This window comes from Podarcis raffonei, chromosome 11 (genome assembly GCF_027172205.1).
Source record: "Podarcis raffonei isolate rPodRaf1 chromosome 11, rPodRaf1.pri, whole genome shotgun sequence".
Lineage (NCBI taxonomy): Eukaryota > Metazoa > Chordata > Lepidosauria > Squamata > Lacertidae > Podarcis > Podarcis raffonei.
In genome coordinates this window covers 27778884-28067241 of record NC_070612.1, presented here as the reverse complement: position 1 = coordinate 28067241, position 288358 = coordinate 27778884, and the positions used below count along the sequence as shown (strand labels likewise).

At 41.8% G+C, this 288358-nt stretch overlaps 6 protein-coding genes and 1 long non-coding RNA gene across 18 annotated transcripts in view; 5 read left to right on the top strand and 2 right to left on the bottom strand.

Moving 5' to 3' along the window:
- DMGDH (dimethylglycine dehydrogenase) overlaps positions 1-24699 on the bottom strand; it is a 42487-nt gene extending 17788 nt beyond the window's left edge. Inside the window, exons 1-13 of one of the 3 annotated variants that reach the window (XM_053408074.1) lie at positions 24432-24699; positions 22033-22201; positions 18820-18918; positions 16025-16189; positions 14330-14534; positions 9561-9809; positions 7591-7789; positions 6284-6453; positions 4677-4830; positions 3037-3202; positions 1956-2086; positions 877-1094; positions 517-674 (exon numbers count right to left, since the gene is read on the bottom strand). In XM_053408074.1, coding sequence (XP_053264049.1) covers positions 517-674; positions 877-1094; positions 1956-2086; positions 3037-3202; positions 4677-4830; positions 6284-6453; positions 7591-7789; positions 9561-9809; positions 14330-14534; positions 16025-16189; positions 18820-18918; positions 22033-22201; positions 24432-24538 — 2190 coding nt within the window. In that variant the 5' untranslated portion in view covers positions 24539-24699. The remainder of the gene's footprint in view (positions 1-516; positions 675-876; positions 1095-1955; positions 2087-3036; positions 3203-4676; positions 4831-6283; positions 6454-7590; positions 7790-9560; positions 9810-14329; positions 14535-16024; positions 16190-18819; positions 18919-22032; positions 22202-24431) is intronic. The other 2 variants (XM_053408073.1, XM_053408072.1) reach the window with 2 other exon arrangements.
- A 1052-nt stretch (positions 24700-25751) lies between these two features.
- On the top strand, positions 25752-39948 carry LOC128423192 (betaine--homocysteine S-methyltransferase 1). Its single transcript, XM_053408076.1, has 8 exons — positions 25752-25874; positions 29502-29634; positions 32366-32484; positions 33559-33750; positions 34821-34968; positions 36187-36369; positions 37776-38004; positions 39621-39948. Exons 1-8 carry the CDS (start codon positions 25839-25841, stop codon positions 39811-39813), a joined length of 1233 nt encoding a protein of 410 aa, XP_053264051.1. The 5' UTR covers positions 25752-25838; the 3' UTR covers positions 39814-39948.
- A 22687-nt stretch (positions 39949-62635) lies between these two features.
- Positions 62636-103405, top strand: JMY (junction mediating and regulatory protein, p53 cofactor). 6 transcript variants are annotated; one of them, XR_008332668.1, is made up of 12 exons: positions 62636-64176; positions 75195-75368; positions 79255-79405; positions 81328-81497; positions 86806-86971; positions 88417-88604; positions 91859-91939; positions 95830-95925; positions 96553-97084; positions 98263-98573; positions 101725-101780; positions 101885-103405. XR_008332668.1 is itself a non-coding variant. In XM_053407841.1 (11 exons), the coding sequence occupies exons 1-10, from the start codon at positions 63193-63195 to the stop codon at positions 98568-98570; spliced, it is 2850 nt and encodes a 949-aa protein (XP_053263816.1). In that variant the 5' UTR covers positions 62636-63192; the 3' UTR covers positions 98571-98573; positions 101885-103405. The 6 variants fall into 6 exon arrangements, 2 of the variants coding, with proteins under 2 accessions (XP_053263816.1, XP_053263815.1); XR_008332669.1 differs by having other exon boundaries at positions 101862-103405; XR_008332666.1 differs by having other exon boundaries at positions 98263-98591.
- A 7986-nt stretch (positions 103406-111391) lies between these two features.
- Positions 111392-186709, bottom strand: HOMER1 (homer scaffold protein 1). 2 transcript variants are annotated; one of them, XM_053407844.1, is made up of 9 exons: positions 185017-186709; positions 161255-161411; positions 156997-157128; positions 151160-151252; positions 143639-143781; positions 131075-131231; positions 121290-121400; positions 119318-119398; positions 111392-114502 (listed from the first exon to the last, which is right to left on the bottom strand). In XM_053407844.1, the coding sequence occupies exons 1-9, from the start codon at positions 185019-185021 to the stop codon at positions 114314-114316; spliced, it is 1068 nt and encodes a 355-aa protein (XP_053263819.1). In that variant the 5' UTR covers positions 185022-186709; the 3' UTR covers positions 111392-114313. The 2 variants fall into 2 exon arrangements, with proteins under 2 accessions (XP_053263819.1, XP_053263820.1); XM_053407845.1 differs by lacking the exon at positions 185017-186709 and adding an exon at positions 184918-184989.
- On the top strand, positions 185715-188431 carry LOC128423099 (uncharacterized). The gene is made up of 2 exons (XR_008332670.1): positions 185715-185787; positions 187833-188431. It is a non-coding gene; the product is annotated as an uncharacterized LOC128423099 (long non-coding RNA).
- A 13649-nt stretch (positions 188432-202080) lies between these two features.
- On the top strand, positions 202081-237091 carry TENT2 (terminal nucleotidyltransferase 2). 2 transcript variants are annotated; one of them, XM_053407843.1, is made up of 16 exons: positions 202081-202215; positions 203729-203820; positions 205411-205575; positions 205879-205995; positions 207056-207305; positions 208142-208256; positions 208360-208451; positions 210721-210787; positions 211871-211940; positions 216042-216118; positions 217564-217692; positions 220677-220720; positions 228682-228818; positions 231556-231647; positions 233099-233178; positions 235240-237091. In XM_053407843.1, the coding sequence occupies exons 3-16, from the start codon at positions 205448-205450 to the stop codon at positions 235312-235314; spliced, it is 1473 nt and encodes a 490-aa protein (XP_053263818.1). In that variant the 5' UTR covers positions 202081-202215; positions 203729-203820; positions 205411-205447; the 3' UTR covers positions 235315-237091. The 2 variants fall into 2 exon arrangements, with proteins under 2 accessions (XP_053263818.1, XP_053263817.1); XM_053407842.1 differs by lacking the exon at positions 203729-203820 and having other exon boundaries at positions 202082-202215.
- Positions 237092-238083: 992 nt separating this feature from the next.
- CMYA5 (cardiomyopathy associated 5) lies at positions 238084-286205 on the top strand. Of its 3 annotated transcripts, XM_053407836.1 has the most exons (13): positions 238084-238659; positions 245665-253408; positions 257027-257122; positions 258187-258420; positions 260684-260706; positions 263405-263523; positions 267879-268028; positions 269439-269585; positions 270697-270844; positions 280533-280666; positions 280871-280970; positions 281839-282012; positions 285938-286205. In XM_053407836.1, exons 1-13 carry the CDS (start codon positions 238574-238576, stop codon positions 286188-286190), a joined length of 9408 nt encoding a protein of 3135 aa, XP_053263811.1. In that variant the 5' UTR covers positions 238084-238573; the 3' UTR covers positions 286191-286205. The 3 variants fall into 3 exon arrangements, 2 of the variants coding, with proteins under 2 accessions (XP_053263811.1, XP_053263810.1); XR_008332665.1 differs by lacking the exons at positions 260684-260706; positions 269439-269585; positions 270697-270844; ... (2 more) ...; positions 281839-282012; positions 285938-286205 and having other exon boundaries at positions 267879-267986; XM_053407835.1 differs by lacking the exons at positions 267879-268028; positions 269439-269585; positions 270697-270844; ... (2 more) ...; positions 281839-282012; positions 285938-286205 and having other exon boundaries at positions 260684-260736; positions 263405-263491.
- Positions 286206-288358: the final 2153 nt, after the last annotated feature.

Genomic DNA, 288358 nt, shown 5'->3' with positions numbered 1-288358 from the left:
GCTTCAGAATAAAGGCTTGTATCCCAGATACAGCTACCTAAATTTAGGTCTCTGACTCCACAGTGCATGCTGTTTGCTCTGAAGACAAACCCTTAGCTTTTTTCTGAGTAACCTGCTAAAATGGGTGTAAAGATCTGGGCACAATTTCAAAGCCCCTTAGGAGCTGAAAACACTTTAGACTGAAACGGCACAGAGTTTAATTATCAGAGCATGCTCTAAGTAAGAATTTCACCCAAACATACTACTGTGATCTCTTAATTGAACAGACTTTTTAATACAGAGGAAAAAGAAATGTCAATGAATTAAAAAAGAGGCTTTGGTGCCACAAATGTAATTGAGAATACTAACAGTTTGCCCTCATGAAAAATAGAAGGTGTAAATCATAATAGTAGCTGTTTCTTATTTTACTCTTATCAGGCCTTGAAGAAGCAGAATAGTTAAATATGATTACCTGTGACCAATACACAAATAACACCAAAGAAAGAACAAAAAAGAAAGAAAGAATTATATTCAAACCTCTGCTCCCCATGCCCGAAAAGCCTTTTCTAGCCTTAACGTATTCATCACATATGTTCCAAAGTTGTCAATTCCTTCTTCACGGCCTGCTTCCATGATAGCAGAGTATAAAGGTGCAGAATCTTCTCGCCTGTGGTACAACTCCCAACCCAGTTCACCTATTACAAACCAAAGGTTGACATCTTAATCAAGTCTAGAATTAAATTATGGTCATGCTTATTTAAAGGCATAACATGAAAATAAACATTAAACGACCCATCTCTGCAAGTAATAGTGGTATTATTTGCAAGCACTGCTGCTTTGTATAGAAACCAAATGTTTTGCTTATAAGAACAAAAATCCCTCCCCCTCCTGCCTTACCTGTATAGGATATTCTAATTGCAGTAACAGGAATATCCACAATGTTTAAATGTCTAGATTGTAGAAAACTAAATGCTGCATCACTGAGATCCTCTGTTGTCAACTTCTGGAGGACTTTTCGTGCATATGGACCAGCTACACCCAGTACTCCAATTTCTTCTGTGACATTTCTGATCTCAACGTTAAACTGTCCTCTAGATGCCTCCTCTTCAATCCATCTGAAAATAAAAGGCAACAATTTATTAATCCAAACATTAAAATGCATAAAATAGCTAGGTTGACAACTATGACTATCAGGTAAACCCAAGTCATGAAGAACGTCTCTTGTACCTCTGAGACAAGCTCATCCCACTCCTTACTGTCCCATATTCAGATTCCAGATATATATATTTTTTAATGCATGAGATACCCAACTGAATAATAATATCATCCACCAATGCAACCAATTCCCACAGCTTTTCTGAGGCTATCACAACATTTATCACTACAAATATTTATAAACTTCTTTTTGAGCTCCATTTAGTTTTTTATCAAGGAGCCGCCAACAGAAATTAATGACCATTAGTCATTTCTACCCAAATAAATACCCGCCTTGCTGGTATATGTCCTCTACACTATTTGCAGTGTGCAATCATAGTCTGTTGAAGCCTTTGTTTTCCCAGGATAAATAGGCTAAGCACTCTCAGCGAGAGGTGAACAATACTTTTGATCTATACCAGCAACTTCTGGAAAGAAGATTCGTAATCTCAGTATTTTTACGATGTACTCTGAGCTATTTACAATGTTATCTCTGATTCAGAAGATCCCAGTATGCATAAAGGCCAGAGCTCAATGGTGAAGCATCTGTCCCAGGCTCAATCTCTGGCATGTCAAGGTAGGGATGGAAAAGACTCCCTGCCTGAAACAATGCTACTCACTGTAGACATTAATGAGCTAGATGGACCAATAGTCTGGCTCAGTCCAAGGCAACTTAATCTGTTCCTATGTGCTCTGGCTCTTGCGACTTTCCTGCAGCTCCTTCCCCATTTCCATCATCACAAATGGCTTTTTAAACTTCAGTAGTTACAATGTACACTGACCTCAAGTCATGAAGCTCTGACCCAGAACCAGTAATTAACAAAAATTCCCCTGGCTTTAGATGAGAGACTGTGAGCTCCGCATAGACTCTGCCTCTTGGGGTTAACATATGACTTATATTTGTGAAACCTATCTGAATAGTAAAAAAAGAAAGAAAAGAAATTATAATACAGTACAGCAGACATTATACAGTATAAGGAAATTGAGCTCTTCCTAGAATACACAGGCTGCAATCCAACACAGACATAGGCATGCGTAAGCACCACTGATTTCTGTGGGATTCCTGAAGGCCTCAGTTCTGGTTTGTTGCACACAAGGATGGGTGAATGTCAGTTTTTGTTTCTCTCAGTTTCTCGTTTTTCTGTTTTTCAGTTAGTCACATTACCACATCAGTTTGCAATTTGAAAATTCAGCAGAATTTCAGTTCAAATTTCTCCTAATATACACATTTTTGTAAGCAATTTTCCCTAATATAATGCATTATATATATTATTTTCACTAACACAGTCCATGTATTTGTATGCTCACTTACTCCAGTATATATGTTTTGGTATACATGACTTGGCTGGAGAACTGTACTGCAAAGTATGGAGAACTATGTAGGGATAGCTGAGTTTCAGTTTATGCATTGCTTTGGAAAGTATATATTAAATAGGGTGGGGAGAAAAATTGGCTAATAGAATTCCTCATTCATCCCTACATCTCTCCACCTGCTTTGGAACCGATTCACATCCACAAATTTGGGGTAATGTTTAAATGAGGCTTAGGTGCACAGCATCTAATTTGTTTAGCTACAATTCCTGCAATCTTTGCGCAACTAAATTTCGAGGCATGCAGATTCCACAAGGTGGACATATGTGAAATGTATAGACTCCAGTCCAACATTATATCTATAGCATGGGTATGAGGTTGATCCAGGTCAGGCCAAGTGCACACAGGAAGGTGGAGGTAAATGTAATCTTACTTTCTTACCACTCTTAGGCTCAGTACAATTGGTACTTCATATGAGTAGGACTATAAACTTATTTTCAGCATATATTAAAACTAATCCAAGACCTATATTGCTGTTATATTTCCATTTACCTTTGGGATCACATTTGCAATCAGACGGTCCAAAAATTTAGCAGAATCACTGCCTTTGATGCTAATCTTGCCAAATGGAGTGAGATCAATCACACCCACTTTTTCCATCACCTGTTTATATTCACGGCCCACAGGTTCAAACCAGTTTGTACGTCGAAAACTTGGCCTAGTAATATAATAAGTGCATTTTTTGAGTAGGGAAGGGGAACGAAACTGAAAAATCATAGGCATACCTTATTTTGGCAAGTTTATCAATAGTTTCCCTAACTGTAACTTTGGGTTAATGCTTAATTTAATTACAAATGCTGTTCAACTCCATTGAGTAGATGTTTTACATTAAAATTTATTAATTATTGCATTCTATAGACAAAAACTAGGAACTCCACAGATGCAGGTGCTATTACTGTATAGAAGTGCAGAATATAAATGCAATACAGTACAAGAGTAAGCATGACATAGAAACTTTGGTCATCATTAAATGGATAGACCCAACATACCTCCCCAGTAAAACTATAGGAGACTTTCTGCTGTTGCCGTTTCTTATACAAAAGGGTTAAGCATATGTGGAAGGAAGAACTATTTTAGATTGGTAACTTTTTCAACTGGAGTTACCCCCCCCAAAAAAAGCCACACACCCCAATAGCTCCAGTGAATTAATCTTTAATGGTGTTCTTTGTTGTCTTGCATTTCATTATCAGCTGGAGGTTATCACAAGTTCTTATAGTATGTTTTGAAGATTAAGGGTGAAATCTAACAAGCGCCATTGAGTAGGATCACGGCAGCAAACCACACCCATTACATATACATGGATGCTTATATATCTGCAATATGCCTATACTCATACAAATTTAACAATGGAAGCGTAATGGGGACTATGCTTTCTGTAAGCCACCAACTGCACATCTAAACCAACATATGAACCATCTGCAGGGCCAGCCCATGAATGAGGTGGAATGAGGCAGCTGCCTCGGGCAGCACCTGAAAAGAGACGGCATTGAGGAGGAAAGGAACCTCCTGCCCAGCTGCTGTTTTACATGGCGGGGTCACCAAAGCTGCTGTGCAAAGCAGCAGCAGTAGCAGCAGTGGAACAGTGGCTTCTGCTCTTCTTCATACTCTTCCAGGTGCTGTCCCTCTCTAGGTGGCCTCAGTGAATATGCCTACTGCTCTCATAGCCTATGTATGAGAGTGCAGAATCACAGAAGTGTACAGTTGACAGGGAACCTGGGGGTCATCTAGTCCAACTCCCATCCAATTTGAAACCATACTGGACCCTGCTTAGCTTTGCAAATGCACTAGCAGTTTTATTGCTGCACCACCAGGAGGGGTTTTCATGTCACCCCTAACCATTGGCCATGCACTTGGTGTTGTAAAAACATGAAAATATTCCTCTTTCTTTACTATAACTGCTACCAATTAAACTGCTTCAAAGTTTTTTTACAATAATGTAGTGCATAAATTTTATTAAATGAATGAATGAATGAATGATACCACTTCCTCTTAATGTGCATTTGACCAACTGAATAGTGATACTATGTTTCAGACTACGGTTCGCAATCCTTTATTTTAACAACCCTGAACATAATATTGCTAATGCTATTAATTTGGCACAAAAGAACAATCAATAAATATTTTTCATTTACTTGTATCCAATCTCATCCCCAGGTTTGTAGAACCAATGAGGCTGCTCCCATCCTGCATGGAATCCCATGGAGCATTCCGACTTAAGGACTTCATAAAGCCCACTGACTCTCGCTGTGGGTCTCCCGGCAAATCTTTCTTCTTTAGGGTAGCCAACTGCAAAACAAAAGCAAAAACACAATCAACATGGTAAAAGATATGACAATGGATCACTTATTGCACATGTACACAGAGTATTTTTCATGTAGCTACAGATAACGCTTTTGTAGAACTTTGCAGGCTGCAAAATATCATAATGATGGAAATAAAATAAGCAAGGTAAGCAGTACAGTGTAAACTGGATGTCAGAGAATGGTCTGAATCAGAGGAGTGAGGAATGCATTCTCAGGCAGAGATGGGGGGATTCAACCCCCCACCCCCATTTCCGGTGGTTTCAGGAGCAGAGACAGACACAGACACCGAGTAGTTTCAACAGGAGTTGCCTAGTTATGAAATGATGGTAAGAGAAACAGAAGGGAGGGAACAGCTAGCAGAGAAGTTATTAGAGAGTGTGGGGGACCCTCCCCCCCAAAAAAAAACTAGGAGGTCCATCCATATTAGAGAACAAAGAATGCAGAGAGGAGGAGGAGGAACTTCCTGTTGGCTCCCAGGATGTTGCTGGGGACAAAAAGGGGAGGATTGAGAGTAGCCAACTGCTCTCCTTGTGGAGAGATGTTGTCATGGTCTGGTTTACGGGCGGTCAAAGTCCTGGTGGAGGACGTTGGGACTGGGGCCAAGACAGCAGGGTGGGAGCAGGAACAGGAGTCTGGAAGCCAAGGGTCAGAGAGCCGGGAAACCAGGAGTCAAGGGTCCGAGCATCAGGAAGCAAGGAGTCAAGAAGCCAAATGCAGCAAGGCAGGAAACGTGTTGCTGTGGCAAAGAGCCAAAGGGAAATGCTAACCTTATATCCCTTCCCAGCTCTTGCCACCAGGTGCTGTGAGTTACCAATTGGCCTCACCTGTGTGGCCACGTCTTGCCTCTTCAGAACAAACTTAGGAAAGCCCCAGTCCTGCGAAGCCCTACCGGTCACAGGACCTGGCTCCTGCACGCACTCCTGACAGATGTGGATTTTTGCTTGCAACCGGATGACTGAATAAAAATGACTATAAAATACAAACTGCTCATTAATTCTTGTCTGTGAAGTTACCGAAGGGAGGGGAGGACTCTCCACGCCTGACAATGTCCCAGCAAGCTACAGTGGTACCTTGGTTTAAGAACAGCTTAGTTTATGAACAACTTGGATTAAGAATGCTGCAAACCCGGAAGTAGGTATTTTGGTTTGTGAACTTTGCCTTGGAAGCAGAATATGTTCTGCTTCCTGTTGAGTGTGTTCCATTTGTCCATTGAGTCCCCCACTGCTATGGGAAAACATGCCTTGGTTTAAGAACGCTTTGGTTTAAGAATGAACTTCCAGAATGGATTAAGTTCATAAACCAAGGTACCACTGTACAAGGCAAAATCCTGCTCTCTATTAGTCTGGGGTTGGGGTGAAGGTGAAGAAAACCAGCACAAGAATTCTCTACTCAAGTGCTAATTTATTTATTTTTCTATGGGGAAAATTACATCTTACCAATATTGTTAAATCCATAAGATTCTCTTGCTTTTACTGCCGTGAATTCTGGAGTGGTCCACTTCCCATACCTATTTGGATCTAATTCTATTAGATCAAAAGGAGGCTCCCCATTGAGTATCCAGTCACTGAGATACTTTCCTATGCCACCAGCATGGATGATGCCGTATCTGGGGAAAGAAGAAGAGACAGACATTTCCCCCATGAGCTTATTTCACATAACATTTCAGTACAACCTTTGAGGACTATAAACTCACTTCTTATTATCTTCTCTATGACCTTTTGGGGGGGGAGGGGTGCTTTCTCATTACTGGAAAGTTAGACTTGTTAAAAATCTGGAGCACTTATGCAGCCTGTAATTTAAGATGGGACAGTGTGCTCATTTGTTAATTATATCATTTGTTTGCTTTGTGTTATTTTATGATTTCAAGCTAAATTATACCTGAGATTTTTTGTAACCTGCCCTGGGCCAATTCAGTGACAGGGCTGACTACGTATAAGTACAAAAAATAAATATGTAAGGTGCATGAAAGCTGGGCAAAGCCCAGTTAGGCTTTGAACTAAAGATTAAGTGATTATAGCAACAGAACAAACATCTGAGTTCCAGCTATATTTGGCTGGAATTAAATTTGTCTTGTTGCTCTGTTTTCCCTGTAACAGCATGATAACCTTGGCTTTTACGGCATGATGAAATAATATGTTAAGCAAGATCAGACTGCCTAGGAAGAATAACTAATACCACCAACATTTACCACAAATTTAAATGCCACAAATTTAAGCCCACTGGAAGTTGGGCAACGTAAATTTCTTAGACAAATTTTCTTTGTACCAGGATGCATTTCACATTCCTTTCTGCAATTCAAAAGCTGTGATACATTCACCCTCTAGTCTTTGGCCATAGACTTGTTAGAAGCTTTTTGAAAGTCCAAGAATGTCAACCAGATTCACCCCTATCTTCATGTTTGCTAACACTCTCAAAGAATTATAAAATGAGACAAGACGTACATTCGCAGAAGCTATGCTGATTCTTCTTCACTCAAACTTGTACTTATGCTTGAAAACAGACTTTAAGCTAACAGGACAAACTTATTGGAGATCACCCTCACCCACAAATTCCTTTTAACAAAATGGTGTTACAGAGGCCAGTCTTTGGGACAAGGTACATATTTTGCTATAAGATCAGCAATATTAAATTTGAGTTCTTTAAGAACTCATGTAGATACCATCCGGGACCCAGCAAAGACAGACATATAAGTATAACTTTAACATTTACAAGGTTTCTCCTAACAATAGATCAATTTACTCACCCAAAACCAATAGCCACCCAATAATTTCGAACACCCTGATGTGGCCCCACCATAGGCAAGATATCTGGAGAATATGTTATAGGGCCTGCAACTACATTGATAATGTCTGCTTGCTTTAGGATTGGGACCATTGCCATAGCAGCCTCAACATGATCCATTATTCGGTCCAAATCAGACTCAAAAAGCTCCTTCCCAAATCCTAGAAAAAAAGGTTTTGAGTCATGCATTTGTTATTTTCCAATTCCAAAAGCTCTTTAGTTACACACTGTGCTGATATCAAAACAAAGCGCTTATTTTTTCAGGATACACACAAATGTTGCAGGATAGGAGTTGTATGATGAGAATCCCTGTCTGCCCCCTTGAAGAGCACAAAGTGAAAGACAGGCTTATATAGGAAATCTGAGAACAAGTTAATGATGCCAGAAAGGCTCTTTGTCTTTATGAATATGCATGTGTAACATACATATATATAATAGTCACTCACAGATTCCAGTCACCAAATGTCTTTGCCAACATAAATTCAATTAATTCTAACAAGTGGTGAGCTTGATAATTTGCATCATTGAAAACTAAACTTTGTAGCTGTATTTTGCAAAAATAACAATACACCTAGCTTGCATCTGAAAACTAATTTCTACCTCCCATCGCATAAAACAATGCAAGAAATATTTGGCATTTATTTAACACAGTTTTTAAAATCTATTTTACTGATGCAAAGACATGCCTACGTGGAGTTCATCAGACATCCATTCCCCCCCCCCCCAGTTCACCAAATGCTACTTTCTTCATCTGGGGGACACACAGATATTTTCATGATCTCCATGCTATTTGCAACAAAAGACCCAGATGCAGACATGCAATTTGAAGCCATGGCCTTCCACACTTCACCAGTGCCACTAAAGTTTCATTCACAACGTTTGTATAAAGTTTTGTCCCTGTATCAGTGACTGTATCTGGCTGCAACCATCAGCGCAATGACAAAAATAGTACCACTGTGATCTACACAAAGGACAGCACTAATTAGCAGAACTGGGCTACTATCCCATGATTGTGATCCATGAGGATCCCCACCACCAAGGAGGCATGATGGCCCAAGCAATGGGAGGTTGGAAGTTTTGAGCAGCAAAAGTAGCTTGGAAAGACTCAAAGGTGTGGCCCATGGACAGTGCTCCCATAGCTGAATCCAAATATCCCAGTTGTTTCATCCAGGACCTAGAGCAACTGACTAAGTTTTATAGCAGAGCTAGGTAGTTATTTGGGACGCGGGTGGCACTGTGGGTTAAACCACAGAGCCTAGCACTTGCCGATCAGAAGGTCGGCGGTTCGAATCCCCGCAACGGGGTGAGCTCCCATTGATCGGTCCCTGCTCCTGCCAACCTAGCAGTTTGAAAGCACGTCAAAGTGCAAGTAGATAAATAGGTACCACTCCAGCGGGAAGGTAAACGGCGTTTCCGTGCGATGCTCTGGTTCGCCAGAAGCGGCTTAGTCATGCTGGCCACATGACCTGGAAGCTATACACCGGCTCCTTCGGCCAGTAAAGCGAGATAAGTGCCGCAACCCCAGAGTTGGCCACAACTGGACCTAATGGTCAGGGGTCCCCTTTACCTTTACCTTTAGGTAGTTATTGACTAGAGGCTTCACCCACTAAGTGATACCTCTTGACTTGTTAAAGGTGCCTCCTGCTGCAGCCATTGGGGAATATGGTTTCCAGTTGTGGGGAAACTCTCCTCAGGGCTCTCTTGATCCCCAAGGAGTCTATGGACAAGCCACCAGAATGGCAGAGGCGGCTCCTGGGGGGTGTACCATGGGGGGGGGGGTCTGCTGCCCATGAACACACATGCATCAAACCAGGGAGAGGATCCATCTCCTCTCTGAGCCTGCATTTGCCAGGGAACTCTGCCTCTACTCTAGGATTATGACAATAATATAACTGCAGCTAAAGCCTGAGATAATTTTTCAAGCAAAATTACCTGGCGGGACTCCATTTTTTACCCAGGATTCCTGTAGTTTCATTTTTTCTGGACTTTCATATGGGCCAAATAAAATCCCATCCCTTTCTTGTCTTAGATAATATGAACCTTCTAGGTCACGAATCACAGGAAATTCCTTTTTAAGGGCTTTCACTTCAGGAATAGTTGCAGTAACTATGTACTGGTGATGAACTGGTATGAGTGGATGGGGCAATCCAATCATTTTCCCTATTTCACGAGCCCAGAAACCTAGAAAACACAAAGGACAGAAATGCAAATATTCGAACAGAATACTTGGAAACTAAAGGAACAGTCTTATTGATAAGTGTATTCTCAATCCCCTCCTTCATCAGAAGGTGAGGCTTTGAACCACTGCTGATCTCAGCTGTTATACCTAGGAGTCCCTACTCAGCATAGGGAAAGGTTGAAGATAGTTTCTCTCTGTCTGTGTCCTGCAAACCAGTTAACCATTCCTAGCATCTTCTTTGACCTCTGAAATTTTTGCTACTATGGTTCCTCTTCATTACCTCTCTCTCTCTTGTGTAATTCCTTCTCTTCTCTCCCCTCCTTGATTTTCTCTGCTGCTTATAGTACAGAAATGGCTCTCCTGCTCATCCCAGATATCTCACATTTCTAAACCCTGCCCTCCTGCAGTCCATCTGAGCTTAATGCTAGGAAGTTTGTGTGGGAGGGGAACCGAATTTCATTGCTGTCTCTCCCTGCAACCAAGCTGCAACTTCCTCATATGGGAACGATGTCAAGTTTTTGTGTATGTAACTATTCATGAACCTTGGAAGAGGAGTTTTAATAATATAAGCAGAATATTACTTAAACAAGGAGATGATTCAATAGTGTGGAACTGTTTGGGTTGTTGTCTTTGACAAAGAAACAGCTCATTGGAGGACTCCTCCTTATGCCAAAGATCATCATGTTTTCCAAACAGGAAAAACAAACAGAATGCCTACATTTGGTGGGAATGTTGCTTCAGGATGTCAGAGGTTGCCTGTAGAGAGAAAATTTATTTCTGTGTTGGAGGAGGCAAACAAGGCATCATCTATGGGCACCACAGCTTTGGTAGTTTTCACTTTCCCTACTTTATTCCACTAACCTTTTTTTCTAGTTAAACTACCCCTGTTTCAGCTAACCACTAATAGCACACAGAGTTTCTACAGACAGTATTGGACAGTGCTGAGAATAAGATAACACGACAGGCCACCTCTTAGGGGGCTGTCTCTAAAAAAATTTAAGTCCAGCTTTTTGCATTCAACTCCACCCATTTCTATTAATGCTCCTATTTCTCAAGCATAACCATGAATACAGTTGTTTGCGGCTGAGGTTTGCCTCAGATTTCTGCTGTGATTAAAATAGCAGAATAAATGTCTGCTGCTGATAACAGCCAATTTCGTCTTGGCCACGAATCATAGACACATAGAATTGTAGAGTTGTAAGGGACCATGAGGGCCATGTAGTCCAACCCCTGCAATGCAGGAATCTTTTGCCCAATGTGGGGCTTGAACCCAGAACCCTAAGATTAAGAGTTTCATGAAGTATATGCTAAGCAAAAACCCAAAGTGAAACATGGAGGAGGAATGGAGGGGAAGCTGGTAATGAGGCAAAAGCCTGTTGGTTAAAACCCTCTGTCCCACTTTATAACTTAACATTAAATAAGGACCCTGCGTAGGTCAAAGAAGAAATAAGTTATCAGGTAGTTAATGAGCCACAATCCCTAGAACACTCACAAAACACTGAGGTTGTTCCTATCTGTGCACCAATACCACAGGCGAGAGTTGGCAATAAGAAGTGGCTGTGGGATCTAGGCAGGATTTGTGCAAGAGATTTGGTGTGTGTAATTTCTTATTTAACTGAAAATAAGCCCAAATACCAAAACAGCAGACATTATATGGACTAATTTCCAAATAGTGATTTGGAGGCTGGGAGTATAAGAAAGGCTTGTACCCTTATTCTCTGATATGGGGTGCTGGTCTTTCCTAATGTTCTCTACTAATAGTTTGCCATGATGTACAAATTGCCCCCAAACCATAATTATAAACCATATTCCAAAGTGGGTTTGCAAACTGTTTGGAGATGAGCACGAACCATGGGTTACTGAAACATCATTTCAAATAACAGCATAAAAGCTAGGAAATGGAGGAGGGTATGTAAATAAGGCAGTGAAGGGGTGAGCAAATGAGGCAACAAGACAGAACACAATAGAATAATTCAGTTCAGATGAAATATCCAGACCACGCTTTGGAAAATGTGAAATGTACTGTCTGAATTGAGCAACTGGATAAGAAAGGGGTTGAAAGTTAAGCGGCTGTCTAATGAACCCAGCTATGTTTTGAGTTGGCAATATAAACTTAGCAATATAACAGGAATGAAAGCTCACAGTAAATTATTAATTTCTTTTGGAGAGGAGGGTATGGAAGGAAGGAAGAAGATTGGCTGCTAGAGTATTAGGAACATCATAACTGTTTACCCACCCTGACCCAGGACATTAATCAATGCCAGCTCTAAATGTTCCCTTTGGTTGAACACTGTAACTTGACAAATATGCCTTTGGTTTAATAAGTTAAAAAGAAATCAAAGAGATGTCACAACTTCACATCTCAAGAGTAAAACATTGCTAATTACTGAGTATGTAAGAAGATATATGAAATAGCAGTGAAGAAACTGTGCCATGCATGTCAAAGGTCCAAGTCACATGCAGTGCCTGCAAGAATGGGTTCCTGTGCCATTCATTTTACTGTTGTAGGTTATTCCTCAGCACTGAATAAATGGGGTGGTACTGATGATATGGAACTGTGAAAAGTGGTAGGGTAAATGGTTTGCTTCGAAAAGATTTGAGGTCTAATTTCTGGCATCCCCAGGGAGGGCAGGGAAATAAACCCTGTTTGAAACCCTGGACAGTCTCTGCCTATGACCATCTGCTGTAATGCTGCAGCCTATTACTCAGCACTGATGATACTGAGCTAGCAGGATCACTGATGTGATTCAGTATAAGGCAGCTTCCCATGTTCCAGTGTACTCATCTGAGCCCTGCAGACCTTTTTGCTCGTAGTATTTATGCTATAATTATAAACATAAATACATTACAGCCAAATGGTTAATACATAAATAGGAATTTAAACTTTTGTTTTCAAAAGCACCAAATATAAGCAATTTCCAATTACTGGCAAAAACTACCATCAGGAATGACCAGAACAGTAGACTGGGGCCGCTGGCATCTTTGCTGTTTACCAGGTAGGGGTGAGGCAGAGCAGCAGCAAAGTTGGAGCTCTGTGGGGTTGGATTGGCTGGGATACCTGTGCAGCCCTGACCTTGCAGATGTCCTGACTCACCCCTGATTCATCCAGGTAAGTAGCAGTAATGTGGAGGGGAAAGGGAAGAGGAAGTTTCCACAAATATGTGGAAGTGTGAATGAATGAAAGAGAAGACCTAAAAAAAACACCTCTGGCATTCTGTGCATAAGGTTATTGTTCTGTTATTATAAATACCAAATAAAATACTCCTTTGCTCACACAAAAATAAGTCATTTTCTAAATGACAGCAACTGCATTACATTTAGGAGCCGAATGTACAGCTGTTGGTTTGGGGTGCTAGAATTTGTGGGTGCCTGGATTTAGTAAGTGCTGGGCTCAGCTTTCCATGTCCAGGTCAGCCTGATAATGGCCAACTCTTTAAGCAAACAAATGGGGCAGGGAGATGAGTGATTAATAAAGCAGAGATTCTGTGCCAGCTGGAAAAAGGAGAACCTCTCCCTGAGCTCAGAATTAGGTAGAAGGACAAAGGCCAGTAGTAGAATTTCAGGATTGCAGTTTGCCCCGGTGTGCTCTGGGGGAAATGGTTTTTCAGTCAGTAAGCTGAATCAATCTAGGCAGCTGCCCAGTGCAAAGTTAAGAGTTACGCAACAGGGAGAGAAGGGTAAGTTGCAGGGCAACAGACAAGATATCTGATGCCCGTTTGAACCCATGACTGTGCCTATGAGAGAAGCAATACCCTCTTGGAGTGTAATGCTGTGTCTACCCCTCCATCCTAGGCTCAAGTTGTATATATGTGTAAATAAATTATATATCATGAAGACACCACGGTCTCCGCTATGTCTCTTTTCCAAAGGAAACAAACCCTGAGTAAGTGCCTGCACCCCTAGAATCTTGCACTGCTGTGGAGATTGGGGTGGTGTGTAACAGTATCTTAACTCAATAAAAAGGCAAAAGCTATTTCCAGGAAACATGGACACATAGCCCATTTTAATCTTCTAGGTGTTTCTAATGTGTAAATATAATATAACGCCAACCAAGTGTTTCCACAATTCATGGAGACATTTTGGACTGGAATTGCCTAACAGTGTGGCCTATTTCCTCAGTTTTCAAAGTCAAAGGCCAATCTACAGGCAGGAGCCCTGTTCTCATATCCTGGTCCTAAACTAATATACCACATGGAAGGAAGATTCACAGACTTACATAATGGCATTTTTTAAAAACCAGAATGCTAATAGCATGGAATGTACATTATCCTATCATTAAGCAATGAAGCATGCTATTCTAGGAACTATTAAAATTATTTTTGGGGGGGGGGCATCACTACTTCATGCCAAATTATCTTCCAGGAGGTCATCAAATAGCTAATGCAAAGCATGTATCACTTGCGTTCTGCATGGCATTCATTAGAGCATTTGTGCTCAATATGTGTTTAGTGTGAGCTACTTCATCTGGCCTAGTTAGGGTATTAAATTTTCCAAAGACATGCAAATATATTTCATTTCTTACCAGCTGTATTCACAACTCTGTTTGCATGAATTATTCCTTGTGGAGTTTCAACTTCCCATGTTCCATCTGCTCTAGATTTTAGGTCAGTTACTTGGACTGGATAATTTATCTGAGCACCATATTTCCTGGCCCCTGCAGCCAAAGCCATGGTGAGTGAGTAAGGGTCAATATGACCATCTCCAGGGTTGTACAAACCAGCTAAAACCTAAGTGGGTCAAACAAAATGAAACTGTGTTAGTATTGTTATGTTTTCTTAACCAACATGTTAGAAATGGAGGATATCTACATATTAGGACTTCTTTGAACAAGGAACTGGACACTTGTGAGTAATTTCTAGGAAATAGAAATTCAGAATCTGGATGTAAGAAAAACCAAAAAAGCTAAAAACCAAAAAGAACAAATATAGCATGGAAATTCAACTTATCTCAATGTTAATCAAAAATACTAATCAATGGCTGTATCCACACATAACAGTAGATCAAAAATCTTGTCTTTTTTACATGAACTGATCATACTTGCTTCACTCCTACACATTGTAAAAATCATGATCCTTTACTTAGTATTACTTCCAAATCAGGGATTATGATTTGTTTCATTCAAATAAACCACAATTGGCAAGCCAATAACAAATCTTGTATTTGCTTGGAGAGAAACAAACCCCGATACCTAGTCCAGATAAAACGCAATGCCAGAGTTCACTGTTTGTTTCTCAACAGTGTGAATGCAAAGAGTGAAACAGGTTCCGCTCATGTATGGTAAGCCACAGTGTAGGTGGCTTTCCATGACATGGAAATGCAGCCAATGGGTGTTTTGCCACTCAGTTCAGGAGAACAGAATTACAACCAATTTACCGTAGGTGTGTGGAACCTTTGGCCTTCCAGATGTCACTCAACTACAATTCCCATAGGCCCCTACCAGTGCTTTTTTCTGGGGGGGGACACAGGGTACACATACCCCTAAACATTTTGTGAATCTAAGCTTGGCCTCATCAAGAGGCAGTATTTAAATGAGTAGGAAAATGAGAGTACCCCTAAACATTTTTTTAAGAAAAAAAGCACTGGCCCCTACAATACATTGTTACTGTCACGACGATCAACATAACTACTCAAAGTGTCCTTTGTTTCCTCATCTGAATATCTGGTGGCTGTTTCTGATCAAAACCTTAGGAATTACCAAGGATTTGTAAAACCAAGAGACCAATATATTTACACATATTAATAAAGGATTCTTCTACCATGTACAAGTTGCTCTGCTTCATTTTTGAAACACTAATAAAGTTGGTTTTGAATAGATCACAAATATCCACTGAACATTACAATACTGTCAGCTGCTGAGCCTTCTGCAGTAAATCCCAATAGTTCAGTCTTGCTTCTGTACCCAGCACAGCCTGCAGAATGCCAGCAACATTTCTGCACCTGTAGCTCCTGTCAGAATGACCTCTCACCCAGACTGAAGCTCATTCTGTAAATGACACACTAAGTTGGATATTGGATACATAAAAATGGCACCCTCTTTAAAATCTGCTGCCTGAGGCAACTTCTTTCAAATGGTTTCATGTTAGGGAGATTTAATAGAGTTGTGTACTATAAAATAATCTTCAAATTTTGAAGAGGGATATTGAATCACAGAGTCATATTTTTTGCATGTAAAATAAATTTCACATCATTTGGAAATAAAATAATTGAATTTGTTTACCTTTTCCATGTTTAATAAAGGGAATAATTCTTGCACCCTCTCTGGCTTGATAAGATACTGCTCTGCTGGGTGCCAACCAGCCCGAGACATCTGGTATTTAAACTCATCCACCCTCGTTGGAGTTGAAGCAATTCTAAGACTTCCTGGCTGATGAAACCCAACAGCCTAACAGGAACAGAGAAAAGACTATCAGGTTCCCAATATAGAATACTTACAAGCAGTCCAATAAAGTCCTAAATGATAATCATGGCACAGTGTATCTTCAGAAGAGGCTACAGAATAAATATTGAGTTGCTATAATTAACTTTATAGTTATTTGAAATGTACCAACAGATTAATCACTTTAATTTTTCGTTTTCTTTTCAATTGTGTTTAATTCTGGGCACCACAATTTAAGAAGGATATGCCTGACAACAAACCCTAACTATTGTATTCTTTTGCCCCATCTTTTTGTGCCTGCTAAACAGCTGTGTCATGCTTGTGATATTTTATTCTCTTGTTCATTATGCTGTTTTAAATGTGCATTTTATATTTGACTTCACTTAGCAATGGTTTTTTTTTAATGTTTAAGTTTTTTGTTAACTTTGTGTTAAATATGTATTCTGTAGTTGACCTCCTTTGTAATCTTTTGAAATCTTTAAGATAATATTTTAGTTTTTCGCTAATTATGTTGCTTTGACTGTATACTGTATATTTGACTTTCTTCAGATTGTTTTATTGATGTTTTAATATGCTGTAAACTGCTTTGAGATTTTTCTTGAAAATATAAAGCAGTATAGAAATGAAATAAATAACAAAATAATAAACAATAATAAACTGGAACATGTGAAGAGGAGGGTGACCAGGATGATCAAAGGTCTGGAAACATAGCCTTATGAGTAACAGTTGAGGGATTGAGGTATGTTTAGTTTGGATTAGAGGAGAATGAGAGGAGATATGACAGTCATCTTCAAGTATCTATAGTGCTGTCACATAGAAGATAGAGCAAGCTTGTTTCCTCCTGCTCCGGAAGGTAGGACCCAAACCAGTGGCTTCAAGTTACAAAAAGGAGATTCTGAACATCAGAAAGAACTTTCTTACAGTAAGAACTGTTTGACAGTGGTGGACAAACAGAAGTTTTTAATAAGAGGCTGGATGGCTATCTGACATGTATGATTTAGTTGTGATTTCTGCATTGTAGGAGTTTGGACAAGATGACCCTCAGGGCGCCTTCCAACACTTCTTGTTGTTGTTGTTGTTTAGTTGTGACTGACTCTTTGTGACCCCATGGACCAGAGCACGCCAGGCACTCCTGTCTTCCACTGCCTCCCGCAGTTTGGTCAAACTCATGCTGGTAGCTTCGAGAACACTATCCAACCATCTCATCCTCTGTCATCCCCTTCTCCTTGTGCCCTCCATCTTTCCCAACATCAGGGTCTTTTCCAGGGAGTCTTCTCTTCTCATGAGGTGGCCAAAGTATTGGAGTCTCAGCTTCAGGATCTGTCCTTCCAGTGAGCACTCAGGACTGATTTCCTTAAGAATGGATAGGTTTGATCTTCTTGCAGTCCATGGGACTCTCAAGAGTCTCCTCCAGCACCATAATTCAAAAGCATCGATTCTTCGACAATCAGCCTTCTTTATGGTCCAGCTCTCACTTCCATACATCACTACTGGGAAAACTATAGCTTTAACTATATGGACCTTTGTTGGCAAGGTGATGTGTCTGCTTTTTAAGATGCTCTCTAGGTTTGTCATTGCTTTTCTCCCAAGAAGCAGGCGTCTTTTAATTTTGTGGCTGCTGTCACCATCTGCAGTGATCATGGAGCCCAAGAAAGTAAATTCTCTCACTGCCTCCATTTCTTCCAGGTAATGGGACCAGTGGCCATGATCTTCGTTTTTTTGATGTTGAGCCTCAAACCATATTTTGCGCTCTCCTCTTTCACCCCCATTAAAAGGTTCTTTAATTCCTCCTCACTTTCTTCCAACACTACAATTCTATTATTCTAATACAAGTCATACTTTAATGCTCAAACATATTTTTTAAATGCTCATTAGTATTTTCCAAAGTAGCAAACAATAAAACCAATCATTAAAACAAAACAAGGGAAATTATTTGCTGCTCCACCTTCATGAAGTTGAATAAGAGGGCACTGACAAATTGCCATTATCATAGTATTGTGAGTTTGTGTGGTGGGGAGACGTTAGCCTGTATCCCTGAGTCACTTCTAATTCCTGGGTCTAGCAAAGATTAAATTGTTGGAATAGCCAGGCCAGCTTCTTGAACAAGGGTGCAAGGGAGCCTGGGTACACCTCTGCATGTATGCTCCCAATGACATACCATTTGGACTCTTGCCTATCTTGGATGATTAAGGCTAGCAAGGTGGGGGATATGACTGGGTGAGTTCAGGATGTGGTGAATGGGTCTCTGTATGAGGAGGAGGTGGAAAGAAGGAAGGAATAGTGCAGCCACCCCTGTAAAAACCCACCCTGGACTCAACAATATTTAACAACTACCACCTGGTCACAAATACCCCTTTGGGGGGAGGTATTTGAGAGGGTTGTGGTTGATGCAGCTGCAATAATTCCTGGACAATTATCTAGACCTCAGCCCCTTGGCTTTTGAGCTGTAGTGTGCCACAGGGCACTATGTTGTCTTCAGTGCTATTTAAAATCTACATGAAGCCACTGGGAGCAATCATTAGGGAGTTTCTAAAGTTGCTAAACAACCCCAAGCATGCAAAATGTTCTTGCTCTGTGCAGAATACTGTATTTCACAAGATTTTGGATCTGTAATAAGTATATTTAAAGATACACACCTGTCCAGTCTCATCTTCTAATTGTTCATAAAGCTTGATGCTGTAGTGATGGATCTGCTTCAGATTTATTCCAGGGTGGAAATACGTTGTCAAACCTGCCTTTTAAAAAAGAACAAAAAAAGGGGGGATACAAATGGGGTGTCTTCAACAAAACATTGCAGTGTGGAATGCTTCTGTTCATGGTTCCAGCCGCTCCACCCCACTCCATCCCCACTTACCTGTTTTCCTCCCCTTTCCCCACTAAGCATGTTGGGTCCCCCACTGAGCTTTTTTGAGCTCCCCACTCCGTTGAGACAATTTTGTTCCACCACTGCCACATTTGGGGTTTTATGGAGGCGAGGGAGGAGAAAGACACATTTGTGCCCAATCCCTGCTACATTAAATTATTTAATTTCTCCATTAACATCTATGAGCAACTCTCTCTTCCACCCCTGGGAAAAATGAAAAAGATCTTCTCCGTGAGAACCAAGAAGTGATCTATTTGAAAACTGAGACAGTTCCTTCTACGTATCTATGCTTCTCTGTTCCCCAGTTCTAGCCATTTTACTCTATTCTCCTTCCACCCAGTTTCCCCCCTCTTAGTCCCTCAATGTTCCATGCCACTGAATTATTATGGAGCTGGGGTTTTGGGGGGTGGGGCAGAGGTAAGGATTTTCCCTCTTTAGGTTTTTCTTTCCATCAGATTTGTTTTACTTGTTCATACCTTAGAGCTATACTTCTCTCTTGTGCATCAGCTGCATAAGCATGAGCATAGGAAGACTAAAAACAGTATTCTTATATAGGCTGCACTTTGCATACTTCACTGAAAGATGAAATAATCCCTGTATGTTGTATTCTGCAAATCTAAGCTACATAATTCTGGGAGTTCAATTTATTCTCTGTCTAAAAACCTGATCCTATCCTTTGGCCAAAGCTATGGATGGAAACGAACGGCATAGAAATATGTTCATTCTAGCACAACATAGTTCATAACCAACACAGTCATCTCTACCTTACAGGAATGCAAGGTCAGGGCCTTACTACAATTTTGCTCTAGTGCTGTCTGTATCATACTAGTTAGTGCTGCCTGTACTTCTACGATCAATATCCTCAGTGATATCAATACTGCAGGAGTGTTTCAAAACATCTGCAATAGGCTTTGCCAACCTAGACCAATTCTCTCACCACTTCGATGCGTAAGTTTGGGATGGAGAATTAGCAATAAAAGAGAGCTAATGGAGAGCTCCACTGGGCCCAGCATCTTCTGAGCATGCTCAGAAAATTCATGGAAAGACTTGAGTTTTCTCAAAGTTTGCAACAGATTTAGTTATGAAACAAGCCAGAGGAAGATCATCTAATCATAATCACTTAAGTGGTTAACACTGAGTGAATTCACTGAGTTCAATGCAACTTACCCCCAGCTAAGTGTGTATCTGATTTCAGCCTAAAACTTCAATGGCAAGCACATCAACACAGCTTGAGAATCAAATGCTGAGAACAGCATCAAATGTTCAAGGAACTTATAGACCAAAATACACACTGAAGTTTGGTCTTGGGAGGACACACTGTGCAGAACTATGCACACAAAATTTGAGAGAGAGTCACTATATTTCATAAAGTCTATCAAGTGCTACATTGATAATTTACAATAGGTATATGAATATGCAAGGTGACTAGAAATGTATACCACTTCAGCAGATACGGTACATGTTAGTAATGTCTAATTTGGCTTTACTACAGCCACCACCACTGACACACGATATGATATCTAGGATTACCCTGAGGCTGCAAGCTCTTGAAAACAACTTCTTCTTGGTAACTAGCTAGGTCACAGCACAGTTTGCGTAATATGGATCCAGCTACTAATCTGTAATTCCCGCATGGAGCAGAATGCCTTGCATAACTACAGAAATATAAATAGATTGTTTTTCTGTGAATGCTATGGTTAGTATATGCAGGGAACCTTGCCAAATGGTATTCCTCTCTCCATTAAATCAGTGTAAGAGTTTTTCACCTTTCAATGCAATCCTGACAATCTTAACGAGGCAGAGGCAGAATTAAGATACAACATTAACTCAGGTCAAACATTGGAGTCCTGTCACTTTCAGAGATGTGGAATTGCTGGTCTATGCATAGTGATGTAAGAAGGCGTTGCTTTGCATTCCTGTATTTGTAAGCAGGCAGCACTGCTTCCACTCCATTGTAGTCATCATCTGCCAAAAAGTATGCTATTCGTCTTGCTGTCAACTGTAGTGAAATTACCTAACGTGTAATTAATTATATAAATTATGTTGTCATTACATTATTCCACCCCATTCATTTCAATGCAAAGGAAACACAATGAAAATGTGAGGGGAAGGTAATCAATTACGTATTGCTTGCAGGCTGAAAGCAACAACAACAACTCTGAATGCTAAACACATTTGCTGGATTGATTTCTGTTCCAGACATCGGAAAATAAGCAAACACTGCCAATTGCCACTCCTGTTTCTGTTTTCTTAGGAATTCTCAAACATCCCTACCCATGGATCAGATACACCCCCTGGGGCCCCTTCATCCACCCTGCAGATCTCTCGTCCCTCTGCCCTCCATAATTAGTCTTTTTAAAAGCCCTCTATGGGAGACAATAATTGCCTTTTTCATGCATAATTGTGGCATGGGGCGCCTTTTTGCAGGGAAGTTGCAGCCGATGAAGAAAGGTCTAAAACTCTCCTCCTTGTGTGCTGTGCCTCCCCTGCAAAAAAAACAAACCAGTGTTGCAAAAAGGCTTCTATTGGCTTCAGTTGTATTGGTAGGGAGCAATCTTCCTGAAAAATGCAGATGGTAAAAGAAGGATTTTGCTGCTTCAGAAGACACAGAGGTGTACCTAGGCTCCCTTTCACCCTTGACAAGGAGCTGTAACTAAACACGTTAGTTTAAAAAACAAAACAAAAAAAACCCTGCTTCCGCTTGCTTAGGTTACATGCTATAATGGTAGCATTTGCAAGGCCCAATTTCAATTGCCAAACATGCAATGGATGAGCTACTCTGTCACCCTCCCATAGTAAGCATCAGTAATTAATGAGTTTCAGCTCTATGCAAATTTCCACTGTGTTTCTGAGAGACAATTTAATGAGTTGCGAAAGGCTATATTTAGAATGACAATAATTATATAATTTATTAAATTGTTATTATCTAAGCAACTAGAAATTGGACGGCTTGTTTCATATTTAATATGTTAGAACTTTCCCTTACTGCATGCCATGTAGATCCAGCAGTGAGTTCAGACTTTTCCAACAGAAGTACGTCTTTCATGCCAGCCTTGGCCAGGTGGTAGGCAAGACTCACACCAACACAACCACCTCCAATAATTACTGTTTCTGCTGCATCTTTCCATCTTGCTTCTGTAGAAGGTTTTTCTTCCCTAGGAAAAACACAGAAACAGGAATCTTGCTTCTTTGCCTTTTTTTTACATACTGTATTTCTTACGTATTTTACATAAATAGTTCAAGAAGTATAATGTCATCCCTAAGATGGCAGAGTGAAAGAAGCCTCAGTTTAAAAAACAAATTATATAAAAAATAAATAAATAAATTATCAAATTCCCCTCGTTCCTAGAGAATGAAAATCAAATTCCCTTCTTTCCTAGAGAATGAAAACAGCTAGCCAATTATGAGACTTATTTGCTGCACTTTGTGCAAAATCATAGCACAGCTGGTAGAGCATGAGACTCTCAGGGTTGTGGGTCTGAGCCCCATGATGGGCAAAAGATTCCTGCATAGCAGTGGGTTGGACTAGATGAGCCTCATGGTCCCTTCCAACTCTACAATTCAATGATTCTATTCATAACACTGTTCCTTTCAGAATGACACCCATTACCAATCCACTGAGAGCGCTTCAAAATATTCACGTCCCATTTTATCCAGGTTGCGAAACGAGGATTCACTCAGAATGCTTTCAGCTAATCACACTGCTGCTGCCGTTGCTGCAAATCTGAGAGGAGCTTAGTTAATATAGCATTCCAGACACTGGGTAGGAAGCAACAGAAAGAGCAGGCAGGTTGTGCCACTTTTGTTTAAAGCAGAGGCAATGAGCCACAACAAGATTTTTGGTTTCCGTGCTGGAGGGAAAGACTCGCTTTCTTGCAGTGCCATGCAGAACCCCCCTGCCGGCCTTCAACATCTCCATTTGTCCTTCTCCGAGTCCCCAGCCTTGCTTTCTTCCCCTGCCACACAGTCACTTGTGTATGTATCAAGTCTGTGTTTGCTTCCGTATAACCTACTTATTGAGCTTTCATCCTGCTTTGTTTGCAGGGCCAGCCCACCCATGAGGACAGGTGAGATGACTGTCTCAGGTGGCAGGATCCACAGGGGCAGCAGATTCCGATGTGGATCTTTATTCCTCTTTTGTTCCTGATGTAGGTCTTCACTCACCCCATTTTTCCTGGTGGGGTGGAGGGCACCATTTGGTGGTTCACCTCAGGTTCCAAAGTGTATTGGGCTGGCCCTGTCTGTTTGTACATGTTTATGGAGCTATTTATTGAGCATTCATTCTTATTCTTTTGGCAGGGAGGTTACACAATGGCGACAGTCTAGAAGTGTCCAGTGTGTGTTTCTGGATTAAGTGAGCTTGCCTCTTGTGACCTCTGGCTCTGCTTATCCCTAGCTCCAGTTGCTGTTAGCTGCCCTGCCCACTGCCCTATCAGCTCAAGTGAGCAGCAGCCACCACTGTTCACCACTCACAACCATTCACAGGTTCATTCACCCTAAAGGCAGCTTCCATATTGAGCTGAGGTACACCAATTTAATGTTCAAAAGTCTTCAATTGTGTTTACCTTTCAGTGTGTATTAATGATACACCATGTGGGAATGGACACAGAATGGACCTCTCTCAATTTTGGTTGATCTCTAAACATAAAGGTTATAGTTGTGGGATGTGGAGAGGGAGGGACATCTCAGTGTCACCAACATGCAAGGATTTTGGAGAAAGTATTTACCTTTTTAGCTAAGGCATTTCACACCTGCATAGGAGTTACACAGTATGGGCTACAACAGGATGCATACAAATGCACCCCAAAAACACATCCACAGACACTGTTAGAGGAGAAAAAGGCAATTTTGTAGAGTTCTAAGTATGCCAAGAATGGATCAAAGGCAAGCAGGAATATATGCAGCCTTTTAGAAACGACTAAGGACATTAAGACCTGGGTTCCAATCCTTATTCAACCACAAAGCTTCCCAGATGACAAAAGGGTGAGTTCCTCTCCGCTGTTGTGAAGATGAAAGAACAATGTATGCTACCCTGAACTCTGCGAAGGAACAATACAATTAAAATGTAACTAAATATTAATTTGACTTCTCACAGGATCTACATTAAATTTGTTCAGGTGTAATTAAGTGCATCCTCACCCTGCTATGTTTTAATAATTTTACGCATGTAAAACGCAACCCAAAGTCTCTCTGCCTCAGACCAATTTCACGAAACAGGAAAAACATCCCTTTTTAAGTCTCGGGTCTGGGACAAATTACACCACCACCAACACCACAGAGCAGCTGGGCTGCCTATGCACACAGAACCAGCCTTTATTTGAGGCCAGACTCGAGAATAACGCGGCTAGAGCAGAAGTGGAGGTAAGTGCCTGAAGCTGGACTCACCACCTTTCAGTGGTCGGGCTGCAGGCAAAAGGCCGAGCAGGGGGCGAGAAGGCGGGCTCCCTGCCCCACAGCTTTGGCGGGAGCGACCGCAGGGCTCCCCGGAGCATGGCTTCTTCTCTATCTGTCTGTCTCAGGAGATGGTGGCTCGGGCAGCCGAGGCTCTTTCCTTCCCAATGTGCACCCCGCTCCCTTTGCTCCCCACAAGACAGACAGGCTGAGCCGTCGTTTTCCAGTTGGCAGAGCTCACTCTGCGGCCAATCCCCACCGCGGAGGGAACCAGGACCGCCCCTCGAAGGCGAAAGAGCGGCTTATGGGGGTGTTGTTGTTATCTTTAAACCTTTCTCCCTTTGAGGGGTGGGGGAAAGGGAGCAATTGCTGGAAGGGTTCCCCCCGCCGAAATGGCTTCTTGGGAGCTAGGGGTGCGGGTGTCAGGGCGAGGGGACAAGAACGGGCTCAGGGGAAGTTAAGAAAACGACGTTGGCGCAACGCGGTGGAGGCGCACCCAAACCTAAGACCGACTCTTTCGTATTTTAAAAAGTACTTTTCCTCCTGCGCCCCCTCCCACCCATTGTAAGCGGCCCATGTTTCTATACCCGGTAAAGATACATATTTGGGTGGGTGGGTGCGTGGGGTTTAGGAAAAATGACTTGCTTCCTGCACTGAGGGATCTCAAAACCTTGGGAAGTATACACGAAATCCTGAAAATGGCCGTTGGAAGCCAGCTTCTAACAGCACACTGAAAAATATGATGCATTTGTGGCACCCATGAACTAGGCGCTTGAGGGAGGCGAGGGGAATTACGTGGGAATTTGAAGCATTGCTTCCTCCCGCCCCGTAGGTAGCTGCCATATAGTGAGCCGCACCATCGGTCTATCTTGCTCAGTATTGTCCACACTGACTGACAGCGGCTGCCCAGGGTTTCAGTCACGAGTTTTCCCCAACTTGGGACCTGCTGCATGCGAGGCGAAATGCTGCGCCGTTAGCGCTTAACACCCTAATAATTATTTCTAGGTAACTGTGAGTTGCCAAATGCTCGAAGTGGCGCTTTAAATGTATGGAGCGTTTAAGTAGCCGTGATTCTACACTGCTGCTTCTTCGAGAGTGAGAGAGACGTTACCCGGTGCTTGAGTTCTCGAGGCACCGTTACTTTTCGCCCTTCGCAGAAAGGAACAAGTCCAAGCAGGGTCTTGCCCGGGCGAACGCAGCTATATTGAGACGCCTCTTTCTCCAATCGACGTCCAGCTCAGGATCCACCCACCTCTGGCCGCCCCTTCCCAAGGATATAAAACGCCCGAGCGGTTTGCAGCGCTATCTGTGCCTCTTTGCTGGGGCGTGCTGCGTTTGTTTGTCTCGGCGGCAGAGGAGGGAAAGTGCAGTTCCCGACAAGGATCGACAGGGCGGCGGATCATGGCACCTATTGGAGGGACCCCGAAAAACAAGAAGGTAAAGCCGCCGGCTGCTTGGGGCTCATGCTTGCTTGCTTTTTGTGGTGAAGAGAAGGCCCGAGGTGTAATAGAGCCGCCAACCTTAGACACCTTTCTCTGTCTTCGGGCAAGAGAAGTGGTCTGTTATCTCCTGCAAGGCGTCATCGAGAAAAAGAACAACGGTGCTTTAATAGAAAAGTTGTGAGCGAGAGAGGGGTCGTTTGGGGCTTTGCTAATAGCCAGACCCTGGGGGCTTCAAGAGGGTCAAAGGTGAAAGTCCGCTCCACGAGTTGAGGTATAGAAATAGACACCTCGGTCTACACCCGTGGTTCCCAACGTGGAGCAATTTGATTTTTAAGAGGGGCAATTCGAGAATGAGTTATTAACCACTGTTAATAACTCATTCTCGAATTGCCCCTCTTAAAAATGGCCTTTTAGGCTTCCTCCACTTGAATAGGAGTTCACTTTTCGAATAATAAGAATTATATGGGGGCGGGCATCAGGATTTTAGAGATACTTAGGTGGGGCATGGCCAAAAAAAGGTTGGGAACCACTGGTCTACACTCTTAACTATCTCAGCTGCCCTAGAGGCTGTTGAGTGTAAGCCAGGAGGCGTATTGAAGCCAGGGGCACCTGGTTCTGACAAATTTTTTATATCCCAGGACTTTTCATTCATTTTGTGTATAAATCTGATTATTCACATTGCTATGGGAATGTTCAGTATGATAGCAAAGTGTGTTTTCTGCATTTGGAACAACTGAATGTGATACTGATTTAGATAGATAACACTTTTTACATGCTTTGGCCAGGATTCTGCATAAAAATGTAATCAGTCAGAATTGTTGGTCACTTCCTATGCCATGAATATGCAAATTTGCAGTCCCGCAGATATGAATCTTCATTGTCATTAGAAAGCTTCACTAGAAGACTCATTGTTAATTGCTTTCATAAACGTTACTCCGTGTGATTTCAAAGGAATTCATCTAAATATTTGTGTTACTGTTGCTTGATCGTGTATATGACTAAAACCTAATAGGAGAGGTAAAAGTACCCTTAAATATTAGACCTATGGATAATATGCCTGTTGGAGAATGGAGTATGTATGTGTGCATAGCTATGGAGTTATATGTTTGAAGGAAAGTCACATGCAGGGGGAAACCTGAAGAAATAGATTATCCATCTTCATAAAAGCTGTATTGATAAAATCTAATAATCTAGCATATGATACTAGATAGTGTTCAGAAAGACAGAGATTAAAAAGTAGCACCAGTCAACCAATAAACAGCTCCTTGGCCATGATTTTGGCAGTGTTAATGGAGAAAGAAAGGTAAATCTGGGCAATGTTATGGATAGAAGAACAAAAATATTTGACTACAGTGGAAAATGTGGGCACCTTTTGCATACAAAGAATGGAAAATGAAGAGAAGTGTAAACAATGCTTGGGCAGGAGATTATATTGTGATACTGTTTAGATTTAGAAAGACTGTGCTGGGAATCATGCTGCCCCAAAAGCCTCACAGAGAGAGAAGGAGAAAAAGAAGCATAGAACTAAGCTGTTTCCTAACGGAAGGGTGAACTTTTTGGTGATAGGGAAATGCATCGCCTATCAGATTTGTTTTAAAAATGTTAGCATCCAGATTATATGTTCCTAGAACATATGGGCAAGTGTAGTGTGTAACATGTGCACTGTTAGACTCAATTCACACTGTCTTCACTTCAGAAGCAGAGTTTTATGAAGCAGGTCTGGTAAATCGTGAAGCAGTTAATAAAAGGGGGGCACAGACATTTAGGGAGAGGTCAGTCTGAGATTCAACAGCAACTGTCACTGCAGCTATGAAAAGAAACACAGGACAGCTGTCACTAGTGCCTTAGTTAACTATGACTGAGGGATCACAAAAAGAGCCGTTCAGATGGCAGCCCAGGCAATTGTCAGCAAACTTTTTCCTAATAAATAGCATTACATACTCAAGGGGAAATAATACTTTGAACAGGATCTGCCATCAAGCACATAAGGGAGTAATAACCCAAAATGACACCTTGTCTTAGGGAAGGGCATAGCTTAGTATAGAAGCTTCTACTCCCAGCATATCCAAGTGGGACTAAGAAAGACTCCTCCTTGAAATCCTGCAAACCACTGCCAGTCAGTGTAGAAAATTCTGAGGTAGATGGATGAGACTTGATATAAAAACCAATATAGGGCACAAATAGGTTCAAGTCTACCTGGTCGCCTAAGAGGTGTTAGTATGATATACTATAAATGCCGTCAGTGGTAAGAATCACCTCCAGACTAGGTATTTTACAGAATGCAAGTATTGTTTTTCCTTTTAGGCCCATAATAACTACCAGATATGTTTCTATATGTTCAAAGGAGTAAAATTATTTTGTACAAATAATTTCTTATAAAAATATATATACGAATTTGCTGTAATGAAGAGGATTTCCAAGAAGTGGTGATAATGAAGTGCCATGAAGGGTGAAGATTGTGTTCCTTTGACCTATCAGGGTCTCAATAGTCCTCTTAAATCAGGAATGGGTAATTTCCATCCTGGAAGCTGAATGTGACCCTCTACATATTTCCTGTAGTTTTTGTCGTGCAGATTCAAAGTAGCTAGTCCATTGCAAGTTAAAAAATTGTGCTCTGTGAATCCAGCACACAACTGGTGAATTTAGTGGCTGTTGTAACAGTCTTGCATTTAAAGAATAAATGCAATGACGCAAAATGATTTTGTGTGAGTTTCAGAGGGTTGAGTAATAAACTTGGCATAGGCCTCCTGGCAAGCATTCTCTTATCGGTGGGAATGATATAAAACTAGCACACAAAGAGAGATTTAAGACAGATGTGTTGGCATGGTTGATGGTAGCTGCTTTCTACATGGCAATCCACCAGTGGAATCTTACAAAGTTTCTTCAGAAAATATCAGCTCTCATCTGTGGCTCCTAGAAGCTGTCAGTATGCGACAGCTTCAGGTACAGCTTCAACTGGCAAGCTGAACCAGATGAGGGTAGCTGATGAGTCTCCAACCCTTGGCAAGTTAGGGACTTCCCTTACATGCGAAGACAGACTGTGGCGGATTGAGTGGACAAGATCAATAGTGAGTCCAACGGTCAAGAAGGCAGCTTCTGCATACGCTGTAGAGGGAAATTAGGGGCATATGGGGCTCATCAACTTGGGAAAGTAGCCCATCTACTTTCAGAGAATGAAAACTCTGATCCTAAACCTCTGCTGCCTTGTGTGATATCTTGTGGAGAAGATAAGGCTAAGGAGTAAACCCTACACAAATCCATTATGGAGTCTTAAGATGAGTGGATGGTGCCTTGTACGCCTCCTTCTGGCAACTCCTGCTGCCCTGCTGGAATCAAACGTATTGCTCTGCTTTCCTTTGGACCACACCAACAAGTGGGGTCTTGTCTAGACATCCCAGAACCTCCATACACACTGCCCAGGCTTGCACCCCAGGAAGATCACTTAAGTGCAGTGGCTTAACTTTATATGTTGTATGAAATGTTAATGCCTTTTATGATTTTTTTCTCCTCCCCATGATATAATGTATTTATGTATATGTTTTCAGATATAAGTTGCTTGGAGACATTTTAGCTGAACGTTCTAAAATATTATATGAACACTATGTAGTTCTTCTTCTTCTAGGGTATTCTTGAACGTCTAGATGCTGGAGAAATTGTGATTGGTGATGGAGGATTTGTCATTGCTCTCGAAAAGAGGGGATATGTAAAAGCTGGGCCTTGGACTCCAGAAGCTGCTCTAGAACACCCAGAAGCAGGTTAGTTTAATCTGCAATGTATACATTATGAATTGTGTAAAATTCCCAGTTGTAAAATACACATTGACTCCTATGCTTGATAAAGTTAGTCATGATAAAAGCTGTGACCCTAAACAAACTTACTAGGTAGTAAACATCATTAAATACAATGAGTAAGGCTGTAGAGGATTGTGCTTTATGCTCCTTGAAATCAGTGGAATAAGTCGGGTGCAATTAGTTCATATCCCATTTCATTCAATGGACTTAATCATAGTCCACTTTTGCTAAATAGGAGCTGTTGGGCACAACACACAGGCCAATGAAAATTGATTCTATTCAACAAATTTTAATGGGCTCTTTAATGGGCACATTTTCTGATTTATACCTGATTTTGTATTTTATGACACTTTGAACTGGTTATTACAGAAATATTGCTTTAACATTATATCAGTAAAATTTAATCTTTTTAAAAATATTTTTGCAGTTTCGGGACTGCCTTAAAATAAGGATTTACAGTATACTGTTTGTTATCCTGTGTCTGAAGGCATCTATAGGTCTTTGAAGATAGGGTCCTGGATTTACAAAGACAAGGGGATGCAAGCAAATACTGTGATAATCACAAAAAAGCCATATTAATGTAATCAGTGGTCTTTTGGTTATCCTCTGCTTCTATAGTAGCAGACAATGTGGTGGGACGGCACTGCTCACCTGACCTGCAGTCATTGCATTGTTGATATTTACCAGGAGGGAGATGGTGGCTATGGTGCAAATGCACTAATGGGAGTATTGGATTGGCTCTGCCTCTGCGTTTGCACCATGCAGGCTTTGCCAGCACTTCACCCCTCTGCCTCCTGGTAAGCAGCAGTGATGCAACTAACAGGAGGTCAGGTGAACAGTAGTAACCCACCACATTGTTTGTATCTGATGGTGTCGAATACTAGGTGTTCTGGTACCATTTTCAGTAGTAGCTTTATGTTCAAAATCATTTGGCAAAACCTGTACCTCTTCAAACACAAAACTGTCCCTGCCACAGTATGGGGAGAGTGAAATTAAGCCTGATGCTGCTACTTCTGTCCACCACTACAATTTTCCATGTATCACTCCAGCTCCTTTAAAGTAAGGCAAGATTTGAAAAATGCAACAAACAACTATTTCACAACTGGGGTGTATTGCGAAAGTCCCATACCAGTCAGGCAAACAGTGTTCTAAGTGTGAAATACAGTAGATGTGACCTTAAATCATTCTTAAATTACACTTGTATGAGTCAAAATGGGAGGGGGGAGAGGGGTGACAGAGAGTGTCAGATGTGAACTTGAAACTGGATAGGAAACCAAACGGTCTTGAAGTGAAGAAACAGAGCCTGTTTTTCTTGCCTTTGGTTAGAGTGCGGATGGTGCCAGCTATTGCACAGTAACTGCTGTGGGGATTGAGACAGCTATTCTGGCATCATAATTATAAACACACTTGCTTGGAATGAAGTCCTTTTTATTGTGGCAGAAAATGCTTCCTAAATGAGGTAACGAGTAGAAGTAATTAGTGGCCTACCTGTGCACATTAAGTATCCTGCACTGCAGGGATACCAGCATGGTTACCCTGCAGGTGTTGTTGGATACAACTTCTATCACCCTTGACCTTTGGTCATGCTGACTACGGCCAATTGAGGTTGGGATCCAGTAACATCGGGAGGACACTGCATTGGCTGTCTGTGTTCTACTGTCTCTATAAATTCATTGTAGTTGTGGGTGGCACATTTCCCATTTAAAATCTACTTCTGATACACTGCCTGTTAAAAATGCTATTGCATATTGCACCAGTAGACTAAGGAAAAATAGCTTAATTGGCTATAGACAATATCCAGTAGTGAACAGACTTCTAGCCATTCAACAGGACTTCCCCTTCCTCTCCTCCTCATGCAGCTCCTTGCATGCCTACTAAAACTGCTGTGTAGGGTTTTGGACCCTCTGCAGGTGATCTTTGGCCCCTCAGTGATCTCCCCCCAAAAGGGGGGAAAACCTGTGGCTTCCTAAAAAAAGTTCAACAACTTTGCCTTTCCCAAAAAAGCTCAATAACTTTGAGTAGATCGCAGTCATTTGGGAGTTGGATGTCCCTGAGAGTCTAGAGCAATTTGGGGGAGGAGTGCAGGAGGCTGCAGAGGGAAAGAGAAGAAGGGGAAGAAGAAGGGGGAAATCTGCTTGGATAACCCTGGATATTGCTCTAAGGAAAGGAAAGAATGTGCCTTTCTTTTGCAACTTCAGATCTACCTGGAAGTCTTTCATCAGCTATTATCATATGAATCCTATTTATTTATACTTCTACTCAAGTCAGCATTGTTCTTATTTTTACAGGCAGGAAAAAGAGGATGAGAGAGAGAGAGTGATTTTGCTTTCCCAAGATACCTCTACAATAGAGATGAACCTTAAACCTTCCTGGTTCAAATCCAATTTTGTCCAACTGTCAGACCTACAAGTGAAATGGTTTAACAGTCTCAGATGCCTTTTGCATTAATGATGTACCAATTGCAAGTTGGGAAATTAATGTGCAGATTTTTTAATTGATTAAATACGCATACCCTTTATTAATAAATCAATGGGAGTGTTTCTTTTTAACAGTATAACAACTCAGTTAAAAATGAAGCGAATCACTATGTGTAGGTCATAAAATGGAACATGATAAGGCAATACCATGTAAAAGGAGCTGCTGCCACAATATTAACATCATATTTGACTCTCTGTTTTGTTTAAACATTTTGCAGTTCGTCAGCTGCATCGAGAATTCCTCAGGGCTGGATCAAATGTTTTACAGACATTCACCTTTTATGCCAGTGATGACAAATTAGAAAACAGGGGGAACTATGTAGCTGATAAACATTCTGTGAGTAGTTTCAACAGCTTTTTATTTTTATTGACAAGCGGAGTTACATGATCTCAATGCAGAAACGTGGGTCATCTTTGCAAGACATAACTCATTAATTCAAAGATGTAGATTTAAAAATTCAAATAGAAATAAAATATATGAAGATTTAGTATACTTTCAAGTTGTTTAATACTGTGGAAAACAGGAGCTGACAAGGGCTAAATTTATCAATTAATTGTGACAAAGAAAAGTTTGTATACCCATATACAGAAGTAACTCCTTATAGTGTGAAATAGTATTATGTGCAAGACATGAATAGCCAAGAAGAATGTTTCTGTTTGATTTTTCAGTAAAACCTAGTTACTATTTTTTAATCTAGAAACTAAAGTTGGAGGCCAGTTTGTCCTTTGCTCCTCCTTAGAGATATCGTAACACTGTGGTTACCTTTCAGACTTGAAAACATCCCCCCCCCCCAATATTTTCCTCAGATGCTTTTAAATCTCTCACTTGAGAACATGTCAGCAATGTCAGGACAGAACCAGAGAAGAGATACAGACACTTTTGTCAACACTGAGAAGCCCTCTCCTCTTCAATATTTTAAGGATCATTTGCCTATTTTTAGGTAGTTGGTTAGGATCACACATGTCCTCACTCTAAATTAACTTTGCTTGCCAGGAGTGACAGAATAAATGACATTTGCTGCATGATTCCTGACTGTCTGGGTGGGACTACTGATGAAGGCCTAGTTAGTTGTTGTTGGTTGGTTAGTTGCTTTTGCCAAAACAGAAGCAGGCTGGCTCAATGGCAGCAAAGAGAGGCGAACTATATGTTGTGATTAGAAGGAGTTATTTTCAGGAAATATTTTTGGGACCTCTGAAGATACTATTTTGGACCCAAAAACGAAGCAGGCAAACATTTACACTGTCCTCTAATAAAAAAAACACCCCCTTATGAAACTGTACTGTGATGATTGGTAAAATGTGAGACTTCTTAGCTGGACAACAAATGTAATGTGTATTCCTTTTTCCTACAATAAAAGTGTAGGTATGTGTATGGTGTAAGTCCGTACTAATGCTATTTCTGTATTATCAGGGCAAGAAAGTAAACGAAGCAGCCTGTGATATTGCAAAAGAAGTGGCTCAAGAAGGGGATGCTTTGGTGGCTGGAGGCGTCAGCCAAACCCCTTCATACTTAAGTAGCAAGAGTGAAGCTGAAGTTAAATCAATCTTTCGAAAGCAGCTAGAGGTTTTTACTAAAAAGAATGTGGACTTCTTAATTGCAGAGGTAAATGCAACCATTAAGGAAACAGTAAGTGGTGATAATGGGGGAAACGGCTTTTGTGATAGGTTCATATCCAGAGTTTGTGTGAATTGAAAAACTGCTTGCACAATGGGGCTCTGCAGATTTGCAACCCACCTACCCCCAAAGAGTGACCAAGGCATGCCAAAACCGGGCCTAAACCCCTATTGAAATGGATCTAGAAAATCTGTTTCATCCAAGAGTGCCAGAGTTGGGGGTGGGGCACCCCCTCAGAAATTTGTACCCAGGGCCATGTGCCCCTCAGCCCCCCCCCAATGCTGGAAGGTGTGGGATAACAATGTCTTGGGCCTAGCCTCTGCACAATCAAATCAGAATGAATGCTCAATAAACTGATATCATATAGCCTCCACATAAATTTTACATGAACAAATCAGGATAGATGCTTAGTGAGTAGGTTGGTAGAACCCTTAAACAGATACCCTGAGGTACAAATGAGTTTAGTATATGAAGAAAGATACTCAGCAAATGCAATTTTTTGAGGGAAAGTTTTGAATATTTAGAAAATAACAGGAATCCTCATTTCCCTCTCCACTGGGCTGGGAAGGGGAAGCACTGGCTTCAGCAAAGGTGTCTCCCAACTGAAGGTGAGTGGCCCACTGGTGGTATTCTTCTTGCCATTGGAGGGCAGCAGAAAGCCTTGAAATATGGAGCATTCCAAAGGTGGGGAGGGAGCAGAGCTAGGCATTAGGCCCCTTGTGGAGTCGATCAATGTGCCAGTCTGGAGCTCCGGCAGTGATCAGGGCTAATCGTAGTCCACCTCTGTTTCATCACAGCCACCATGCATAGATATGGGGCAGATGCAACAATGGCTCTGACCCTCCACAAAGCCCTTTTGTCAGGGGGTGGGGTTTTTGCATTGTATCCCAATTTTAAAAAAAGTACGTTTTCTTTTAGTCTTTTGTTTGTTTCTGTCACATTTTCACACCAAAGGTAGCATTATGCTCTGAACTCTCTCTCTCTCTCTCTCTCTCTCTCTCTCTCTCTCTCTCTCTCTCTCTCTCTCTCTCTTACTTACTCCTTTCATCTCTTTTTAGTATTTTGAACATGTGGAAGAAGCTGTGTGGGCAGTTGAAACCTTAAAAGAAGCTGGGGTTCCAGTTGCAGCAACTCTTTGTATTGGTCCAGAAGGAGATATGCATGGCATATTACCTGGAGAATGTGCTGTCAAACTTGTAAACGCTGGTAAGATTATATATTTGACGTATCCATCGTGATACAAGTTAAAATATTAGCGATATGGAATGAGATGAAAGAAGCTCAGCAAAAGTAGGTGCATGTTTGAGTAGGAAAATATTGGACAAGGTGAAAGGGAAGGCCTGTTGGCTCATAGTGGACCCAGCTTGGGGGGGCATTACCTCATTCTCCCTAATGGACCAATTACTCAAATAGTTCTACTTTTTATTTTAAAATTTCGAATCTGCTTTATTAAGGCTCAAAGTAAAAATGGCATTTTAACAAGTGCTTTGCAAATGACCCTGTCGCCCACTTTAGCTGTTGCAGCACAGAAAAACAGGCAAGTGGGGAACAGCTATCAATCTCTTGATTCTGCCTGAAAAGGTGCACGAGATGCAAATCCCGGCGCAAATACTTGAAGCTTGTACCCCACACCCATACTTGGTTGCTTTACAATACCAACAATTCCACACTTAAATTAGGTGGCTAAAACGAATAAGCTTTGGATGGGAGGAACCAGGAATGGGTTTTTGTGTGAAAGGACTGTGAGCAAAAAAAACAAAAACACACACAAACAAATTTCTGGACTGGGAGGTATCACTAAGAGGTACAGACTGCCCTTTAATTCTAAGTATACATTTACCTCCCTTTCTAAGGTAGTATTTTGCATGTGATTCCAACCTGATAATTGCCACCTGCCCCAGATTTTAACTTGTCAGAATTAATTTTAAGATGTATTTTAATTAATTGATGTCTGCTTTTATGCATATTGTGTTGTTTTTATGATGTTAGCCGCTCTGAGCCTGGCCTCAGCCGGGGAGGACGGGATACAAACAAACAAACAAACAAACAAACAAACAAACCTAGTTAGTTAGTTAGTTAGTTAGTTAGTTAGTTAGTTAGTTAGTGATGCCAGCTTGTGGTCTTTGGGTTTGTGGGTGGGAACTTAGCAAATCCCTCAAGCTTGAAGTCTGCCCACCCCAGGTCTAGAGTACATTCAGCCCAGTCCTGCAAGGTGTGGATCTCATACTTTAATCTGACGCTCCCAGCATTTCAAAGACAATAAGTACTTTGCTATTTATGTCTGTTTCCATACATGCATATTTAAAGTGCAGATAAAAAAACACACACCATAACATCACAAGGGGCCCTTTATACACAGATCACATTAGTTTAAAAACATTGAATTGAAAGATATTGTGAAACACTTCACATCTTGTTCTTTAGGTGCTTCTATTGTTGGAGTGAACTGCCATTTTGATCCAGCTACTTCCCTCAAAACTCTGAAACTCATGAAGGAGGGCTTGGCAGCTGCTAAACTAAAAGCGCACCTCATGTCACAGCCACTTGCGTTTCATACTCCGGACTGTGGGAAGCAGGGGTTCATTGATCTACCTGAATTTCCTTTTGGTAAGACTTTTGTTGTTGTTGTTGTTGCTGTTCTTAGCGTGAAGCTGCGAGAAAAATAGCACTTATACATCAAATAGCAGTATACAGTATACATCAAATATCCAGTCCATGTACTGGAAATAGGCCCCATTGCCTTCAAAAGCATACAGTTGGTCTGGAACTGAAGCCATGTTGCATTGTATAAAATGTATTATCAATTTTTTTAAAATGCACCATCATTTATTCATATTTCAAGAGTGATTTATAGTCAATTAGATTAATTATAGGGATGCGGGTGGTGCTGTGGGTTCGGCGGTTCGAATCCCCACGACGGGGTGAGCTCCCATTTGTTCGGTCCCTGCTCCTGCGAACCTAGCAGTTCAAAAGCATGACAAAGTGCAAGTAGATAAGTAGGTACCGCTCTGGCGGGAAGGTAAATGGCATTTCCGTGCGCTGCTCTGGTTTGCCAGAAGCGGCTTAGTCATGCTGGCCACATGACCCGGAAGCTGTACGCTGGCTCCCTCGGCCAATAAAGCGAGATGAGCGCCGCAACCCCAGAGTCCGTCACAACTGGACCTAATGGTCAGGGGTCCCTTTACCTTTACTTAGATTAATTATAAAATACAATGCTAAAACACTAGGGTCAGAGTCTAAATATTTAAACCTAAAGATTGCTGGCAGGTAAACGTCTATAGCAAGAATAGGAACCATTTTTCAGGCCACAGACCACGTTACTCAGCAAAAAGCTATTAGGGGTGGGGTCACATTTCATACATGGGCAGAGCCCAAAAGTAGATAGGGCCAGTTACCATGCAGATCAGCTGAGGGGTGTGTGTGTTATTTTCATCCTGTTATAGGGCTGGGCTTGATGTCCGTGCTGAGACTGGGATGAAATTTGGGCCATCTGCTTCCCAGAAGATCTGCAAATATCATCTAAGGAGCAGGAGAAAGCTACTGATTTTCATCCCCATCTCCGTATGCTTAAAGCTTCCCACCCTGCATGCTGAACTGGGGATTAAAAATAAATAAATAGAATCTCCCTGTTCCTCAGATGATCTATTCCATTTGGTTGGGAAAACATGTAGGTAATTCTTGGAACTGGAAAAGAGTGCTGAAAAATTTGTTTAGATCACTTTGTGGAATAGGGAGCCCTACCTAAGAAAAGTCAGTTTGGAAACCGAAAACTTGCTCCCCAAGAGTGGCTATTGTGGCTCTGCCTTATGGTCCCTGGAAAGAGACTCCTTGCTGCTGTTTGCAAACTAAATAGTTGTGAATAAATACACAATTGTCTGTCCTGGTTAGCGCTGTCTAAAGAAAACAAACCTATTTTGTAAAACATTTGGATGACAATGGTAGTGTTTTGCAGAGATTTTTATCACCGAATGTTCAGATAATAATGAAGTTAAAGTAATTACATATCATTACAGCTTTGGAGCCAAGAATTCTATCCAGATGGGATGTTCACAAATATGCAAGAGAGGCCTATAATTTGGGGGTTCGATATATTGGAGGGTGCTGTGGGTTTGAACCATATCACATCAGAGCAATTGCCGAGGAGCTGGCCCCTGAAAGAGGATTTTTACCACAAGCCTCTGAAAAACATGGCAGCTGGGGAAGTGAATTGAGCATGCATACCAAACCATGGGTCAGAGCAAGGTAAAGTATATTTTTAACTCTGATACTAAAATAACCCACTATATATATTTCTTTTTCAGAAATGCATTGCTTCATATAGCAAATTTCTTGGTAGTAGTAGTAGAACTCTATGTCATGGTATAAAACCATGCACACAAGCAGTTTTGAACAGTAATTTTATAGACCTAAACACCAAGATAGAAGTAATGGATGCAGGATATTACTAAACATCTGCATTTAGATCAATACAGTGACTGAGTTAAATATCCTCCAGTTTACTAGAGTACTTGTTATTCAGCCATTGTACAGTAAAGTTTCATTCAGATTTCCTGATGATATAAATGTTGTTCCTTTCATGTTAGGCTGGAAGCATTTGCTATGTATAGTAAAGCTAGAGAGACTGAATTCAATCAGAATACTAGCTTCTTAGTTATAGTTTCCCCTCATGCTCCAAACATGTTGGGACATTTAGATATCAATTTCATAATAAACTTGTTCTGTTCATACTACTTCTTAGGCGCCCAATGCAGTGCCCATCAAGGCCTTCTGTCCCTACCAATTTTTAATTTTTTAAAAAACAAACCTGTGAGGGTTTTATTTCAGGCCAAGGGTTTCTCTTTTGGGGGGGGTGTCTGTGTTTTCTTTGTTTTGAGCTGTATGTAGATATGTTGCTGGGCCCCTGGGGAGATTTTGTTTCAGGGAGTGGAGGCAGTTCTGAGCATCACCACTTTCATTCTGTGAAATGGGTATTTTGTGGGGCTCATAACAGTTTCTTAGATTTCCAAATATTCTCCCTCCCTGACACAAAATGTTGGGGATTCTTTTGTTATTGTGTGGTATTGCCTTCCTTTTTGTTACAGCTAAGCCAGAGGGCCACTATAAAGTTCAGCATATATCTGTATCATGATTGTGAAGGTTGTCTGAGGTCCTGAAACCTCATTTAAATGTCTTACATTGCAATCATTATATAGGTTGCCTTTGAAGTTCAACAATGTGCTGCCTTTGAACATTCAACAATGTTTAAAGCTATAGTCGAGATTTCTGGAAACCTACTATTCATATTCCTGGGGCTACAAAGTTCATTTTAGCCCCCTCCCCCTCTTCACTATATTATATATGTCAATGTTATTTTTGACCTGGCCTTAGGAGGAAAAGAAACTAGGAAATATGCATATAACCCTTTCAAAAGCACCTGTATTCCAGAAGTGATATGTTAGGGTTTTATGCCTCAATATCCTTGGAGAGGTGGAGTGGGGAGAATTAGCAACAATACAGCACTACCAATGTGCCCCCTTAAGTGTTTGAGGCCCTCGGTGCTAGATCTCAGTGTCCTGGCTGAATGATTACACTATTAATCCCTCTGGCAAGTCAGGGTTGCCACATATCCTCTTTTTCCAGGACAGGTCCTCTTTTTCATGGCTATGTAAAATCAGAGGCATCATAGTGAGCCATAGTTAAAAGTAGAACACCTTAAATTTAGTTATTAAAACAATCCTTTGCACTGTTAGGTTTACAACCAAAATTATTCTATGACAATCTGTTGATTTACATGCTAAAACATTTTGTAAAATATCTCGTACTGTATCCCTCTTTGATTAAAAATATATTGAATAGGATTTGTCCCTTTTTTAACCTAGGGCTAGGAAGGAATACTGGGAGAATCTCTTGCCTGCTTCAGGAAGACCATATTGCCCCTCACTGTCAAAGCCAGATGCCTGGGGGGTCACCAAAGGGGATGCTGAGTTGATACAGCAGAAAGAAGCAACATCTGAACAACAGCAGAAAGAACTCTTCAAAAGACAGAAATTCAAATCCAGCACTGTAGCATAGATTATTAGCAATTTTGTCTATGCAAAATCAAGCATGTCACTGTATAATTGACAACTCAGTGGAAAGATCAGACAGAATTTATTAATTGCAAGTTGGAAGTATAATAAATCTCAAAACACTTTTAAAAAATTAAAATGCACCCATGCTATGTGCTGCACTTCTATTGAATACTCCAACTTATTTGCAGTACACACAATTCAGAGCACGTTCATCGACCTTGACAGATTAGAGAACTGGGCCAAAACAAACAAGATGAATTTTAACAGGGAGAAATGTAAAGTATTGCACTTGGGCAAAAAAAATGAGAGGCACAAATACAAGATGGGTGACACCTGGCTTGAGAGCACTACATGTGAAAAGGATCTAGGAGTCTTGGTTGACCACAAACTTGACATGAGCCAACAGTGTGACGCGGCAGCTAAAAAAGCCAATGCAATTCTGGGCTGCATCAATAGGAGTATAGCATCTAGATCAAGGGAAGTAATAGTGCCACTGTATTCTGCTCTGGTCAGACCTCACCTGGAGTACTGTGTCCAGTTCTGGGCACCACAGTTCAAGAAGGACACTGACAAACTGGAACGTGTCCAGAGGAGGGCAACCAAAATGGTCAAAGGCCTGGAAACGATGCCTTATGAGGAACGGCTAAGGGAGCTGGGCATGTTTAGCCTGGAGAAGAGGAGGCTAAGGGGTGATATGATAGCCATGTTCAAATATATAAAAGGATGTCACATAGAGGAGGGAGAAAGGTTGTTTTCTGCTGCTCCAGAGAAGCGGACACGGAGCAATGGATCCAAACTACAAGAAAGAAGATTCCACCTTAACATTAGGAAGAACTTCCTGACAGTAAGAGCTGTTCGACAGTGGAATTTGCTGCCAAGGAGTGTGGTGGAGTCTCCTTCTTTGGAGGTCTTTAAGCAGAGGCTTGACAACCATATGTCAGGAGTGCTCTGATGGTGTTTCCTGCTTGGCAGGGGGTTGGACTCTATAGCCCTTGTGGTCTCTTCCAACTCTATGATTCTATGATTCATCCTCTAATCCTATTGAAATAATTGGGATTTAATGCTTACATGTAAAATGGTCCAATCCTAAGCAACTTTTCTCATAATTAAGTCACACTGCATTTAACAGAATTTCCTTCCTAGTGAATGTGCTTAGGATTTCACCAAAGAACTTGAACTTGGGTTAATTGGAACTTTATATGGATTGTGCCCATTATCTTAGATGGAGAAGCTTTATCTTCTATTTCCCCCCTTATAATCATAGCTTTTTCGAGGTTACCAGCATGAGTTTGACCAAACTGCGGGAGGTAGTGGAGGACAGAGGTGCCTGGCATGCTCTGGTCCATGGGGTCACGAAGAGTCGGACACGACTAAACGACTAAACAACAACAACATAATCATAGCACTCTTTATGAAAGCTAAAATAGATGAATACTTATTTTGGAAAGATATATTTTTCTCAGGATAAGAATAGCTTAAATCATTGCAATTATATAATTTTTAAAAATAAAATATTTCTGATAAACAGCAGACTATTTTCAAAATATTTGTTGGTTTTATTCTCCCAGGCCTGAGATGCCATTGCGATCTCTAAATGCATATTGCAGGAGATCAAATTAAGCTAAAAATTATTCTGCATTAAAAAAAGAAAAGTTTCTTAAAAAGGGTTATTTACAGTCCCAATTAGAAACAGAAAAATGTAAAGAATATACAAGAATATAAAACTCTTTTCTGCATGTGAAATCCAAACATGTAACTTCTGGAAATGTGTGAAATCCACTTGGCTTTTCCATTACAAATTAGCAAGAAGTCTTATATAGATCATGAATGAAGTTTCCTCTTGAGCTGCTTAGCTTCCCAGACTGTGGGTGGTATCCAAAAGTGATGGTACTGAAATAATCCACCAGTGGAATGGGGAGGAGGCCATTTCAATGACCCCTAAATTCCATGCCCTCTCTAAATCTGCCTCAAGGGTTGGGGGGGTCCCCTCAGGGCAGATTTTTGCCCCCCCAGTATGTTTTTTGAGAGGTGCTATGCAGGAAGGGGAAATGGACAAAAAAAAAATCCCTCCCTGTTTTGCTGACCAATTTCTTCTGTCAATAGATAGTTGCCACTGGATACCACTCTATAACTATGCAGATATTTCTTCACCATGTAGCATCTGTGGAAGCTGATCACATTTACTTTCACCACTCAGCATGATTGATCCATTCCAATATGCTTCACTGGTGCACCTGATCAAGAAGTTGAAATAATATTTCTTACATCTAATCTCGTATGAGGGCTTTGGTACCCGCTTTGGGAGATCTCCATTGCTCACTGAAACTAAGGTCACAGGTTAAAACCTTAATGACTGAAAATCTTCTGGCATGTGGCTCAGGGCCGGCCTGAGACATTTTGGCACCTGAGGCAAACCACAAAATAGCACCACCCTCCTTGCCAGCGAAGAAGGGCTGAGTGAAGATATACATCAGGAACAAGGGGGGAAATAAAGATCTACATTGGAATCTGCTGCCCTCTGTGGTTCCTGCCACTTAAGGTGCTTGCCTCACCTTGCCTGATATAGCTAAATAAATGACTAATATCTGCTATATACTGAGGGAATTGGCCTATATGTGACAACATTCAGTTCTTGTATATCTAAGAGCAATGTTCTGTATTAATACCAATAAAGATTTACAAATTACCCTAATGTCTTGCTGTTGTATTGTACCTAATACAATGTTTTAACATGCTTCGTTTGGCACAGAATATTCTTCCTGAATATGTTTGCCTTGCCACCTTTCTTCTCCACGACACATTATAGAACTCTTTTGTAATTGTGCATACACACAAAAAAAAGGCAGCATCAATCTTGTAACAATAAAGCAGGAATGGGAAGTTCTGGCCCTCCAGATGTAGCTGTAACAATATATATACAGTTAAACTTCAGTTGTCAAATGTAATCTGTTCCGGAAGCCTATTCGGCTTCCGAAATGTTCAACAACCAAGGCTTCTGATTGGTTGCAGGAGCTTCCTGCACTCTGGAGAGCCAGTGTGGTGTAGTGGTTAAGAGCGGTAGTCTCGAAGTCCGGTGAACCGGGTTTGCGTCTCCGCTCCTCCACATGCAGCTGCTGGGTGACCTTGGGCTAGTCACACTTCTCTGAAGTCTCTCAGCCCCACTCACCTCACAAAGTGTTTGTTGTGGGGGAGGAAGGGAAAGGAGAATGTTAGCCGCTTTGAGACTCCTTCGGGTAGTGATAAAGCTGAATATCAAATCCAAACTCTTCAAAGCAGAAGCTGTGTCGATGTTCAGTTTCCGAAAAATGTTCAAAAACTGGAGTTTTCGGCGTTCAGGAGCTGAAACATTCCAAAACGGAGGCGTTTGGGAGCCGAGGTTTGACTGTATATATATCATTCCTTTTCTTTGTCACTGGTGTCCAAAAGGAATAGTCTAATACTTTAGCCGTCAACTACTTGAATCTAGGACTTTACTTCACTTTGTGTGTCTTGTGTCCAAGAAGATGCTTTGCCAGGGTGTTCTGGAGCAACCATAGTTTGTTTAAAAATAATAGCAACAGACAAGTTTTCAAGCCTTGAATGTTTTCAGTTAACCATCCGCTGAGAATTGAACATTTGCTGCACATCCTGGAAGCCAAATAGGGCATTTCTGCAGCAGTTACTTTGAAGAGTTTGTGTTGCCTTTACACACATTTAAGGTATTTGGATTCATTCTTTATTTTCTCCACAAGGAGGAGCTGGCTGAGGGAAATCATATAACACCATCTCACAATTCTCTGGGGCAGCCTTTAGGTTGGGCATAAGGGTGTTCTGTTCTGGTAATATACATGGTAATAAACAGTCCTTAGGAATATATGCTCCTTAAATCAGGGGTGGGGAAACCTGTGGCCCTCCAGATGTTGAACTCCAGCTCCCCTTATTCTTGGCCATTGGCTATGCTGGATGGGGCTGATGGGAGTTGGAGTCCAACAATATATGGTGGCCCGCAGGTTCTTTGCTTTACATTGACTGTATTTTAATCCACTGTTTAGAGAGCCTTCAAGTGGGAAAACATTTACAAGTGAATGTTAATAGTAACAATGGAATGCTGTTCCTGCTTCTTCCTCACTAATGTCTCTGAGCAAGAGTAAATAACATGAATTGCTTATTAAACTGGAATAGATGGCTGCCTCAGAAGAATGCTCCATTAAGCAGTCATGATAATCCACATCCACTCAACTTGAGAAACTTTTCCATTACATATAAAATGTCCATTCAGCCGGCAATAAAGTGAATTAAACCAAACAAAATGTGAAACAGATTTTTTTATTAAAACACACATGAAATTTTTCCTTAAGCTATGCATGGCCATAAACAATAGTGTGACTGTTTCTATATATAGTATTTTTTTTAAAAAAAAACACAAAATCACTGCACATCTGTTTGCAGTTTGTGGTAACAATGCAACTCTTCCCTACCATTGAGTGAGATAGCATCATGGAAATGCATTAACGTTCTCACTGCACTGGGGTGTACTGAATGTGCATGACGGTCAGTTTTTAATTAAAGATAATTGAATTCCAGGATCTTCACATTAGAGCAGCTTTTTGGTTGCCATTCTGGGATCACTTCCAGACAACCTGTTCGTTGAACATTCGTCCAGATTTGTTTGCAGAAGGTTTGCAGGGAGATGAGACGGTGTCAGCTACTTTTTGAGTATTAATTCTGATTTGGTTGCAGGGTGGTTAGTTGACGCTGAGTCAAGCAAATTTTATCCCATACTTTCCAGTGCATTTCCCCCACTGCTTTTCTTATTGCAAAAAGTCGGGGGGGGGGGAGTGGAGGAGGAAGCAGGATTGCTGCACAATAGATCAGAATAAACTTTTATTGTGTAGATTGCAAGCCCAAAACAGTGGCTGTCTAGAAGTGCCCTTAGTTGTCATCCATAAAGTGAAGAATGAGAAGAAATCGGTAATTCAACAGGGATATCCAACAGTTACTATCTGATGATGAACTAATGGAATAGTATTTGTAGTTCTGCAGCCTCTGTTTCCATCCTTCCTTCCTTGCCCCAAACCGAAGACCATAAGAAACATGAGCTAAAGCACTGGTGAAACCCAAGGTGATGCATTAGCACAAAATGGATGTGTTTGTGTTGAATCTTGACATCAACAGTTTCGGCTTCTTTCTTGTTATGTTGTCCCAGAAAGTGGTGCAGACAGCTATGTGGTATTGTGAGGCATTTTGCCTTGAAAAACCATCGTAAGGGTCTTGCTCTGGCAGCAAAGCAGAATCTCACACTCTTTATTTGTAAAGGTAAAGGTACCCCTGCCCGTACGGGCCAGTCGTGTCCGACTCTAGGGTTGTGTGCTCATCTCACTCTAGAGGCCGGGAGCCAGCGCTGTCCGCAGACACTTCCGGGTCACGTGGCCAGCGTGACGAAGCTGCTCTGGTGAGCCGGCACCAGCGCAGCACACGGAAACGCCGTTTACCTTCCCGCTGTAAAGCGGTACCTATTTATCTACTTGCACTTAGGGGTGCTTTCGAACTGCTAGGTGGGCAGGAGCTGGGACCGAAAGACAGGAGCTCACCCCGCCGCGGGGATTCGAACCGCCGACCATGCGATCGGCAAGCCCTAGGTGCTGAGGTTTTACCCACAGCGCCACCCGCGTCCCTCTTTATTTCTAGTTCAGCACTAATACAAAAACATAATCTAGGAAAGCAGGTAATAGGTAATGTCCCTAGAAAACATCTTTATAATTATTTTTTCCATCTCAGCATTCCCTACCCCTCCCCACCCTACACATCACTAGGTGGATTTTTTAAAAGTACTGTAAAAATGTAAAAGCACTGCCTCCTTGTGGTAAGCGAGATAGTTACAAGAGCAGTGAAAGATAAGGCAATCCTCCCAAGGGATTTATTCCCAGTTAATTAAGTTGTGAACAGTTGCTGTGCTTATTTTGCATACATTTAAGCTTAAATTCAACTGCCATAGGTGCTAGTTTATACATTTAATTGCCATTTGGCCCTACTGGTTACAATTTTTCTACTTATATCCATGAGGATATATACTTGCAAACTGAGAATAAGGCTTCAAGTATCTGATTGCATTCACAATACAGTGGTACCTCAGGTTAAGTACTTAATTCGTTCCAGAGGTCCATACTTAATCTGAAACTGTTCTTAACCTGAAGCACCACTGTAGCTATTGGGGCCTCCTGCTGCTGTCGCCCCACCGGAGCATGATTTCTGTTCTCATCCTGAAGCAAAGTTCTTAACCTGAAGCACTATTTCTGGGTTAGCGGAGTCTGTAACCTGAAGCGTATGTAACCTGAAGTGTATGTAACCTGAGGTACCACTGTACTTGTTATATCTTTAATGTGTTCCAATATTGCATCACAACGACTTCCAATCGGGACTTCAATGCCTCATACAAGGCTTGCAAAAGGTCCTGCACAGTCTCTAGCCAACAGGCTTGAAGCCAGCTTCTACTTTCTGAAAGGATCTGCTGCATTACCAAGAGCCCCACAGGCAATTGGGCAACTCAATTGTGCAGTTGATCAAGTCACATATCTACACCTAACAACAAATATACTGTCAGGTGGGAGGCTGCTCTAGGAGCAACGGACTGATGATACCTACGCCACATTGTCATGGTGAATACACTCCAGGGACAGATTCTCCATGCAAGTACCAAGTGCTCAAGGTCTACTCCCATGTGGCTTTTCAGGTAGTACAGAGCAGACACTCAGCAATAGTGATGTCCAAAGGGGGTATAGCAATGGAACATCACTATTGTGAAACACGGGAGACTGTTTCCTTCTTGGACATAGCGTGTGTGTGTGGGGGGGGAGGATCATAGCCAGGGCCCAAGAAGATGTGGGTTGTTGGGATTGTGCTGCTCTTCACAGCAATATACATACTGTTCCGTTGCGGCCCATGACATTTGTGCGTACACAATCGACATATAAAGTTCACCGTTGCCACATAAATGTTGGTGGGTTGGGGTATTTTCCTGCTGTCCACACTTTGCTTCTTGAATTCCAGGACAGTTTGGAAAGGTCCTAACCATGGTTTATTTAAATTATTACATAGAAATGTGCCCATCTAGAGCAATTCTGTCTACACTGACTAGCAGATGGATTTCAGATAGGGTCATCTCCCTACCTAGAGATGCTGGAACTGGGACCTTTTGCATGCACAGCAGATGCTTATTCACTGAGCTATGGCCATTCCCCAGAGGACAGTGCCAATGTGGACAACAGCAACCAAAGTGTAATTTATTTTCTCCCAGTGGTCTCTTTGGCCCCAAGTTTTAACATTCTGCTTTGAATCAAATTCCTGGTGCGTTATTCTGATTAAAAAAACAACAACAGATGAACAAATGTCACCCTCATAATAAAAGCACAATAAAAGTCATACAGTAACCAAAACTGCCCAGACTGTACATGTGGACCTTATCCTCCAATAAATAACTGTACATTATGCAAGTTACTTTGTTATCTGGAAGAGTTGGTGTGTGAACACGGCAAGACAGAGTACAGTTATGCCGAGGCAAATTCACACCATTTAACAGGTAGGTTGCTAGACCTGTTGAGAAGTTCAATGGGTGCAGCATTTACCTGGGTCCAGTTTCTTCTGAAAGGATGTCACTAGAGGCTTATTGACATTTTATAACATTTCCGTGTTGTTGTTGTTTTAATGTATTCCTTTAGCATAGGTGAAGGCACAGTTTAAAACACTCCAGCAGACAAACAAAGGCCGCTGCTTCCACATCAGACTTCCAAATAGAATCAGCTAGCAGTGGCCCAAAACAGAGCCCAATCTCTGCTATAACTTCGTTGGATATGCTAAATCATGGTACTAAACTAGTCAGCCAAAGTCATTACCCTCACAGATACAGGATCTCAGGTTTGGAGGGGTACCCAGAGTCTCATCCAGGCTGACCCCCCCCCCCAATTAATCAGCATAAGCATCATTAATTTGTACCCCATCCATCTGGCTGGGTTGCCTCAGACACTCTGGGCAGCTTCCAGCATATATAAAAACACAGTAAAACATTAAACCTTGAAAAGCTTCCCTATACAAGGCTGCCTTCAGGTACTTCCTAAATGTTATACAATTACTCATCTCCTTAACATCTGATGGGAGGGCATTCCACAGCCGAGAAGGCCCTCTGCCTGGTTCCCTGTGGCTTCATTTATTGCAGTGTGGGAACTGCCAGAATGCTGGATCTCAGTGTCCGGGCTGAACGACTAGACTTTTAATCCCTCTGGCAAATCCATCTTAGGGTTGCCATATGTCCTCTTTTTCCAGGACAGGTCCTTTTTTTCATGGGTATGTAAAATCAGAGTCATAGTGATCCATAGTTAAATGTAGAAGTCAGCAAATGTGTCCGCTTTTTTGATCTTCAAAATATGAAGAACAATCTTCTTTTGCTTTCAGTGTCTATCAGGTCCCTCTTTCTTGAGTAGACCTGCTCTCTTTCTTCCCATTCCCACTTTCACCTCAACCTTTGGCCATGTCCCAAAGTCTTGCATTCTCCTTCTTCTGACAACTTTCCTCTCTATTTCTAAAGCAAGTGGCTCTGGTCAGCATCTGGTTCCCTTCTGGATGCCCTCCACCTCCAGCTAAAATTTCCCCTTCTATCTTTAGTCAACATCTTTTTTCCCTTGACCATTTCTCTACATCCTACAGTTTCTGTGTGTTTTGATGCATGCTTTTGCAACTGGCAGCTTGAAGCATTAGGCATGAATCATTTAAGGTATTAAAGCCATTGTTAGTGTTAAATTGCTTGAATGATACTCAGTGATGTTTTCTGACTTCATAGAATGCCAATTTAGGGACATATTCAGGTCTCAGTGTCAAAAGACACCAAAAGGAGTGTCAAGGTTTGGGGGCAAACTGCACACTTTGTAAGCAAGTGTATATTGCTTTGTGCATAGTGTGATTATTAGGATAATGTATTTGTTAGAAGCATATTTACTCAGAAATTAGTCACACTTTTTCCAGTGGGATTTATCCCCTAGTAAGCTACAGTGGTACCTCAGGTTACATACTCTTCAGGTTACATACGCTTCAGGTTACAGACTCCGCTAACCCAGAAATAGTACCTCAGGTTAAGAACTTTGCTTCAGGATAAGAACAGAAATCGTGCTCGGGTCCAGCGGCAGCAGGAGGCCCTACTAGCTAAAGTGGTGCTTCAGGTTAAGAGCAGTTTCAGGTTAAGAACAGACCTCTGGAACGAATTAAGTACTTAACCTGAGGTACCACTGTAATTTAGGATAACAATCTACCTTTACACATTGAAGCGATGCCTTTAAAAGAGCATTTATCTTATGGAAGTCAGACTTTGTTCTCTTGGTTTTGTGTACTATTTTACCCTATTTAAGAAGCACAAAGGAAAATCCTGCTCTATAAAAAGATATTCTCTAATGTTTAGGTGTACTTGAATTTCAACAAATCAAGGAATCCAGTAAATAGGAATGGAGAATTGTTTATTGAGAAATAAACCAATAGCTTCAGAAATGAATAGAAAGAGGTGTGTTGCTGTTCATAAGGATGTGTTTCTAATAGTTTTGATGGATTAATAACCTCAGAGTCTAAGAGATCCACCTTATTCATCATCTTGAAAATTAGGTATGCTTATGTCTTGTTTAATTAGCATACCAGACTAATGTGCTTTCATTTACAGTATGAATATATGTGTCAGGGAACTGCCATCGGAGCCAAGAGTGGAGGTAAGGCTCCCCAACGATGCAGGAGAAGGGACCAGCAGGGAGAGAGAGAACACTTCCTTTGGGGAAGGAAATCGGCGTGACACCAGGAAGAAAGGGGAGCAGGGAAGGACTTCGGAGAGATGGCTCCAAGACTCTTCCACAGAGACCAGCGGGGAGAGCCCAGGACCTCCGCTGGCCACGCCCACTCTGCGCAGGGAGGCTAGGCGGAGACTTGGCGTCAAAGAGCTTTTATGTTGGAAGAAGTTCAGGAAATGCCCACTGACGGATTCTGCCAGTGACTGACACAGCCACGGAGAAAGGGCTGTCCAGCCAGGGAAAGGTTTAGCCAGACAACGTTGCCTAGAGCAGCAGCCCCTTACGCACGAGCAACCCCCAATTTCCTTTACAATATGCATGGTAACATTTACAATTTTAGAATAAGCCTAACTACCATATATGCAGCATAGCTTTTTTAACGTTTTTGTACCCTCTCATTATGTCTTTAAACAGAATACAAACATAGTATTGAATAGGTGTTTTTGAGAGGCAATATGCTCTGTGTCACCTGCAAACATGTATGAGTTATATAGTCATACATACCATGGCAAATATTTTTCAGATTTTCTAAACCCCATAGCAGTCACGTGAAGTTTGGCAGCACACTAATAACAAAACATGATCTCAATCAATCAAAAAAATGCCAGGGGGAGGGTGGGGAGAGTAAGTCTTTATCTGGAGCCAGAAATATGTCATTTAAGGTGTCAAGCAGACCTTACTGGGGTGAACATTCCACAGATGGGGAGCCACAACTGAAAAGGCCCTCTCCTTTGTCACCACCCTCTGTGGCTTCCTAAGAGGAGGGACCCAGAGAAGTTCTAATGATGGGTAAAATAATAACAATACAGTAATAATAGTAAGTCTGAAGAACTGGGCACTGGGTACCAATTACATTTAACAGAAGAAACCCTGTCTATTGACATGCAATAAAACGGAGGGCATAAGACCTTAGAAAATAGGGAAAGATACAAAAATTAGTGGGTTAAGGAAAGGAGAGGCTAGTATTAGAGGTCAAAGGCACAGGAGAATAAGAGATAAAGTTTAAAAGCTGTTTGAACAGCAAGGAGGGAGAGGCTCAGATGCTGGGAGGCTGCAATTTCTAGAGAAAAGGGCTGAGGCATGAAGGAGAATAAATGACTCAAGGTTTAGCTATGAGGAAAGTTAGGGAAGAACAAAGACAGCAAGAAGACAAATAAGAGACATGAGCAAACAGGTAAAAAGAAGGCAAAGGGTGTTAAGAGGTTTTAAAACAACTAAACTCTAATAGCTTAAACTTTATATAATAAAGAAACAGAAGTTAATGGCGGTTGGAGGATGGATGGTGGCAAACAGATTGAGGTTGAATCCTGACAAGACAGAAGTACTGTTTTGGGGGCACAGAGGGTGGGTGGGTATGGAGGACTCCCTGGTCCTGAATGGGGTAACTGTGCCCCTGAAGGACCAGGTGCGCAGCAAAGGAGTCATTTTGGACTCACAGGTGTCCATGGAGGCGCAGGTCAATTCTGTGTCCAGGGCAGCTGTCTACCAGCTCCAACAGGTACACAGGCTGAGGGCCTACCTGCCCTGCCAGATGGGCAGGTATAAGTTGTTGTTGTTGTTAAGCTACTGTTTTTGCTGCTGCTATTATTCTTTAAATGTACCACTTGGAGATTCAAGCCCTCCACCTGGACTTCAGGTCAGACCTGGAGGTGTGGCAACCCTATTTAAAAGGTATTTGCCTTTGGCACCGGCTTTCAGCAGCAGCTTTGAGAAACAACAGCCTTATGGAGTCCAGTAGGGCCTTGCCCTCTTAGGAGCTTGGCATTATGTACAATGTTGACACTATACACAGTTATTAGCTGTTAGTGCTTTGGTTTTATTTTGTCATGGTGTTTTCAGCTTCTTTCCTTGTTCTGATAGACCCAGAATAACTGAGATTCATCCACCACCGTTGTCAGATTTTTATATGTATCAGAAATGGCAGAAAGTGACGTGTGACCAGCATATGTGCAAAGGGGTAAAACCTATAAAATCTGTGACTTGCATCCAAACAATTTTTTTACTGATGAAAAATGCAAATTACTTCAGTACGAAACTATTTTTGTTCTTTGGTAGCTTTTGGAAGGAACAACAGGACAATTCTGTTAGGCGAAATAATAACAATGATCAATCAAAATCAGCTTGCAAGCCAATATATTAGGACAGCAAGAGTGAAATTCATAACCACAGGAAACTAATCAAAATCACCAAAATAGCTGGACTATAAATTGCTTTTGCCCTGAATAAGCCACCACTTCACTATTCCATTATCTCTCATTGAGTACAATTAAATGTAGGGATCAATTGTGATTTTAATTGTAAGTCTTGGCTCTTTGGTATGATTGTAATGTATAAATATGAACGGAAAAGTCTGGATCACGGGTACCAAAGCAGTAGAAGGGATTCTGGGATGTTTCAGGATGTGTAGGGAAGCTAATGTAAGAGAGAAAAGGCATTTTCTGATACAAACTGGGTCTATACACAATTAGGCATATTGTTGCATGTTAGAAGAAAACAACAAGGCTTATATTAAGGGATTTATAATGTGCTCATTATAATTGATAGGAATTAGGCATATGCCTTGGTGTCTTCCTTACTGTTCCTGGATGTTAGGAAAGTTTAGATAATCTCTGACTTTATTATTCTGTGTTGTTTTATTTTTAAGTTATGTATTTAAAATCATTTATAAACTGCTTGATATTTTAGAAACCTGTTAGCAGTATTCTATAGATCTATATTTTGAAAACAAAAATGCAATGTAAGACCAATAAATCAGCAGTGTAAAAGCATATAATAGCAAATAAAACAAATGTTCAGGGATTCAAGCATAAGGGATTCAAATTATATAGATTTAATTATTACCCCTGTATGTAGCATTAGTACATTGAAGTATCACTGTAGAATGTAGAATTTGGGGGAAATGGTAGGATCCTTGAAGCAAAAACCTGTAACAATTGTAACAACTTGCAAGAGCAGGATTGTAAAAGGGTTATCTAAGCAAAGTGGCATCAGAATAATGTTAACGGTACTATAGACCCACTCCATTAGTATTGCAACATCACTGCCTCATATAATTTTGCAGAAAACTCTTTTGCAGAACTAGTTCATAGTTCCAGAACGTTTCTCCTTTTTTCCTTTAATTGGCAGACTTAACCAGAGCATAACAAAGGCTCTTTGTGTTCCTGCACAGGGGAGCCAAAAAGTTCCTGAAGCAAAGTTTGTTTACAAGAGGACCAAATACAGTACTTACATAAAAGGAGCGATCAGTCTGTGTAATGGAAGATACATTCCTTCAGACTGTAAGGAAGACAGAGCTATTGCATACTAATTGGAGGAAATGTAGGCCATTATAACTGCCTTGTCATTTCTGGGCTCGTGTCAATCTAATACCACAATCCTATATTCAGGACTTGTGTTCAAAACCTGGAAAGATGAATCTGCTGCGCAGATGGTAACCAGACATGCTGGAATCGTTTCCAGATTGAAGCGCTTCCAGATGATTCTATACACCTGGCACCTGTAGCCCACGTGCTTATCGTTGCTGGTCCACAGGGCCAGATATATGTGCAAACTAAGCAGGCTGCAGTTTAGGGTCTCAGATTAAGTAGGCTAAGTAGGTTGCAATTTAGGGTCTCTAAATACAAAAACTAAACTAAACTAAATTTCAAGTTTTATGTAATTGGTTAAGAAAACAAATAGACTTATTTATTGCAAGATACACTTTTTGTTAGCTTTTAGTTGCATCCTCAGCTATGTACCAGTTTATATGCAAATATGAAAGTTAATTATTTCTATTTTCATTGTCCTTTCTGTTAAAATAACAGTTTGTTGTTGTTAAGGCTATGGCATCTCTTAAACTTGACATAACTTAGAACTTGCTTTGATCCAGCCCTGCATGGTCTAAATTGACCAGCTGGATCCATGTGGGTGATGCTGAAATGGCTTCACCTTGACTATATCTATAACAACCTTGGCTTTGAAATTCCATGCTATATTGCATACCCTCCTAGCATTATTTTCTACCCCAATTTGCTGTCGCTACCATTACTGAGAAAGTTTATTTGGAAGCATAGAGACTAGAATCCCAAGCCAGTTGAGAATGATGGCCAGTGCCACAATTCCGAATTGTAGACTGCACCTTTTGTAGGTGCCCTCTTCAGGTAGCAAGACAGAGAGAACATTGCCCAGCGCAGTGTCTTGTGTCCCCACTAGAACCTAATAGTCGCTTCTTCCTTTCATACATCCTGATCCACTCATTCTGTTTCTGATCTTTCAAATCTCATATTCCATTTTACTCACTTACCTTTGTCTTTTCTTTGCCCAGATTAATTCAAAGAATGGGAGGCTCTTACACTTCAATATGATAAAATCAACTTTATTGTCACTTTCATATTCTCAGTTATTGTATTTAAACATAATATTGGTCCTGTATATGCTTTGCAGAATTTTGTGCATATGCTAAATTAAGCTTCTATTGTAGTGTTTGAAATAACTATCATGTTGCTTGAAGAGATTGGACCCACCACATAATATACATTTATGTTTCCTCTTAACTAGTCCTTTCAAAAGCACACACAAAAAATGTCCCATTCAATTTTAGTGTCAGTATTGATTTGGGGGGAGATTTGCACATCTCAGGTAGACTGAAGTTACTTTAATCAAGTCGTTTCGCTATGTTTATCCCTTCTACCCAATTCTGAGAACCAGGTGTTTAGACAAGAGCCTGCCTTCAGATCACTGATGTGAAGAATAATACCTATCATTATCTGGAATCAATAATACTTAATAGTGACCTGCCTTGATTCTTAACATTTATGCTGTTCAATACAAGGAGAGCTGAAGTCAGCCAATTTTGTTCCCTTGTTTACTTTTGCCCCAATTCTTTTTAATGTTTCAAAGCCATGATCACCAGATTGGTTAAGGGGCCTGGAATTTCTAGCAACTGTAACTGTGTGGTGACCCACACAACCATCAACTGTATATTTTGTTACCTGACACTTTACTTTATTTGGTTGCCTCTCACTGGATTTTATGTACACAGTGTTAGCTTCTATTCTATAACCATTTTTAGAGCACGCTAGCTGTGTGTGTTTATTATCATGCCAGATGGATGAGTCATCCCAAACTGAACTCAGTACCTGTCAGCCTTCCTCCAGATGTTAGTTTAAAAGCCTCTCTGCAACCTAATTCATTTTAAGTACCAGCAGTAGAGTCACATTTTAGTTATAGCTAAAAATATTTATCTGTGCCTAACAAATGTAATCCCTCTTTCCTAATTCCATCTTGTCATACATGCACTGACAGTTTGAGACCATAAAGTTTTGCTTGTAAATAGAATAGGAAGCATATCAGGAAATGGTACTTTGGAAACCTTAGAACTTTACCTTCCACCTAAGTTTGGGATCTGGGGTATCTCATTTTTATTTCACAATATCTCAGAATCTGATTAGCTTGCCTTCAGGAATGGATGTTGCAGCAGCAAATTTGGGCTCAAATAAGTGGGGCTCAGAAGACCCCCACCTGTACCGCCTTGTACTCAGTTTGTGGTTTCAGGCAAGCAATTCATTTTGTCCAGCATGCTGAGCAGCACAGTTAGGTAATTTTAGACCCCAGTTTTACACGTGCTCACCTTGTGATGAACATACACATGAAGAGTACACATCAACATCTATCTCCTGTTCCCACAGTCATTCAATGATTTACAACTGCTTCTACATTCAAGATATGTTGGCTAACACTGATAAAAAATAATCAAAGAGTCTTGTGATAGCTTAAATGCTAACAAATTTCCTATGAAATAAGTTTTTGTGGACTCAAGCACACTTCATCTGATGCCTTTGTTCTGTGTTTTACATTGCAGGTTGAACCACAATAGGATGCTCTGTGGTAAATGTGGCTTCCTCAGCCTAGCCCTAGTCCCCTTTAGCCAGTGGATTTGAGGATTAGGGTTCCTCCAATATGTATTCTTATGAGTTTGTGGGTGCCAGATCAGTTTGGGGAAGGTAAGGTGGAAGTAGGCTGAATGCAAGACCTTCTGATTCCTGGATCCAGCATGGATTCAGTGGGTGAAATAGCCAATGCGGTCTGGTTGATGGGCGATTCAGAGAAATGAGGAAAGGGGGCTCAGTGCCAGAAGGGAAATGATTGGAGCCCTTCTTTCAGTTTCCTTAGATAGTGAGAAAAACAAAAGTCTGGTTTGAAAGCAGATCTTGCTGTGATGTGAGCTAGAGGGGAAAGCTGTGGTCTGGAAAGACAGAGAGAAAGCCATGGCTGATTTCTGCTTGAATCCAAAGCTATGGATATAGGAGAAACAAGACTTTTGGAGTGTTAATGCTGTGAACCTCTCCATTGTAGGCTCAGGCTGTATATTTGTGTAAATAAAACATATCTAATAAAGACACCACAATCTCCTCTGCTCCTCATTTCCAAAAGGAAACACAGAACCAGGGTAAAGAGCATGCAAACCCTGAAATCTTGCACAACTCTGAGGTTGAGGTTGTGTGCAACAGTATGTTTCTAATTTGGATTAAAGAACATTTTCATTATGGGGACACATGGTCATTAATATTGCATAAACTCAGTGATCTTTGATCCAGTAAATACAAAATGTTCTTTCATTACACAAAGGAATATTAAAATTTCCCCACACACTGTGTGTAAAGTTAATCTGTTTTTTTTAAAAAAATTCTGATCAATGTACAGTACTGACATTGCTGACACATCCATTAAAACCAAGACAGCTTAGGATTTTCCATCTATCCATCCATCTTTACTGTATAGCTGTATGGACAAGCTAAAAAAGCTCCTGAGACTGAGCTTTTTTACTTTCCTTAGCCAAAGCAAGTGAGGATCTGCACATAGCTGATACCTTTTAAGTGTACCTGGTTGAAATTGTTTGATAGTTTTATAGAAGAAAGGAAGTAAGCTGGTTATATTAATTTATTTGAGAGATGTAGCTATTAATTTGTTGCAGCAAATACAGTGTTTGGATTAATTAGTAAACTGTTATTAAAGAAATTCTGGAATAATTATAATTCAGAGAGATGGTAAATTGAAGCAATGCACTTCATAATTACAATTTGGGAAACAATAAAGGAAGCATCACTCAGTTGATTTTAAATTTCACCAGATATGCAATGTTTGATGAGAAAATGTGTAAAATTAACGAGAGAAGTTTCAATTTTTCGTTTTCATTTTTATTTATGAGGATACAAAAGTTTTATTACAAATAAGAAATGAAAAACAATAATATCTACTAAAAGTGCCTGTATGTGCCCAAGTTACATTCCCCAAGAATGCTTCAAACAAATACTTCTGTTGACAAAGAGTTCCCTAAAGCCAAGCAATACTAAGTCACCAAACAGGAATGTATGACAACTGAGATATCATTTATATACTGCCTCATATGAAAAAGAATGCAAAAATTCTGACACACCTCTAGCAGCAAAGCGCTGGCAAAATAACTTGTCAAACCAGATAGAGATTGGGGGGAGAAAGGATAGCTTGGCTTTACTTCAGAGAAGCGCTTTAAGCTGATAACTATTTTAGGATCTAAAAATGCCAAAATGGAACAACATTTAAATATCTACTTTCCTGACACATATGTCATAGCATATCTAATCTGTAATTCCTCAGTTATACCAAGGTAGGATGAATCCTTGGTCCTTTTGTTTCACTAAACAAGGGCACAATGTTTTTATGAATATACAATACGCAAGCTTAAATAGGCCATCATTTATTCATAGTATATCATTAGCATATGCTGACCTGGAAACTAGGTTGAGAGGTGAGGTAAAAATTTATATTAAATAATATTGTTTGTTTTCTATGAATCAGTGTCTGCGTTAACAAGAAGGAAGTTTTGCCTTAACAATAACATACCAGCCTGCTGTTAATTAGACACCATATTTCAACATAGTTGTTACTTCTCATAGAATCATAGGGTTGGGAGAGATCCTGGAGGTCATGCAGCTCAACCTGCTACTCAGTGCAGGATCCAAAATGCAGGATGTAACTACAGCAGCCTTGACAGATGGTTGTCTAATCTAGCTTCTGTTTAAATACCGCTGGCAGAGTAAGTCCACCACCCTTTGAAGATGTCTGATCCATTGTTGAACTCCCCTTACCAAAGAAAGTTTCCCCTAATATTTAGCTGAAATACACTTCTGTGTAGTTTGGACCCTTGGTTCTAGTCCTAGTTGTAAACAACAGAGAACAAATCTCTTCCATCTTCTTTAGCAAACCCATCGCCTCCCAAGTTGCAAGGGTTAGTGTTTTCCATTGTGACAGTGCTGGGAAGCAAAGTGACATGAAGATATCCATGTCAAAATCTGTCACCTCAATTATAAGAACTATTGTTGAAGAATGGGAGACTGGGAGATTCATCTAAAAAGCAGTGCTGAAAGGGTAAAATGTTATTGCTTCTTTCTGGAAAGTTAATGGGGAAATGGCCTGGACGTTTTAGTTTATAGAATACAGTGGTACCTCGGGTTACAGATACTTCAGGTTACAGACTCCGCTAACCCAGAAATAGTACCTTGGGTTAAGAACTTTGCTTCAGGATGAGAACTGAAACTGTGTGGCGGCGGCGGGAAGCCCCATTAGCTAAAGCGGTACCTCAGGTTAAGAACAGTTTCAGGTTAAGAACGGACCTCCAGAACAAATTAAGTTCTTAACCTGAGGTACCACTGTACTAGAGTAGTAAAGTTCAACCTTTTCAAACTCAGGACCCACCTAGTGTTTTGGGACCCATTTATTGCAATTTTTTTACCATATGTTTGTATGGTGATAGTACTGCTGTTATGACCCACCTTGGATAAAGGTTAGGGATAAGACCCAAACCCATGACCAGATAGTGGGTCCCAACCAGTGCTAGAGTAATGTTTGCATAGTTAACCTTGGTCAATCCTTTCTTTTATGAATGAGTTACATTTCCATTTTAAAATAAATGTACCCAGCAGCTATTACATAATACATATTGTGTGGTTTGTGGCATTTCCCTCAGTTCCTGATTTACTGTTTGGAGGACCAGCTTCCAGTTGTGGTTACTTGCTAAATTACTTAATTCTGTTTTGTTTTTGGAATAAGTATTCTGTTCTAGTGAAATTATAGCATTAGTCCATAATCTAGAGTGTCCTGGTGCAGTCTTTCCTATTTATTTTATAGGGCAAATATATGTGCACATAACTGGACATGATTGTTGGAATGGGATACTTCTATTCTTGTAGGAAAGGGAAGTAGAGATTCATTGGCTAGTGAGGTTCTCCATCATTTCATTAAAATATAACCTTGGTAAAAAGGTAATGGACCCCTGGACAGTTGAGTCCAGTCAAAGGTGACTATGGGGTGCGATGCTTATCTTGCTTCAGGCCGAGGGAAGCTTTTGTCCACAGACAATTTTCCGGGTCATGCTGGTATGCTTTTGAACTGCTAGGTTGGCAGAAGCTGGGACAAAGCAACGGGAGCTCACCCTTGCACGGATTCGAACCTCTGACCTTCTGATTGGCAAGCCCAAGAGGCTCAGTGGTTTAGGCCACAGCTCCACCCACGTCCCAAAATATAACCTGCTATTATATGATTCACAGTTGACAGGAGTCTCCCTATTAAGCAAACTCACTATGTTTCTCTTTACCAATGTAATTCTCAGGACTAATTCTCATTTTCCCTTTTATATTTGCATAAGTGAATCTGGGGAAAACCCTCAAAACAGCCTTTGGGTGTTTTGAAAAATTATATTTCCAAAAACACTTGGAAAGCACACCATGGCAGGGGCCATCAGTATCTGCTATGGTGCCCATGAAATGTCAATATCCCCTCAAAATCCTTTTTTTTTTTTTGGTCTTCCTGCTTCCTGTTTGCACTGGCTCGGCTTCTTCCACATTGAACATCCCCCCTCTGAAATATGCTTGTTGATGGAGTGGCATGCCAACATCATTTTGTGTTCTTGTCTCTTTTTCTGCTCTTTTAAATAGGGCAGCCATTACTCCTGTTCTCACAGCAGTCATTTTGTGTTATCCCACTGTAGCCATTTCCCCCCCAATGACATATCCCCACAGAAGCCATTTTGTAACTGGCACTCATGGCACTTTTTCAAAATTCCAGGAGTGTCCCTAGGTCCAGAAAGGTTGGCAACTCCTGCACTAGGGCATAACCCATTGCTGTGTAAACACAGGATTACAATTGACAGCTGCTTTAACTGGAGATGGTCTTATAATCTTGTGATGTTTCAAGGACCAGCAAGCTTTTATCTTGTCAGGCAGATGAGTCTTCATATGGTGAACACTGCTTAGGGCTTTTAAACTGCTGGGCGTGTTTTAATATCTGTTGAGCTGGTTTTTATATTGCTTGGTTTTATATGGTTGTTTTATTAGGGAAGTGGTAGTTTCATTGTTGTAAGATGCTCTGAATAATGCAAATACACGAGAAAGGAGAGATATAAATCAAGAAAGAAAGAAAGAAAGAAAGAAAGAAAGAAAGAAAGAAAGAAAGACTGTATGTGCTTTAGTTGCATAAGCTGCAGGGCGGTATCTGGGAGAGGTTTGTTAATACTTGCAACTAATAACACTATGCATTAGAGCCTGGACTGCTAAGTAGCCAAGGCATCTGCTTGGAACTCAGTATGCAGTCTGTTTTGGAGCACAGTGTTATACACAGGCTGATGACACACAGCTCTGTTTTTCTCTAACATCTGAACCAGGAGGTGTTGAGCAAGTCCTGAACCACTGCCTGAACTCAGTAATGGGCTGGATAAAAGCCAATAAACTCAAGCTGAAGTTTAGCAAAATAGAGGCCCTGTGGGTGAGTGACTGCCAGGTCTGGGAAAATGGTCTGTTGCCTGTTTTGGATGGGGTTTCACTCCCTCTGAAAGAACAGGTGCATAGCTTAGGGGAACTCCTTGGGGGGGGTACTACTCAGGTGTCTTCAATGTCTTCTGTCAGCTTTGGCTGGTGTGCCAGCTACAATTGCTCCTGGACAGGGATTGCTTGGATACTGTGGTGCATGCATTAGAAACTAGATTAATTAATAGACTTGATTATTGTAATACACTTTATTTGGGGTTGCCCTTGAATTTGGTCTGGAAGCTGCAGCTTGTAGGAGCATAGCAGGGGCAGGGGCCCTGGGTGCAAAATTCTTGGGGTGCAAAATTTTAAAAAAAGGAAAGAAAGTAGTCCTAATAAATCATTATAATAATTAGTAATTATATCTTTTAGGAGACATCTGAAGGCAGCACTGTATAGGGAAGCTTTTAAGGTTTAATGTTTTACTATGTTTTTATATATGCTCAAAGCCACCCAGAGTGGCTGGGGCAACTCAGTCAGATGGGTGGGGTATAAATACCGTAATTTATCATCATCATCATCATTAATTAATTAATTAAATACAAATTAGTGTGCCTTCCCCCTTGCACAGAAAATCTCCCAATGTTTGCATGGGCAGACTGAAGAGTGAATTTGGGCAACAGCTGGTTGCTAGGGTGCCCTCTACATGGGCTTTAGAAATATACCTGCTCTCTGCCACGCTCGGTGCTCACTGGGCACTACGCCTGCCACTCATGTAAGTTGCCAAGCTATTGCCCGTTTGTTCTGTCTACTGGCAGGTGGTGGAGAGCATACTTGCCTTGCCTGGGCACTGGCAACCCATGCTACACCACTTGCAGCTTGTGCAGAAAACTGCTGGGTGATTGTTCTCCAGGGCAACCTACTAGCAACATGCAACACGGGTGTTGAAAATATTTTATCGGCTGCCAATTTGCTAATGGGCTAGATTCAAGGCATTCAAGATTTCTATTTCAATCCAAGCCTGCAGATATGGGAGAAACAAGACCCTTTTGGGGTGTTCATGCTGTGAACTCCTCCACTGTAGGCTCACGTTGTATACCTGTGTTAATAAACCATACACAGTGGTACCACTGGTTATGAACTTAATTCATTCTGGAGGTCCGTTCTTAACCTGAAACCGTTCTTAACCTGAGGTACCACTTTAGCTAATGAGGCGTCCTGCTGCCGCCGCACCGCTGACACGCGATTTCTGTTCTCATCCTGGGGCAAAGTTCTTAACCCGAGGTACCACTTCTGGGTTAGCAGAGTCTGTAACCCGAGGTGTTTGTAACCTGAGGTACCACTGTATAATAAAGACATCACAGTCTCTGCTGTACCTCATTCCAAAAAGCAGCACAAAGCTGGGTAAGCATCTGGAGCCCTGGAATCTTGCGCCGCTTGGAGATTGGTGTGGCTGCTACAATATATTCCTGGATCAGAGACAGGCATTTTGTGCTGGAAGTACCAAACAGCTTCTACAGACTAAACCAGCTCAAAATTAAGTCCTGATTTCCAGGGGAATCAGAGATGTCCTTTCTGACCACCTGACCAGTAGCACATGAATGCCCATTTGTGTTGTTGCACACATCTCCTTCCCAAAGCGTTTGGATATTAAGACTCATTTGAAATGAATAGAGTTAATTTAGGAATATAGACATTTACAATGAATAAAATACCACCCCCCTCCGAATAACACACCCACCGTCAACATTCATACTAGCAAAAGCTGGCGTGTCCTCGTGAGGCGCAAAGCGGTTGTGAGATGCAGCTGTCAGGAGAGCCTCCAGCAGCTGGGCTACCATATTTATTCGCACACACCAGGTCCACAATCGCCATTGCTTTTCCATAGGCACAAGGGCCGTGGCGAGGGGTATTGTTATGTTGGGAGGACGGTGAGGTTATTGTGCTTTTCGGGTACGGTGCAAGTCCCTCAGCGAGGGAGGAGCAGGAGGCTAAGCCTGACGTGCGCTGCCTGCGTGGCTTGAATAATAGGAACATTGTTTGAGGGAGAGGGATAATGAAGGCGCTCCTGGCAGGCGGGAGAGGGAGAAACTGGAGAAAGGAGGCAATCTGGTCGGGCCGGAGACAACAGGAAGGGGGAGGGAAGGACTGTGCAAACGGCTCCGGCAGCCCCCCCCCCGCTCCGTCGCCTCCCCATACCCAGGGCTGGCGTCGGAGAGGAGGAGTCGCCGTCTGCGCCGGGGCGCAGTGTGTGTGTGTGTGTGTGTGTTGTGAGGGGGGGGGAGAAGAGAGTCCTGGAGGCGGGGCAAGAGCTGAGCAGCCGGAACGCAGCTGCCGCCTCCTCCTCGTCGTTGTCGTCGCCGCCGCAGCGGCTTGTAAACAGATCCGGGGCCTCCACGTGACCGCTTCAAGTACCTGTGTGAGGGGACTGTATTGACTTGCCTCTCGTATTGTCTCCGGCAGGCAAGCAGCAGCAGCAGCAAGAGGAGCCGCCGCCGCCGCCGCCGCCGCCGCCGGGCTCATGACAACAAAGCCGAGCGGGAGAGCGCGAGGGGAGCGCGCGCCGCGGCGGCAGCAGCAGCAGCTGCAGTCGCTGACGACTCTCTGGCGCCTTCTTAGCCTATCCCCCTCGTCGTCCCTTCCCCTCGCATCCCACCCGGCCCCGCCAGTAGCGCATCCTTCCCTTCACGTTCCCTCCCTCCCTGCCCGCCGCCGCCGCTAAAATGGCTGAGGCTGTTGGGCAGTGACTTGAGCGCCCTCCCGGTTTGGTGGTCGTGAGGAAGCAAGGGAGCCGAGCTGTGGCGGGCAGCGGCTGCCCCCTCGGCCACCATGAGTACCTTCGCCTTGGAGGAGACCCTGGAGGCGGACTGGGTGGCCGTGAGGCCTCACGCCTTCCACGAACGGGAGAAGCACAAGTTCGTCTTCATCGTGGCCTGGAATGAGATCGAGGGCAAGTTCGCCATCACCTGCCACAACCGGACGGCGCAGAGGCAGCGCAGCGGCTCCAGGGAGATCCGCCGCGGGGGGAGCCCCGGCCTCGAGCACCAGCGAGCCGCCGCCGCCGCCTCTTCCTCCAAGGTGCCCGGGAGCCCCACCGTCCGCAGGAGCAGCCCGGCCTGGAGCAGCGCCGAGCCTGGCCAAGCCAGGAGCTCGCCGGTTTCTCCCGCCCGGGCCGAGCCGTTGCCTAGGAGCCCCGGCAGCCGAGTAGCGGAGGCACCGCCGCCGCAGAGGAGCCCGGCCCGGGCGCGGAGCAGCCCTGCCCGGAGGCCTCAGCCTGCTGCGAAGGCGCCGCTCAGCCCCGCGGCCTGCGCGGCCGAGGACATCGAGGTGCTGGAGCTGGGGAAAGACGAGCCTGCGGGAGGCGCCGCTTTCCTGCTGCCGTCCCCGCTCGCCGGGCCTGCGGTCGCCCCGCAGCCGCCTTCGGCGGCCGTCTCGGAGACCGAGGCGCCGTCGGGCGAGGAGTGCAGCTGGGCCGGCCTCTTCTCTTTCCAGGACCTGCGGGCCGTGCACCAGCAGCTGTGCTCGGTGAGCTCCGAGCTGGAGCCCTGCTTGCCGGTCCTTCCCGAGGAGCCGTCGGGCATGTGGACGGTCCTCTTCGGAGCTCCGGAGATGTCGGAGGAGGAGATGGACGCTTTGTGCTGCCGGCTGCAGGTCTACCTGGGCCACTGCCTGGACACCTGCGGGTGGAAGATCCTCTCCCAGGTGCTGTTCACCGAAACGGACGACCCGGAGGAGTATTACGAGAGCCTGAGCGAGCTGCGGCAAAAGGGTTACGAGGAAGTGCTGCAGCGTGCCCGCAAGCGCATCCAGGAGGTGAGGAAGGTCCCCAGTGCTGATAAAATAGAAACCCCTTCAGCCCCATCCTGAGCATGCTTACCTGTAAGCAAGTTCCCCTGAGTCCCATGCAACTTACTTTCAGTATAAGCTTTCGTTGGATTTCTGCCTCCAACTCTGCTGCTGACCTGACTATATTATCATGTAAAGTCTTTATGGGGGAAAATAAGACTTTGGAGAAGGGCAGAAAGATGCTAAAGGCTGAATCCAATGCTATATATATATATATATATATATATATATATATATATATATAGCCAGCCACATGTGCTTACAAGTAAACTTCCAGAGGATCTGGCTTTCTGTATCTAAGGCCCTTTTTTGTATCTTTCCAAAACTGATGTATTCTTATACAGTACTTACGGGTATCTTGACCTTTTAAGGAGGAGTCATATGTTTTTATTTTAACTGGCTGGGTCAGTGGGGTGGGTGGGTACTGGACTTGTTTACTCTGGTACTTGGATATGTTTGCCAGTTATTCTGCTAGCTAGACACTATTCCTAATACAAGGAAATGGATTGTAATAAAATCAGTCAGAACTAAATTGTCCTGTCAGATTTACATCTAAGATCAGCATCAGTGTGAGTCAATATCTTCTATTCACCTTGTGCTTTCTTGATTTATAGTTGGTGGTCGATACATCAAACAATACTTAGTATTTTTTTTAATTGGGCAAAAATTACATGCATCATTTTGCAACAGATACTGATTTTTTTATATAATTCCATTTAGGATGAAATCATATTATTAGTGAACTTAATGAGGAAGATAATTAGTGAATGATGTTTCCAACATTGTCAGTTTTGAAGCAGAGGGCCAACATTTTGCCCACAGTATTTCGACTCTGAGTTTGATCTTTGTTATCCTGTTGTGTGAATACATCATGAGTCTGTCTAGTTGTGCTTTTCATGAAGATATATATTTACAGTATTTGGAATAAGAGGTTGGGTAAGGACCAAAAATAGTCTCACTCATTTCCCAAGTAACTAATTACTCTTGTTTGCCCAACATGCTTGTCAAGTGAAACTTTGCAGCATGATGTGAAGGCCATGCTTGGCTTGAATTAAGTGTGATTCTAGAGCCATTGGCTTGGCTTGGCTGCTTCAGAGTTCTCCTGATGATTATATGCCTTTTATTGTATGGTGGCATTTGTAGGAAATGCTGGTTGTGGTTATTTTTAGAAAAGGTGTGATTTGATTCATTTTTTTTTAATAATCTGCATGGATTGAAGGCTTCTAACTTTAGTGAAAATCTGTTGTGTTTGTGATTTTGTGTTAATTGGTGTTCATTTTACATTTAGTTGACCTGGGAATGCTGTTGCCAGGGTAATGAATAGTTACTATTTTAGGTTAAAATTCAATGCCTTCTGTGTTTCCTCTTTCTTTTTTGGTTTTTAGGGCCATGTACAACTGTTCAGCTTCTCAAAACAGAGTTGCCACAGGTATATTCTTTTGGTATGAATATATGCAAAACTTCACTTCTGACTTTTTTTAAAAAAAAAAGGATGGTGGAAGACACCTGGTTGCCTAAGTGCCTAAAAACTTTGACACTGAAAGCTAGGAAAGAGTAATTGTTACCACCCGTAGTAACAAGCAAGCAACTTCAGTAAAATTTCAGTTCCTCTACTGTAGTTCTGTGGGACAAATACATTCTGGAGAAAGAGAAAATGTGAGGCAGATACATGAATAGGTGAGATGCTAAGAACGAAAGGCAAATGTGTGGAACCTTCCAAAATAATGTGAAGTAACCTGTAGTGTAAAAAAAGGTAAAGGACCCCTGGACGGTTAAGTCCAGTCAAATGTGACTATGGAGTTGCGGCGCTCATCTCGCTTTCAGGCCGAGAGAACTGATGTTTGTCCACAGGCAGCTTTCCAGGTCATGTGGTCAGCATGACTAAACCACTTCTGGCGCAACAGAACACCGTGACGGGAACCAGAGTGCACGGAAACGCTGTTTACCTTCCCGCTGCATCAGTACCTGTTTATCTACTTGCACAGGCATGCTTTCAAACTGCTAGGTTGGCAGGAGCTGGGACAGAGCAGTGCGGGGATTCGAACCGCCAACCTTCTGATCGGCAAGCCCAAGAGGCTCAGTGGTTTAGACCACAGTGCCACCCACCACAACCTGTAGTGTAGACATGATCCAACTGGGTAGGATATTGTGTTTAATTGCAAGGCAGCTCTCTTGTCTCTTGGTGACTCAATTAATTTAACCCAGTGAATATTAATCCATATCTGGTGTCAGTATCTCTGTTAGCGTATGTATGCGGTGTAAATTGACCCACCTTTAATTAAAATGTGCTTCATATTTAAGAAAGAAGATCATTTAGGTAGCTCTCTGTCCTTTGGCTCTCAGGTTTCTACTGTCTGTTACACGCTTGATAGTGGCTTTCTTTGAAACAAGAAGCTCATATCTCATTTGGCTAAGTTATTCCATGATAATGGAACAATAGATGACAGCCATTTAATATTAATGTGTAATTCTGATGCAGTGCTTTTCCATACTTCAGGATGAGACTCTGTTCTCTTCCTGAAATACGAACCTAACCAAGCTCATATATATTTTCTTCCACGTTACTTTTGCCACCTGCACTTTGAAAGTAGCTTTCAAGAGATTAGAGATGCAGATAGAGATACTGGATTCTGGCATTTGTGTGATTAAAAAGCTAGTAGAACTTTCAGGAAAATGTGGTCTTGGTTTCAAAGGAAAACTATAAAAGTTGACATTGTTCATAAAATGATATATTGTGAACTGCCTTGTGATCTTTTGATGAAGGGCATTGTACAAATTTAATTAATAATGGAAGATAATATTTTATTAGCATAAAACAAATGAAGAACATTACAGAAAACAAAGATATTCAAAAATGTGTGATGTTATTAGACTTATGCTAAAACTCTTTCTAACTGGCAGATTCTACTGTATGTATGACTCAACTTGTTTGAACAAAATTCTTATTGTTTTAGAGTGCTAACACTGCCAGTCCTTTGTTCAGTTGGTTAATATATCATTTAGTTTAACTATGCAACATTTAAAACTTGTTCTGATCAGTACTGTACTAGATTTATTTGCTAAATTCTAAATCTTTCTAAATTATGCAATGCTTTTGAATGAGGCAGTGCATTAGAATCCAGGTTGGAAAGATCAAAATTGTAAACAAATAAAATATGAGGACTTCACCGTAAATGTTCTTCAAGGCATGAAAATAAAAGAATGGCTATGATTTGTACTAAAAGGAAGTATATTAATTTAAAAAAAGGCCAGTCACACAGAGGGAGCGGAATTCTGGTCTACCTTCCCGCACAGGAGATTTATGTTTAAAAAGAAAACATAATTTGCTTAAATTCTTCACTAAGAAGTCAAACCACTGGAAAATCACAGTGCCCTCTGTGGCTGCAGAGACTGGTAACTCATACCTGCTGCCTCCCACATGGTTTTCGCTGTGTTCACAAGCACCGAAGTGACCTCTTTGGGGCACAAGCCTGGGCAGTGTGTATGGAGAGGTCTTTGGCTGCCCAGATGACAAGTCCTCCCTCTTGGCCTTGCTGATGTGGTCCAAAGGAAAGCACAGCAATACATTTGCCACCAGCTTTACTCCTGGAGTTGCTGGAAGGAGGCATACAAGGTGCCATCCAACTGTATTCTACTCCAGATTTGTGTAGGGTTTATTCCTTAGTCTTTTTTTTTCTCCCAAAGATGTCGCACAAGGAATCAGTTACAGATTTTTCGTTGGGGTTTACTCCCAAAGCCTTTCTCATGAATGCACAAGGCAGCAGAGGTTTAGGATCAGAGTTTTCCTTCCCAGGTTGTCGAGCCCCATCTTCCCCTACTATACATGCCCAAGGGATCAAGATGGACAGCTCAGTAGCCAAGTGATTTCCTCTACCTGTGATTTTTACAGTGCAAGCCTATACATGTCTACTCAGCAGTCCCATTGCTCTCAATAGGTATAAATTTGTATACAATTGTAGATCAAGGTGCTTTTAAAAAAAACCTAGTAAATGTAACTCCAGGCTTTTCATCCTTATCTATCCTTCTGCAGCTTTAATCACAATGTAATAAGTAAGTGAAGAGCAGTCATTTTATTTTATATAACAACTGTAATGCTTTATCTTTATTAAAATACTTTATTAGAGGATCAATAATTTGAATGGGCATTAATGACTGCATTTGTACTTTAGAAGAGATAAAACTTCTGCTCAATTAAGCCCAGAGTAATCTAGAATCCGAATTGGTAAAGACTGTGGCGTGTGTTGTGTGTGGGCGGTAGGCCTTAAAATGCTTTGCTTGCTTCTTCATCTGAAATGTTTTAAACTGAGCTTAGGTTGTAATAGTCTACTGCTCCAATGTATCTGTCACTTCTGAAAAAACTACTCTTTTAACTTACACAGAAGTGAGAATTCCACATGGAATTCCACATAGAGAAAAATAATAGGGGATGGTTATGCTTATTGTACTTTGCATGTGAGCTTCCCAGACACATTAGAATAGCTTCTGTTGGAAGATGTGTTAGGCTATGGGTGCCTAGATCTGATACAGCAAGCCTGTTCTCACAAAACATCTGTGTTGGGTTTAGAACGGTATACTTCTAAGAAGACGAAGAGATTTATTAATAGCTGATGTAATAATAATAATAATTAATAATAATTTATTATTTATACTCCGCCCATCTGCTGGCTTCCTATAGTTCTAGCACTTTGTGTCCTTTTAATCTAAATAATTATCTTCCTATAAAGTGTTGCTGCTTGAACCCTTTCCTGGGATAAACATAGATTCTCTTTTAATAGTATTCCATAATTTTTCATTCCAATGATCATTGAGTTTTTCCAAGATGTTGTCTGCCGCTGCTGACACATGAGCCTAGATTTAGGCTCTGGCTTGTTACAACTGCTCCCATGACATGGAGAATCATCTTTCATGTGTGTGCGTGTCAGTGGTTATGGGCCTAGTGGCAGGTCCGTGCAGAGGAGCAGGGCAGCTGGATACACTTGCCTTGGGCCTCAGATGGCTAAGCTTGTCAGGGAACACCGCCAGGGACTGGCTGCTTTTTTGTTTGAGTTTATAGCTTTATTCTAACTAGACTCCTGTCCTGGGCCTCAGAGAAGTGCTGCCTAGTGGTGGTAGTGAGGGTAGCGACTTTGGCCAGAAAATAGTATTGTAAGCTAGGGACTAATGTTGCTCACCCAGTTTTACTCTAAAATTTCTTTATTACAGTATGTATGGCCTTCCATTTCTAACAGCTACATGTCTTCTTGTAGATAAGTGACTTTATTTCTTTAAAGAAATAATGAACTGTCATTCAAACAAAACAAAATGTCCCAATATTATGTACAATTTCAGCCTTGGGCATCCTGACCCTATTAGCTACATTTTTTACTTTTATTGTTGACAATGTTGGCCATGTTTTTAAAAATACTAAGGTTTCTGACTGCAGCTTTTTCTTAATTGAGCATCCATAACACTAACTATGAAAGTAAACTCCTCACAGAGGAGTGGCATTTTTAAAAATACAGTAAAAGAGTAATTCTTTGAGCTAGTAATCTTTTTTGGGATTTTCTTTTGCAAGCAGGGCTGTTGAAATCCATTTGTAAGTTTGGAATTGTAAACAGTAAGTTTTTGGATATGTGTTTTTGTGGAAAAATGTTTAAGAATGCCACCTAATATTTGTTACAAGATAAAAATTTGTGCAGAGTCAATGCCTTTTTATCCAGGATGAAATGTACTCTAAAAAGTCGCACGTGTATCAGTCACCCTTGCAAGTTTTCTGTGCCTTGGACAGTGGCTCAACAGACAGCAGCATATTAGGTTTCGTGTCACTCATGGCTCCAGCACCAGCTCTGTTCTTAGGATCATAGAACCGTACCGTTGGAAGGTATCACGAGGGTCATCTAATCCAACCCATGCAATGCAGGAATCTTTTGCAATGTGGAGCTTGAATCCATGACCCTGAGGTTAAGCATGCTACTAGGCTCTACCACCTGAGCTATCTCAGGAACGCCATTGGTAGGAACAACTTTGCCTGTTGCATGACGGTCGCTCATTGAGCTTGCTGAGATATAGGAGGAATAACTGGAGGAGGAATAACTGGAACATCCTGGTCACTGTTGTTGGTCATGGTGTAGATCTCGTTTGGGACCTGCATAGAACAGGGTGTAAAATTCATCCTGTAGCTGTGGGGGAGATTGTGAACAACAAAGGGAGAGACAGGGAGAATGAGCAATAGACCTCAGCCGGCGCTCATCGTTCCTGAATCTAGATACCAGTACTCAGTGGCTGTACGTGGGTGGGAGCAGAGGGAGTGGTGCCACCTGTATGTTTAGACAGCACTTATGCCTCAGGCTCTCCTCTCTCATGTGGGAAGGAGAGGAATGCAGTGACTGTGTGTGTGTGTGTGTGTGTGTGTGTGTGTGTGTGTTTAGTTTATCTACATATCTCTGTATCTACCGTGTATCCATCCCTTGGGGGTTGCAGTGGAATCCAGAACATGCATGCAGTTGTTCCTTTAAAGCCAAACTGCTGATGAGTATTTGGCCAGCAGTGGTGACGGTTGGGGACAGAGTGCCTGGCCTTTGCCAACTGGGAGCTTAACTGTATGGGAATAAGTGCCTCTCCTCTGCTTGAAAGACCCTGCTTCCTGCTGTTGATAATAGGGAACAGCATTAGAGCAGTACATTTCAGACAAGATTTGATATTCATATACAGTGTTACCTCAGGTTACAGACGTTTCAGGTTACAGACTCCGCTAACCCAGAAACAGTACCTCATGTTAAGAACTTTGATTCAGGATGAGAACAGAAATCGTGCGGCGGCAGTAGGAGGCCCCATTAGCTAAAGTGGTGCTTCAGGTTAAGAACAGTTTCAGGTTAAGAACGGACCTCCAGAATGAATTAAGTTCTTAACCCAAGGTACCACTGTATGACAAAAGGGGTTGGTAGAAGACAAGGGAGAGGATCCTGAAGTTATACTTCTGCTTAGCCTAGCAGTCCTAGTTGTGGAGTGGGGTGTTGGCTGTTTGTGTCGAGAGAGTCCTGAGGCAGGAGTACTTCTCAAGGTTCTAGGTAGAGAAGTGTTAATAATGTCCCAGAATATTCTGAGGACAGTTTTGTGCAAAGTTCTCCTTTGTAGCTCTAAATATTGTAACACAGGGATAGAGAGTTGTACTCCATGTCATATGTCTTATTTGAATTATGGTCTTCCTGTTGGAGGTTTGGTGTGCTGTGATTTGGTGCTAACATTATATCCCATGTTTGGTGGTCCTCAATATAGTGGGGATTTTTAATACCCCCCTCATTGGAAATCAAAGGGAGGAAAATTTCTTGCATCATATCCAGCTGTGCTGTCAGAAGTGGGATAGCTCTGATCTGGAGGGTTACAGGGTATGGTTTAAGTGTGTACATCCCTTGCTTTATTTTGTGATGCAAGTTTGTGACCTCACAGTTTTAGTTACCATATACAGTAGTACCTTGGTTTACGAACTTAATCTTTTCCGGAAGTCTCTTCTTAAACCAAAGCGTTCTTAAACCAAAGTTTGCTTGCCCATAGCAGCAGGGGACTCAATTTACAAATGGAACACGCTCAACAGCAAGCAGAACATGTTTTGCTTCCAAGGCAAAGTTCACAAACCAAAACACCTACTTCCAGGTTTGCAGTGTTCTTAATCTAAGTTGTTCATAAACTAAGCTGTTCTTCAACCAATGTACCACTGTATGCCTACTTTTTGCTACTGGTGAAAAATAATTGATATTTACAAATAGTAATATAATAGAGTATTTGAGAGCATAGTATAATCTACATTCTGTCTACCTAGGCAAGGTAGTCAAATCAAGTAGTGAATATTTTAACAGTGGGTAATAAGTAGGGTTGGAACGTATATCCACATTAAAATAGTGTGGCCTCAGATATGTCTCTGTTCCTCTGCCTTGATTTTTGTGAGGGTAGAAAGCCACTCTTAAGTTCCATGGAGGGATGGATGATGGATGGGATAAAAAGTAATGAATAATGTCTCAGGAGTGTTGCTGCCATGTGGGTCAGACAGATGTCATATTAAACAAAATGTGTGCTGGTCTGACAAATTTGCCTTGCATATTTTAGAGAAGTTCTTTATGCCTCATCTTTCGTTTTAAAACTTGGTACTGCAGCATATAATAGCCTAAGGCCATAACTTGCTGGTGTAACAATTTACTTTATTCAGTGGGTACAACTGTGGAGGGTTTGTGTACACAGCACACTTTTGCCTAATTCCCACTCCCTTGTCCTAATTCCCCTCTACCTTTACACCACATTGCAAGCTGTTTATAAACTCTACTTAATTTCACAAGTAGTATGTCATAAGATGCTGAGTACTTCTGCTTCGGGGAGGAGCCAAAAGACAAAAGCCCTGCTGTGTGAGCAGAGCTAGCCAGGCAGTTCTGTCAGTCGAAGCTTTAGTTTTATTGAGATTTCTTTGAAGAATATAAAAAAAATATTGTGCAAATAATAAATGCAAGTATCTTCTTGCATCTTTTATCTTGGAATATATATTCTAATTCCATCAGATGCTTATCTTGGCATCATTTAGCTTAATGACTGTCCAGAAAAGATTTCCACTGTAAGCATTTATGAAAGTTCTTTAAGTTCTGTATATTGATTACATATTGTAAAACCATTAAAAAGCAGCCAGGGGCATGGACATTGTTTCCCCCTTATACCTACACTTTCCACTTTACTTTTAAATAAGTAACATCAAGGCATAGCCTTATAGAGTTTTTATACTTCAATTGGTAGATAAAACAGCATGAGAAGTTGTATTCCAGTTTTGTCTTGATATGAACTATGCATTTCTTAGTATGGGCAGTTAAACTCTCTGATCAGCTGTTTCCTGTTCAGGGTTTTAGAATATGGTTTGCGCTATTCATTGTTGTTTGAGTCACTTGATTAAAAGATAAGAACAAGCATATGGAGGAACAAAGATAAAGAGCTCTTGTCCTTTGACTGAGCAGGATTTTGGGCATACTTTGCATTCAAGGACCTAACACTTCAGGTTTTGGTACCAGGAGATGGGGGTAAGCGGTACAGTATATACTTGCTTACATAGTGTTGGAGAATATCTGCTGTAGTACATCTCCTGATTGAGAGGCCTGGATGCAGAGTCTACTGAGCTGGGTAGACCTGGCCTCTGAAAAACTGGGGCTGCATACATTTAAAGCCTTCTGCCCCCACAAAAAGAAATCCTGGTAGCTGTAATATACCACTAACAGTTCACAGAACTACAGTTCCTGGGATTCTTGGGAAGTTGGGAAATGTGCTTTCAATGTGCTTTCAATTTTCTTCCTGATTCTAATCTAAAAGTATGATCCACCTCTTCATGAGCACAGCTGCAGGTGCACAAAAAGGTCAGCATGGGATTCAGTGGAACCCAGTACCCTGCTTCTTCCCCTCACCCACATTGCAATCTGCCAAGCCATTACTGGGAATGGGAGGCTTCTGTCCGCCTCCCACAGCTCCTTGCCTGGTACAAATTACTCATGTTCAGTGTACTTCGTGTGGCAAATCTGTCCGCACCCACAAGGTGATGGGAATGCGAACAGCGCACTCTGTTAAGATTTGTGGCAGTCCCTCTGTGCATGGGCAGCTGTACCTTCTTGGGAGTAGATGGTGCTATGTATTTTTATATTTTACTACTTATTTAACAGTGAGATATTTCAACGTCTTAAATATTTACAGACAAACTATACATCATCAAGTTCTGGACAGTTTAGAAAAACAAATTGGCTTTCTTAGTTTCTACTTGTTAAATTTTCTCTATCAAACTAGGTTTCCTACTTTAGGAAGATTTCATCATAAAATTGTAGAGAACATAGAAATGATGCAGAACAGATATTATATACAGTACTTCTACATAAAATTAGTTTGCAGAGGTTTCTGAAGCAGGGTGGATTATTATTATTATTATAACAGAAAGAACAAAAAACTTAGTGCAATGTAGAAATGGTATAAAAGGTAAAGGGACCCCTGACCGTTAGGTCCAGTCGCGAACGACTCTGGGGTTGCGCCGCTCATTTCGCTTTATTGGCCAAGGGAGCCAGCATACAGCTTCTGGGTCATGTGGCCAGCATGACTAAGCCGCTTCTGGAGAACCAGAGCAGCGCATGGAAACGCTGTTTACCTTCCCGCCGGAGCGGTACCTATTTATCTACTTGCACTTTGACGTGCTTTCAAACTGCTAGGTTGGCAGGAGCAGGGACTGAGCAACCCGTGTCCCTAATAGTATGTCTTTTGCTAAATGACCAAAAAATAAATAAAATCTTAAAGATAGAATTGTAAGTAATATACGGGCATAACAGTCCAAAGGAAGCCAGTGTAATTTACACTGGGGTAAATTATGCTGGTGTAACTTACCCCTATTTCAAAAGCCATTTAGAGTGAAGCTACTGCTGGCTGAGCCAGCCCAAGCCTGGCAGAGGGGAACAAAGACTTTAAAGTAGAATTTGACTTACTCTACCCTTTTTGCCATTGTAACTTCCACCGGGTTGCTAGGTCACATGACTGAGTGGAAAGTGTTTGGAATAGGAGTAAGTCTCCCCTTGTGCCACCAGACGCCTTTTAGGAGGCTTATGCCAGCTTATTTTTTGACTTGGACAGGATGAGGGACTTCAGGAGCTGTAGCCCAGACTGAGCCCAGCCAGAGATTTGCTTGTTTCAGACTCCTCTCATTCTGTCAGACCGTGATTTCGAATGCCTCCCTAACGCTGTGTACTTCCTACATGCTTGACATAAAATTGGAGATCAAATATTTTAGGTTTCAGTCTGGCTTACTTTTAAGTTGGATTGCCCTGTTAACCCTTTTTTAGTTTTATAACTTTATGCAAAAGAGAGAGAGTAGGATTAAGTGAAACTGGTGCTATTCACCGAGATATCAGAATACAAAACTTGAAAATGTTAGTAATTATATCTGGTTTTATTTTGATAGCAGGAGAATGTGCTTATGCTTTGATGTATTATTATTTCTCTTTACTTAGCTCCTAGAGAAACACAAGAATACAGAAAGCATGGTAGAGCTGCTTGAACTATATCAAATGGAAGATGAAGCATATAGCATTCTTGCTGAAGCAACTACAGAACTTTATCAGTACTTACTGCAGCCATTTCGAGATATGAGGGAGCTTGCAATGCTCAGAAGACAGCAGATAAAGGTACACATTAACACAAATCTTATAATTTAAATTTATTTATTTTGAAAAATAACAAAGAATATAAATCTTAAAATATCTTGAAGGTCCCAGGCCACAGAGAAGTTAGGCTGGCCTCAACTAGAGCCAGGGCTTTTTCGGCTGTGGCTCCGACCTGGTGGAACACTCTGTCACAAGAGACTAGGGCCCTGCGGGACTTGACATCTTTCCGCAGGGCCTGCAAGACAGAGCTGTTCCGCCAGGCCTTTGGCCAGGGCACAGCCTGACTCCCTCCCTCGGCAATCTTCGCGGAGCTCTGGCCCAATGGTGGCCAGTGGCTTGAATTTAATTAATTTTATAATGAATGATTTTAGAGTGTTGTTTGTGTTGTACTTTTGTATTGTTTTATTGTTGTTAGCCGCCCTGAGCCCAGCTTCGGCTGGGGAGGGCGGGATATAAATAAAATTTATTATTATTATTATTATTATTATTATTATTATTATTATTATTATTAAAAGGTGTTACATGTGTTTATACATAATCTGTTTTTGTCTTTTATAAATTTTGGTCATTTTCAAATCACCTTGTGATGGTTCTGTTTGAAATTCTTGAAAGTTTGAGTTCTGTATTTACTTGTATGTTCTGCCTGTCTTATCTATCTGATCTATAATTAGGGCATGGATTTGGAGAGTTTGGAATTTTTGTTTGGAATTCCATATTTTTATTGCTTTTATTGATTGATCTAAATTCTGTGCTGCTTTCCTGTTAAAATATCCAGAGTGACTTAGAATAAAAATGGGCCCAGTTAAAACAATAAAAACAGTACAGGTAGCAGCAGCCATATGCAGCAGAATAGAGATCTAGTAAAAGTCAGGTGAACATCTGAAAATGGCAGAACCACAGGCCAGTGACTAGAAGTCTTGAAGAATAAAAAGCCACTGACCTGCTGTGTAAAAAAATAGTTGTGTTTGGGTGCCAAATCAGAATGGGTCCAGATAGTTAATGGTGCCTATAAAAGCTAAAATTGATCCTCTACCACAGAGCTTTCCAAACTTTTCATGTCGGTGACACACTTTTTAGACATGCATCATTTCATGACACATTAATTCAGTTTTACTAGCAAACCAGAGGTTAAACTAACCCCTTTCCAGTCCCGGGAGGAGTGCGGGAAGTGTTCGCGTGACACACCTACATACTGCAGCCGACACATTAATGTGTTCCAACACAGTTTGGAAAGCTCTGCTCTACCACCTGTAGAATCCCCAAATATCCCCCAAAGGGAAAACTTGTGACTGGCTAATAGTTGTTGATATTTATAGTTGTTACAATGTTGTTGTTGTTTAGTTGTTTAGTCGTGTCCGACTCTTCATGACGCCAGGACCAGAGCACGCCATTGTTGTTACAATAATCTCCATCATTAATGTTAATAGAGTTGATCTGATGACTGCCTCCTACAAGGTGGCTGGGACCACTCTTCTTATAATGAGCATTAACCACCTGAGGTGTTACTGAAGTGCTTTGTCCTACTTTGTTGGTTACTGAGTGTACCCGAACCCCTTGACACAAGAAGCTTCATGCTGTAGGTGACTGTTTAGAGCAAAGACTTACGCAAGGCAGGGCAAGGGACTGAACAGTGAAGTACCCCCCTTTCTCATTTGAGGTATGTTTACCCTCATTGCCTCAGATAAGAGAACTCTTGATATATGCAAATGTTTCACTCTGTACCTGTCTGCATTTGCATACAGCCACTACAGGCAAACGCCTCTAAGGACATAAGAACAGGATCAGGCCATTGGCCCATCTCATACAGCATCCTGTTCTCACAGTGGTCAACTAGATGCCTATGGAAAGCCCACAAGCAGGGTCTGAGTGTTGATTCCACTTCAGCAGAGCCTGTTCTTTGTCCTTCAATATGCTTGGTTATTTTATCTTTCAAAAAGTTTGCCTGCGACAGATGAAACACACCTCTAGCTCTACCTTTTCAACTATGGGTTTTGAGTCTTTAGCACAGGGATAGCCAATATAGTGCTATCCAAATGTTGGACTCAACTCCCATCATTCCTAATTGCTGGTCACACTGACTGTGGCTAATGGGGGTAATAGTCCAACAACATCTGGAGGGAGGAAGGGAAAGGAGAATGTTAGCTGCTTTGAGACTCCTTCGGGTAGTGATAAAGCGGGATATCAAATCCAAACTCCTCCTCCTCTTCTTCTTTAGTAGCTAATCACCTACATCAGAGGTTTTCAACCTTTTTGAGTCTACGGCTCCCTTGACCAGCTACATTCTTTCTGTGGCACCCCTGTGGACTCAGGAACCCAGTTATGTCACCCCTTGCTTGCAGAACTGGCAGCCTCTCACCCTTTTTTGAACACCCTCCCATTTGGAGTGTTCCCTCAGCCTCCTCTCCTCTCCCCTCCCCTCTCCTTGGGCGTCCTCTGAGCCACTGCAGCTGCCACCCCGGTCTTTGAGCCTCCCCCCCACCCCAAAGAGAGGTGCCTCCTCACATTGCCCCACAGGGGCCTGGGTAGCACCCCCTGGCCAGCCCCAGAGGCATCATTTCCCTAGGGAGCTTGTAGCCAGGGCTGCTGCAATAAACAGTCGTGCAAGCCCTTGGGAGGCAGAGATGCAGGAGGGCATCAGAAGAGGGAGAGAAGGAAAGAGGGTCAGAGGCTGGTGCTGCCCAAGGCACCCCTGACTATCATTCAGGGCACTGGCCTACATGTTTCAAAGTACTGGTATTTTCCCACAGAAGCCTCTTTCTTTGAACAAAGGCTGGAATCATGTAGGAGACACCAGAGTCCATTTTAGAAGTTTTATTTAAATTTTAATAGTCATGCAAGCACATTTCATATAGAAAATCCTGAAACAATACTAATATCTTTAAAAGACAGTTCCGTGGATGTACTTTGTGAACCAACCAATCAAATTTTCCATAGCGCAAATTCACCTACCAGTGTAATAAAACCTTTGTTAAAGCAAAGATAAGTTGATGTTTCATTTTGCTCTTGTCCTTTGTACAAGGAATAGTTAAAAATTTAGGCACTCTAACATTTTTATAGTGTTCTAAGGATAGGAAACACAGGGTATAATTGTGTTTAATGAGTAAGATTGCTTTCCTGATAACGCCTTTTTATAAATCTCTTCAAACCAAATCAGTTAGATCATTTAAGGGGTAGAGATTGGGAGATATGCCAAAATATGCTCTTAATATATGAATGGCATGTTATCCATAGTAACATGCTAATCATTTTCATTTGTGAGGAAAAACAGCCCAAGTTAAGCATGCTCTCCCCACAGAAAAGTGATATATTACAATTGCAGACCCCTGCAAAAGCTTTTCATTAGAAGTAGGGTGAGATTTTTGTGCAACTGCTCATGTGATACTTGATTTGCAGAGTGCCTCTCAGTACAAATTATGTCTTGGAAATTTCTCCTTCCAGACAGTAGCATTCTGTGGGAGCTTTGATTGCTTGTGAATTCTCAGCAAGAAGCTGTATTGTTCACCTTTCCAAACCTTTATCTCAAGGATGGCTCTCATCCTATTACCTGAGTCCTTCCATTGGTAGACAACAGATGTCTGAGTAAATGAGTGTTCTGTGACTGAGCTTGTCACTTCAAAAAGTCCCTTTCTCATACTTGGATCCAATGCAAATTTATGAAGATTTACCCATGCTGTAATGCTTACTCAGATTAGTAGCTAAGAGCAAATAATTTAGGAAACATTTGCTCGTGAGATTTATCTCCCTAAGTTATTTCTAAGCAGTTCCGGAAAGCACATGATCATTCATCTGTCCTTCCCAGTTAAATTATTTCATCTATATCATAATTGTTAAACAGTTTAACTTTTTGAAGATTTCCATGTAGCCTTTAAGCTTTGATGGTGGATATAAGGGACTGATCTATTTTCAGATATCCATAGAGAATGATTACCTGGGACCTAGAAGAATTGAGAGTCTACAGAAAGAAGATGCAGACTGGCAGCGGAAGGCCCACATGGCTGTGCTTTCTATTCAAGACCTCACTGTTAAATATTTTGAAATAACAGCAAAAGCACAGAAAGGTAATGGAGTTTTACTACTTCATGTTTTCCAATAAAGGCCTTTTAAGAACTAGGAAATCTTATTTACATGATCCAGGTTCTTATAGCTGCACCTTCTTCCTTTGTCTCAAATCACTGTCATTGCTTTTTTATGAATTGCTAGTAGAGATGTACAAATAAGACTTCATCTGGTTTGTGTCACTTTTCACGTGTATCATCTGTAGATTAAATCTGCCCTTCCATGTAGATTATAAAAAGCGGTACAGGTTTAGCACATTCTCTTCATTAAGTACTTACAATATGAAGTCTAACATTACATCATCATAAACATTATGATGATGATGATGATGATGATGATGATGATTATATTAAACACACATACTAGCTGTCTGGGATGGCCAGAAAAAATGCATTAAAATGGGTCCAGTGTTGCCCATGCTAGCAATGGAACATGATGATTTTGTTTAAGGAAGAAGGAGAGAGAATGAGAGAGATGGTATTGTACCCAGGGAGGCAGTCATATTTTTCCTTGCATTGTAACAGAGAATCTCCCAGGAACATTGTATGGAAAAAGATGGCGGGCTGCCTCCATGGAGACAGTCATGCTGCTTTTGTACAAAGTCCATTGTACAATATGGACAGTGTGGATTGATGCAATGGTTCTTGGCTCTTGAAGCTTAATCATTTTGGAAAAGTGAGAATCTTACACAGTTTCCTTCCTTCCTCAAAGTCTTCAAAAACATTTACACGATGGTTCATAGCAGTAGGGAAAGGGGCTGGCATAGGCTTTAATAGAGTCATTTCCTTCCTCCTCACCTCTTCTTTCTCCCCCTTCCCTCCTAGGATAGTATTTCAATGCATTATAGTGTACTGGCCACTTCTCAGAATGGAAGGCCCTGATATTCATTTACGCATCCTGTCCGATTCTTTCTTGTGTTCATAGCCTCCCAATTACTCAACTCTTTCTCAGTCTTGAGGTATTGAGATTTCACACTAAATTTGGAGAGATCCCTTAGATTTTTAAAAAACATGCTTAGTTTGTGATTCGATTTGTAAACTGAGTACTTGTATTTTCGGACTGAAAATTATATTGATGTTGAAAGATCTTTACATTACTGCTGCTATAGGCTGCTAACAAAGTGAAGGGATTTTGTAAACTTCTAACATATACGTTAGTCTGTTCCTGTGAATTAATGTTCCTGTGAATTAATTTATTAATTAATTGTTCTTGTGAATTAATTAACTTGTAGAATGATGCAGTATAAGAAGCAATGTAATAGTTCATTCACAAGTAAACCCCTTGTGAAATGCATCCCTGTTCTCAGGATCTGTCAATAAACAGCAAAACAGGTTATCTGAAAATACTTATTCAAAATTTGCTGGATACGTAAAACATTGTGACGTTTCAGTCCTCCATTTTGATTCAAAATGGCATCCAAATGGTGACAAAGTTTGCTGCCCTCAGGAACCCTCGTGCTGTGTTTGGCAATGTTATGTTGAGATGCGTCTGAAACTATACCAAAAAAGTTCAACCAAATTCATGTTTTGGTTCACCATCTTGATTCAGAATGGCATCTGGCGTCCAAACATTGACAAAGAGTGCCACCCTCACCTCAGAAACTCTTGTGCCAAGGTGTCCGAATGTATAGAGAACAAATGGACAGACATACAAACCATTTTCCAAAATATATAGTAGCTTTTGGATATACCATACCTTTTCTTTAGGGGGCAGTAAATTAATTTATGTCCATACCTGCCCAACCTTAGTCCCCGTAAAAGTTCTCTGTCTGATTCTGTGTAGGATTATGCCCTTGGCTAAGCAGTAAAGATTTTGTTTTATTTCTTTACACAAACATATGCTTAAGTCCAAGCTTTGTAATGAAATATGAAACATTTCCATATATGACAAATCTGCTGTTTTTTAAAAATATCATTTTTTACAGCTGTATATGATCGAATGCGAGCAGACCAGAAAAAGTTTGGTAAGGCAGCTTGGGCAGCAGCAGTGGAACGAATGGAAAAGCTTCAGTATGCGGTGTCTAAGGAGACTTTGCAGCTTATGAGAGCAAAAGAAATCTGTTTGGAACAGAAGAAACATGCGTTAAAAGAAGAGGTAATATTTTAGAGTAATTAGATTTTTAAAATACAAAAATAAATTGGCTTGTTACCTCAAACTGCTTTGAAAACAATATAAAATCCGCTACTACATTGACTTATTGGAGAGACTGGATTTTTTTTTTTTACATAAATGTATTTATCTTTCAAGAATGCAGGAGCTAATTGTGATTTACTTTCTATGAAAATTTGAATGGCAAGATAGTATGAATATTTTCCCCCACTTGGAAGTTATCCTTGTATAGAAAAAAATCACTTCAAAATATGGAGTGCCCCATTTTTTATTAGATTATTGTGACACTCACCACATTTTCTTTCTTCCTTTTCTTCCCACTGTCTCCATGTTGTCAAAATGCAGTTTATAAGCTCTTGAGTCAGGAGCAATCTTTTTAATTATAAAACTCTGTGAAGTGGCCATACACATTGATGGCATCATTTAAAACTGTAGTCTCCATTTGCAGCCAATATAGAAAAATATTGAGCATTTTCTGTTTTTCCCCAGAGCTCCATTTTAGAAGGAATAACATGAACTGATTTGTAACTGACTCACTGCAAAATCTGACTTACGTCTCTCTCACTTAATTGATTCTGATTCTCTTGAACATTTTGAGGGACATTTATCAAGGAAAGTGCTTATTCATGTTGAAATTTATTACCAGACATGGTAATAAATACTACCTTCAGTAATTCATTGGAAGTTTGAAGCACACAAGTTGTTTCAACATGCTTGTTGTTAATTAGTGCATTAGTTATTTTAAATAAATGTGCATGCTATTATATACATAGATTCTCTGGGTGACAAGCTAGAGGCCTTCAGTATAACCATGGATTAAGGCTGCTGTTAATAGACAGGTCAGATGATAGAAATGTAAAAACTGCTGTTTCAGCTCTATCCCCAGTTCTTTTCCCTGCCTCTGCTTTCCTTCTTACTTTTCCAATACTTGTTGCCTTTCCACCAATGGTTTTAACTGAGGACAGATTGATGAGGCAGCAAATGTAGGTACGCCAGGCACTCTTCTTTAACATACACCCATCCTTATTGTGTAATAGTATTTGCTGAAAATAAATTCTAGGGACTTTCAATTCAAAGCCCAACCCTTCAATGTTGCTTCACTGCCCAGAGTCTTCACAAAGATAATGATGGTAAAGGTGTTGCATCAAGTCTGCAAGGTATTCACATTTATTCCTATCTAGACAACCTGCTGGTCAGGTCCCCTTTGTTGCTTCAAGCGAGGGAGGTACTTGTTACAACACAGTTTGGGGATGGAATTGGATAGTAAACCTCGAACAACAGCATTTCTATGTGTGTGTGTCAAAGTGATCAGGCCTGAAAAACAGATAGCCCAGCATATTGCTTTGCACAGGGAATGCAGAGATAGCAGCTTGTAGTCTTCCTTTGCAAGGGAATACAAGGACAAACAACCAGACCAAAAATGAAGGCCCAAAGCTTTATTATTTAAAAATACTTACCCAGTGAGGTGTTCTCTCCCTTGTGAAGATTGACTCTGGAGGAAAAGGGAAATAGAAGTTGGATTGAAGATACTACCCTACCCAGCACACTAACCCTAAACTCACACACAGAGGATGGAGTACACCCACACCCCAAAGACCTGAGCTAGAGATCCTGTAAGAAAAAAAATAGGGAAAACATGAGGCCTGCAGATACTTGCTGCCTCTTTGGATTTCTGCAGTTTTAAATCTTCTCTGAATTATAACCCTTTCTTCAAATTGTAATTCATTTCCCAATTGGCTTCTTCTAATTGGCCTTCTCGGTTCTACTTGATCTTCTCCACCATTGGTGTCTCAGCCCCATATTTCCCCTGAGTTGATATTGAGAGAGAACTGTTTTTATAGTCATGTGTTGTGGCATACAAAAGTTCTTTCCCATAGAATCCATAATTTCGATTGGCTTGTGAAAACATCATTCATCTCTGCCAAGATCCAGGTTTGAATTGTTTCAATATTGTTCTCTACGCTTGCATAGGAACATCCTCCATTTGTTCATAGCAAAGTCCAAATTACCAGCTCGCTCATCTGCTAGACTACATCTGTTTCTTTGCTTCTTAGCCCTCTTTAAGGGAAATCATTCTCATAAAAACACATATGTAACTCCTGGTTTCCATGAAGTCACTAAGGCTTGTATTATTTCTTATCAAAGTTGTTACATTCTGTTCTGCAAAGTTCACAAACAAATTTTCAGTCCAACTGGGTTGAAAATGCAACTTTAACTTTCAAAATGATATAATAGAATACAGAGATAAGATGCATGTTCTTAAAAGCATTATAAGTAATGCTTGAACATAAATTTATCTAAGAAACATGTACTTACAAGGTTGCCAAATACACAAGTTGCGCTCTAGTGCTTATGCTTACTAGGGTTGCCATCTGACTAATACAATGTTTAAAGATACAAGATGCATTTTAATTGCGACAATCTAGCCAACAAAATGTGCTTGGTCTCCTGATTTCCAGCATCAAAGTTGTGCCATGGGCCAAGTTCCACTCGTCACATCCACTGGCTGCCCTGATTGTTTTAGATTCAATATTGCCCCTAGGGGCTCTGGAAAAGACCATCTAGTTTCCCCTCCAGTCATTTGGCAGCCTCTTTTGCCTTCACCCATGTTAGCCTATGGACAATACATCAGATCAACTGAGGAAGGTGCAGGGGAGAATGAACTAGGCCTCATTCAATGCACAGGGAGTCCAGTCTCCCGTCCCACAAGACGGAGTACATTCTGGGAACTCAGAACAAACAGGAGGATTTTTTGAGGTCCTGCCCAATAGTTTTGGGTGGGTAGGATGTTTTGTTTTGTTTTTGCATTTTTCATTTGGATTCAGTATTTTCGCCAACTGAGCCTTCCTTCCTGCCTAAAGTGAACTCCTCGTTTCACTGTTTGCAGGAAAAATTGCTCTCTTCCTTTTAGCTAAACTCTCTCATTAGAGTGGCCAGGGCATTAACCAGATGTTTGAAGGGCTCTCACAATATATCTCTAAATAACTTAGCTAATTCAGAAATCTGACTTTCTGTTCATCTTTCATTCCATAACTTTGGGTAAAAAGATGTCCTTCTCTACATGGTCTAGAATCTAGATGGTTCAGTGCCTGAATCACTACAGCATATGAGGCTAAGTATCTCCCTTCACCCCTTAATGTTACTGCTCTTTTTACTAGGGCTGCAGCTACCTCTGTTGCCTGTTCAAATAATGCCTCTTCATTGGAAATGTGCAAGGTCTATATGGGCTACTCCAACCACTTTTACCAAGCATAAAATTGACAATGCTTTAGCTGAGGCAATGTTTGGGAGAAAGGTACTTTAAAAGGTTATTCCTGCTTCCTAGTTTTTATGGGTAGATGAGTGTTTCCCGTCCTCAAGGGCTGAGCTTTGGCACATCCCATGGTGGCACTGGAGAACTCCTAGACATTATCCAGAGAATGGATCATTGGATATTTCCTATGAAGGCTCCTTCTAAAATAACTTTGGGAAGACTCCAGGCCCACCTTGGATCTGCCTCTGTTGGCAGCCTTTACATGCCTCTTTAAATCTGGTCCTGGATATTTTCTCTGGTTCTTGGACCTCTGGTTTGTGTCATGTAGTATAGAGGGAACTTATGGATCTCTGATATCTCTTCCTTCTCTGTGTTACACTTTGCAATCTTGCCATAGTGTCCTATATGCTGTCATTTTTTTTAATGTTTTCCAGTGTGCTTTTCTTTTGCTAGATAATTCTGCTTTAACTATTTGTGCTTAAAATTTGGGTCCCTTCTTTGAAAATGGCATACTGAATTAATGTTGACCATTGTTGTAGTTCTATCACACATAAAAGTGGTTAATAACATAATTAGGGATTTTTTTTGTCCCTTACTTGCATCATTTAGCAGTCCCTGCTGGATTTTGGGTCCTAATTTGACAATGTGGATGAAGACTTTTGATGCAAGGGAAGAAAACAAGACTGAGTTTCTATTTTACTTGATACCAAATACATTTAATTTTTTTTTAAAACCCATGAGCACAGTTAGTTTCTTCCTTTAAGAACTTGTATATAAATACATAGAATATGGGTAGTTATAGCGTGAAAGGGAACAGTGAAGAGTTTTCTTAGAGGCATACCAGATCCTGTTTTGCAGTTCAGCTGCCAGGCCTTGTCTTTGTGATGACAGCTAGAAACGCCAAATCATCAAGTAGTCTTTGTAGTTCTCTAAATGTGTAAAACAGCGTAGGTACCTAGAATAGAATATTAGGACATTGCGTTAAGGGCTAAACTGCATGTTCACAGGCAAACATTTTCCACTTACTGTAAAAATAGGGCTTTTTTTGGTAACCCAAAAAAATTCTTCAATAGATTTCTCCAAAGCTTACCTTTTCAGAGAGGTTCACAGCAGGTTTGGCTCCTCTTCTTCTTCTTCTTTAAAAACATAGCTGCTGCCTTGTTTGCTATCATGTAGCTAGTCAGGTTTGGTTGTGCGACAATATTAGCAAGGGGAAATGAAAATAATTGTGTGGCAGTGTCACTGTTTTACTTGGGAGATTTTCTTTTTGCCATAATTGGTACCAGAGCAGCAGCATTTGGGGGCTGTGAAGAGCTCGTTCTGTGATGTCATTGCTGCCTGAAATTCAAGTGCCAAGGGAACATCATGTGCATCGGGGCACCTGAATGTGTGCCAGGGAGGCTTCCCTCTATACAAATACTGTTGTTCCCATTTCTGCAGTCTGTATTTCATGGGACAGAAGAAAAAAAGTGCCCTGTTTTTCTTCAGCCCTTGTTTTATTCCAATAAGCTTTTCGGTGTGAAAATTAATTTCTGTGTGGCTGTCTTTAGAAAACAATAGTTACACTTAGCATTTTTACAGCTCACACCAAGGGTTCAGTGTGATTATGTACATTTCGGTCATTCCAAAAGGCTTGCAATATAGGTCAATATTATTATCCTCATATTGGAGATATAAGTCCCTATGAATAAAATGGGGAGAGTTAGATGATGCATACGAAGCTGAGGTTTATGTAGTATTAGTGTACTTTTTCATTTAAAATGCCTTTAAATAGTTTTGTTTTATTTTATTGATGGATTGATTTGAATTTATATTCCGCCCTATAACCAGAGGTCTCAGGGCGGTTCACAGAATAAAATAAAATCATAAAACCACAAAGACATAATTAAAATAAAAACAACAAACCAATAACACCCCCCCACACACATAAAGCTCAATAACTTCACAATACTTCTTGATAGGAGGCTTTGTAAACGTTTTGTGACAGAGTTAAGATTTAATAGGTCATCTCGTTGTAACTATTATATATTTCCTGTTCAGATGCAGAGTTTACAAGGTGGCACAGAAGCCATAGCCCATTTGGATCAACTTGAATCTGATTATTATGACCTGCAACTTCAGTTGTATGAAGTACAGTTTGAAATTTTGAAGTGTGAAGAACTGCTGCTGACAGCACAACTTGAAAGCATCAAAAGACTTATTTCAGGTGACATACATTCATTTTACATGTATATTATTTATAACAATATGCCATAGGCAGCTGTAGTACAAGTTGGTTATTGAGATTATCCTGTGGCTGCAAATTTCCCACTCCAGTTCTTATGCATATTTACTCAGAAGTGAATCTAAACGTATTCAATAGGGCTCACTTTCAGGTAAGCGTGGACAGAACTGTGGCCTTAACTGTTTGGCTTTTGATTTCTTTCTCCTTCTGAGGTATCAAAGATTGTCCTAGTTGGAGTCAAAATGTTGGATAAATTGAATTTATTATTGAGGGTGATGAGAGATGTAACTTCTGTGTTGAATGGAGTTTGCCACACTTGGAGTCGGTTTGAGCACCACAATCCTTGCCGCTGCTTGTCCACCAGGTTTCTCTTACGCACAGCAACCCAGGTCATGTGAGCGGGGGGGGGGGGTTGCAGTGATTTTTAGGAAGTCATTAGTTTGCACCAGGCGTCCTATTGGGAAGACCCAGTTTTCCGAGTGCATGTTCTGGAAGTTGGGCAATAGGGGCAGTACAGGATTCCTTTTGGTGTACCGACCTCCCCGCTGCACCAAGGATTCCCTGTCTGAGCTGCTTCAGGTCGTGGCGGATGTTCTCCTGGAGACACCTAGTTTGGTCGTCCTAGGGGATTTTAACATCCATGCCGACACGACCTTACAAGGGGTCGCTTGGGACTTCGTGGAAAGCATGGCCTCCATGGGGCTGTCCCTGAATAAGTCTGGCCCAACCCATAGCCGCGGACATGCCTTGGACCTGGTGTTTACCTCTATGGATGTTGGTGATCTGACACTAAGTAAAAGTGAAACGAAAGAAGTGCCATGGTCAGATCACTTCCTGGTGCAACTGGACTTCTCTGCGACCCATCCCCTCTGCAGGGAGGTGGGACCAATTCGGATGGTCTGCCCCCGCCACTTAATGGATCCAAATGGTTTCCAGAAAGTGGTAGGGGATGCTTTATCCCATGTTGATGGCCTTTCAGCTGATTCCCTGGTGGCCCGCTGGAATGTGGAGTTAACCAGGGCTATTGACTGTTTGGCTCCGAAGCGCCCTCTCCGATTGCATGGAGCCCGGACAGCCCCGTGGTTTTCCACGGATCTGAGGGCAATGAAACAATCGTTGAGACGGCTAGAGCGCCGGTGGCGGATAACTTGGTCTCAGTCACCTGTAATGTAATTTCCATTAGTTGCTCCTGTTTCCTGCTCTGGTCACACTATAGTTGGGATTTTGTGTGGTATTAGATCAGTGTTGGTGTGTGACTATAACCCTCAAGCCCTTCTGGCTCTGTGACCCATTCCAATATCATTAAACAACTTATTTCTACATAATTCTGTTTATCACAACTGAAGGTTGATCTAGATTTTATTGCATTGTGTAGTTTGTGTGTGTGCATGTTTAAAATTATTAAAATTGTTAGTATTTTCTAACAGAGAAAAGAGATGAAGTAGTGTATTATGATACCTATGAAAGTATGGAAGCCATGCTCGAAAAAGAAGATATGGCAGCATCTATACACTTGCAAAGAGAAGAGCTACAGAAATTGCAACAGAAAGTCCGCCAGCTAGAAGCAAGGCGTGGGCGCATTTCAGCCAAGAAAGCCTACCTCAGAAATAAAAAGGTAAAACACTAATTCATTCACTACTCAGCAAAGAGTTCCTTGCCTATTTGGCACAGGAACATAGGAGGCTGCCTTATATCAGATCAGACCATTGGTCGTGTGCGCTTTCTTCTTAGTTGATCAGTTCATATGGGGTGAGGTAGAGGGTTAATGCAGGTAAAAAGGTAATAGGTAAAGGACCCCTGGATGGTTAAGTCCAGTCAAAGGCAACTATGGGGTGCGGCGCTCATCTCAATTCAGGCCGAGGGAGCCAGCGTTTGTTCACAGACAGCTTTCTGGGTCATTTGGCCAGCATGACTAAACTGCTTCTGATGCAGCTGAACACCATGATGGAAGCCAGAGTGCACAGAAACGTTGTTTGCCTTCCCACTGCAGCTGTACCTATTTATCTGCTTGCAATGATGTGCTTTCGAACTGCTAGGTTGGCAGAAGCTTGGAGACAGGGCAATGGGAGCTCACCACCATCAAATGGATTCGAACAGCCAACCTTCTAATCAGCAAATCCAAGAAGCTCAGTGGTTTAGACCACAGCACCACTCGCGTCCCTGCATTCTTGTCAGGGACGTTTAAACCTCTTAGCTCACCCCAGCACTGTAATGACAGTAATTTTTGTTTTGTTTTGGTAATAATGAAAAGTACATTGCACAAAGGGAAGAGTCTTGTCACTTCAGCCTACTGTGTGTTACATATTTTGGTGTTTTCCTTTGCTTTGTTGCATGTATAAAGTTAGCATAGAGTATCAAGAACAAATTAGGCTAAACTCCTTGTCCCTAATGTGGAGGAACCTATTTCTTTTTACATCCAGCAAAGTGTTGTGTTAAACACATAGGAAAAAAAGGTAATAAAGATTTGGGGCAGCAGAAGTTAAATGGATAAAACATGAAATTTAGAATAGGAGGCGGATGGGAAAGAAAATACCCGGGAGTAGTAGAAGGGAAGGGAGGCCACTAGCAGCAGGATGTGGGTGTAAAAAATGGTATTTCCAAACACAGTATTACTCGGAAGCATATTGATTCACAACATGCTACTTTCAAACATTAGAGCTCAAATTGTAGTGGGGAAAGCCCTTACCATGGTAAAGCCATTTCCTGCAGTATCTCTAGGGTGGCCATTGCCTGCAGTTTAAAATAAATGTTTTATTTTAAAATATGTTGAGATGTGCACAAAATAATGCTAGTTGTACTTGCTTTCTTGCCGTAAGCTGCATTATAGAAGTGATATTATTGTTCCCTGAATTGACTGAGTTTTAGCTAATATATTGCTGTTTTGATCAGCTGTAAGCAAAGTCATGGACATAATTTAACAGCCTTTTCTTCCAAAGAAACTAATCATTAGATTTTAAAGTTAAGGGAGTAAATTCTAGATTGCCTTTTTAATTTTTCACCCACATTCCTCTGTAAGCTGTGTGCTGTGGAGAGAGGAGGGATATTTTGTTCAGCTTTTTTTTTTTTAGGGGGTGCACCATCAAAGTGGTGATTTGGTGTTACTATACACAGTGGGCATGTATCCTGTTCCTACATGCAGGGATCTCAGGTTCATGTTCATAGTGTGGAGACTAGAAATTCCTTCATAGGTGGTGTCTGTTTTGCTATGGTTAGAGATTTTGTGTGTGTGTGTGTGTGTGTGTGTGTGTGTGTGTGTGTGTATCTATTTGGATAATGTAATTCTTTTCATAGTACCTATATAACAGCTACTTATGTGTAATGTTACCTTCCTGACAATGTCTTGATAGCAGGTTGATATGGGATCACTGTGGAAACAGTTTCCTATTATCCCAGTGCTACCACCTGCTGGCTAAGCACTGGTAGTCTTGGTTTCAAGCAACTGTTGGTGTTAGGAAAGCTAGTTTTGAAATAAATTGGTAATAGGAGATAAATGCTGAAATTGTACACACTGTTTGGCAGAATATTTTAGTACTGATTGAGGTTTTCCTGTAGTAAACTAAATCAGCACAGCAGCCAGTGGATATATGTGTTCTGAAATAAATGCTGTATTTGTCTTTGAATTCACAATAATAGATGTTGCAAACTTCTTAAACTATTAAGCAAACAGGCACATACACACACACTGGATTGTTTCTATAAACTCACTGACACCTTTAAGGCTGTCAAGCTGAGGCTACAGATTCCACAAACACAGACCCACTTTACAAAAAGATACAGAAAACTGCACAAGTTTCCAAAGCCACACAATTGCCCATTTGCTCCTAGTTGTGACTTTGCTGTGTTGAAATCTCCTTTGCAACAAACTCACTGAAATGCATAAACTTGGATAAGGTTTCACACTCTTTTCCAGGGCATGATTAATTGTTATTATGTATTCCCTTTACACGGGACGCGGGTGGCGCTGTGGGTAAAAGCCTCAGCGCCTAGGGCTTGCCGATCGAAAGGTCGGCGGTTCGAATCCCCGTGGCGGGGTGCGCTCCCGTTGCTCGATCTCAGCGCCTGCCAACCTAGCAGTTTGAAAGCACCCCCGGGTGCAAGTAGATAAATAGGGACCGCTTACTAGCGGGAAGGTAAACGGCGTTTCCGTGTGCGGCTCTGGCTCGCCAGAGCAGCGATGTCACGCTGGCCACGTGACCCGGAAGTGTCCCCAGACAGCGCTGGCCCCCAGCCTCTTGAGTGAGATGGGCGCACAACCCAAGAGTCTGTCAAGACTGGCCCGTACGGGCAGGGGTACCTTTACCTTTTATTCCCTTTACAAAATCCTTCACGAAGCATATCTAGTTCCTTTCCTATCCTGACTGTGGCTTTCTTTTAGTCTAGATGTTGACTTTTGTGTCCATCTACGCCTTACCAGTGACTGCTTTTCCGGGTTTTTAAAAAACAAACATACAGAAAATACTTAAAGCGTATTTTTAAAACAAACCTCACATTTGTTGCTGTGTTTAGACTGAAATTATTTTGTGCTACTCATTTTATACCTTCTTAGCTTGATTACTGTTGATCATTTCAATTGAACCAGACAGAGGGCCTTCTTGGTAGTGGCGCCCGCCCTGTGGAATGCCCTCCGTTCAGATGTGAAGGAAATAAGTAGCTATCTTATCTTTAAAAGACATCTGAAGGCAGCCCTGTTTAGGGAAGTTTTTAATATTTAATGCTGTATTGTTTTTAACACTCGATTGGAAGCTGCCCAGAGTGGCTGGGGAAACCAGATGGGTAGGGTATAAATAATAAATTATTATTATTATTATTATTATTATTATTATTATTATTTATTATTAATATCTTATACAGTATCTTGTGTATTGACAGGAGATCTGCATTGCAAAACATCATGAAAAATTCTTGCAGCACTTTCAGAGTGAAGAAGAGTCACAGCATACTGCACAGTTTGTGAGTTTTATCTTGGTTAATATTAAAATAAGCCTCCAGCTCAGTTTCCCCCCAACTTAAGCAAATTTAAATCCCCCCGCCTTGCTTTTGAATGTTACTGTATACTGAGCAATATACAATAGGACAGTAATAGGACATTAACACTGCAATCCTATGCACATCTCCTCAGAAGTAGGTCACTTTGAATTCAGTGACACTTGGTCCAAGGTAAGTGGATAAAGAACTGTATCTTAAATGACCAAGAGCTGACAAGAATATTTTATTGATTTCATTTTTCATGTTACTAACCACAATTCTGTTTTTTAAAAATTGCTATATTTTTTATAAAGCTGTGCAATAACATTGTACTCTGGAAGCTCACATATAAAATCATTGTAATTAGATACAATTAAAATACAGAACCAGAAAAATAACAGATTGTAGGGCGGGAGAGTGCTAGAGTTCTGTCTGGTCCTGTTACATGGGATCAATTCCAATCTGTTACCTCCGAGGATGTGGACAGGCTGCTTGGACAAGTGAAACCGACCACCTGTCTCCTTGATCCATGCCCATCCTGGCTGATAAAAGCAAGCCGGGAAGGGCTGGGCGATGGGCTCTGCGGGGTGGTGAATGCTTCCCTCTGTGAGGGAGCCTTCCCAGACCCGCTGAAAGAGGCGGTCATTAAACCGCTTCTTAAAAAAACATCTTTAGACCCGGCCAATTTGGCCAACTATCGCCCAGTCTCAAATCTGCCATTCTTGGGCAAGGTGATTGAGCGGGTGGTTGCTGAACAACTCCAAGCACGCCTGGAGGAAACGGACCATTTGGATCCCTTCCAATCGGGATTCAGGCCTCACCATGGGACTGAAACTGCCTTGGTCGCGCTGGTTGATGATCTCCGGCGGGCTAGGGACAAAGGTGAGAGCTGTTTCCTAGTTCTGCTGGATCTCTCAGCGGCCTTTGACACCATCGACCATAACATCCTTCTGGACCGTCTAGAGGGGCTGGGAGCTGGGGGCACTGTCATACAGTGGTTCCGCTCCTTCCTCCTGGGCCGTGTCCAGAAAGTGGTGGTGGGGGATGAGTGTTCAGACCCCTGGGCTCTCACTTGTGGGGTGCCTCAGGGTTCTGTCCTCTCCCCCATGCTTTTTAATATCTATATGAAGCCGCTGGGAGAGATCATCAGGGGGTTTGGACTGGGTGTTCATCAGTATGCAGATGACACCCAGCTCTACCTCTCCTTTAAATCAGAACCAGTGAAGGCAGTGAAGGTCCTGTGTGAGTGCCTGGAGGCGGTTGGAGGATGGATGGCGGCTAACAGATTGAGGTTGAATCCTGACAAGACAGAAGTACTGTTTTTGGGGGACAGGGAGCGGGTTGGTGTGGGGGATTCCCTGGTCTTGAATGGGGTAACTGTGCCCCTGAAGGACCAGGTGCGCAGCCTGGGAGTCATTTTGGACTCACAGCTGTCCATGGAGGCGCAGGTTAACTCTGTGTCCAGGGCAGCTGTCTACCAGCTCCACCTGGTACGCAGGCTAAGACCCTACCTGCCCGCAAACTGTCTCGCCAGAGTGGTGCATGCTCTAGTTATCTCACGCTTGGACTACTGCAACGCGCTCTACGTGGGGCTACCTTTGAAGGTGACCCGGAAACTGCAATTAATCCAGAATGCGGCAGCTATACTGGTGACTGGGAGTGGCCGCCGGGACCACATAACACCGGTTCTGAGAGATCTGCATTGGCTCCCAGTACGTTTCCGAGCACGATTCAAAGTGTTGGTGTTGACCTTTAAAGCCCTAAACGGCCTCGGTCCTGTATACCTGAAGGAGCGTCTCCACCCCCATCGTTCAGCCCGGACACTGAGATCCAGCGCCGAGGGCCTTCTGGCGGTTCCCTCATTGCGAGAAGTGAGGTTACAGGGAACCAGACAGAGGGCCTTCTCGGTAGTGGCGCCCGCCCTGTGGAACGCCCTCCCATCAGATGTCAAAGAGATAAATAATTACTTGACATTTAGAAGACATCTTAAGGCAGCCCTGTTCAGGGAAGTTTTTAATATGTAACGCTGTATTGTTTTTAACACTGATTGGGAGCCGCCCAGAGTGGCTGGGGAAACTCAGCCAGATGGGCGGGGTATAAATAATAAATTATTATTATTATTATTATTAATTTATCACCATCGTCATCTTATGCTCTACATTAGTTTATCTGCACTAACTACTATCTACAGATTCCTAGGCAGCATCACTAACATAGATTAGAATCCCAATTTCTTCTAAAAGTATGAAGGAGTCTAAATATGCAGGTTATGCCTCTTTCTAAGTCATGATGCAGCTGAGGGACGTTCACCTATAATTTTGGTATCTGGTGGTATCCTAGTTTGCATCTATGACCGGTCTGGTCCTGCTCTTGTTACAAAGCAATGAATGCTGTATTTGATAATTACTGCCATTTTAAAAATAAAAATGGCTGCAACCCTACAGCTAGCTAGAAGCTAACTGACGGGTGTTATGAAGTATACAGTTTGCCTGTAAACTTGTAGTTCTCACATGCAACCTTGACAAGCCATTTCTGATCTTTTGACATTGAGACCGGAACATGTCCCATACCTGGCAGTTTATGGAGTCAAAGAATACCACAGGGTATCATTCAAACAATTTATTACAATAAAAGGGAATCAGCATGTTCATTAAAAAGGGGTTGATTGGAATCAATTAAAACAGACTGGGGCCTAGGGCCAATTGCTTTAGAGGTGATGGGGAAATTGTCAAGAAGAAGGAGGTTGGTACAGTGGTACCTCGCAAGACGAAGGCCTCGGAAGACAAAAAACTCGCAAGACGAAAGAGTTTTTTGTTTTTTGAGCTGCTTCGCAAGACGATTTTCCCTATGGGCTTGCTTCGCAAGACGAAAATGTCTTGCGAGTTTGTTTCCTTTTTTCTTAAAGCCGCTTGAAGAGGTGCAGTTGCGACGGACCGTGCTTCGCAAGACGAAAAACCGCGCAAGACGAAAAGACTCGCGGAACGAATTAATTTCGTCTTGCGAGGCACCACTGTATATTGTTTTGGGAAGGCTTTGGGAAGGGGTTAGGGCAAGAATTGGAAGAAAGCAATTGGATGACTTTAGGACATGGTTTGAAAAAAGTTCCATTTTTGTAAAGGAGCAGAACTACTAAGGAAGAATAAAAGGGCTTGGCAAAGAGCAGATCACCTCAAGAAAGCAGAAATGCGGGTGGGGAGAAGGAGAAAGAAAGACAGAGAAAGACAAAGCAGTAGGATGTCTGGGGACATGAAAAAGGGGAGGGGAGGGATGGAAGGATGGAGGGGGAGGGGAAGAAGGAGAGGGGAAGAAGGTAGATGACTGGAGTCCTGTGGAGGGGGTGGGGAAGAACATGGTCAGCTGAGGTACTTGCCAGGAGAGGGGAGAGAGATTTAGTACCTGTCCTTATTTTGCAAAGCTGGACTTCGATGGGTGGTTGGTGTGGAGATCTCTTCTGCACTGGAGTGAGAAGAGGCAGAGGGCAGAAGAGAAAAGAAAAAAGAAAAGAAAAAAAAAGAGAAAAGAGAAAGCTGTCCACAAGAAGTGGTGTTGTGTAGAAGTAGTGAAGTTTCTTCAGCGGGTTCCAAAGATTTATGGTTCCTAAGGCAAAAAGCAACTCTTTTTACACTTAATATTGAGCTCCTGGTGATTAAAATGAAAACAAAGATTAACAATCCCATTTTCCTGTCTCATCAAAGACAAGCTGTGTATGATGTCTGGATTAAGAGGTTTTGGTTTAAAACCTCTAACGAAAGGAAGAAAAAAGTTAACTTTAACTGGGACTAAGCAGTAGTGGGTGAAAGTTATTCCATCCAAATTTGTCCTCCCAGCCTGGTCTTTCTAACCCCTGACTTTCATCTTTTTGTTTTCATTCTTAGAAGAGGGAGCAGTTGCAAGCTGAAGAAGAAAGAAAAAGCTCATGGGTTACTCAGGAACGACAGATAACACTGGACAGACTTCGAACATTTAAACAGGTAAATGGAAGAAGGGAGACATTCTACTGATGCTTCGTAAGTTACACACACATAGACATACACATACACATAGACATACACATACACATACATATACATATACATATACATATACATATACATATACATATACATATACATGATTGCCCACCAATAATAACGCCTTTGACACAAGTACTTGTTCCAGAGAGCATGCATTAGCTATGGCTTCGTGTTGTTTGTATATGTGATGGCAACCATAAATCATTGCTATATAATGTGTGAAACAAGCCTTCTTAATTATTAAACTATATTCATATTCACAAGAAAATAGAAAAGAACATTGGAATTATTCTTAGGGAAAAATTGTGCTATACTTCTCTTCATATTAATTAATTTCCATGTTTATGTTTCTCAATTTACAAGTTAACCTGACAATTTTGAAAGGGTTGAATCATAATTATATGGAGCAGTTGAGGTTAGCAGTAATAAGTCTCTTGGCCTGCAATCCTAACCCCACTCACCTGGGAGTAAGTTCCATTGAATTCAGTAGGACTTAATTCTGAGTTTATAGGGTTAAAATTGTGCTGTTAGTCACCATGCTTTTGATGCTTGCCTAATTTTTAACTCATTTCCCCCCCTCCTAAGCGCTATCCTGGACAGGTAATACTCAAATCAACCAGACTTCGACTGGCCCATGCAAGAAGAAAAAGTACAGCCAGTTCAACTTCATGTGCTGATCATCGTCTGTCGCTACCTGTAACTACACAGACTGATGTGGTGGGGCAAGAAAAAAGAATACAACCTTTACAAATCCAGGAGTCTAGAAATTTAGGACCACTTGAAGATACTTCACCTCCCTGTGGCGTTATCTCTGAATTTTCTCAAATTCCTTCTCCTCCTGCTCTTCTCAGTAATGAACTTCAGCCCAATATAGTTAATGAGGCCCCAATGCCGCCTCCTCTTCCACCGCCGCCGCCACCACCTCTGCCCACCAAGGAAGAGTCTACTCAGTGCTCTGAGAAGAGCAGTAGCCCTGTGAAACAACCCAGCATTGAGAAGCCAGCACTGCTGACCACTATAGCACCATCAGCTCATTTCTTTGATAGCAGCCAGTTGGTCAGTGCCAAGAAGAAACTAAAGAAAATGGGCGATATGGAAGGCTTGCAGAGGAGAAGAGGTAACTTCATTTCTCTTGAATATGATTCGGGGAAAAGAAAAAACAGCTTTCCTTACCTTGAGTAATAAAATTAAAGGGTCTCTACCCCCCAAGAGAGCATGGCTTTGTGATTTTTGAACATGATCTCCCCAAATCATGTTTGAAACGTGTGTGTGTCTTTTAATAGCATTTTGTGATGTTTCCCAGGGGAGGGGGTGTTGGTGGCTTTGAGCAAAAAAAAAAAAAAGTTTTTACACCTGAAGTAGATCTCTGGATTCCAGCTGGTGGAATTAATGAAAACTCTTGATAACTCTGTTGATGTTTTTATCCAAATTTTGATTTCTGTTTTGTCAACATTGAACAATGGGAAAGGTGGCGTTGGTATATTTTAATTAATAAATGGTGACATTTTCAATGTCTTGAGTACAGGGTGTTAGTCCACAGCTCAAAGTACTTATTTTGTACTAGTACCAAAAGTTTTTTTGGTGTTTTTTTTAAACAGAACTTTTAAGAACAAGGTTCCACACCTCTGCCGGTAGGAAGTGGTGTATCTTAACAGATCTGTGGTTTTTAAATGAAAAGAATAAACATGATACAGTGGATCTTAAAAATTAAGGGCACAGTCCAACCTATTCCCTAGGTGGACATGCATGTGTGGGCAGGTAGACCAGGAGGTGTCCAGGTTTGGTCGTTGCCCCTGTACACAAGGACATTTGGGTATGTAGAGGGATTGGGTTGGCTCTCTAAGGAATAGCAGCCTCCCTCAATGCCAGCTGCATTGTCCTAACATAGAAAGTTGAGCCAGATATTTACCAGACATTTTGTGAGAACCAAAGACAACAGTGGAGGCTCATCTCTTGATGCAGTAGCTTCATTTCACCTTTTGAACTACATAATCTTCCAATTGTTTTGATCTTCTTTCTTATGGGCTTGATTATTGTGATCTGAAAATAATGTAATTTTTTTTCAGAATTGTAGAAACAGTGCATTAGAAATATATAGCAGGGTTTTTTTTACCTTCCATGTAGGAGATGTGCTTTGTGGGTTGGGGAACCCAATGGAATGGAGGTGGAGCCGCAAGGAGGAGGAGAGGAAAAGGAGATTTCAGACATCCTTGGCTTTTGTGAATGTCTTGTTGAAATTTCATAGCATAGAATATGAAAGGTTGCAGTGCTTACTGATCTCTTGATTTTCTGCAGTGAGTTCCCCAATGGATGAGGTGTTGGCTTCCTTGAAACGTGGTAGCTTCCACCTGAGGAAAGTTGAGCAGAGAAATCTCCCGCCTTTCCCTGATGAAGATGACAGCAATAACATCTTGGCACAGATAAGAAAAGGTGTGAAACTGAAGAAAGTGCAAAAGGACCTTATGAGAGAATCATTCACAATTCTACCTGATGATGACCCTTTGACACGCAGCATCCATGAAGCACTACGGCGAATTAAGGAAGCATCACCAGAGTCTGAAGATGAAGAGGAGAACCTGCCTTGCACAGACTGGGAAAATTAAGGAGTAATGTTTCATCTTTTGGTATATATCTGGTTTCCTCAAATAGTAGTAGCACCTATAATAGTAGATGCTTGTTAGGAATGTGCCTAAGTTCTCCTACATTTACACAAGAGAAGTGCATGTGTGGCTTAAGATCCGCAGCCACAGTATAAACTCAAAATAGGCAGATTAATGTATCTGGGTTTATTTCTGCTTTTAGACTAAAACAAAATGGTTTTATCAAAAATATTTATTAGCAATAAATCATTTTCAAGTTCAGGCAATTTTTTTGTATATTAATATTTCAGTGCAGAGCACTGCTGTGCATAAATAGATTACCGTATTTTTCGCTCGATAACACGCACCTGACCATAACACGCACATAGTTTTTAGAGGAGGAAAACAAGAAAAAAAATTCTGAATGAAACAGTGGATGTATCATTTTTGTGCTTCATGCTGTGGCCACAGACATGTGATTTGATGGTGAGTTTGGGGTGACCCAATGCAAAGATCCTGAGGATCCATGTGGATCCATGCTTTGTAGCCATGTTTTTGTACCATTGCAGCCCCAGGCAACAGTGGGTGTGTGATTTTATTGGTGCAGGCTGTAGCCATGGACATGCTATGTGATCTGATGGTGAATTTGGGGTGACCCAATGCAAAGATCCTGAGGATCCATGCTTTGTAACCACGTTTTTGCACCATTGCAGCCCAAGGCAACAGTGGGTGCGTGATTTTTTTGGTGCAGGCTGTAGCCGTGGACATGTAATGTGATCTGATGGTGAATTTGAGGTGACCCAATGCAAAGATCCTGAGGAGCCATGTGGATCCGTGCTTTGTAACCACGTTTTAAGTGGGGAGGGAAGGAAAAACACAGAAGGGACAAGGAGCACGAGAGGGGTGTGCGGAGAAGCAGCTGGCTAACAATGCAGGAGAGGGGTTTAACAGGAGGGAGGAAAGGAAGGCAAAAGTTTTCCCCCACCCACCCAAGCCAGCCCCCCCCTCTCTCCCACCTGCATTTTTCGGCTGCCTGCGATGCTGGACGCAGCAGCAGCGGAGCACAGAGAGAAGGAGGTGGTGGCTGTCGGCTGTGCTCCTAGCGAAAACAGTGGGCAGTAAGACCCTGAGGCAGAATGCAGGAAAGCAGCAACCTCCTCTTTTTAGCCTTCCCTCCTCTGCGATCTGATTTTTGCCTGATTTTTGCCCCTGTACTCGGGCCAGTTGGCTCCAGGGACCACACATTCGCTCAATAACACGCACAGACATTTCCCCTTACTTTTTAGGAGAAAAAATGTGAGTGTTATAGAGAGAAAAATACGGTAATTTTATTTAATTTTATTTATTAAATTTCTGCACCACCCTTCACCTGAGCAACACAGGGCGGTTTACAATATAAAAACACAAAAATACATATACCATAGTAACAAGAAAAAACAATATGCCCCACAGTTTAAAAGGCCAAATATTGTTTAAGTAGCCAAAGGCCTGGGAAAAGAGGAATGTTTTAGCCTGACACCTAAAAATGAGCTTTCCACAAGCAGGGAGCCATAGTAGAAGAGGCCTGCTCTCGTGTTGCCACCCTCCTGAACTTTCACAGAAGAGACGAGGATGTTAGTACATTTAGGAAATCCCAGAACTATATTCATTAATTGAGTAGGATTGAGGCGGGGGCGGGAAGTGTATGGGAAAAGAAAGTTGGAACTTCTCACAAGATACTTCTCTGAAGGAAACTTGCTTTGTCAGAATGGATATAGTTTCCTTACCTCTGACTGACAGATGCCTCTGCTGCTTCCATTTTTACCAAAGTGTGTCTTAGCCAGTACTCCTAGAGTTATATGGCCTCCTTTCTAGTCATTGATTTGGGAGGAGTTTTCCTAATTCAGAGATCTGTTGCCCATTTTTTCTTGGTTGTTGAGCTGGCTGGCTAGGGGTGTTATATTCCACTGTTCTAATCGGAGAAGAGAGATGCACACTATATTCCTCCCTAACTCTTCTAAAACTTCTAAATTACAGTTTGATGATATGGAATTTTGGAATATATTGATGCTTGTGCTTATTTGAACAAAAGCTCTAGACATTTTTTTTTAAAGAAAATCAAGATCTTTCCCCATTTATAGCATCTTTCTTAAATGGTGATACGTTTTCAGGATGCTGGAAATGTGGAAAGGCAGTATTTGCAAGCAAACCTTACTGTTTGAATCAACAGCATGAACAAAGTGGGGAAGATTGTGATCATGGAGAGGGTTAAGACTTAGTGAAAAATTGTGTGAAAACCTTAATCTGATTTCTGGGTTGCAGGTGGAAACATATGTTGCATTAGTAGAATGTAAGATTTGTCTCATCACGGTTGTTATCAATTTGACAGAGGTGACCCTACTGGATTAATGTGTGAATTGGCATGCCAATAACTAATTGCAATATATTTAATCAAAATTAAGGTCACTTCCAAAGTCTGCAAGGCAAGTTTTCCCGTAAAGGGGGAATCAATTTAAAGGATGAAATTACTAATTTACTCTGTAAATCAATCTGCAGTGGAAAAATCTCTATAAAAAGTAAAGCATACATAAATTAAAGCTACAAATGTTCCACTCATCCACAGATCTTCACGTACAGTAGTTAGACTAGGCATAGGCAAACTCAGCCCTCCAGATGTTTTGGGACTACAACTCCCATCATCCCCGAGCACTGGTCCTGTTAGCTAGGGATGATGGGAGTTGTAGTCCCAAAACATCTGGAGGGCCGAGTTTGCCTATGCCTGAGTTAAACGATGCTGCCTTACAGTGAGTCGGCTCATGAGTCCCTCTAGCCCAGTATAGGTGACTTAGACTGGCAGCAACTCTTCTCAGGTTCTCAGAAAGGAGATTCTCTGCCAGCCCTGATATATAACTGGAGATTACATTAACTGGAGGTGCTGGGGGATTGAAAATGGAACTGCCAATAAGCAAAGCAGGTACTGCTGTGGTATCTGTGTTTTCATATGCACACCTGCAAAACAGTATTGACATTGAGTTTTTACACTAGCACTCTTGTTGTGGGCAGAGGAGGAAAGGGTCCTCTTGATTCAGTATTCCAAGCAGGTGATGTGAGGAGAGAAAGACTAATCATATCAATGAGCTGTTGGGAGAGCCAAGCCTCTCCTTTTCTTCTACTAATTTTGTTTCTGTCATATCTTCAGCTAGAGCAGCCTGTCACAGAACGTGGCCTGCAGACTCAGATGCCAAGGAGGAATAGGTGCTTGAAAAGCACATTTTGATGCGGCCTCTAAAGGAATAGAATTTGATTTAAAAAGCAACTTTACAGTTTGTCCTTCAGCTGTTTTTTGTTTGTTTAAACAGGTGGTGAGGATTCCACAGAATAATGATTTTCCTTTCACTTCTGAACATCCATAGTCAACAGTTTGATCACCACCTTCTGTCTGGGAAAGGCTTCATCTGACAAACAATTTGATATGTGCAGAAGAGCTTAAAATGCATTTTTTAAAATTATGGTACAAAATTCTGATGGGATCAAAAACTACCTTATTAGATGTGTATTTTGCAGAACACTGAGGAGAACGAACCATTCAAGATATTTCTGGTTCTTCACTCACTTTTTACAGTCGTGTGAAACACTAAATCAGCACCTATTGCAGCAGAGCTTCTTCCCAACATAATTTACCAGGACAGGTCTGCAATCTGACCTTTGGTTCACTGAAGACTTCACTGTTTAATCAACAAATTGCTACTTTCACATCAGCTTCTATTACAGCAACAGGAATTCTCCTAAAGGTCTTTATTTCTCACTATATTTGTCATGTAGGAAGTGGATTTCAGAGATATAATGCATTTTAACTATTCATTGTACAAAATGCAAGTTATTTTGAAAATGGGAACAAATGGCTCTACAGAATAACAGGAAGCCCCCTAAGAGTGGAATACATATACTTAAGAATGTATTGTTTACAGCCTAGTACATTTAAAATGGCATATAGCAAAACCCTTTAGAAGGCCATGTATACTGTGTACATCTTGTATTTTTAAATTAGAATTTCCCATGCTCGTATAAATAGAAACATTTTAATTGCAGGACTGAGTGATAGATAATAAAGTTACATAAAATTTTATTTATAGAAGCAATATTTTGTAATGAGAATACTTAAAATTATTTTTGTCTATTAGTTTGACTGTTCTTTGATTACTCTAAGGAACCTTTATTTAAAGAAAATTCAAAACTGAAATCCAATTTTACTGTTAAGTTGTGGAAGTTATAATTTTTTTCCAGTTTTCATTATTCCTGTCATTGTTAAAATATTTGAATTATGTAACAGCCTGCTTATTTGAAGAACACTTCATTTTTAACCCTGGTTGGTCTAAAGGAGGCACAGCCTTTGGTACAGTGAATATCTAAAGCAACGTAATCCCAAACAGCATGACTAATAGCTGCAGGCAGCTCATTTTTAATAACAGAGTACTGTACGGAATAGTATTTCTGCACCAGGGCTAATCTTACCCTTATTAAAATGCTCTCTAATGAAAATTTCTGCTTGTAGGAGAATCTTGTGCTTGACAAACTATGATCCCTTATGATAGGAAATATCCATTTTAAAATGATTTACTATATTCACTGCCCTGTTGTAAGTAGATGCATATTGGATGGAATGCATTTAGTAAGCCCACTCACCTTTCATAGTAAGAGGTTAAATGTCTTGCTCTTTTTCCTTTTAAAAATACTTGGGAGTACCCTGAATACTTGACAGTACATGTAACAGTCCAGGTCAACTCTTGGAAATATTTGGGTGTGCAAAAGTGACTACCTAGGTCAGTAATAATAATGAGAAATATTTTATCGGGATACCTGCCATTCTGTTTTTTGTTTTTTTTTTAAAAAAAGCTTATTGCCTTATATAGTCTGAAATGCTGTCCTTTCCCAAAGGTAAGCTTGAGAATAGCATGAGTTCCATTATTGTGAGAACGCCTTCTGTTGGGGAGACAAAGAACTGTATTAGGATCTGAACATTAATTTTCTGAAAAACAAGACAACCCATTTCCTTTCCAAGTTACTGCATATTAACCAAAATCGCATTATGCACTGTGTGGTTACAATCACAGGTAATGCAAGATTTGGTGGTGGCAATAATTCAATAGCTGCAAAATATAACTGTTGACCTTTAGCATAAACCATAATATATGTAGTTGGTGTGCCTTTGCCATTTAGTCGCCTCCATTTAGTCACGCTCCAGATTTCCACTGTATAATATATTGTGTTTGAAATTTTAGTTGTAGCCCAAAACACTAACTTCTAAAAATTAGGATGAGATGGATCATGTAAAGCTTTACACAATCAGTTGCAGCAGGATCTTTGAATGACAAATTTTGCTGGACAATTCACGTAATCAAGGAGACATAACTTATTGAAAATTGAGAGTAACACTCCTTACGCTAACACTCTTTTGCAACTATAAATTTTAAATTCATATGGAAAGCTTATAAAGCTCTCAAGATGATTGTGAAATGTTCAGGCTATATATATGGAATCTTTGCCTTGAAAGCTCTAGTTTGTTTTTGTTTTTTAAAAAAACTTTCTGACAGTTTAATTAATGCAAAAAAATAAAACTGGCTTTTGGCGCTATAAAAATGGCTGTTTCAGAGGAACATATTTTATACACACTTGGCTGCTCTACAGTGGAACCTCGGGTTGCGAACGTGATCCGTGTGGGAGGCACGTTCGCACCCCGCAGCGCCGCGTCTGCACATGCGCGGGTTGTGATTCTGCACATGCGCGAGCGCAGAAACCCAGAAGTAACCCATTCTGGTACTTCTGGGTTCGGCGTGGTGTGCAACCCGAAAACGCGTAACCTGAAGCGTCTGTAACCCGAGGTACCACTGTACTGTGGCTGATCTCCTATCCAGAGTTTTCCTTTAGACTGAGTATAGTTTTTTTTTCCATAAGAAGAGATTAATCTGGGTGCCAGTAGTGCCTGGATAGCATTTTACACAAATTTGTCAAGTTAGGACCTTGTCCATCTTATCTATGTGCAATTCCTTATAATTATATTCCCACATGTTTTGCTTTTGCTTTTAATTAATAGTGATTCCTAATTTTATTTCTTCAAGCCATTGCATACCGGCTGAGAACTCACAGTACTCTAGTCTAGTACATTTATTGCAGCAGACTTAGCAAATATATGGGCATTTAAGAAAAGTTATTGATGAATGCTTCTTGAACTGGCATTCACACCTAAATCTATGCAGCTGACAAGTATGCATGAAAAAATGCATTCCAGTATTTTGTATGCTGTAGACTGACTGCGGTACATGGTTGTACTGCAGCCGCTGTTCTCAATTTATTGTCCACAATGCATTCTGTCAAGAAATGTAGTGATCTACCTGGATGGCCCTGAACTGGTGGTAGACTAGCTCAAGGAACTATAAATGCCAGGAGGTGATGAGTCGTGTGTTTGGCAGTTTGGCAGCAAGGGGGCCAAGGTGTTTTATTTCCACTAGAAAAATAAATTATGTTGAACAGCAACATTTATTAAAGTGGTTTTATCTTCTGCAGCATGATCCCATAAGTCTTTAATTTTAGTTGCTTGGTTTATTTGTATACTGACTATATTCTTTAGTATAGATAGTTTTGCTTCTTATTTCAACCATTTGCTTGTAAAGCTTTTCACAGTAGAGCAGCTTATATTATAAAATTGGTAACCACAAAAACAAATTAACAGCACTAAATTATGTCTTGCTGGTGCATTCCAAGTTTTTGCTTTTGAGTTGTGTTTCATGTAGACACTGTCTTCAGAGAATCATGTGCATTTTTGTCACAGTCTAGTGAAAAGGGGGGAAACTTTCACTCAAAGTCAATGTTCTCTTTTTATTTGCACTGACTTTAAAGAGCGAACTGTAAAACTATTTGGATTTATGAGCATTCTTTTATTTTCGCTGTAATGCTTTTGTAATTTGGTTACCTGTGTTACTCATAACGAACCCAGAAGCATGAAACAAGGTATATCTAGTGTTGGTGAACTGTTAACAAGCAAATAAGCTTATTGAAAAGGAGGCATAAGAGATGCTTGTTGCAAGAGATGTAAGCACCTTATTGAGAGGTTGTGGAATTTTAAAATGCTACTAGAGTCAAGTGTCAGTAGTTGTGTGCTATCAATATTGACCCTAATCTATTAGCAATCTATTCATGGAAGCAGATGGCAGCACCAACCACCATGAAAGGGGACATCCAGATTCAATATGGTGTCCTGCTCTTCTGACTGCTTCGGTCATGCCTTAGGCAGGCTGATGCTCTGTGGTGAAGCAGCAGCCACACAGCCTTTTGCTGCACTCTCATTTCCCTGGATTGGGGCCAAGTGTTCTTTAGTAGAGAAAAGCACATTGTTTTGTTACTGTGTGTGATGGTTTGAAAAATAAAGCACTAGCGGTTTTATCCTATAACTCATTTGAAAGCTTCCAACAAAAAATAATGTATATTAATTGCTACATGAAATCTTACGTAATTAAAATCTAATTGGGGCCATGGTGAACGTTCTATTTTGCAAAGCTGTTTTCTAATGTTTTGCGCAACCTTTTCTGCTATTTAAGACCATTTCCTGGGAATTCCTAGCTTTGAGCATAAAAATCAACAGCAAGCAGATAAACATAAGAAGAGCCTGCTGGATCAGGCCAATGTCACATCTATGCCAACATCCTGTTCTCAGTGGCCAACCAGTTGCCCATGAGAAGCATGGAAGCAGGACCTGAGCACAGCAGCAGTCTACCCATTCCTGGACCTGGAACATGGTCAATGTGGCTAGCAGCCTGTTATACCTGGCCTTTATTGGTCTATGTACTCTCTAGACCTGGGCACCAGCTTTTTATTTATTCTGTTTTCTAGTATACGTGTTCACACTATCTTTGATTAAGAGTCCAATTCAGAAAATACTTTCTTCATGGCTTTATTCCCAGGAGGAGCTGCAGATTAGAATGGTCCCTCCCCACCATTAATTGTAGATAAAACAGAACTTCTGGTCACTCAACTTGAACATGTGAGGTCAAAAAGAGGGGGGCAGGGGTGTACATGGTGGGCTCGCCCCCTCCAATACCTTGCCAGGTTGAGCGGGGAGCTTCTAAGCCTGTTCAACATGCCGATAAGCACCCTCATGGTTGAGATTGGGCTCCTAGTTGCAGAGAGATTTTGGGGCACTTTGAGACTTCCTTCAGGACTTGATGCTAAACATGCAAATGGCTGAAGTGGAAGCAGGACTAGTATATGTGTCCCCAGCCTCCTACACATCTTTTGCCCTCATATGTTTGGGCTGAATATCTGAAAAGGGCTAACTGAGCCACAATCACTAGTGGCATTCATAAATAAATTCTAGCCAACGGGAGAAAGCCTTTTGTACGCCCCACCATAAAAACAATGTTGTTTTTTTAAAAAAAGCTGTCAGTAACAGCAAGGGACCAAGGGCCGGTTTGAATGTAACACTAAGCCATAGCTTAATGTTACAGAAATGAGCTGCAAACCTTGGGCTTACACTCCTATATATTCACTGTCTAGTTTAAACAAATCACTGTTCATTGGTAGGTCTGAAGTAGTGGTTAGTTTTAAAGTATGGTTTATTGAAACAAACCAGGATTAAACTCTTAAGCAGGCTTGTTCACGTGACACTGGCTAAACTGTGGTTTAGTATTATATCTGAGCCAGGCACAAAGTGCCTCTTTCCAAATGTACCAGCCATTATCTTGAATTTGGAGATGGCAGCAGTGGCGTGGGTTGGAAGGGAAGCACCCTTCCCTGTAGGAAAAATGATTGCAAGCCCAGCTAAGACATCACTGATCAACAACAATCTCCTGCAATGAGGGGGCATGTCAACCTGACTTCACATTGGGTATAATCCTAGAGGTCGTCTCATTCCCTGAACAGACCCAAGCTTGTATGATTTGGCATGTGGTGCTGTGAAGGGTACTTAGCTGGTATGAGCATATAATAGTTGGCTGTGTTGCACATAGTAGAGTGGTGGCTAACCTGTGGCCCTCTAGGTGTTGCTGGATTACAACTCCCATCAACCCCGTGAACATGGACAATTGTTAGGTATGACAAAATCAGTCAAACTGATTTCTCCACTCCATTGTCCTATTCCCCACTCCTCCTTTGGAAATGTGAGTATATTACTTTCAGAGCTGATTCAGATATACAGACAGATATGGCAGATTACAAGTGAGAATGTTCTCTGCAGATTGAAAGCTAGGAGATGGGGAGGCCCCTAGACTAATGTGATTGTTCCTTGTATGTGGGGAGTTTTAAAAAATCTTACAGGAAGCAATCATCCTCATGTACTCAGAAATCATACAGTCTAGGAATGACTATCACATGCGGTGTCTACACACTTGATGTAGAACTTCAACCTCAACAAGGCAGGACATTAGAACTAGGACCAGATCTTGCAAAGTTCTTTTTAAAAGGTGAAAGCACCCACAAGGTTCCCATATAGGAGTTGGACTGTGATGCATTTTTTGTAACCCTTTCCCTGCTGCTCTATTTTGCTGATTTGAATTGCCCCCTGAAACTGTATGTTTCCTCAGTGAAGTAAATGACAATTTCAAAGGGAGAGGAGATTTAAATAGGGGAAATAATAAATTAGGAATGAGATAAAAGCAAAGCAGCATTATGGCCCAAATTAATTCTCTCCCTCACTGATTGCTTTTAACCCCCCCTTTCTGTTGTTTGTCATTTTATGAGTTGCCAAGAGCAGAGCTGTGTTAACATATTTGCTGAAATGTAGAAGGCTGTTGATTATGTTGCATGGATAAAGCTTGTTAAACATTAATGGAACGCCTCATTTTTGAACAGCTAAAAAATTAAAAAGAAAACCAATTCATCCTTCACTAACTTAGTGCAAAAAGAATGAAAATCGGTGTGCTGTGCTGCACTTCTTTAAAACAATTGTATTTAATGGACATTTGTAAATGGACATTGCATTTCTGAAATGCTCCAGCAAACTTGCAATACCTTTATAATGCTCAGTGTTCCAAAGTATTAAGCACGAAGTATAAACGAAAAGAGCATTGTTAGCAATATTTTGAAAACTAAAAGTTTTAACTGTTTGCCCTTTTGCTTTTTTTCCCTTTAAGTGCAGCCTTCCTGCAACTTTATTGTACTGCTTTGTACTTTGTTTTTTACTATCATGGCTTCGAAATTCAAACCTATACCCAAAGTCCTGAATGACTTGTCTCGTGTACATGCAATGTAACAACATACTTAAAAATTTTGGTGCTTAAAAGTTGTTCCTTTTTTTTCTTTAATAAAGGATATTTATTTGAACAGAGTTTCTTTCACATTCATTTAAAGGACTTGTGGAGCTCTGAAGCAGACATGCTAGTATAATATTGTACGGTTATGTTAAGCATAAGCAATCCCTATCAAGTCTCTGTACATTCTTATACTGATGTGTCAGAAGATGATTTTTTCATTGCAATTGAAGGATCACAGGTAGTTCTGACCCTCTCATTCCACCATGCAAGATTTCCTTAATGAGACGTAAAACTCTGAAAACAAAAGATTTCATTTTGGATAAATTAAAAATGGTTGGCAACCACTACAGATAGGAACCACACTTGAGTTCCATTCACACTGGCTGCAGAGTTGATGGGGAGAGCAGCAAATGTGTTGCAGCCACTCCTGTGCCATCAAGGAAAAATAATGTGGCTATAGTGGAGTAGCAGGGGTTTTGTGTGTTTGTTGAGGACTCATCAGGGCACCACAAGACCCCTGAAGTCTGGTTCCAGTCCTGGATAGTCCTCTTTGGAGGCAGCTGGCTGACCAGGGATGCTGCAACCTTTTGTGTTGTGGGCCTCTTTGTTGGCAATGAGCAAGTCTGAAGGTTGAGAAGGTGGTGTGTCACTAGAACCCTCCTCATCATTGCAGCGGCAGAAAGCTCTGCTGCTGTCACTCCACTGATGGTACTCTGGCAGGGAATGAAAAGGACCACCTTGGGGGAAGTCTTGGATCTGCATGATTCCAATCCCTGCCCCCCAGTCCCCTGACATACCTCAAACAAACTATGTCAATGGGAGAAATAATAAAAAGACCAAGTTCAAAAAGAAGAGGGGAAAGCACATTCCATCTTTTGTGGCTCATGTGAACCGGATCAGGCTTAAGAAGTGGTGGCTGTCATAGACTGTCATAGACTGTCCCTAGGATTACTCTTGGTAAGTCTGTTCTTTTCCCCCAAGTGTAAGTGTAAATTGGTACATCTGATTTAACACAAGAGAATACATTTGTTAGTCTGCACATTCAACTGCACAGGTGCCACTTCACAGATTATTTTCCAGATTTGTAAGAGACTGTTTACAGCAAGAGCAAACATAAGTCAAGACACTAATATGTATTTTGCTTTCTTTATTCCAAGGCTATGTCTTCAGAGCTTGAGAACGCTGCTATGATCACATGTACAGAACTAGTAGTCTCTCAGCAATGCTTCCTTTTTCCTGGTAGCAAAACCAAATTTCAAGCGCTTTTTGTGCCGTTGAGACCAAACTTAAGAACTATGAACAAGCCCTGCAGATTGCTATGAGTTCCAACATGTAATTAATTAGATCCTGTGCAACTGGTTAGTCACCCACCTACCCAGACTACTCACATGAAAGACCTGCTTGCTACAAAGTTGCTATGAAGTATTAAACTCTGGCAGTATTCTATGTGAGTCTCCCTAACCATTACCCCCTCTTCTCTGCCAGGATCAGAAAATCTATTGGAAATTGTCCAATAATGTTGCCATTTCGGCACAAAAATCAAAGAACCAGTACAGTGTGGAAATGAATTTTTCTACTTACGTTTTCCAAAAGGAACCTTGATTTTGTGGGGAGCTGGCTTGCAACAAAGGATGGGAAAAGCTAATTTGCTGTCTAGTTCCATACATGTTTTGTTGAAAGTAATTCACACTGAATTAATTGAGGCTGTTCAAGTGTAGGTGTCCTTCGAACTACATCCTTATTAACTTTAATGAATTATCTATTCTCACGTAAGAATTTTAGAGAGTTATTTTGGCTTGGGTTCCTACGAGCAGAATTCCGTTCCCAGGATGTTCTTATGGAAGGAGTGCGTGGTGCCTCTCCAAAGCAGCCGCTTGTGTTCCAGGTGGGGGATTAACAGTGGCGGCTGCTGCCGCCTTCTTGTTGCTATTGGCTCTTGTGCCCAGTGCAGGGTTTGCCTTTTGCCACAAGGCAAGAAGTTGAATTGGAGCTCAAGGTGGAGGCCCTACCTCCTGCAGATGATATGTAGGCGACTGCTTCTCAAGCCCAGACATTGAGAGTGCAGCCTTTTCCAAAGAAGCTGGTCTCTTGCACCAGAGGGGAGAACAGGGCGGGAGGTGGCTTGGGGGTGGTGATGATGATGCAAGAGGAAAGGGGCATCTTGGGAGCATTCACTGGATTGTTATCCCTTCTATTTATCAAAGGGCAACTCTGGATCCAACCTTACATTTACAATCAGATCTCACAAAGCAGCAAGGAGGAAATTGGCCACAGTAAACTCCAGATTGCCTGTCAATTGGTTTCTTGGAGACCTGACCAATCAATCAATCAATCGGACTTTCTGTTATGCTCCATCTTGCTTACTAAGGCTCCATACATGTGCTGTAGTTAAGGTACTGTTGGGATGGAACCAGACTTGGTCATTATTACACTAGACCCACAGAAACCAATTAGACCTAAGTTACTCATGATTAATAATTCCCATTGATTTCAAAGCATCTAACTTCAGTCACATTTCTTTCAATGGATCTACTTGAATCCAGACTAGGTGTTGGGGGAAATTTTGGAATATTCTGGAGTAGAGTTATGAGAAAGAGGCTCCAATAACCAACTTCCAGACGGGGATGTACTTATAAAACCTTTTTATGTCAAAGTCAGAATTTCACAACATGACACTCTAATTCAAAATCCAGTAGCACCTGAAGGATTAAGGTAAATGCTGCCATCCATTGAACAGTTTGTAATACTTAAAAAGAGCTGAAGAAGAAAAAATTGAGTAAAGTACATTCTCCAGAACAGCAATTGTATTTCAAAATAAAAACTGTATTTGTTGGGTTTTAAAAGTGTTTTTTTTTAAAACAAGTCTCCATAATTGTCATATGACAAGTACACAGGGTAATTGTTCTCCTATGTAATTTCTTGTTTGTTTGTTTGTCCACAGTACCCAACATTTTCTGGCATATATATTCCCACAGTTTCTCTTAAGATAGATACAATATGTAATACCAGTCTCTGGGGAAAACACGACTTTGTCCATTATGCCAATTATTACCTTAATAATACAGAAGTGTAGTGGCTAAAGTAGGTATGATCACCTAATTAGGAATTTCAGAATACAATTTCTAGAACACAATTTCTAAACACCCACCTACCGTAAATGAACATTAAAATATTCTTAACAATAGGATTTTATTTATATGTGCACTTAATTCCACTTATCCCATATACATATTGGATGACTTTTGGGAGTTCAATGGTGCAGCCCTCATAGATTTTATTTTTACAAACAAAAGAACCCAAAGTCAAGCATCTTAATATACATGAGAAAAGAAATTCTCAAATATTGATTTCCAATTTTCAAATTTAATTTCAATAGGAAAATATTAAAAATGTGCACATTTAAATTTTTCCATGTACTGTATATACATGTGTGTGTATGTGTACATATACAAATAAATTTCTTGTACCACACATATACACAGCATTTCAGTGGAAATATTTTGTAAACTATTTTCCCACATGTAAATGTCATTGTATTAAAAATTTTGATCTCATTAAAAATAATGTTACATTTTTTGCCATCAAATTTCTGTTCTAACTTGTTATAATTAATAACACTCATGAACATACTTCATTCCTCCTACAATTACACCAATTTTATACTTTTCTGAAGATGTTTCCAATTGACACTCATATAGCAAGAGAATCAGGTACAAACTTCTCCAGGTAAATTAAAATCAGGTAATCACTACTGTCCTGGACCTGATAAAGTTACACATCGTTAACATCTAGCTATAAAAAAAAAATCACCATAGAAAGCTTTTACCTATGAATGCAATGAACAAATATTTTCTCCAGTAATAAATAAAATAAGTGGCAGAATACTCTAAAATATGGATGAAACTCAAATGATGTGTACAGTACATACAGTATAATACATGATAATTTACTGTTAGCTAAACAGTAATCCTGACATTTCAGGAGACACCTGTTATATTACAGATAAAGAAAATGGCATTTTATAAATTAACCCACCATGTATTTCTCCCACTTTGAATACAAATTAGAATGCGTGTATTATACAGTATATACATACAGTACACACATAAAAAACCCGACTTATATTATCTAGTTTTGAATAGCAGTCCTTAAGTGGAAAAAAAATTCTATTGTACAGAGTTTATATTCAAGCTGGATTTTGCATTTAACATTCAAATTAATTTGGGTGTAAAGAAAAAGTCAGTGCATCTTTGTGTTTGATTTCCCCCCCCATTCATTTTAAAAATCCTCTCCAATATTAGACAATTTACAGCAAGATTGTCCCATAATGCAACTCCCATTCAGTAAGCAAACATTTGACACTTGGCTTACCTTTCATTTTTTTCCTTTAAAATAAAAAATATTATATAAAGAAATACATGTTTGGCAAAAGTCTTTGTAAATCACATCAAAACAACTTAAAAACATGTTCACTGAGGATAACTGAATTCAATTCCTGTTTTGAAATTCAGAATATTGCCTGGTGTGGTTCTGATAAACATGTGATGTGAAGGTTCAAAGAGGAGGGGGAAAGATCTCCAATTTCCTGTGATTATACAGTTTCTTTGAATGAGCAAGGTCAACGTAAACACCCTGGCAATTGCTGTATATCCACAATATATCTATAACAAACTGCACTGATTACTCTGAAGAAGTTTTGGTTAAAAGAATTATTAAAACATATGTTGGTAACAGTGAATATTAAACACATGTGGTATTAATAAATAAGACTAGATGGATACTTATCTGTATATAGCAAATTTGAAAATACTTTTCAGGGACTCACCTGTCTTCATAGATAGGCTTTAAAATGGAACAAAGAACTTCTACATACATGAACTTAAATAGAGAAAAGTAAACCATACACTGGACAATATTAGTGAACACCAGAGTGAACATCGTAAATAAATACAGTATCTTCCAGTATAAAAAAGGGAAGAACTCTATACAAGCAGTTACTCACTAGGTATGAATTAAAGATGCAACTCTCTCTCACTCCTGGCAAGAATTAATTAGTAATGCACTATTTCTTAACAGTGCAAAATATCCTGAGAAATTATTAAGATTACAACAAAAGAGAGGGCTGTCATCGCAAAGTTCTTGCACAAAACACAGCAATTGAGTGTCTTAACCAACAAAATAAAAACAAAATAAGACAGATCATCTACAATGTGTCTAACACTAAAAGGGATGCTATATGGGGCACTTCTCATTATTTCACTGGCTAATAATAGAAAAGGATTGCATTCAATTACTGTTAATATCTTTCGAGTTATCTATGGCCAATTATATACAAGGAGGTAATTTGTAGTTCAAGTTATTTTTCCCCAACTAGCTACAAGCTGAATTCTAAAATTTTACACTGAAATATATTGTTGAAAATTTAAAACAGGCCCTCCTGGAGGAGCGTTTTCCTAATTTTGTGCAACTTTGATGCAGAGCCCAACAAAGTCCTATGAAGAGAGACAGTGCATCTTTAAGAAGGTTGGCACTGAAATCCCGTTTTCTTTAGCTGCATTCTATTAGCTTGGCCAGGTTATCTCGTAGTTCTGTTAGTTCAAAGATTTTGCCATCAAGAATTTCTAAAAGTGTTTTCAAGTTATTGCGAAAAGCTTCTTGTTCATTCTGACTTTTCTCCAGACGCTGCTCTAGGTCAGACAGTTGTCCTTCTAGGTCCTTGTTTCGAACTTCCACTTCCTTAAAAAAAGAAGAAGAAGCAATATATGTCATTTGTAAATGCAGTATTATCTTTATCAGTTTTCTATACAGTTAACATGGAGCTGGAATGATCATCAGGCTCAACAGGGTTATCTCTTACTCACAAATAGGGAGTGAGGCTCACATTCCTAAATGGAGGTATCTACGTAGGATAGCATCTTCATCAGGGCTGTCCAACTTTTCATACCAGGGCTGCAACAGAACTTTGACCCAGAAGCTGTAGGCCCCACACTGCTTTGTTGGTTGGGGGGCAGAGGCGAGGCCAAAATTTGACACACAGAGACCCTGGCAGGGTCCTAGAGCCCTCCCACCCCCTCCCCAAAGCTGGGAAAGAGCTAACTAGGCTTTGGGATGGAGGAAGGAGGAGTCTAGGACCCCATCAGAGTGCTCACAAAAATGGCCTCGAGGGCCGCATGCTATATACCATGATTAGCATGGACAGAAGTGTGCTTTCGCTGCTGCCTCACATACAATTAGGAAGGGAAAGGAGGATAGATAGAGATGCATGGACTAGTCTACACAATATGATTTAGCATCTTAGTAAATATATATTTTAGTCATTTAAGCATCATTTAATTACAAATGGATTTAAAAGGAAAACTTTGTTTTTGGCAGTGTCAGGAGCCAGGTCATTGTTAACAGGATTTTAAATGGTAGTTAAGAACTCCCCCCCCCCACTTACAGATAACTGACATCTTTCACAAGCGTTCAGTTCTGCGAGTCCACGCATATATGCAAAAATGTGTAAAGCCAGAAGCCCCTGAAACCAGCCCCACCCAAGTTGTAAGGCTGCCTACCTGGCTGTGGGAGGGTGGAAGGGCTCTGCCAGTGTGCAATAGCGCCTTCCTAAAGTTAGCGCTGGCCTGGCTTTGGGAAGGCAGTGCAAGGGCTCTGGGATGCTGCCAAAGTGCTCACACCGCCTTCCCAAAGCCATGTAAGTCCACAACCACAGCTTTGCATGGGGGTGTGTGGGTGTGGATTTCCTCTGCTCCTTATTTATTTATCTTTCCCCAGGCCCCCCACAAAGCTGTGTTCACGTAAATAAAATAAGCATAAGATACGAGTTACCTGTAGGAAAGAACATGTAACCACGTAAAATTGTTTTGCAAAGGATTCTTTTGTTGCACTTATTTAAGATTTTTTTTTTTAAGTTTGTCAAGGGCATAGATTCCACTGAATGGTCATACATGTCAAATGAAAATGCACTGTGCAGCATTTGGCTAATAACAGACCATGACAGAAACTTCTGGGTTGGCGCCTCCGGCAATGGCGGAATTCCTCTGATCGGGAGGAATTTGCTTCATGGAAATCAGGGTCTGGCCGCCACGGGAGAAATCACAGACGGGAGAAGCCTGTGAACGTGGGATTCGGCTGGCACCTTTTGTGCCTCCCCTACTCGCGGGGAAACCCGGTTTCGGGGATCTGGAGCGACGTGGGGTGAGTGGTGCGGTGCTTCGAATGGACTGCTTCTTTCACAGAGTAAAGCCGCATTGCTGTTGCCGGAGAGCGCTGACTTTTTCCTGTGGACAATTTGATCTTAAAACAACTACCCATGAGTAGAACGGAAAATTGGATTTTTAAACGTCTTAATTTGGCACCGAAACGGGGAGGTTTCAAACAGGAAGTCCACCTTCCCCTTTTGTAAATAGACTGAAGCAAAGAGGCTGCAAGCTAAAGTCTTGGAAAGCCTTCCGTAAAGGATTAAACTTCCATCGGTTAAAATCATTAAACCCCCCCCCCTTGGAAGCAGGAGAAGACGGGGGAAATTTTGGATCGTGTAAGCCTGCAGGAGAGAGTGAAGAAAGTCAAATTACCACCGCTATGAACCTGGAAACGGGCTGCTAGTAAGACTGACATTTTGGAAATTTTCATTGACTGTGAATAGAACATTCATTGACAGCTAGTTAAACAAGAGAAATACATTGTTTCCATTGTCTCCTTCTGCGTTTAAAAAGGAGTAAAAGTAACTGAAAATTGAAACTAACTTTATTGCTTGAACTGTGCTTAAAAGGACTGATACAAATAGAAACTGTTTCCCTCTAGAGGAAGCCTTTGAAACTGTTACAAGAGCTGAGCTGGGGGGATTTCCAGCTGCAAGATAAAAAACTGTGAGAATCTGAGACTGACCTTGGATCGGTTAAGAATGTCGACAGAAGAAGCCTTAGTGGTTGCATTATGTAAGATAAATGATTCATTGGAACAGCTCCATAAGAAGACGGATGTGATGACTACCAAAATTGATAACTTGGGACAAAAAGTGACCAATTTGGGACAAAAAGTGAACATCAATACAGAAACTATGCAGGAATCGATACAGGAATTTACTTTGACATGGCAAATTGTGGAGAAGGCGAGGGAGAAAGTTGTTGTTGAACCTAAAGTAACACAAGTGGAGAGGGAGAGAGTCCCAGCCTTTCAGATGCAATTTGATGACTATAAGTTGATGCCTTCTATGATTGAATTTAGAGAAAGTCAGATTTTGAGGATTGGAGCCCTGCTTGGACTGGAGAAGGAAAGTTGGATAGATCCCCTCATGCAGGGATTTACTGACCTTTGGGACCTGAACTTGGGTCAGGAGGAGATTGGAGTTGTGGGGACCTTTAGATTTGGAGGAATTTTGAAACATGTCCTAAAATATCTTTTGGATCCTAGTTTTAACTATGGAGATTTGGCTGACCTGTCGAGAAGGAAAACATTGCTAGGTGGGAGTTTCCCCGAGATCTACTCTTCAGCATCAAAGGAAGGAAAATAAGAACAAGATCAGTAGAAGACAAAGTAAAGTGCATGTATAAATATGAAGAAGACTTGCAGAAGGGACTTGGAAAAGAGTTAAGAGCCTCGGACAGAAGATCACCAGGTTGATGGACTTTATGGAATTGACGGAAATGACTGGCAGAATCCGAGACCAGGGAGAAGAGGCGGTGGAAGAATATTGGAAAAAGTTTAAAGTCTATATATGGAAATAATGTAAAATTAATGAGTGTTAGAAAAATGTTGGAATGGAATTATATGGCTTTAGTAGAAATGTTATAAGGAATTAAGCATAAATAAGTATTATAGTATTAATGGAAAATAAGGTTAAAATATGTTAAGATAATTATATGACAGAAAACAGAGAAAGATGGAAAGGAATTGCTGAAACAATTAATAGAAGTGGAATACAAAAAGGGAGGTGAGAGAAGGTCGATGAAACAAGGGAATGAAAGATAGGGTATTGAAATGGTATGATGTGTGTTTTTAAATTGTTTTTGCTCTGTCTTGTTTAGTTTAATGTGTTAATGCTGTGTTGGGTATTGTTTATTGTATTGTTTTTCTCTTCCTTTTGCTTTTTTATTTTGTTTCCTTTTTTCTTTTTTGTAAGGTTTAAAAGTAATAAATATTATTTTAAAAATAAAATAACAGACCATGACATCATTTGAGTGTGTATATAATCTTGCTGCTATCTCCAAGTAACTTGACCAGTCAGTTTTGAGAACACAGAATCTACAGGCAACCAAGATCTAAAACATACGCTCATTTGAAGAGATGAAAGACATCAAGGCCTGCAGCAATTTGTTAAGGAATGCCGCTTCAAAAGCTATGAACGCTAAAATTCCCAGCATAAATTGCAACAGATATGTAAGAGGAAGTGTTTGTGTTCTAGCAGAAATTACTCCTACCTGCTTATCAAAGTTTGGTTGTTTGCCATTCAATAGAAATATAAAATGCAGTCCAAATTTCCAGATACTAATTTCAGCATTTTTACCAGCTCAGGAATGCATCAGCATAAGGCTTTATTTTGGCCCTCCAGATGTTGATGGACTCCAACTCCCATTAGCTTCAGCCAGCATGGCTAATGGTCAGGGATGATGGCGGTCAGAGCGCAACTATGTTCAAATGCCCACATGTTCCCCAACCCTCCCTGCTCTAGACAGCCCTCTTCTGCTTCTTCCCAAGAAAATACACTGCCATGTTCCCGACCATCGAATATCCCCAAGTAACTCAAGGGCCAATATATTGCATCTGAGCATTCTGTTGACCTGTCTGCATGAGATGGGAGGATTATCTTTGAACAGCTTGTGCTCGTGGGCTTGTAATTCTTTGCTGATCTTGGAGTGATCTGGAAATTCAACTCTAAGGGCCTTTCTTTGGAAAAGAGGCACAAAGCTCTGGCAGGATCCTAGAGCCCTCCCACCTCCTCCCCAAAGCTGGGAAAGTGCTAACTAGGAAGGAGGCAGGGGGACTCCAGAAGCCTATCAGAGCCCTCACACCTCCTTCTCAAAGCCCAGCACCTTGCTTACCCAGCTTTGGGAAGGCAAAGTGAGGGCTGTACAGGGACATCAAATGTTGCTGAAAGCCGCCAAAATAGGGCCACACATTGGACCACCCTGGAACTCTAGGGACACTTACCGGTATGTAACCTTTTATTAAGAAAATGAAGTCTGAAAGGGAATTCACATACCCACACCAGAGCACATCACTTCTTTTATTTGTTTGCTCCCCCCTTGAAAGATGTACAGTCCTTCTCTTCATCACTAGGACACTCATCCTCATGATTTGTTTGTTTGTTTAACGTGAACGGGTTTTCCCTGCACAGTGACAAAGCTTCCCTTCTTCCATCACACTTGTACAATGTTCACACAAACACTGCAGGAACACAGTTAGCCCCATCAAAGAAGTAAGGAGGTGGGGGCTATTCTGCACCCCCAAACTGTCTGTCTGAACAAGTTTTCAAGATCCAAAATTATCCAACTTCTTTCCTCTTTTTTATTGTTACCTACAAGCAGATACAACCCTATTCGCCCTGTAACTTACTTGTAACTTCTGAGTTAAAGAGTCCCTCTGTGCCTGAAGCTCTCTGGCATTGTCAATTTCTTGTCTCAATTTTTCTATTTCCTAAAGGGGATAAAACAGCATATTATCCAAAGTCAACCTAACTTTCATCCTGGACAAATCCTCCTCATCCAATCAGGACATACAAGACAGGGTTGCCAATGCTGCAGAACCCATTGGTATTTTTCACAGGTACTTATGCAGTAAAACTAGAGTCGGAGGGTGGGCCAAACTGTATCACCCTGAGAGCCATCTGGCCAGCCCTAGAGCTTTGAACTTCAGCATGCTTCTCAAAACATGCACAGTTCCCAGTAGGAAGCATCATTTGTGCTTCAGGTTCATAAGCATAGAAATCTGCTAATGATTATGCAGGAATAGCTGAAATTGAGTCATAAGAATCGGCTGCCAGAGAGCCAGTTTCTCAGGGCTAAAGACACCAGGGAGGGAACGCTGCAAAGAACAAAGCTGAAATTTCAGTTACAAGGGACTGTGAACAACTGTCTATTTTATAGCAAGAAGAAAGCCAGAGGAATCGTAATGAAATATATGCAACAATTCATGACCAAGTCTAAAACAACACTGGAATCATTTAGTCAGGCTAGATACTAATAACGTTGGCTTAGAGCCTAACTTGCCTTCTGTGAAGAGAATGATTTCAAGAATTAAAGTAGACATCTGTGGAAGTAGTGAACAACTCAACACTTCTTTGTGCAATAAAAGTCTACCAGTTAGGTGACTAGGAAGAAACTTCCCTGAAGGCATGCTATTTCGGAACTGCAGTGAGATATCTTGAACTGTCCTCTGAAACATCTGGCGCCAATTACTGACAGCGAAATAATAGCGTGCTTCTAGGACTAGAGAAGTGATATAAAAAGCAATCCCTACCTATTATTCACTCTTTGGGGAAGTGAGTGTGCTTTGCCAAAGGCAACAAAGACGCTTTTTGAACTTCCCACCAATGCATGGCCTCATACTGCAGGGGTCAGTCTGCCGATCATCATCACTAGAGGAAGTACTTTTAATTCTAATACACCTGACTCTTCAGGCACTTTGAACCAGTATATAAAAGCCATCTTTTAGAAACGAGTTATGGCCTGTTTGTCAGCCTGCTTTCACACTTCTAGGAAGGACAGAGGAAAGCTACTGACTTTTGAAAGAAATGTGTGTTTTTTGAGGGAAACAATCCATATTTATCTACCGTATTTTTCGCACCATAGGATGCACTTTTTCCCCTCCAAAAATGAAGGGGAAATGTGTGTGCGTCCTATGGTGCGAATGCAGGCTTTCGCTGAAGCCTGGAGAGTGAGAGGGGTCGGTGCGCACCGACCCCTCACGCTCTCCAGGCTTCGCACACCTCTCTACCATAGGGCGCACCGGACCATAGGGAGCGCTCCCGCTGCTTGCAGAGAGTTGCCTGCATGCCGAAGCCTGCGCGCGCTGAGCTCAGCGTGTCCAGGCTTCGCGGACCTCTCCGCAAGCAGCGGGAGCGCTCCCGCTGCTTGCGGAGAGTTGCCTGCATGCCGAAGCCTGCGCGCGCTGAGATCAGCGCGCCCAGGCTTTGCGGACCTCTCAGCAAGCTGTGGGAGCGCTCCCACAGCTTGCAGAGAGCTGTCTGTTTGGGAGCTGGGGTCGGGGGAAGCTCCAGCTTCCCCCGCCCCAGCCCCGCGCCTGGGGGGGAAAATAATTTTCCCCCCTTTATTTCCCCCCCAAAAAACTGGGTGCGCCCTATGGTCCGGTGCGCCCTATGGTGCGAAAAATACGGTAAATGGTTTTCCCTGTGCAAAGAATTTTGCATCTCATTCTAGATGTTAGTCAACAGAATAAAAAAACAACAAATTAGACAACTTATTTTTGTAACCCGTATTTTGATACAAGCTAATGCAATACTATGAATGGTGTATGAGATAAATAATCAGGGCTATTAAAAAGTCAATTAACAAATGGAAGCAAGTACCTCTTCCTTTTTCTTCAACGTTGCCTCTAATTCTTGTATTGTCTGGTTTAATTCTGTTTTATGTGTGTGGACCGCACTTGCTTGACTACTAACACATTCCAGCTCAGTCACCTGTAAAAATAAATACAAAGGATAAATATACAATTATAGGACCATATGGGACATTTCTGCTTTACTAAGCATCTGTATCACAGCATTAACACTTATTGAAATGGTTTCATTAGCTTTGCACAGTATTTTATGAAATGATGGTGGAGCACTGTTTAAGTTCTGTGCCTGATGCTAGTGCTTCTAAAAGTGGCAAAGTTTGAATTAAATAATGGGTTGGTTGGGAATTAAAGTGATAAATATAAACCTAAGAATGGCTTATTTAATTATGAAGACTGTTCTCCTTCAAACTCCACTCTTCTAGTTGACACTATATAGTAGAATGATGTGTAACTAGTTTGCTAAAATGATTCACACAAAGCTTTTAACCCCACACTTATTATTATTATTATTATTATTATTATTATTATTATTATTTAGATACCGCCCTATACTTTAGTAATTCATAAACCTTTACCATCCAAAGACTTCCCCAAAATTTTAATTAACCTCTGTATTTTTCCACCAGCACTGTACAACAAAACCAATGGACGCTTAAAACAATGTGATTTAAACATCAATACTTACAATTCTACAGACCATGTGCATGTTGTCACTCAGGTGCTTGTAGAAAACATTAATAGAATTGAAGTATGCTTAACTTTCTCTAGATTGCGCCATTCAGTGGGACCTAACTGTACAATTAAATACTAATGTAGCACTAAGTTCAACAACTCATAAGCATGCTTAACTTTCTCTGGATTATGCCCAATGCTAATTTTTATTTAATGGCAGCCAAATCCTCTGAATGTGACTTGAGGGCATTAAAACATAAGCACAAAGGAAAAACTCTGCTGTATAAGAGGGCTCATCTAATCCGGCACTGTTTTGACCAGCCAAAGGCCTGCAGAAAACCCACTAGCAGGCCATGAAAGAAACACACCTCCTCCATTGATTATTGCCAACATCTAGTATTCAGAGGCATACTGCTTTTAACTTCAAAGGTCTCATTTAACTATCATCATTCCACATAATAGCAAGCTCAGGTGTTTGAGCGCCTATCATTTTGGAAGCAAAATGGGGCCACTCAAATACAAGGCTGTAATTTCTGCATGCTTTGTGGACTCCCTAGGTACTCAGAAGTATAGAGGTTTGTAAAGAAAGAGAAAACGGAAATTAATAAAAACAGCTCAACCACAACATGTGAGCTCACAGAATGCGGCGGGGAGTTGAACCTTTAAAAAAGAAGAGGGAAACTAGAAGTCAGGCAGACTGTATCCCTTTTCATAGAGAAGAAACTCTCTGTGATTAAAGCAAAGCAGGGTCATGCCACCAAATTGACCTCCCTGGGATGCAAGCCTGGGCAGTGTGTATGGAGATCCTGGGCTGCCCAGACGACAAGATCCTTCTCTTGGTCTCACTGATGTGGAGCAAAGGAAAGCACAGCAATATGTTTGGTACCAGCTGGGCCTAAGGAGTTGTTGGAAGGAGGCGTACAAGACACTATTCAACTACCTTATTGACCATTGGACCCACTATTGGTCTCATCCACTCAACCCACCAGAGCCTGTCTTTACATGCAGATGAAGTTTCTAATTCATTATGCAAATTATGAAATTTTCCCACAGCAGACAGCAAGGTGAATAACAGTATTTGATGGAAGATGAACTGCAGCAGAATGGAAACAGTGCTGAATATGACAAATACGGGTGGAATAGAAAATGATGCCTATCTCACATTCCTATAGAAAAATTAGTTGGCTGGCGTGTAATTCTGGCCTGAGATGTAGAAAGTGAGTTTTCCATGACATAGCTACAGTGGTGCCTCGCAAGACGAATGCCTCGCAAAACGAAAAACTCGCAAGACGAAAGAGTTTTCTGTTTTGGAGGTGCTTCGCAAAACGAATTTCCCTATGGGCTTGCTTCGCAAGAAGAAAGCCCATAGGGAAATCTCCGCCGGCCTTCAGAAGAGGTCCTGGACCTCTTCTGAAGGACGGCGGGGGGCAAAAGTCTTTGCTCCCCCCCCGCCTGCCTTCCCGGGATAGCGGAGAAGCGCAGCGCGTTTCTCCGCTATCCCGACGGCTTTTGAAGGCAGGCGGGGGGGAGCAAAGAAGTCTTTGCTCCCCCCGCCTGCCTTCCCGGGACAGCGGAGACTTCTCAGATCGCCCCGGGACAGCGGAAAAGTCTCCGATGTCCCGGGGGCTTTTAAAATGCTGGCGGGCGGCAGCGCAGCATTCGCTGCCGCCCGCCAGCATTTTCAGATCGCCCCGGGACAGCGGAAAAGTCTCCGCTGTCCCGGGGCGATCTGAAAATGCTGGCGGGCGGCAGCGAATGCTGCGCTGCCGCCCGCCAGCATTTTAAAAGCCCCCGGGATGGCGGAGACTTTTCCGCTGTCCCGGGGCGATCTGAAAATGCTGGCAGTTGGGAGGAAAGCCCTCCTGTCTCCGGAGCTTCCGGGGTGGGAGGTGGGGAGAAGGGCTTTTCTTCCCACCGCCAGCCTTCAGAACAGCCTTCTGAAGGCTGGCGGTGGGAAGAAAAGACCTTGTCCCACCCCCAGCCTTCAGAAGAGGTCGGGGGACAGACTGTCCCCGGACCTGGTCTGAAGGCGGTTTCCATAGGAACGCATTGATTGATTTTCAATGCATTCCTATGGGAAACCGTGCTTCGCAAGACGAAAAACTCGCAAGAAGAAAAAACTTGCGGAACGAATTAATTTCGTCTTGCGAGGCACCACTGTACTATAAAAATCCTGTAACTAGCAACTCCAGGACTTTTTTTTTAGTGTAGAAGCAATAATTGTTCAACCCAGACAAAGAGGTCCAGCACTGAGGGCCTTCTGGCGGTTTCCTTGCTGCACGAAGTGAGGTTACAGGGAACCAGGCAGAGGGCCTTCTCGGTAATGGTGCCTGCCCTATGGAACGCCCTCCCAGCAGATGTCAAGGCAATAAGAAACTAACTTACTTTTTAAAGACACCTGAAGGCAGCCCTGTTTAGGGAAGTTTTTAATGTTTGATGCTGTATTGTGTTTTTAATATTTGGCTGGAAGCCACCCTGTGGCTGGGGAAACCCAGCCAGATGGGGGGTATAAATAATAATAATAATAATAATAATAATAATTATTATTATTATTATTTCACCTGGCCACCTTCCCACCTTCAACCCAGACCAGCTCAAATAAGCCATGATGGGCAGGGGTTGCCAGGGGGCGGGGGACATATTATAGGCTAAAGAGCTGCAAGCACCTTGTCCATATTTTCAGGCCTCATCAGCTGAAACCAATCCCACAGGATTGGGCAATATGTTTTGCTGGACAGCTCCCTGGCTCTATAATAATGGTGGCACTAAACTTAGCATGAAGACAAGTACTTTTATCCTCAAAGGCCTGTCAAACTCGTCACAGCAGGCCTCCCATGGTTCCAACACTATTCCCTGGGACAGATGTCGACATTCCTCTCACCACATGGAACAGTTCTGCTGGCCAGCTACTCAAATATGCAGTGCAGTCAGCACACTAAGCCTTCTTTGCTGTCTTCACCACCACACAAAAGGCCTGACTGTGAACTCAAAGATAAGTCCCATCAGTTTCATACTGGGTCTTTGGACATCATGCTAAACCAGGGATTGTGGTTTGTTGCTCCTGCCTATGCTATGGGAGTAGTGAAGCCAGAGACATCTGCATGTTCACAGAAAACCATTAATTAGGATCTACTGCCAATGTATTGGTCCTGATCATCTGATAATTACAATGGTTTATTAACAGCACACATGACTCTAACTGGATTTAGGCCCTATTGTCATAAACCAAATTACTCTTTGGCTTCTAGCAATAAGCTGTTAAAAGATGCTGTGTGCTTACTATGTTAAAAGGTATTGCTAAAGAAGACTAATCCAGATTTCCAAATTAATCAGAATACAAATCTCAAGGGTCTTGTTACAAAGTTTTTAAAAAGAGAGAGGAAAAAGAAACATCACACAACTCATTACATGAAGAACGAAGTCAAATATCAAACAATTCAAATAAAAGTTTTCTATATTTCAAGCAATGTCTCCTTGATGTTAGTTAGACAATTCCTGATTGCCAGGGGGTTGAAAAATTGTCCAAGGATATCTGAAAGCTTAGAATTTACATTTTCAGTGTAGAAACCATTTTTTCATGCACTTTTAACCTTAACACATTATGGTAACATGTAGAATTCCAATAGTTAGTTGATTAGTTAGTTAGTTATTTAGTTAATTTACCTAAACACAAGAAAATATGAACTCTCTACAAAATGTGCTTATAATAAATATACAACCAGCATGTTGCTTTAAAAGAAGGGTAGTATTAGCAGAATCCACAATTACTCTTAAACCCCAATCCAGCAAAGCATGAATAGAAGACCCATATAACAATTTCTATCTAATTCTGCTTATCCATTCCTGATATATCCAAAGTTGCTTTTAAACTTCCCTTAGGTTAAAAAAGGCAACTTGTAATATAATTATGTACTTTCATGAAGGCACTGTTGTATGTAATCAATCCCTTATGTCAGTGGTTTTCAACTGGTGTGCCGTGGTACCCTGGGGTGCCTTGAATGATGGTCAGGGGTGCCGTGGCCAACACTGGCCTCTGTCCCTCTTTCCATCCCTCCCCTCCACTGATGCTCTCTTGTGTCTCTGCCTCCCAAAGGCTTGCACAGCTGTTTATTGCAGCAGCCTGGCTATAAGATCTACAGGCGAATGGTGCCTCTGGCAGGCACCTCTCTTTGGGGTGGGGGGCGGGGCTTAGAGGCCAAGGGCAGCAGCAGCTGCCGCCTAGAGGACTCCCAAGGAGAGGGGAGAAGGATGAGGGGACACTCCAAGTGGGAGGCTGTTTGAAAAAGAGTGAGAGGCTGCCAGCTCTGCAGGCAAGAGGTGACATAACTGGGCTCCTGGGCCACATGGGGTGCTGCAGAAAGAATGTAATTGGTTAAGGGAGCCGTGGACTCAAAAAGGTTGAAAACCTCTGCCTTATGTGAAGAAGCAAAATAGAGTGGAGCTCCCATTTATAAATGTATATGTTCTTCTATTTCTAAAACTCCAATTGAGAATAGGTGTTACATCAGTTGAAATGGAAATCCTTTGGCTTGCTAAGTTTATAGGTCACATTTCTAGGTATCCAGGAGGGAGTGATCAACTTAAACTATGCATTGAAGGTACCGTATTTTTTGCACCATAACACTCACTTTTTTCCTCCTAGAAAGTAAGGGGAAATGTCTGTGCGTGTTATGGAGGGAATGCCTACGGGTGGCATGCCTACGGATTTTCCTCCTCTAAAAACTACGTGCGTGTTATGGTCGGGTGCGTGTTATAGAGCGAAAAATACGGTAAGTTGTATATACAGCACTCAAAATCTACAAAACAAGTAATTGCATAGCACTGCAGTACAAGAGTTGTACAACTGAAAATGGGAGCAAACAAACAAAAGGATAATGGCCCCAGGCAAAACGTATGGATGAAATTTTGTTTTGCTCTGTTTCCTTAGCTTGTTTTTATTATAACTGATGTTCCGGGACCTGTTAAAACAATATCCTCTGTCCTAGAACATTCATGATACTTGGGCAAGAAGCTGAAGCAGGAATTGGGAGAAACACTCCGAGTGGAATGTAGAATATTCAGAATGCCTGTGACAATTTAAACAGTACTGGGCACAAAACACGCACAGAACAGCTGACACATTTAGCAATTTGTTTTTTCACCTACAATATGAATGTATCAACTATGGTAAGATTCTGCATTAATTGGATTCTTCTCATGTGCATGGCTAACCTCAAATTCTACAATTCCAGCTCTTACTGGATGGACAAATAGAGGAAAAACAACAAGGGACACACTTTCCCCAGCAAATTAAATCTTCCAGTAGTGCCAATAAAGGACTATGAACAAATATGTGCTTTGGGGCATTTTTTTCACTTGGCTGAGGGTGGAAGGACTACACTATGCTTTATTGCATTAATATATTTAATATATAATATTTAACTGCTTTAATTAAGGGATAACCAATAGTATCCCCATGCTAACAAAAGCCTCTTTAATTCAGTAGAGGCTTCTGTAAGCGAAACAGTAAGGGAGACAATTTTCACCTTTCCCCCTCATCCTTTGAGGATATCGCTATGCAAAATCTGCTCTAGAGACCAGCTGACCCTTCGCAACAGCCTGGGTACAGAAGGAGGGGAAGCAGCAAACTTTGTTTCTCCCTGCATTCTGATGACAAGAGCCTTCACTGGATCAAAGTCTTCCACCAGCAGAAGGATGCCAGTTGAAAACAAAGAAAACTGAAGTTGAAATCCTATGCACACTTAACTGGATGTAAGCACCACTGAATACATTATGACTTCCTTTGGCATATACATGGATAGGTTTACACTGCATATCAGTAAAGGGCCATAGTTTTATGACGAGATGGAAAAGGGAAAGGGGAAAAAATGCCACAAAACCTGTGCTCTCTGCTAAGGCTTGCCTGTCACCTACTAAGCATTCCTGAGGACCAATTATGCCGGGGGAGAGAGGGCCAGAAAAACCTGCTATTGCTGAGGATGGAAGTAGCCCAGGAAGGAAGGAAGCAAACAGTGTGTGGTCAGCCTTTTACAGGAATAGGCACATTGATTTCCCAACTTTACCCTGTTTTGCTTCACCTCTACAGCTATTGAGGTGATCACAAATTGAAGTTGATTTGTTTTTTAAATACAAACATGTCCTAGGTTTCCTTGGAGAGTTGGATTTATTAGTTTGGCCGTGTCTGTCAGCTACGCTTAGTAATTCCCAAAGAGGACAGCACACTGCAGGAGCCTTCCCTGGTGTGATTTATGGTCACGTTTATACACATTTCTCAGCATAAACATGCAGCCAACTTCATAACTAACCCTCTGTTATTATAACTTAAGTCAATAATTTCACAAAACAAAGGAGAAATTATACTAGGAAAGGAAGGAAAGAAAACTATAGAAAACAATGTGGCAAGGAGGTATCACATGCAAATCCAGCTTTTGCAAAATACACATTTTCTTATTTCTTTAAGTTTAAATTGTATTTATAGGCACATGAACACGCTTAAAAACATCTGGAGTGAATTGGACAGTGTAGTTTCTTCATGGTGAATGAGAGACGCTCCCACACCTACAGTAGCAAATGTTCTTATGTGATGCCAATAAAGGTTACTCGACTTGACTTGACCTACAGTAGCCACAAAGTGCTTACTGTACCTGTAAAATATTCTGAAGTTTTTATTTATATTAATATTATGGAGGCTCTTGATGTACCTGTTTCAATCATCCTTACAGCTTTGAAGTCTGCTGCTCCCAGAAAAGTGGATGGATCAAGGGTTAACGACTAAGCATTGTGAAGGCTATAGGCCTTTTAGCAATATTGCTTGTCAGCAATTTGTGTCTATTCTATACAAAAAACAGTATTGAAGCTTACTGAAACATCTTGCTTGGATGGATTTTAGTGAAACAAGTGTGAACAAGACTACAGTCTTTTAGAGACAAAAAGAACCGCGTGTGAATGCTGCTCCTCCAGCCACTTTTTCTGAAGAAAATAGGCTTTGGGAGAGAACCATTTTGAGCAGCGAAGCATTAGATAGGGAGCAGGCGCTTAAGCCTTTTCCCAACAGACAGACTTTTCTTTTCCAAATTATCCTAGCTGATTACCATCCTGATTACCATCAGGATGCAAGTATCTACAGTAGTACCTCGGGTTAAGAACTTAATTCGTTCCGGAGGTCCGTTCTTAACCCGAAACTGTTCATAACCTGAAGCACCACTTTAGCAAATGGGGCCTCCTGCTGCCACTGCACTGCCACTGCACGATCTCTGTTCTCATCCTGAAGCAAAGTTCTTAACCCGAGGTAATATTTCTGGGTTAGCAGAGTCTGTAACCTGAAGCGTCTGTAATCTGAAGCATCTGTACCCAAGGTACCACTGTATTTCCTTGCTTGAGAAGCTAGCTGTCAGGGAAAGGGTTAAAAGCCTTTCCTCACTTTTCGACTGAAGATATGCCTCTCCCAACCCACTTTTATTCAGAAATGCAGCTGCCAGGGATTTGTTACAAACATTTGCATATGATATGTAGTTTGCCCCTTAGACAGTTTCAGAACTTCCATCCTTTATCCTCTGAAAGGTTCTTATCACAGTGGCATGCTGGGATAAATACTTTGCAGTGATCCTCCCTGGAGAATGGGATATGCATAGAAAAATCTTTTGCATCCAGTGATGTTGGGCTTTAACAGATTTGCATACAAAATACAGCTCCCTTTTGTCTACAACCATCACCCACCCAAAATTCCAACACATTTAATAAAACTTGATGTAACAAAACAGTACCAAGGGTGTTTCTAACAGCAATGCAAGACTGGCTTCCTTCCAGCTCTACAGCTGAAATGACAGACACACATACCAACAAATCATGCGTGAGCTCAGCCAACATTCTTGACCTTCCCTCCCATACTTCAGATGGCTATCCACTTTTTAATTTTATTTTAATCTGCTCACTTCTCAACTCATAAATTGAAGACGAAAAAAAATTCAAAAGCACAAAACTTCTCTAGGAGTATTTGCTTCTGGATGACACCAAGAGGAACAGCCGGGCAGAAGAGTACACTGCAGGCTTCTACTTTATCCTTGCAGAGCTATTTCCCTCCAGAGGTCAACAAGGTATGTTTGAACTGAATGCGGTGAATGTGCTTCCTGGGCAAATGCTCTTCTAAAAATGTTACGTATGTCTTCACCCTTACAGAATCTTAATTCATGCAGTTACGTACTTAACTTGCCTTAGTTTATCTTATTAACAAGCCTAAAGAGAGAATATAGTTTAGAGTGGGAGGAATGTACAAACTAGAGGATAAATGAAACAACAAGAGATGAAAAAGAGAGCAGATCATTTTGAATATCCACAGTTGTCTACATTATGAGTTTATCGAATTAGTGCTCGGTTGAATATGAATCAATGCAGTATATAAAGTGAAAAAAATTGTGCTTGCTACCATTTCACAAGGCACATAAATATACACAGACAAAATGACACTGTGCCTGCCATATATCTGGACTGAGATAGTTTGCCCCTGCACTTCTCCATGAATAAAGAATTTATTTTCCAGCTATTTTCCACTGGTTTCAGTTGTCTTAATGGGCACAAGCTCACAAAATCAAACCTACAGTAGGTTGCAGCTCATGGTTTGTTTGGAGAAAGAAAAACCATGAGCCCAGGTGGAGACCTAATGCTAAACCAAACCATGGTTTAGCTTCCAGCAGTGAAGCAGCAGCATGAGAAGAAGAGAAGCAAAGTTGCCCACGATTTTAGCCCCATGCACCAGTACACTGCACATTCACCTTTAAACCAAAATAATGCTTAGCTATGGTTTAAAGTGACTCACATACAGGCAAGTCCAACTACACTAGATTAATCTTATACGTCTGACCCAGCGCTAAAGACATCACTTAGTAATACATATTTATATGATTTGTTAGATGAAACTCAAACTATATAATATAATAATATATAATTTATTACTACGGGAGAATTTATTACATGAAAACTTTATAATATATTTCATCAGAAGAGAAAATAAAGCTCAGCTTGCATGAATGCTATTGTCAGATGACCAGAAGATTTTTACTGCACCTTTTTCTTAGTTCATAACATGCAGATCCACTAACAATATGTAGTCAAAAGCTTTAAACTTACCCGCTTGTGTAGACGTTCTGCTTCCTCTTGATATGCAGCAAGCTGTTGTTTCCATTGTTTCACGTTGGCAGTGGACTCGAGCAGAGCTGCTGTAAGCTTGGCATTGTTACCCTTGAGTGTTGCAAGTTCTGCCTCCCAGTGCTTGCCGATTGCTGAACTATGGACAAAAAAACAGTTGTCACAATAGTGGAGACCACAGCATCACTGGGTTATTTTTGTTCTCTGGCTCATGCCTATACAATTGTCTTTAGAAGCCAGCAAGTCTTGTGGTCCCTCCCAAGTTCTATGATTATTATTTTTTTCAAAGTAGAGCATGATGCAAAAACACATTGCCTAGGGATTCGGGTGGGAGGAAGCTTAGTAGATAAGCACATATTTTGCACGCTGAAGATTCTAGGTTCAAACTCTGGTTCGCCACTTAAAAGGACATCAAGGCTGGGAAAGACCTCTCCCTAAGATGGCCAAGAGCCACTGCCACATTAGTGGGGCAGATGGCCCAATTATTTGACTCAATATAAGGTAGCTTTGTATGTTTTGGAAGACAAATATCTGACAAATATGTGAATGATTTTTTTGAATTTTCATACTAGATATTACCTAACCATAGAAGATAAAAAGTAAACAATGAAAACACCTATTGTTACCTTCTCCAATAACAGGTCAGGAATTAGTAAAAAAATTAGTTGCATTATATTAGTTAACCATCTTACAATATGCAAAGAGAGAGTTTGAAAGTATGCCTAAGCCAAAGATTAGCAATATGGAAAATAACTTGGACAAGCCCAAGGCCCATGTACTCTCCCTTCCCCTGCTCAACCTCAAGGAAGATAGAAACATTTGCTTTCATTTGTAAACTAACCACAGTTTGCCATTACATCTGTCATAAAATTTATATGCCATTTGATTGTAAAAAAAAAACCTTGAAGCAGTTAACCAACCTAATAAAACAATAAATTATAAGTAAAAGTCATTGAAACAATAAAAAAATTAAAACCATAGATATGGTGTTGAGGCGACGCAGACTGTTGGTTCTGGGGGACTTTGGCATCCATGTTGAGGCCATTAAATCTGGGACAGCTCAGGACTTCATGGCTGCCATGACAACCATGGCACTGTCTCAACAGGCCATTGGCCTCACACATGTAGCAGGGCATAGCCTATACATCTGATTTCATCAACTGAGCAGAAATAGGGTGATCGGAGAGTGATCCAGTCCGTTGTCAAGATCAGATCACTTCCTGTTGCATTTTAGGTTTTCAGCAGCTTTCTCCCTCCACAGAGGCAGGGGAATATCCTTGAAGGCTGAAGGATTCAATTAGTTCCCAGACCCTATGGAGGATTTTCCAGCTGACATGACTGGCCCTGGTTGCCTGTAGAAAACATGGATGATCTGGGCCACTGACACAATCCCCTGAGTTCCCTCTGCCACTTGATAGAACCCTGTTGGCTTCTTTGGTATACACCAGAGCCTTGGGCAATGAAACAAGCTGGAAGACGGCTTGAATGCAAGTGGAGAAAATCTTCAGGCGAATGCAACAGAAAACTAGTGAGTGCTCATTATCAAGTTTACTCAGTGGCAATGAAGGTGATATAAAGCTTACTTTGTTTGCAATGTGTTTGTGGGTTATTGGTTTGTTTTTCCTTTTGTTTATTTAGTATGTAAAGTATTTTGTATTCTCATTTTGTATTTATCTGTTGTGAACTGCCCTGGGATCTTGAGATGAAGGGCAGTATACAAATTTAATAAATCCTAATGATAATCTAGCTGAGCTAAAACCAGTGGTGGCTTGCTGTGATTTGTTTGCAGAGCAATTTGAAGATAAAATCACTTGAATCAGCTGAGACCTTGACTCCACTATTTTAGCATGTGATTCTCAAGAGCCATCCAGAGTTTGTTAGTAAAGCACGAGGATGTGGACAAGGTGCTGGCATCAGCACAGGTGACCATTTCTGTTCTTACTCTTGCTCTTCAAGGCTGGTAAAATCTAACAAGGAGGCAGCAGCTTGCTTGGCCATGCAAGAAGGGGGGGGGGGTCCTTGCTTGCCAAAAGGAGGTGATGGTAAGACCACTCATTAGAAACCTTTCCTGGATCCATAAAATCTAAACAATTAGTGACCAGTTGCCAATGTTTGTTTCTTGAGCAACGTTCTTGAGTGCATGGCTGCAGGTCAGATCCAGGCTCTCTTGTGTAAGGCTAACTTTTCAGACCTATTTCAATCAGGGTTTGGGCCCAGCTTGGGCATGGAAACCAACTTGGTCACAAAGACCTTTGTTAGGAGAAACAGGCGGCCTATGTCTCTGTTACTGTTCCTTGATCTCTCAGTGGCTTTCTATACCATTGACCACAGTATTTGTGACTATCCAAATTGAGGGTAGGCAGTGGCGCTTTTCAGGTTCCAATACAATTCAGGATGGTTATCTTCAGAGGCTGGTGATGGGGGGGGGGGTTGTTCAGCCCCTACAGTCCTCAGTGCTGCAGGTTTGCAGGTTTAGGTTTTCCTATACTGAATGGGCTCACCCAGAGCTCTGGAGTACATTTTCAGTAATGTGCTGGTGATACATTGCTCTATCACAGCTGCAGAAGTATTGTGTCCAGATTAAGGGAAGTAATAGTACTGCTTTATTCTACCTTCGTCAGACCCCACCTGGAGTACAGTGTCCAGTTCTGGACACAATATAAGGATATTGACAAGCTGAAGAGTGTGCAGAGGGTGGAAACCAAAATGAAGGGTCTGGAAACCAAGACTTTTGAGCAACAGTTGAAGGAGTTGGGTATGTTTAGCCCGGAGAAGAGGAGACTGAGAGGTGATATGATAGCCATCTTCAAATATCTAAAGGTCTGTCGCATGGGAAATGGAGCAGGCTTGTTTTCTACTGCCCTGGTGGGTAGGACCCAAACCAATGGAATCAAATTACAAGAAAGGAGATTCCAACTAAACATTAAAAAGAACATTTTGACAGTAATAGCTATGCAACAGCAGAATGGACTCCCTTGCAAGGTGGTGGACTCCCCTTCATTGAAGGTTTTTAAGCAGATGTTGGATGGCCATTGGTCAGGGATTCTTTAGAAGAAGAAGAGGAGTTTGGATTTGATATCCCACTTTATCACTACCTGAAGGAGTCTCAAAGTGGCTAACTTTCTTCTTTCCCTTCCCCCCCCCCACAACAAACACTCTGTGAGGTGAGTGGGGCTGAGAGACTTCAAAGAAGTGTGACTAGCCCAAGGTCACCCAGCAGCTGCATGTGGAGGAGCGGAGATGCAAATCCAGTTCACCAGATTACGAGACTACTGCTCTTAACCACTATACCTCACTGGCTCTTTAGTTACGATTCCTGCATTTCAGGGGGTTGGACTAGATGACCCTTGGAATCCCTTCCATCTTTACAGTTCTACGATTCTATGTAGTTGTGGCAGTGAATCTGCTAGACTGGTGTATTGCCTCAGTAATGGACTGGATAAGACCCAATAAACTGAAACTTAATTGAATAAGGCTGAGGTACTGTTAGTGGGTGTTTCCCTCAGATCCATGGCTGCTCTGGATTGGGTCACAGTCCCTCTGAAGGAGCAGGTGTGTAGCCTGGGGCTACTTCTGGATCCATTACTGCTGCTTGATGCACAACTGGCCTTGGTGGAGCAGATTGCATTCTATGCAGCTAAGTCCAGATGGCTATCTGGACAGAGATAAACTGACTTCTGTTGTCTACATTCTGGTAAACTCCAGTATACATTACGGCAATGTACTATATACATGGGGCTGCCTTTGAAACCGCTCTTGGTTGGTACAGAATTCAACAGCCAGGTGGACTGAGTACGTAACACGTATCCTGACACAACTGTACTGGCTACCAGTAAGTGTCCATAACAAAGTGCTAGTTTTGACCTATTAAGCAATATGTGGTTCAGGACCCCAATACCTCAGGGACGCCTCTCCCTACATGAACCAACCCAAACACCGTGTTCATCATATGAGACCCTTCTCTGTGTTTCTCGTCCAAGGGGATGCAGAAGGTGGCAACACAAGTACAGGCTTTTTCAGTGGTGGCTTCCTGCTTGTGGAATGTTTCCCCCCAAGGAAGCACAGCTGGCACCATTATGGTCTACTTTTAGATGTCAGCCAAATTTTGGCCCTTAATTCGGTGGGTAACTAGTTATGCCTGCGGCCTCTTTTGTGCTCATCTTTTAAGAGGATAGGTAGGATTTGTTTATATATGAATGAGTACTTGTATTACTGCTGTTTTGACATTTGGTTTTAATGTTTCTTGTTATTTTTTCCCCTGTGGGTCAGTTTAAGACACTTTGCTGTAAAAAGCAGCAAATAAATATAACATAAATGGTATCGAAAATGTACAAATTTCCTTTTCCTTTGCCACCCTGCTTAAGAACTGGATTACCCTACTTACTGCTTCTCTCTATGCTCAAGGCAACAAAATATATTCACCACAATAAAAGCTGTTGGACACTTTCTTTAAAATATAGAAAGTGCTCTATAGTTGCTAGTTAAATAATCCCTTATTATTATGACAATTAGTTGCAACACCTTGAGTTATTATCTGTCTTTTGGCATGCAATGCAGGGTTTTTGAAATCTTCTCTTGGCTCTTGTAAACCTGGGATTCCCAAATGAGCTACCTTTGTACTATTCTACATCATGGAATGATTGAAATTTGATGCCAGCTGCATCTATGTGACCAAGAGTAGAATCTGAATCATGCCAGCTGCATCCCATTTAGAGAGAGGTCAGATCTTGCCTTGATTGCTCATGCACCAGTCACATCTAGGCTGGACTACTGAAAGACACTCTGAGTGGAGCTACCATTGATGATGGTTCCGATACCTCAACTGGTGCAGAAGACAGCCCCCCTGCCAGACGTTTTCTGGTCCCATGTGACAGTGGTCCTGTACCAGTTGTACTGGTTACTGGCACATTTTAAAGTCCTAAAGAGTTTGTGATCAAGTAGCCTGAAGGTCAGCCTACACTCATACAAGCCTGCTTGGGTACAAAAATGTGCTTCGGAGGCCATGCATCTAGGCTTGATTCAGCTGCCAGACACAAGAGATAGGGCCTTTGTTGTGATGGTACCCAAGTTATGAAGTTTCCTTCCCACTAAGATGGGCACAAACTTTTAAGTGGATTTCAAAACTTAATTATTTTGGGCCACTGCGTCTTAAATGCTGTTTGTGAAGTATGACTGGGCTATTTTTCAAGTGTTTTGGTATTTTCATTTATTTAAAATAAATCTATGCTGCTGTTTTATTTATTTTTATTTATATCTGAATGAACTATTTAATTAATACACACATTATATACATACACCGCTGCCATCTTAAAATGTTTAGGTTTTCGTTTAAAAATATTTTGATAGGGCTATTACTGCATTTTTCTAACTCAAAGTAGATTGGGAAAAATATTTTTTAAATGTGTGTGAAGAGAGAGCCACATTTCATATGGCATCTGGTATAGTGATTTTGGAGTATAAATAATTATGCCTTTCCTGGACGCTGAGATGTCAAGTGCTATCATTAGCACCATAATGAATGCAACTGCACGAGAGTCACACCTGTTCAATAATGCCTCCAATACTGGTGGAGGCAAAAGGTCATAACTTCTCTCCTTGATAGCCAGCAATATTATGTGAGCTTCTGCAAAGGTTCTCTCAGATCATTTGCACTCTCTTACAGTATTTGTCATGTGTGTGTTAAAGTTATGTGGCCCTTTGGCATTCCCCCCCCCCCCATGGTAATAACCAGCAAGATCACTCCCTTCCCTTCACAATTTCCTGGAAGTCTGTCATTTTACTTCTTCTCCAAACAGTGAAGTACACATACCATCCAATTCTTTTCAGTGTAGGAATAGCCCCTGCACTAAGGCTTCTCTCCTTCCATTATGGATGGAAGGAAGAAATAGGACAGTATACTTGCAATGTTGGATTACCACTGTTTTATTGCAAGAGACCTGCAACAAAATTCTGTAGTGCGCAGTTCAGGGCTCCAACCATTCCACCCCCCACCACATTTTCTGTTTCATTTCCTCACAGTTAAATAGCATTCACTGCCCACTGAGCATGCTTAGTCATCACTGGGCTGTTTGCCTCCATTTTTTCTTTTTAAAAAGTTCTGGTGGTAACTTGCTGTTGTGTGGATAGTGCGACATTGGCTACATAGAGCACGATGAGTTTGCAATTGGTGTGTGTGATAGATCTATACAATCTGCCCTGCCCCCAAAAAGGATCAACTGGCTAATAACAGAATTTCAAGACTAAAATTTGTTTACAAATTTATTTATTTAAAATATTTATACACCACTATCCTTCAAAATATTCTCAAAGCAGTTTGTGTAGTAAGCAAGTTGAATTCATCTTCTCGTTTACTGTTACTTCCTCATGAAAGATAGTATTAACTGCCACAAAAACACAAATGCATTCCAGGGCAGGGGTAAAGAACTCCATACCCTCCAACATTTCTCCAATGAAAATAAGGACATCTTAAGAAAAAGTGGGACATTCTGGGATCAAATCAGATCAAAACTGGAATGGCTTCTGGAAAACAGGGGCACTTAGAGGGTCTGGAATTAGTTCCCATATTTGTGAAGGAAAAATACAGAACTCAAGAGAAAACCACATGATTAGTGTCTTGTGTAACCCATAGTGCTGTTATTGGCATATTTTCTTTTTGCCATAAATGAAGCCGCTTCAACTGAATTATTCTAAAATCAGGGTTGGGAAACTCCCTATGGCTCTTGAGACTCTCTCTAGGTTGTATCCTCTCTCTCCAAGCCACAAGACTCAGCAACCTTACTTCACACCCTTGTGTGTTTTGCCTTGAGAGGATATATCCCAAAGCTCTGATAATGACTCTTGTTTGGTATGGGAGCAGAACAGAGAGGGGTGTAGATAGAAATTTGCCTGCTGTACATGCTTAGCATTTACATTCGCTGCTATAAGCACTTCTCTCTCAGTGTAAATCTTTACACTAAGCATAAATAAATATTTTGTTCAATTATGCTGAAGATCAATTAAGGCCCTGCATTGACATGGTATCCTTCTACTTCTACAAAAGACCTGGATTATAAAGTAAACTAACAAGGATGTTCGTGAAAGGGCAGTTTCCCCTCCCCGCCCCTTGCAGCCAACTGTGCCCTCTCCACCTTCCAGGCAAAGCCTCTTAAGAGGGTCAAGGACTCTCCTGAACAATGCAGAAAGGGGTGTGTGGGGATGCAAATCAAAACTTTCCTTCTGTAAACTTGCTTAACATAGTTTTAGTTCCAAGCCCAATTTTGGGAAATTCTGCTTTCCTCCAGCTGCTCAACACCTCCCTTCCCCTCCCCCCTGATCCATCCAGTTTTGTTCAGGAGGGAATTGCCAGTTCTACAAAGAACATTTATTAAAAGCAAAATGCTTTTTGGAAGGGCGCAGATTGCTGCAAATGAAAAGGGGAGGGAAACCTTCCTTCTGCGAACTTCCTTGAATTAATTTCTCTTAAGATCCAAATAAACGCTTGTTATATTCATGAGATGATTGAGATAAACGTATGATGAAAATAATTTAAGATTTAAATTATAGTGAATTCAATGAGGAGAAGAACTCCTGTTTTAAATCGCAATCCTATACACATTTACACGGGAGTAAACCTCATTAAGCATAATGGAACTTACTTCCAAGGAAATATGTACAGGCTTCTACTGTTAGGCTACGTAACTATATGCAAGCCTGAACTGGAGGAGAACTCTGAAAATGAAATATGACACTACTTTGTAAATTTGAGCCATTGAAGACTATGTATTAAAATGCATTAACTATCTGTTATTAGATGTTTCCTGTGCTACTTTCAATTAAAACATATTTACACTGCATTATGGTTTTTAAGAATGTTGGTCAGCAACATGTTTATTAAACATGTTTATTATTGTTGTTTTTAAACTCTATCCCCTGAATGTAGAGTTCCAAAATAATGTGTGCCATGTGGTTCACTACAGGGTTTCAGGCCAAGAGCCTTTTCCAGCCATACCTGGAGATGCCACAGATTGAATTTGGGTTCATCTGCATGAAAAGCATGTGCTCTATCATTGAATTTTTGTATTTATTTGTAAATAAAATACTCCAGCAATTTTTACCCCGACTTTTATATTATTTTTACTTACCATTTGTGGCTAGGCACCATTGCTTTTAATTAGTTTGTCTGCTGCTAGAAAGGACCTTTCTCTATATAGTACCCATAACATATGAATCTGCACAAATCTTTCCTGAAAACCAGCACTGCAATATCTGAGCTCACTTCCCTTCAGGCAAGAGGGCTACCCTTGGGATGTCTGGCCAGATCCCAATAAGGGTTGACCATACTTTATACAAAAGTACTTTTGCTTCATGGGTCTGAAGCAAAGGAAGAAAACAATCTTGCTCAGAATTTAAATTCTGATAATTTCCTGAATAATTTACTTTTGAACAAAAGGCAGAATGTACAAGGCTGACAACACTGATACCAGACCAGCTGGAGTTTTGAGTGCTTTTTTTCTGCAATGCATTACACTTCTATTTAATAAGGCCTAGTTTGCTGTTATTTATATAAGACAATGAATTGACCTAACAAAAGGATTTTGGTTGTGGTGATGGTGAAACTTCTGGCATCAACTGATGACGCCTTAACATATTTGCAAACATTCTAAGAACTGAGAATGGGAATAGGAACCATGGAACGCACAGATGCAAGGTCCTTTGAGAGAAGCTAGGAGTTGGTGGGTTGCAGGAGCAGTTTCACAGGGTTAAAACTGTTCATGTGCACATCTGCCTCTCTTCGGATAGAGAAAAGACTCATCCATAGTCTAAGCTGTATATTGCTGGGAAAGAATGAAACAAGAGTGTTGTACAACAAGAATGCTCAGCATGAGCCAAAGTAGCTGATGGACTAAGGAGCAGTAAGCAAAACAAGGGTTTGAAGCAACTATAAGTGGTGCAAGAACAGAACTTGGGATAAAAGAGGAACCAAGGATGGAAAGGACCTATAGAAAAATTAATACTGGGCTAGGGTTGCTACATTTTTGCTTGCAGTGCTATTATATTGTTATAATCTTCTACCCTGGGACCTTATGATGAAGGACAGGTAAAAAGCCAATTTATCTTTACCATTTATTGATGTGATTTAAAGCAAGGATAAACTACACACATAGGAAGGTTGTGCAAATCGAAGATGATGTTTGGATTCAAATTTAAGATATTTAAGGAATATAGTAAAGCCTTTAATTAAAAAAAACCTTTTTGCTAAACAGTAAAGTTATAAATGCCTCAGTACAAACGTAATACATATTTAAAAAATGCAAGCCAGTCTTCAAAAGGTAAATTTATATAGTCGTTCTTTAATAATAACCCATAGGAGAGAAACAGGGTCTTAACAAATTTGTTACAGTAATGGATATACATGCAGCATTATCAAATGGTTTGCTATACAGAGAATAAAAATTAAATGAAATCCATGATCTGAAAGAACCTCTTCACTATGGCAATAAATCAGGTTTGTTTGTGGGGGGTTTTTTTTGCCAAAACTTTGAACAGAAAAAAACAATTACTTAAGTAGGCAAGCAATCACATCACTGTAAATCTATTTCTGTTAGTCCTACAATGTATTTTCCAAACACACTATATATTAAAATGTTCCAATAAGAAGATATATGACACAGTTTATGATACTGAAAAGATACTTAGGAACATCTTCAAGTCAGTGTTGACAAGCAATTTTAACAGGACATCCGAAATATCTGAGAAGCTGTCTCCAACCTACTTATTAATCTCCAGTTTTTAAAGGTTATTAAACAACATTCCACTTGTTTTCAAGCAATGTTCTGGTTTTCTTGTAAAATGAACATTTAATAATGTAAAGGTTGATTTTAGAAGCATCCAAAATTGGATTCAAATTTATAAATGTGGATAGCTTTCCAGCCCCCCCCCCCAACTTTCACAATAATAAGTAAATTGTGCACATGCAAAAACTTAAAACATCTGGGATGGCTATTCCGCCCCCCCCCATGGTCTCCTTTGAAAAATATCCAAAACCCCAATTAATACATTTTTTCCCCAAAGTTTTCATATCAGGGAAAGAGCTCTATTGAAAATTTCGCCTTTTTGTTCTTAAAAAGTGGGCAGCAGATACAACAGTAAGGATAAATCTTCAGCATTTCAGATCCACAGAACAGAGGATGTAATTCCCACTCAGTTATATGTTCCTATCAGCACGATTACCACAACAGTCCATTTTCAGAAGTCAATTTGAGATTCTTCTCCCACCCTTTCATTCACTCATACCCGCATACACCCGCACACCCCTAACTTACAGAATAGAAACCGAAGTATTTGTGACCCCATTTTTTTTGATCTTCAAAGAAACATACCTTTCTGATAAAAAAAAAAATCCTAGGAGTTTCTAAAAGTCTACAAACTCTCTCCATCAAGAAGAGCCCATAACAAAGCAGTTGTCTATAAAAATCTACACTGAACTACAACATATACCAGTATGTTGACAGTCACCTCTGCATATTAAATCATAACTTGCTGGTGAAATCTAGCTGTAAGTAACATAAGATGAGACTGTTCACATGAGATTCAGGCAACAAATATTCTTTTGTTTCAGCAGAAGGCTGAGTACTGGAAGACCAATTCAAAATTTTGAAGCCCGATAGCACGATACTGTAAAAGATTCTCTCTCAAAGTGTGTATACATATTGTAGAAATGTACATAGATCAAATTTGGACTTCTGCTACTAATGATACAGTTTAAACTGTAGTACAATTATTTATTTTCAGGGAACTAATAATATTATCTGCTGTTAGTCTGAGTGACAGTTTTTAAATTGTTATTAAAAACAAACACAATTTGTTGTTGTTTAGTCATTTAGTCGTGTCCGACTCTTCATGACCCCATGGACCAGAGCACGCCAGGCACTCCTGTCTTCAGACACAATTTACCACAATGTAAATAGGAATTGGTCATTTTGCAATAATCAAGATAGGTTACCAAAGTCACTTCAACATATACTTTTCAAGTTATTTAGCTCAACTCATGATCATATATTTTGATGGCTAGAGTAGTAAATGTGTCTGGACAAATTTGGTACGGTTTCACCTTAACCATAATCTGGATCCTAATATCCAGAACCCATATCTGCACATACAGTTCTCATCACTGGTAAGCAATCTCAAATTAATCAGCTGTTTGATATGGGGATGATGACACTGTATTTTGGTCTTCTTTCCCCATCCCACAAGTGATTGGGACCATCTAAAATAGAAGGTGGGCACACTTCTGTGCCCACAGGTTTTTAGATAAGAATTGGAAACTACAGCAGCTCAAAATAATTCAAACACTCTGCTTCAACTTAATGTGCTTTAGTGCAATATATAAAAATTACATTAGAAAAGTTAAAGTTCAGCCCTTCTAGATGCGAAAAGATGGTTCACTATATAATAAATGTCAAACACCTGCCTGCTCTTATTCATGTGAAATATCACAATTCTGATTTCATCAATGTTTTAATCATCAGACTGAAGGTATTATATAATGTCATATTTTCCCATAAAACATACTTGTTTTGGATATTAGCATTTCCTTTGACATTCAAGACCTGCTTAAGTGTCATTTTTAAGTGCAAAAGAGAATAATACCACGTAGCTCAAGAATTTGAAGTAATTCTCATTACCCACAAAATACACACACTAGACCAATAATTCTTGAAGCAGTATAAAATATTCTTGTACACTAGAAAGTTAAAGGTTGCAGCATAGTGTGATCACTCATCCTATATATTAATAGCAAACTCAATTCTCCTAGTGTGGATCCTTATGTAGCCGTAATAGCACCATCCAAACACAACAGGGAGGAACCTGCCAGCTGGGAGGAGCCCAAAGGGCTGCAGAAGCACAAGCAATTTTTAAAGCCACTTCCCCAAAATAGCCCAGTGAGGAATGAGCATGCTCAGTAGGCCTGGATTACTGACCAACAGCGGGTGAGTGGGGGTGGGAGCAGAGAGGAAAACAGGGGATAGGAGGTAAGAAATTAAGAATTCTGACATGGCTGACTGGCACCCTGGACAGAAGCACTCCACACTGCAACATTTTGTTGCAGCGTCTACTCCCCCCCTTCTTCTTCTTCTAATCTGCATTTAGTCCAAAATATTAAAGTCTCAGAGGCATCTGTATTTTGCTTCCCAGACAAAAAAATATTGAAGCTCAAAAGTAGCCATTCTATTCCATTTCCTTTTCTTTACTTTAAGAAAAGGGTAAGACTGACATACATAAGTGGGCTATGCACACAGGAGGGCGAAACATGTGAAGTTTCTTGTTTTTGCTGCAGTGGTTTCCCTCCTGAAGAGACAAGCTTCTTTTTAAACTGAACAGTAGTCCCTTAGTAATAGTGTGTCTCCTTCACTGCACCCTCTGCACAAACGCCTCTTTGGACACAGATCCACACTGCAAGCATCAAGTCTTTTTAAAATTTTAAATTAAACAAATGGAGAAAGAGGTCGTCTTAACAATAAAGTGCACACGTATTACTTAATAAGGATGTGTGAATGAAATCTGTACCTATGCGCAAATGGTAATGCATTCTGGGTTGGTTCAGCCCTTGGTTCTGAGTTTTGCGTCACTTCTGGGGTTGTTCTTTCGTCATCTGTTCCATTAATACTCTCAGGTGTAAGAGGAGATTGAATATCACCTCCTGCAGATTCCTTAAAAAAAGAAAATTATGGTTACACACTGAATTATGCACAAATGTACTTCCAATAATAGACAAACATCCAAGTACTAGAGTTGAATTTTACACCTATTACACCCTTAGCAGATATAAGGGGGGGGGGGGAATGGCAACGTTTTCCTCCAACATTTGAAAGAAAAACAAAGGAATTAATTGGTGATCTTTACTTCCATAGGGAACTGGCCTAGAATGCCCATTAAGACCATTTAGTTTTATGTGGTAGAGTACTGGCTTCTGTTACAAAATAAATGTCACATCTCACCATAAGAGATCATATATATGACCATGTTTCCATCTTTACTAGTAATCAGTATGCCCTGGGCCACATGTATACCAAATTACAGCTTTCTGGTTGATTTGGAGTACTTTAACAATTTTGGGTTAAACTTCAGACCCTTGCTTTTGAAGGAAAGGGGGACAATTTTCAGTTAAGCAGGGTGTCTAGGATAATGTGTGCTCCAAATTTCAATTTTGGGAGCAATATGGTAGTACTCCGAATATTATGGATATGGTAATATTTCCACTTTGGGGACTCTGGATCTCATTTTCTGACTTTTCTAGTAGTTAAAGACATATGCACCACATTTAAGTTCCATACTGTATGGAAATAAACTAACAAATGCAAAAGACCTAAGATACCCATAGTAGTTTGTATATCCCATTGACTAAAACACAGTTGTTATTACATTTGCTATATTTAAGATGCTCCTCTTTATATAACAGATATCCATTTAAATCACTCTTTGTGTACCAATATGAAATGGGAGTTTTACACAACAGCTTAAAAACATGTGTACTAAAATCCAGAGCAAATGAGTACAAAATTGTCCTGTACGTTTGCATAAATGACTCAAATTCTGTAAGTCAGGTTGTCATAGGAATTTTTAAAAAACCAAGATAGATCAAATACTTCTTGTCACATATTAATAAAAATCACATTAGCTGGAAAATTCTTTACCATCTGGTTGCAGCATATTTAAAGATGCCTTATCACCTAAGGCTAGGTCTGAATCAAATGGAAATCCCTCCCCTCTCTTCTTCCACACCCACCCACATCCCTGTGTGCTTGAGAATCCATATGATAGTCCGGGAACTTACACCTCATGAATTAATAGATTACTGCAATGCATTATATGTGGGGCTGCCTTTAAAGACAGTTCAGAAACTATGGTTGATGCAGAACTCAGCAACCAGATTGTTGGCTGACGCAAGATGGTTTGAGTATATAAAGCCAATTCTGGTACATTTTCAATTAACTTCCAGACCCAATTCTAAGCTTTAGACCTATAAAGCTTTATGGGGCTCAAGACCGCAATACTTCAAGGACCACCTACCCCTACATGAACCAACCCAGACCCTGCATTCATCACCTAAGGTCCTTCTCTGTGGAATAGGGGAAGTACAGAGGGTGGCAACATGAGGACGGGACTTTTCAGTGGTGGCTCCCTGCTTATGGAATGCTTCTCAGGGAGACATGTGTGGTGCCATGACTAGCAACTTTTAGGCACTAAGCAGAAACATTTCTTTTCAGCTCGGTTTTTGACCTTCAACCTGGAGAGTTTTAAATATTGTGGCCTCCTTTAGTGGATGGGATGTGTTAGACCGTATTTTATACATATGGATGTTTTAAGGGTTTTGTTGTATTGGTTTTAATTTTTGTATTATATTGTAAGTCACTTTCAGTTTACTTTTTGTAAAAAATAACAGTATTTCTGTTGGTAACTGAAATTTATTTAGGGATTAGAAGCACAGAAATAATAGTGCAACTGTCAGCAAAGGTGATCGTGCAATAGTGATTCTTCTTCATGTTGGTATTTAACGTTAATTACCTAAAACAGTCTTCACCAGTTACGTACATGTAAACAGAAAAAAACTCATGAATTAGGAAACAGTAAGGTTGCCATATTTCAAAAAGTAAAAACCAGGGCACCCCAAAAGTTGCTGAGTTTTTTTCCAAAACAAATAATACAAAAAAAGCACCACCTTTCAGAAATTCCCCCCGAACATCAATTCTGCCTTTGAAATCCCAGTAGTGTCTGGAATAATCCGGATGTATGGCAGCCCTAGGAAACAATACAGTTCAAACTGCATACTGCCAACTTTCTTATGTTCCCTATTACGTTATCATCCATACACAGGAATAAATATATAAGTCCTGGGTCTTGTACGAGGGAAAACTTAAGACACTCACTGCCATTTAAAGCAATGTGATTCAGACCTACTGGTCATCAGGGAGGTTTACACAGTGTCCTGGATATTGCATGAACCTAACCCTTTGGACCAAGCTACTCTGTGACATGCAGGTGGTGCTGTGGTCTAAACCAGTGTTTTTCAACCTTTTTTGGGCAAAGGCACACTTGTTTCATGAAAAAAATCACGAGGCACACCACCATTAGGAAATGTTAAAAAATTTAACTCTGTGCTTATATTGACTATATATAAAGTAATTCTCTTGAATAGGAATCAAATAAACAGAAATATGAAAAATTATAAAATACTTTATTCAGTGCACAAACTGGGCCTGTTTGGCTGAACACAAAGCTGATATTCTGGCTGGAATCAAAGAAAGACACACACGTAGCTCTTCGTCAACAGCTCTCTGTCTCTCTCTGTATTTAGTTTTTATAGCAATCATGCTTGAAAAGCTCATCTCACACAGATATGTAGTGGAAAATGGGAGCAATGTCAAAATAGCTTTGTTTGCCAGAAGGGGGAACTCCTTGGCAGTATCCAACCAAAAACTGTCCAAAGGTAGATCAGCAAACCACGATTTTGTCTCAGTTCAGCTAGTTCCTCCTGCTCCTGTAAAGTCATGTCCTTTCCACCAACTGATGCTGAGCTATAAAGGTCCCTAACCCAGTCAAGGCATTCAGTGGAGACTGAAGAGAAATAAAATGACAACTTCTCCGGTCCTCCTGGTGACTCGAGTCACAACGTCTTCTTCTCTCCGCTGCTGCGCACACTGTGCTCTGGCGGGAAGGAAGTCGGAAGATGATGTCCTACTGTGATAGGTCCAGGCTGGAGTCTGGACCAATCAAAGCCCGGACATCAGAAAAGTGGAGGGTGTCCCCCTGAGGAGCGCCAATCAGCGCCCCTGCTGGCCGAGGGTGGAGTCAAAAACCCCACCCCCCATACCCAGGACACAGTCCGGCGCCCGCCTAGTGGGCGAAAATTTGAAGTTTTTTTTTTAAAAAATCTTTCGAATTTTTCAATTTTTCCACGGCACACCAGGCAACATCTCGCGGCACACTAGTGTGCCACGGAACAGTAGTTGAAAAACACTGGTCTAAACCACTGAACCTTGGGCTTGCTGATTGGAAGGTCAGCGGTTCGAATCCCCATGACGGGGTGAGCTCCCGTTGCTCTGTCCCAGCTCTTGCCAACCTAGCAGTTCAAAAGCACGTCAAAGTGCAAGTAGATAAATAGGTACTGCTCTGGTGGGAAGGTGAATGGCGTTTCCATGTGCTGCTCTGGTTTCGCCAGAAGCGGCTTAGTCATGCTGGCCACATGACCTGGAAGCTGTACGCCGGCTCCCTCGGCCAATAAAGCGAGATGAACGCTGCAACCCCAGAGTCATTCACGACTGGACCTTACGGTCAGGGGTACCTTTACCTTTACTCTGTGACAAAAGGGTAACCAGTTTCTACATTCCAATTATAGGAGCGGAGCGGGGAGGGGCAAACGATTACTGCTATACAATCATTTAAGTATCAGAACATATTGCTATTAGTATTTTAAAAAAGTATTTAAGGCATGCACTAGGTTCACATTTTCAATATTTCTTTTGTAACTATAACAACTGAAGTGTTCTCTAAGTAAAACCAAATAGCAGTTTCTTATTTCCAAGAAACTCCAGACAAAGCAACATGAAATTCTGCATTTTAACAGAAAGTTGCCTGATTTCTAAAAGGCTTTATTTTGTATTTCAGAGCAGACTGAACACCTGAGGTGGTTACAAGGAAGATAAGAAAACTAACAGGGGCAATGATATTATAATATTCACTGGGTATACTTAAAAACTTTCCGCTAAGCTTTTCAACAACTATTCTTAAAGCTGCAGTGCCAGAAGACTTATAGGTAATAAAAGGTATGGGGTTGCAGTGACAAATAAAAAACAACTGACCATTTCTAGCAGCTATTTAAATTAATGCACCAGTAAATAATAAATAAATAAATTCAGATTAAAATATAAATACCAAATGCCATTCATGAAAGCCTTGTTGATACTTACAAGTCAATAACTACATAAGGAAAAGAGTGAGAGGAGATATAATCCACATGCAACACTGGTCCTGGTTTTCCTCTATATTTATAACATCTTCCTTCTAACTGAAGAATTTTCATATTGAATTTTTTATCCGATGGAAGCTTCCACAGAGCAGTAACATATATTTCACACCACACATAAACATTAATTTCTTCTCATTGTTGAGGATAAGCTTTGTGTTTGTACTCTGTGTTCTTGAGCTAGTACGTAACACCAAACTACAGCTATAGCTTCAAGTGACCTCACCTTAGCCAGGAAAATTATGCATATACTGTATAAGTGTCTTGGCAATTGTCTTTCCTAAATGTTACCTAGCCCTGCTAGAATCTTAGTTTGGGCGGGGGAGAACAGAGAGACTCCAGAATACACACAGGAGGATATTAGGGTTTCTGCATATTGTACTGAGGCCAAAGTGCCCAAGGATGTTAGGCCCCCAAGACACAAAACATGTCCTAAGTGGAATTGTCTGTAATGTAAGGTAGAAGCAGCTATCCTATGGAATATCTAGGATGTACTGTTGTACGGTAGATGGGAGCATTTATCATTTGATTACCATTATCATTCACGAGCTTGTGAAATAGAAATATTTTGCTGTAACAGTTTTAGTAGAAACATGTGCTCAGTAGGAAAAATCCAACCTGTGCAGTTTTGTCATTGGTATCTAATATCTTACACTGAACATATTGCACCCCAGATACATACACACTGCAGTGTAAATTGATGCATGCCATGTGTGCATGTTTTTCATGTCATCCCACACAAAGTTGTCCTCATCCAAGTGGCAGCCCACATGTTCCCCCCATTTAATTCAGTTTTTCTCTATCCATGGATAACGCGGTAAGAAAAATATCAAAGATAACATCACATGTTACTCAGCTGTGGACACACTGAAGCACATTGTGTAGGTGGTTTGTTTTTTTTAACTTCTGTGGTGATGTTTTCCCATCTATCACCACACCCTCTACTGCCACTGGTGCAGCACACACATTTAAAAATTTATTTTTTAATCCACAGTTTTGTTCAAGTCTGTTTTGGGAAAGTCTGGTATATTGGAAAGTTTGTATCTCTCTCTCCATGTGCACAGGTAAATGAATGCAAGTGTGCATGCCCCAAATGGACCCCAGGTTTATGGAACTCAGGAAGGTAGGCAGGTACTAACTGAGGGGAGTAAACAACAACACACAGGGTGCTACATTCCATCAATAAAGGTACCCCTGCCCATACGGGCCAGTCGTGTCCGACTCTAGGGTTGTGCGCCCATCTCACTTAAGAGGCCGGGGGCCAGCGCTGTCCGGAGACACTTCCGGGTCACGTGGCTAGCATGATGAAGCTGCTCTGGCAAGCCAGCACCAGCGCAGCACACGGAAACGCCGTTTACCTTCCCGCTATAAAGCGGTACCTATTTATCTACTTGCACTTAGGGGTGCTTTTGAACTGCTAGGTGGGCAGGAGCTGGGACCGAAAGACGGGAGCTCACCCCGCCGCTGGGATTCAAACTGCCGACCATGCGATCGGCAAGTCCTAGGCACTGAGGTTTTACCCACAGTGCCACCCGCGTCCCACATTCCATCAATAACTGCCACTAATGTGGACTGGAAAAACTGAGACAGAGTTCAATTGAAAGCAGTCATTTTTGGAGAAATATGCTCAAAAGCAAAGGGAGAAACAGCCACTAGCTGTTGTGTGAGACAAAGCAAGGACATAGTATCTTTAGTACTTCCTTGCTTTTGCTTGCCTGCTTGGCAGCCATGCACAGCCTAGGCAGATAGGATTAGGTCCCCAGTCTTCCTTGCAGGCGTCCCTGTGCCACCATGCTTCTCTCAAGATTCCCTGCCCTCTAACCCTGGCAAGCGTTTTGGGGAAAGAAATAGCTATTTAGGGCAAGAAATAACAATTTGAGACCAGGAGCCCCTAAGTCACCTTTTCTTTTCCATCTTCCACAGCACACCTTTCCTTAGCATCCCCACCCACCCACTTTGCTTAGATTTAAAAGGACCCCTGACCATTAGGTCCAGTCGTGGCCGACTCTGGGGTTGCGGTGCTCATCTTGCTTTATTGGCCAAGGGAGCCGGCATACAGCTTCCGGGACATGTGGCCACCATGACTAAGCCGCTTCTGGCGAACCAGAGCAGCGCACGGAAACGCCGTTTACCTTCCCGCCGGAGCGGTACCTATTTATCTACTTGCACTTTGACGTGCTTTCGAACTGCTAGGTTGGCAGGAGCAGGGACTGAGCAACGGGAGCTCACCCCGTTGCGGGGATTCGAACCGCCGACCTTCTGATCGGCAAGTCCTAGGCTCTGTGGTTTAACCCACAGCACCACCCGCGTCCCCTTTGCTTAGACTTACCCTCCTCTATTATCCTCACTGCCCAAAATCCTCTCTGCCCTCCTCCCTAGCTCCTCAGTTGCCCTAGATTGGAAATAAGAGTGCAACTGCACACTGCAGCCAGTTGGCAGTCTAGGAAATAATCCTGCTGTGCTTCCCCTGGTCCCTACAGTTTCTTACAGTACTGTGTTCTAGAAAAGTCGCTACCTGAATCCTGAATAGGAGTACTCCTGCTAGAGGCAATGATGCATAGCAGCATTTTGTTGCAGGTCTCCTTTGGTGCAGCATAAAAGTAAAAACCCAAGCTTAGGTATTTGCAATTAGGTTAACAGGGGCATGAAATCATCTTCTTACAAAGGGTCACTGATTGACCCATGGGGAAAAAAGAGTGCATGCACATGTCTTCTATGATGAGTGAAGCCAGAGCCAAAAGTGGGCTGAACTTGCAATACTGAAGGGCTGTATGCAAGCTCGCTCTGCCACTCACCCAGTGTTGGTGCTATCCCAACCTTAAGACCATATAAATTACTGCTACTGGGGCTGCATACACACTCCCACAGAAGCCCCACAGAATCTATTACAGAGCATTATTCAACATAACTATTGTCAAACCAGGTACAGGACTGTGAAACAGTTTGCATGCAACTAAGCACCCGTGTTTCCCAAACTGCAAAGTAAAATGGATTAATGAAGCCCATCTGCAAATAAGTTAGTAGCATTCAGAATCCAATCTGAACAAAGAACAGAACAAACGCACCTGTGAGGGTGTACTTGTTAATTCCATCTTTTCTTGGGATTTTTCCTTAGCTAGTCGTGCAGCTTCTTTAAATTCCTGAAATTTTTCTGCAAACTAAAGGCAAAGATTATATAATTATACACTGTATATAACATAGCTTTGCTAAGCAGAACATATTCTATATAATAAATCAGGTTAGAGAAAAACATTTGCTCTCCAATAATCAACAGGGGTTTATAGAGAATCTGAAGAGACCGTTTTTGAACTATCATGTTCTAGTGGTGGTGGTCACAAAGAATCTGTCTTCTGTTTGTCATTCTATCTGCAAAATGCAATGTGGAACAGCTATTCAGATTGCTAAGCCAGGTTGCTACCTCTCAAAAATGTCCTAACTGATACCCTTCAAAAACTGTCATCTAGCCTGTAGCCAAAAGTCAGTTATGCAGCGAAACTTTTGGTATAACAGTTAACCATTTAGAGCCTGCAGTGTCAGGGAAGAGGACCTTTAGGTATACTTGAATCCTCTTGCTCTTTTACCCACTGACTGGCTGGGTTTCTAGTGAAGTAAAGCAAGGACTGCTGAAAGGCCATGGCTGAATATTCCTGCCTAGAGATTGATAAGGAAACTGTTGCTGTTCTGATCCTACTATATTGCTAGCCTTTTTTTCCCCCCAGCAAGAGGCTCTGTGGGTTTTTTCTAATCCTGTGTAAGTAATCAATTTTAAATGGCATTTTACTTCAGATGTTATGAATCATCAGTTCTTTAGGTGGGAGCCAAAGGCTCCTCTCCTCCACTGGAGAAAGGCTCTCTCTATCAGTGGATGAGAACCTTTGAATTCAGACATTATGAATAGTAAATCAGAGAAGAATTCTCCTAGTGTGCAGGGTCTGGCATATGCTCCTCTGTTACACTTGCTGATGTCTCTACCTGTAGAGTGGCTGGGGAAACCCAGCCAGATGGGCGGGGTATAAAAAATAAATTATTATTATTATTATTGTCATTGGTTCTCACACATAAGTCACACTCTGAGCTGGGGAGCATATAGGAGGACAGATTCCCAAGGGCCAGTGGAGAAATTTGAGAGGAAAGAGGACAAGCTTTCCCTTATTTTCTTTAATTCTTTGTTGCATATAAACCTCTGGTTTACTTGACCATTTTATCACCAAGAATTGTCCCCACATGTGTGCAGGCATCTATATTTGAAAAATAATCCTTTTGTAATTTGCCAAGAAGCCATATTTGTTCCCAATCTAACTGGCTTACACTTGCTTTTACCTTTGTTTAATTTTCACTACTCAAGCACCTGTCTGGTTCCACAGAACTATCTGTTTTAGCAATTCTGACAAGGCAGCACAACCATTTCCAAATTCAATGCTTTCTTCAGATACTGGGCACAAAACCACATGTACCCCACTACATACTTCTCTGTAGAACAGCTGCATGCTGTAACAATTCAAAAGAATGTGCAAGAAGTCAATGTTCCCTGGGCTACATCTGTTCAAATACTCTGCTCCATATATAGGATACTCTCAAAAACCTACTTTCCCCACACAGAAACTAATAGCTCTATGGATAGATCAAAGCTTAGTAGGGAACATGCTTTGCATCTAGAAGGTCTTGGATACATTCCATTGGCATCTTTAGTTGAAATGGTCAGGTAACGGGAGATGAGAAAGGCCTACACTTGAGGCCCTGGAGAGCCACAGGCAGTCAGAGCAGACTATATTGAGCTAGATGGCAAACAATATGATGTAGTATAAATGCAGCTCCCTGTATTCCTAAAGCTCAAGCTACACTATAGCACTATTGAGATGGCACCCCCGGGTTTCTCCGTCCTCCACCAGTCGCAGACTGTGGGCCGGGGGGGAGGGGTGGCATTATTAATCCGGGAAGATTGTTCTTTCAGGGCTCTACCATCGCCATCGATCCCCGGCATTGAATGTGTTGGCCTAGTGTGGGGCTCCGAGGTGAGCTTGGCTGTCTGGCTGGTGTACCGGCCACCTAGCGCACCAGCAGCCACCCTGTCAGACCTGCTGGAGGCGGTGGCCGGCTGGGCCTTGGAGTTCCCTAACCTATTGGTATTGGGGGACTTCAACATCCATGCTGATGCCACTCCCTCCTCACAGGCTCTGGACCTGGTGTCTTCCATGGCGACACTAGGGCTCTCCCAGTTTGTTTCGGGCCCCACACATCAAGCAGGCCACACGCTGGATTTGATCTTTGGCGTCGGTATAGATGTGATCATGTTTCCTTCGATGAAGGTGCCATGGTCTGATCACTACGCTCTGAAAGCCAGGATTGACGTTCCACCCCCACCCTGCTTAGGTGGCGAGCCGATTTGGGCTTACCCGCAGAGGCTGATGGACCCTGATAGATTCCGTCAAGCCTTGCGGGACCTTGCTCCCCCTGGCGACTCATTGACTGAGCTTGTAGAGGGCTGGAATACCCAGCTCCTGGCAGCCATCAATGAGATCGCACCTAAGCGCCCTCTGCGACCCCGCAGAAACCGGGCTCCCTGGTTTACCGAGGAACTCCGGAAAATGAAGCGGGACCTCAGACGACTAGAGCGCGTATGGCAGGGTGCCCGTGACGGAGCTTCAAGAACATCTTATAGGGTTTTTATGAAAACCTACGAGATGGCAGTGAAGGCCGCTAAGAAGTCCTACTTCTCGGCCTCCATTGCATCCGCTAGCTCTCGCCCGGCGCAATTATTTAGTATAATTCGGTCTTTAACGTCCCTCGAAGGACAGCCAAATTTAAATAACAATTTGACACACAGCTGTGAGGCATTTGTGAGCTTTTTTGCGGAGAAGGTCCTGTTGCTCCACCATGACCTCCCTGCCAGTTTGGATACAATAAAGGAACTGGAGGCCCCTCGACTGTCCTCGGGTCCAGTATTGGACCACTTTGACCGGATATCCCCAGCCGATGTGGACAGACTCCTCCGAGCTGGAAAGCCCACCACTTGTCCTCTCGACCCGTGCCCGTCCTGGCTGATTACAGCGTGTCCAGACGAGGTGCGGGCCCCCCTGGGGGATATCATCAATTTGTCCCTTGGCACTGGGACATTCCCAGGGGAACTGAAGGAGGCAGTGGTGCGCCCGCTTTTAAAGAAAACATCATTAGATCCCTTAGATCTATCCAATTACCGCCCGGTTTCGAATCTTCCATTCCTGGGTAAGGTGATTGAGAGAGCGGTTGCGGAACAGCTTGGTAGGTTTCTGGATGAAACATCGGCTCTGGATCCATTCCAGTCCGGCTTCCGCGCTGGTCATGGGACCGAGACGGCTCTGGTCGCCCTAACAGATGATCTCCGCAGGCAGCTGGATCGAGGCGGGTCGGGGCTGCTGATTCTTCCAGACCTGTCAGCAGCCTTCGACATGGTCGATCACGAACTCCTGGACCACTGCCTTGCCGACGTGGGGATCCAGGGCACAGTCCTTCAATGGCTGCGCTCGTTTCTCTCTGGTCGGGGACAGAGGGTGGCGCTTGGGGGGGAATTGTCATCCCGCCACTCCTTGGTGTGTGGAGTGCCCCAGGGTGCAATACTCTCCGCAATGCTTTTTAACATCTTTATGCGCCCCCTCGCCCAGCTTGTCCGGAGTTTTGGGCTGGGCTGCCATCAGTATGCTGATGACACCCAAGTCTATCTGTTGATGGATGGCCATCCTGACTCGGCCCCAGACACACTGATCAGATGCTTGGAAGCTGTGGCTGGATGGTTACGTGGGAGCCGGTTGAAGTTAAATCCTTCGAAGACAGAGGTCCTCTGGCTGGGACGGGACGATATGAGATTAAGGGGGCAACTCCCATCTCTTGCGGGGGTGCAATTAGTGCCAGCACCGTCCATTAAGAGTTTGGGTGTAATCTTCGATACCTCCCTCTCCATGGAGGCGCAGATTGCAGCTATAACAAAGGCGGCATTTTTTCATCTCCGCCAAGCTAAGCAGTTGGCTCCTTACCTCTCTCGCCCTGACCTAGCCACTGTGATCCACGCGACGGTCACCTCCAGACTGGATTATTGTAACTCGCTCTACGTGGGGCTGCCCTTGAGACTGACCCAGAAACTCCAGCGGGTGCAGAATGCCGCAGCGAGACTCCTTACGGGGTCTTCGCTGCGAGATCACATTCATCCGGTGCTATACCAGCTGCACTGGCTCCTGGTGGAGTACAGGATCAGGTTTAAGGTGCTGGTTTTAACCTTCAAAGCCCTATACGGCCTAGGACCCTCGTACCTACGGGACCGCCTCTCCTGGTATGCCCCACAGAGGAACTTACGGTCTTCAAATAAAAACATCTTGAAGGTCCCAGGCCACAGAGAGGTTAGGCTGGCCTCAACTAGAGCCAGAGCTTTTTCGGCTGCGGCTCCAACCTGGTGGAACGCTCTGTCGCAAGAGACAAGGGCCCTGCAGGACTTGACATCTTTCCGCAGGGCCTGCAAGACAGAGCTGTTCCACCAGGCCTTTGGTCAGGGAGCAGCCTAACTCCCTTCTTTGGCAATCTTTACAAAACTTTAGTTTATGGTTGCCATCAATTTTTATTTTAATTAATTTTTATAATGTTTTTATAATGTTGCACTGTTTTAGTGTTGTTAGCCGCCCTGAGCCCAGCTTCGGCTGGGTAGGGCGGGATATAAATAAAATTTATTATTATTATTATTATAAACCCTGACTTATTAAGTGCCCACTGCCAAATCTCTCTTGCACCAAAGACAGCTCTGTTACCATGGCCACCGTAGGTTCTCAGCTGGAAGGGAGAGTGTGAACTGTGGGACTGGGCAAATGTTCACTAGAATAGTCAAGTGTGGTTTTAAGAGGGTGTCCTCCATTTGAGATCCCATACCACTTTAAAAGTGAATATAAACCCATTGAACAAGATTATATGGAGAGCTGAGGAAGACAATATCAGTGCTCTGACCATGTAGCTCACTATTGCCTCTTCTCCAGCTTGGGTCTTTGCTTCATGCCTCACCATCATAAAATGAAAGCAAGCCAACCAAAGCAGAAATCAGAACAAAACCTGAATGAATTATGGTCTTCAGTGCCACTGGTTTGGACAATTCAAGGAAACCACTCATTGGCCAATGTAACTTGTACTGACTCCAACCCAACACATAAGGTTCACCATCAGGTTATATAACTCCATCAGGTTATATAACTGTAAGACTGGATGAGAGCACTCTCAACCCAAAACAGGAAATGCACATGGAGAAGTGCTGCCAAGTCCAATCCTGAACAAAGTTTAAGGACTTTGAATGTTGAGTGGGTTTTGGTCATTTGGCAAACAACATGATGGCACTCACCCCATTCCATGTAAAGAAACTAAGCAGAATGGCAGTTGTATCTTGGTTTGACTCTAGTGATGGGTCAAGCATCTTCCACTGCCCATGAGGGCAGCAAGCTCATTTATGGGCTTCAGGGCAGGCCCATGCAGCTCTAATGTCTTGCTGCTACTTCCTGCACCACCCAGCACTTGCTACCTAAGGCAGCTGCCTCACTCTGCCTAACAAGAAGCCCAGGCTTAGTTTTGGTATCAAGGGTTCTGCAAATTCATGATTGATGGCTTTAGTAGTTTTAGTAACTTTTAATAGGCTAAAAAAAATCTATTTCAGCCTTTGGCATAGTAAAATATTAAAAGAGCAAAAGAATAAATTTGAGAATTAATGTTTATATGGCATTATTCTTCCCAAACCTGCAATTATTTTGCTTTTGCTGCTATGAATTGGAGGAATATAGTGGCAACTTATGGTTTCCTTGATGAGTCTTCCTCCAGGGCAGGGGTAGGGAGGCATCTTTGCAGACACACACTAGACAACACTTCAAGACCATGTTGAGATATTACCTTGCCTTTTACTTACTTTTGAGAGATGGTGTTCAGAGGAAAATCCCAAGCCATAAACAGTATTTGCTCTGCTATCTGCCCATTGACCAAACTTCTGTGATGTCTTAGTGAATGTCATGTTGGGAGTGATGGTGCTGTTTATTATTGCCTGCAAAAAAGAAAAGAAGAAGTTATGAAATAACAAAGTAATATACTCATAAAGCTTCCCTTAACGTCATGGGCCAGGAGTCAGCTTCGCATGCTGAACAGCAACCTGAAGAGGGAGAAGGTGGAATTTTGTTAGTGATTAACAGATCAGTGTAGATCCAGCTATGGATTCCAGTTCCTGCTTGCTCTCAGAGTAATTGTAAGGATAAAAGGAGGGCAGAATGGAAGACTCAAAATTTGAGAATGATGCTAGACCCACTTTTGGAAAGCTGGAGAGAGCTGTGCTCACCCTCGGGTTTTTTGCCTTGCATGCTACGCTTTTTCTGTTGTTATCCTAGCCTTTAATTAAAATTTAATTAAAAAAAGGGGACACCTTCAGCCACAGCACTGCCCACCCCTTTGTAAAATGGGTGTAATAATGACGGAATCTTCCCCCCCCCCATAGGATTAACAGAGATCAAGGTGGGGGGGTGTGAAAAGCTATGCAACCATTCCCCAGAGGAGTTTTTTCAGAGATAGGCTAACAGCAGCAACTGAAAGAGGCAGAGCAAGCTACCTTTCTTTTCTACCCAAACTCCCCTGAACTTGCTATCCTGGGGATATTCTCTTAGGAACCTTTTCTCATTACAGTTATTTGCTGACAGGTCTCTAGCCTTACTCCAGGTTATTGCTAGTTAGACTTGGATGCAGCTAGATCTGCAGTGGACACATCACTCTATTCCCTTACAAGTCCCTAAATAAGCCAGGGACTTTGGAAAAATCAAAGCCTGTACCTCTGAAGCAGGTAAATGTTTATATCCAGATGGCATTCAGAAAATGGAAAATGTTAAAAATTTAGAAAGGCACAATCAAGTGCACTCTTTTTATTTACAATGAAGACTGCAATCAGTTCCAAGTACAGCTTTTAGAAAGAGCACTAATGAGTAAGCCATTGTGTCACCCTTAAAAATCGTGATTAAGGCTTTTATGGAAGGTTGAGACCAATCCTCTTGAAAGAGTCTTAGTACAAAGATTCAAATGAAGGTCGCTCTCTATTAGCCTGTTGTATGACAGCATCACTACACTAAAAATGTTGGAGATATTGAAGTCATAGAATTACAAACCCATCAGGTTTGACAGATAGCACCTCCTTAAAATTAGGATGCCAGCACAGGATTGGCAGAAACACATCTGGTGCAGCACAATCGTGTTCATGTCTACTCAGAAGTAATTTCCATTAAATTCAACAAGGCTTGCTCCCAGTTAATTGGGCACAAGATTATAGCCTTAAAAAAAAAAAACCTGCTGAGGTGGCAGAAACAGTCATCAGATAAGATTCAGAGAGCATGTTATTGCTTAATTCACATGGCGAGGTTTGCTATTAGCAGCCTTCCTGAAAAAGCTTACTGGGATTATCATTGTTTTAAGAGACTGAACAGGCAATCAGGAATGTTGTGCTTCCCTTCAGCAATTGCTGTAACATCAAAGCACCATGTGCAACTGTGTGTAGAAAGGGAGGAGTTTGTATTGGAAGGTTTGTTTCTTCTGCACCAAAAAGGCATTGTTAAGAGGGGCTTTGAAACATGCTGCATTAGTTTTAAAAATGGCTATACAGTGGTGCCTCAGGTTAAGTACTTAATTCGTTCCGGAGGTCAGTTCTTAACCTGAAACTGTTCTTAACCTGAAGCACCACTTTAGGTAACGGAGCCTCCTGCTGCTGCCGCGCCGCCACTACATTTCTGTTCTCATCCTGAAGCAAAGTTCTTAACCTGAGGTAATATTTCTGGGTTAGCGGAGTCTGTAACCTGAAGCGTATGTAACCCGAGGTACCACTGTATAGAGGAGTGAAACTGTACATTCCACAGAAAATCTGTAATTCAGTTTTCCAAAACACAGTTTTCCTTACAATTTAAAGCAACCACAGGATAACTCCAAATTTGATCAAAGCTTGTGGGACTGAGTAAAGGTCGCTTAACTGTCTCATCACAAAGCAGCCGCTAGCCCCAAAGGAAGAAAAAGTTGCAGCACCTTCCCCCTCTGCTGGGCTAATAGCAGCTTTGGGTAGTAAGATCAGGATAGAGTTAAATAGTCCCACATCTTCAAATTTGAGCTCTCCTACAGTTGCTTTGAAATGTTGAGTGATTCGATCCACAGATCTTATGCATCACATGTAGTCCTGTAATGTGCTCTTGTATGTGACTCTTTGGATGAAACTGTTGAGCAAAAGTCACGAACAAGATAGCAATAAGACTCCACATTTAATTTATTTCAGAAGTCTAGGTTAACAAAACCTAATTAGCAAGTATGTGCCATAAACTCTATTCTGTGTTTTTCAGATTTTTCAAAAAATGTAGCTTATATAATATCTATGCACTTTGTTCTAGTAAACTACTGCTCAGAAACTGGAGAAGGTTCATTTTAAAGCAATAATTAGTTCTGAATTTAGATCAGGGCCATGGGAAGTTTGACACCTATAGTCAGATCAGTTCCTGAATCCAAAGGTCATCTTCCCTGGGATTAGAAATCGAGACTTACCACAGCAGCTTGAAATCTGCCACTCAGCAAAACTGGAGAAAGAAATACTCATTCAAACCTCAGTAACTTTAAATTGCGCCTCATTCCAAGGAATAGGTTTTCAAAAGATACAAATGGCACTGAAGCCCATGAAATCCTAATTAAAATGCCCAGGTCAAAGGTTCATATTTTTTGCATTGACGGCAGCTGCCTTTCATCCAGATGAGGAGTTGGTACCATATAGTTGTCGAAAAATGAAGGAATATTTTAGCTTTCTACATTTAAATCATCCAGTTGGTGGTGCTAGATAATTGTGCATGAATGAAATTGAATGGCAGTGGAAATATTATCAGAAGTTTACTTTGTGCCTTGACCAACAGGATACAATAGAAAAATTACATGATCTTTTATTGTTTGAAATAAATCATACAGCATCCATATCTGCTTTGCATATTGACATCAATTAGTTTTCTTAATAAATTAGCAGACTGAGCTACTCCAAGAATACAAACTGCTCATAATACTGGAGGCCAGACAGCAGGATTTTCGAAGTCGCTGATCATGAAATCAGCACATCTTTAGACACCCCAGCCCCAACAATTATAGGACAATTAGCAAAATGCCATTTTTTTAAATAAAAAACCTTTTCCACCACAGAGCAAACAATGCAGATGTTTTAATAGTATTCTATTCTCTCCTGCTATCAAAATTTTGATTGTGAACTCCTTTGAGGCAGGGACCTCCATTTTTCTTTTGTTTATGTTACACCATGAACTTGGGTGACATAATCTATATTTTCTGCACAAGTATGCAGGAAGTTTGCCTTTTCCTTGAAGGTTTTTTTTTTAACCCTAGTCAGGAAGGATAAGTTTTGGATAATGTAATCTAAACACATTGATGAACCAATTTACCTAAGATACAATATATTTGAACCATGTCAGGATTTTAAAGAAGATTCAGAGAGAGAGAAAATACCAGTTGGAATAATCAAGCTGATGATTTCCAAATGGTAATTTAGACTTGAAATCTTCACATTCAATATTATCAGCATATCTATCTATCTATCTATCTATCTATCTATCTATCCATCCATCCATCCATCCATCTAACATATATCCTGCCCTTTCTCCCAATGGAGCCCAGGGTAGCAATCAAATTTTAGTAAATGGATCAACTGTTGAACAGATTGATTAAATGCAAACATTAGAACGTTCCTCAATATGCAGTGTTATGTTTAGTATAGACGTTTTGACATTCTGGCACACAGGGAAAATAAGACTAGATTTTCTGGTGGAAAATGGATTTCTACATTAATATTAATAAAAAATAAAACTACTCAACATAATATCTGCCATATTACTTAGGACTAAAGATATATACTCCAAGCAGAATGCCTTTTAGCCTCCTTCCTCCTTTACAGTGAATTGAGAGACAGAGAAGTCAGAGGAAACAAGAAGTCCCCAAACAGGTTTCTCGACAAACTTCAAACATTAATAAAGAATTATATTGTATGTTAAGTTCCAAGAGTGGTGTTCTCATTTTGCATCACTTTTCAGTAACGTTAAAAAAAGGGGGGGGGGACACACAGATTAAATGTAGAAGTTTACCTGAGTTTAAACTGTCAGATAGCTTACCTTTGAGCCATCCAAGCTGATTATCCTATAGACATTTCTTGTGCTGTCATAGAAGTAGGACACAGTAACAGCATGCTTGCTGGTGGGAACCCAGTTCTTCTTCGTGTTAGGGTCAATCTGGAAGACATGAGCTCGGGTGCTGTAGATGGGTTGCTCCCTGAAGGGCAGAAAGTAAAAGTGATGAATCTGATTTGGACGCAATATGGTTGTACACAAGTCATTTGGATATTCCATCCATTGGCCCCTATGAACTTCACTTTGCATGAGTAATGTACTTGGCCCCCACAGGCTTGCGTGCATGGAGTAGGCTATATCTGTGAAGCACATGAAAAGTACTCACAGGAAAGGGAAGCACAAGTCCTTTAAAATAAATTGAGTGGCCAGCTGTACAGTCAGATAAAGGAGGCATATCTAAATATAGAGGCACTACTGATACACCACCTCCCCCTCCCTCATTCTCCATCTGTCAACCTCTTTAACACTAACTGTCAATAACAGAAGTGTGATTTTCTTCCATTGAGCGAAACCTAGTGAGAGGACTTTTCTCATCCTTTTCTCAATAGCCTAGAAGCCCTAGATATCATGAGCTATGACTTACTGAAAAATATTTGTTGCTTTCCTGTCAAATGCTTCACATTGTAGATCACAACTACCGCCTCTTTTAGCCTTTATCTCGCAATCTAATATTATGGCAGTTGAGGCATGTATAAAATATCTGCTTATGTCTGCCTAGGGGGGAAAAGTACAGAATCTGAGCTGTCCATTAACACCAATGAATTCATTAATTCAATAATCGTGTTGCTGTGATCAGGAATCTAGCACTCTGTACAAAATGGTTTGCTTCTCTCCAAACGAGTCATGATGCTAAGCTAAGGTTTGTCCTTGTCTTCCCAAACCTGGCTTGTTTGGACAGAAACAATGCGCTAGTTTGGACATCAAAGTAAGTCAATGCTAGGGGCTTGTTGCTTGCACTTGAGGAGAATCTCCACAACAGGAGCAATTTGAAAGTGATAGCAGGGAATTGTTTATAGTATTGAATAGTTAATCAATGAAATATCAAATTAAGTGTCTTATATGTGATTTAATCCCTTAGATCAAATCTCTAAGTCACAAAACTCATTGGATAGCCTAAGGCAAAAGTGCAGAATGTTCACCAGCCAACTTCATAGGATTGTGTATAAATAAATGACTTATGTAACTTTGTACATTTAAAAGATCTAGAGTATTAATGCTACCAATTTTTTCTCTTCCAGGTTCAATCCTTTACACTTTTAAAGTTTAAAAGATGGAAATATTTTTTCCATATAGACTGTCTAGCATTGCTGATGTTATCTAGTAGCTACTCATCAGTGTTCTACTACTGAACTGCAATTGTAATTAACAATCTTAAGACTTTAGCACCATTCTCTAATTATGTAGGGGAGAAGTAACGACTGATAGGCCTGTAATTTTCTGGATCCTGTCTCATTCTTTTCTAAAAAGCTGGTATTACATTGGCTATCTTCTTAGAGCCTCTTATTTTAGTGATGTGGCATAATTTATTTACTAGTTCAGCTACTTCACATTGTATGTCTTCACACATTAGAGGTAACTCTCAGGTAAATGCCATCTGACTCCTGTTATATCATATTTTCACAGTTCACTTGCTTCTACACTTCATAACAAAGTTATTTTAATATTTCGCAACAATATCCTAAGCACTGAGAGCTGCTACAACAGCTGCCGCAACAAGGCTTAACATTTACCACCCTGAAACGTGCTTGTACACACAAAGCAAAAATAAAAATCAGGTTTCTTGGCAGGGTCTGCATTCTTCAGTCACTGTCTCCAAACATTAGCAATACCAGAAGGAACCTTTCTGCCTCTTTATCCTACCCAAGGTATTTTTATTTAGTTACATAATGTGTATGTACCCTTCACTACCACTAAGAGGAGGAAATATCATTTGCACAAGAATCAAAATTCTAATTAAAAATAGCAGGCTCAAATCTAACATCCCTAACAAACCTGATAAAATAGAAAGGTTTTTGCCAGATACGTAAAAAATAACAGAGTATGTACCAGGTGAGCCTCTCCACAGAACAGTGGTGTGCAGTGAAATTTTTCTTAGGAAACAATTAGGGCCAGAGGTGCCAGCTTCCAAGGGTGATGGGGGGACGGGACACTGTGATGTCATGCCTGTGAGCACTGCACCTCTCTCCCTAAGACAGGCTGAAGCTTCCTGGGCTCTGAGAAGGAGACACCAGGGAAACATTTAGGGAACTAGCCTTGTTCCCTTGGTCCACTGACCACACACTACTGCCATGGAAGGAGTCCCACAAGAGATGCATGCAAGTTCTGCAGCATAAATGCCAGCTCCTGGGGGCTGAGGCACTTTGCTCCCTCCCATTTTTTTTAAGGGGTGGGTCCCATCAATGTTCAGAGGCTCCATTAAGCCTCATTTCCCCACCCTAGCTACAGCCCTAGTTTGATCCCAACATCTCATGTGGACTGACTTTGGAGAGATGAAAAATGAAGTAGTTTTTGACCAGTGGTGAGCAGTAAACCAGGGACGTGGGTGGCACTGTGGGTTAAAGGTTGGCGGTTCGAATCCCCGTGATAGGGTGAGCTCCCATTGCTCGGTCCCTGCTCCTGCCAACCTAGCAGTTCGAAAGCATGTCAAAGTACAAGTAGATAAATAGGTACTGCTCCAGCGGGAAGGTAAACGGCATTTCCGTGCGCTGCTCTGGTTCGCCAGAAGTGGCTTAAGTCATGCTGGCCACATGACCTGGAAGCTGTACGCTGGCTTCCTTGGCCAGTAAAGCGAGATGAGCACCGCAACCCCAGAGTCGGCCATGACTGGACCTAATGGCCAGGGGTCCCTTTACCTTTACCTTTAAGCAGTAAACCATGCCAAAGATTCTTTGAGCATGCTTGTAGTTGTTCTGCTTGTGTAGTTTCCATTTTTGAAATACAACTGTGATGTGACTGAACAGACATATTTTAAAGAAAAATTATAAAGAAAAAACCCCAACACACCCACCTAGCCAGCCGGCACCATCTAGTCTCATCTCCTGTTCTCCTAATAGCATTATCGCCAACCCAGAGTGGGTGGCTGGCTAGGCTGATTTTTCCCATTTCCATTTGCACGGAAGGAGCCAGAGTGCTATCTAGGGTTATACTAAGAGAAGCCTCAAATACTTCCACACTGTTTGGCATTAGTAAAGATAAAGCTGGATTATTGTGTTCACTTTGGGTAACTTCTCCTTAAGATGGATGGTGCTATGTACATTGATGACACTATCTATAATTAAGGAGAAATAGGATGGAAAGGGTTTAGGAGACAGAGGAAATAAGGGCACAGAGAAGACTCTAACCAGGGTTGGCAAGGTTTACCTTGCCTGGGCCTGTTCACTCCAGTGGAGATCCCTCCGTGGGCTGGATTGTGCACGCCCCCACGATTTCCGACATCTGCGCATGCACAGACGCAATTTCCAGCACCGCGGAAGCGAGTCCCCGCGGCATGCTGTGCCAGTTTAGTGCAGCACGAGGGGATTCGTCGAGTGGGCGGCTCGGTTCGGGGGCGACTCGTGGGCTGGTTAAATTACCCCCATGGGCAGCTTGTGGCCCATGGGCCTTAGGTTGCCGACCCCTGACTTAAACAGTAGTAAGTAAAGCACAGAATTATAGAGTTGGAAGGAACCCCAAGAGTTATCAAGTGAATTAATTCATTATTCACAGGTTTAAATCTAGGAAAGTCACTTTTGGAACTTGGAATCATTTTCTTAAAATGCTTATCCTTGAACATTAAGGTAAGAAATAACTCTTTAAAATACTTAAAAGCCTGATACAAAAAAATGATATTTGAGTGAATTCCTCCTACCACTTAAGGATAGGGTGAGAAGGAATTAGCAAGCACCACTATCACTGACCTAATAATTCTTTTTTGTTAGTAGATCACTGGTTAATAGTCCTTAATGACTGGTTGGTGCTTTTTTATGGGAGTTCATTGTTTCTTTATATCGAGACCTCTCTTGTTCGGCAAAGGGCAAGTCAGAATTTGGGGGAGGTGACCTATCACACCATCTCCAGAAAAAGGCATGTGTGAGAAGGCTCAGGTCCCTAGAAGTAATTAGTTCAAACATCTAAACTTCCCTTTAAGACCCTCACAATACCTGCCACCACAACCTATTGAGCTACCGTAGATAGTACAGAAGAGCACTGTATATTTACAGATATCACCTAATTTAAAATTACCAATTTTCCTCTTTATGGCTATCCTTACTTTTTACCTCTGCTTTCATACACTTTCTCACAACTCCACTTCAACTGTAATTCTCAGACACCCTCCACCTGTCAGTCACTCTGACTCCACCCAGCATTCCATCACGCTCCATGGCTCTCAGTCATTCTTCCATTCACTCTTCTGTTACAGTGTATCTGTAGGGGTGGACAGATGTGTCTATTTCTGGTTCATGTCACTTCTGCATGTGATCATTCCTCAGTCTGCATTAATCCTACTTCTGCATTAATCCGATTTTATTCAAAGTCCATGCAGAAACACATATTTAAATATGTCATTGGTTGTTGACATCCACATGTATCAAGAGACAATGGAGTGTGCCTCTTGGGGTGAAGGCAAACTGCTGGAGAATCACAGCACCTCCTGTGCCTGTAGACCGGTAACACGTAACTGCCTCCCATAGTTTTTGCTATGTTAGCTACACAGAAGTGACCTCTCTGGGCAGCGTGTATGGAGGTCCAGGGTTTCCTAGATGATAACAACCCCTATTCATCCTGCTGATGTGGTCCAAAGGGAAGTAGAGCAATACATTAGGCACCAGCTTGGCTGCAGGAGTTGTCAGAAGGAGGCATACAAGATTCCATCCAACTGTCTTAGGGACTCCACGCTGGATTTGTGTAGGGTTTACTCCTTAACCCTCTCCTAGAGCAACCATACTAGGCAGGGCAGGGGTGTGGGGGAGAAGATGAGGATTTTTTTAAAGCCGGTCTTGGACCACCTTGTAATACTATAAATATGTATTTAAACCAGGGGTCAGCAACCTAAGGCCCATGTGCCGGAAGCCCCCCACGGAGGTCATTTGACCGGCCCACAAGCTGCCCCCGAACTGAGCTGCCTGCTCATGCACTGTGCTAAACTAGCGCGGACTCACTTCCGCAACATAGAAAATCGCGTCTGCGCATGCGCAGACTCTGAAAATCACGTCTGCGCAGACGCAGACAATGAAAATCGCGGGCGCACATGCGCAGACACAGAAAATCATGGGTGCATGCACTCGCACACGTGATCCAGCCCACGGAGGGATCTACGCAGGACCGATCCGGCCCAGGCAAGATAAACCTTGCTGACCCCTGATTTAAACAATCCACTCCCTGATTTTTAACATGCACACCGTGGTAGATGTGTGGAATTTGAACAAAACTCTGCACTGAACTCTTTGAGCACCCCTTCTTATGTGCACATGCATGTGTGTGCATAAAGTGGGGAGTGAATGTTTGGAGAAATAGCATTTCTAGCAATTTGGAAACAGGTGGAAGCAGAGAAAGCAAGAAAGTAGTGGATGGCACATGTGCCTCAGGATCTCTTTCTGGGGAATCTGATGTGGGGATGTGATTTGCTGCCTTGCAGGTGTGCCTGTTGCTTGTTCTCACACACTATTTGTGTAACTGTAAATAAAGCCAGTGTTACAGAAACTCTGTAAGTTGCCAGTGTTCTTTCCTTTCTCACTGCTCAAAGAAGTGGGGAGGGTGGAAAAGTCTATCCATGAAGCTACACTCTATCCAAGTCTAGTAGCTGGGTAACAAAGATGGCAATATTGTGGCTTACGTTTATACTGCTCTTCTTTCACAGTGGATAAAATGAGTGGGCTTTTAAAAAAAATGTAATGCATTATAATGCTTCATCAGTAGAGAAGGCACAAAGGGAAAAACCTAGTGAAAAAGTTAGGGTGAAGAAGACAAGCATAAATATTTAAAGCAGCTGAACCAACCTGGAAGAGTCCTCACTACAGTCAATCAAAATGCACCTCTCTTTTAAAGGCCAAGCAGTCCACCTGAAACATGGGAGGAGAAGCAAGACTAACTACTGGAATATACTGAATTCACTGATATGTGTAAGCTGTTGTTCTCATTGAGAAACTAGGAAAAAGATGAGCACCCTGCAGCCAAAATACCCACCGAGGGGTACCCATTTTTATGTCACACACATTTTCAGCACTGAAAACAAGGAAAGCTGTGCTGTTGCTTCTTTAGCAAGTTCTGCTCCCTACAAAATATTAAGCCACGGGGTATTTTAGCAAACCGTTTTAAAATGAGTGGGGAAATTGTGTGGCGAACACAGATGGAAGCAGCTGCTACATGTGCTTGGTAATGTAAACACATTGCAAATATGTCACAGCCTACTACACTTTGCCATGCCTATAAAATTTCATCTTAAGCCAAGCAATGGAAAGCTATGAGTCTATTTCTTTTGATAACTAGGCCACTACATGGGGCAGGACACAATATGAACCCGGAATAGGGGGAAATGTCCTTTTGGTTCTGAATGTATGGTGGGAAAGCCATTTTCATTGTCAAATCTTTCCATATAAAGGCACAAATCTCCATCCCTTTAGGGGTTGTAGGTAAATTTGCAAGTTTAATGTACACTCAGATTCAGAGCTAACTAGATTTCAAAAGATATCTGGGGGAGATATATGTTTACCTTGAGAGCTACCAAGTCTAATTCACATTGGTTCCTTTGGGGTCAAAAGAAGTCTAGAGCAAGGGTAGGCAACATAACGCCCGTGGGCCCAATCGCCTTCTCAATCCGGTCCATGGACTGTCTGGGAATCAGCGTGTTTTTACATGAGTAGAATGTGTCCTTTTATTTAAAATGCATCTCTGGGTTATTTGTGGGGCCTGTCTGGTGTTTTTACATGAGTAGAATGTGTGCTTTTATTTAAAATGCATCTCTGGTTTTTTTGTGGGGCACAGGAATTCATTCATTATTATTTTTCAAAATATAGTCCGGCCCACCACACGGGCTGAGGATGGTGGACCGGCCCATGGCTGAAAAAGGTTGCTGACCCCTGGTCTAGAGAGAAGTACATACTTTGAATAAATAATGATCCCAGAATCCATGGTATTTCCTGTTAAAGTGTCTCATGCAATAGGACTGGGAAAGACCTTAGTCCAAACCCTAGATAATAACTGCCAGGAACACTATAGATATTGTTCAAGTAGACAATGCCCTGACTCAGTATAAAGCTAGGGTTCCAACATAGTGCCCACAAAGCCTCTAAGCACCACCCGCTGCCATTGCTCCCTTTGTCATAAGTTGGGGAAAGTGGTTACCTTCCGCACCCCCATCCATAAAAAGTACAGAGCTAAAGGAGTAAGAGTAACACTCTTTCCCACAGCCCTCATTCAGCTTTGTGTGCTCATCAAAGCACAGGCTGACACCTGAGCAGCTGGAGAGATGGTGCAGCAACCAAGGGTAGGAGGAAAAGTGTGGAAAGGGCAGTAATCTGGGAGACTGGGGAGAGGGAGGAAAACAAAAGCCACCAAGGCAGAGAAAGAGGCATGTCACCGAGAGAAAGAGCACACACACACATACATCTTATTCAGTAAACTGGATCCTCTTGAAATGGCATTATTTTTAATGGGTTCTTTCCCCTACTCTTCCCATCACTAATCACCTCTCTTAAAAAAAACCACCCAGTGCAGGCATGGGTACTCAATTTTTACAAAGGATCTTCTCAAAACTGCCACTATTAAATAGGCCACCACTTTTCCACACAAGTGTTCTCCAATTTGCTGGTGATTCTATTGTCACCCTATGTTTAAAAAATGTATCATTGAGATACATGCCTTTGATCAACGTTTTTGTGGTGATGACAATAACAAGAAGTACAATTTTACTCTGTAGTCTACCAAGGTAAGCTTTAATTTGATGGTGTTTTGAAGTTCACGGTGTAAAATCAGGCAGATTCATGAGAATCAAAAGAATATGTATGTGGACTCTCTTTCTCTCCGACTGTCCCTGTTTTATCTGTAACACTATGGAAAGTGGGGAGAAAAGCAAAGAAAGGGATGGTGCCCACTGTACTCTCTAAAATTCCAGATGTGCCTGCAAGACTACAAAAATTGGTAACTTCTGTTATAAATGTAGATTTTAAAAAATCTTCTATGTATGTATTCTAACATACCGACAAAAATGAATAAATGCTGGAAAGATTGTCTCAACGAGCCTGTCACTTGGTAGAGTAAAGCTCTTGATGAGCCATTAGGTACTACAGCACCTCTTGCTGAGCCAGTTCCAGATGGTGACTCTGAAAGCTTTTGAGAGCTCAAGACCACTCTTCTTCGGCTTAAAATAAGGGCACGAACAATGAACTTCACCACCTGCATCTTAAAGCTCATCTACACATTCTTTACGAATCAGGTTAATCCAATAATTTTTCACATTCTCCAGCAGGTTTAATTTGCCATTGTTCAGAGACAGTAGGGAAAAGAGGTCTGCTGCACAAACTTAATTCTAAGGATAGTAGTGAGTAAAAACCTGTTGCATTATTTACCGTATTTTATAGTCTACTTTTAGGAGGGTTCATTGTACTTCTTTCTATGCACAACTACTTTGCAGAGGGGTGTTACTTATTAGCTGAAGTTAACTTAATTGTTCTCCAAAAGTTAAATACACTGATGTTAGCAGTAGCAAGTTTAAAAGTGGAGTTGTTGTTACAGTATTACTTTGAAATAACCAGTTGTGTAAACACTATCATTTCAGTAATGTCTGCTCTTCAAAAGCATTAATTGCAATTTCTACCTCAGACACTGTCACATTCTTCCATCAATTCAATGATATGCCCCAAAACCTTGGATATGGAATTGTTCTCAATGCACATATACAAAGACAAAGAGGGATACTCATCTAGATGATACTAGGTGTACCAAACTGCAATTGAAATCACCACATTTAAACAAAAACAATTAAGCAATTAAGTCTCAGTGGGATCACTGAGACTTCTGAATTGTACTAAACCTTTATTAAACTCAATCACTTTCTTACGGGATAATAAGCTATTTAGCACTATCAAGACTAGAAAACTTTAACAATTGTTTGGAATGTGCTTTCTGCAGGATATAGACAGAAAGATTTAGAATGTAGAACACCTTTACTATCCAGCCCCAGACAGTCCACTACCCAGAGCTTCCATTGTCTAGCCCTGTTCCCCCAGACACACCACAATTTGATGCTACACAGAGCATCAATATTTCTACTTCAAACTACAATTATTGTAGCACTTTACCATTTTCTTGTGTAGGAGAGAGAAATTTCTATTAGTTGCCATGAAAGAACTAGCTATTAAGGTTAGGATAAGATTTTGAAGTTGGAACATGTAGGGGCTTGCCTAGCGACATTGCCTTCTTTTTGTATTGGAGGAATAAAAGGGAATAAATAGGAACAGACAGGGCAAAGCATGAAAATCAGATTTATATATATATATCCAGTTTGGGATTTTAAAAAGCCAGGCTTCCTCCCCTCTCTTGTGTGAAGGAAAGGGACACCTGCATGACCCCATCAAAACACCCATGGGATGCTGCCTTTGGAAGGAGTTCTGCATACTCTGAAACAACAAGGGGGGCCTGCTCCCACGGAGAAGCAAACCTTGATGCAAACCTCTCTTTCTTTGCTTCCAGCTTTTATGAGCCTCCAGGTGCTGACGCTCCACGCTTGGTATGGAATGGGAGAAAGAAACCTCCAGGCTCCAGTGACCACCAAAGATGCTGCCTTTGAGCCAGAGAACCACTTAAACAATCTCCTTCAACAAGCCATTGTCTTCTTTTATGACTGGGATGTTGATTCTTAATTTAGTATCCAAATCTTAATCTTTTCCACCACTTAGTAGCACAAGTTTTCATCCCCACAGATAATATACTTAGAATAACAAATCCAGTTGCACTTCTTTTCTAATAAGAACTGAGATTCTGTGCATGTGACAGGTTTCTTAAAAAAACAATTTTGATTTCAGCAAGCCTTTCTAAACTACAAGAACACCTACCGAGTCTAGATGCATACAGATTTGATTTTAGCATATTTAGAGTAAAGTAATGTTCAACACAGCTACCCCGACAAAACTATTGTGGCATTAGGTAATCTTCTGTTCTAGTCCTTTGCAATACTAGTGCCATTTTTAATCAGGAAGTGGAAGACTCCATTTTGAAAACTCAGTATTGTTCCATAATACATTCTTCATTAACTTGAAGGTAGGAGGAGCCCATATAATGTCTTCAGCTTTTAAAAGATACCAGAATTGGCACAGGTAGCTCTGGTTGTATTTTTACTATGTATGTATTTCAGTGTCAACCAGCAAGCAGTTGCTGAGAGACAGCTGTGGGTTTTCAGTGGGTTTAAAAGGAAAATGAAAACTATAGTTCTGTTCCTAAACAGAAGGCACACACATCTGGTTTAAATGCATTCTTGCTATACCAGAACAAAACAGTGCAAGAGAAATTTCCATAGCTGATAGTGCTTAGCATTAAGGAGCTACCAGGCCTACTGCTATAATCAGCTTTAGGAGGCTCCAGTGCTTCTGTTATCTTCACAGCATTTATTTTAGATTTATTTTTCAAGTGCTTATCTGAAGCTCTTTATTTCTCAAGAACTGGTGCCTAGCATTATAGCTCTTAAAAGGTCAAGTTCAGCATTATTACATGGAAAAAAGACTACTGTATCCATGTAGTTTACAATCTGCTAGCTTTTCAGTATGAGAGTTTTATTTAAAATTTGTATTTAAAAAGCTTTATATTTTATATTTATAAACATTTTGCTAAAAAACTTAGCTTACTCTGACTAACTTAAATGGCAAAATTCTACAACTTCAAAAGGCAATGTAGAGGCAAAACCCCATGTGTACACCCTCGTCTTCGCCAAGAATCAAATCACCTTTCCTTAGTAGGAATCACGGAAATTCCAGATTCGGATGTATTATTTTAGAGAAGACAACACACCAGATTTAGAATACAACTGAATGAAGTCAAGTTGCATGCGTCACTATGCAAATGTACATTTGATGTATAATTCTAGTTTGGGTTTTTTATTTTTAAATATATAGTAGATAGTACCAGTAGATCAGGTAGTCAAGCTAAAATAAAAAAAAAAAATTCTTCAATTTTACAATTAATGTTTGAACTTGTTTACTAATAGAGGCAACAATCCTGAAGTAACCTAGTGAGCTTCTCTATGCTTCAGAGTTTTCTACAGGTTACTTCCTATAATAAGACAGAGTTGTCAGAGCCAAACTACAAGATACACTTTTTTCTTTTCTTTTTTTCTAACTGAAAAGGAGTCGTGGGACTTGCCATGAAAAGCAGAACACCTGCTGCTTAGCAGTGTCCTTTCTGTGGTTTCTATTTTTCTCCCCACAGAGGGATCCAAAAAACCCTATAGACTGGGCTGGCTCATTTAACTGAATCATCCTTCATGCAAAAAGAATCCCGTGCACATAGAAAGTTATCATAGGGAAGGTTCTAGGCTAGGCTTTGCCTAAAACAAAGTACATTCTGGGGGGCCTGGTGTATACTTCCCCTAAAACAAAATACCACAATCACTTATTGCTTTAGGGATGACATCCAGCTGGTCTTGCTCAGGCAATCACTAATCCTATAGTAATGAGCGGGATCTCCAACTCAATATCTTTAGTACCTCTTTACATTATGCACCTACAATGGAATTAAAAGATAAGCTGGGGTGTCTGTCTGAGAGTGTTCCTTTGTGAGCATGTGTTGGAAGGGTTTTCACCCCCTGCCAACTGTTTCCAAGGACCTATGTGTGTGCCTGTACCCATCATTCTAGCCCCTACCAAGCATTGCTAATTTTCATGAGTCCCCACTTGCTATATAATATACTCATATATAGTGTTCTCATTTCCACCTATTGACCAAGTGAAGACACCTGGGCACCAGGATAGCACCTGACATCTCCACTATCTGGAGGTGCTTGCCTGGGGATCATCGGATCTTGACTGTTTTCACAGACTAATGCCTCATCCTGTAGAATTCTATCAGTTACATTTTATCTGCACAATCAGGATGAATTTCAGGAACCAAAATGCTTTTTCTATGCAGCCTGAGCAGGAGCACTGGACAATGTTATAGTTAATTGTTGTAGCTTCTCTTCACTTACCCCACCCCCCTTTCCTGCTCACAGTTGTGAAGAATATTTTTATATTATGAATGGTCTGCATCACCATTAAGAAAAGAGGTAGGAATAGGCCATTCTATATGTGGACTGTCCCTGGATCAAGTGACTTTTCTTAAATTCTTGAAGGTTGTTATACAACTAGCTCAAGGTTGTCAGCTGAACTAGCCAGATGTTTAACTGATAATCAGTCACAGTTAGTCCATCATTTGAAATATAAGACTTTTAAGCAATCTTGTCCAAAAATAGCAACTAGACATTCTGTTCTGGCGAGTGTAACCTTGGTTTAGGGAGCCATTTGGCACCTATACAGTATATCTGAGTTTCTAACACTGCTCTTATAGCATACGAAAAGTGCTTTACTGTTAGCCTAATAAGTCTGAACAAGATATTTAATATTAGAGAGAAGAGTGGTAAATGATAGCAAGTTATACTCAAGGCTAAAAGAAATAACTTTAACCCAGGCAACTTGCATCCATCATCCCATCTACAACACCACACCAGTAATCTCAATTTAAATTAATGAAATTCACCAATATGAAAACTGGTGTCAAGCATATTCCATTGCAGCTTATCCAAAGGATCACTAAAAACATGTGGTTTTTCATATATTTAGCAATGACCATTACAAATAGTTTGGGAATGCCACAGTGGCTTTAACCAGCATTGACAGTAGCAGAGTTATATCCACGTGTTCCAAATGGACAGTGCTGCTATGCCAAAGGACATTATCAGAGCTAAGTCTTGGTCATGCAAGTGAGAAAAGGGAGGAATTAAATGTCAAACTATGACAGATGATCTGCCATCTTCTCCCACTCATGCACTGTTCCGGGGCCACGGGGAAATGTGATGGGGCAGCCCTGTTACACTAGCTGGACTTGTGCTGGCTCCCACTAGGGTGTCAGGATTCTGTCAGCAGCTCCTGGCTGTTTGCCCAGGAAAGTATAAAGACAAGGAAAAGTTTCTTACCCTCCATTTTTATTTGAATCTTTACAGAGAGAGGCTATAGAACCCAGCGTCTTGGATAATGGCGTTGTCCCAAATAAATCTCCACCCCTCCCTGTCTCTTCCACATTCATCATTCTCATCATCTCCTCTACGGGTGCTGCTACGTGCCCTCTGTCTTCGAGCTCTTTGCTCTCCTACTTTTAAGGCTTGCTGGGTTCTGGGAGATTGAGGGTCTGGAATGCTTTCTAATGACAATGTGTCATCTGGGTGTTGTATTCTAGACAACAGTCTCCTATCAGTATTCTAGATAACCTACTACAGCAGGAACATATTAATTGTGCTCCCCCCCCCCCGCAAAGCTCTACAAGTTGATAGCAACAACTGAGTATAGACATTTCATGTGAAAGAATCTTCCACACTGTTTAAAAAGGAAAGAGCAGGTTCCCTACGGCAACCATAATACAGTTTGACTTGGGACCACATGTCAAAACCTGGACACTAAATTAGTTTGATACAATTTGGTACTTTGCAATAAATTGTGCAACTGTTTTACTGCACATTCAGTACGCAACTCATCATCTATGTTACCATGCAAAAGACATCTTTAAGTGGTAGGACATGAATAACAATAAGAAATTACAATTTATTCACTACCAGGTGAATTCAAGACATATCAATATGTCAGTTTAATCATGTGAACTGGCTCTGCATGACCTTGCTGCCAAGAGCAATTTGTATATAGTTCATGTACAGCATCTCTATGCAAAAGGCCTGACAATCTGGCAGTACCGTATTCTATCAAACAGAAGATTCCACGACATGGTCTGTGTTCAACAACTCCAAGACTATGACTACCTCTTCCATGCTTCTGCTCTCAGGCAGGAGAATAATGCAGGAAGGTTTGTAAGTACTCAGTACATCGTAAATCAGGATTGCTGTGACATGAGATAACCTGGCAACTGACACAGCTTCAAGTGCAAAGCAACTGCTCTACCAACTGAATCATGTGACCGGGTTGTGCATCAGCAACACAAAGCAACTCTGCTGTGTACCCAGGAGGAAGCACACAAATATTGCCTCTGCAAGACGTGCACAGCTCCCATGACACTGCTAGCAGATGTAGTCTTCATTACTTCAACAGTGTCTTCTTCCATTTTCTATCTGCATAGATCTATTTAGACAGTAACTTTTATGATGCCAGAGTGTGGCATCTTTAATAGCACATAATGATTAACATCAAATTCACTAAACATCCACTCTAAAATTTCACAGTAGCAATGGTAATAGCATTTCATGCCTCTTCCCAGGCATGACTCTTCAAGTCAAAAGTGTGTCAGACTTAACCCATATGCTTCTGAAGCATTAGGGAGAGGCAGCGAAGCGAAAGGGTTCCTGAATTGACACAAAATCTGTCCCTTTGTTCTACTAGTGGAACCTTAATTCTAATCTTCAACTGGCAGAGTAGCAGCAGGTGTGATGGTGTTCTCTGCGAGAGCACCAATACCATGAAGAACATGATGGAGCACATTGTCTACACTTAAGGACCTGCCTCTCCATCACCAGCACAATCTCTTACCAGTTTTAGTAACATAGAACAGGGGATTTAGAGGCACTGTTAACAGCAAGTAAAACTGAAGTGAATGGCTGTGTCTCAGCCACCTAGCAGAGGAGGCCACTATATTAAATATCCCACTCTATTGCATGGGCTCAGGGCAGCTTAGAGCACTTTCTCAATGCTAACTGTTCTGCCTCCAAGGAGCTCATAACAGCAGAGTTTTCTGACATATTAAACCAGGGACGGTTTGTCTTATGTGCAAAGTGGGGCATAGCTCTGCCAAGATTCTGAACCCCTCTCCAAACCTCCAGCGCCATGGTCCAGTCTTTGACCTGTCACTCACAATAATATCAATACATTTCCAGCGACTGAGATGATTCTGTCCACCTTTTCTGCTTAGCCTGTCATAAAAATAATTAGCAGTAGATCCCGCTGTCTCCAAGGGAAGGAAACAGTTAAAACAGTTAGAAACAGCAAGGGAGGTTTCTCGTTCTCAGAAACCACCCTGGAGGCAAAATTTAAACAAAATTTAATCTCTCTAAGCCCCTGAAGGTGAAATCCAATGGGGAGGTTTCTGCAATAGACCCAAGTTGTTTGCTTCTCTGAGTGTGCAGAGTTTCATTTATTGCTTCCCTCCCTCCTTCCCTCAATATCCTTGCATGTGAGAAAGAGAGGAAGGATTTTGTCCAGGCACATTGAGTGAGGTGGGGTGTGTGTCTTTTTTTGTAAACCCTTTGCTTTTACTTTAGAAATTCTTGAGAAAATTAATGGAAGAACCCAGCTTTCTCTTTTGCTGAAATGGTTGTGAGAAAAGGTGGACATTTGCTTATACAGGCACCCGACCCCCTTGTGTGCAATTGCCATGTCCATGATCGCTGATGCACACATCATTTTTGGTGCTGCAAGGGGGCGGGGCAGATGTCTATTATACTGTGATTTATAGAGTTACTGCAGTGTACAGGTTCAGTAGTAAGACTGCTGGGCTAGGGGCCTGGGAAACCTGGGTTCAAAACCTCACTTAGCCATGAAGCTAGGATAATTGCTATGATTTTATTTTGGTGAACAATGTATGCTGCCTGAAATCCTCTATCCACTTACATAAGATTATTGAGCACTTCTCTTAACCGGACAGGGAAACAAGCCACAGAGTGGTTGACTTAGTATTACAACAGGTGGGCTGCCCTGCCTACCTGCCAAATTTGGCCTGCCAGGGGTGTGGGAAATAAACATCTGGCCATCCAACCAAAATGTTTCTCCACCCCTGCTTTATACCACACATAATAACAAAATGTGATTATGACCATAAGTTGATGAAGAATTGTTCCAACCATAGCTATTGGCCATAATGCCTATGTGGAATCACCTGGCGAGGGCTATTCTCTTCAGGCCATCATTGTAGAGGCATACGATTCGTCACTGTGGGAAGCAGAATGCTGTACTAGATGGACGCCTGGTCCAATCCACATGGGTACTTGAGATTGCAAATATTTTTGTTTGTGTGGTTTAAATGCAACAAATGAATATGACAAAATTCTGCTGAAAGATTTTAAAATCATATAATGAACTCTACAATGGTCTCCCATGCTTCCATTCCAAGGATAATCATACAGTTGGTACCTCGGTTTTCGAACGTAATCCATTCCAGAAGACTGTTCCGAGTTCTGAAACGTTTGAAAACTGAAAATTCAATAGCCTACAGCTAGGCTTCAGGATCTCACACTCAGTGGAAGCCACATGGCATGTTCGACTTCCCAGGCATGTTCGAAAACTGAAACATTTACTTTCGGGTTTAGTGTTCAAAAACCGAAATGTTCACCAACGGAGAAGTTCAAAAACCAAGGTACCACTGTAATCTGAAATAATCTAAAACTGATACAATGTAATCTTCCCTGCCAGTCTCAACTGCCTTTGTTGTTCTGTTCTTCTGAACCACCATTTCTTCTCTGTTGTTGTTAATAATATTAATATTAATTAAATTTATATCCTGTCCTCTCTCCCAAAGGAACCCAGGGAGGCAAACACACAAACGATGGCACATCTAACGCATCTCCAATACAGATGCAAACTAGGAAAGATCACTACTTAAAAGGTTATTGGAAGAAGGTTTTCAGTAAGCGCTGAAAAGGCACCAGAGATGGTGCCTGTCTAATATTTAACAGGAGGGAATTCCAAAGGGTAGGTGCCACAACACTAAAGGCCAGATGCCTTTATTGTACAGAACAGATCTCCTTATAAGATGCATCTGTAAGGAGGCCCTCTCCTGCAAAGCACAATAATTGACTTAATATATGAACAGCGAGACAATCTTTCAGGTATCCTGGTCCAAGCTGTATAGGGTTCTACATACCAAAACTATCACTTTGAACGTAGTCTGGTAGCTACTTGGCAGACAGTGCAATTCTTTCAGCAGTGGTATAACATGGTGGTGATACCCTGCTCTGGGGAAAAGTTGAGCTGCCACATTTAACACTAGCTGCAGCCTCTGAACAAACGTCAAAGGCAGTCCTACATACAGCACAGTTCAGTAATCCAGCCTGGAGCTTACCAGTGTATGGATGACAATGGTTAGGCCATCCAGTTCAGAAATGTCAGCAGCTGTCTAACCAGCCAAAGCTGGTAAAAGGCGCTTTTAGCCACTGAGGTCAGCTGGACCTCTAGTGACAAAGATGGATCAAGGAACATTCCCTGACTACAAGCCTGCTCTATGAGGGGAGCCCACTCTTTCCAAAGCAGGCAACTGACTAATTGCCTGGACAGCTGTCATGGTTAAGAGTCAGTTTATTGGCCCTCAACAGCCCACCACAGAGTCCAGGCATCAAACCAGGGCTTTCATGGCATTTCCTGATTCATATGTTACAATTAGAGCTGGGTATCACCATCATTTAATTATTCATTGCTTGCCCTTCACCCTAAGACCCCGATGACACCTTACTCCATATTACTGTTTGTGAATACAATCAACACAAAGCGTGTTGTACATACAACTTACACCATTTCCTCCCTCAAAGCAGCCCTGAGAAATAGAGAATGGGTGACTCAGGATCATGAAGTAGTCTTTAGGCCCAAGAAGGAATTTGAACAAGGATCTCCACAATAAACTCTAGTACTACTCACTCTGCCACATTGCCTCTTGGGTCTGGAATTCCACCCCAGAACACCTATGTGGTGCTACCTCCTTCCCAAATCCCCCTTTAATGAAGCCACTGCTTAGTCCTCAATTTCCATCCCCAACTCCCACCGCTGCATTTGCAAACACCCACCTGCCCCTGTCCTTGCCTCTCTGAGCACTCCTTCCTTCTTTCATTTTCTCTCTGCCAGACTTTACACTTTAAGCTGCATGGGGAAAGGTGGGGACTACTTGCCTTTGGGACAGGACAGATATTTCAGAAAAGAGGTTCAAGTAAACGGGAGTGCTATTTACAAAGGATTATGCACTCATAGAATGCCACCTAGATAACTGAAGTTTCAGATAATTTAATACTATGTATGAATGGAACATCATTGACTATGCAAAAGCCTTTGACTGTGTCGACCACAGCAAACTATGGCAAGTTCTTAAAGAAATGGGAGTGCCTGATCACCTCATCTGTCTCCTGAGAAATCTCTATGTGGGACAAGAAGCTACAGTTAGAACTGGATATGGAACAACTGATTGGTTCAAAATTGGGAAAGGCGTACGACAAGGCTGTATTTTGTCTCCCTGCTTATTTAATTTATACGCAGAATACATCATGCGAAAGGCTGGGTTGGATGAATCCCAAGCTGGAATTAAGATTGCCGGAAGAAATATCAACAACCTCAGATATGCAGATGACACAACCTTGATGGCAGAAAGTGAGGAGGAATTAAAGAACCTTTTAATGAGGGTGAAAGAGGAGAGCGCAAAATATGGTCTGAGGCTCAACATCAAAAAAACGAAGATCATGGCCACTGGTCCCATCACCTCCTGGCAAATAGAAGGGGAAGAAATGGAGGCAGTGAGAGATTTTACTTTCTTGGGCTCCATGATCACTGCAGATGGTGACAGCAGCCACGAAATTAAAAGACGCCTGCTTCTTGGGAGAAGGGCAATGACAGGCCTAGACAGCATCTTGAGAAGTAGAGACGTCACCTTGCCAACAAAGGTCCGTATAGTTAAAGCCATGGTTTTCCCAGTAGCGATGTATGGAAGTGAGAGCTGGACCATAAAGAAGGCTGACCGCCGAAGAATTGATGCTTTTGAATTATGGTGCTGGAGAAGACTCTTGAGAGTCCCATGGACTGCAAGAAGATCAAACGCATCCATTCTTAATGAAATCAGCCCTGAGTGCTCACTGGAAGGACAGATCGTGAAGCTGAGGCTCCAGTACTTTGGCCACCTCATGAGAAGAGAAGACTCCCTGGAGAAGACACTGATGCTGGGAAAGATGGAGGGCACAAGGAGAAGGGGGCGACAGAGGATGAGATGGTTGGATAGTGTTCTCGAAGCCACAAACATGAGTCTGACCAAACTGCGGGAGGTAGTGGAGGACAGAGGTGCCTGGCGTGCTCTGGTCCATGGGGTCACGAAGAGTCGGACACGACTAAACGACTAAACAACAACAACATGAATGGAACAACAAGAGAGACAAACATCTGACAACAGTTAGAAGAATTTCAGATGCCAAACCATGCTGCTCACGTTTGCTTTTGAAGAAAACAAGTCCTTTTTCTGTACATGCCAGTACTTAATTATAACTATCTAGTCTAGGTCTGCAACTAAGAATTTTTCAGGAATCTATGAAAATAAGAGATTTAAAACTGCAATAATTTGCCAGTCTTCAACATCATTCTGTTTCTAAGGCAATAAATAGTTGCATTTTTTGTCACTACATCTGTGATTTAAGTACATGTCAATGGAGATGCCTCCTAGTAAGTTACGGGTTACATTTAATAAACCATAGGTCAGATTGTCATTTTTCACATGCTAACTCAATGTGGGCAAAGACGGAAGCAGTAACAATGTCACAAACATATGCAGGCAAACCATGCGCTTGGCTGCGCATCTTTATCATCACCTTGTAAGAAGAAAGGGCCATGGTAGTGATGATAGCTCTCCTTGTGTTTAAAAATAATCACAATCACATAGAAAAGAGGGGTGTGTTTTAAGAGGAAAAAGGGGCCAAAACAGTCCCTAATTCCAAGCACATTTTGTCCAACTGAGTATTGTCATTTCTGGTACAGACATCTAGCCAAGGAAAACAGTACTTGAGGAAGAGATGCTGCAGAAGGAAAGTACAGAGTTCAGTGCCCCACACTAATACACACTTAAGCCACACCCCTATCTCAGGCTCCCCTACCTCAAAAAGTAGCCTATAAATACTTAAAAACAACAACAAATATGCAATTGGAGCAGTTCGGGGTTTTAAACTCAAGTAGGAGCTACCATCACATATAGTCTGGCCTTTTTGGTAACATGATTGTAGAGCTTTCATTAATATACTCTGTAGAAACATGAAATGTTAGCCAGCAGTGTTATGTCTGTAGCAGCTGGCTATCATATATACCTGAGTCAAAATTAGAGTAACCCAATGACTGATGGGAATGCAGCCAGGTGCCAAAAAGGCTTAGGCAAAATTCAACACACAACTTGTTGTGGATATCTGCTTCCATTTGTATTGGGCTTTTTATACATACAGTCTATGGAAGATTCTCTAGATGATCAAGCCTGTTCATTATAGCTTTTGCATAAGAGTAGATAAAATGCATATCAAACAAAATTATGGGGAAAATGTATAAGAAGGTCACAGTTGCTTCTTCACTTTTATAGTCCACCAACAGCACATGGGTCAACAACCATGTTTGCTTGTATTCACAGGTCGCATACCCAGTTATCTCAGCCATATCCAGAGATTTTGTACCTCCTTCAATGTCAAACTTCTCCCTCTCATTGCTAAAGGAGTACACCTTGGTCACAATTTCTGTTGGACTGGATGTAGCTCCCCCCTTGATCACTTTCACTCTTTCAAAGTGTTCCCCCTTGATCACTTTCATTCTTTCAAAGTGTCATTTTAGGAGCTTTTCTTCTTTTCTGTACTCCTCATTTGTTGAAAATAAGAACAAGATAGGAAGGATGTTATCTTGGCATCAGTTAAACAGTTCCAGCAGTGTCATAATGTTGTTTGATATTTATTTTGTTGTTAAACTTAGTTCTGATCATTCAACAAGTGTACAAAATATTAAGAACATTGGATGACATGAGGTAAAAAAGTTGGACCACGTGATGTGGAATGATCAAGTAGTTTCAGTTAATTTATGGATATGTATGGACAGAATGACAAAAGAGGAAAAACATCTGACAAGGATTTGAGATGTCAAAACACACTCCCCAAAAATAGTCTGGCCCACCTTTCCAGTAAATACTTCCATTATCCCAGACAACTGGCCATGCTGTTTGGAGTTATGAGAGAGCTGGAGTCCAACAAAGTCTGAAGTGAACCAGGTTGGGGAAGTATTTGGCAAATCTACAGAACATGAGGGGAAAGCTTTTCACATGGGTGGGTAAGGCAAGTAGCAGACAGAAAACAAATGACCTGAATGCTACACAGAGGCATTTTGGAATGGGCAGTTTTAAGAAAACTTAAGATCAGGGAGCTATATTCCCTGCATGTAGATGCAAATGTTTGCTTCTAGGTGTATCCAACCAACTAACAACTTCCTAAAGAGTATCTGTAAAGCTTCAAGGTCCTTTGGCAAATGGGAATAATTTTTAATGCCTCAGATTTTCTGTGCTTTGTTCTTCAGTACAAAACATGCAGTATGTTGTAAATATCTCACTGATTTCACTGGAATCCACATTCTAATAACTATGCTGGCAGCATTTAAATGTTACACAAAAAAGCATGTAAGTGAACACTAGAATCTTTTTGTTGTCCCAAGAAGAGCCATGTTACATGGGGTCATCAGGCCTTTTTGCATGCAACATAGATTCGGGCCTTTAGATTTAGGATGTAATAGATTAGGTTCTTCAAGGCCAGAAGCAGGTTTTCTAAAATAAAACACAAACCATTCAATGGCAATATTGAAGCTCAGATCCAAGTAGACCAAAAGCGAGAGAGAAAGGTGAGCCACAAAATCCCATGAAGTGGAAAAGCCATGGAAATCTACAGGCAAGACTGATTGTCCCAGCAAGGCTTCAGAAAAGACTGAAGATGGAAAGTTGGCATTCTACTACTTGGTGCAATCAAGGTACACTAAATCTCAAGTTATAGATTAAGCAATATTTTATAGTTATTTCTTCTTACTTTTTTAAAAACCCAATGCCTATGTGGGTGGGTAGGTGCTTAGCCCTTGTTACTCTCTTCCCTATCCTCTCCATCTCTCTCCCATAGATAAAAAGACAATTTAGGGAGGGAGTTTGTGAACTGAAAACCAGCAGCTTCTTTCTGCATGCCTTTCTTCCATTGAGATGCCCCTGCCTGGTTTAATCAGAACAAGAAAGGAGAGAAACAAGGCAACACACAGTGACTCTAAGAGGAAACAGAAGAGAGGTGTTCATCTACTCTACTAAGGTCTCTGGCTTCCTAGCAATTACGCTCACTGAAAATCCACAGCACACAGGAATCTACTGAAGAGAACATTAAATTATGATTAGCTTAGACCTGCACACAAAATATTACACATGCAGATGAATCCTTTCACTGGGTTCAATCAACTAAAGAAAGGTCTAGCATGGCTTGCAAGCTCATTATGTATACTTGACAATGAGGAACTTGGACCACATCTCCCTAGCCCAAGATATTGCCTGGTCTCCAGAGCTGCCAACTTGAAGACAAAAATAGAGGTGCTGCAAGTTATATTTGCAGCAACAGAACTTGAATTCAGGGCACTTTACAGGGCGTGGGGTTTCAGGTGCTGGCCCCTCCTTTGCCTTCTTGAAGAAACCATCCAGGACAATTAGTTAACGACTGAGCCCTACAGACACCGTAAGTCATAGGAGAACAGAAACCAGAAACCATAACAGTACTATTTGTTGCCTTTCACTAGTTAACCATGACATGCACTTTACTATGTAAACTAACCACACATTATCTTGATACATAAGAAGCATCTAGATTACAGTTCATTTCACACATTGAATCATAGAATTGTGGAGTTAGAAGGGACCACAAGGATCATCTAGTCCAACCCCTGCAATGCAGGAATTTTTTTGCCCAACGTGGGGCTCAAACCCACCACCCTGAGATTAAGAGTCTCATGCTCTACCAGCTGAGCTATCACATGAGCCTTAGATTCTTTGGGGGAGGAGAGGGGAATGTGTAAAATAAGAATATTATTAACCAAGCATAGAAAGCAGAATATCATCTTTTTTTAAAAAAAACAACAACTCCATGCACATTCCAGCCAATACAGATTCCACAACTGCAAAAATACATATATGTATACTGTATGAATTAAGTGGCACTTTCAAAAACTCTCATAGCTGTACTGGTGGTTGGCACCATCAACAAAAAGGTAGTACAGTAGTGTTCAAACTACTTTGGAATAGCCATTCACCCAACCCACAAGCTGCTTAAGGAGCCATTTTCCTCACTTTTGAAAGCAACCAGCAGGGCTAAAAAAAATCCCCAGCATTTTAAAATATTTCGACTAAAGAGGATTTTCTCAGAGTGTTAACTGCTTGCAGGAAAAGAGTGTATATTATTCCTCTTTCCATTATCTTTCTAGTACTTATGGAAAACAGGATCGCTGATTAAGTGTCAGACCTGGCTGACAAAACAAGAGCAACAAATGTTTCCTGTTTTATGGCTGAAGCATTCCAGTAATATTTAACGTTATCCATATTCAAAGCTGAATAAATAAGTCTCTGGTTTCATTGCCGTTGTGACATTTCTCAGTGCTGCTAACCAAGATATTTACTAAGCTATTACGGAAGGTAGTCTTAGTGCCGATTTAAATTCCAACATAGTTACCTATGACAGTGCCTCTCTTACAGATAATAGTGGAAATGACGTGGCCTACCTTTAAAAGGCAAGCATTCCATACTTCATGGAAACTGGACATGTTAAAGACACCCACTTCCCTCCTTTACAACTCCTAGATTCAATATGAAATCCTTACCCCATGATGGCCAATGGAGACGTGCTATGGGAGTCGTTTAAGCAGACCAATTCCTAAATGGATTTGCCTTGCACTTTTACAACGCGGCAACTGGACCCCAGCTAGTTAGCAGTGCTGACACTCCTTCTCGGTCTGGTTTTCTGCCTTTTCCTGTAGTAGATCCCAGGTGTTTCCACGAAATCCACGGGGCCCTATAATCCTTCTCAGCAGAATTTTACACGCTAGAGTCTACAGGCATGTGGGAGCGTGGCGGGGGAGGGGGAAGAAACCCTTATGTAGAGAAGACAGGGAGTCTGGCTAGGGAGTCGGCCCGAGGGGACTCTCCCCCATAGCCTCCCGGAGCCAGTCTCCTCCGCACCCCCTGCACCACGGGGTCCAGGGGCAGCTCCAGCTCCCTGCCAGGAGGCGGCGGACAGGAGGTAGAAGCAGCAGCACCAAGCCAACTCTCCTTCTGCAGGGAGGAGGTGGGGGGGATTAGAAACCCCACAGCAGCGCTTATGCCGTCGGCAGTTAATAGAAAAGCCCTGGAGCGGCGGCGAGAGCCCCGGATCGCCGTCCGTCTCAGGTGCAGAGCGGGATTGGGGGGCTTGCAGTGTGCGCAGCGCTCCGCGCCGCCCTTCCTTCTAACACCCCCGCCGGCAGCAGCAGCAGCAGCAGAATGGGGGGTGTCGCTTCATTTTCCCAAGCAGCAGCGGCGACGGCGGTAGCAGCAGCAGCGGGAGGCGGCGGCGGAGGAAGAAGCCGTTTCGCCGGCGCTGACATCGGGCTCCGGTAAAACGGCGGCTGAGGCAGTGCACCGGCCGCGCATCCCTTGCAAGGGCGGGATGATGAAGACGTGGGGGGCTAAAGGGGAGATGTGGCGGGTCCCCCTTCAGGCACGCCTGTTTCTGCAGCGGGGGAGCATCTTCCTCCGGCTCCGAGCTGGCAGATCAATCATTCACAGCAGCAGCAGCAGCGAGGCGGGAGGAGAAAGAGGAGGAGGAGTGGCGGTGGTGGTAACCGCGTCGATAGCAGCAGAGCCCCCTCGCGCCCCTCTCTGCAGCAGCGGGGCCACAGCGCGGGCTGCTGCGACAGCGAGAGGAGGAGGAGGAGGGCGCTTGCCCCTACAACACCTCAGGCACCGTTCCCCCGACGGGCAGGCAGGCAAGGCGCGGGGCTCTCCAATCGCAGGGTCAATCCGTGCCCGGCCGCTCAGGCTCTTCCCTGCCCGCAAAAGCCTCTCCGCGCCGCCCGCTCACATCCTCCCGCCTCACACCTCCTCCTCCTCTCCCCGCCCTCGCACACGCCTCCGCCTCAGTCGGTTGCTCCCTCACTCTCTCCCTCTGCCGGTTTCCCGCGCAGGACAGGCTGGGAGCGTGAGGGGGGAGAGCCGGGAGGGCGGCGCTCAGAGCTGGAGGCGCCAGAGAAGAGACGGGCGCCCCGCTCTCCCTTCGCTCAGTCCCTCCCACCGGCGCCCGCAGCTACCCAACCCCAAAAAAATACAATTAAAAAAGCGGGTGGAAGGGCTGCGGGTGCAGCGGCGTGTAAGCAGCCCGGGCTAGGCGCGGGGTCTGCCCCTCCACTCGGGCCCAGCTCTTTCCCTGCGGGGCTGCGCGGTGCAATGTCTTCTCTCGGCTACTCCGCAACCACGAGCCCCCCGCGCGGCAGCACCTGCTTATTCTGCCTCCATCCTCTACTCGGGGACCTTTAAATAGGGCACGTCACCACGCTCCCCTACGCATCGCCGTCACACACTGCTCCCGGCGCTGACGTCACCGGGGTGCGGGGGATGATGTCAGGTTGGTCCACGCCGCCGGAAGCGCTTCTATAATAGGGAATGGAATAGGGGCGCGCGCGAGTGCAAAGAGAGGAAAGGATGGGCTGGGCTGCTGCGACCCACCTCCAGGATCTTGGCTTGCCCCTGGTGCGTCGTCTAACCCCCCACCCCCCATAGTTACCCTCAAAAAAATTGCTTGTCTAGAAAGAGAAGTTCTGACTCTTCGTTTTCCACCTAAAGACTGAAAACATGTCGTGAAAGTAGCAAATACGCCCTGAAGCAAATCAAATCCAGACTCTGATGCTGGGAGTCAGCGTTGCAATTTGAATTGCAAACCAGGCAGGCAGCTAGCACAATGCTAAAAGGGTCACGTCCTCTTTGATGTTGTTTATATGTTGCTTTGGAGATTTTTACTCAAAGAGCAACTCATAAATATTTAAGATAAATAGAATATTATACTACCCATAGTCTAAGGATGAAGTGGGCAACAACTAGATTGCACTGTAAAATATTTTTAGTAGAATTTTACGCATCTTTGGGGTTTTTTTGGTTTTGTGTTAAATATGACTTCTATGATTGCATATAATAAACATATTTTCAAATAAAAGATGGCTTGTATGATTACAGCTTAAATTAGATTACAGCTTAAATTAGAAAGTATGATGGCAAAAAACATTTAAAAATTAGAAAGAAGCCAATGCTGTGAATTGCTAAAGAGAATCGATCTACCTCTTGCTGGAAACAGGAAGCTGTTTCTACCAAGTCATCAACCAACAAATCAGTTCCTCTTGGGCAGAATTGTGAATGCTAACCAGCAGCTGCTTGCCAGGTGTCAGACAGAAATATTTCCCAGTTCCTATCTAGACACCAGGGGCAGAACCAGGGAACTGAATAGAAAACCACTAGAAACCCACTTTTCATGTATCAAAAGACATATAACTTAGTTATCTGTTTGCATTAAAAGTTTTACTGATTTTATGTGTTTTTGTTAATAATTTTTTTAGCAGTTTGCGGAATTTAGCTGTGTTTTATCAATAATTTTATTATGTACACCACTTAGAGACAGGTGGGATATAGCAGCTGTCTCAGGCAATGGAAGCCCCCAAGGCAGCATTCCTGCAGGAGCCCCACCTGCCCTGCCGCTACCTGTGGAGAAGCAAGCACCAATTTTCTGCAAGATGTTTGTGAGATCTTTTGAGATCTCAGCAGAACTTGCTGCCGCTGTACAACCTAGCTAAGGGATGCTTCAACGGGGGTTGCAGCAGGGCGGGCGGCACTTCCCATTTTGCCTCAAGTGTCAAAACAGGACACACTGACCCTGCTTAGAGACACATGTGACTGAGCAGCCTCAAAATCTTTTATATAATTGTTGCTGCTGGATCTGGAAGAATTTGTAAGCAGAATTAAAATAAGCTGCTAGTACTGTTCCACAAGAGTTCATGTAATGCTATATATAGATAGGAAAACATTTCTATATTGGAATCCTGTAATGCTAATTGTTTGCGCACAAATATACAGCCAAGAATTTACACAGATGAATGAAAAGAAATTGAAACATAGTATTCTGTAACATGATAGAAGAGTAAAACTGTAATTTTTAGTCAAAGGAAGGAAATAAATGCAATTCAGCTCTTCCTACCTGCATGTCAATTACCTGGAGTTTTTGCTTCCTTTCAGTTTGTCATTCTTTAGCCTTTTTTCTTTTTATTCACTTGCTTGTGGTTCCTTTTTACCGCATTCATTCTTTGCTCATATTGAGACGTCTTTGGTGGTCTTTACACACATAGCCCTGTCATTTACTCTTGTGATGTTCTTGTGCTGACTCTTCAAATCTCTCAACGGTTTCAACTGCTGTCCCCATGGAAACCTCTAGAACCTTCTAATTCCAGAAGCAGAGTAAAGAAATAATAGTTTACAAAAGCACCTTGTTTCAGACTTGTTTAAGAACAGCACATTCCAAATGAGGCAGAGAAAATTATACATTTGCCTTGTAAAGGCCATCAGCCAAAGTGGGAAGAGGTAGATTTCCCCACATCTGATCCATTAGTTAACTCAAATCTACCTCAAGTTCTGATTAGCTAATAAAAACCAAAACGTCTCACGGGAAACATACATGCTGCTATTTATAGACTTGCTTTCACTGCCGCTGTTTAAAGGAGTATAAAGGAAACAACAAAGAAAATTAAATGGGTAACAAGCTTTCTAATTTGAAAACAGTTTGAATTAACTACATTGTTTAATTGGATGCTTTAATTTCCATGCATCCATTCAAAGTTTCAACAAGTACATTGGCCTCACATCGACACCTATCGCCTCAAGCAATAATAGTGAACTTCCCAGAGAGGTATTCTAATACTAGTAACACAAGTGCATGTAGAAACATGTATTAATTGGTATTTAATGTTAGTTACTTTGAAACTGTGAAGGAAGTATGTTGTTATCTCTATGGTTTATTGATATACTGATTTTCAGCTCAAAGGTGAGGCAGTCTCTGACTTAATACATATTAGGAAGTGTAATTATTGGTACAAAATAAAAAATCATTTTAAAATATTCACATTTATGACAGGAGTATGGAATTCACTTGGAAATATAAGGTACAGAAACAAGAGTTGACACAGTTGCCCTTTCTTCTTCAAGTATGGGTCAGAAAGAGCAAAACATTAGCAGCATCAATATGAAAACTGTCATATCCCAAGAAAATAGAATACCAGAAAGCTTTTACCTAACACTATTTAGAGCCCTTAATAAAAAATGTGGACTATTGGAGCGTGAAAGAAAAATTAAGCTCTTGTTACAAGCTACTAATCAGTATGTAACTGGAAAGGGCACCTCCTACAGTATAGGCCTCAAGCCTCAGGAAAAGAAATGTTTGGAATCCATTTCCCAAAACTGTAGTGGAGACTAGTGAGTTTTCAGAATATAAATTCATTTTGACATATATCACTATGCTTATTTTATTTTTTAAATGATGAATTCTTAGTTTTTAAAAAATCTGTTTAATGTATATTTTATCTGGAGTTTTAAATATATTTTACTTTCATATGCACTTTAAATATATTCTATTTTATTCTTTTTTTTGATATGGTCTATGACCAGTACAACAATATTCTGTTTTATTCTATATTAGTTTAATAAACTACACAGACTTAGTTTATCTCCCATCTAGCCTCTGCAGGTTAATCCCCCACCCCATGTCAGCAAAAACTCCTACTCTTTACTGCTCTATAACTCCAATAGGATCTGTAGATTTTCCTTCCGGGTTGCCAGAATTTGTTTTTCTCTTTGAACAGGAGACCCTCATTGCCACAGAACAGAAACTGCTTTTGAAAGTCCTCCAGTGATGCTAGGAGCCAAAGTTATGTGAATCTAGTTGTCCAGTATTATTTTTTGTTTTAACATATTTGTACAAGACAGCTCACCACAAAGGAATGGGTCTTTCCCACAAGTGTCCACTTGTTAGGGTTCCAATCTTGTTTTAAATGCATTTGTCATATTTGTGTTTTTTAACCGTTTTTAATTAGTTTATGTGTAAATCAACTTGTGACAGTGGTTTAGAAGGTGATTAATAAAGTGTAATAATATAAAATGTACAATTAACATAAAATATCAAAAGCAAATCCTAAACACTCTCTAAAGGAAAAAAGTCAATAAAACTGTAGTACTACATCACCAGCAGGTTCCTGAAAGTGTCAGATATGCAACTTCTCTGCCTTAAAAAGTAAGAGTGATAGACATATATGTACTTTGGTAGGGAGCTCATTTTATAGCTTTGAGGCAACCATATCTTATCTTTCCCCATGACTGTACAGTATTGACTCCACCTTGACAGCAAGATGAAGCTGACAGCAAAACCACCTTTTGCTTCCCTTCCTTAAAGGACACGTCCATATGGGCTATTTATTCACACAAAAATTGTCTGCCCCACACTTTCTACTGCAATTATCCCTTCACATAGCTAGCTGCTAAAGGTCCCATATGAAAAGCAACCGAAAATTGCATTGGGAAGTGTAAGATAACCACTAGCTGCCAGTGCCATTATCTACATTTAAAAAAACAACTCCTGAGCACAGTCATTAGAATTGCTCTCTTAGCACTGGCAGAGGAACAGGGGTACAGAGGGAGCAGACTGCCCCCGCCACCACTATTCCAATAGGGTGCCATTGCGGTGGCCAGGCGCCACACCGCCCAGGGGCAACAGCCACACCCCTGTCTGCTCTCTGCCCCTGGTAGTGGAGCATGCAGCTTCACCACTGTCTGTTAGTAAGGAAGTTGTTAGTCCAAAAGTTGGGTGGTACATTTATTGTTCCTTATTTATTTATTATAAATGACATATACATATGTGTATAAGTATATTTAATCAGTATAAATATTTAATTAATAGTGTCTCGGAGACTTTTTATGCTGACAAGTCTATGCAGTAGTTTAAACATTATATTCAGTAGCCATTTTAATTACTGCTTTGTATTGCTGTGAATGATTTTGTATGTTTTCATACACCTGTACATTGTCTTGATATTTTATGGTGGTGATATACAATTTATTTATTAAAGTGTGTGTGTGTGTGTGTGTGTGTAATTGCTTAGTTAGTTTATTAGCATCTTTCCATGCTCTTCCCTAAAGTAGCCTTGCAGCAGTTAATGTATGTAGAATATGGACATTACATACAAAGGTTTGCCTTGGTCAAAATTTAGTAAGCACACTACAGAATCTAGTGGGCATTTGACATATTTATTGGCCAGAACATTTGCCTGGTGCTGGGCATTTAAACAGTAACCCCTGGTTACTAAAGCATTCCTGATGATGGAACGCAAAATTATACATAGTGCTTGAAATAAAGCGCAGAACTAGAATTTAAACAGTAATTTGTAACATAATTTGTAACCTGAAATGTAGCACAAAAGAATCTGTGGAGGCCTAGCTGCTGTGTCACAGATGTTCCGTTCTCGTTCTCTCTCTCTATTTAAAGTAACTACCTAGTCCATTAAGTTCCAGAAATATTAATCAGTAAACCTTCCAGTTCCCAATAATCCAGACAACTGACTGCAACACCGTTTGGATGACTGATAAACACTTAAAGACGTTTTTTGAAAAGCTTGGTTACATTTTTAAAAAATGTTATTCAAGTATACAAAAACCAAAACACCTTTTTAAGAACCTTTGACTATTTAAAAAAAATATTAAATTAAGTAAATTAATTATATAAATTTAATTTATATCCCGCCCATCTGGCTGGGTTTCCCCAGCCACTCTGGGCTGCTTACAACATATAAAACACAACAAAACATCAAACACTAAAAAACAAGATATCCTATACAAACAACAAACCAACCAATACATCAATAAAAACCAATAACAATAATAATAGCAACAATAAACAATTTACAGTTATACCCAAATTAACCACCAACCCCAACTAAACATTTAACCAACACCAATCCGACAAAAATGAAATGGATGATCCAAAATTAGAACAGTTTAAAACATTTTAGCCAGTTACCCCTACCCAAGAGTTGTTCCAACAATGTCCCTCCAGCCTCCCAGGAGCCTTTTAGCTGATCAGGGTGAATCTGGGCCCCGTCCCCTAGGCCAGGTGGAAATGGGTCTTGCAGCAGGGAGCAGACTTTCTTCCAGCAGCAATCACAGGTTTGTGCTACTTTTGTGTCTTTACATCAAACTATATACAACTATTAAAATTACGGGGTATATGATAAATCTTTTTTTGCAAAATTTTAATGCCCAATGGTAAAATCCTGTTAGTCAGAATGTAAATGATAAAGAAATTGTTGATCCAATGGGAGGAATAAGGAGATGCACCAAATGCAGGAACCAAAGGGGAAGGAGTTCTTAAAGATGCATAGAGACTACTTATTGCCCAATGAGCTTTGAGTAGTGAAACTTTTATTCAAAGGTGATTCAGATGCAAGTCTTTCAAAAAGAATCCAAAATTGAACTTAGGATATGACTTTGCAAGCAAACTTTAAAAAATGTATCAGAATGTATGGACTACCATAATGACATCCAAGCTCAGAGTTACAGACGTACATTGAAAGCCTTCACATGCATTAATTTATCAGCATAACCATTTCAAAACATAAAAGGCTTATATGGAATTGATTTTCTTCGCATAATGTTGTGCTCTCACGTCACTAGAACACCCATAGATCGAAGCTGGAATGCATGGATGAACTACTTATGTAGGTGATGGGGTACACTGAAAATCTAAAACTGCCCTTGATATAATTCAAAAACTCTGAAACTCTGGCAGATTGTAGCAGAGGAATGTGGAGAAAATGTTGCTGTTGTTCGTTATTATCTAGCCATTGCAAAACCTGCATTGCAAATATAACTCACAGAAGCACCAGTTTATGACAATATTTTAATTTGCTTTGGCCCATTTCATATTCAAATGGCATACTTTAGTTCATTTGGTTATTTTTTAGAGCCTTCAGGAGCTGGGAATATATTGTGTGCATCAGGAGTCTTGGCACCAGGCTCCACTAATGGATTCATGTCTGGAAAACACTTCAAGCGCTACAAAAGAATCCACATATTGTTAGCAATAGCCATGCAAATGTTGCATTTTTGAAGTTTTGTACATTGTAATGGTCCCATTTCAATAGAATTTATGAACCTTCCAAAACTGATTGCTGAGCAGCCTAATCAACACACATTATGTGAAATGTTTATAAAACAACACTCCAGACCTCTAATGGATAAGTATTATGTATTCAAGAAATTGCAATCATCATCATGGATCAACTTCAAAATACCAGATGACACATATTGACATGGCTGGACTTTTACCGATTATTTGATAGATCTTGCCATACAAACAATGTTGACCTTTTCATCTTTGCTCTTGGCAAAATTCATTCAATATTTGTTGCTCCTTACCACCCACATTTATTTTGCTGTTTGGTTGACTTAACTGTAGAAGACACTGCAAACAAGGTTGCAGCGTCACAACAGGGAGGCATTCATGCATTTATTCACATGTGCTGCAAAGAGGAGGATGGCGATATGCATTTCAGTCAATATGCCTTTTAGTTGCCCATTATAAATAGCAAGGCTATTCAATGTGCGATGGTGCTTGCGAAGAGTAGTGGTGTGTGAACATCTCCATCATCAGCATCCAGCAGGCCTGGAAACCCATTTGGGCAATTTGACCATTTCCTTCGAGTGCTTTTAAAACCACAGTGTTTTGTTCAAGAATTTTAAAGGAAGATTTGAAATAAATATATGGTGCTTCAGCTCCCTTCCCTGCACAAGTGTCTGCAAGGGAACAGGAAAAAACAATTGTTCTGGATGAGCCATAATCCTTGGATTTCCAATTAAAGAAGAAAAAATAACAAGTCTCAATTTGTTGTATGCTCCACGTTTCAAGGGGAAAGATGTAGGTACAATTCTGCCTATTTATTTTGTAAGAAACTAGTCTACTCCTGCCTTTCAGTGGTTTTAGCTGATGATTCACATTTAGGAATCAGAGCTAGCTAACTAGACAGAAATAAAGTTAGAGTGCTACATCTATTGTCTGGAGAAGGAATTTGCTGGTTTATTTTTAAGCCATTTGCTGCTCTTCTGGGGTGCAGAAGTGACTGCTTCCACATAGTAAACAAGTCAGAAATCTAGGATTTTTGTGATTAGGCAGCAGTGTGTCTACCAGAAAGCAAAAGATAGCAGTAAAGACAAAGAGTTTGTGATCTTTCTAACTCAGATCTTATTTCATACAAAAAAATGTTACACAGCCCATTTGATTACACTGTAAATGGCAATGGATACAAAGTCTGTCATTATATTGCAGAGGGCAGAGCTGTGGCTAAGAAAGCATTTGATACACCAGCCCTTTCCTGCTGTAGAAGCGGTAACAAATTCTATGATAATTCATGATTTTAGTAGGTTTGATTTTGACAGAGTTAAAATAATCTGTGTGAGGCATTTCAGGGCTTTCCCTTTACAGCATGCAGAGAGGAAAGGCAATCTGGCCACGTGAGATCTCCTACTGCATTACCAGCTCACTTTGTTTCCTCACTGTGCACTGAGAATGAACAGCTGGAGGAAGAGAAACCTGTGCAATCCAGGTTCCTGAGGGGGGGGGGGAGATTTCAAGGGCTCTTGCAAATCACCTGCTTATTGAGCATGCATCCGGATTTGTTTGAGGGGAGGCTAGATGACGTTGTGACAAAGCAAGTGTTACCCCACACTTTCCAGTGCATTTTTTATCCCTTTCCTTATCACAAAAGTCCAGTCTTTTGGGGAAGCGAGTTTGTGTCACAAGAATTCCCAACCAACTGTAACTGCACATCCTGAATTTGCCAATATGGGATTGACTCCCACTCAAAAATAGCAACAGTAAAAGCTTTAATGCCCAAATACTCAGGTGTTCAAAGAACATAAAGTGCAGAGTAGTTTAGCAGTTAATCTTTCTTCCCAGGGAACTCTGAGAATTTTAGCTCTGTGAGGGGAATAGCAGTCTCCTAACAGCTCTCAACACCCAGAACAATACTTCTCAAGATTCTTTGCGGGAAGCCAAGACTGTTTAAAGTCCTAGGATGCTGCTTTAAATGTACAGGGCAGGTAGGGCTATAGATTCTTCATGTAAGTAATTTAGAACCCTGATTACACAGGGTTCTAAATCCCACAGAAAGCCCATGTGTGCAAGGCAAGTTCCCTTCTTCAGACCTTCCAGAACTTAAGTTTCCATTCCCTTCCCTCCCCAAAATGAAGCCACTTTGTCAAGCACTTAGCAGCAGTCCTCTTAAACTTTGCAGCTTCTTCTTCCTCCTTTCTAGTTTTAGGCTTTGTTTGGAATCATCTTCTGTGTTGTGGGTCATTCTGACGTATCATTTGGACTAATAGTGTAAGAAGTTGCAGTGGATTCCCCACCGCCCCTGCTGCAGCAAGTGATAAATGTTTCAATGCTGGGTGACCTTGGGCTAGTCACACTTCTTTGAAGTCTCTCAGCCCCACTCACCTCACAGAGTGTTTGTTGTGGGAGAGGAAGGCAAAGGAGAATGTTAGCTGCTTTGAGACTCCTTAGGGTAGTGATAAAGCGAGATATCAAATCCACATCCAAATTCCACACTGAGCATTTTTGTACATTCATCAATTATATCATCTCCAGATGACATCGTCTCCCACTGCTAGACTTACCCAATGAGTTTTGACTATATGTGATTTTGGCTTTAGACGTGATCCCCAGAATGTAAACCCCAACTGTGTAAGTTGAAATCAATTAGACTTTTGAGTAGACATACATAGTAGTGGTTAGATTTTATTTTGCCAAAGGCACAGCTATACTCTCTAGGCGCACAACATACAAATTGTGATGAAAATAATACAGAATTGGAATGGTGTTTGTAAGAATCTCAGACTGTGGGTGTATTCCTGTAGTTCAAGAACTATAGCTAATCTCTGGTCCCAGCTATGCTTTTGTTAACTATGTTTTAAGGGGTGGAAACCTCCCGTAGACTTGGTGTTTTCTGCTAGGTTCACGGAAGGACATATCTCAGTTTCATTTTTCATTAATTCTAAGCTTTTAGATAGTTCTCATGCCCCAGTGATCTGAAAACCTTATTTTAGAAAATAGTAGAATCAAGGAAAAACATTGTATAAGCTGAATTCATTATAATGCACAACTGCTGGGGCACACTTTTTATATAAAGTGGTTTAGTATACTCTTTGTAGGCATTTACCTCACGTGAAAGTTTGTATGTTTGTCCAAATATCAAATGATGGTTGTGTTTCAGTTCTTGATTTTTTACAGAAAGTGTAAATTATGTAACGTATTTTTCCATGTATAAGACTTGGGTTTTTTACCCCAAAAAATGGTTTAAAATCGGGGCTCGTCTTATACACGGGTAGTACTAAGGGGTGTTTTCTTAATTTGGAGTCCCCCCAAATAGGGGGGTGTCTTATACATGGGAGCGTCTTATACGCGGAAAAATACAGTATGTTCCCTTTAAAATGCAAACTGAATTTAATTTCTCCCAGGGAATGATGGCAAGTCACCAACCAAAGCCACTGGTGCTGCAGCACCAAGATACATGCTGCACTCAGGTGGCCATAACAGACATTATGGGATTGTGACGTATTAGGTGGCGAAGCTTCCTGAGAGCTTTGGCTTTCAGCAACTGCCCATTAATATTACAACTGCCTGATGGTACTGACCCCTGGTTCCAGGCCTGGCTTTAATAAATGGTTGTTACTCTAGGAATAACAGTGGATCTATTACTTTTTATTCCCTCCATTTCTGATATTCATGCATGGGTGCCAATGTTTATGTAGCCAAAATGGCACCATCTACACAAAAGAGGGTGGTATCAACAGGCTCAGTGAAACTTCAGGATTTTCAGAAATGCCACAAATATTTAAGGGGGAACCTTCTCCTCATACAACCTACCAGTGGCGTAGCGTGGGTTGTCAGCACCTGGGGCAAGGCAAGTAATTTGCGCCCCCTAACCCCTAACCTGCCGCCGCTGCCAGCTTCTACTTGCTGCTGCCTGGTCTGGTCTGGTGTGGTTCTCTCCTGCGCTCAGCGCTGCGCCGGGCGGCCGCTGCACTGTCCCTCCCCCAGATAGTCCCTCGCTCTCTCTCCGCACCGCACGCCTGGCACCCACCCCCTCCACAGTGGGCGGTGACCCGGCGGCTCGGATCGGATTCGCACAGCCAGCACTGCAGTGAGAGAGAGTGAGCCAGGTAGGGGCAGAGAGCTGCGAGTGCGAGCGCCCCCCCAGATGTTGCGCCTGGTTCGGCCGGCCCCCCCTGCACCCCCCACGCTACGCCACTGCAACCTACAAAGGGTGCTCAGGCCACAGAATGCTGAGCAAGTTTTGGGTGGAAGATGGCATAGAGTATGGCTGTCAGGCACACTAAACAAGAACATTCCACACTGCTACATTTTGTTGCAGCTTCCACTTTTGGCTACTGCTTGCAATAGCTATAACACCTGCTGTGCTGTCTTAACTAAAGCTTATAACTCAAGATACAGAGTTTGTGTCCATATAAGGATTAAAATTACAAATCATTCATTAAAGCTTTTTGGCATAAGGCAGATTTAAAAAAACACACAAGACTGGTAATAATGAACAAAGACCTACAGAACCATGTGTCAAGGAAATTTAAATATAATAGTATGAACAGCATGTTTGGAGTAATTAAACATTGGTTAATGAATTTAATAATTCAGAGCTTTTATATAAAGCTGATCAATAAAGGGGGTAATTAAACCCATAGCATATTGCATATATTAAGAGTTCCTGTTATGGTTGCCATAGAAACCTTAACTTTGAGTTCTCTTCCATTTGCAGGTTTAAATTTTTAGCCTCAGTGTTGCATTAACATACTATTTTTTTGCATTGAATAAATTTGCCAATAGAGGATTATTAAGGAGCTTGACGTTTCTAAAGTGTCTAACCCTGTAGTTAATCTGCACATCAACATTTTAAATCACAAAAGTATTAATACTCAGCTCACAGAACATTCAAGATGTTCTGCCTTTGATGTGCTTATGCAAAGTTGGCCACCATTTTAAGGCTTCAGTTGCACCAGCTTCCTGAAAAAGCTTCCCCCTTTCCAACTACATGTGTGTTAGGAAAAGGTGCAAACTTAAAATCACTAGAGCTAAAGATAGGTGGGGTGGGTAGGTGAATAAATAATCATTGACTACAAAACACACACCCTGCAATACAAGAAATCCATGCACATTTTATAAGCCCCATCCTCCAGAGCAGGGTTGCCAACCTGGTGCCCTCCAGATGTCGTCACACTTCAGCTCCCATCGGCATCAGCCAGCATGGTGAGAAATGAAGGGAGCTGTAGCCTAAAACCTTCTGCAGGGGAACACATTTGCTACTCCTAATCTAAACTAATATCCTGGACCAAAACCCAAGTGTTCTTTATGACTGAGGAATCCTCAGCAATATCAATGGGTTTAGGGGAATAGGATCTTATTGACAGGAGAAGGGCCTCGAAACTAGGGGTTCCTTGGCCCTGCCATACCTTCTAGCACTGAACCAAGAAGGGCTAAATTGAACCTTAGATACCTGACTCTGCCATTAATGAATCCCTGCCAATTATCAAGGAGGTGGAGCTAGGACCCCTGCTCAGTTCCAGTGCGGATACCATGTCTCTGAGGGTCAGCAGGCGAATCAACCAGATGTGCCTGAGACAGCATGGTAGAGGCTGTGCAGAGAAGTGCCCAGGCACACTGTCTATTTAAGGAAAACTTTCAGGAGATCCAATCTGCTGGGTGTAAGGCCAGTCTTTTGCAGAGCTTTCAATGTGATTCAGTTCTTTGAAGACTTGCAGAATCAACCTTTAAATGAACGCTTAGGGAAACTGAAGACAACTGTAAAGTAATGCTAGTCTGATCTTATATTGTGTGTGATATGCACAGAAGGATACTGAAAGTCGCATTCCAATTTTTGCCTATTAATTTTTTAGGCTTTAAAATAAAGTTAGGTTGTCATTTAGAAGCTTTGTTATTTTCTTGTCGGGCTCTGTTATTGCCCTGTTTCTTAAAAGTCCATTTTAGAATTGCATTTTTGGTACTGTACTATTAAAGGCCTATATTGCCTTTTCAGAGGGATGTTTTTTCACTGGAAAAGAAAATTTCCTTTACTGCTAGCTAAGCTGATCTTTTGGCTTTCTTCCCAGAATGAACTTCAAAGTACTTCATATGGGTATTATATTTTGAAAACTACAATTTTCTCTGTGGAAACTGAACGAAATTAAACCCAATTAATGTAATTTATGTCTGTGCTGCCAGAATAGAGTATTCAATACGTTTGGTTTACTAGGTCATATTGGTCCTTCTGATATATCATATAAATTAAATTATATGCAAAAATATCAAAAACGTCTTGTTGCAAACTGGCAACAAGAAAGAAGGGTCATGTTCGGGCTATGCACATTTACTTGGGAGTAAGCCCCATCAAACCTTAATGTAGTGCCATTTGAATGTTAAGTGCAGCCCTGCTGGATCAGAACAAAGGTCCATCTCAGCCAGGATTCTCTTACCAACAGCAGCTAGCCAGGTGGTTCCCAGAAGCCAACATTTAGGGTATAAAGGTAATAGCCTTCCTCCATTCCTCACCATGAGCTACTAACATTGAGCTACGGTTACAGTTTCTCTGAACCTGGAGATTCCATTTAGTCATCATAGCTAAGAGCAGTCAATTGACTGAATTTGTCTAATCCCAAAGCCATGTAAGTCAGTGACCCTCACCATATCTTAGGGCACTGAACTACGCATCGTGTGAATAAGTTATTTTCTTTCGTCTGTCCTTAACTGATATCAAGTCAATTATATGTCCCCAAGTTCTATCACAAAAAAATACCTCCATCTACTTCTCCAACACCATGCATAATTTTTAAAACTGTTATCATATCTCCCCCACCTTAACTGTCCCTTTTCTGAGCTAAAGGTGACTACATAAGGTGCTCCAATCCCTTATTTTCATTTCTCACTGTAATATCTCTTTTTGAAATGGAATCACTAGAACTGTACACACTATTCCACACCAATAATGTGATACTGCTTGTTTTACTCCATCCCTTTTCTGTGTGCACTGAGTTGACCATTTCATTGAACTGTCCACTGTGATCCCAAGATAGCTTCCTATTTAGTTAACAGCCAGTTCAGATTTTATCACTGTGAAGTTGGGATTCTTTTTTGCCCCAATATGCATTGCATTGTATTTATTTATGCTGAACACTTGATTTGGCTGCTGTCCCAGAAGGAAGGCTGAGTCTTCAACCATTTTGTTGCTGCTTTTGGCAGAAAGGATAAAAAGGACCTTGTTATTGCCAGTTCAGCCTGGAAATAAGTAGGTATTGTGTACCATAGTTAACTGGCAACAGCTACGTACTTATTACCTTTTATATCCTGACTTGGCAATGTAGTTGGCCAGGCCTTTGTAATAAATATTCAAGGCAGCTAGCAAAACAACCCCCCCCCAAAACCCCTGAAAGCAATACAGAATAATAATAACAGTGAAGATATTAGTAAAACTACAGAGAAATCTACAACTAAAAGACAATAGCATCATAAAAGACAGCTTAAAGATGGAACTCTACAAAGGCATTATTCAAGGAAGCAGTATCAGGAAAAAAACCCTATAGAACAAATATGTGCAGCTAATCATATACAGAAATTAGGGGAATATACCACAATCTCTCACAAGACTGTAAGTCAAAAATGCAAACATAAACTGGAATTTTAAGGAACACATTATAAGTGCTATGGATTTTGCTTTGCTTTGCTTGTGCAAAGGCACAAGAGATAGACTGCAGTTTTGGTAGTTAAGAGAGTTTTGGGGGCTCGGCAAGCTAACAGTACCAGAGAGTGAGGGAGGGACACCCTTTAGAGATTAAAGACTGATTGCCTACCTGCTACCTGCCTACCTGTAATTGATGTCTATGCACATTATACGGCCGATTTATTCATCCATCTTATTTCACCTTTACATTTTAAGTGTCCAAAGAAGTACATCATCAGTCGCAATATAAAACGTTTGAAGAAGTCAAAAGCTAGCAAACAAGAAGCATAGCTGGTAAAATACACTCTCTGAGAAGTTATCGGCTGTTATGGCCCTTTAGTTGAGGAGAAACCCTAATAATTCAGAGAGACTTGCTTCTTAGTAAATATGTATTGGGCTGGCTCAAGGCAGTCGTGCTCAAAGCACGACATTAATGGGACATGTAGTTTTAATTCCATTGCTTCCAACGGGTCTACTCTAAACTTGTATTTTAGTGTTCTGTTGGAAGCCGCCCAGAGTGGCTGGGGAAACCCAGCCAGATGGGTGGGGTATAAATAATAAATAATTATTATTATTATTGACTTGACTGGATTCGCCTTCGTGTTTCTTAGCCAACCTGAGGAATTTTAGCATGCAAAATGGGTGAATCTTCCACGAGGCTAACTTTCCCGCTGCCTTTTAAGGAGAAATCCTCATACACATAACTGGATAACATGTTCTTTTCAATACCATGCCTTGCCATTTAATTCCGAAATAAAGCTTCACTCTCCCGGAAGCACCCGGGATCACGTCGCGTTCTCAACCCTCGCCTGGCGCTAAGCAATACCAAGCCAACTCCAGGCGGTTAGTCGCGCTTAAACCCGGCTGCGGCGCATGCGCAGAGTGGGACCGGAGCCACTACTATGGAGAGGAACGCCGCGGAGCGGAGAGAGAGGCGACGGAAGGGCGCTTGCGACGTCTTCGAACACCTTCGCTCCCGCTCTGCTGGTTCTGGATCCGGGGCAGAACGAGGCCACAGCCATAGAGATGGCCTAGTGCAAGCGGTTCCGGGTTACTTCCGGAAGATCCCGCCTCTCCCTTCCCTTTCTCTCTAGAGAGGAGGAAGGGAAGAAAACAGAGCCGAGTCTGCTGGCTTCGGAGCGCGCTGGGCCTTGCCCAGTCAGCTGCTTCTCCCGCACCGGAGTAAGTTGAAGGAACGAATACCATTCGGGGGGGGGCGGAGACTTTTTTTGGGGGGAGGGGAACGGTTTCTACGTGGCCGTTCGCACATTTTCCCCTCAAGATTCTCGCTTGGAAGCGAGCGGGGCGCCAGACCCGGCGGGTGTGTGAGGGAAGGGAGGGGTCGTTTCTCAGATACTCGAGGTTCTGGGGGGGGGAGGGGAGCGGCTGGTCCTGAGGTACTTGTTCATGGGGGGGGTGTTAGAAACTTTGGGGAGAGACAGGGTGGTAGACTTGAGGGAGATTCCGGGCGGTCGCGAGTGCCTTGCGGGGGTTCTGGTGGGGCCCGAAGGCCTGGCAGTTGTTCCGGGTACGGATTACCGATAAGGAACAACAGCCCTTGTGACGTCAGTGGTGTTCGGATGGGGTGTGTTGCTTTCTCTGTAGCTTAGCGGCCACCAGAAAGTTGCCTCGCTCGCGGCGGCGATGCCCGCCTGGACTCGCGTGTGCTGCCAAATCCTTCGAACGGAGCTGTCGGCAACACAGGCAGAAAGAGCTGCTTCCCAAGGCCGCGCTGGGTGGTTGCTCGGTTTCATTAAAAAATAAAATAGAATGTGAAGGTTTCATTCTGTATCTGGTGGGCAGGCAAGGTTCTCTCCGAGAGCAAGCCCGTTCACGATTACTGTACTGGGGAAATGCTTTATCCGTGGGGCATGGTCTGCGCACAGTGATGGGGATGTTTTAAGGTCACCAAAGTGGCTGTCAGTAGAATTTGGTAACTGGCACACAAAAATGAGTGATGGCCGTTTAAAGAGAGAGAGGCTGTTTAAAAAGATTAGCCTTCTTGGAAAAATTGTGTATCAAGCTATCTTGGAAGGGAACATACAGGTGCTTTTTTGTACGCTGGTACTAGTAGCCTAAAACGAGGACACTGTTAAGGTAGGCATATGGAAATCGGTGAAATCAGTGGGGCATGTTTATTGTTTAATGTGGTTAGGTATGGAAATGACAGGGAATCGTAGAAGAACAGCTTTGCTGGATCAGAACAAACAGGTAGCATCATGTTTCCAACCACAGTGGTTAGCCAGATGCCTGTAGGAATCCCTGTAGGGCACAGTCATTTAGGAAATGTATAAATTTTTCCTTTTCATCTTGATCCAAACATGTATTTATCAGTGTGTGTTAGGGTAATTGAAGTTGCCCATTACTATGCTTTCTTCATCAGATACCTTCTTTACTTCATTCCTTATCTCCAGATCACTCTGAGTGCTTTGAACAGGGAGATGATAATTTGTGCCCTGTATTAAATTACTTTTGGGCCCTGATTTAAACATACAGGAGAACAAGCCTTGTTGAAGATGAATCAAAATGGGAGGTTACCTGTAGACAGTAACTCCTACACCAGCAGCCTTTTGGGGTTTGAGTAGGGGTGATCTAACCCAGTTAATCTTGAAAGGCTCCTGAATAAATGGGAACTTCTCACAGTGGAGGCCAAAAAATCCATACTAGAACTGGTAATCTTTAACTTCTTCATAAGTGATCTGGAGTAATGGATGAGCAGTTGACTAGGTCTGCAGACGATACCAAGTTGTTCAGGAACATGAGGAAATTGCTAAGAAGTCTAATGAGGTGAATGAGCAACAAAATAGCAAATAACGTTTAGTTATGAATAAATTGATGCCTATTAGCACAAAAAATCTTAACCATGTTCACGTACATACTGACTTTCTCTAAACTGCTAGCTGCTAGTCACCTGGTGGAATTGAGTGGCAGTAGATTGAGGATGAGCAAAATAACATTTTACTTCCCATCACACATAATTGTGAAAAATTGCCACAAGTTTAGATGGCTTTAAAGGGGGATTAGACAGATTCATGAAGGACAACGCTATTAATGGTTCTTGACCATAATGGTGAAATGAGGCCTGCTGTCTTACAGGCTCTGCTTATGCAAATATAGACAGATTGGCAAGTGGAAAAGTGGGTCTTAGACTCAGATCTGTAGAGTTAGAAGGGGCCAGGAGGGTTATCTAGTTAAGCCTCCTGTAATGCAGGAATCTTTTTCCCAATGTGGGGCATTGTAGGGATATCGCGGAGTGGGGCAGTGGGGTCCGGAGGGAGCACACTTCTCCACCAGCAGGCAGCCACGGTCGGCCTGCACGCGTGACCTTGGGGTGCAGGGCAACCCCCCCCCAGACAAGCCACAGCTGTCTGTACATCGTTCCACCTCTTCCTGACCTTTCGCGATCTCAGCAGTTTGCGGTGTCCTGTCTGTAACCCTTTTCCATGAGACCTTTGTCTCCATTCGTCATACACTGTGCAAGGGGAAAATGACGCTGTGGAACAGGTGCCAAAATAGCCTAGTACCACCCCACGATTTCGGGACGGAAGATGTGTAAAGGTCACAGCCCAAAAATGTATCTGCCTAGCTTGCATGTTTGTCTCAATAAAAGGAGGCTCCACAGGAATGGTGGTAGCTCGCTCGCTCGCTTCAGACCACCTGTGTGCAGCTCACATAATGATCAACACCTGTCTTGGGCCTTCACTTCAGGGCATGTATCCGAGACTTGTGATAGTAACAGTGTCGTGCAACTGGATTCAGCATATTCTTTTATTTATAAAATTTGGAGGCTTCATTGGATTCTATACAAGTTTAATTTTTGAAGGGAAAAACCCCACTTGGATTGTTGTTTGGCACATTATTTTATTGGCATATTGTTTTATTAAGTTGGGAGATGTCATTAGAATCTATAGAAGTTTTAAATTCTGAAGGAAAAAGAATGAATTTACTCTTATAGAACAGTTGGCTCCTACTCCTTGTTCAAAAGTGGGATCTTGTTTATAGAGGAAAACATATAAATATTTTAAAAATTATTTTCATGATTGATTATTTGCTTGTAGAGTAGTTGTGGGTGCTGTTTATGAACATTGGGCATTTCAAGGTAACGTATCTGGTCTGCTTAGGCCTTAACCCCCCCTTTTTAATGATCATGAATTGGAAATATTAAGAGTGCCTACCTTGCTTTCCCAATGCATCTGGAAAATAATAAATACTAATTTTGATGTGTCTGTGCTTGTGAATATTTAAGGAAAATTACGTTGTAACAACACGTTATTGCCAAAAATCACTCAGAAGTTATCAGCTTGCAGTAATGGCTAATATATGTAAACTTTATGACTTGCTTTAGTTGCCTGATTTCAGTTTTTTTTTAAATAATAGGTAGAAGAATACATGTTTACTTTCAGCATAGAAGAGCATGTTCCCAAATTCTTCCAACTTGGGTCATCCACCCTTCCCACTAGAACATCAACAATACAACTTCTTCATTAATCTTCCAGTGAACATACCTCCTGTTCTCTTTCACCAGCAATTCCAGAGTACAACGTAAGTAGAATTTTAATCTGAAATTTGCTGCCAGAAACAAATCTTGGATTTTTAAAACGCCTACTTGCAGTGTTAACATTATCCCATAAACAACCGCAGAGAAGCAATTTAATGTCCAGTTGAGCTTTAGGTTTGCAGTGAAAATAAAGTTTGAGTAATAAACGTGACTAGTTTGTATTTAATCACAGGACTGAATGGTAGCATGCATGTTCACTTTATTACTTAAGTAATTATTGTATGAATGTTTAAATTTAAATTCAAAACACTGGCATGAATAATCATACTGCATTTTAATCTTCCTAGAACTCCAGTAAGTGGTAATCTTCTGACCATCCCACCTGTTTCACCTCCACCTTTTGCCTATAGAAATGGCAGCCCAGTGCATACATCAGCTGCACCTGCATCATTCCGAGGCAGAAAGTAAGTGCATTCTGTGGTTCTCTTCCATGTTATGTTCCCTTAGAATAAAGCACTATAAAATAATATAAATATAATACTGAAGTGACCCCCTATTAAAGGTGTTATTCTTTGAGACTTTTTATGACACTTTGCCCACATTTTGTTTATTATGATGCCTCTCTTGTTAGATACTGACACACTCTCAAAATGGGAAGTCTGGAGTCATTTCCCACCCAGCAGTATTTCTCCATTGTTCTCAAGGGTGCATATTGCTATGTGTTTGTGGCACTGTTCATGTGTTTTTTTTTCTATTTGCAACCACAGAAAAGCTAGGGAGTGACTATTCCCTTCCCATACCCACAAGGGAAAATGGCTGTGAACACATCTGTTGTAGCTTTGGTAACTTTACTGAAAACAATGGAGTCATACCATATGCAGATAAACAGAGGAGACCCTGGCATTTTTAGGTGTTGGTCCCTGAATCTTTACTGGTATTTTCCAAGTTAATAATATTTTCAAGACCAGAAGCAGTATGCTGGACCGGATAGGCTTTTGGTCTGGTCCGGAAAGGCTGCTCTTATGAGAATGTGTGAACCAGATTTACTGCTGTACTGATAAGGGTGAAGTGTGTGAGGAATAAGAACTGGCCAGTAGACTGGATCCTGAGTCGTCATCGTCCCCCATTAACTACTTCCTCTTCCTTCCCACTTTTATCACAGGGCACACATTGCACACAACGTCTCACTGTAGTGCCCTCTTCAGATTCAAAACTGCTCTCTTGAATAGGAAGTATTTCAGAATGAGAACTGTATTTGCTGTGCATAAGAATGGCTTGGCAATTTGATCTAACATTGTCTTTCTATGGGACACAAATTGAGCACTTGCACATTCTTTTGAGTTCCCTGTTTTAAGACTTTATTTGCATCATATCAAAGTTGGGCATTCCTCTTTAAAAATAATACACAGTCTTGCTAGAATAGTCACAGTGTTTAATTGGTAGCATTGACAGTACAGTCTCCCCCGCCCCCTTGCATAGTTAAGTACCGAAACTGGAATAGTCAAACGTCTCTTACATTTTTAGGAGGCTGAAAGAGCAGGATGTTCCTTATCAAGTGAAGCGCCAGCGATTTCATTCACCTCATCATGAATCTGCTTCAGCTAACCAAGTAGTGCCTTTACCAGAAGATCACAGGCGGTCATTCCCTGGATCAATTCCTTCGCCATTATTTCCAGCACATTACATCTCTGATTTGACAGGATGTGTGCCACCCTTACAAGAAGCTTCATTTCCTGACCTTATAGAAACTGCACTCCCTGTGGCCAAAGATAAGGTAAAATTGAGAAAGGGGGCTCTCTTCCTTTCTATAAAGTTTTCTGTGCAAGACAGTGGCTCCCAAATTCTGGGCTGCAAGAGGAGCTGAATGGTATCTTAAACAGAGCCAATGTGTTGGAAACATTTACACTGAGTCTTAGAGCAAGGATGACTCTTTGAGCAAGTATAGATTTCCACTCCTGCCGTCAGTCAATATAGAACCAGTAACATCACTCCCAAGGGAGGGAGGGAGAATGTGTTGGGATTATTTGGCACAGCCTGTGCTTTTTGTAAAAATAATAATAATAAATAGTTAAAATATAATTGAAGAATGCTGGGGAATGTGCGTCTGAATTGTCACCTTTGCCCCTGACTGCAATGGGAATGGCAGAATGTTGAAGGATAATAGTAAATGATTTATCCTGTGGTTGCAAGGAGGATGCCTGCTTCTATTGTGGGAGCAGATTGAAGAAACGCATGAAACAGGAACACTGCTTTTAATAGTAAAACTTCCACAGTGCTGATTGTGTTCAAGCAGCAATAGTAATACTATGCAGCCATGTATTATTGCAGCAAGAACAACAATTTTAATTGCCTGTGTGCTGTCCAATAACAGATGTTTGTCTGTAGATTTGCAAAGTTTAGAGTGCTTTTAGTGAGACCAGTCTCACTAATCAGGCTCCTGCAAAATCATTTATTTGCAGTGATTTCTCGTATGACTTTGATAGGTGATTTGGGGAAAAAACCTTTTTAAAAGTGTGTGTGTGTGTACACAAATGTATTTACTATATATGTATAAGAGATCATACTGATAGTTGTATAGTAAATGCTGGTTTGTTTTTTGCACATGTTCAGCTAAGTCAGCAAATACTGGAATTATTTCAAGTGTGTCAACAACAAACTTATGACTTGAACAAAAAAGAGCTTTGCCGAACACAACTCCAGAGGGAAATTCAGCAGATCTTTCCAAGTATGTTATCATTCCATACATTTCTGACACTCAAATAGTCATGCTTTTAATTATTCCCTTCTTTTAAATAATAAGATTTTATAGTATGGTTCTTTCCTTGCAGATAGTAGACTCTTTTTGGTTGGATCCTCGCTAAATGGATTTGGTACTCGTAGCAGCGATGGTGATCTGTGCCTGGTGGTTAAAGAGCAGCCAGTAAGTACTAGAAGGAAAACCTGCTGTCTGTGAAAATGGCTTTCCAAGATTCTCAGCTTTTTTCTGAGAGAGGTTGGAAAGAGAGCTGCAGTGTAGGAAGGGGCTGTGATGCCAGAGATCTTTAACAAATTTAGTTAAAAGGAAATTAATGAAATTCTAATCCTGAGTCTTTTTCTTTTTGCATTTTCTGCCCCTGCCTGGTGACTTGGGCCCCCAACAAATCATGGTCAAATGCAAATATTTTTTATACTTGTAGAACGGTGGTGAAGTATTGGCCTGGTCCTTATCTCCTTTAACCCTTACAGGCCAAATATGATAGGTGGGCAGGGCCACCCACCTTTCGATCACCTGACATCACAAGGACTTCAGGCATGTCTGTCTTGCAAAGAACCCTGCACAGTACTTTGAACTACTTCAGATCAGTTAATAATTGTTCTTAAAGCACTCCAAGCTCTTTGCAAGTCTCTTCAAGAATTGACTGGTTATGGAGTTCCCAGGGATCCTGCTTTTCTGCTGTGATCAACTGGCTGTGGAGTTGCCCATGGAGAACTCAATTGTGCAACTGATCCTAGCTGGTTTATTTTCACTGCCAATCAGCTGATTGGCGAGACAGCAAGCCACGTCACATGTGGGACAGGTGGATGTGGTTTCGAGGAAGCAGCCAGGTTGGAACTGGTTGCCCCCAGGCCAAAGGTTTCGCATCCCTGTGGTAGAACCAGTTCATATTACCTGGCTGTTCCTTCTGCCTACTGCATAAGGTCACATATAGCCGCCCCATCAAAGGTATACTTGCAGAATTTATGTACTGTATACATTCTTTTCTGTATGTGAAGGCAGAAAACAAGACAGCTGACACAAGACAGCTTTTTAAGATGAAGGGAGGCACACTTCAGAGGAGCAAAACCTGTAGCAAAAAACCCCAAAATGAATCTGCTTCTCTGTAGCCGAGAAGAAAAAAGGGCAATTAGTGATGGATCATATGCATTTTTTTAAAAAAGAGTACCTCTTAATAGAATGGAAACTTCACCAGATAATTTGAATAAAATAATCACATTTCTGGAACCATACTATCACTTAGATTAACAATGTAACTGCATTACACGCTGCATTAGCTTTAATCGTGCTTTTAAAAAGACCTACTTGCATTATTCTCATTCCTCATGAAAGCTGTTAATGATTAGCAATACTCATTATGCAAATACACCTTATTCAAGTAGGGGTTTAAGTTGTATTCCAGGAAGGGCAACTTAACTCACAGTGTCTCTCTTTAGTTCTGATAATTTTTCTGTTTTCTAATCTTAAGTGAAAAATGGTGTGTGAGCATAACAAGTATTTTTTTTGTAAATAACAGGGCAAGATCGCTCCAATTATTTTATTCCTGGTATCTCACACTCCTAGCATTATTATTGTTGTTGTTGTTGTTATATTATAATTATTATTTATTAAATTTATATGCTGTCCTTCATCTGTAGATCTCAGAGTGGTTCACAAGATAAAAATACAAAATACATAATAAAAACTAGAACAAACCAAGCCAATGACCCCTTCCTGTAAGGTACTCTGGCCTGGAGCCTGGTAACATTTAATACCTTAAAACTTGCACTATGAACTGAGCGCTCGAAAAGATAACTAATGGAGGTGCTGTATTATCAGAGTTACATAATATAATTTGGGGGCCTGAGGTGGAAAAACCAATGTTATATCCAGGGAATGAAAAAAAACACACACACACACGACACTTATCTGTCCTTTAATGATACCTCCAAACTGGACTCTTTACTTTGGGTATGTTGTAGGATCTGCCCTGAATGGGACTCCCTGTGTGTTCTTATTCAAGCACCGATCATTTTAACCCTTTTGGTCTTGTTTCATAAATGACACATGAAAGTTAGGGATGCATAGGTTGTTGCAACGGTGGATGTAGAAAGATGTGATCTTTTAATTAGCTTCTATTTAATTTCATGTGTTTTTAACAGATGCCTCCCCTGGTTTGTTTTAATAGATATAAAATATTCAGGGTTGTATCCAACACTGCCATTCTACTTGCACAACAAAACCTCCCCCTCTTCCCTGCAGCCCCCTGCACACCATCAAAAACTGCTGCAGAAGGTTGGGGGACCCTCTGAAGCAGATTCACGTGGGTGCGTGAGAAGAAGAGGGGAAGGGGAAGTCCTGTTGTGTGAGTGGAATGCAATTCATGCACTTTTAGATACAACCCTCACTCATTTCCTGAATGCATCTGAGTATTAATGGACGTAATTTATTTCAGATTAATCAGAAGACTGAAGCAAGACACATACTCAGCTTACTCCAAAAACACTTCTGTCGGAAGCTTTGTAAGTTCTGGACTATGTTATAGTGAAATGATGGTTGGCTAATGCTTTGTGATATGCACTAATGGGCAAGAAACCCTTACATGAAAAAGTATACATTTAACTTAATTAAGACTGCATTTATGACTGCCCAAGTGAATGGGTTGGATTGGAGGTTTCCCTCGTTCATTATTTAAGGCATATCTATGCTGCCATTCATCACTGGTACCAAGGTGGCTCACAACAATACAAATACATTTCTCTTAAAATCAGCTCATTAAAATAGAACACAAATACAAAAGCCACAGTAAAGCCGCCCAATTGTACTAAATGTTTGGCATAATCATAGTTGGTGCTTATGTTCTTTTGGAAGATGTCTGACCCGGGGGCGGAGAGAAGGAGGAGAGTTGGCTGCAGCTTCCCCTCCCCTCTCCACTTTGCAGGGTGAGCTGCAGTGGGCTCCCTCAGCACCCTTTGGGGGGGGGGATGACCCGTGCGTGTGCCCTGGACGGCATTAACATACGCTCTGCCATTGTTCCCTTCTGGTTATCTCAAGATGGATCTCAGTAGACTGGTCACATTCTAAGATGTCTATATAAGGGCATGGAAGGTGTCCCTACTGTTCTTGAGTTGTCTAAGGCTTTATAAGGAAACAAAAGAACATTAACCTTGGATTGGTAGCAAAGTGGCAGCCAATGCAGTTATTTCAGAAGTGGGGCTCATGGTAGGTAGCACAGCTTCCACATTTTGTACTAGCTGCAGCTTCCAAACCAGCTTTAAGGGCATAAAGTGTCTTATTAAGGTCGTCTGTCAGTGTGCCCAAGGCATTAATCTGCATGCTTGCTTAGTGTTTTTTAAAAAAACAACTGCAGTCGGTCTTGAACTTGGAAATTAATGAGATCTGATGGTTGACCAAATACAATTTTATCCATGAACTGAATAAGAATGATTGAAATGTGTGCATGTTTGGTGCAGTACAGCTTAAGAATTGCTGTGTCATAAAACCCTTTATCTAACTCTTATCTAACCAGGGTAAAACAGTGTAATTGCTTTGCCCATTGCTGTTTAATATATCTGTGAGATGTTCTTTTCCCCCTTCCCTTTCAGCAAACTATATTGAGAGACCTCAGCTGATTCGAGCAAAAGTGCCAATAGTGAAGTTCAGGGACAAAGTCAGGTAACTATAATTTCCATTAGTTTTTAGATCTTGTTCTTGAAAAAATGTGCTGGGTTCTTTTTTATTGTGTGGCATAGTTCTTAATAAGATAATGGTTACTGTTACCCAACCCACCGTATGCCCCTGTTGCATAATCAGTGGGAAATGAATCAAAAGTGAGTTGTTCTTTATGGATTTCAGTGGGGCTTAAGGTATGTCCTGGTATTCTGATATGCTTGCCTTTTCTGCTGTTATATTTTATTTATAGCAGAGTGATTCTCTGTGTGACAGCTGATTTAATTTCTCCAATAAATGGCTTCCATAATAAATGGATTGTCTTCCATTCATTATTTTAATACAATATAAAGAGGCCCTAATTCACTTTAGAGCTGGAGAGTAGGTTGAAAGGCGTACAGTGGATCTCTTCTTTCTGCTTTGCCATGTCTTTGTGGGAGGTTGTACTTCATCAGAATCCCAATGGGGCTAAAACACAAGTTTTCATGTCTGTGTTTACATCTGATTTGCATTCTTTATAGAAATAGCAAAGTCTGCAGGGGTTGCTTCTGCTTTTGTTTCAGCTGATTCTTCCATCTTCTCTCTTAAGACTTCTTCTTTTGCGTCTCTGTTTTTGTTTATTCCTGTCTTTCTGTGTTTGTCTTACTATTAACTGTGCTGTACCTCAGTGGTAAAGCACAAACTTTGAACACAGAAGGTCCAACCCCTAGGTCAACACCTCTAGTTGAAAGGATCGGGTGGCAGGTGATGTGATATACTAGATGTCTGCCAGAAACCCTGGAGAGCTGCTGCTACTGAAGTAGCCTATACTGTGTGAGATGGCTCAGTCATCTGAGCCTTTAGAAGGCAGCTTCCTATGTTCTTAAGGCAGCAAGCTATATTCAATGATGGTGTGAGACAGCACAGAGGGTTTTTGGGTGGTGTAAATAAAGTAACCACACAATTGTCACCATTCAGCCCTTTAGCATAACACGTTCATTGTAGCAGCATTTTTTAAAGCATTCACTTAACTAGAAGTTTGTTTGTATTCTATCTTCCTTGACCTCTAAAGCATGTTTTTTTAAAGCTTTTCTGTTATTGCCTGGTTGGTGGGGATAAATCTTCAACACCCACATTTTATTTAATATTGGTTATGAAATACTCCCTGGGAGGATGGCTGAAGGGTGAGAGGATGGTCTAGATTGGCATGTTGGCCACTGGAGGTCCCCTGGGGCAGCAGTGGAAAGCTCTGCCACTGTCTGCTGCTGGTGGTAAGAAAAATAGGATAGAGATCCAAGCAGCAGAGTTTTAAGAAATTGGTTAAAATGTCTGGGGAAATCCGGGTGTTTAGCAGCCCAAATCGGAAGTGTTGATTTTTTTGGCTCAACAACTTTGACCCCACCAAAAAGCTCACCTTTTTTGTCTGGATTTTCACTTTTTTATATATGGCAAACCTAAAATAGGATGGGGGGGGCATAGATCTGCAAGAACCTTACTGCTTTGGTTTCCCTAACATGCCCTGAACCTACTCCAGCCTTGAAGATGGCAGAATTAATTCCCTCCCACCAAAGTAAATGAGAGAGCGGGGATAATGAACTCCCCCTATGGGGAAAGATTGTAACATTAGCAGCTTCTCAGTTTAGAGAAAGGGCGAGTAAGAGGATACATGATAGGTAAAGGTAAAGGGTCCCCTGACCATTAGGTCCATTCGTGGCCGACTCTGGGGTTGCGGCGCTCATCTCGCTTTATTGGTCGAGGGAGCCGGCGTACAGCTTCCGGGTCATGTGGCCAGCATGACCAAGCCGCTTCTGGCAAACCAGAGCAGCGCATGGAAACACCGTTTACCTTCCCGCCGGAAGGTACTTGCACTTTTGATGTGCTTTCGAACTGCTAGGTTGGCAGGAGCAGGGACCGAGCAACGGTCGCGGGGATTTGAACCGCCAACCTTCTGATCGGCAAGTCCTAGGCTATGTGGTTTAACCCACAGCGCCACCCACGTACATGATAGAGGTATATACAGTTGTGCATTGTGTGGAGAAAGTGGATAGAGGAGTATTTTTTCCTTCCTCATAGCACTAGAACTCAAATATCCAATGAAGCTGAATGTTGGAAGATTTAGGACAGACACGTACTCACAGTGTCATTTGTTAAACTATGGAGATTGCTCCCACAAGAGAGAGTGGTTGCAACCAACTTGGATGGCTTTAAAGAGGATTAAACAAATTCATGGAGTATAAGGCTTGTGTTCCACCTCTGCTGTTGGGAGGCAGAATGTCTCTGAATACCAGTTGCTGGTATATGTTCGCTTGTGGGCTCTCCTTATGGATCTAGTTGGCCATGGAGGTTAAGAAGAGGAGGTTAAGGGGTGATATGATAGCCATGTTCAAATATATAAAAGGATGTCATATAGAGGAGGGAGAAAGGTTGTTTTCTGCTGCTCCAGAGAAGCGGACATGGAGCAATGGATCCAAACTACAAGAAAGAAGATTCCACCTAAACATTAGGAAGAACTTCCTGACAGTAAGAGCTGTTTGACAGTGGAATTTGCTGCCAAGGAGTGTGGTGGAGTCTCCTTCTTTGGAGGTCTTTAAGCAGAGGCTTGACAACCATATGTCAGGAGTGCTCTGATGGTGTTTCCTGCTTGGCAGGGGGTTGGACTCGATGGCCCTTGTGGTCTATTCCAACTCTATGATTCTATGATTCTATGGTACAAACAAAGTGCTAGATTAGTTGGCCTGATCCACAAGACTCTTCTTAATGGGAAAAGAGCCCTATCTTCAACACTGGCTCCTGCTAGCTGGTAGGGCTTTGGACGTGGCGATAGTTTTGCCAGGGATTCTTGCTTGCATGGATTGCTCTTTGTTTCTCTTTGCACATGGTTTTCTGCCAAGTATCAGGGGGCAAGTGCATTATTTTCTACACTTCTGCTACTGCAAACTTTGTCAGAATTTCCTAGTTCTCTTAGTAAAGTGGAAAATAATTTTGTTCCTTTTGTGCTAACTTGCTACTTGTCACGAGGCTTTGGTTTCCAGCTAAGATCAATCCATTACAGTTACCTTAATTATATTAAGTTGTTCAATCCTGCTTTAGAATTCATTAGAATCCATTTTCCCAGGACCTTGATAAATTATGTGTCTGCTTAAATATGTGGCTTGCTATGGAGCAAATTGAGAGTCAGATTGTGAGCAGTGCTTAATTGTTGCCTGTGCTCAGTACTGGAACACATAAAGCAGTAAATGCCTTTGAGCAGCAGCCAAGTGCATTTTATTTCCCACTGATCCATAGCCCAACCTTCCACATCTAGAATTCAGAGGCAGAGCTGCCAGGCCAGAGAGTACCAGATCTGAGGTGGCATGATAACCTGCTTAGTAAAAAAAGCTTGCTTAAAGCTTCACATTTCTGGTATTGTCCACTCACTAAAGGATGTTTTGGCTGTTAACACTTTTCATGGGGGCGGGGACTTTATCTGTAAATCACATAAAGGTGAAAATGGTAATATTTGGAAAACTTGCAATTGTTTGTGGCTCAGCAAAGATGCTTCTGGGTGTTTCAGCATATTCTATGGTTATATATTGGTATAAATCTTTCCAAAATTTTCATCATTGGCATGTACCCTAGGGAATGGTCACTCCAGAAAAATGTCTCATTGAAGTGGGAAATAGGTTACAGTGGCAAAAACAGTTGAGTTTTATTGCCCAGCTACTGGGTGGAGATGACAGCATGCTGTACCAAGAAATTATAGGGTTTTAATCCAACTTTTTCAGACGAGTGACAGTTCTGAAAACACTAGCCCTGTTTTTGTTTACATTTGCACACAAATGAAACACAGATGGTATTCTGAAAAGCAAAGCGGGCTTGTGTTTGTAAATCAGTTCCACAATAATGTTTTTAATCATACCATAATGAAATAACTGTGTTAGGTGCCTGCTGCAAACTTTTTTGTTTCAGCAAACCTACGCAAAATACAATTTAGGGATCTTTATTTGTTTTGAAAAGTTTTCCTTAGCTGTGTGTTATTGATTATGTACACTGGTTAAAGTTTTATGATTAAGCAATATATAAGTCCTAATAAATATATAGGATTTATTTGTTAAAGTCCTTGTGCAAATTTATTTTTTTCTCCTCTAGCTGTGTGGAGTTTGACTTGAATGTAAACAATGTTGTAGGAATAAGAAATACATTTCTTCTCAGAACCTATGCATACAGTAAGTAGTCTTTATTTTTTATATATATAGATGGTCAGTTACCTAAGATTCTCTTTCTGTGTTTGCAAACTGAGATGCTACTCAGTATCTAAGCTTCAATACTAGATAGGCATACTTGGTAGTAAATCCAGCTATTTCAGTGGGACTTACGTCTGAGGAAGCTTGTATAGGATTAAGCTACAAACTTTTTATTATTATTAAAAAACACACCAAATGTATCAAAATTCAGTTGTTGAGGCATACTTTTAATAAATTGCTACTTTATTTTATTGTACTTTGTTCACTGCCTAATGCTTTCAGTTTAATATAGGCCTGATATAATTTAGCCTCATAATTTACTTACTGTTCTATTACTATTGTTGTTAATATTACTATTATTGAGACAAAAGGGACCTGCAACAAAATGTTGTAGCAAGGAATGGTCCTGCTGTTTTCCACTGTACTTCATTCCTTTCCCCATTCCAGGTGTGCTGTTTCCCTGCCATCACCACCACACAGTCAGTAGACCACTGAGCTGTTTTGATGATTCCTTCTCCCCCCCCCCTTAGATTTTTTTCAAGCTTTTCTGGACTTGCGCAAACAATGAGGCACCCCCCACTAACCATGAATATATCTCTAATGCATGGCTGGTGCTAAGGATACACCTTCAGAGAACGACTTTACTGTTAGTATATAGGACATCACCATCAATGCCATTTTTACTGAACAATATAAGCTAAAAAGACAGGACTTGGCTCAAAGAAGCTTAAATATTCTAAATTTAAATTGTACTAGGAGACAGCACAGAGAGGAGGTGGAAAGGAGAGCTTAGGGTTCGAAAACAAAGAAGGGAAATGGGGCAAGAGAAGAAAATATAACACGGGATTAATATGATCAAATATTGTTGCTCTTTCTTATTTTGGCCAGGGAGAAGGACCAGTGATTAAGCCAAAAGGCTTCATACAAAAAGGTCACTATTAAGAGAGGTGGATTTCCATAGGTAGAGATACTTCCAAGCATAAGGGACAGCAAGGAAGTACTGGTAAAAACTATTTAAAAGACAGTACAGTGGTACCTTGGTTTAAGAACAGCTTAGTTTACAAACAACTTGGATTAAGAACGCTGCAAACCCGGAAGTAGGTGTATTGGTTTGTGAACTTTGCCTTGGAAGCAGAACATGTTCCACTTCCTGTTGAGTGTGTTCCATTTGTAAATTGAGTCCCCCACTGCAATGGGAAAGCACGCCTTGGTTTAAGAACAGACTTCTGGAACGGATTAAGTCCGTAAACCAAGGCCACTGTATACCTTTGGGTATCTACAATTTTGGAATCGTGGGTGGCCGTGATATATTCATTGAAAAAGTGGGAATACATGTATGTGTGTGGGGAGCTTTATAAAAGGTGTTTATCTAATGAGATTGGCTCAGCTGCTCTGCCTGATACATTTTTGTTTTGTTTTGTTCACAGTTGAGAGTCGAGTGCGTCCATTAGTGCTTGTTGTTAAGAAGTGGGCAAGTTTTCGTGGCATAAATGATGCCAGCCGAGGCACTTTAAGCAGCTATAGTCTTGTGTTGATGGTTTTGCACTATTTACAAAGTAAGTATATTTTTAATTTTGGTAGTCCGCCCCCGACCCCTGACTGACTTACCTGGATTGCTTCCTGCTTACCTTTAGCCACTGTTCTAGAACTTCTAGGAGCATCTCTAGATAAAGTGCTTTTTAACACCTTCACATGGTGCCACATTCTCAGTATATCACCCTAGAATATATATTTTTACATTAAGCATACATATTCCTCTTCTTTCAGAGTTTTGACATTCCTCTGTGATCTAACTTCATGAAAAAATACTGTAGGATTATTGTTGGGTTTCTTGCGATATTTTAAAATACAGCTAACAGCAGGAAACAAATTGGAAAACCTCCCATCCATCTTAGTGTTTTAAAATGTAATATAAGTAATAGCTAATGTAAGCAAGTAACTAATGCTGCTGCTATTATTTATTACACATTTCTATCACACGTGCAATAGAATGCTGTTCATCTTCCTTAAAAAATATCCATTTAGTGGCTAGAGGTGTGAAGTTTCAATAGTGACCATTCATTAATTTTTGGCAAATTGAATATATTTGGTTCTGGGTGCAAATCCTTCATTTTCCCCCACTGCACCATTCTTGTTCTTGTCTTCATTCTTGTATAATGGAAGCCACTTACCTCATCACCAGGAGGAGCCTCAGGGCTGCATTTCCTTTGGGGCAATCTTTTCAGGAGCTGCAGGGTCATTGTTGGGCAGGGCAGGAAGCAATAGTGGGTGGAGCAAAGGATTTGACAATAGGTTACATTCCAGCCATGGAAAACACACACACCTGCCTTTCCATCCAAGCAAGAAAGTGCATTATTGCAGTCAAAGGACACATTCCATCTAGGCAAAAAATGTGCAAGGACTGCTTGGAGCACAGGCACCAAGCATTATGACATGAGGAGTGAGGGCGTGGCCCAAGGAGAATCTCAAGGGCAGGACTAGATGGATTTCACCCAGGCAAGTGAACAAGCTTCTAGAAGAGAAACAAAACATTCTGCCCTTTACAACATTCTGCATTTCTGGGCTCTGTATAGACTGGGGAGGACTTCACCATTTCCCCCATGCGGCATAGTAAGCAAGCTGGAAATTGGCATCCCACCAAATTCCTTTTCCAGGGGCCACACTCCCACTTTGTGTTTATGCTGATAGTGCAGGAGGCAAAGCCTTGTTAGTTTATCCAGCACAAAAATAAGTGGGCTAGTGGCAGAGGTAGGGATAGCTCTGTCCTTCCACCACTTGTCTACGACACTTCTGTGCTTGATGTGCAGGAGGCAAAGACTTTCCAGTCACTCAACATAGAAATCAAATGGGTTGGTGGCCGCTCTCCAAAGCTCTCGTGGAGGAGGCACACAGAGAAGGGCCTCAGAGAGTGATCTCAGGGTCCAGGTACATTTCATATGGAGAGAGGTGGACCTTGTGGTCCTGAGATCCTTAAGGCTTTATAGGTCAAAGCCAGCATTTTGAAATTGGGACTGAAAACTAATTGGCAGCCGGTGCAGTTGGGTCAGGATCAGTGTAATATGCTAAAACCATCTTGCTGTTCTGCACCAGCTGTTTCCAAACTGTCATTAAAATATTAAACTTTTTCAGATCTTGCTTTTGGTAGGAAGTTCTTTTGCTGTATAAAATGGGAAATTCGGAAGATTAAAAAAATAGAAATCCTATAAATGTATTAGTACTCAGCCTCTGTTCACCTTGTTATTGTGGAAGCTTCCATTAGAAACTAGGAAGTGGACAAGTATTTATTTTAGAAGAGGATGGTATGAGCACTATTAGCTTTATTTAAGAACAGGATTGGGGAACCTATGGCCCTCCAGATGTTTGCTAGACTAAAACAAATCATTTCTGATGTTTGGCCATAGTGGCTAAGGCAGATGTAATGCCTTAACATAACATCTGGAAGACCACAGCTTCTTTATACCCATTCTAGACCAATTGGAATACATATGTTGGCAAATTTAACTGGTAAGTATGCACTTTCTGAATTACAGCAGTTCTTAAGGAGCTGGATGAGGTGTGCCATAAATTGGGTAAAATGTATTGAATTCCAGGATTAAAAACATAGGGTGGATCTTAAATGCACTAGGAATATCACTAAACTTCATTATTCATTCATGCTTTCCCACAAAAAAATGAGAAAGCATGAGCACTAATGTATCGTATTGCAAACCATTTTTGGATATAGCAGAATGTGACTTCTGTAGCTACTTTTTTGTTTTCCAGTTATGTGTTTAGATGTTAAGAGACCCAGTTAAGTGTTTTGACACTCCAGTTTATAAGATTGCTGCCTCAGTACAATTGTATAGATCATCTTCATTTGGTGCAGAGTTAATAAAATGCCAGCCCATTTCAGTTACTGAAGGGGAGCAATTGGGACAGAATGGTCATTCAGCCAAAGTTTGTAAAAGTTAATTCAGCTGGAAGAAAACTTTTTTCCCATCCTCCTTTTGGCATTGCCATATATTATGAGGCAGTATCCTCAGTATTTACATGGTTTTGGGATTTTGTTAGGAGTTGCAGAAAGATGTAAATAATTAGGAAGACTCCTTTTTATTTAGTATTTTTAGTAACAGTGGCTGTTTTTATGGAGGCAGACTATGCTTTCTGTAACCAGAGAAATAGGTAGTATTGAAAGAGTCATTGCATTTTCATAGATAAGAATCTACATTTGTTCTTCAGAAGCCTGTGTTCTGTAACAAATTCCCATTGCCTTCATAGTGAAAAATGTCCACATGGCCTTAGATAAAACCCTGTGTAAACACACCAAATAGCAATATATTACTAAGTTTGGCTTAGATGAGTAACTTTCATATTAGAGAATGGTTAACCAAGTTTCACACAAACTTATGAAAGGTAATTTTGCTTAATTTAAAGGCCTAGCAATTAACATTTGGAGTTAAGCATTTAATTCTAGACCTTCAGTTCACACCACTGGTGTAGCTGGTATGTTGTTTTCTGTGAAGTACATGAATCACAGCGACTTTAAACTTTTTTTTTATAGCCCTACCTGAACCTATCCTTCCATCCCTCCAAAAAAATTACCCAGTAAGTGCTTCTTATAAATTACTACATAATATGTTTATTAAAAATGGATGATCTACAATATGAATGTTGCTTTTAAATTTGGGTAATGGCAAAATATGCCTATGACTTGTTAGATTTGTGCAGTGAGCCATCACTGTATGCCCGTGTTTGTAGAAAGTTCCCCTTGCAGTCTGGCTCCCTCCCCAATCCCTTTTGTTTCATACAAGCTAAATTTTTATGGAATAGTTCTGATCAGGTTCCATTGCTAGGAAGTAAGACCCATTTATTTCCTTGGGACTTGCTTCTAACTGTGTGCACTTAGGAGTGAAGCACATTGCGCTTAATCAGACTTGTGTCCTTTCTGTTCTGCATATAGGGCATGTCAGTGCCATGCCATGATTATCTAGTACTGTTCTGGATTTTAGTTATCTTTGGTGGTCTTGTAGTTTACATGCTCCTGAAGCTGGCCTTCTTTCCAGATCATCTGCATGCCTCAAGATCATGTTAAGTTAGCTCACTTTGCAGCTGCATGATTAGAGATCGCTTGCCTCCCTCCTAGATCTTCTTATCATGCCTGGGGCAAATGTGCAGTGGAGTGTTTGCTATCCTAGAATAGCCCAGTTGCCTCAAATTTGTGCTGTAAGGGTTTAACAAACAAACAGAATCTGCTGTGAAACAGGTGAAAAATGTCCCAACATAATGGCCTAGATCTGACCAAGGCAGTAAATCTATGTCTGGACTATTTCAGACTTCAAGTGGGGGCTCACATGACTGAATTGGTGAGATCTAGGCCACTGTGTCCCAGACTGCTGAACAATGAGATACACTTTCTTCACATTATTACTGCTAACACAGTAACCTGTTAGGAGTATCTAGGGAATTCTTCCAAGGCAGCTCACTCAATCTGCACAGGTAATACATATATTCGGAAGGTATTGCTGTTACATAAAGTATCTTTTGCTATGTATTTAGGAAAGCGTGCTCCTTGACCTTCAAGTATAGATTTGAAAGTATAGATTCTTCAGTGCCCAGAGCGCTTGTGGTATGGCTTTCTGGGACAGAGCAGCTGAGTGAATGGCAGTAATTGAGGCGTGACACTTGGGAAATAATTGTCTCACATTCTAGAGGGGTAGTCATATTGGTGTGTGGTTGCAAAGGCAACAAAGAGCCTTGGGGCACCTTGAAGAGTAATCCATTGTGGCAGAAGCTGTCATGGGCCAGAGCTCACTTCATCAGATGATTTAAGTGGTCTGCCGAGTGATTAGGGGTATGTTTGATTTGTTTCTTTTAAGTGAGGCCAGAAGGTTAAGCTATTGCAACTGAGTGCTGTAGGTATATGTTAGGACTACGCAGTGCATAAATGGATACAGAATCTAATGAAATTAATAAGCTTGCTTCCACACTAGAGCTGCTTAGCGCTGCTGAGGCATTTCTTTCCCATAATTAGCTGAGTTTGGAATAAAAATGGAGGTGCATTTCATATAGTAATACATTAAGTAGTAGTTCCCTTGTCCTGGAGCAGAATCCTTCTACAGTATTTACTCAACAAGTAAGTTCCATTCAGCAAAGGTCCTTCCTAATGTCAATTAAAAGTTTTAATTGCAGGGCCAGCTGTTTTGGTTCTACTTATTATAATAACCTGCCCAGGATGGCTAACAACAATAATTAAAATCATATTTATTTGTTTATCTTCAATATTTACATACCACCTAATGACAAAAGTCCTCTGCATGGTTTGCAAGTAAAAATTAAGAACATAAAATACAACAGGAAAGTAAAACCTAACACAGGGGTCGGCAAGGCTTACTGGGCATGGGCCGGATCACTCCTGCGGAGATCCTCTGTGGGCCGGACTGGCGTGTTGGCGCCGGAAATAGCTTCTGCACATGCCCAGACGCCAGAAATCGCACCTGCGCAGAAGCGATTTCCGGTGCCGCAGTCATGCGCAGAAGCAATTTCCAGCGCATGTACAGAAGCAATTTCCGGCAATGTGGAAGAGAGTCACTGGGTGGCTCGGTTCGGGGGCGGCCGTTTACCTTCCCGCTGGAGCGGTACCTATTTATCTACTTGCACTTTGACATGCTTTCGAACTGCTAGGTGGGCAGGAGCTGGGACCGAACAAAGGGGGATTCGAACCTCCAACCTTCTGATCGGCAAGCCCTAGGCTCTGTGGTTAAGACCACAGCGCCACCTGCGTGCTTATTATGTGATAAAGAATAGAATGGTTGCCTGAGCAGCCATAGTGAGAGGGATAACAGAATCTCCATGAGCAAAGAGTTTCACAGCTGCAGGGCTACCACTGAGAAGGCCCAGCCACATGTAACATTCCCATAACAAATGCCCATTGAGAGTAGCACAAGCAGGGCCTCCCCTTCTGACTGGTTTTTGGTGACGTGAGAGATCACAGCTGGAGCATTAGCATAGCCTCTTAAGTGCCCCAATGCATGTTCCCATTAGTGGGGAATTAATTACTGGCTTCTGTGCCTTTCCCCCGTTTTCTTCTTTTTCTGTTTTTACTGAAATAGCACAGTTTTGCTATTTAAAAAAAGCCAGGGAGAGGAAATGTAATTAAAGCCTCCCCTTGCAGAAAGTGGAACTGACATTGATGCAATTAAGAGACCAGCCTGACTGAAGCTGCAATTACATTTTATCTCTCTTTCTCTCTCTCTCTCCCACACCCACCCACATCAGATACTGCCGTGGGGGGGGGCAGGGTGGAGAGAGAAACATGGGAGGACAATAAGACAGCAGGCTGATGACAGAGTAAGTAAATAAAGGATGGTAGTTCTGGAAAGCTGGGCTAATGTGGAAGCAGCTTAAAACCGAGCCCCCTCATAGGTCACAGTAAGGACTTCCGGGGCTCAATTTGGCAAGAATGAGAGACGAGCAAGGTTGCTTATGCCTTAATTTCGTTCTTTAAAGCATGTTGTGGATGCTGCATGATTTGTTCAACAAGAGAGGCTAAGGTTGGATTGAAATGGGTGTTGGAAAGTTTTGTGTTGACAAAGTAATTCCCTATGCTGCAAGAGAAACCCATCTTTTAAAGAAGTTTGTCATGCATGCATGCCGAAGCGAAGAGGTTTAAACTAAACAGTATTTTAGTTTCAAGGGTGAGAAGGTCGAAGCAGGCGTCCACTCATGCGGTGGGGCTCTTTTGTCCTCCCTTCTCCCAGCAGCTTCCCACATGTCCCTAAAATCTGGAACCACACAGGGGGCTGGAAGCAGGGAGAAGAGAAACTAGAACTTGCTTTGCGAAAGTGGATAGCCATTGTCGACCACAAGAGTATATTATTTTCTATTGCTGTCCTTCATATGTATCTGTGTGGAATCAAACCTTTATGTATTGTTCACCATATTGGTGCCCTACTACTTATTTAAAATTGTGCTGAGCAAACTGTTCTGTAAAGCATCCACACTCTCTGCATAAGTTTATCAACTCATATTGAGAATCTGCTTTTTAAAATGCTGATCATACACAGTTAGACATTAACATCAGCAGTTACATGCTCTTTTTTTAAAGGCTAGCAAGGAACAGTGGAAAACTTTCTGACATATGGTAACATTTTAGAGTAAGCAGATTTATCTGTCTTCTTGCGATCTCATGTCTTAGGTTAGTGTTAATACAGCATTTTTAAAAATTACATAGTTTAGTAACTACTTAGTTACTGTACTCTATAGTTTCATGACTCATTTATAATGTTGCAATAAATCTGAAATTTTGTTTTACCATTTTTCTAAATGTAATTAATACTACATAATCATGTCACTTGACTTTTTAAAATTCATTTTTTTAATGCTTAATTGACTTTCACATATCAGTTAAGTGTAGCTAGTACCACACACTTGTATGGTTACACTTTACAGTGTAACTTAAAATTCCTATTTTTAAACACTGTTGCCTATGAGCATAACCTGGCTACATCATTTTCTGTTCAGTTTCCATTGAAATGAATGGGAGTTGTGGCCAATGTATTGGTGTAGCTCCTAATCATGTGCTTTATTTCTAAAATTGTATATCTTGCCCTTCAATGGCCAATTGGTGTTTTAATAAATAAGAAAAAAATAGCATTTATACAAAGCCTAGTGACAAGACGCAATTTGTATCCAAGGTAAGCACAACTTCCCATTCTTCTTGTTTCTTTTCGCCTCATGTTGGCTATTTAGGGTGTGATACTTTTGTGGTAGTGGTTTTTTTTACATATACTGTACAATCAAGGGCCCACAACTACAGTTGAGCACTGAGTGAGATTTTGGAATACACATAGCAGATGAATATGTGCCAGAATATGATAAACACCCGATTAGTAAGTTTCAGGTAGTCAGAAGGTTTGGGTTATATACCTGCTGTGTCATTGAGCTGATACTTGCACTACAGAATTAGTGAATACAGTGGTACTTCTGGTTATGTACTTAATTCGTTCTGGAGGTTCGTTCTTAACCTGAAACTGTTCTTAACCTGAAGCACCACTTTAGCTAATGGGGCCGCCAGCTGCCACCGCGCCACCGTTGTGCAATTTCTGTTCTCAACCTGAAGCAAAGTTCTTAACCCGAGGTACTATTTCTGGGTTAGCGGAGTCTGTAACCTGAAGTGTATGTAACCAGAAGTGTATGTAACCCGAGATACCACTGTAAAGCGGTTTTAAAAAACAAAAAGGTTCAGTATGAAAGGGGGAGTTGGTCTCAGGGTCCTGCTGCTTGTGTCACTACCCTTTAGAGCAGTTTCAGGAAGATCCCAGGTAAACATGGTTTTGTACCAGGCATTATATTCTGCTCAGAGGAGCAGTTTGGAGTGATGGCAGATATGAGCCTGAGGCTCATTCCCCTTTATAGTGGACAGAAAAATAAGTGTTTGAGCAGACTGCATTGCTTGCCACGTACGGATTCTGAAGCATTTGCCTTGCACTAGTGCACTTTGAGTTACTATGCAATCATGGGTCTTGTGATACTCTGGGTGCATGCCATTATCATGGGCAGTTCGTTTTTTCTCCTATGGGCTTATGAACTTAACAGTTAGTTTTACAGAAAACAAGAAGCATTGACCAAAGTCTTTTTTAGGTTTAGTTAAATGTAACAGTGATATTCAGAACTGTGCCGGTAGAATTTGCCCCTCTACTCTTCTCCCTGTGTTCCCCATCTTCTCCAGAGGGTCCCCTAACTCTTCAGAGGAGAAGGGGAGCTACAGAGGGTTGGAGAGGAAGGAGAAGTCTCATTGTGGAAATCTGTTTTACTCATGTATGGGCACAACTGGATTTCACCCACAGATCTTGGGAAACTTGTAAATCCTTATACAAGGACTACATGCCTAATTCTGGTTACTTTTGTGTACCTCTGGCAATTACCAGATGTAACTGCATTTTTCTGGCAAGTATTTAAGTAGAGTTTTATCACTTCCTAATTTCACTAAGGTTGGTGGTTCGAATCCCCGTGGCGGGGTGCGCTCCCGTCGTCTGGTCCCAGCGCCTGCCAACCTAGCAGTTCGAAAGCACCTCCGGGTGCAAGTAGATAAATAGGGACCGCTTACCAGCGGGAAGGTAAACGGCGTTCCGTGTGCTGCGCTGGCTCGCCAGATGCAGTTTGTCACGCTGGCCACGTGACCCGGAAGTGTCTGCGGACAGCGCTGGCCCCCGGCCTATAGAGTGAGATGGGAGCACAACCCCAGAGTCTGTTAAGACTGGCCCGTACGGGCAGGGGTACCTTTACCTTTACCTTTTAATTTCACTAAATTTCTGGTACATGATAGGAATGTAAGAAAAGCCCTATGGATCCAGCTAGTCAAACATCCTGCTCCCACAATGGCTGTCTTAAATGCTCTTGGGGAACCCAACAAGAAGGCTATCAAGGCAATAATCCTCCCAAAGTTATGAGAACTTCATTTGAGTCCCATCATGCATACTTTCTGTGCCTGGGCTTCAGCTGGTACTCCTAGCTATATTTCTCCAGTTGTAAGATGTGACTTGTGATGGACCTCATTTGATAACTTTGAGGGCAAACAAAATAAATATTTCTAAGTCTTTTGCATCTAGAATGAATTTACTTTGCTTTTTCAATGTGCAATAGCGTTGATGAACTTTCCTGCTTAATGCACCTTATCTACTCTATGCAGTTTGGGTTTGGGGAAAAGGCTGGGTACTGTACTATCCTCTCACCTTTTTCAGTAAAACCTTAGCAAGGCCTGTGTTAAAGCAACACAGAAAGTTAGCCCTGTCAGTAAGAAGATACCCTTCGTCATCTTCTCCCTGCTTACGGCTGCCAGCATGTTGAGTATTTTGTATAATTTTGTCAAACTTTCAACACACATTTCTAATACAGTGGTACCTCGGGTTAAGTACTTAATTCATTCCGGAGGTCCATACTTAACCTGAAACTGTTCTTAACCTGAAGTACCACTTTAGCTAATGGGGCCTCCTGCTGCTGCCGTGCCGCCGGAGCACAATTTCTGTTCTCATCCTGAAGCAAAGTTCTTAACCTGAAGCACTATTTCTGGGTTAGCAAAGTCTGTAACCTGAAGCGTATGTAACCCGAGGTACCACTGTATTAGGGCTCCAGTTTTGGAGTCAAGCTGTAGGGGCAAATTTGTACATTTGCATTCTGCTGTTCCCTCAGTTAAAAAAAGCCTGCTGGCTCACACCAATGGCCCATCTTGTCCAGCATCCTGTTCTTACAGTGGCCCACCAGGTGCAAGCAAGACCTGATCACAGGAGCGTTCTTCCCTCTTACGGTTTCTAGCTGCTGGTAATCAGAAACAAACTGCCACTGACTGTGGAGGAAGAGCATAGCCATTGTGCCTTGCAGCCTTGGATAGCCTTATCTGCCATGATTTTTTTCTAATCTTCTTTAAAACCCCAAGTTGGCAACCGTCACTGCCTTCTGTGGAAGCAAGTTCCACAGTTGAACTGCACTGTGTGAAGAAGTACTTTCTTCTATCTATCTGGAATCTTTCAGCATTCAGCTTCAATGCAAATCCGCTAGTCCGAGTGTTTCTCCATGCCATGCATAATTCTATACTCTTCTATCACGTTGTCTCCTTACTCGCCTTTTCTCTAAACTGAAAAGCTCCAAATGTTGCAAGTTTCCTCCTAGGGGAGTTGTTCCCTTCCCTTGATAATTTTGGTTGCCCTTTTCTGAATTCTACGGTATTCTTTTTGAGGTGAGGTGACTGGAACTCAGGGCTGCTCAGGCTTGTGTACCCAACAATTTCCCACTGTAGCCCAACAACTGTAGGAAGTAAATATATGCTGAGAGATGGTAACTTGTTCAGGGCCACCTACTGACCTTCATGGCTGATTGGGACAGGAACTCAGATCTCCTTGGTCCATGTCTAACATTCTGTTCTCTCCAAAACACTTACTCCTATGTTTAGCAAGCAGAAGCTTTGCACCATTCCTTGTGCCTTCATTTTAATGGGCATCTTTTAATTACCTGATAGAGTTTAAAACCAACTTCCCTGCATGCTGCAAATCAGCAAAATAGAAGGATATATGCTGAGGTGGCATTCCTTTGTATTACAGATGAGAACATTTATATGCAAGATACAGACAGAGGAGCACTCAAAAGGGTCAGGGAGGGGCATTCCTTGCAGATGTTAGCTTTGTGCTTGGGATGGATGAGAGAGAATCTTTCTGAGGCTAGGAAGCTGATCCTCCAGTTACCAGAGTTATATTTTTCAGCGTCTGGCTCTTCTTCTAATGCTGATGCAGTCTGTTTTTCCCATTGCACAGTCAAACACGAAGTTTCGAAAATAAGCTGACAATAATATGCTCAGATCTGGATTTCTTTTTAAAAAATTGCAATTTAAGTTTGAGTTTTTCAAGTCTCTCCGATTGTTCCAAACTGCATGTTAGTTGGAAGCGAGTACTACAGGTTGAATTACTTGGCCTTGGTTTTTTTTTGCATGTTTACCTTCAATAACATATTAACTGATTTTAGCACCGCAACACAGACACATTAAGCATCAGTCTCTCTGTCTCTTATTGTTTTTACAGGAATCTTTTGATCCTACTATGCAGCTGCACCTTGTGCATCGAGCCCCATGCACCATTCCTCCTTACCTTTCAAAAAACCAGTCAACACTTGGAGATCTGTTGCTGGGCTTCCTGAAATACTATGCTACAGAATTTGAGTGAGTGATCAGCTTGTCACTTAATGAAGCCTAATCTGCCTACTTTGCTCTGGCGGTTCTAATTGGTTCTGTGCTCATTGCAATTTACAAATGAACTAAAAGGTCTTGTATTTCTATTTGGTAGGGAATGCTTTCCTTTTTAATTTTTTAAAAAATGCCCATGTGTAAAAATGCACATAGTGAGAGGTTAAGGCTGGGTGGCTTAATGGCTTACATGCAAAGGCAGGTTAAAAATGTACAGCGCAAGCTAAGAAAAGTTAATAAATCAGTGGGAGGGTACTTGGACTTAGATCACCAATAATTTGGCGGTCTGCAGTTCATAGTTTACCAAAATGGAGTCAGGGAGTGTTGTATATACAGTTGTACCTTGGAAGTTGAACGGAATCCATTCTGGAAGTCCGTTCGACTTCCAAAACATTCAGAAACCAAATCGCAGCTTCTGATTGGCTGCAGGAGCTTCCTGCAGCCAATCAGAAGCCGTGGAAGCCCTGTCGGATGTTCAGCCTCCAAAAATAGTTCACAAACTGGAACAGTCACTTCCGGGGTTTGTGACGTTCAGGAGCCAAAATGTTCAGGAACTAAACTGTTCGAAAACCAAGGTACGACTGTAAAAGAAAACCTTCTCACAGTTGTACCCATGTGCATTTAAGTACTGAGCAAGATCTGCCTATGGGATGGACCTGCTGTTCAGAGATATATATGCCACCATAGGACTATGTAGCAGCTGGTTTAGCAGGATGAAATATTGCTGAGCACTGTAACAGAATGGAAGTCAGTTTTACAGTGGAATTGGCAAAGCACTGTCAAAAGTACCATTTGTAAATACAAATTCAAGATTAAGTTTGCTTCACTTATTCCGCACAACTAAATTTGGGTGAATGCTGTTTTTACTGACTAGCACGTAATTGTGGATGTCTTAAGCAAATACTGTACTTCTGTTTTACTGAAAATGCTAGCTAAATTAAACATATCCTAGAAAAATATTCTGTAGGGGAGTGGGGAAATGATCTGCTTCCTGAAATCCTTCTGACTGCAAACATTCTTAAATGTCCTATTTCATTTATACTGTTAAGGGAAGGTGGTAGGTTTTGCAGCTACCAGTGAGTAGCAAAGCAGTTACTGGTGTAAATGTCATGCATATCTCCAGTGAGAGGGAGTTTAAGATTAAATGATCCCTCTAGATACAAATTTAAATATTTGCCACTTAATAGCAAAGTTTAAATTTTATGAAGCATTTGCACTTTTATTAAGAAACATGGAACATTTCGGAAGATAAATAGGCAGTAATAACATTTTCATAAATCTTCTCCGTGTTACAATAATGCACAGTCTTAACTGCCCATTAGTTTGATTTTTTTCATGGTGTAAAATTGTTTAAAATGTCTCAGTGGGACATTTTGAAAACTCCTACTTTTAAGCTGTTCCTTTTTAGTTACATAACAGACTACCAAGTTCAGATTTAAGGTCAATCTATGGTTAATCTGTATTTTGATAGATAAAACTAAAATAAGTATGGATTTGCTGTGTCCTCTTGTGGCAAAGCTTAGATTGACCAGCAACTCAGAATGAATAGTATTAGATATATCAAGTGCATACACAATTCATATACATGGATTTAAATTTTCAAAAGCTTTCAAACTGGCATTCAGATTTGCTTCTCTACGTGTAGAATGGTGATTTTATACTACTCCCAGGACCGTTACTGGGCGAGGTCTTGCTGCTGCCCTGGTTGTGGTGTTTCTTGCAATATGTGGTCCTTTCGTCTCTCTTCCTTGCCTTTTATAATGAAGGGAGTTTTCCTAGTGAGTATTTAAGATGTTTACGAGGGGTATCTTTAGGTTAAACATTGCAACCATTATTTCCAATGAAATAATTGCCCAACAAAAGTTCTAGAATCCTCTCCCCCCACCCCGACCTTTTTTTGTAGCACTTGGAGCAAAGAATTGTCATATTGGATAACCCTATGACTTCCATTCAGCTTCATAATTTTTGCATTGCTTCCCTTATAGCTTCAATAGTTCTGGAAATTAACAAAGCTGAGGATATTTTTTTCGGAGGTGTCCATAAAACCAGAAGTGTTTACATGCCCACTTAGTGAAGAAATTACAAAATATGCTATTCTGTCTTTGATTTCCCAATGTGCATACGTATATCGGCCTCAATAATTTAATATCAAAAGGCAGTTATTAATATTTGGGCTTTTTTGTTGTGCTGAAAAAGCAACTGCTTTTTTCCAGTGATTTTTAGAAGCTAGATGGATTTTGCAAAAAACTGGTTAGCTTGGTTCAGAGTGCAGCGGAATGGTATTACTGTCTGCTGTGATCTGCTTAATTCTGTTACATAACTCTTTCCTTTAGCTTATTTTTTTCTTAAATTTATTGACAAGTTGGGATATAAGCCAAATGATGCTATAACCTTTCTCTTTCCACAGACCTACATTTTTTTCCTTTTGGAACTTTGCTAATGGGAGTCATTAGCAAAAATGGGGAATCCAAGATCTGAGGTCCAGTTTCTTATTTTCCAAATTTCTACCTGTGACCCTGATAACTTTAGCCAAACACAGCTTTTCCTGATTTCTGCCACCTCCAACAGCCACAGTGGCATTTCTAGGTTATTTTCCATTCTTATGAGCTGCTTCAAAGTGATGTGCTTACCAAATAAATAAAGATCATTACACAATAACTTTAAAAAAAACCCAAATTGTAAAAGTTTATTACAATTGTTTTCCCTTTGCTAGTTGGAATAGTCAAATGATTTCAGTTCGTGAAGCCAAGGCCATTCCAAGACCTGACGGTGTTGAATGGAGAAACAAATTCATTTGTGTAGAAGGTAAATTCTGAAGCTTTTTTGTAACTTAACTGTTATACATATATAATCTGTTGGAGTGAAGAGTGTTTTGCTGCAAGCTGAGAACATTTAAGCAGTACTGGGGCTTTTTAAATACAATGCCAATTTCTGGTTTGTTGCAAAGTCCATTGCTATTTTGTCCAAGCAGGCTAATGAATGTTTTTTGCACGTGGGGATTGGAAATTGCATATTGGTGTTCAGAGGATAGGTGCATGGAAGCCCAAAGCTTGTTTTCATAAGTCGAAACTAGGGGTAGCCAATGTGGTTTTCTCCAAATGTTGTTGGGCTACAGCTCAACTAGTGGAAGCTGATGGAAGTTGTAGTCCACAGCATCTACCACCCATGCCCTATACTATAGTTTGGCGTTAAGTGTGAACAGCCCCACTGCATAAAGATACAGTGTTTAGTTTGTCAGTACGTCATTGTTCTTACTCAGTTAACGCTTGTACCATTCTTACAAAGCCTCTCACTACTACTGTTGTTTTTACAAAGAGAGAATAAAAATAGAGACTGATTTATCCACGGAATCATTCCCTGCTGTGTATTAAGTATTGTGAGAGATATATTTCACCATAATTTAAATATGAGTATTTCATACTTTTCATCTTGGAACAACCATTACTCAGTCCTCTGAAAGATAGCTTCCTTACCCATAGACCTCCTCAGGTGCTATGGGGTGGATGGGGCCCTTGAGTAGTTCTCCTACCCCCTGACATCTGAGGGTTGCAGCTTGGAAGAGCAGTCCCTAAGCTGCAGAATTCCCGCTCCACTGTGGTGCCATGAAATGTGGGTAAGAAATCAATGTTTTCCTAGCAGTGGTCTGCCTTATGCCAGAAAAGCTGCCTTGAGGCTGTGTAATCTGTTCTCTTTTTCACCTATTGGTCTGGTTTTTGCTTGTTCTCTCTTTTTGATAATTGCTTTAAACATGTATGTATATAAGAGAATCCTGAAGAATTGCGCAAAGCCTGGAGATTCTCAGGAACATGCAGCTGTTATTTGCATTCTTTCATTCAAGTAATAATTTCTACAAAAATTGAAAAAAATACTCCCGTAAGGTGGATCTAACTCTTTGTATCAGTTTCATTAAGATAAGCGTACATAATTGTTCACTGAAATTGTAGTTTGCAGAGGAATATGTTCATACGACTCAACACAACTTCATGATTGCTAGGGTTTTGTGATTTGCTCAGATTATGGCCCTTGCAATGCAAAAAACAAACTGCAGTGGAAAAATGTTTCACTTTGACTACCCCCCTCTCAGAAAATATAGTAAATGTAAGATCACCATCCTATACTTTCATATAGCTTTGTTGATTCCAGTGTAATTTTTCCTAAGTGAATAGTTTTAGGACTGCTGCTTTAGAATAAAAAAACACACCAAACAAACCCTAGTGAAAGCTACATCACTGGTAATGCTCTTTTAACCTTTCCAGAACCTTTTGATCGAACGAACACAGCTAGAGCGGTACATGAAAAACAGAAGTTTGACATTATCCTAGATGAATTTCGCAAGGTAAAAATGCACAACACTCCCATCAAGTTTTACAAAAAAGTGATTACATATAATTGTTAGAAGAAAATTGTCCCCCCACCCAGTGAAACTTGAGATCCAAGGCATATTTGTGCTTCTCTGATTTTTCTAAGCAATTAATCCTTGGCTTTCTTCCCCCCTCCATGGCTGAAATCCAAAGAACAGTGCAACTATTTCTGTGCACCCAAAGGGATTTTGGCCTTATGTTTTTCAAACAGCAACTTCCAAAGGCAAATGACTTTGAAATTGAGAGGACTTTCAAGTCAGACAAATGTATGGCAAAAGTATGGCAAATGTACCTGCTGTTCAAAGAAGGAAAATGCATCTCCTTAGGATCCTTGCCATAGGACCTTTTTGTAGCCGGATTGCTTGTAACTCGCATGTCATGACCTCGGTGATCAGAGTACTATCTTCAGTGTGCTTCATACTTGGAAGCTAGTTTGACTTCTAAAATGAAGTATCTGGGAACTTATACAGTGGTACCTCTGGTTACGTACTTAATTCGTTCCGGAGGTCTGTTCTTAACCTGAAACTGTTCTTAACCTGAAGCACCACTTTAGCTAATGGGGCCTCCCGTTGCTGCTGCTGCTGCTGCTGCTGCTGCTGTGCCGACAGAGCACAATTTCTGTCCTTATCCTGAAGCTAAGTTCTTAACCCGAGGTACTATTTCTGGGTTAGCGGTGTCTGTAACCTGAAGAGTATGTAACCTGAAGCGTATGTAACCCGAGGTACCACTGTATAGCTAGTATATACATGTAATACTGTATAGCTGTATAGCTTTAATACATGTAAATCATATTTTGAAACTGCTTGCAGGAGCAGGAAGCGGGCTTTGGCCAATGGAGGTGGGAGGGTCAGCCAGCCCATCAGTCATTCAACATGACAACTTTGTTAAAGGTGATTGATTTATTGCTCAGATAAATCCTGGCGTCCAGCCCGCTTCGGCTGCGCAGCTACCAGCAGGCCTCCAGACTTCAAAGGCCACATTCTGATGCTCTGAGCAAAACGCAGAGTTAAGCAGCAGCGGTTAGAGAAAGCTGTAAGCTTCAGTGCTTTCTTCAGTGTGCTAAATAAAGTCCACTCAGGATCTTAGCAGCTAAAAGCAGTTTTATTTACAGCAGACTATCCATTGTTGAACAGCATCGTGAAAACACGTCCACTCTCCTCAAAAACGAAAGTAGAGAGAGACAAAGAGTTTAGTCTCTCGGATATGACGCAGAAGTTCCCCCCTCCCAACAGTAGGCAGGACGTACACTCTGAGCTGTTTAACCCTGTAAGCTCAGGTTCTCACAAACATCTGGTGATTTGGGTCATGTGAAATAATAATAATAATAATAATAATAATAATAATAATAATAATAATAATACTTTATTATTTATATACTGTCCATCTGGTGGGCTTGCCCCAGCCACTCTGGGTGGCTTCTAGCAAATTAATCATCAAACAGTAAAACATCACACATTAAAAACTTTCCTATACAGGGCTGCCTTCAGGTGTCTTCTAAAAGTCATAGTTGTTTATTTCCTTGACATCTGATGGGAGGACGTTCCACAGAGCGGGCGCCACTACCGAGAAGGCCCTCTGCCTGGTTCCCTGTAACCTCGCTTCTCGGAATGAGGGGACAGCCAGAAGGCCCTCAAAGCTGGATTTCAGTGTCCGGGCAGAACGAGCAGTTCCATTTGCAAACTTTTGCAGCACAGCCAATCGCACCAGGGCTTGTTGTCACCAGTAGTCAGTTGATCAGCACTGACAGCAAGTCTTGCTTGCCATGAAACAGTCGGAGTGCCCACTAAGACAGCTGTGTCTCTACCTGTCCCACACTTGATGTCCATATGCTTGTCCGGTGTGGGGCAGGTGGATGTGGTTTGAGGAAATGACCCTGCAACGATTTGCTTTTCAAGAGAGTCGAAAATTCTTATGGCACACTCAACCCCTTGCACACTATGCACTGTACTTACTTTGATTGTGAATCTTCCTAATTTTGTTGTCTTTCTTTAATATGTTCCAGTATGTTCATTCTTGCATTTTGTTCTATTTCATAGTCATGGCAGAGATTGAGAGACAGGAGGGACTTGAACTGTGTACTACCTTTAAGAGCAACTCTACAGAAAAGATAATTGGCTTCCTTCTCCTTAAGTGGACCATTCTCAAATACACAAAAGACATTACTGAAACCCCGGGATGCATTTTTCCCCCTCCCTTCCCACTGATCTTATTTTTAAAGAGGAGATCTTTCTTTCAAAATTTTGTTAAGGAAACTTTTGTAAGAATTAAATACAACCTTCATGAAATGATTAACAATTTGAAGACTGGCTTTCCGAAACATTGAATCAGTGACCAATAAAGAGACTGCTGTAATACTAATTTTGCAAATTTGTTGGGAGTTTGATTTATTGTTAACTTACATTGTAGTGGTTTGACTCAGCCACATGGAATATTGAAATGTAAAGATGAAATGTATGACAGTCAGGCCGTGACTTTAAAGTATAGCATACTGTGCACATTTCCTTATGAGAGAGAGTAGCTCCTGCTTTACAGCTGCAAAATGCAATATGCACTTTGGCTCTCCTTGGCTCTTTTCAGCTTTTAATAATCTTGTAATAAGAAACAGCAACTTTTAAAGAAAAATAACAACTACACCCTAAATGATGCTGCTGATCTGGCTTAATTCTCAATGAGCTCGCAAATGTATTTGGTTTGTGCTACTTTAGATTGCATAGGACTGAATACTCCTCCATAGAACAGAATTCCCTTCCACACTGAAAACCAGGTGCTGGGTGGAAGGAGGCCAGGTTAAAACCTTTCCTGACTTGCAGCTTCCTGTGTGGAAGGAATTTAGTTAAATGGAAGAGCCTATTCAAGTTGCGAGCCTCCCACCTGCAGTCTGAAGTGGCACAACTCATGGAGCAGGTTTGCCACCTTAGCGAGAATTTCTGGGGGTTGTATTCTTTACTGGAATTTTAAAGCAGCAGAATAACTTCAAGGCAGTTGAATCATCTGTTAGGCTTGCATGTGTGACATGCTGAGCTGAATGCAGCCTGCCATACATGTATGGCAGCCCCTCGGGTTTGAAAAGCATTTTGTGTGTTTCCGGCCACCCTGGGGCTGTAAAAAATCAGGATGTTGTCAGGCAGTTTGCCTGCCATTAGGAATGGCCAGTGGGCTCTGTGTTCCTACTTGATGTACAGGCACTGCAGGTCAGATTTTTTTTATGGCAGACTGCTCTATGTTGCTTGATGCTCACTGCAGACTGAGGGTGGCGTTGAACATTACAGTGAAGCAGAGGGAAAGGAAACACAAGGGAGAATTGTACTTCCTCTTAACTGCACTTCCATTGTGATATATGGATCCTACAAAGATGGTACCGTGGCTTGTACAACCCCCTCCCTAGTTTCCTGTGCCACAACAGCAGTGTAAGGAAGCATACTTTCTTTCCACTTCCTGATACATCCATCTCACTGCTCTGTTGTAAATTGTGGAGCTACCATGAGTTAAGCCTCTCCTACCGTTTTCTTTCCATATATATAAAGTAGTGACAACTGCGAAAAATAGCTGCTACGATAAGCCAAGTTGTTGTTGTTTTAATTTGTTTCTATTTTTGTGTAAATATTTGTATGTTGGTCAGCTGCTATATAAATCAGGATTTAAGAAAACTTAAATTTTAACTTTTCCCCCCAAGAAGTATGAGTATGAGACTTATTTTAGATCTGCTGTTGCACAATTTGTGCCTCTTATATTTATTGCGACCGATTCATATGTTAACAAATGTTTACTTTTCACTGATGTTGAACTTCCTTTCCCCTCTAAGTTTAATATTTTTATTGTGTCAAGTGGAATAAAGTTTCTGTATTGAAAATAAAGCTATCTTTTGTATATTTCACCTTTTTCTTTCAATCCGCTTCTCGGCTCTTATTGTGTAGCCTGGTAGTATTGTGAAGAGTGCTTTATGAACCTCAGTGATGTTAAGAAATTTGGATTTAAACTTTTTAGCCTTGCATACGACTTACAGGACTAGCCTTATTATGATGGGCTAGAAGTGTGTTCTGGGACACAGTTTACATGTTGTTGCTGCTACTGCTACACACACTCACAAACACCAGTTTCTTGGTGGCTGGGCTCCATGTTGCATTGATAGTGGTTTGCATGTGCCAATGGTGTGAATCACTCAGATCACCTCTCTCTCTCTGCCTCAGTGGGAGCCCTGCTTGGGTACTCATCAGGAGGAGTTAGGTTGATAGACACAAGACAGAGCATTTTCAGCAATGATCCCAAAATAATGCCCTTTTTAAAATGTGCTGGAATGGGGTGGGGGTGTTATTCAATTGCTTTTGTGCTTTTATATTGTGTTTTATATTGCGGTATACAAATAATAACAATAACAATAATAACAATAATAATAATAATAGAATGTCACTTTTTGTACATCACCCTGGGAGGAGCTGATTTTTTTTTAACAGCAGCTTATAAATCTATAGGCTAACCAAAGTTGATAACAAGAAGAAACCATTTCAGTTCTGCTCCCATGTTGTAAGCTCATATTTTCCCAGCCCTGATGGGAGACTTCGGGATTGATTTTGGGACCTCCTGCATGCAAGGCCAAATGTTCTACTGCTAAGCTGAGGTCCTTCTGCCTCAGAACTGAGGCGACTAAATGGGAAGGGTAAAGAGCGAATGAGCAAACATGGATGCTGATGGAGCTCCTTCTGTTACTTGATTCCACGGCTGGACAGTAACATATCATGAGAATCCTGTGCCCCTGTACTTTTGTGTGTTTATGAGAGCGTGTGCTGCATATAGACAAGAGAGCACATGCGAAAAGTTCTTATGTAACGCAAAGTATAAATGGCAATTCATAGCTCACTGGGTGACCTTGAGCCAGTCACAGACTCTCAGCCTAACCTCCCTCACAGGCTTCTTGTGAGGATACAACAGGAAGGGAGAGACCATCTTGAACTCCTCAGAGGGAAAACATGATGTGAATATGACAAATATGTCTTGATCCAGCAAGAGAGAATGTGATAGTAGCCTCCTGGACTGTCTGGATGCTGCAGGGGAAGACCTCTATTTGCATTCAGAGCCACAGGTGGTTAGGCCTACCTGAGCTCTGGCCCGGGAAGCCATAGATAGATCAAGGCCACTAATTTGCAGGCCAGCCACCTATTTGCTGGCCCTGGAAACAAGGTGGTGTTAGGACCCAGTGGCCAGTCCAAGGTGGCAGCAGCGGTTTGATGTTTCAACTTTCCGTCGTTCTATTTAAAGACTTTCCTGAGTCAGGAGAGCCGAGCTGCTGTGGATGACAGTTTGCTTCGGGCAACCCTGGAGAGTATTGAGTAGAGGGGGATAAACACAGCTAGGGAAAGTGACCTGGGGGACAAAATGGAGACCGACTGCAACTACGAGTCTGACGGATCACCTGGCGTCTCCATGGAAGATGAAGAGGAGGATGAATATGAGCCAAACAGGTACGATATCTTTCAAAAATGAGACTCTGCAGCCTACTTACAGGCTGTCAAGAAGTTCTGGAGAACTGAAACGGGGAGAAGTGCCTTTGTGCAAATGCCGTGTGGCATCAAAAAGGAGATGAAAGTTTTGAGGATGAGGGGGAGCTTTCTGATGATTCTGAATGCAGCTGGTTGTGATTCTGAAAGTGCCTGGCCTGTGTGCAAAAGGCATTTTCTATTTAAAGATCCTGCGTTGTGCCAGTTGGATTGGCATCTCCTCCTGCTCCTTCCAAGCTGGCTCGTCACTGCATATCAATCTCCATTACTCTAAGGGTGTGTGTGTGTAAGTGAAGCGGACGAGTCCTTTAATTTGTTCTTTTAAAAATGCCATAACCCACGGTGCAATGAGAGGTGGGGGACAACTTTAATTCAAGAATCGATTGCTTGCGGGGTGTGTGTGTGTGGAAATGAGTGGTGGTTGTGACTCAGTTTGTCTTTGAAGGCTACAGGCCATTTGGTTTTCATGTACTTTCGGCATGGCTTGTTGCTTGGTCTGATAGCACAGGGCTCCTAAAAATGGGGCGATTTCAGCTCTACACCCAATAGATGAATAGAAAGGGCATTCCAAAGGCAGTAGCAGATGTATGTATATAGTTAAGGAAGATTCCTAGCCAGAAAAGTTTACCGTGATGGTTCTCAGTTCCTGGTTCAGGACTTTGTATCAATAAGCCCATTTTGACTACAAAATAAAAACACACTGAAACCAGGGAGGTCTGAACTGCTGGGGGTGAAGACTAGGTAGTACAGGGAACCTTGTCTTGCTGCTTTGGCTCAAGATCTGCTGTCACTTGGTTATTGAATTGTCCTTTTCTCCTCTCCCTGGAGCCGTCCCCCATGGAGACAGAGCCCTAGCCAGCATGCTGGCTGGGGGGGGGGGGGCTAGTATATCACTGCCTTACCTGCACAACTGGTTTGCCCTACCTAGATTTAATAATAATAAAAGAAGAAGAAGACATCTTGCTTTTAAAAGAGGGAAACTTCTAGCGGCAAAAACTGGTTCCCCCAAAGTCGTCATGCCACAGATTGGTTTGTTTGTTTCCTAAAATTGATTGTGAAAACCCTCAAAGTGGTTTACAAAAAGACAAAACAAAACTGAGGAAAAATTCACAACCGTACTTTAAAACATACAAAAGTTAAAATATCAAAGCAGATTAAAATCAACACAACTTTCTATGTATCTGGGAATCTTTTTATCAGGTACCAACTGAAGGCGCCTGCTTGATCTCAATAGGCAGGGTGTTCTAAAGGGCAGGTGCTGCCACACTAAGCGATCAAGTTCTTACAAAGGTAGAACAGGTATTATGCAGCGCCAATTCGGCCCACCTGCCCTCCTAAATAACATAAGAGTTTTGCTGGACCAGACCAAAGCCAAATCTTGTCCACCATTCTGTTTCCCATAACAGCTAACCAGATGCCTATAAGAATCCCACAATCATGGTCTGGGTGCCATAACTCTGTCCTCCTCACGCTCCTCAGTGACTGGTATTCAGAGACATATTGCTGCTACTGGAGGTAGCATATAAGCATGGTGAATAACTATTGATAACCTTATCCTCTAGTTTTGTCTAATCCCCTTTAAAAACTGTCCACACTGGAGGCCACCACTATGTTTTATGGTAGCAAATACCGTAGCTCATTTACGGCACTGTGTGAAGAATTTCCTGAGGCTGAATTTGCAGCTCAGCTTTGTTCTCCCGGAATTCCCCTGGGGCAAGGTAGATTTAATACTGGAGGTGCTTTCAGACGGACGTTTTATTGTGTGATGGATCCTCTTGTAGAAAGTCCCCACAGGATATCATTGGCATCAAAATGCCAGGCCATATTCCCCCAGCCATTAAATCTTCATTTACCCTTTTTGTAGGAAACCCATTAAGTTAAGGCTGGATACTTCTTTTGTTTTCTTTGATGGGGTCCCTATTTCTCATGCTAGCCATTTAAATGGCAACACTCCTTTGCGAGATGGTTCGCATTTTTAATTAAAGGATAAAAGCTGCATTTCATCTGGGCTGACGATAATTTGTTGACTCGCAAAGCATTTCTGGGTTGAACGGCGCTTACTCCCAGGTAGCTACACATACAATTGCAACCGCTTTGATACTTATACGCATGGTGCTTATATGTCCTGGTGCTCTCTGGTGTGTGTGTACATATCTCTAATAATGGATCAATGCAACTGCCTGCATTTGCAGACTTTCCTTAGCAGTGTGATTATGGGAGCTGTCATGATCGGCTCCTGCACCTCAGCATGTACCACTACGCCACTGATTAATATAGCAAGGATAAATGGCTTTGCATTACTTATACGTAGTTTAATTAGCCAAATGGATTCTCTGTGTGTGTTGCTTCTGAAGAAGAATGGGAATGTGATTAATGGAAATGACTAACGTGACTTGATAAATGTGTTGCCTGTCTCTGGGAACTCGCCCAAATGATCTCTTACGCTGCGCCCTGAAGTGAGGGTGGCTGTAGTGTTAGTGGTTTTTAAAAATGTAGCTGCAAATTCATCTTCAGCATGAGAGCAAGCTGGATTAGGGAAGTGGGAGCAGAAAAGTGAAGTTGTCTTGCCCTTTCTCTCTCAAGCACTCAAAGTGTACTTATGACCCAGTTGTGCCAGCTGCTGTGCTGAGGGCAGAACTACATTTTATGGGAGGCAGCTGCCAAGATCAGTGCTTCTAAAGCAATGATGTCAAAACACAAATAACATGGGGTTTTTAAATGCAGATTGCATAGTGGGGAAGAGAGGAGGAAATTACACAATATCCCCCACTAAAAGAGACCACAGGCACTCAAAACCATTGAAATAAAGAGCCCAAACCACTGAAGGTTTTTGCTTGGTGTCTAAAATAAGACAGAGATGGTGCCAGGTTAAAAAAAAAAAGGTAAAGGTAAAGGACCCCTGGACAATTAAGTCCAGTCAAAGGTGACTATGGGGTGCGGTGCTCATCTTACTTTCGGGCCGAGGGAGCCGGCGTTTGTCCACAGACAACTTTCTGGGCCATGTGGCCAGCATGACTAAACCGCTTCTGACGCAACAGAACACAGTGATGTAAACCAGAGCGCACAGAAACGCCATTTACCTTCCTGCCTCAGTGTACCTATTTATCTACTTGCACTGGGATGCTTTCGAACTGCTAGGTTGGCAGGTAAGCCTCTCTGGGGACAGCATCCCACAAGCAGGGAGCTACCACAGAAAGGGCCCATTCTCTTGTGACCACACTGTGGGTCTCCAGTGAAGGGGCCACATGGAAAAGGGCCTTAGATGACAATTGCAGGGTCCAGTTTGGTTCACGTGGGCAGAGGTGATCCTTGAGGTATTGAGGTCCTGAGCTGTCAAAAACAGCACTTTGAATTCAGCCTGGGCACCAAATTGGTAACCGGTGCAGTCATGCCAGAATTGGTGTTTATATGTTCAGGTTATCCTTCCCCAGTCAACAATCTGGGCACTGAATTCTGCACCAGTTGTAGCTTCCAAACCATCTTCAAAGGCCGCCCCACATGCAACATATTGCAGTAATCCAACCAGAGGTTACCAGATCATAGACAGCTGGGACACCAGTCAAAGCTGATAGAGAAGACACTCAGTGTCACCAAGGCTATTTGAGTCTCTAGCTACAGGAATGGACCTAGAAGTACCACCAAGCTAGGTGCCCCCTCCTCCAGAAGGGTTACACCCCCATTCAGAGCAGGCCCACATCCCAATAGAATCCACATGAGACTTTAGCTCTCACATAGTGCTACCAAGCTATAGCAAAAAGCACCCAGAAAGTCAAGGTCAAGCCAAGGTTAGGTGCAAGAGATCAGATCCAGGGTGAAATGTAATCTGGGTGCAACTAAGGAGATGTGCTGGAAATTCACTCCCCAAGATGTAGAGATGTCTGCCAACATGGGTGGCTTTAAAAAGGGATTCATGGAGGATAAGGCTACACATGGCTACTAACCACAACGGCTTTGCTCTGCTTTCATGGTATAATAATAATAATTTATTATTTATACCCCACTCATCTGGCTGGGTTTCCCAAGCCACTCTGGGAGGCTTCCAACAGAATATTAAAATACAATAGTCTATTAAACATTAAAAGCTTCCCAGATGTCTTCTAAAAGTCTGGTAGTTATTTTTCTCTTTGACATCTGGTGGGAGGGCGTTCCACAGGGCTGGTGCCACTACCGAGAAGGCCCTCAGCCTGGTTCCCTGTAACTTGGCTTCTCGCAGTGAGGGAACTGCCAGAAGGCCCTCGGCGCTGGACCTCAGTGTCCGGGCAGAACGATGGGGGTGGAGACGCTCCTTCAAATATACTGGACCGAGGCTGTTTAGGGCTTTAAAGGTCAGCACCAACACTTTGAATTGTGCTCGGAAGGCAGGAGGACTGCAGTTGCTGAGAATCGGGGAGAGCACTGCTGCTTTCAGATCCTTCTTGCAAGCATCCCATAGGCATCTGACTGGTCACTGTGACAATAGGATGCTGGACTAGATGGGCCATTGGCCTGATCCATCAGGCTCTTCTTATGTTCTGATGCTAAGTGGATTTGGCACACTTGAACACAAATCCACTCCCCAAATAAATCTACCGTATTTTTTGCTCTATAAGACTCACTTTTTCCCTCCTAAAAAGTAAGGAGAAATGTGTGTGCGTCTTATGGAGCGAATGCAGGCTGCGCAGCTATCCCAGAAGCCAGAACAGCAAGAGGGATTGCTGCTTTCACTGTGCAGCGATCCCTCTTGCTGTTCTGGCTTCTGAGATCCAGAATATTTTTTTCTCTTGTTTTCCTCCTCCAAAAACTAGGTGCGTCTTGTGGTCTGGTGCGCCATATAGAGCGAAAAATACGTAACTTTCTTGCACTAAAGAAAGAGAGAGGAAAATGCACTGGGAAACATGGGATAACAGTCGTGTGACATGATGTTATATAACCTCCCTGCCAGCAGATCATCATGAATTCTCAGTAAAGCTTGGATGCCATATAACCTTCTCACAAACTTGGTGCAAACAAATCAGGGCGAATACTTAACAAACAAGTGACCCTAAAGTTCTCTGGTTTCCATATGTAGCTCAGTCACTGGCTTGGATGCAGTTCTGATTTTGAAGGAAATTGCTCAACTGAATTGGTGGGACTTGACTGTCTGCCAGAGCCAAAGCTGGCCGGCCTCATATCATCCTACGCTGGGAGGTTTGCTTCATTCAAAATAAAACACAGAAGACGTGTCAGTGAGGCATGAGACACTGATCGATTGCAGCAGGTCTGGGCAATCTGTTCGGCAGTGAGCACTGCATTAAAAAGTGTGAAGATTTGCTGCTATTACTGTACCTGGTCAATATTTCTTCTAGTTAAAAGCAAGAACTCTTATCCTAGTACATATTGCAGGGATAGGAGAGAGGCAGTGGACGAGGAGCCAGGAGACTTCTGTGTATAATGCAGCAGAAATACTGTTCCTGTCAACATACTTGTTTATGAATCCTCTCTCACCTTTCTTTCTCCCCTGTTTAATTTTAAGAGTCTAAAACAGATCTAAAACTATGGTTTGTCTCTATTCAAGCAACAAGAGCCTGGATTCTAGTTGGGTTAATATTTTCCCATAGCTTTCATGTTTTAACTGAAACACCTTAGATTAATGTAGATAGGTATCCAACTCTGAAAGGCACGTATTCTGTATCTTACAGGGTGGCTATGTGCCCTACTTTACAGAGGACACTTCTCTCTTTGAAGGAGTCCTCTGTCTGAAGGGCTGTCCAGTTTAAAGAGGAGGAACCACAAAAAGGAAGAGCTGGGACTTTGAAGTTGCCCATTAACCTTTAGTGCATAAATATGCTGGTCCCAGGGGGAGGTTACCGTGGGGCGAGGTCCAGGACCTGAGTCGAGAGACGGCAGACAGTCCTCCACGGGCGAAGCGGGGTTCAAAGCGAGGAGCCGGGCAAGGACAGGAATACTGGAGGAACAGGACTGGATGCTGGCCGAAACAGCTCTTTAACGACGTTGCTCCCGCAACCTGGGACCGGGCTGACTGGCCTTTATCTTCTCTGAGGCCAGGGGCGGTCCCGACCCCCAGGAGACCCGCCTCTCCTGGCCTTAAGGCGAGCACTCCTCCTGGGAGAAACCAGTTCCCTTCGCCTCTCTGCCCTGAGCCTCTGCAGTTCAGGAGAGGCTGAAGGGTTACTGGACCCAGGGGGAGACTCACCTGTAGGCACTGAGTCCTCAACCACCTCCGGAGCCAGAGTGGATTCACCTGGTGCCTGCTCCTGAGGATCCGGCACAGGTGCAGGCGCTTCAGAATCAAGACCCTGCCCCAGTTCAGCCAGCCCTGGAGGCGGGGACTCCTGTGCAGGCTGGGATTCCTCCGGTTCAGCCTCTGAATCGGATTCCCAGGCTATCACAATAAATATCAGAATGAGTAGGCACATAGACACTATGGTGAGATGTACTATATTTCTATTGAAAAATACATTTTTGCACCCTTCTGAGTGGCGTGTCTTGACAAATGAGGTGCATCAGCCTCTGTCACTATATGGCTTCAGGCAGCATCTGTTCCAAGGGGCCTGCTGGATCAGGCCAATGGCGCATCTAGTCCAGCATCCTCTTCTTACAAGGGCCACCTGAATGTCTGTGGGAAACCCTAATGGAGAGCTGATTGTCTGGTGCTTGGCTTTGCTGGAATTGTTGTGATTTTGTGGTTTTTATTTTTTATTATGGGGGTTTAATTAGAGGATTTTAAAAAATACATTGTTGTTGCATTATAACTTGTTAGCTGCCTTGCATTCCTTAGAAAGTAGGCAGGGTGCAGGTTTTTTATTCTTGAATAAATGAAAATTCTTTTTCATGAGATCACACTTACAGTCAATGCTATAATGTGCTGTAATAGAAAATTATAAAAAACACTTGTAATTGATATATTTTAATCTTCTGTGATTCTGTTTTAAATAAAATAATAATAATAATAATATAATGTTATAGTTTCTTAAAATCTGTTTTTTTTAGCAGTTTAAAAAGCCTTAACCAGAATGAAGAGGTAAAATCGGATGCCATGGATGCCATTCATAGTGAAGGTAGTGCACAGACGTGGGAGACAAGTTCAAGTAGATGTTCCACATCCCAAGCCTCAGAAACTAGTGCTACGTCTGGTGTTTATAGTATGGAAAACTCCTACATGGAAGGTCCTCCAGGGAAATCTATATCTTTGATGGATGAAGGAAAGATGGTACAGAAAAGAACAAGGAACTCACCATATCAGGTGCCCCTGTCTCCAACTGAGAAAATGGGCCCAGACAATGAAAGACGTGGCTTTTCTGGAAGGCCAACAGAAGCAAAAGCATTGGAAAGAGAATTAGATCCTGCTGATCCGCAGTCATGGACCCTTCAAGTGCAATCTTCAAAGATAAAAAACTATTTGGTACAAATTACACAGGAAGTGGTGGATCCATTGCCAGAAGAAAAAGAAAATGTTTTCATGAAGAAGGCAGAGCTGCCCCTCGAAGGAACGGTAAGAGCTAAGATTCAGCTGCTCACTGCAGCATTGGAAGAAAGAAATAAAAAGATTTTCCGGCGGGTGAACAATATAGATTTGCCTCCGCCTACAGTTGTTGTAATCAGGAAGCCAAGAGAACCACCCAAAAAATTCACCAGGCAAGCCATGTTCCAGGCATCTTTAAAGCACCTTGAACAACAAGCCACCATTAAGAATAACCAGAAGGAAATCCTGCATCTCAAGCGTATGCAGGCAATGCTTGCAAAGACTGCTCCCCGCAGCAGAGATGAGGAGCGAGCGCGGCGGTCTTTTCTGCCTGAACCTCTGGATAAGGCTTCCAAAATGGTACCACCAACAACTTCACCGCTCTATACTGACAAAGCAAAGAAGCTGGACACTGAATCACATTCCCCTGCCACGCAAATGACAGCCCCAGAACAGGCAAGGTTTGCTTCACCAGATCGTCATGACAGAATGGAGAAAAGGGGAAAGCAATCTCAGCTTTCTAATACAGCAAATACTGTGTCAGAAAAGTTGCCCAGCCTCCTTGTTGAAACAGAGGAGGAGGAGGAGGAGAAGGTGGAGGAAATGCAGCCTCCTCCACTTGTTTCTACCAAGCCCCTTTCCCAGCCTGCTAATGAAGCAGAGAATCAGGATGACTCAACTTTCTCTAAGCTATCAGAATCTGCAGCTCAGGATGTGCAGTTCCCAAATAATATTGCTGCTGAGCAGGATGAGTCCCAAGATTCTCTTTTTACTGAAATCAGAAACCCAGATATTGGCTTCACAATCCCTTCACAATTTGAGATCAAAGATTCAGGCTTGTTGCATTCTGCTGAAGAGGCAGGGAAGCAAGGCCTCCCTATTTGCTCACCTGAACCCGCAGAGCCTGTGCCTGAGCAAGCAAAATTACCTCCTCCAGTTAGTGAAAGAGAAAAGCAAGAAGAGAAACAGCTGGAGGCGGAATATTCAAAGAAAGAAGAGGCGCAGGAGCAATCAACCACACTTTTGCAAGCAGAGCCGGCACATTTGATGTATTCGTTGAAAGAATGGGAAGTTGGGGATGCTGAAACCGCACCCAATTTATCTTCTGCAGCTAGCAGAATAGAAACACAGGAATCTCAGAGTGATTCCTGTGAAGTTGCAGAGGAACATATTGGACTTTCACAGCCCACACACTTCATGAGTGAAGCAGAGAAAAGAGAAAAAGAGCACCTGGAACCAGATTTGGCAAAGGAAGTTGTTGAGACACAGGTATCTGTGACTGCATCACTGCAGCCAGAACAGTCAGATGCACTGCACTCAAGAAGTGAAATTAAAAATCAGCCAGCACAGCCAGGATCTCAGTGGCTGGAGTCTTCACTCCCTATTCCTGAAGCACAGAGAGAGGAAATCCAGCAACACTCTCTAGCAGGTGCACAGTCAGAAAGCGAACATCTAGTCATCTCTGAACCTATAAAGGCAACACAGGGATTTGAACTCTTGGAGCCACTGCATCTCAAAGGTAACGAAGTCAGTGCAAACTCTCCTGCTGAAGTACTCGACTCTTCAGAGCAACTATCATCTGTTTCATCTGCTGAGAAGGTAGAAATGTTGGAGACTCGGCAGCCTTCACTAGAAACTGTAACACTGTTTTCAGAACAGCGATGCTCTGCTTTACCCTACCCAACAGAGAAAATGGAGAAAAAAGACAGCCTGCCTTGTTCTCCCGAGACAGCTGCTGAAACCGCAGAAGTATCACTTCCCACTGCCACCTTCCAAACGGCTGAAATAACAAAAGTAGAAGTTCATTCCTTGTCTCCCACAGAAGTTCCATCAGAAGAATCAGTGTCTATTTCAAGAGAGCCGGATGTTGCCATAGATAGGGAAACAACTCAGCTAGTTTCGCCTTTATCTGTAGAACCTCCAAGTAAAGCATCTGTTCCACCCCAAGAAGCAGCAAAAGAAGAAAACCAGCAATGCCCACCTTCAGATGCAAAGCTGAGTTCTGAGGACCAGGATGAGGAAGGCCAGCAAGATGGTTGGTTTCCTTTATTTGCAACCACGCAGTTTGAACCAGAACATTCGGCTGAATGTGAATCAACAACGCAGAGCATTAAACAGGATTCCTCTGCATCATTTCCATTAGAAGAAGCAACTGCATTGCGTTCTGTTGATGATGCAGATAAGAAAGAGAGGCATCCTGACAAATCCATCACTGAGCCTTCACTGCATCCTGTATTCATGCCAGGAAAACAAGGGAGGATGGAGTCAGAGATTGAGCAAACGACTCATCAGTTATCATGTACAGTTCTTCCAATGGAATCAGTCAGTAAACTGCAGTCAGAGGAGGAAATGGAGGTCAATGAGATCCAGCCTCATTTATCTGCAACTGGACAAGATTTATCCCAGTCGGTTTATTTGACAGAACCACAGGAAGACCAGTGTGTTTCAGCAACAGCAGCAGCAGCAGCAGCCCTTGAATCTGGTTCTTTAAGTATACCATACACTGAGGTTGAAGCAGAGAAATGCGACACTACAGAACCAGTATTGAAAGAGGTGACATACCAGGCTATTCAGGCTGTCACTGCAGAAATGGAACAAGGCTATCTGAAAGTGTCACATAAAGTGTCTGAATCAGAAAAACATTTAGAGGCACCTTTCCCAGCTCAGAACACAGAGGAAGGAAACCTTCAGTCACACAAGTTTGTGTCTCCAGAATCAGAAGATGAACACCTCATCTCATCAGAAAGAGAAGAATCTGAATTTTATCCACTCTTAACACCAACACCTGAATTGGGATATCCTACTGCTGGTTCAGAAACACAGGAGAGCCAAAGCTGTTTATCTGATGCATTAAATGAGGCATTAAATGCATTAAGTGAGCAGCCAAGCTACTCTTCCCCAGTTCTTGAGGATAAAGCCAAGATAGAAGAAAACCAAACCCCCTTTCCTGAAACTCCAAAAATGGCGCCAGATGAGTCAGTGTCCTTTGCAGCCTTCCTCATTAGTGAAGCCAAGCAAGAGCCACTTGTGTCACCTGTGGACACAAAGATGACACCAAAGGAATCAAATTCCATTCCAGAAGATTTTGTTTCTGAGGAAGTAAAGGAAATAGCCCCTCCTTCCCCACCTTTATCCCCAGAACAACTTTCTAAGGAAGTAATTTCATCATATCCTGCTGCTGCTGAAGAAGAGAACCAAGATCAGTCTCATTCACTTCTGAGGGAAGAGTCAAAACATCTGGATGCTGGAGGAGCAGATGTGCAAGGCGGTCAGTCTCATTTGCTTGTTGCAGCCCAGCCTGAAGCAAGGAGCCAGGACATTGAGCTGCATTGCCCCAAAACAGCACAACCAGAGCTAGAAGATTTGACCTTGCTGAATTCTACTGAAGAGATCCAGAAGCAAGAAGCTCCCCTATATTCACCTTCCATTGTACCATCTGCACATGAAGAAATATTGCATCACAAGGGAGAAAGAGAAAACCAAGGAACGGTAATTTTGGGCACTGAAGAGACAAAGGAGGAAGATGCTCCTCTAAAGTCACCTGTCCTATCACAGGAGTTGGAACACCTACATTCACTGCAGTCAGTAGAAGAATCCCAGGTGGAAAGGGCTCAGCCTTACTCTACTGCAGCTGTTCAAGATTCATCACAGCTTCCTGGTGAGACAGGATCACAGGAAGGTCAGGGCTACTTATACAAAACTGCAGAAGTGGATTCTGGAGTTTCTAAGTTATCAGAGCTGACGGACGCAGTTATGGAGCAAGAAATCCGGGCACCAAGGACTGAAGCTGTCAAGTTAGAACGCAAACAGTCTGCTTTGTCAGTACAGGAAAATGAGAAAGTCCAGCATCCACTGGTAACTGCATCACTGGATCTGGAACATTTGGACTCATCTTATTCCACAGAAACACAATTCCCAGGAGAGCCACCACCAGATCCATCTCTTCTCACTAAGAAAGCAGAGGAGCAGGAAGTTCGTTCACAACCAGCACCAGTCTCACCAGCATCTGTATTGGATCAATCCAGCTCTGCTTCACTGGATCTAATTGCAGACATTGAGGAACAAGAGACCAAGCGTCCTCCCGAAGTAGCTAACGTGATGCCAGAAGAACCCTTGTCTTTTGCAGCCTTTCTCTTTGCTAAGGCAAAGAAAATATATACTACTTTGACCTCAGAAAAAGAGAATCTAGACAGTCAGCCTCCTTTCAAGGAAGCTGATTTGTTAATAGAAAGATCAGAAAGCATTTCAACTAGCCCCCCTGAGACAAATGTAACTATTAACGAAGAAACTGAGCTTCCTACAACACATTTTGAAGTGGAACAGTTTGCTAGTAAACCTGAAGCAGATGTTACTTATCGAGATGAAAGGGAAAATATTTCTGAGACTCCTACGCTACCTAATTTAATTCCAAATGAACCTTCTGATGCTGTAATATCAGAGCCCATAAATGAAATTTTAACACACAACTTGCATTCCTCAGTATCTTCTGCAGACTCACATACGACTGACAACAAGACAATACAAATTAGTGTGGGAGACTTTCCGAAAACGGAAGAAATCAAGTGTTTGCCTAGTGCAGAGATAACTTTGAAAGAGCCTGAAAAGGAATTAAAAGATCACGAGAAACTGAGGGAGGAAGCCATACCTGCTGCTGAACTTGGTCAAGGAAAAGAGATTTCTGAAGGTAACAAGGTAGTGAATATTCATGCTGCTCCACTCAGTTCTTCAGCTGATAAAGAAGAAGAGAAGCATATGCCAGAGAGATTAGAATACCTGGAAACAGCTGCAGTGCAGAAAAGAAAACCATTCCATGAAGCTGGAGATATGGCTGTTGACCAGGAATTTTCAAGGTGCAAAATAAGTGTAAAAACCTCAGAAGGCATAGAAGAGGACAATCATGAAAATAAGGAAAGCAAATCAAATGAACTTGTCAAGGAAAAGGGGGTCCAAGAAAGTGTAGAAATGAAAAAGGAAGTTTCTATTGTTCAAGAAAGCAATGAAGATGGTGGTGTAAATGATAACGGTATAGATCACATTGAAAAGCATACTGTCGTTGATGAGACCTGCTTCATCCAGACAGGAAACGAACAGTCTTTTAAGGAAGTACAGAGGCAATTTGAAGTTACCGTAGAAAATTCTGCAACACTTCCAGCTGCAGGCACAAAAAATATTTTAGAGTTTTCTTCACTAGAAAGAGATTTGGATGAAGGCTTCAATAGAATGGCCGAGAAAGAAAACACAACAGCTAGTCATGAAGACCCTTCAAAAATATTAATCAAAGGTGAAATAATTGATGCTGTTAGGGAAAAGGATGAAAACATAGAGGATAAGCTTAACTTAGCGGGTGAACCCCTACCTAACACACAAAAAGATGTGCTATCCCTATCTCCATTAATTTCTTTGCCTGCTACTACAGTCAATCCTGAGCTTCTTGAGGTGTCACCTACTTTGGCATTTTTATATAAAGATCTTTATGAAGAAGCTGTGGAAAAACCTAAGGAAGATAGCCATAAATATCCATCAAATGAAGAGACTGAGAATACTGACGTATCCTTTCACACCAGAGGCCCTACTCAAGATGATGGTACTGGAATGCGCTTTAAAAGGGATGTTTCTAAAGATGACACTCCAACTTTGGAAGAGTCCCAGAAGAAACAAGTTCTAAAAGATGAAGCTATTAATGAACAAGCTTTAACCCTACAAAGAGTTTCAAAATGTGCAGATGAACCAAGTGAAAAGAAGCCTCAGTCTCTTCACATTCTAACTGAAGCACATGCTGAAACGGAGGTCTCGTCACCAAGGGGAATGGTGGAACGGCTGGATGACGCATTGGTAGATAGACCAGCTGAGACCATGAGCGACATAAAAGTTGGAAATGGTCAGCCCACAAATGAAATTCTTTTTGGAAGTGGGCTCTGTGGTTCAGGAGCAAGTAATGAGGAACTCAGTCAGAGAAGAGAAGATGAATCCTTGGGCTTTGAAAGGGATGTTTCTAAAGCTGATGGTCCAAATTTGGAAGAATCCCAGAAGGAACAGGTTCTAAAAGATGAGCCTAGGACTGTAAAAGCCTTAAATCAAGCAAGAGTTTCAAAAGGTGAATATGAATTAGATGACAAGGAGCCTCAGCCTTACATTCTAGCTGAAACACATGCGGAAACAGAGGACTTGTCTCCAAAAGGAATTTTGGAGGGGTTGAATGATGCATTGATAGATAGGCCAGTTGAGATCATGGGTGACATAAAAGTTGAAACTTGCCAGCCCACACATGCTGTTCCTTTTGGACGTGGGCTCTTTGGTTCAGGTGCAAGTAATGACGACAGCAGTCAAAGAAGTGCTGAAGAATCCTTGCCTGAAGAAACAGGCCAAGCATTACCAGAAGAAACGAGCGATGAGGAGTCTTGTCCAATACTTGATTATGCAGCAAGTGTCTTTGAAAATGCAACATCTGTGCAAGATGAATCAGAGGAAGTTGCTTGTTTTGCAGTTGGCCAAAACCAGCAATCTGAAATAACAGATGCTCATGAAATGGATAATGTGGTTGTCCCAAAATCTGTTGAAGAAAGCACACAATCCCATGCAGCATTCCACCATGTTAGCACTCCTTGGCAAAGTGAGGGACAACCAGAAGACCAGTTAATAGCACAGGACACACAACCTTTAGACCATAAACATACTCTCTGTAGGGACACTGAGGGACAAACATCTGAAAAAAGAGTTGGAGAAAATATTGTGGGTGATCTAACTGAGTCCAACAGAGAAGCAGCATACCAACCACCACCTGAAGCAATATCTGACAAGCCTTTTGGGGAACTGGACTACTCTCTGTTGTCACATGATTTTGATACCTATCCATTATATTCAATAAAAGAGGAAGAGTCCAGTGACATTGATGAAGATCTAGCTGAGCTCATGGACTACGAAATGGTTAGCCGAGATGATGTCTTTGAGGAAGAAACATCATCAGAAGTGGTTCATGAAGAGCTGCTGTTTGATGACAGAAAATCCTCAGACCACATTAGTGATAGTTATGAATTTGTGAATGAAAGAGAGGCAAATACGTATGCTGAGGAAGAAGAATTTCAGTTGATGGGTCTCGACAAGCTACCAAGAAATATTCCAGAAACTGAAGTCCTACAGAAAGAATCAGATCATGAACTGTTCGATAGTTATTGCCGCCAGTGTAAATGTCCCATCTCTGCTAAGGACAAGCTTTCTGGGGAGCATAAAGACCACACTGTGACAAACTTAGATACAGCTGTGACTGAATTAAAGGTAAGCAATTAACATTTTTGGAATTACAGCCCTGTGTTCTCATTGAAACTGATGCTTAACTGGGGATGCTTCACTGGACTATATAAGATACACTGCAGGATCAGACAAGCCAATAAAGGTTAGTGACCTAATGTAGGCAGATTGTATTTGGTGACATCCAATGTTAGTCATAAACAGGCTAAGATTAAAGCCATTGATTTTCATTGGATCTACTTTGATTATAACCAACATTGGATATCACCCATCGTGTTTAATTTGTCTCACAGTTGTCTCTGAGGAAGAGCAATTCTGCTTGGAAACACACCAGGTGCAACAGCATTAATGAAAGTGTTTCCACAATTAAACTATATTCTTAGCCCCTTGTGTGGGAGTGGTTACCTCTTTCTTTCTGGCTGGAAATAATGCAAATACTAAAAAAAATCTCTTGTGCCAGGACCTCCACTCTGACCAAATTAGTAAAAATTAGCTGGGTGATCGAATGATAGCTTTCCTGCATTGCATCTGCTTTGGCCCTTAGTTTGGAATTCTAAAGTCCTATTTCCAGAACTGGTCCAAGACGTTTTTCTGCCTGAGCTGAAGGAAAAGATGGCACTTCCCTCCCCACCATTCTACATCCATAATCCAACCAGATGGGACATTGAGTCTTCCTTCAGCACTGGTGATTGGGCAGCATCCTCCACTGTACTTATGTACAGTGCAGGTTAGTGGGTGCAGGGGAAAGTGTGTGGGGCTGCTAACACCACTCCACTCCAGCACAAGTTGCCTAAGGTGTATTTCTTATTCTGCCTAATGGTATGGTGGTTCTGCTTAGTTCTAAATAAGCACTTTGATTCCTTGTTGGTCCTCTTGAATCTAGGTAACTGGTTGGCTTTCTCTAATATACAGACTTCAATGTGATGCCTCCTCATATTAACCAGATCTTGAGTATCCCTATTTAAAAAGCCATTGATTAGGATCCAAATAACAGCACAATTACTCAAGGGTGTATTTGCACCAGCACTGATTCAGCAGCACGGCCCTATGGAAAATCACATTTGAAACTGAGGGGGCTTTCAAGAGTAGAATGTAGGCAGGCTAGCATTAGTATGTACATTTTACAGATGATGGATAGAGGCTGAAAAAAAAGAATGGCTTGCCTGGCAAGATTTCTAACATGCCCTTTCATGACGTTTGCCTCCAGTGAAGAGTTTTTTCTTTTTTTCTTTTTTTAAAGGGTGAAATCCATTGATGTACATAGCCAAATTCCCATTGATTTTTAATAGCGCCTCCTTCTCAGTACATAGAGAATCATACTACAACTGTGAAAGATAAGCAGTTGCTAAGAATATCAAAGAAGTCACATGCCTCCATTTCATTCCCTAGAGTGGATTCTTCAAAGTCAAAAGACTTGAGCATGTCCCATGACATCATCCCCTGGCTCTGTAACTTGGAGAGGGAGCCAGGAATGAAATCTAGCCTTCATGTGATCTGCTTCACCAGGAAAAAGATGGCTTTCAATCCTTGACCAGTGTGTCTCATTTCCACTATCCACATGTTACTGAGTTCTTTGGTGCTCAGACAACAGGACTCTAACTGCTTCAGCTTTCATCAGCTATGCAATATGCTCAGTACAATAAGCTATTGATGGTGGCTATTGGGGGGCGCACAGAATTAAACATTTCTCTCCCCACAAAAACACATTCACCTTGGAAGTGAAGAATGATTTCCTCCTATTTATGCACACAGTATAGTTTGCTGTGCATTTTATAATTCATAAAAGGTAAAGGGACCCCTGACCATTAGGTCCAGCCGTGGCCGACTATGGGGTTGCGGCACTCATCTTGCTTTATTGGCCGAGGGAGCCAGCGTACAGCTTCCAGGTCATGTGGCCAGCATGACTAAGCCGCTTCTGGCGAACCAGAGCAGCGCACGGAAACGCCGTTTACCTTCCCGCTGGAGCGGTACCTATTTATCTACTTGCACTTTGACATGCTTTCAAACTGCTAGGTTGGCAGGAGCAGGGACTGAACAACAGGAGCTCGTCGCGGGGATTTGAACCGCTGACCTTCTGATCGGCAAGCCCTAGGCTCTGTGGTTTAACCCACAGCGCCACCCGTGTCCCTTTATAATTATAATTCATAGGTGATGCTGATTTCCAGCCTTCCTTTAACCTTCCTTTTTAGGCATATAGAGGAATCTGATTAAAGTCAAGAGTGTTTATGAAAACACAAACTGCTTTTGCACAGATGGCCAAGTGCACCAAAGGAAGGTCAAGGAGGCTCCTGCATGGCAGACAGTTATAACTCCTGAGTGCTGTCTCTATTATCTCAAGAACCACATCCTGGGCAGCTTTTGAGAAACAGCTTCAGAAGCACAGGAAAGAAAGGAGATCAAAAAATTAAATAAAATCAGGTTGTTAGTCACTTAGATATCATTTAATGAAGATTATTTTACTGGCTTGAAGGCAGGCATGGGCCTTTGGGGATCCTGTCCTTAGTTTGTAAAAAGAAAGCCTTTTTATTTAGATCAGTATGCTTCTGAACACAAGCTGCTGGGAATCACAAATGCATACTGTCCAACCTTTGGAGACCCCAAACTGGGATAGGTGTCTTCCAGGATTTGCACCTTTGGCAAGTCATGTGACCCGCACCTAGCTCTTGCCCTGCACCCAAAAATGCAGCCCCGAAAAACTGGGAGGTCTTTTCAGTGCAAGATCACTGCACCCCAAATGGCCTCGCATGAAAAAATAGGATGTCCCGTTTTTTCTGGGGCACTTGGCAGGTATGCAAGTGGGAAGAGTGCTGTTGTGGCTGAGGTTCCATGTTTGGCTGAGGTTCCATGTTTGGGCTTCCCACGGGCATGTGGTAAGAACAGGGTGCTTCTGGGTGGGCCTTTGAACCGATCTAGCAGGTTCTTAAGTGAACTGTTTGCTTAATTGATTCCATTTATTCCATTCCATTTATTAAAAACTGTGTATTGCCCAAACTTCAGCCTGAGTGCCTTTTGAAGGATATGGCTTCATCATTGAATTAACAATCTCTTGTTGCTAGAAGGAGAGGCCATCTTTAATAGTTTATTTTCCATTCCCTATCTAAGTAATATCCCAAAGCCAAGGCAGGTGGTTTTTTTTTAAAAAAAGTCTGCCTGTCAGTCTCACCCCTCTAATGAAAAGTAATTCATCAACTAAAGTTTTAGTGGATTAATCAGTTTACTGCTTAAATCTATGAAAACTTTCAAGCTGCATAAAGACAGGAAAAATGAAGTAACCCCCATAGTGCCTTCCAACTTATTTAATCTTTTGTGATACTTATTGCCTGGCTTAAATTCATCACACTCATTTGTAGAATTTTCCTTATCCTGCAGTGTGGTTTTTGTTCTAGAACAACCTCATCAAGTTCCCTGAGACCCCTCTGGGGACAGTGATCCCCAGAGGTGGGGATTTGGGAAATTATTATCAGTGGGACGCTACCAGGACAATGGGCCTGATCCTTGCAGTATATCAATGAAGCACTGAGCCATAGGATGCATTCTGAGATTAAACATTTTGTTTTGGTCTAGTTTTTATGTAAAATATAATAGCACCACCTCGCAACTTCCTGACCACTTTATTTAGATGGTTGTGAAACGTTAATATTTCAGAGCCAATTGGATGGATTCCTAGATGTTTTGCAAGAAAGATCTTTGAAGATCGAGGGGTTTGTCAGTGAGATTGAGGCTCTGTTTAATTCTCTCGAGGTAAGTGTGTGGCGTCTGCCTTCCTTCTCATTTGTTGAGAATTTATTTTTCTTGAGAATTTTTTTAAAAAAACAATTATTCAACTGGATGGGCCACGATATGAACATAACATTTTCTTTCTACAGAAGAGGTGACTTTTAACATCATGCAAGGACACATGGACACAAAACTCATTCTAGTTTGTATGAAACATTCCATCCTTCTGCCTTTCGGAAGCTGGTTGTCAAAGTTCAAATTATTTCATTGAATCCTCTGAATTTCTGGTTTCCTTTGCATTTCGGTGGCTTTATACTACTGTTTTTAGATTCTGTATTGGTATATGTGATATTGCTTATTGTTTTTATGTTATATATCTCTTAGAGATTTTTAAAATATTAAGCAGTTTTCAAATAAATAGATAAAACTACTGAAGGGTTCAAGTCAACCATCAATCTTTTAGCCCAAGGGTGGGTGGTTTTTCCCTCTCCTGCCAAGTGTTTCGTTCCCTCAGGTCTAATCTCTTGAGAGCTACATGACAGCAGTGGGCAGGGCAGGAACTGAAAGTGAGTGTGGCCATCCTTTTTCTCTCCTTTTTTTTTTAACCACACACTTTTCTGATTCTGTTATGCCCTTCCTCTCCTCTCTCCCTCCCCATCACTCTCTCACTTTGCCACCTCCTTTTCTTTCTTTCTTTCTTTCTTTCTTTCTTTCTTTCTTTCTTTCTTTCTTTCTTTCTTTCTCAGACCATTAGTTCAGCTTTTCTGAATCAGACCATTAGTTCTACATTGACTGGCAGCAGGCTCTCCCTGGTCTCAGACACAGATCTTCCCAGTCCTGCCTAGTCCCCGAGACCTACTCACTTGTCAATCACCTGACATCACTGTGTGATTTCCCTTTCAACCGTCTATAGTCTCTGGGCTGAACTAAAAGAGATCCTCTTTGTGAACCCCATGGAAAGCTTTTGCTAGTTACCACTGAACAATCTAAGCAGGGAGAAGTGGCCCTGAAATCTCCAGTGCACAGGAAAAAATCCACCAATGAATTTTATTTTTTTCCAACATCTGGCATTTTTTTTTAACCTCTAGGAAAACTGTAAGGAAAAGGAGCAGCTTTTGGATGAGCAAAATGAAAGCATCATCAAGACTGTGATAGGGCACCATGACAGAAAGCAGCAGAGCTTTGAGGAAGTAAAGAATGCAAAAATGGACTATCTTTATGAACAGATGGTTAATTTTCAAGAATACATTGATACAGCAAAGGACACGTTGGAGGCGATCTTAAAGGAAACTGAAGAAATGGATGATTTTGTTTTCCTAAGTGTGAGTATAAAATTACACTTAATGCTGATAAAAATTGTGCATTGTGCTGAAAATATATATATACACAGGCTATATTCCTACCTATATAACAAAGGAATAGAGTCTATGTCCATTTGTTCTAAATCTACGTGCAAATACTCATAGACCCATCACATAACTGGGATAGAAATTTAAGGCTGCAAACCTATATACACACTTACCTGGGAGACTATAGAGGCTTAGGCTTCAATCCCTACCTAAGAGTAAACCCTATGGAACACAGCAGAACTTACTCCTGAGTAAATGCACATAGGAATCCACTGTCAGGTTCCAATTCTGTGCACTTACCACTTAGTAAGGCCCATTGAGGAAGAGAATTCGCAAAGATGGGATTGTGCTGTTGAGCTCTAAGGTAGTGACCCTAGTTCAGTGCCCTTCCCACCACGGACCACTTGAAAATTGTTGGGGGTCTCAGCAGACCACTTAAATGTTTTTTCTGCCTGTTGTAGCAGTCATAATGTACTATGCTAGATGCTGGGTGATCTTTAATTATATTTTTGTTGCTTCTGTTATTTCTTTTATCGCATCACAGTTTTTATACTATAGAATTAAAGAATAGAATTCCATACAATTCAAAATCAATATGAATATTTAGCACAGTAGACCAGGCATAGGCAAACTCAGCCCTCCAGATGTCTTGGGACCACAATTCCCATCATCCCTGACCACTGGTCCTGCTAGCTAGGAATCATGGGAGTTGTAGTCCCAAAACATCTGGAGGGCCGAGTTTGCCTATGCCTGCAGTAGACTTTCTGAACGATGCCATAACCTCCAATAGAAAGTGGACTAAAAGTGGGGTGCCAGCTTCCAGGACCACACTCCTGCACAAGTCACAAAGAAAGCACTTTTTTCATGGATAAGTTAGATAATGGACTATGTAGAGCAGTCAAAATTAACAGCAAAATTAAGAGAATCTAATGATGAGTGTTTTATGGAAGAATGGATGCCATTTTCAGATTATTTAAAGAAATGCTATAGAATGATGAACTCACAGGCAGGATTTGAGCTATGAGCAATATAAGTATTTAGATTATAATATTGTGAGATTGTGTGTAGAAAGTGAAAGTAGCCTGTTGTGCCAAGGCAACCTTTACATTTCCTGCCCACCCGCCACTGGTACAGTGGTACCTCAGTTTTTGAACGTCTCTGTTGATGAACGTTTTGGAACTCGAACGCCATAAACCTGGAAGTAAATGCTTTGGTTTTCGAACACGCCTCAGAAGTCGAACAGAAAACACGGCTTCCGCTGAGTGCGAGATCCTATAGATGTCGGCTACTGAGTTTCAGTTTTCGAAAGTTTCGGAACTTGAATGGTCTTCTGGAACGGATTACGTTCAGAAACAGAGGTACCACTGCATATGTGTTGTCCAGAAGGGAATGTGGCCTCTGGGATGATAAATATTCCCCTCCCCTGTGCTATACATCTGGCACATTGGAGAAGAAGACCCCCCACATCTCAGAAACTATACCATTGCTAATTACCGTATTTTTCGCTCTATAACACGCACCCGACCATAACACGCACGTAGTTTTTAGAGGAGGAAAATCCGCAGGCATGCCACCCATAGGCATTCCCTCCATAACACGCACAGACATTTCCCCTTACTTTTTAGGAGGAAAAAAGTGAGTGTTATGGTGCAAAAAATACGGTAATTTGTACAACTGGAAGTAATCTGAAATGCAATACGGTTGAGGGATCCCTGGTAGGCTCTTAACTCAGAGCCAGTGTGGTGTAGTGGTTAAGAGCGGTAGTCTCGTAATCTGGGGAACCAGGTTCGCTTCCCCGCTCCTCCACATGCAGCTGCTGGGTACCTTGGGCCAGTTACACTTCTTTGATGTCTCTCAGCCCCACTCACCTCACAGAGTGTTTGTTGTTGGGGAGGAAGGGAAAGAAGATTGTTAGCCGCTTTGAGACTCCTTAAGGGGAGTGAAAGGCAGGATATCAAGTCCAAACTCTTCTTCTTCTTCTTCTTCATGTTATAAAGTTATTGAAGCTTGCAAAGTCTCAAATGCAGGTATTATGCATATCACTGTGGTGTTGCACCTCTGGAGGGCAAGATTCTGCAAAATGCATATGAGGTTAGGAAAGCTGTGCATATTTGAACTGGTACAATATCAGAGCTGGGGCATATGTCCGTGAATGGGATCTTGTGGATTTGATGTCTGGTATAATTTTGTGACACGCATTAATCCGTTCCTTCCCACGTTCCTTTTCCTCCCATAGTCATCAGAAGAAATCAATAAAAGGTATATGAAATGTAGTTTTGGTGCGTTATAGTGAGTATTAGGAACGGCATGTTTGAATGCTTTTTAATACTTCCAAGCTCCGCTGAAGGCATGCAGCCATTTCCTCGCCAGATATTAAGGAGGAAATTGTGTGCTTGGTAATGCAGCTGAAAGTGTTTGAAATATTTGCATGCATTTTCTCATTCATCATTTAAATACTAATAAATATGGCATTATTCAATTCTGTCTTTCCTGCAATAGCATCTATGTAGCTGATTTTTTAAAAAGCAGGTGTTTATCACTGCTGTACACAACCATTTTAAAATTCCAGATGCATTCTGTTAAAATGCCAATATTTGTGAGTGTTCCTGTTTTGCTGATTTAATTTCAATGTTAGATGAAATGTTAATGAAAATGATCCTAGGCGTCTCTTTGGTAGGCTGAGCTAAATCTAGACCATAGTGAAGTCCTGCGAGGCCAATGAGATTTGAACTTGTCCTGGTATTTCTGCTTCCTTTGCGAAGAGGATTACATTGAAGCTGCATGTAGTTTGAGATCGTTTTTAGAAGGGCTACTCCCCATAGTAAAATTAATATCAATCCAGGGACCATTTATTTGACTTTGGAAATGATGTATGGCAAGAGATAAGACTGTAGGGTTATTGGGAGGCGGGGTGGGTGGGTGGGCGTTTCAGACAGTTGAAAGGTTATTTGATAATATTGTTTTGCCCATGCACTACTAAAATCTCAAAGGCCAAATAAAATAGTGGAATGGAGGAATAATAATAATAATAATAATAATAATAATAATAATAATAATAATAATTTTTTTTTTTATATGCTGCCCATCAGACTGGGTTGCCCCAGCCTCTCTGGGTGGCTCCCAACAAAATATAAAAAGCATAATAAGACACAAACCATAAAAAATCTCCCTTCATATGTCTTCTAAAAGTCAACTAGTTGTTTATCTGTTTGACATCTGATGGGAAGGCATTCGACAGGGCAGGTGCCACTACTGAGAAGGCCCTCTGCCTTGTTCCCTGTAGCTTCACTTCTCACAGTGAACGAACCATCAGGGCTGGCTGGGACCTTGAACAGGAACAGTGAGGCTTACACAGTGTGACTTTTTCTTGCAATTCCCTGTTGCATTATTTAAAGAAGTGCAAACTCATTAGCCTCATTCACACACAACACTAAAGCATGTTCAGTTAAGAAAACAGGGGTAGCCAATGTGGTGCCCCAGCCCCCCAGAAGTTGTGGACTCCAGTTTCCATCAGCCCCAGCCAGCGTGTGCAATGGTCAGGAATTGTGGGGGTTGTCATCCAAAATATCAGGAATGCACCACATTGGCTGCTCCTGCAATAAGCCATAGTCAAAGATGAGACATTGGACAGACAACGACTTACACCTTTTATGCCTCCCTTCCTCCATTAAAGGAGGGAGAGGCAAGCCAGGTAGACCTGTTCTTCACTCATGGCTCCATAGCTTCTGGGTGGTGACGGCTTTTTACACCCATAGTTAAAAAGCAGATCTGGGTTCACACCGAATGCTGAAATATAATTGACAGTAGCTAAGTTTTATAAATCAGCTATAAAGCTTGGTTAATGAGCAATCTTTAAGCATAGTTGATAACCCATAGTTAAGCTGCTGGGTTGGTTTCCCACATAACAGTAAGCTGTTGTTTAATAAACCATGGTTTAATATTAGGTGCAAACTAGACCATTGTCTATTTGCTATTTAAGCAATAATTCAGTTGCATTCAGCGACACCAATCTTTTGCCTAAAAATCTTTGGATGTTTCTTCTGTCTCAGGGTTAAAAATATATTCTTTTCTCCTTCTCTAAAATGAGCTCGGCAAATAAGAGCTAATTACTTCTAATCCGTTTTGCTTTCATTTTTCCTTCTTTTTTGGGGGTTGTTAGCGACTCACCACTAGCTGTTGTACATTATCTCTTTGGAATCAGCCGGCTTCCTGGATGCTACAGTCAATTTTCTATTGCATTCAAGAAACACTTCAAAGGATATTGTCTGTGCATTTGAACTCCTGCATTTCTTAAGGGGCTTGCACTGAACTTTAATTCTGAACACTGCTCTGCTCCAGAACTGGGCAGTTATGCATCTTCCAGGCAGTGCTATATCTTCAATTTCAAACTCAGGCATGAAATTTACTGGGTGACTTTCATGCTTGGGCTAGTCACTATGTCTCAGCCTAATCTATCTCATGGGTTGTTGGGAGAATAAAATGGGGAGAAGGAGAACCATGTACACTGCTTCAAGCTCCTTAGAGGAAAGAGGGATATTATTATTATTATTATTATTATTATTATTATTATTATTATCATCATCAGATTAAAAAGAGGTCAGGGCTCCTGCACTTTTAGTAGTTGTGAAGAAGAGAGAGGTTTAGTACGAGCAACCTGTTAGTCTAATTCCAAATAGGGTTTTCAGGTAAGAATCTAGACATTCATCTTTTCCCTAAAGGGTTCTAAGGCAGCAAGAGAGAATTGGGCAGCTGTGTCTTCATTCTGCTGCTCGCCAGTTGTTTTGCCTGCTCTCTTTTCCTGCATGCAGTGGGGGGAATAATCAATATCCTGATTGCTGCCAGAAGACAGAAAAGAAAGGGGAGCTTGGGTCAAAGGTTCATAGTGCAAACCATGAGTTGATGTTACACACATATTATGGAAATGCCTTTCAATGGGTCTATATTTTCCTTTGCATAGGTTACTTTCTGCAGTGGAGAATATTCTGGCTTTGGAAAAGATACCACCTGCCTTCTCACAGTTTGAACATTTTGCAAGTGGCTCAGCAAATGGCAACCAGACCTTAAAACACATGCCTGGTAAGAATCTGTGCAAACATTTGGTGCATTGCTTGAAAACGCATGAAACCTAAAAATTAAAAAAGGGGGAAGATGTACACAGGAACGGAAATGTGACATTGCTAGCTTCTGCATGTAATTAGTAATCAGCTGAGTCTGAAGTGAAGCCTGATTGTGCTTGGATTATGGAGGAGGAAACTGGAGAAGGAGCAACTATCACTTCTTGTTCATGCTGAAAAGACAAGTCACCTGCAGGTCTGGATTAATCATGATCCCCAGTCATCAGTAGAGGAGCATCTTCGCACATTATGAGCAAGGGGCCAAAGAAGGAGTTCAAGTGAGCTGTGCTTCCTCTTGTTGTGCTTCCGAGGCAATATGCAAAAGGAGAGCTTGTTAACGTAACAGCCGGCTGGGTGAGGCCAGTGGCTTCTTTAGCCCAGCATCCCGTTCACACACATGCCTGCTCATCTCCCCTGGAAGCTCTCCTTGTGCTTGGAGTTTCCACCTTTTAACATTGCACCTCCAAATACATGGCTCACTTCTTTATTTAGTAATTATTTCTGGCCAGGAAGCGTCAACATGCCTTGCCCTCAGGTCCCTTCTGGGGCTGAAACCCACATTGCCCCTCCTCTACTCAAACAAATCCTGATGTTCTGAGCAGTGCTGAGCAGCTGCATCTGTGACAGGAACTTCCTGAAGGGACAAGCCTGCCTTGGAAGAAGGCAAGGATCTCTCTTTTGCTAGAGGTTTCCTGCATCAGTTTGGAGGTAGCGGGGAGTTGACCCAGATTACCTTTGGTCTCCCTTGCATGGTCCTACATATCTAATAGGTTGGTTCCTCTTCAGGGACACAGAAAGCAACTAATTTTCCACCCCACCGATGTTGCTTTATTAGCTTTCTTGTAAAGCATTTTAACAAGAAATATGAATTCTGAGAACTGCTCATTTGCAGCCACCCACTCCTTCACCTTTCCCCTAGCATCTAATTTTATGTTTGTTGGGAGAGAGAGAGAGTGTGTGTGTCATTCTTGAGAAAAGTAGATTTTGGTGCCAAAATCAGCTATGAATAACCAGCTTTTTTAAGTGATACCATTTCAAATTGTGTTTGCGACGGCAACAAAATCCATCCAAATTACTGTTTTAAAAATTGGTCGCCTGCTATTTACCCATAGGTGAAGCTGAGACACTGTGTATAAATATATGTCTCTTCACAAGAAGCCCACTGTTTAGTTCATCTCACACCTTCCCTCAAAATATACAAGTGTTTTCCATTTGAAAAACACAAGAAAAGCAATTTTCTTTTTTAAAAGAGAATTTTGGAGAGTGTCTATTGTGTGTTGATTAACCACATGTGGGAGTTGTAAGGGAACCAAACACATCCCCACAAACACAGTGGAAGACTACACAGTTTAGTGGATTCAGCCCTGGTGACTCCATCCAGATGAAGGATTCATGTGCAAAGTCCTGCATCAACTTCCTTCCTCTCTTTCTGCAGCAGTAGTACTTCCTGTACTTAGAACTGGATCACTTCCTGCATTTGCATGTTCAGACCCAGAAACCTCCCCCCTCAATAAATTCACACTTGACTCAAATTTTTGGTTTGGTTTTTGGCAGAATTTAGGCCACAACTTTATTGGTCACAGAAAGTGACTGGTTGCATTGGCTCTGGTTTGACTAGCTCCCTGCCACGCAGGGAGCCCTGACCCAGGGCACCAGAATAGGTCAGTCAAGGTTGAACACCTGGATAAGCGGAAAGCTGGGAACAGGCTCAGTCCACCACCCAAATGTCCTGCTGGACTCAGGCATGGACACAACCCCCTCACAGGGGTTGACCAAATCTTCGAGTCCCTGGATTCCTTTAATGGAATACCCTTCACATAGGGATGGCGAGAGCGTTCTCCCATCCCTATCACCTGAACCAGAGCCTATCTGCAACCTTACAAGTTGTGACGATATGCTACGTGGCAGGCGAAACCCAAATGGCAACAGCCAATCAGCCAAGTGGGGAAAATTTCTGCCGTGCCCCTGTCCCAATGACAGACGACACACGATGGCATAGCAAGGTCAAGCGCAACAAGCCCTAAAAGTAGGGAGAGGTGGGCAGGTGTTCCAAATGCATGCGCCGAAAGAGGAAGGTCTGGGTCTCATGCATGGGCATAAAAAGGTCCCTCGAACCGTTTGGACTGCGTCCCATTGAACCCAGCTTCGAGGGACCTACCAATCGGGTATTGTGGCTGACCAATCGTACCCACCCACAACACAGGGTGTCGATTGTCCAGGTTTCACCGCAATACATGCCCTCTTTAAGGGAGGACCCCATTTCTCGATTAGTGCTGAATCAGTAGTGTGGGAAGCTGCTATTTGGGCCAGTCCCTGTCAAGAGTATCAGAAACCCTTCCAGCTTAGATCTTGATTCTTCCACTGCCTATCTTGCATGCCTAAGTGAAAACTCTAATTCACCTGGACTGATGTTCCACCACTACAGTGATGGAAACTGGACCACAACAAAAATGTTTTAGCAAGAAGCATTGGTACCTCGTGAGGTATGCCCTCATTTCTTTTGCTCCGACGTTGCCTCCAGACAAAGAGATTTTTCAGTCTCAATACCACTTTCCCAGGAATACAGAGAAATATATCACAAACTAAATAACTCTGTATGTGGTTTCATTGACAGTAATATACAAAAAACTCAGCACCTTCTAATACTTGAGAGTCTTAAATGATATTTACAATACCAAAATAATAATGACATACACAAAATAATAATGATATACACATACACAATATCTCAAAGCCAAACAGTCAAAATTTCCTGCAATAAGTAAAAAAACAAAACCCATTTCTCTGTGTGTATACTTGTTGCTGGTGCAATTCTGACGGAACTCCGACAACGAGATAACCAGATTTCAATGTCTGTTTTGTAAATTTTCCAGTCTCCGCAAAAATTTGTTAACTTCAAATGGTAGAAAGGGGATGAAACTAAATAACAGGGGATCCATTTTTAAAAAATATCAATCCCGGGGCTGGGATCTGATAGGGAAACACAATGTTGAAGAAGGTGTATAACATTATTCCCCCTGTACTTCTTTTCTTAATGGAAATTTCCAAAATAGGGCAAACAGCAGGTTTTTTGGAGGGAATTTGTTGGGGAAATGGCATTGGGTGTGGAAAGGTTGAAACTAACCCCCCAGTGTTGTGATGTACACTACTCCATCTCTACTTTAGCACCTACTTCATTGACATGGTGGGTTAACAGGCTTTCATGCTCGATGAAATAATTATTCTGTCTCCAGCCTGAGTAAATAAGGAAATATAATCTCATTTGTGTTCCGTGATGGGAAAGATGAATGTTTTGAATGACAGGCAGCTCTTTTCCTTAATCACGGAAAATCTGCTGGTGTCAGCATGTGCTTTGTTAGTGCCACAGGAATTCATGATTGCATCAGAAAATAACCGAAAGCAGAAAACTTTTTTTTTTTAATATGGATCTTAATGTTCATTTCACATCAAATGGAAATCTGCCAAGGAAGGAGAGGAAGGGAGTATTTTCTTTTGTTCGACCAAGTAATTTAATACTGAGAGATGTTGGTTTTGAACCTCTCTTTGCAGACATTCTACATAGTTAGGATCAGTAGCCCCAATGTCTGCATGCTTAGGTGGAAGAGACACATTCTTAAAGGTAAAGGTAAAGGGACCCCTGACCATTAGGTTCAGTCGTGACCAACTCTGGGGTTGCGGCGCTCATCTCGCTTTATTGGCCGAGGGAGCCGGCATACAGCTTCCGGGTCATGTGGCCAGCATGACTAAGCTGCTTCTGGCGAACCAGAGCAGCGCATGGAAACACCATTTACCTTCCCGCCGGAGCGGTACCTATTCATCTACTTGCACTTTGAGGTGCTTTCGAACTGCTAGGTTGGCAGGAGCAGGGACCGAGCAACGGGAGCTCACCCCGTCGCAGGGATTCGAACCACCGACCTTCTGATCGGCAAGTCCTAGGCTCTGTGGTTTAACCCACAGTGCCACCCGCATCCCTAGACACATTCTTAGATCTTCTCAAATCCCCATAAAGGTGTTGATCAGTTACACTGAAGGCTCAAACTCCTGATCAGCTGGGAGGGCAGTTCTAGGAGTCATACACTTCTGCTTCAAAACTATATAGAAAAATATTTTTTTAAAGAGGATTTTGCTACTACAATGCTAAGGAATTATCAGGAGGAATGTTTTTAAAGAAAAATGGCAAATTGTGGAAACGTGGAGGACTGAATATACAACTAGAAAAATGAGACATATTGACAGACTTATCCATTCCTATCTGCAGCCTGGAATGCTCAACAAACAGAGAGGTGTATGAATAACTGATTGCCTATTTTCTTGCAGTCCCACAGACTCCAAAATTACAACCTCAGGATCCAAACTCAGCTACAAGCACATCGATTGCAGTGTATTGGACTGTGAATGAAGATGATGTCATTGATTTTTTCCAGGTCTATTGTATGGAGGAATGCCCAGGAAACAGAGAACAAAGTGGTGCGTGAGTGATTGTGCTTCTCTGCTAGCTGGAGAAGCTGGAAGGGAAAAGTTTATAGAATCAAATTATAGGAGTAAATCAAAAGCAATAAAAGACATGATACAAAAGCAATATGATAGCATCTAAGAATGTTTTAGACTGGCAGTTTTCATCAGCCACAGAAAATGTGCACTACATCAGTGATCTTTTGTTTCTTATGCTCCAGTTCCTAGGGTTATTTGCGAAAATGTTGGGACCGCATTAAACTTGCTGTTGTTTTGGTCACAAGTCTTGCATTGCACCACTTCCTGCCCATTCTCTCATTCCTCCTCTTTCCTTATTGGAGGGCAATCTTAATGTATTTCTCTTACACAAGTGCGGCATCCCTATTGAAGCTAAAATGGCTACTTTGCTACCTTCATTTCAAGGTGCTGTTTTCCCGTTCTTACGTGTCCACTTTTGTGACAACCCACATCAAAATCTGGATGCGTGGATGCATGGTTGGAGTTGTAGAAATTCAGCATTTACTAAGGCTGGGTAGGAAGCCAAGGCTGAAGAATATACAGTGGTACCTCGGGTTAAGTACTTAATTTGTTCGGAGGTCCGTTCTTAACCTGAAACTGTTCTTAATCTGAAGCACCACTTTAGCTAATAGGGCCTCCTGCTGCTGCCGCGCCGCTGGAGAACAATTTCTGTTCTCATCCTGAAGCAAAGTTCTTAACCCAAGGTATTATTTCTGGGTTAGCGGAGTCTGTAACCTGAAGCGTATGTAACCTGAAGCGTATGTAACCCGAGGTACCACTGTACATACAGGAAATGCATGGGTAGTAGTGACAATGAATGAAAATAAAAGTGACAAAATCATTGGCCTCAAAGTGCTCTTAGGCTGCATCCTAGGCACACTTACCTGAGCATAAGCTCCATTGAACAAAGTAGGACTTGTTTCTGTGTAAAGGTGCACACTGCTAAGGAACAAAATTAATAAGATACAATAGTACCAACTAGACAGAATTGTACTTACCTAGATACTATGAATAGAAGAGCTGGTTTCTAAAATATAGTACAGCCATACCTTGGTTGTTGAATGACCTGGAAATTGGATGTTTTGGCTCCCGAACGCCCCTTCCCCTCTAGTCTTTCAGAACCTGCAAAGGTGTGAAGAGGGCAGAGCAGAGACAAACAAGGTGGTGTGGTCTCAGATTGCTTGGAAAGGACCTGGAGGGAGGAGTCTTAGAGAGCTGTGGGAAGGCAAGGACCTTCAGTCCTCGCAACTGCCTTATTGGGACAAGACCTAGCAGGTCACTAGGCCTGTGCTGTTTTGTTTCTTTGAATAAAGAGTTAATTTCACTGACACCTTGTGAGTTATTGTTGACCTGCCGTGACATTCTCATGACTTCTTTCCTGTGTGTGTGTGTGTTTACTTGCTCTAGGCTTGGTAGAAGAATACCGTGTTACTGTGAAGGAGAGCAATTGCATTTTGGAAGATTTGGAACCTGGTCACTCTTATAGTGTGTGGGTTATGGCTGTGAACTACTCAGGATGTAGCTTTCCCAGTGGCAAATCCACATTTAGAACGGGTAAGTAGCTTGCAAATTTCCCCGGTGTTTGTAGTTTTTCTGTGTTTAATACAGAGGGTGTCTAATGGAATGCATGGAGAATGTGGCCTCTGCTACGATGTGCCCTGTATTGATCTTTGTGCGAGTGTGCTCTTAGAGATGTTTCAAACAGATGGATGTCTTTATGAGATGCATATTGGGCTGGTTCATACATGCCAATGATGATGACAATGATGACAATGATTTGTATACAGCTAAACATGACAAGAGGGATGCGGGTGGTGCCTAGGACTTGCTGATCAGAAGGTGAGCTCCCGTTGCTCGGTCCCTGCTCCTGCCAACCTAGCAGTTTGAAAGCACGTCAAAGTGCAAGTAGATTAATAGGTACCGCTCCAGCGGGAAGGTAAACAGCGTTTCAGTGTGCTGCTCTGGTTCGCCAGAAGCGGCTTAGTCATGCTGGCCACATGGCCTGGAAGCTGTATGCCGGCTCACTCAGCCAATAAAGCGAGAAGAGCACCGCAACCCCAGAGTCGGCCACCACTGAACCTAATGGTCAGGGGTCCCTTTACCTTTAAACATGACAAAATGCAGTACTGCCTGCATGTACATTGCTCAACACCTGGTGGCTAGCAATTAATTTATTACATTTAAAGCCCACCTCCCCCTCTCATAGTTGAAGGAGTACTGATGGAACTAGCTCCCTCCCAATACCTAGGATTACAGGGCGAGGGGCAAGCAACACATTTAATCTAAGGGGTAGTTAAGGCCACTAGTGTAGGATTGAAGACTTCATGAGTTAGGCTAATTGCACTCAGCTGTATTTTTAGTTTAATTGTTTTAATTGCTAGCTGTTATTCCCCCCTCCTTCCAAGAAAGCAAATGAGGCAAAGGGCCTCTCCTAATAATAATAATAATAATAGTAATAGTAATAATAAGCTTGTCTAGATCTTTATCACTATGGGTATTATTACCATTTGAGGAAGGAAAACATATGAAGGGGGGAAAAGACTTTAAAGAAATTGATGAGGAGTGTCAGCTTGATATTAGCAATACCGATGCGCTCATTCCTTTCAGGGTATAAAGACTGCAGCTATCACTATGTAGCAGAGCTAACACGATGTTGTATTTGCAGCTCCCCCGACCCCTGTAATAAAGGCAGAAGAGTGCAGTGTGTGTTGGGACGCTGCCACCATCCGATGGAGCACCAGTAACCCAGAAGCGACAGACTCTTTCACGCTTGAGTACTGCAGACAGTATTCTCCTGAAGGAGAAGGTCTGAGGTCAGTCCCCTGTGCTCTGAAATGCAGATGGACTGGATTGGAAGCTAAAAGGAATGTTCCAGAATTGGGATTATTTTGAGGGGAAATAATTTTGTGCGGCTCGATCTTCCTAAGAAAGCGAGATCAGCTTTGCCATGGAGATTAACATTTGTGCCAGATGCTAATCTCTGAGATTATACTCGGAAAATCAGAAATACCTTTAATTTGTGCTACTAAGGAACAAAACTACTAGAGACTAAACCCCAAAGGCTTCCTTGGGTCCTGTCCAAGCCATCTAGAAATGGATTAAATGTACGAGGCCTTGGGCTGACCTATCTGCACCAATATCCTATGCATGCTGCTTTATCTCCTGCTGAGTTCATCTGCAAAGACAGCAAGGCCGGCATAACCGCAGCACTCTTCCTAACTGCTATCCACTCAGTGGATAATGCTGTATCAGAGATACAGCAGTTCAGATTCTATGCGGATGTATCCCATCTTCTCAGTCTGCTAGGTCAAGGGCTCTCACGCTAGCAAATGGGTGAGTTTTAATGTTCTGCAACAGAGGAATCCAACACAATGGTTGTGCCAATGGAAACTTGGTGCGTAACAGATTCTGCTTGTGCAACTCTGCTCCACTGGTATGAAACATTTTGCCAGTGGAACAAGAATGTCAGTTGCTTTATATGCCACTACATTGTGTACAAGCCTAAACTGATATTGTTCAGTCTGATGGAATGATTGTTATAAAGAGACAATCCCTCCTATATGCTTCCCTGAGCTGCTTGGTGGACCTGTGGGCTACACGTGTAATAAACACGCTGAGCCGATCTCCGCTGTCTTCCCCACCTGCAAAAAATAATAATAATGCACTAGATCAGCTTTCTCCCAACCTGGCACCCTCCAGATCTTCCCCAGCTGGCAGGTGCTGATGGGCATTGCAAACCTAAATATCTGGAAGGCGCCAGGTTGGGGAGACATGCCCAGGTGATGGAGCATGTGATGGAGGGGAAATTGTACCATGCTCTGAGCTTAGGAGCCCAGTCCTGGAAGAAGGATGGTGATGTTCTTCTTATCAGTGAATTCCTTAGCTGAAAAAGGATAAGTTAGGAGGCTCCCATTTTGCTTGTGCCACCTCCTCTATAGTTTACTTAGCATAATGGTTCATTTGGACCTGAGAACCATTTTCTCTTCCTGTTTTTTTGCTTTTTGTTTGCATTTTGTTTTGCTGGCAAATGCAAGTTGTGAAAGGGAGCAATGTGTATTTGCATACTGGCCTCCTTCCCAGGAGCTGTGTGGGTCCTGGGGAAAGAAGGATGAGCTCCAGAGCAAAGACTGGGGTAATTAATTCATTAGTTGAAGGCAGGGACAGAGCACTGCTATGATTCAAAAAAACTTCTTTTATTTTATTTTTGCAATTCATTTAGTGGTTGCACATTTTGTTTTAATTTGGGTGAGTGTGTGTGGGGTTTTAAGCAGCTTTGCAACTTTTCTGTGATATTGACTTCTGGGAAAACTCAGTTGGTAGAGTATGAGACTCTTAATGTCATGGGTTCGAGCCCCAAATTGGCCAAAAAAAATCCTGAGTTGCAGGGCATTTGACTAGATGACCCTTCCAACTCTACAATTCTGTAATTCTTTGAGAGAGAAAGCTCTCCCTTCCAGCTCCTCTGAAGACCTGCCACACTAAAGAAGCCATATTTCCCCAGAGAGAAGGTGCATACACAAAACATGCTGGTTGCATGAAATAGCCACTGAAATCGCTAGTGTGACTTCTTATCTCAAGCACACAGTCTATTTGTGCTCGTGATCACATCTGAAGAACAGAAGTGATGTTCACAAGCTCTTCAGTCTTGCCACATCTGCTGTGTTTATTACAGCTTTGTGGAGACACAGAAAGCTGTCTGTTCAAAACAGCTTGCAATAGCAAAACTTGCTGAAGGAACACTTTTGTCTCCCTGAGATCAAAATTAAGAAGAGAGCAGCACTCGAAACCTGAGTAGAATTTTAGATGCATTAGCACTGCTTTGTGTTATGGAATATGATTTGAAAATCAGTCTTCCTCTGAGCATTTGTTACCTGGGTGAAGAGTAAGGTCCAACCTGAAACCAGGCCTACTCCACATGGACAGAAGGCGCTTTGGTAACAGATTCCATCACAAGTTTTTTAAACTCTCTGTATCAAGTAGCTTACTGTCCCAAACTAGACTCATCTATATGTTGCCATAACATAGTGCTTTAGTGTCAGGGTGGGGAGAAATTGGGTGGGTTTGGTTCACATTTTAATGCAAACCTGCCAAATTCACACTCCTGGAAAAAAACAGGACCAAAAAACAGCTATCTGATGAAATTTGCATTTGCCAGATTTCTAGTCCACAGATGGGAGAGAGATTTGGTTTGCCTCACATTTTAATGCAAACCTATTTGATTTGTAGGGACGCGGGTGGCGCTGTGGGTTAAACCACAGAGCCTAGGACTTGCTGATCAGAAGGTCGGTGGTTCGAATCCCTGCGACGGGGTGAGTTCCCGTTGCTCGGTCCCTGCTCCTGCCAACCTAGCAGTTCAAAAGCACCTCAAAGTGCAAGTAGATAAATAGGTACCGCTCTGGCGGGAAGGTAAACGACATTTCTGTGTGCTGCTCTGGTTCGCCAGAAGCGGCTTAGTCATGCTGGCCACATGACCCGGAAGCTGTACGCCGGCTCCCTCGGCCAATAAAGCAAGATGAGCGCCACAACCCCAGAGTCGGTCACGACTGGACCTAATGGTCAGGGGTCCCTTTACCTTTTTTTATTTGATTTGTATTCCTGAAATGTTATGCAAACTAAAATGAAATTTGTATTTCTCTGCATTGTGTGATGCTGTTATCCAATCAAGTAATATTGAATTTAAGATTGGAAAAATGAGAGAACTAAAGTTGGGAACTCATCCATCCCTGTTCGAGTCCCCAATCTATAGCAAACATCAGATGCTTGCTTTTTCTCTGACTGATGTTTCTATCCTGCTGCAAACAGCAGCAAAGAAAATGGGATAAATCCAAGCAGCCTGGTTCTCTAGCGTCACTTGAGGTCCATGATAAAGAATGCTTAGCTAGAGGGGAAGCTAAGGAGAGCTATTTTTGTGGCTGATTTCTCTTTATTTCCCTTAAATAAAAGAAAGCAAATTATGGAAGGCATAATTCCTTGTGTCTTTCATACAGAAAGAGGGGAATTGAATCAGCAATAAAAGCAAATTTCCTAGAATCATCAAAGGAAGCCGCAAATGAGGGTCATTGATTCAGCAAGCAGTTGGATAAATGCAGTTGGGAGAATATAGCAGTAAAGTCTCTTGATGGGAAGTAAATTTTGTTTTATTTTTATTTTTTTTAAATAGAAATAAAATGCCATTTATATTCCAGCTTAACTTTCTCCTACAACGCACCATTATGGCTTTACGAGTTAGAAGTAATATCATACCAGAGGGTTTCCCCTAATAATAAACCCCTAATGAAAACATAAATATTTATAATTAATTACTGCTACTGCATCATTACTTTTATAAATATATATCTGTATACATATTTATGGGGGTGGAGACTCTCCTTCAGGTGTACAGGGCTGAGGCCATTTAGGGTTTTAAATGTCACCACCAACACTTTGATTTGTGCTCAGAAACGTACTTAGGGTCTTTCAGGACCAATGTGATATGGTCCCAGTGGCTTCTCCCAGTTACCGGTCTACCTGCTGCATTCTGGATTAGTTGTAGTTTCCGAGTCACCTTCAAAGGGAGCCCCACATAGGGCATATTTCAGTAGTCCGAGCAGGAGATAACCAGGGTATATACCACTCCAGCAAGACAGTGTGCAGGTAGGTAGAGTCTCAGCCGGCATACCTGATAGAGCTGGTAGACACAGAATTATCCTGTGCCTCCGTGGACAGCTGTGAGTCCAAAATGACTCCCAGGCTGCACTCCTGGTTCTTTAGGGTCACAGCCACTCCATTCAGGACCAGGGAGTCCCCCACACCTGCCTGCCCTCTGTCCCCCAGAAACAGTACTTCTGTCAGGATTCAACTTCAATCCATTAGCCACCATCCAACCGGCTTCTTTTCATTCCTTCATTTAGTAAATGGTTTATCTGTTAGCTGTAGTGTAAGGAGCAATGAGGACATGTAGCATATTTACTTGGAAGTAAGACCCATTAAATCCAATGGAATTTACTTCCTACTGCATGTGCAAAGGATTACACCCACGGTTAGCAGAATGTGGAGTTTTCTATAACTGGTCAAATTTCCAGTCATTTCTCCTGAACAGAAGTTTGGGAGAGTTGAAGCAAGTTAGTTCATTAGACGCGGGTGGCGCTGCGGTCTAAACCACCGAGCCTCTTGGGCTTGCTGATCAGAAGGTTGGTGGTTCGAATCCCCAGGATGGGGTGAGCTCCCGTTGCTCGGTCCCAGCTCCTGCCAACCTAGCAGTTTGAAAGCACACCAGTGCAAGTAGATAAATAGGTACTGCTCTGGTGGGAAGATAAACAGTGCTTCCATGCGCTGCTCTGGTTTCGGTGTTCCATTGCACCAGAAGTGACTTAGTCATGCTGGCCCCATGACGTGGAAAAACTGTCTGCGGACAAATGCCATCTCCCTTGGCCTGTAAAGTGAGATGAGCGCGGCAATCCCAGAGTTGTCCGTGACTGGACTTAACTGTCAGGGGTCCCTTTACCTTTACCTTTAGTTCATTATCAGTCAGAGGGAGGAGAAGCAAATGTTGATTAGCAATTTGTACAGAACCAACACTGAACCTGACAAAGCAGCCATTGCCAGCTGTGAAGTCCCCCTTCATCCTCCCTGCCTGTAGGAGACGCTGTAACAGAATTCCCGCTGCATTCATCCACACTAATTCCCAGATAAATCAGTTGCATTGCTTACAGTAAAAATGATCCTACTGATGAAGCACTGACGTGCATAACAGTTCACCATTTTTTATGTGTAGTAAAAGATAACATTGTACATTAGAGGGGAAGAGGAGGAGCACAGTTAGTCGTAGATTGTAGCCAAAAGCAATAGAGTTTGATTCCCATGACTTTTTTGCAGGGGGGGCGGGGCGGGGAATAATCCAAAAATTGTAGAATGTGCTTAGGATCTTCCTGTCTTAGAGGAAGAGTAATGGTACCTTTAAAAAGTAATGTATTTTGTCCCTTTTTTTCTTATGTCCTCTGCATTCTGTCAAAAGCTCTCATAGCAACTGCGTAATCTTGAAAGACTGCCAGGATCTGTCACGCTCTGCTAGTACAATGGAGCCATTCTATTTTCAGTGGTACTTAAAGTGCGTAGCTGTAGCATATAGACTCTGCGATATAGACCATCTGTAGTGCTCAGCGTATTTTAAAAGACTGATTACCTCACCACACCTTCTTCTGTGATAGGAGTGACATAGAGCTTATCCGCACTTCCCGTTTGCCCTGCTGTTTCTAGGCATAGGTCTGTGCTTAAAAGCTCTGGGTCTGAGCATGGGGGAGGTTTTAGGCCCTGCGCTTTCTCCATGAAAAACTGCTCTTTAAAGCTCAATTGGAGCAAATGTCAATTTGGGTTCTCTGCAGATTGCTGTTTGCTCCAGTTGAGCTTTAAGTGGGTTTTCATGTGGAAAGCAAACAGAGGTCGGGCACTCTCACACAGAGCATGAAGCATGCCTGGAAAGAGCAGAGGAAAGGTAAGGTGGATAAACCTATTGTTCAACAGATTGTGATAGTTTACATTATATTAAACCCCAAAGCTGATCTGGAGACTAAGAAATGAATGAACTATTCCCCCCCTTTGCTGTGATCAATATCTTAGCAGTACATTATCTACGCTTTTCCCTTGCTGTCATTTTAGTTACACTAGCTCTAGGGCAGGGTACCTCAGGTCCGGAGGCCAAATGTACCCCTCCAGCCCTCTCTGTCTGGCTCCTTGGGCTATACCTCAGCTCCAGGCCACATTCCTCAATGTGCTCCACATCCTCCACAATGTGTTCCTGCTTCACATCCCCTTCTAGTTCATTTACGTGGCTGGAAGGTGCCCTCGAACTGTAATAATCCTGGGAACTATAGCTTGCCAAGGGTGCTGAGAGTTGTTTAAAAAAAGTAAAGGACCCCTGACAGTTAAGTCCAGTCGCGAACGACTCTGTGGTTGCGGCACTCATCTCGCTTTACTGGCCGAGGGAGCTGGCGTTTGTCCGCAGACAGTTTTTCCAGGTCATGTGGCCAGCATGACTAAGCCGCTTCTGGCGAAATGGCGCACAGAAGCACCGTTTACCTTCCCGCCGGAGCGGTACCCATTTATCTACTTGCACTTTGACGTGCTTTCGAACTGCTAGGTGGGCAGGAGCCGGGACCGAGCAACGGGAGCTCACCCCGTCGCGGGGATTCGAACCGCCGACCTTCCAATCAACAAGCCCAAGGCTCAGTGGTTTACACCACATAATGCTTGGGGAAGGGAGCCATGACTGTTCAAAGTGGTACCCTAGAGACTTAAATATATGGTGTAGGAGTCATTTCACTCAAATTGTTATTTCTTTAAAACTTTTTATACCCTGCCTATTAAGTAAATAAACTCCCAAGGTGACCCACACTGGACATACCTTGCCATGTAACATTCTGCCTGTGCAGTTCTGTTACGAGTTGTTCCCATATGGGAGGGTTGACTGCATTCAACTGCTTATCTCTGTTCGCAGTGAGTGTGCGTTTGTTTTCCTGAGCTTGCTGCATATGCTGGCACTTCCTTGGAAATGTGGAACAGCTAGCATTTGTTATGTGAAAATATTGTGGATGTGTGGATGATATGTAGGAGGGCACTGGTATCCGAGTGCCAAGGCCCTGCGCATATCCTGCTCTAGTCTTCATTGAGGCTGCACTGAATATTCTCTAGTTTGCCATGAAATCAGCACACTTGACACAGGCAACTTACGGGGGGGGAAGTAACCACTTTGCTGAATGTGTGAATAATATCAGTGGTCTTTGCTACCACTTGGATCCCTTGGTTGCTGCTTTTGCCTGACTATTGGCCATGGTTACTGGGGCTGATGGGAGTGAGAGTCATAGAATCATAGAATCTTAGAGCTGGAAGAGACCCCAAGGGTCATCTAGGCCAACCACGGCAATGCAGGAATCTCAGCTAAAGTATCCATGACAGATGGCCGTCCAACCTCTGCTTAAAAACCCCCAAGGAAGGAGAGTCCACAACCTCCCAAGGGAGACCATTCCACAGTTGAACAGCATTTACTGTCAGAAAGTTTTTTTCTGATGTTTAGTCAGAATCTTCTTTCTTGTACAGTGGTACCTCGGGTTACAGACGATTCAGGTTACCTACGCTTCAAGTTACAGACTCCGCTAACCCAGAAATAGTACCTTGGGTTAAGAACTTTGCTTCAGGATGAGGTAGCGGCGCAGCAGCAGCAGGAGGCCCCATTAGCTAAAGTGGTGCTTCAGGTTAAGAACAGTTTCAGGTTAAGAACGGACCTCCGGAACGAATTAAGTACTTAACCCGAGGTACCTCTGTAACTTGAATCCGTTGGTTTGAGTCCTACCCTTCAGAGCAGGAGAAAACAAGCTTGTTCTCTCTTCCATGTGACAGCCCTTGAAATATTTAAAGATGGCTATCATATCTCCTCTCAGTCTCTTCTTTTTCAGGCTCAACATACCCAGCTCCTTCAACCATTCTTCATTAGGCTTTGTTTCCAGACCAGCAACATCTCAAAAGTCTCAGGTTTCCCATCCCTGATTTAGGTTTTGTTCACTGAATGTGGGTATTCAGAGCAGACCTTGCCACTGAGATCCCCCTTCCCAACTGCAACACATGAACTGGACAGGTGACCTCTGTCGCTGATGCTAACCATGAGCACAAATGTTCACCTGATTGAAATTACACATGTGCCTTGTTGAATTGAGGCTGTGCAGTCACATTCCCCTTTGACAGGCTACTCGTTTTCATGAAGCTGAGTTATATTTGATTTTGTACTTATTGTATTATTCTGGGATAAGAGTGAAGGAGCCTATAAATAGGGTCAGATTAAAATGGCCGCTTACCACCTTTCCTGGTGAGCAGTGGTTGCAGCCCGACGTGGCACCTCCTCTCCCCTTGGGCATGCTGCACCATCTTTGCCTGTCTCCCTGTCCCCCTGCAGAGGCTCACAGGTTTCTGCCAAAACTCGTCCATTCAAATGGGCCGATCCATGGCAGCCATGGGGGGCGCCATGCTGAGTGGACCTGAGGGAGGCAGGCTTCCCTCAGGTCCGCCCTCCATCTACTTAGCCCAGCCAACCCCCAAACACAGCACCCAGTTGGGTGCGCCGGGGTTGGGGTTGGGGGCTCTGTGGCTGGGCATGCAAGAAGAATATGAAATCCACTCTAGCTGAAAACAGCTCTCTTTGAAGTTGGAATATATTTCAACCCTTCAGGTTTTTTTAATGGCGAAAGGGCATTGTATAAATAAATGATATGTACTGTAGCGACCAGTCCTCTCAGGGTCTCTGATGCAGAACTGTGTTGACAGTGACTGCTGTTTGCTCAGCATAAAGAATATATATGAAGTAAAAAGACATTGACTATACTTATGAACAAAGAATAATGCTTAAAAAAAGAAATCAACCATGAGAAGATATGTCCTTTATTCTTCAGCTTCTGGTGCTATCTGGTGGAAGTTGGTGAAAAAACAGCTTCTAGCATTAGAGTCTGACAACCTGTTTAAGAGCATTGAAGTTGATATAAGTAGAGGCTCTGTTAACTGTGGTGTGGGCATGGATATATTTTATCTCACTATTATCTTCAATCAAGTAGGGCTTTCATGTTTTGGTGCAAAATTTGTTTATCATAAGCTTAAGGGATATCAAAACAATCCCAGTTTCACGCTGCCTTCAGCTCTCTATTGTATGTCTCCAGTCCAATAGAAGTGTTATTGTGTAGTATTGGTCTTTTGAGCTGGTGCAGCAAAAAAAGAACGCAACTCCTCACAAACACACTCCTTGTGCCTTGACACGCTTTGGATATGACAGTGAATCTGCTGGTCTGCATCCCCGGCCACTCATTAGGATTGCTGTCATCGTTTTTCTTTTGTTTCCACTTCCTAGTCTAGTCAGTTTGGAACTGCTTTGGGGGGATTTTGTCATGTAGCCATTTCTGAAAAGCTGATGCACCAAACTAGGTTGGCAAGGGGGAGTGGTTCATCGAGAGCTCTTCTTGCAAACATGGCTTCTGACAATCTCTTACAGGGAGAGTCTCCAAAGTTCCTTCCCTGTGATCATGCTCATCTTTTTGAAAGGACTGTCTTTCCAAAGGCAGCTATAACCTAGCAGTCAGGAACCTTGTGGTTCCATGGGCATCACAGTGACACCTGGTGATTGACAGGTGAGTGGCCCCACTGTTGGTGAACTGCAGGAGGCCAGGTCCTGTTACTCACCACCACCATAATTTATTTTTTTTTAAATTGCACTTTGGGCAATGGTTTCTGTGAGAAAATGCTTTTTACCTTGTTTCTTCTTAGAGTTTTTGTCTAAGTTGGAACTGTTTTGTATCGATACTGATAAAATGTGTTTGTGTGTGTATATATATTAAAAAATCCCAAGTTGTCTTCCTCCCCTCTTTAAGGAGAAAAATAAAGGTCCCTGCTGAGAGAAAAGCAGCTTAAGGGCAGGAGTGATTTTTGAGAGGGCAAACAGTTATGGATTTTCTTCCACAGAATTCAGTATATGTTTATTATATATTTCAGATCCCTGGCTGGAATTAAACAACCTGAAATGAAAGTTCACCTAGAATCCAATGTAAATTATTTCTTTTACGTGAGAGCAATTAACATATTTGGGACAAGTGAACAGAGTGAAGCTGCTCTCATCTCGACCAGAGGTAGATAAACACTTTCTAACTTGTGGGAAAGGATTCGTTTCTGTCTCAGAAGGAAATGCAAATGCCTTCTAGTAAATTCTGTTGTACATTGTTTCAATGACAGTGATTACTGTAGGCCTTAAGATTTTGTGATTCACTACAAATGCACAATGTAATAATAATCCCTGAAGTGGTGTTTTATTTCTTTCCTATGAATCACATCAGGAACTAGATTTCACATAATGAAAGAAACAGCTGCCCCTGCTTTGCAAGTGTCACCAAGTGGAACCATGATATGCCTTCCTGAGGAAACTGAAGCCATTGGGTAAGTACTACTCATATTTACTCCTCCTTACTATTGAGCATTATTGTCAACAGGATGTGAAGATCTATGTAGGTTAGGGATGAGAGGAATTCATTTCAGTTTGCCTCGAAGCATGAAATCCCTAAATTAGCAATTTCCAAACCAAAACACAACCAATTCAATTCTTAATTCAGTTCAGAACAAAGGAGTGTGTACAAAAATGTGTGTACTAGGGTGAAAGAATGCGCAAATTGGTGAAAATAGCATACAAAATGCATTATATTATGCAAAATTGCTTTGTAAAAATCTATACTGGGCACATCTCTCTCTCTCTCTCTCTCTCTCTCTCTCTCTCTCTCTCTCTCTCTCTCTCTTTCTCTGTCTCATTACTGAACTGGTTGAATTAAAAACAAAGCCAAACAAACATTCCTATCCTGAATATTTAACAACGGACAAATTTCAATATGCATACATAAAAAAATGCAACACAGGCTTGTTTCTTCTTTTGAGGCAGGTGAAATCTCACTGTTAAAGGTGAAGACCAAGAGTCAGCAAACTTTTTCAGCAGGGGGCCGGTCCACTGTCCCTCAGACCTTGTGGGGGGCTGGACTATATTTTGGAGAAAAAAATGAACAAACTCCTATGCCCCACAAATCACTCAGAGATGCATTTTAAATAAAAGCACACATTTTACTCATGTAAAAACATGGCGATTCCTGGACCATCCATGGGCCAGGTTTAGAAGGCGATTGGGCAGATCAGGCTCCCGGGCCTTAGTTTGCCTACCCATGGTGAAGACATTGGACCTTTCTGGTGTCCGAAGGTTCAAACCATTCTTTGACTTTGGCCAATATAATGCTGCATTTGTTTCTGTTATCTCTCTGTGCAGCATCTCCCCAGTACTGGGTGAGCTCCTGTCTGCTCGAGGATGGCACTACTGGGAAACAACTGTGAGTGACTGTTCAGCTTACAAGGTTGGGATCTGCTATTCTACTATGCCACAAGACAGCATCCTGGGTCAGAACAATGCTTCCTGGTGCTTGCATTGTCCTAGCAAGACAAGGTAATGAAGAACATCTTATTTTTTGAAAAAGCTGTGAAATTACATGTCCTTTCCAGTCTATTCCTTCTCCTCCCTTCCCCTATGGGTGCATGGGTGTGTGTTGATTTTCTATTTGTAAGCCACTAGAAGATACTTGGCAACTTTTAAAAGGTATACAGCACTTACAGGGGCGTCATTTATTATTAAGTGTTGTACTTCTGCATCCCTCAAGGTTTCCCCAGGTTCACTGGAAATTTTGTTTGTGGGTAGTGCTGCTTGGCCTACAAAATGATCGGCTTGGTGCCACCAGAGTTGAGCATTAGAAGGAGTGATAATAAATAAATAGTGACGTGCTGCCTTGGAGGACAGCTTGGATGTTATGGAAAGTGGCAAGAAGCATGAGCACAAGTGATGTCCAAAGGAGGACGTCTTTGGACATCCTCTTGTATGTTGAGATTGTGGGAATGTTCAGGATGGCAGGAGAGGATATATTGTTTATTAATATCCTTCCTAACTTGCACTAGCAATTCATATGTCTCAGTGCAGGAGAGATGTGCAAATGCTCCCTCCAGATGTTACACTAGTGGCATGGAATATGGATGCTTAGTTGCACATTGGCTAAGCAACACCTGGGGGCAGCAAGATGAGGTTCACAATGCATTGGGAGGAATGTTAGCCCTTTATCCATGCTCTGTAATAAGCTGCTATCAGCTGCAGGAGGGAAACATCTATTGGCACCCAGTTTCCCTTGCCATGATTACAACAACCCTGTGAAAAAGGCCCATTTACAGCTGGGGTACTGAGTCTGAACACTTAGGATTATAGTGGCTCAAAGAAATCCCATCTCAATATTTTGTTCCCGTTTTTTCTGGATGGCACAACTTTCATCAACTGAAATAGGAGCAGAAATTTGAGCCTCTGGAATTTGTAGCTGTAATGAATACTCCAACCACAAGATCCACCCGTCTGTTCCCTGGTCTGATTTTCCTGTGTGTGTGAGACATTTCTACCATAGCTGCTTCACCCGAGGTCATCTTGATGATTTAGCAGGTGACAGGGTGAAGGAGAGGGATGTTTTTTTGGAGAGAATCCAGGACTCTGAAAGGCTGGATGATTGGTGACTGAGAATAGTGCTCTGATGATATACTCCCTGTCCTCTACACTGGCAGATAAGGTTACGCCGTGGGTGCTTCTTAGGCTTCCACTTTCCATAATCTGATCAGGAGTTTTAGTATTACAGCCATAACCATCAATGGCAGGTTATATTTAATGCTTGTAATGTTGCATTTCAAGGTGCCCGCTTCCTGAAATATTTTATAGTATGTAACACATTTCAAGTGTTTAATTTGCATCACATAAATTATCTCAGGAACAGCTCTGTGCAACAGGTCAGAATTATTTGTCCTGTGTGGTCATTTACTTCTGTGGAGAACTGTGTGTGCAGATGGGATTGACCTAGAGGGGACTGGAATTGCATCGTCTAGACCCACTCCTAATCTCTGTCCATTCAAGGTGTGGTTTCTACAGGAGCCTATGTGTTTTTACCCAAATGTATGTAGGCTTCCTATGCACAATGGTGGTAAATGGACCTCATGCTAAAACATGGTTTATCATGTTGGGAATGAGCTGAGGCAATCTTTGGATTCATGCACTTCTCCCTTCCCATTCCTGCTTTGGGATGGCTATAAAGAGAGGTTTAGATGCTTTCACAAACTGCAGCTTGTCGAAACCTGACAAACTGTGGTTGATCTTTAACTATCGCCTACTGAAACAAACCAACGTCAAACCGTGGCTATGACGTTGGCTTGTTTCCAACAAGCCATTGTTTAAGCTAACCACCTAGAAATGAATGAATGATTACACAAAGTTATTACTTTAATGTTTTGGGTGGGGGAGGGACTGTGGCTTAGGAGCGACCTGCGTATTTATTAGGGAAGTAAAACCCGGAATAGTCCATCCATCCAGAATGACCTAATACTTGTGTTTGGCGTCTCCTAGGTCTGTCATTTGATTAATCACTTGACTTTCAATCAATTACATTGAAATAAATTCCAGAGTTGCAGTCATGTTAGTCTGCTGCTGCAAAATCAACAGAGGGTTTTGTGGCACCCTAAAGACTAATAAATTTTATTATGACATAAGCTTTCATGGAGTGGAGTGGACCCTTCGACTGCAACAAAAGTTGTTAAGTCTTTAAGGTGCCACAGGACTCTTTGTTAATTGAAATAGATGTGCATATTATAGCAAAACGTTTACAATGGGGGTCCTTTGGAGGATGCCAAAGGAAAAGCAGTTTTCTCTACAGTGCGAAACATTCACTTTACTAAACAAAGCAAAAGTGACTGTTCAGGGTTAAAAGGTAAGGCCACCCTTGCTGCTTTGCTCTGCAACATGGGAATGTGGAATGCTTGTCTGCAATAAAAGGCCACAGAGCCAAATGCAATTCCATCAGTACCACTGAGGATCCAAAGTTAAAAGAGACATTGTCAGAAGCTACTGTTACTTTTGATATTCACCTTGAAATGCAAAAATATCTGCTGGCTTTGAACAGATACTGCTAGTAAAAGCAATCTTAGCTTTTTTTCAAGCTTGGCACAGCAGGTGGCTCTATATTGGGGAGGGGGGAGGACAACACGCTAAAACAAATGACAAAAAATGACCCTTGGAATGCATTGCTTCCTTCCAAATGAATATACAAAGATGCTGAATTGGCCAAAGGACCATTAGAACGCATTAAAACAGGAGTGATGGATTGCTTGCTCATATGGCCGTTTTAAGGAACTGTCTCCAAAGGAACAACTGGGGTAAATAGAATAAAAAAAAGTCCTTCAAATAGCCATTGAAATGCGTTGGTATAAGCTGGATCTGGGTAAATTGCCCTCTTCGACACTCCATCACTCCATCCTCATAGAAATCAACTGTGTGTGAGAGTGCTACTCAGAGGCATGGATTGAGAAAACTAGGATCCAGATAAATTGCCTGGGCTGGCACTACCATTAAACAGAGCGAGGCGATTGCATCGGGTGGCAGCTGTTGAGCGGCAGTGGTGGCAGCCAGCTAGTTGTTCATCCTCAGCCATCTGGCCATTCCTGTCTGTTCTCAAACAGATCTCTGTGAGCCATGCAGCCAGGCCTACACCTCCTAAGTTAACCCGCCACCTTAGGCACAGTGGATGGGGACCCTTTTTGGCCCAGCATGCCAAATCCTTACCTGTCCCTACCCAAGCAGGCCAACTTTCATTGTGGACAACCCACCTGCCAAGCACCTGGCATCATTATGATACCAGATGATTGACAGGTGGGCTGTCTCACCCAGACATCAAAGTCCCTTTGTGCAGCACTCAGGGGAATCATAGATGTGTAAAGTTGGAAGGGACCACGAGGCCCCTCTAGTCCAACCCCCTGCAATGCAGGAATCTTTTTGCCCAACGTGGAGCTCGAACCCATGACCCTATTAAGAGTCTTGTGCTCTACCAACTGAGCTATTCTGGGAGGGCCAAGCAGTTGGCAGTGAGCTGTGTGTCACAGCGCTTCTCAACTGCCTAACAGCCAGCTTGGGAACTGCAGCGTAAGGCAGAGGGCAGATGGTTCCGTCAGGCAAGCAGACATGGAGCAATGATCACTGCTATGCTGAAATCCTCCCAAGGTTTGGCAACTCTGACTACACCGTTCATCCAGCTCCAGACTCCTTTGTTCCTTCATCCAATCACAACGCTTCCAAAATCATTGCAACCCACTACACATTGTTGTGTATGCTACATAATCAGAACCAGATAGTACCCCCTTATTTTTACCACAGCACTGATCTGCACCAAAGGGGAGCATTTCAATGTGTGAAAATGTGTGTATTAAGGGTTTCCATTTGCTAATATCTGGCAGATAGAAAGAAATATTGCAATAGGCTGTGCAGTGAATTCTTGTTGACCTAATCTTGCACTCTTCTGCAGTTTCCTATATAAGGTCCTCCATCGTGGTGAAATGAGTGATGTCATTGTGACAGAGCAACCCCCCCGCATTGGCACTCTGCTGGATTATAATGCTGGAAGACTCTTATTTTTCAACGCGGAAAGAGGGCAGCTCCTGTTTGCCATCCGGCAGAAATTCACCGATGCTGCTCACCCTGCCTTTGTCTTGGAGGAACCAGGAGTCCTTCACCTGCATACGGGCATGGAGCTTCCAGAATTTGTGAAGCAAAGCTAAACATTTTCTTTCGAACTACGTCAAGACAGAAAAAAAAAAAGCGGATAGTATGTGCTTGGGGTGGCGTTGTTTCCTTCTTCTAAGTTAATGTTTAAGAACTACAAGCCAGAGAAATGTTCTGTGAACTCAGTGGCTTCAACAGGACTTCCATCATACATTCCCCCTTGCCAACACTACTTCGTAAAGTATTTTTTATACTTGGGGGAAGTTTCAAAAGCAGATCAAGGAAGCTCCTCTTAGGAACAAAAGTGTAAGGTTATTCACAGAGCCCACATAACTCACCCACATGCGAAGTCCCTGGGTGGTGGTTAACTCTCTTCCCAATTTGTTTTTATTCACTGGAATCATTCACATAAGGCGCACGTGTGCGCACGTGCACACACACACACACACAGCCATAGCTCAGTGTTAGAGCATCTGCTTTGCAGATTTGATCCCCATCATCTCTGGGTAGGACTAGGAGAGACTGCTCTCTGGTGCCCTGAAGAGCAGCTGCTAACACGACTGAGCTAGACTGACCGGAAGTTTGACTCAGTATTAGGTTCTGTGATCGTACGTAGCACAAAGACACACAAGTTATCTCTTTACTTACTACTTTCTGTGATGCATACTGAAGGACTGCCAAAATGTTTGTGCTACACTCACTGCAGGTGGGTGCCAGGAACTTCTCCATTGGTCCCTTTTGAAATGAATTGATTCCAATGCATTTTCACAGGGCCCAGCAAGAATAAATTGTTGGGAGGAGTGTGCTCATTGTCTGCAATCCAGCTAGTCAAGGACTGACCCACACAGGCCTACCTCGAGTCAAGATGGGTGGAGCTGCTAGGATTTGGGGAGAGGGGACTGCTTTCAGTCTCTACACCCCATATAATCTCTGACCAGGTTAGCACTCCTATTGATATTAATAACATTGCCCATCTTGATTTCAGTTACACTCATTTTTATTTTTATTTTTGACTGACAGGCAGAGCCTGGCACCTCAAGTGTGGCACATATAAACATACAGAGTTCCCAATCTGCTAGGGTGTATGAGCATAAAATGCTGGATTCTTACTGTGTTGTCCTAACATTTGGGGCCTAACTGGATCAGGACAGTTTGTTCATATGAAAATTATTCTAATACTGTTTTAATGGTATTACGTGCAATTAAAAAATTAAAAACGAACAGGTTTTATTTTCAATGTCATTGCCCAGAAAAACAATATATCATTCAGTGCTTTAAAAAGAAGTGGGAAATGTTTCTGATGTGTGAACAATAATGTGACAGCTTTCTGAAATTGCTCTTCTTGATGGTGATGAGTCTTTATTGTAGTATCAGTACTGCACATGTATCCAGATTTTTCCAGCACCCACACAGTGTTGTTGGCATCAAAATGCCAGCCCTTATTCCCCCTACCCCCATTTAGTCTGGATTTACCCTATCTGGGTAAATATGTTAAGTAAAAAACAGACACAACAAAAACCCATTTGCGATACCCATTTTTAATATTAAGCTGTCAAATGGAAGAACACTAAAATGTAGATAAACATACAGGGTTCCACCAAGATTTTCATACTTGTTATCTGGTGCTCACAATCACAGAAGGAGAAAGCACGTTTCACAAGCATCTGGTGATGTGTCACCATTGATTCCTGTTGAGCATGCCTACTTGGGTTGTTCTCACAGAAATCCCAATACATCATTAAAGAAGGAGAGGCTTCATGTTATCCCTCTTTCCAGCCACTGCCCTACCCACTTTCTGTTTTTGTTTTTGTTTTATAATGATGAATTTGCAGTCTGGCCCCTGGGCTGGATCTACACTGACCTCTTTAACATTATTAGAACGATATTAGTTATGTTCTGAAACATCACAGGGCATACTTGTAAATTAAAGTGTTTCTTTACCTTTAAGATTTTGACCCAACGCAAAATCTTAAATGACAGGATCCTTTAAAAGGAAATGTAAAAGACAAAGAGGGTTTATTTAAGGGAAACGTAAAGGTAAAGGTAAAGGGACCCCTGACCATTAGGTCCAGGCGTGACCAACTCTGGGGTTGCGGCGCTCATCTCGCTTTATTGGCCGAGGGAGCCGGCGTACAGCTTCCGGGTCATGTGGCCAGCATGACTAAGCTGCTTCTGGCGAACCAGAGCAGCGCACGGAAATGCCATTTACCTTCCCGCCAGAGCG

What these genes read in the sequence shown, in the direction of transcription:
- TENT2 (XM_053407843.1), top strand. Translation starts at nt 205,448, where the DNA reads ATGTTCCCAAATTCTTCCAACTTGGGTCATCCACCCTTCCCACTAGAA. An exon ending in TCCCTGTGGCCAAAGATAAG is followed by an intron (nt 207,306 to 208,141) that starts GTAAAATTGAGA and finishes GCACATGTTCAG; the next exon opens with CTAAGTCAGCAAATACTGGA. An exon ending in AATTCAGCAGATCTTTCCAA is followed by an intron (nt 208,257 to 208,359) that starts GTATGTTATCAT and finishes CTTTCCTTGCAG; the next exon opens with ATAGTAGACTCTTTTTGGTT.
- LOC128423192 (XM_053408076.1), top strand. Translation starts at nt 25,839, where the DNA reads ATGGCACCTATTGGAGGGACCCCGAAAAACAAGAAG. An exon ending in TGGACTTCTTAATTGCAGAG is followed by an intron (nt 33,751 to 34,820) that starts GTAAATGCAACC and finishes ATCTCTTTTTAG; the next exon opens with TATTTTGAACATGTGGAAGA. An exon ending in TGTCAAACTTGTAAACGCTG is followed by an intron (nt 34,969 to 36,186) that starts GTAAGATTATAT and finishes CTTGTTCTTTAG; the next exon opens with GTGCTTCTATTGTTGGAGTG.
- JMY (XM_053407841.1), top strand. Translation starts at nt 63,193, where the DNA reads ATGAGTACCTTCGCCTTGGAGGAGACCCTGGAGGCGGACTGGGTGGCC. An exon ending in CCCGCAAGCGCATCCAGGAG is followed by an intron (nt 64,177 to 75,194) that starts GTGAGGAAGGTC and finishes CTCTTTACTTAG; the next exon opens with CTCCTAGAGAAACACAAGAA. An exon ending in CCTACCTCAGAAATAAAAAG is followed by an intron (nt 88,605 to 91,858) that starts GTAAAACACTAA and finishes GTGTATTGACAG; the next exon opens with GAGATCTGCATTGCAAAACA.
- HOMER1 (XM_053407844.1), bottom strand. An exon ending in CAGAACGTCTACACAAGCGG is followed by an intron (nt 121,401 to 131,074) that starts GTAAGTTTAAAG and finishes TTATTTTTACAG; the next exon opens with GTGACTGAGCTGGAATGTGT. An exon ending in CGTTGAAGAAAAAGGAAGAG is followed by an intron (nt 119,399 to 121,289) that starts GTACTTGCTTCC and finishes TATCCCCTTTAG; the next exon opens with GAAATAGAAAAATTGAGACA.
- CMYA5 (XM_053407836.1), top strand. Translation starts at nt 238,574, where the DNA reads ATGGAGACCGACTGCAACTACGAGTCTGACGGATCACCTGGCGTCTCC. An exon ending in GATGAATATGAGCCAAACAG is followed by an intron (nt 238,660 to 245,664) that starts GTACGATATCTT and finishes TGTTTTTTTTAG; the next exon opens with CAGTTTAAAAAGCCTTAACC. An exon ending in GAGGAAACTGAAGCCATTGG is followed by an intron (nt 280,971 to 281,838) that starts GTAAGTACTACT and finishes CTCTCTGTGCAG; the next exon opens with CATCTCCCCAGTACTGGGTG.